Below are 288358 nucleotides of genomic sequence, written 5' to 3'. Positions count from 1 at the left end.
TATTTCAATTCAATATTTAAACAAAAGTTTTCAGGGTTTCCCTAAACAAATAAAAAATAAATAAATCTGTGTACATTAAAGATTAGCACATGGTATACTCTACCCTTATCTGACTGACATGTCATCCATTATCAGTCAGTCTTTCCAATCTCAGTTTACACTAGATATAGCTAAAAAGCCATGGTGGGACTGCAAATCTTGTCCTAGCTACATAGATCTTTCTTTCATCTTGATGATCTTTTCCTACATTGAAAATTAAGCAACTGTATATTTTTCCTTTAATTATATATATATACATCCATATATTATATATTATAATTATATAATTATAATTATAATATTATATATAATATATATTATATATTATATATATATATTATATATATATATATATATATATATATATATAAAGTACACAAAAGTGGGTTGTGCAGTTAAGGTGCATGTGAGGTGGAGGTTGATACATCATCAGTACCAAAGATCAGGCTCACACGTATCATGGCAATGATGGCATCCTCCAAACAGTTAGTAAGACATTTCAGCTGGTGTTAGAGTCATGCAGAGGAAGAGATCCTGTCTCCTTGTAAAAGAGAATGTGAACAAAGTAAAGAAACAGGAATCCACTGACCTCCTCTAATGTCTACAAAATAATAATCATCATCATCATCATCATCATCATCATCATCATCATGAGAATCAGTCTCTGGAGCTGAGTATGAAAAGTAATTAATTCCTGACATTTTTCTACAAAGGAACTGCAGATCTCAAAGAGGAAGGGAAATGCACAAGTTTGAAGAGGAGAGTATTAACAGAGCATCTTTTCCAAAATTGCACACCACTGGAGAAGCAAATTGCAAACATAAATATTTAACTTGAAAATAAAAGAATAAAATAAATTCTGAGGTGAATACTAGAGGCTTGGAGTTTCATTAACTTAAAATTATTCCTAATGATTTTTAATTCTCTGTGACTGCAGTGCAGTCTGCCAGGTTAAGCATATGCCTGTTAGAATTATGATATCACGGGCTCCCTGAGAGTTCTAGGTGCCATGTAGACAAGTGACAGTAACATATCCATTCACTTTCCTCTGTGGCAGCTTTTTCCCCTACTTGAACAGATAAATGACTAGTACCAAGTCATAAATAGAAAGTGATTGAGTATGAATACTTCGCGGAAAGCTGATTGGGAAAGGATGTTTTCCTTCTAACAATATTCATACCTCTGGGTAATTTGGAACAACGCTTTTTCTTTCTTTCTTTCATTCTTTCTTTCTTTCTTTCTTTCTTTCTTTCTTTCTTTCTTTCTTTCTTTCTTTCTTTCTTTCTTTCTTTCTTTTTTTTTTTGGCATACCCCATTAGACATTTTGTTTTTTATTATATTTTTCGCTGAAACTAGAAACAGCTGCTGTCTGATGTCGGCTGGTATATGTGGTAGTAGTGTGGGTGGAGGAAGAGATTTCTTTTTCCTCACAAGAAAGACACAACTATGGAAAGTATGAGGTTACGGAAAACTGTTAGCAGGTGATATAAAACATTTCTCAGGTTTACATAGGTTAGAGAATGTCCATACAAATTGCTTCTGAATGATTCCAGTTGTAGCATCTTTAAAGAACAAAGGTTTGATAACCGCAACAGCGATTAGCAGAGCAAAAAAATCTATTTTCTTTGAAATTATAATCCCCAGGGGAGGATGCTTAGCAAATGTTTTTTGGGCTACAACCAACATTTGCCCCACTGACGTATTCCAAAGTGATTTTGTGGAATAGGAGAATAAAAGCAACAAGGGCCTAGCTGTCCATCACTCCCTTGTAATTATACCTCCGGCTTTTTCATTTATCTTCTTAAAGCAGGAGTATTTTTGGAAGTGCCACTTAGTTATTTTGAAATATTCTTGACCACTGTGCCACAACATAAGCTTTCCCTGCTTCCTACACAGTCCTACACAATATTCCTTCAGAAGCTCCCTCAAAATCACAAATGAAAGGAAGTTTACCAATCTGATTGGAAAAGGGGTACATGCCTTCCAAATACCTCCTCATCAGTTCCTACATCCATATACTCGAGTCCTTTGCCCCACAGATTCAGGCTGAAACTTTGCAGCACCTGCCAAGTTGCACAGTTGCAGTCCAGTTGGCTGTAAGGACATATGCCATGGTGCTCTGTAAAGCCCTGGTGCAGAGCAGTAAGCAGGGAGACATTGCTCACTCTTTCTCCCCACACAAAGAATTTCCTTTTTTTTTTTTTTTTTTTTTTGAGTATGTAATCTGCATAACTGTTTTCTGCAGGTTGGTACAAAGTCTACATAAGTTCAAAGTGTACTAAATAAATTAATGAAAGAAAAAGCTACCAAGGGTCACTGAATACAAATACTCAAACTGAGGAACTTTCTAAGACACAAAATATTGGGGGATAGAAGAACATTTAGGGGAACTATAGCTACATTTATTTTTCATTTTCTTCACTGCACATCTGTTTCTGATTGATATTAGAGACAAGGTACAGGATACTGATAACCATTTGCTTGGACCCAGTACATCCATCCTTATAGGTCTTATGTCATTTAACACAGACATAGAACCAAAAATGGTCTTCACAGACAAACATAAGTCTGGGCCAGTGGGACAGATGTCCCTAAAATATCTAAGACCTTAAATTTGGAAATTTTTCTTAAGCAGGAGGGATGTTTAGGATGTAAGAGTTGGTGGTTCTCTCCTCCCTTCTTTGCCTTCGGAAGGATAAGGTGCCTGCGTTATTCCCTGCTTACCACTTCTCCTGTCCCTTGGCAGAGAGACCTCTATTCTGTTACAAGGCAGCCTTGCAGCACAGACTAGACTGCAGCCTTTTTGGTGGCATTTCGTGCTAGTTAGAGCCAAATAGTACAAGCCTGGAGTCACAGGAAATGTGGAAAACTTTTGTGGAAGTGTCGGCTTGGCTCTTCTTGCTGTTGCTTATCTTCTGTTGGGTGTGCCTGAGTGTGCAGGCAACCTAGGTCTAACTCCCAGTCTTAGGGCACCTGGTGTCAGAGCACCTCTAGCAGACCAGAACAGGCTCCCTTTGGTAGGACTCCTGGATGATTACAAAGTGCCACAGACATGGCAGAGCTGCTCCCTGGGTTGACTGTGAGGACCTGTATGTGTAGGTCTATAATACAAATGACTATTGCACTGTCTAGAACAACAGCAAAAGTTTGACTCCTCCTGGGACAGGAGTTGTGCATCACAGGGTGTATGACCTGTGTGACCTGACTGATTCCCTTAAGGAATGCAGCCTACATGTTCTGCTTTAGTCCCTCTCCACAAGCTCCCAGCGAACCCTTGAAATGGGCTGGTGTTGTGCTCCCACATACAGCTGAATTCAGTGAGGCTCACCCCAGGCCTGTAACCTCTGTTCGAAAGAGGGGCCCCTGATTAATTGCTGGGGGATAACATAAAGAGACCAGGGACAAGCTGCTCTGTGAGAGCCTCCAGGAAGGTGAGCACGACCACCTGAGCTATGAAATGCAAATTGAAACCCAGATTGGCCTTGGGGGAGCAGTATGAAAGACTGCAGAAACCCAGGTACCAGGCAGCCTTCCCTCCTGCCTATTTCCAGAGTTATGGAAAACACAAGGTGGGCCATTCACTTTGTGTTGAGCTACACAGTGTGGTTGTGAGGTCTGCTGGGAAGTAAGTAAATGTCATCTCCTTCAGCTCTTTTGAAAACCTGGGTGATTGTATAGCCTCAGTTCAACAGACATATATCTCACAAATATTTGTATGTTTATTCTAGTTAGTTTTCCCTTAAGGAAATGCATTCCTCCTTTAATCTGTACCCTATAATTTCTCACGTAAAGCTCTCCTAAAGTGAGCAGACAGCTGTATGCCAGTGACTAAAGACTAGGTTGAAACTAATTTCAGGTTTTGGCCCACGGTGATTTTAAGAAGTCGCACCTGGCCTGGGACTCTGGGTGCCAAGATTTTAACCTGGAGCAGATTTTTACAGCCAAGTTTGAAAGCCCTGAAAATGAGAAGAGAGAGGGAATGTTATAATGGAAAGGCTGGCATAACTTCAACTACTGTATAGCAGCCATAGTAGTCAATGAGTCCGGGAGTTAGAAGCAAATCTGCCAACTTTCACTCTGTTCAAATAAGGTAAGTCTCACTCAGATGTTTGACTGCTTGAAAAAATAAAATAAAATAAAGTTGCCTTCACCTCTTCAGAAAGCTACTGGTTATAAAAAATGAACAGTCAAAATAATACATTTACACTTTCAATCAAAGTATGCTTTGTTTTCTTTGTGCCACATGGGTTTTTTTATTATTATTATTTTCTTTTCTGCTTGGTAAAATGGGATGTGAGAAACTACCTTTAAAATGAATTTGACTATTCCTGGCTGGAAATTCGGGCTCTACCTATCCAGAAAAAGGCAGCATAGTCTGGGCCATTCCCCAACAATAGAATGGCGGCAGGCTAAATATAACCTCACTTACAGTCCCAGAACTGGCATCTAACACCAGGGGCTTACAATAACAGTGGAGCTGCTGCTGCTCCAGCAACAGCCTAAGCAAGGGGAGGAAAGATCTGTTTGTTTTTCAGCCGGGACCTCATTCTTCACTCAGCTGTTTGCTATTAGGGCTGGAGCAGTAGCAGTGAGAAATTCATTGCTGCTAGGTCTCTGAATCCTGACACAGTAACAGTGCAGACCCAACTAGCCAAATCCACAAAGGATCAAGGGAAGGGGAAAAAGAGAGCAACAAACTTTTGACTGCTTGCCGCCTTGCTTATATAGCACCTTTCATCCCCAAGGAACCTATTTACTGAGGGTCTGACTCTGCCCCATTCCTGTGGAGGTGCGTATTGGTGAGCTCTAGAAGCTGTGCAAGGAATTTCCTCTTGCCCGGCTCCCTCCACCCTGCCGGTGCAACCTGTGTGACTGGGAGGTGCTCCCACCAGCACTGTGTCCCTCCAGCTGTCACCTGCACCCTGCCGGCTGCCAAGTCCCCTCCCCTGCCTGGCTGGGAGGAGAGATGAGAGACAAAGTGGAGCGAAATGGTGGGAAAGCAGGAGTGTCTCCCCATGGAGCAGCAGCCCTCTTACTCCCTAAAAGGGCAAAAAAATCAAGTGCTAACTCTGTTAAAATCATCCTGATGCTCTGACTACCATTGGACCCAATTCTGCTGGCACTAACACAGGTGTATCTTGAGGTGCATTATACTGTAATTTTTTGCTTACTGACACGTAAGATGGGTCCTTACCGATTTAAACCAGTGGAGTCACTAACATGCCTTAGTGTCAGAGGTGAGGACTCAGCCCCACAGAAGCTTAGTGAAGAGAACAGACTGCATATAGGTGTTGCAGGCTGGGTGAAAAAGAAGAGACTCCTTTCCAATTCAACTGCTCCAGAGCTTTTTCTACTTGGGAAAATTAAAATGCTGTCTGGGACTCTGCTTTTGTGTGGTAGGTACGTGCTACCAAAATGAATTGCTGCATTTCAGTGTGGGCTTTCCTGCTGCTGCAGAAAGCAGAGCTCTCAGCTCCTTGCAGAGGAGAGCTCTGGAGGAGGAGCCTTGGCTTGGGGTCCCTGGGTACAAAGGGTGATTTCTGCTAGTCCTGCTCTAAAGCACTGCAGCTGAATGACGGCTGCTGGATGCAGACAGCATGGGTGAGAGTTTGTGCTTGGAAGCCGCTCGCGACAGCGGAGCCGATTTGCTTTCATTCTTCTGCAGCCTGTTTATGTTTGAAAATAAAAATGGTGTGTAAGAACACAGTTTTTTTTTTCTGCCAGTATAGCTGCTTCCCCTTCTGGGGACTCCGTGCTGTCTGGCTTGTGAGCTAAGCGATAAGACTCCCAAGACTGCGAATTTTGTTTTGCATTTCACCTCCTCCTCGTCTTGTTGACATAATGATCTCATTTGCAAAAACAAATCGCCCCCTGACCACGGCATGACAAATTGAATGCAGTACTTGACACATAGGCTCTGAGACTGTCTGCCCAATTTCTCTTGCTGCCCTGGAGTAATAGGGTCTGTTTTGTGCTATCTGCAGCCTATGAGCTACAGTACGTTTGGGACTCTTGCTGTCACCTATGAGCATATCCCTCCCAGCCATGCTTTCTGATTACTGGAAACAAGACAAATATGTCCCCACAGGCTGACAAACTAGACATGAAGGAATACTTCATTACATTTGAAAAAAATCAACCAGCAAATGATTGCCATTATACAGAGGCATTCTGTATTATTCACTAAGAAGCAAATCTGTCACTAGATCTGTATAACGATACATACACATGTAGGCTGTAAAGAGCACACGTGCAATGTGAGAAGTATGAACAGCAATGTCATGATATTCAATGCTTATGGGATAGACTCTCATGTACTCTGTCCCACCACCTTAAATCAGGTCTTGTGCTTACCCTGAAACCTAAACTCACTGATAAGTCACACTGTGCATGCCATGTGTGGGTTTATATCTTACCCCATATTGGGAGCTGGCTTCATTGGTGAGGAAAATCAAGTGGGGGCCAGCTTCAGCTTGAGCCTTTCCTTCACAGACAGGAGGTTCAGTGATATGACACAGCAAGAAAAGAAAGCAGTTGTGGAAACGTAACCCTACAGGAGATGCTCCCCCCCCTTTTTTTTTTGTACCTCATGGCACAGCATGTTTACTTCCCCTATTTTGTAAGCATCACCTAAACTTGCAGCTGTTCAGAGCTGGATGCTCTTAGTAGCCTACACAGTACACACAGGATAACTAGTACATCTTACTTCACTGTGTGTTGACCAGTAGAAACCATAAGCTTTTGATCCGTTTTTTGATGATTTCTGCAGACCCTTCTCAATAGATACATTGAAATGCATGTCTGTTAACAGGCTTACACTACAATGCATTGGCAGGCAGAGTCTCTGGAGACCCAGGGTCTCTGGAGAACCAGGAGAGTTGAGAAGCACATCTGCTAAAGAACCAGACACCACTGGTACATAGGGCTCCATTTCCAACCAATAGACATGCAAGTCTTGAGCTGTGCCAGCTCCCTGCAGCTATTTAATTGAGCAGACTAGTGTCAGCCTGGATTGTGACACCCTTATTTTCTATAAAGAAAGAAGCATCTTGACCAGTAAGAAAGGAAAACAGATGAGAGTCCATAGTCTGTGTCACACACTACTTATATACATATATATCAATACTACAGAAATATAGTGAATAAGAGCCAAAATTAATCAGTTATTCCATCACTCTCAGAAGCAGTTACATTTGGGTCTCTGTTAACAAGACCAACGTGCATCTGCCAGGTATGTGGAGTTCAGATCATCTGTCACTTTTTAATGCCAACATTTGTTCTGAATACTTCGTGATGTTTTTGTATAAAAACATGACACCTCCCAACAATGAATGATGGCCAACTGACCCAGAGATTCCTTTGTGCAAAATTACTTTTTTTTTTTTTTTTTTTGTCCTTGACACCTGAATTGCTCAGTACTGAATAAGCTTTTCAGTAGGCTTTTATTCCAATAGTTAAAATATCCATTTCACCCCTGAGAAATAACTTGGGATTACTCTGCTAAGGCACATCTGGCATAAACCTCATTAATCTTGAAGCAGTATGGTATATGCCCAGCACAATTTTGGCACCATGAAAGAAAGAAATAAGAACATTCCTTCAGAATCTCTGAACACCTGGTCTTCTACACAGTTAGTATAGAAAGTATAGTCCACCTTAGGACTACATGTACAGATAAATTTTAGCAACTATCTTGATTTGTTTAGCAAGGAACATAAAATTATATAAAAATAAAATAAAATAAAATAAAATAAAATAAAATAAAATAAAATAAAATAAAATAAAATAAAATAAAATAAAATAAAATAAAATAAAATAAATAAAATAAAATAATAAAATACCTACTTCTGTCTGATGTTTCTTTGCTGGACCTCATTTATTTCAGCAAGATACCTATAAGTTCTCTGTCTTCCATTAAGACTTTGCCTGAGTTATAAATGAGTGACCTAATGAAATCATATGCAAACACTATAGGAGGATTACTTTCAAATATACAGACTTCAAAGAATCCCCAAGGACATGTTCATTGAATTTTCTTTCAGCAGCTTCTGTAACTAATACAAACTTACAACCACATGTGAACACTCCTCACTTGCACACTCTGTTATGAAAATCAAATCTTGTAGTCAATCATCCTTCCATTATCACATTTGGTGTGGTAAAGTAGCTTCCACCTTGTTAGAATATGAAAACCAGACAAAGCAAATGTTTTTGTAAACATTGGAATCATTACTGTCTTCACTTGAGAGAGTGAAATTGTGTTTTTTAGAAACACCACCTGAATCTTTGAAGTCCTTCAAAAACATTAACTAATTCTTGATGAAGTTACGTATGGTGTTGCTGCACATGCTTATATGTTCTTAATGCACAGTTGCTGTTCAGTATTTGAGAAGATATTGCAGTGTTGCTAGTTTTGCAATGGAATTTATTCATCCAGTGATCATAAGTATATATGTGAAACAGCATTATTTTCAATACGACAGAGCCATGCTTTGGGAATCAGGCAGCAGTGCTCTAGCTCAGGTGTCTGAAGTAGGGGATTTATCTGTGTGCTGATTACTTTTCTGCAGGAATAGTAATACACTGTACAAATAATACATGTACTAGCTGTAACAGTTAAAATAAGAGCAGTGCTAGACTGGTTTCTCCCTCAAAGTGAAGTCAAGATGTAATCCCTCCAAAACATGCTGTTATTTTGTAGGGGTGACCTAAAAATAAATAATATTGGAAAATTTATGGGTCCTGGGGAAATAAAATGTAAAGCTCGTAAATTAGCTTATAGTTTGGTTTATATTAACAAGTTTCACAACAAAAAAAAAAAAGCAACATCTCCAGAGCAGCCTTATCCACATCACTCAGAGAATCTCTTGCAATTGTTCTGTATCTCAGGCACCTTCTCTCTGGCCAGGGTAGGCTGGGTCACCAGTGTCTTGGCTCCCACAAGAAACCATCTGATGCAGACATGACGTGTAGCCATGTGTTATCATCAGACAATTTACACAGCTTTGGGTGCCAACCTGATTACTCTGAGCTTGGTGGGCACCGGGAAGTACAGGGCAACTTCATTGCTCCCTAGGGAAAACAGCCACATGCTGTTCTTGCTTCTAACAAGAAAGCAACTTTACCAACTCTTAGGCTTTTATTCTGAGTCAGGGAACTATTCTTGCACTTCATGAATGTTAGTGTTTTATTTCAGACAGGGATGGTATGAATTTTCCCTTCCCACAAAGCTTCTCAACCCTATAGCTGCAGAAAAAAGCTCAAGAATTTATGTAGTTAATACTTAAATTCCAAAAGACGAAAGGCTAATAAAGCAAACCCAAATGGGTTTATTTGAAGCTCAAGGTTTTTTGGACATATTTTTTGAGAAACTTAACCCAGGGAAAGAGAGGACATCTGCATGTTTGGGACTGGAGGTCAGAAAGCATGGATCTACAGCAGAGCAGCACATGCCTGGTACTTCTCCCTTCTGCCCTCGGGCTCCCACGGCAGCACACCGACCACACACAGCCCAGACAGTACTTGTCAGTGGCCAACACACAACAGCCCAACAGCAAGACTTCTCTCTGCGTTCAGCTGGGAAACCAGAGGCAGAGGAGGAAGAAGGAACCTTCCCCTGAAGACAGAGCCACTGTGCCTACATAGATGCGAACATGGCTTGGGAAACCAGTACACACTCCCCAAGCCAGGTATGCTTCCCAGTAACATGCACACAGTACATGGGAAAAGGCTTTGCAGCATTATTAAACCTAAAGACCATATGAAGAGTCTAGCTCCTGGTGTTTGAATTGAATTGAAGAGAATTGAAGGGAAACAATCTTATTGACTGCATAGTAAACCAGCTGTCTTTTCTAAAAAAAAAAAAAAAAAAAAAAAAAGCTGCTGTAAGCTTTAATGCAGCAAGAGACAAAGTTGATTTACTGTCTTCCTTCCTCCAGGGCACTGTCTGCTAGACAGGACATCTGAGAGGGTCCCTGAGCAGAGCTGCTATGTGAGGAATCTGGAGCAGCAGAAAAACACAGGACATGGAAAGTGCTTTATTCCCTGGCAAATTTCACCCGGTTTCTCTTGCTAATGAAACCATCTCCTGAAATCAGCCAGGCTCACAGGGTCCATTGATACAGGTCATCTCACATTGTTAAGCCATGAAATGAACTCCCTCAGATCACCCTTAAATAGGGGTTGCTTTATTACAGTGCTGAGTTTGTTTATAATTGAGAATGGCAGAGGGTTCACAGTGACAAAGCCAAAATGTGGCCCTGCCAATGGAAGCAGGAGGTACTCTTGTACTGCAGTGCTGTGTAGCTGCTCTGCAGCACCCCAGCAGACCCACAGGATGGAATCAGATGACCAAGGAGGTGGCTGATGCTGATGCCTTGGTCTGTAAATAAAACAAGGATAAAGATGAAGAAAAAATAATAATAATACTATTTGAGCTCTCTCCATGGTCTCTGTTGTTCCCCCATTTGGAGGTGCATTGTTTTGATTGTTTTCTCACCTGTTCAGGACCCCCACAGATTCTGTAGACCCCAGTTGTTTTTTTGGAGGGGAAAGTACTTTGTGATTCCTTTAAACCCCAGAGGATAGTTCTTTCCTATTTGATGGCTACATTGCTGTCTGCCCATATGTATTCTCTCCAGCTCTCACTCTTCCAGTGTAATTTTATCCATAGCTTCATGATGAAAATCTGGGGAAATCCTTGGACCCCTCCAACAGGAGAAGAGAATCAGGAATTACAGGGTGTCTAATAAAGGCTTGTAAAAATCCATGTAAAATTTAATGCAGCCAGAATACAAGGACTATTATCAGGACACTCAGCCCTTTTCTTTCTTGGCCTGAAACACCTGATGCTTCAGTTCGTCCCAATTCACAATTGTTGTGATGCTGGAAAACCCCTTTCAAAAGTTCTCTTTCAAATTTCAAGCAGGGGAGAAGCAAGCCCAGGCCCTGCTCCTAGACACAGCTCCGTCTGTACCTAGAAAATATTTAGGCTTCTCAGGCTTCACGCAGACCCTTTTGTGGATTAAACATGATGCTGCTCCATCACACACAAAACATCCCTCAAGCTTTCTCCCCGTCAAAGGACCCGCAAACCGCTGCCAAGCTGTTCTGCAGTGCCATCTAGTGAGTCAGACACATTTTAACAGTTTCCCCGCCGATCATGGACACATCAATCACTCTGACGCTTTTCAGTCTTTCACTAAGGCTCTTCTTTTCCTCTCATATGACAACACCACCACCCCAAGTCGTTTTTGTTCATAGTCCAGCCGGACTAGCCCTTTCCTCCTAATCTGAGGCCAAAGTCTTGATTCCAGGATTTCCAGTCTACCAAGAGTAGCCCCGATGAAAGTGGACTGCACCTTCACAGTCTGCAACAGGTTACATGCGGGTAGATGGTATCTCCTGCCCTTCAACAAAACCTGGAAATGCAGAGGTAGGATATGAGTGAATGCAGCCTTCCATGTTGGGGGTTATGTGCAGGTGGGTAGGAGATGGCCACTGGGTAGATGAAGAAAATATCAGCTAATTGACTGAGGTAGGAATGTGGGAGGAGGACAAAGGATCATTTGGGGAAGGGAAATCTGAGGTTGAAAAGAGAATGGAGCAAAGGGACCAGTGGTGTACAGCAGATGACCTGGAGACACAGAGAAGCAAAGTTAGAGGAGGAGGTTGCAAGTGTTTGCTCAAGGAGGCAGGATGAAGGTCCCAATTAAATTAGCAGAAGGACCTAATGAAAGCAAATAAGACTGGAGATTGCAGGGATAGGGGATAGGGATAGAGAGAACTCAAGAGGTTGTAAGAGACTTCTCTGCAGAGAATGGTGCCTTCCATTTTGTAGGCAAAACAGAACAAATGAGGCAGGAGATGAGCTCATGACTAAGGCAGCTGCATAATGCCACAGAGCTGGACTCTCTCTTCCCTTCCCCAGTGTGCCCAGGGGACACATGTCTAGTCTCTTAAGCCTTTTCTCAGGTGGTGCTCAGTGTGTGCTTCTTGCTTTGGGGGTGCTGGGCTGGAGATCTAAGAATGTGGTTTGCAGAAAGGCAGAGACATGAAGCCATAAATAACACTCTTAAGAATTCCCACACTGAATCACCACTCAGGGCTATACCATAAAACCAGCCTGGCTGGAGGGCATGTATACTCTAAGAAAGCTTGAACAATGGCAGTTTCTGGCTTTCTCATGTGTTGCCAACCAATTTCCACATGCTCAAGTACAACTCTACTTTTTCAGAAGGTAGATGTCCCTGTGGTCTGATCTGCCGTGATTTTTCATGAAGTTTTATGGGGCTAGGAGTCAAAGTACTAAAAAATGGAACTGCATGTAAACTGATATTTTAATAAAACTGCAGTTATTGGGGGAAAGGGGGAGGGAATCATTGTAAGATTTCAGAATAGTCTATCCTGCATTTTCCATTTTGCTTGGACAGAAATGTGAAGTGGTGGCTGCACTGAGGAAGAAGAAAGCAGCCTGTTACAGCCCTTAACTCCCTTAACTGTATCTCCAAGCACCTGAAAGAATACCACAATCACTCGCTGTTTTCAGTTTAGCAAGGGTAAGAACTTGGTGTACTTCTAAGTAGCAAAAGGGGAAAAAATATGAAAGGGAGAAAAGCCACAGTAAATGCATGGGGTATTTTCCATCTTGCATGGCTGGCTTTTCAGTATTTACATTACATAATATACAGCTACTAGAATTACCATGTTCTATTCCAGAGAAGCTTCCGGAAACCAAATTATTTAGTGGCTAGGAATGAATGCTAACCCCATCATTTGAAACACAAGCTAATAATATAGAAGTTTATTCTACCCAAGGGTATGTGTATCCGTCATACTTGAGAAGCATTCCTCTGGATGATAAATTCAGCTTGATGGGCATGTTTACAAAGGCTTTCTTCCTAGGATAATTGGACGATTTTGGTTTGGGGGAATAGAGACATTTGAAAAGTATTCTAGCACAGTAAAACACTCCAGAGATCTGGCTATGAAGAGTTGAAGCCCAAGGAAATGAGCAAAACTCAGAAAGGAGAAATGAGATCATCAGTCTTGAATGGCCAAGAGGCATGCTTGGGTAGGCTGTGGTTGTCACTAAGGGGGCCATGGTCGACATAGCTGTCCCTTACTGCCTACCTCATACAAGGCTGAGGACCACTGGTCATTTGTAATGGATGAGCTCACCCAGCTTCCCTCTAATATTCCCAGGAAACCCTTCCCATGGAGCAATAGAGACCTGTCAGTGAGCTCCTTAGGGCTTGGAAGTTGGAACAGCTGACGTGACAACAAACTGCCTGAAACACAGTGTGAAACCTAAGGATAGTAGACCTTGTTATTGCAATGCAGAGGCATGTATAACTCCTCATCTTGGAAACATAATCCACCACCAACATATGAGTTCAAGTGTGACAGCTGGGTTTATGCAACAGTGGAAATTCACTGCTTCCTCACACATTCTTCTCCCCTGCTACCCATTCTGAGTGTCCAAGTTGGTATCTTGCAGTTTCCAAATATCCCACTAATTTACTCTGCAAAAGGTTTCTTCCCACTATTTAAAACTGTGAAGAGATGCATTTTTACTGTATTTACCCATGTAATATTTTTTTCTCCAAAATATATTGAGGGGGTTTTATTCATAACCTACCAGTAATTCATTACTCACAACTAGCCAAAAATTGAGATGTTACATGTGCTCATTTTACCAGAAAGTCAGGAGTCAGGTTGGACCGGGTCACCAAGCTGCTACTTCTTTGCAGTTGCCAAGCCTTTTTAGAAATAAGAGAATAATAATATATATTATTATTTTTTTTTTTTGGAAAACTGCTGTTTAATCACAGAATCACAGAATTATCTAGGTTGGAAGAGACCTCAAGATCATTGAGTCCAACCTCTGACCTAGCACTAACAAATCCTCCACTAAAGCATATTGCTAAGTTCAACATCTAAACGTTTTTTAAAGACCTCCAGGGATGGTGACTCCACCACTTTCCTGGGCAGCCCATTCCAATGCCTCACAACCCTCTCAATAAATAAGTTCTTCCTAATATCCAACCTAAAAAACCCCTGGTGCAACTTTAGCCTGTTCCCCTTCGTCCTGTCACCAGGCACGTGGGAGAACAGACCAACCCCCACCTCTCTACAGCCTCCTTTGATGTACTTATAGAGAGTGATAAGGTCGCCCCTGAGCCTCCTTTTCTCCAGGCTGAACAAGCCCAGCTCCCTCAGCCGCTCCTCGTAGGACTTGTTCTCCAGGTCCCTCACCAGCTTCATCAAATGTCCATGTTCAGAGGTGGATACAAGTCAAAGCTTGCAATATCTTCCTTTCATGCTAGGTCCAGTTCAGAATGACTCTTTGCGACAGCACAGGCAATGTTGGAACACCCCAGATACATGTCCTGCTTGAGGAGCTCAACTTGTCTATAAAGTGTCTGACCCCCAAACCAACCCTAGCACATCTGAGGCATCTAGCTCAATATGTTTCATATACAAATTTCTTATAAGAAAATCCCTTTTTTATGTAATCATAAACACAAGAGAAGGGGAAACTCAATGACTGGAGCTAAGTCACAAAAAACAAAAGCTTCTTACAGTGGGAGAGGATGTGGAGAAAGCAGGGGTAGGTGATGGGCAGCACAGGGAGGACTGTAAGGACTAAATGCTCAGTTTAGGGGAATGATGCAGGAATGATGCTGGAGAGGCTTTTAGATCTCTTTCTTTCCTTGCTGAAGTGGCAGGTCTCCTCTCCTTGTGATGGTCTGGAATAACAATGATTCCTAGACATTAACGTGTCAATGGCTTTGGACCACTGAAACTAAAAAACATTTTTTTTCCTTGTTATCAAAATCATAGGTGCCCCTCTGCTTTTCACTGGGATGTTCAGTGTAAAATTCTTGTTTATGAAAATTTAAAAGATACAGTCTTTACCCACACATCTGCTTCCACTTAGGAGTAAATCACAGCAAGGAAAGGATACTTTCTTCACATTCTCTTTAAAATCTCACCACTATTCCTCCTAGCCTAAAGTGTTTTGCGGTTTTTCATCCTTGCAAAGAAATTTCATATAGCTGTGACTATCATGAGAGCAGGCAGCTACTGAAGAACTATTGGCAAAATGCATAACCAGTGTAAGAGTTTTTAACTGGTTTAGGAACAAGTTTAGGGATTTAATGTTCTTGGAGACAGCACTCCAAAACAACTCTGAATCAACGTTGTGTAGTAACCTGCCCAGGTAATGCCTTTCCTGAGGACTTTGTGAGTTTACCAGTAAGAAATGTGAGCTAGCCACTGATGCAACTTCCTCTGAATATCAATGTTACATTCAGAGGCCATTGGGATTGCAAGCAGGTGATGGTCTAAAGCTTTATCCACCACAAACTGCCCACAAACAAGGTTAGAAACCATTGAGTGTCAAAACCTACAGCTGTGTAATTTTGCTGCCTACTACCAGGAACAGGCTACAGTCCTCATGGCTGACTAACCACAAATAGAAACAACAATGTGAAGTTTTACCAAAGTGTGAAGCTGCTTAGAAGAGGTGGGCCAGTAACCAGTCAGACAGCTTAAACTACATGGCACGGATTCTGGAAATACCCATGAATATTTGACAGGTGCTGAACCCTCATTAAGGAGTACCCCATATCAGTTCTACACCACCAAGGAAACCTTTAAAAGCTTTATTCCAAGTGGGGAATAGTGCTAAACTAACAGTTACCAACTCCAACAAGAAAACAGGTGTGGTTCTACAACCCAGGTGTATCCCTTGACTTCACAAGCATGTGGAATCTATTCCAAAACAAGCCCATGATGAGAAAAAGTGACAAAGAGGAAATTGGATCTGATGTACCACCAATGAAAATAGCCTTAGAAAGCTGCAGAGATGTGTTCATGATGAGGCTCCAGTGCTACTGTAAGGGCAAGAAGCCCCAGTTTTAAGATTTACAAAACCAGTGTTTGGCACTAAAAAGAGTAGCAATTTTGCAAATGCAAAACAGAAGTAAGGGGTTGATTTCCAATGGAATATGTGCTGTAGAATTGGAAAAGAAAGCTGTGGAGATAAGCCTGCTGCTGAACCTCTGGATAAATATTGTCATATTCTGAAAGGTATATTTTCAAATACAAACAAACAAAAGCTGATCACAAAGTAGGAGTTTAGCAAGCTACTCTCACATTATTAATCACAAAATTTTTTGGTAAGATCACCCATCACACAAGGAGTCAAATGCCTCAAAGTCTCAGAAAGACGAGGTTAGCAGACAAAAACACTATTGGTACTAGAATTTCATAGACTATATTAAAAAGAAAACAAGTCCAGACAGACAGTAGTTTTATTAAATATTGAGTTGTTTCTCAGCATCACGTTACTATCTTCTGGACAATTTATGTTGTCCTAGGAAAACTCAAGTGTGCAAAATGTTCAATCAAAAGACATGAGTTCAGTCATTTCTCTGAGCCTGGCATAAACAAAGGTGTTTTATGCCAAGTGGACATAACCAGGCAAGTTCTTTGACATTCCTACAGCAACAAGTAATTGTTATTATTCCTGCTTCAGATATGACAATAGCTTTCTTGTCTCCTTACATAAGAAAGAGCTATCATTTGCTTTGTCAGGGCTGGAAGGGAGCACTTTGTACTTCAGTGAAGAACAATTTAATAGAATTGATTTTAGCACACATGCTTCACAGTTTGGTCAGCACAACAGTATGTTCACTATTTCATAGTGTGGATGCAATAAACTTGTCTTAAAGCAAAACTTTCAACCCGTTAAGACCTCACATTGATGTTTGTGATTATTATTATTTATTTATTTTATTTTATTTTTTATTAAGGTAAAACCCACAGGGCACAAGGAAACCTAGCCCTTCTTAAATACCCAAATAAATGAGGCAATTGCTACAAGTGGAAGAAAAGACATTCAGATGGTAAGAAGAGGGCAATGACAGCCTGGGACAATAAAACCACTTGTCAGGTTTCACATACATTGTGGTATCACTACAGCAGTCTGTTTTCCACATATGGAACGCAAGCTTGACTGAACAGCCTCCAAGGCATGGATTCTTGTAGCTTTTCTTCAGGGGTGCACCAGCAATTGCATTGCCCACAGCAGCCCTCTGAAAGGCAGCAGCGTTCCTTTCTCTGGTTTTGAGGAGTTATGTTCTGATTGGGCTCAGGTAGAAAGTTCAAGAGCATCTCATTTCCATCTACTCTTGGTGCTTCTGGGGCACTGTTTTAGAGTTTTGTTAAATAAAAGTTGAGCACAAGCACTGTCAGGCCTGTGGAGCAGCACCCACTGTGCTGGAAGCACCAGCTGGTACCCAAGCAGCTTATCTGAGAAAGAGTCTGATCATGGTAAAGCAGATCCCAGAAAGGTTTGTCTCAAATGTCAGAGACTTTGTCTTGGACTCCCAGCCTTCTTTTACAGGTATGATAACTGTGGGCAACTTTTGGATCTCTGTGGTTGCAATAAAAAGACAGAATAGTTACAATTTCTCCATATTCCACACACAGCCTTATCAGCCTAGACCTTTCTTTGGTGTGGTAGAAGAAACAGGCACAGCTTATTCCTTTGGGACAGAGAAGTGGAAGCACCAACCTGGGGTTTCTCTGATCATTCTTGGAACCACTTATCCATCTTATGACGTCACCATCAAAACTAGCTAACCTTGAACCTTAAGAAACAGCAGCCTATATTACAGCATTTAAGGATGAGGGTTTATATACAAACACATCATAAAACACTATATCTTTGTCTCTATCTATATCTCTATCTATACCTAATCTGATTCTATAATGCCTACATCTATCTTTATCTGTATTTATATTTGTATCTGGTATGAGAAATAATCCTGTGAAACCAAGGAAAACAAAAACCTATAGCACTAAAGTGTTTGAGGAAATCAAACAATAAAATCCTTATGCATGAGAAGCACTGTCATTACACCAGGATGTGAAAATTAAAAAAAAAGGACTTCGAGCTGGCCAAAGCCTAGAGATTTTGAGACCTACTTCTATGGTGAGCTCACCAAAAAGACAAAAATGCCTTTAAAGTGAAATCAGTTATTGATTATTTTAATGTATACTGGAACAGTTAACTTTTCTACTAAGAAAATAAAAATAAAAATCAGAGCAAACAGACATAAGACACCGGGACATTTAAAACATTATATATGATATTCCCCTGCCTGCTCTCTTTACAATATCTTTGCTTCTAGACAACACAATGAGTTTCTGCATGGCTGTAAATCTCACCCAGTACCTCTGAAGCCACTTGGTCTTCTCATCTCCCAAGTGTCTTAGTCTCTGGGCTCATCTTGCAAACTGTCAGACCCAGGATGTACCTCTCCTGCTCCTTTTCTCTGAAATTCCTCTTTCCCCAGAGGTCTGTTTAGTAACTTCCCAAAACAACAGATAACCTCCCTCTACAGATTTACACAACCCCATCTCCTCCAAGAACATCATACAATGGCAAACAAATGGAAAACCTTCAACTTCTATTGCATTGTATTTTGCAGAGAAATACTTAAAGTGATTAACATAAATATATGTATAAATACATGATATATTTATGTAATCCACTAATTCAGTATGAGTTCACCTGTAGGGGCAGCAGCTGGAAAAAAACATAGCAGTGTAGACAATATAATTAGCTGCTCATGGACTAGAGCTGCGATTCCAAAGTTTGGTGCATCGATCTCTGAAAATGAAGCGACTGTGGTGCTCCACTGGAGAAGAATTCCCACTTCTTGTTCTTAGGTTCAGGAAACAATCTTCCCCTGATCCACAGTTCAATATTGCTCACAAATTTCCTTTAACTTTTGTCATTTGTAGAGGAGTTTTCACATGAAGGAAGGAAGGACAGAAGGAAATGTTAATAGAGAACAGATTTTTCTTACTCTTTAAAACTGATGGTTGTCTCCAGTTAGGCTATTGGTACACATCCACTGACTTAATGTTGCAGACAGGATCACAGATCTGCAGTTCATCAGACAGACTCGCTCTCATATAATTTTATAGAGCACTCCTTCCTGGGGAATAGACATGTAAATTTTAAGGATTTTTACAGCTGTAAGCATCCAGGGCTTCTCCTACTCCCAGAGAGGTAAGGGGGATTTAATCTAACATCTCTGGGAGCAAGAAAGCCATATCCATCTCCAAGAACCTCTTTTATGTCATCTAGTGACAGAAGCTATCAGAGTTCTGCTCTTATCTCATTCCAATCAGACATTAAAATGAGTAACAAGAATTAATTGCAATTACCACCGCCAAGGTGGTAAGAGTTAAAAAAGGTAAGAGTTAAAACCTGAAAGATTAAGGCTTTAGTCAGCTTTGAACTGTTAGGGGTGACTGACCTTCACCTGCCTTCTATGAGTCTATTTGCACCTTTCTCAGGAGCACCTGGTGCTATCCACAGACTAAAACTCCACATGAGGTCACATGGATTTGGGATATGATTCAATTCAGCAAATTCTGAGTTTCATTTATAAATATCAGTAGTTCCTGCAGCTGTGCAGACCGTTCTTCAAAGAGAAGAGACTGTCAACCTGAAAGAGCTACTCCCCAGCTATTAAAAGAGGAAACATACCAACTTATCTGATAGATAACCAGATGACAATCATTCCCCATGTCCCCAAAGAGTGCTTTTGCATCCAAACTCCAAAAAAAAAAAAATGTTCAGGCTGACAAACTTTGCCTATGAGCATAGCTGGTGCTCTGGTTCTCAGAGTCCCAGCTGCATCCGTTGACAACAGATCTGCAGCTTCAGTCTGTCCTGCTTTTACACACAGGTCTGGCCACCAGCACAGTAAACAGCACTTCGGTCTTCCATAAAGTATCTCTCAGAATTATGAGAAATAGATAATACCTCTTAAGAAGACAATGTTTCCTTTCAACAGATCTGGGCATAGCTGTCCAAGTATGTTTTACCTGGAAGGTACCATTTTATTTTATTTTATTTTATTTTATTTTATTTTATTTTATTTTATTTTATTTTATTTTATTTATTTATTTTCTGACAGAACAGTACTTTCAGTTTCTTTGGCCTTCTGTGTTAAGAAAATTCCATTTCTTCAGAAAGCATCTCAAGAAGCTGGAAAGATAGAGTTGGCATCAGACCAATGGCACACAAACAGTTTGTCTTAACAGAAGACTTTTCATTAGAAACAAACCATCTTCACTCTTGAAATGCTGAGTCTGTCACATATCTTGCAAATTCACTGTTCTCTTTCACTGTTTGCTGTTGTCTTTCTTTTCTTCTTTCAAGAAAAGAGGGAAGGAAGGGAGGAAGGGAGGAGAGGAGAGGAGAGGAGAGGAGAGGAGAGGAGAGGAGAGGAGAGGAGAGGAGAGGAGAGGAGAGGAGAGGAGAGGAGAGGAGAGGAGAGGAGAGGAGAGGAGAGGAGAGGAGAGGAGAGGAGAGGAGAGGAGAGGAGAGGAGAGGAGAGGAGAGGAGAGGAGAGGAGAGGAGAGGAGAGGAGAGGAGAGGAGAGGAGAGGAGAGGAGAGGAGAGGAGAGGAGAGGAGAGGAGAGGAGAGGAGAGGAGAGGAGAGGAGAGGAGAGGAGAGGAGAGGAGAGGAGAGGAGAGGAGAGGAGAGGAGAGGAGAGGAGAGGAGAGGAGAGGAGAGGAGAGGAGAGGAGAGGAGAGGAGAGGAGAGGAGAGGAGAGGAGAGGAAGAAAAATATTTGAAAGGAAATATTTGAAAAGACCATCTTCTGTTAATGGGGGCATGAGCACATGCTGCTGTGACATCTTTGACAGATTACCTGCAAGGTCCATCAGCAAGAGATTTGTCAGACAGCACAGGAGCCCAGAAGACCCCATGCAGAAAGCTCCCACAAGCAGCCTGTGACCTTGTATGCTTCGGTGGGTGCAGGAAGGCCTGTGTCCTCTTGCCTTGCAGAGGAACAACCACCTTCTGTTTTACAGATCCTGCCACTGCTGCATAGAGAAAGTCTGCTTCTTAAGTGCAAGTTTATTCTTGGCTCGTAGAGTTGGATAACATGATTATTATTTCTAATCTAACTACTATTCTGGAGGATATTCTTCCACTTTCTTGTCCTCACAAGTGTGATCACTTGTCACTAGTAATCCCAAGCAAAACTACAATGCCAAAAAATAAAAAATAAATAAATAAAAATAAATAAAAAATAAATAAAACACTTCAGTGGGTGCCTTTGCAAACCAGTTGGGAAGGGAGTGTCACCAGACAGCCTGTGTAAGGGTCTGTCCATTTGTCCCATTTGTCACTCCACCTATCTTCTCTGAGCTCCCCCAGTAAGGATCAAGTTTGATCTCATTTGTACAGAGATGTGATGTGTAAAGGAAGCACTCCACGTTGGTATTAAGTTTTGGTCTGTTCAGAATCTGCCCCGATACATCTATTTTTTCCTCTCCATGTATGCACGTACTTGTATCCCTGTTTGAATCCTTTCAGCAGGCGTTTCTTGCTACACCCAGAGTGTATGACTACAGACATTCTTCTCCCATGACTGTTACGTAGTAATTTATGCAGCTCTCTGGTGTAGTATTTTTTTAGGACTGTAGCTTTTCCCCATCCTTTTATGTCCCATTTTAAAGGGGAATAAAGGTTCACTGGCTGGATTTCCAAAAGGGTGGACAAATTTATTACTGCTAATAATATTTTCAGCTACAAAATTAAATGAACTGAACTGCCAAAGCTTCTGACTGAGGTAGGAGGATCCCACATTTGGGACTATTCTTCTTTGCTCTGTGTAACACATCAGCAGTCCCTGTTCAGAGCTCAGTCCCCTCTGGCCATGAAGCTGAGAGGGGGGAGCATGATGGTGGCTCAGCAGGTTGGCTCCTGGCCGGCACTCAGTGCTCCTCTCCCACCTGAGAACCTACCTAGAAGGATGTGGAGACAAGGAGGGCAAGGTGACGGGAAGATACCAGTGTGGGAGAAGCAAAGCTCCATTCCCTGGACACCGTGAGCAATTGTTCCTGGTGGGGCTCGTGCTGTCTGAAAGGCTAACCAGCTGTGTTGGCTCAGGGTGCAACCTGGCTGATGCTCAGGGCAGAAAGGATTTCCAGGGCAACGTGCAGCTGTGGTGTCACAGCATGCCATTGTCTTTCTTTGTCCTGCGTGTTTTTGTTTACTTCCCCTGAACTACTGGCAACTGCTGACACATGAGGGAGGTTTTCTGCAGTGGCAACAATGGTTCAAGCTCCATTCCCCACTCCATCCCCATCACTGACACCTGTCCTCAGACTGCAGCTCACCACCTCTCAAACCTCCTCCCTCCCCATCTCCTCACATAACTCACTGGTTTTAGTGGGAGGGACATCAAAGGTTATAGTCAGACAGACATCCCCCAAACACTTCAAGCAGCACAACAAAAGGGTTGGCAAGGTGTAGCACAACAGGAATGAACCTTCTGTGATAGGGCAGAGCCAAGGGATTGCCTGATGTTGGCTTCATACTGGAGGAAAACTTCACATGTAGCAACAACTGAAGTGAGAAATTATGGTCTTCTCCACCACAGTGTGAGCACAGGATCTGTCCACGAGCCTCAGAAATGCCCTTTTTAAGTGCATCTTTCACTGAAATCCATTTCTGGCAATGTGTGTGCACTTTGTTTTTTGTTGTTGTTTGTTTGTTTGTTTTTTGTTGATGTTTGTTGTTGTTTGTTTGTTTTGTGGTTTTTGTTTTTTTTGCCATACCACTGGCTCTGGCAAAATTTTAACCTTCCAGAATGTATTTGAATAAGTGGCATTCATTGGCTTTTTTTTTTTTTCCTTCTCAGTTTCACTGTTTTGCATATTACTTTTAAATATTTTTTAAACTGTGCTTATTGTGTAAGTACATGAGAGTTGTAGACAAAACTTTTGCAATGTTATATAGCATCTGGTTGGCCCGTTAGAATTAACCTTCAGTAATATGAGGGGTTATTGTTAATATAGGGTATTATTAGTATGTTCAAATGGAAGGTACCCAGTGATGATTCATCACTTAAGTAAGAAATAAGCTTTAAGCCACTGTGAGATCCAGAATTGTCTTTCTTTCCTCCTTCCCAAAGTGCAAAAGTATTTAAAACCATCTATAGATCAAGTTTACAATGGGAACACTATAGTCTGCTTGTGCTCCTGGATGGAGATAGGAGTCAGGCTAAATCCAGAGTATCAGTAGCTATTTTGGATGAATTCCAACTTGTGCACATCTTGAGAATGTGTCTGTTAGAGATGGGCAATGCTCATGGCTTAATCATAGACATTTGCTATTAATATTAATCTGTTTCTGCTTATGACTCAGAGCACTTTGTTGCCAGAACACACTGAAAACCCCAAAGGCAGTGACAATGAGTGTATTTATTATGTTAGCAGTGAAGCTGGGGTGTGTGGGGGGGGAGCGATGGTAATCTTCTTTTACAAATTAAAGTTATGGCTATTCATTTTATTGTTTGTCTCACCACACTACCTTGCTGCAGTCTCCATTGAGCTTCATGCTGAGAGAGAGCCCTTGCCCTAAGGAGCCCACCCAGTACAGCCAGGCACCAGGCACCTCTGGAGGAGACACACAAAGCCCCTGGGGAGCCAGACGGGTTGGGAGAGGCAGAGCAGGAGTCCCCAGGTCAGCCCAGGAGCTCACAGACTACACACACATGTCCCACAGGCTGCTTCAAAGGGCAAGAAAGGGATGGAGCCTCCTACTCCACCTATAAGCCTCATCTTCCTCCCTGAGGAACATCTCCCTCCATTACTTGTTAGAGAGAATTCCAGATCTGCCTCAGCAGTGAGTATAAAGGAAAAAAATGAAAATAAAACTATTGGACATCAGCAAGTAATGTCTTCTTCATTTCCGGCTACTCCTCATCTGAAGGAACAGGATCTCTCAAGCAAGCTGGAAATACATGCAAAAAGTTAGAGATGTCAGGAGAAGCAGAGGAAACTCATTTATAGCTTTTAGCAGCAGAGTGGATTCCCTGAGACTCCTTTTCCCATTCTTCTGAGGGAAGATTTGCTTTATTCCCCCCAAGGGCCAGGTCACAGAATGGCTACCTGCAGGAAGAGAACTACTGGATTTTGAGGTCTAACAGGATTTCTACAGAGGTTCTGGTTTCTCCAGAAGAGTCCCACAGAACTGTTTCTTCCTGAGTGTCCTGAAATAAGAATTCTGTCCCCAAACCGATGCAACAAAAGCTGTCCTCAGTGCTTTTCTTTTCATTTACTTTCAACTCAGTGCTTTTGGAAGCCTGGCATTTTGATCCCCCCTTCAAGCCTTCTGTGGTGTCAGATAGTGCCTTGTGGGAATTTCTTCAGTTCAACCACCTTTCAGAACTTCTAAAATTAAAAATAAATATGTGAGAAATAAAAATGAGGAGGTCCAAACAAATGCCAAAATACAGCACAGAATCATTAATGTATTAACTGGAATATAAGCAAACAAAGCAAATAGATGTGTCTTACTGACCTGAGTGGCTGGTTGGTTACACAACCTCCAAAACAAGGACTGGGCTAAGGATTTCAGTGTGCTTGTTCCTCTGAGTCATAAGTGTGTCAGGCTCCCTGGAAAAGGCCAGCCAAAGGAGATCACTCTCTATCTTCCCTTCTGTTTCATTCCACTGGCCATAAACAATTCCCGTACATGCTCTTAAGTGGTACAAAATAACAGGAATTGGATCTGGTTCGCAGGGATCATACCAGTGTCCCATAATCCTCTATGCTCTCTCCTTCCTCTTGAGTGCATAATCTCAGCATGGCTGTTTTGCTATGTTTTCTTTCTATTTATATGACTTTTTTTTTCCCCCTTAAGTCAGTTGTTGCATTAATCCAGATATTTTGTAAATAGAATTTAGAAGTCTCAGACACAGAAATAAACACAAAAAGAATTATGGATATTTTATTTTGTCCTCCAGATTAAAAAATAAAATTAAAAAAAATAAAATAAAAATAATAAAGTCCTCTTCAACATACATGTAGCACTGTAAATAGAATATAGAATATAGAATCTGTAAATGCCTCCTGTCCCCATCTCTTAGATGACTGATGAGGCTTCCCAGAGGACACCAGTAAGGGCCAGGCTACACTAGATGTCTGTCATCCCTGAAGATAAGTTTTACACGCATCAGACTATGGCTGCTGGGACACAGAGCACCTGGTTCCCAAGCTGTAGCTTGTAGGTCACAATGTATTCACCACAAAATTGCTGAAAAGTGTTTGATCACAAAAATCCACTGAACCTCTACTTAATTCCAGATGTTAACTCTATTTGATACTAGTTCTTAGGCTGTACATTTCATTATGCTACAAAATACTCGTGTGCATGTCTTACTTGCTTAGTTATCAGCTGCTTTTTAATTGGAAATGTACAAGATAAGGATAAAGTGGGTAAAAAGATCTAATAACTTTGTGTGTGTGTGTGTGTGTGTGTGTGAAAGTATCTGTCTTTTCTGCTTACAAGCCTTTCCTGCTGAAACTTTTCTCACCGGTCTTAGCCACTCATCAAGCTTGGTCTCGACAAAAAGGAAACCAAGCACCAGTACCTGGTGAGGACACCCAGCTGGAAAGCAGCTCTGTAGTTGTCCTGGTGGACACCAAGTAGACCATGAGTCACCAATGTGCCCTTGTCACTCAATAGGCTAAAATGTATTTTTGGCTGCCTTTGGCAAAGAATCACCAGCAGGTTGAGAGAAGCAATCCTTCTGCTCTAGTTAGAGTTGGTTAGGCTGCACCTGGAGTACTGTGTCCAATTACAGGTCCCCCAGCACAAGAGAGACATGGACATAGTGGAAAGAGTCCAAAGGAGGCCCACAAAGATGATGAAGAGTCTGGAGCACATCTCCCCTATTAGGAGAGGCTGGGAGATCTGAGACTGTTCAGCCTGGAAAAGAAGAGGCTCAGGGGAGATCTTATCAATCTGTACCTGAAATCTGTACCTTATCAATCAATACCTGAAAAGAGAGTACAAAGAGGATGGAGCCAGGCTCTGTTCAGTAGTGCCTGGTACCAGAAGAGGCAATGGGTACTAATGGGAGCACAAGAGGTTCCATCTATCATGTAGAACTTACTTACTATGCGGATGAATGAGCACTGGCACAGGTTGCCCAGAGGTTGTGAAGTCTCCTCTTTGAAGATCTTCAAGTCTCCTGGACATATTCCTGGGCAGCCTGCACTTGGTGGACCTTCTTTGGTTGGACCAGATGGGCTCCAGAGGTCCCTGCCAACCTCAACTATTCTGTGATTCTGTGACTCATGATGTGAGGTTGGAACTGCAAGGGCAATTGCATCCATTTCATACCTTCCTTGGAGGCATTCCATGGCTGAGATGTTAGTGGCTCTTGTGACTCAGGGGAATAAATTTTTAAATAACTCTCTTAAGAGTAGAGGCTGTCACTGCATTTCTGTACAGCAAGTAATGCAGCCCGTGAACAGGTAACAGCACTGTTCAGTGTCCTAAGGATTTGCTTTCATTGCTTAGTTTGTATTAACATGGGGTAGAAGTCATACATAATTCCCAAATTTAAAGGCAACTCCTGACTGCAGGGATTTTTGTTCCATGGGGTCAGCTCCACTTCCACTTTCATGAAGCATTTCCTAGAGGAGGAAAGTTATCACCAGAAAATTCCATTGAATTTCTTTTTATTGCAGCTTATGCAGAGCCAATGCTCTGTCAGGCATGCCTCTGCTGAGGAGAGGAGAAAATAGGGATGGCACATAGCTATAGGCTTCATGGCAACAGGTCCTGACCATCAGAATCTGGACTAGAAATAATTATTGTTTTCTAGCAAGAGTTCCAGGGACAGACAAACAAGCTGAACAATCAGTTTCCTTTCTTTCTTTTTCTTGTTTCCACAGCCTTTATCACACAAAGGTATACAATGAGAGTAGAGATCAGCTCTGATACTTGATGGGGTTTCCAAGCTGAAGAAGGCCCACAAAGTATATTATATTTGGCAGGCAGCATTTTTTTCCTGCATAAAAGAAGACAGATACAAATCCTGGAGTTCTAGTTATTCTAAAGGAGATCAATGTACTGCATAGTTGGGGGCTGGTCAAGATCCACCCACCTGGAGTTCTGAGTAGTCTTCAGGTGGGCTTTCCCCCCAACACTGACTGGAAAGAAGCAACATCATAAATCTCTCATGAAGTTTTATTCTCACAATATTTCTGACCCATTTATGCAAACTGTAGTCATCTGTATAGCTCAAATATAGGTCAGTTGAGCATCCAAATTTCCACCTTCCAAACATGGAGTCTTGCCCCACCATACTGTTATCCAGCAATGATACTTCCATGATTGCAGTAATTTATACTACAATGGAGGTATTTGAATTCAGAGATGTAAAAATCAGGTTTCAAGTGGAAACAATAAGGAAGTTTTCATTCTAAGAAACATGCAGATAAAAATTGTCCTTTATCCCAAATGAAATAAAAAGTCAAATATGAACAACATAGTCCCCTTCAGACTGCCCCAACCTGTTAATCAATATGTAGCACACAAAGAGTCTTGTGCACTTCTCAAGGTCTTTGGCATGTTCCCTCCTCCATCAGGTGCTCTCACATCACCCAAGGTAGGACAATTTCAAGAGTTTCAGGAGGCAGAAACTTCCAGCTTTGTCATTTTCCTGGAAAACACAAACTGCTATTTGCACTTTTGCCTAAGATGAACAAATAAAATAAATTGAATCCTACATCAAACTGAAAACAATCCATGATTTCTGCTTGAATTTCTTAGCCACATCTGCTTTGTGTCTTGCTGATCTTACGAGGTCGTTTTGATTTCAAGTGTGTGGCATATGTCCAGGATGCCTCTCATCCCAGAACCTGCAATTGTGTGCTCTGAAAGATCATCCAACAGTTCAAGGAAAAGCACAAACATGGCCCTCCAGGATTCTTCTTGCAGAAGTTACAGCTGGATGTTCCTAGTGCATATGATTTCTCAGAGAGACAGTGGTATCTGAGAAATAAGCCAAAGTTTAGATATTTCATGAATCTTTTTTTTTTTAAAAAGACCAAATGAAGTTTTGAATACAAAGAAAATGGTAAGTCTTTCCTGATTTCTCCCTAGCCACAGGTCACAGAGCATACAAAGATTCTCTCTTTTGACATTGCATTGTAAGATTATATTCTGGTCTGCAAATAGGAGATTTGGGGTAGAGGGAAGGAGGGTCTGTCCTCCCAAACCTACCAGAAGTGAAGTTGGGATTCCCCATTCTTTCTTCCAGCTCTTACAAAATCGAAGAAAACAGATGTAGGGAGGGCATTATGACCCAACAAGTGTAAAGATGTAAACACCCAAAGGTTCTGAACTGTGAAATATATTCTAGCTTGTTTATGGTCTGGAAACTAAACACTTTTTGCTACAGTAGTGCTCAGCATCTGGTTGTGGGTTAGAGCTGGACAGCTGGAAGCCTACTGTTAAAAAAAAAAAAATGCAATCTAGAACACAGTGATAAACAAAAGGGCTTGTAATAAATGTCTGAGTAGCCAAAAGGTCAAGAAGGAAATACAAGAATAACAGGAAAAGATAAAAATGTTAACTTAGTAATTTACTCTGCTAAGTCAGATAGGAAAGTTTGAACTATACGCTTGGGTTATTCCTTGATATAGAACACATCTAAAGTGAATGAAGAGGTAAGTGTTCAGCTTTAGGCAACACAATGTTGACAAGAAAAATCCTTTTTAACTGTGAGAAAAAAGAAAAAAACTTCTCTACAAAGAGTTCCTCGTGATAAATTCTAAAGAATTGCTGGCAATGTCCAATACATCTGTCTTCCCTAAGGGCTTGGTTCATCACAGCTAGATTTGGGTATCAAAAATGTAGGCATCCAATCCAAGGCAGCTATCTGCATATATTCCATAGACAATGGAGAGTGCTAGACATCTTCCCAGAACAGTTCATTTCACTGGTCTTAGCCATCTCTCAAAAAAAAAAAAAAAAAAAAACAAAAAAAAAAAAAAACAAAAACAAAACCAACCAACCAAACAAACAACAACAAAAAAAAAACCTTCACAAGATAATTTTGACATGACAGCCATAAGCATCACAGGTGCTCAACATCTATTTGAACCTCTTGGAATGTTTAATATTCCTGAGGCCATAAATGGGCTCCAAGCACACCCCGTTGAGAAGGTTGGAGGGAAATAGCTGACTACTTGCTGCAGTGTGAGCTTGAAGTCTAAGAAAACAATTATAACAGACAACCAGGTCTGTCTATAAGTGTTTGCAGTGCTTTACTGCAAGCCTGAACAGCATTTCTTGTACAAAGTAACCTTGTGGCTTTTTACACAAACTGTTCGTGTCATTTGCGTCATCTCCACAAACAGCTAAAAGTGCTAACCATCAGTCTCTTCCAATACAACATACATGCAAGTGATGCTAGATAAAACGGGCTGGTGGGAAATTTTAGAATAAGTTCAGGAACTTTCCTTGCCAACAAAAGAGTAAGTAAATGATGGGGAATTCCTTCTGGCCTTATGGCAGGAAGAAAGGAAATAAAGAAATGAAGAAATGAGGAAAGAGAGAAAGAGAGAGAGAAAGAGAGAAAGAGAGAAAGAGAGAAAGAGAGAAAGAGAGAAAGAGAGAAAGAGAGAAAGAGAGAGAGAAAGAGAAAGAGAGAAAGAGAGAGAGAAGGAGAGAGAAAGAGAGAGAGAGAAAGAGAGAAAGAGAGAAAGAAAGAGAAAGAGAGAAAGAGAGAGAGAAGGAGAGAGAAAGAGAGAAAGAGAGACAAAGAGAGAGAGAGAAAGAGAGAGAGAAAGAGAGAGAGAGAGAGAGAGAGAAAGAGAGAGAGAGAGAGAGAGAGAGAAAGAAAGAAAGAAAGAAAGAAAGAAAGAAAGAAAGAAAGAAAGAAAGAAAGAAAGAAAGAAAGAAAGAAAGAAAGAAAGAAAGAAAGAAAGAAAGAGAAAGAAAGAAAAAGTAGATGGTGTACCTTGGGATTCTGAAATTGTTATAGAAATTCCATAAAAACCTTTTTGAAAACATAAACGAGGGCAATTACAGCAAATCAATATATATCCTGATATCAGCATATGCTCTGAGCAATCAGTAGGAAAGGAACACAGATGGAGGGAGCTAAGGAGGTTATGATCAAAGACAACAAAGGACCAGGAAAAAAAACGAAGACTGAGGATTCTCCCAGAGAATGCCCAGTGGATTTTGCTAGTATCTCACAATGTAAAAAATTGTGAAATTGTTCTGTTTGCTAGTCTGCAACCCAAGAAAATTACTGGGCTGTTATCAGTAAACAGAGTTCAGAATAATAATTTTTTTCACTGAGGACTTCCAACCTCATTTCCTTGTGTACTGTGGAGAGAGTGGCTCTCAGTATTGGATAACAGCTCTCATTAATGGGTAAAGTTCATTACCAGGCTATATTCTATACAAATCTTCCCCAGATCTCAAGGAAAACATAAAAAGAAAGGAACTGAACTAAGTTGTAGGAAAAAGAAAGGAGGAAACAAACCAGTAGAAGCACAGTTTTATTTATTTATTTTAGATTTGTGGATTTGTTTGGCTTTTTCAAATAGATGACAAGCTCATAAAAAGGCATTGCAAGAAAACTAAACCAGCACAAACACATCAACCTTATTGAAATATATAAAAATGAGGGCACATTGCAGCAACTGCAACATTTTAAAATATGTTTCTATATTTGAAAAGTTCACTCACAATTATTTCAGTTTGTAAACTGCAGAAGCATCCAGTACACTATAATCAGCTTTATTCACTTATGGAAAAATTCTTTGGAATGTAATAAGAGGGAAGCTCAAATGGTCCAATAGAAATTACTGCATCCAACATTTATATTCCTCTTATACAATTCTGTGAATTGATTTTTAAATTCTGTAGGAAGACTGTCACTCTATTAAAGTCTATCAGATTTTTTCCATAAGAGCTACGTGCAAAAGTGCTTACAGCAAATATTCCCACGTACTCCTGCAGGAAAAAGAAAATAAAAAATAATTAAATAAAACACCCTCCGGCAAAACCTGTGACCTTCTATATATCCATTTGTTAATACACAATAGTTTGATACTAGCGAAGAGAGACCTTTTGGTTTTTTTTGGACTTAATGGTATTTGGAAAGAGACCCCCTGCAATCCATCCAACAAGGCTCAGTGATGTGAGAAAGGAGACCACTAACACATCAGTGCTGTCTAATATTGGAAGGGAGACCCCCTTTTGCACTGAATTAGTGCCTGGAAAATCTGCTCCCCTTATGCTTTTTCCATGTGATTTGTTGGAGCTAACTCTTGCTCTATTGCTGGGAAGGCCAGGACATATCCCCTGGCAGTTTTTAAAACTTTTATAAACTGGAAAGTATTTTGCTGGCTTGAACTTTGCTTGCCTAGAATCTATGAAAGATGCTGCTGTTATTGTTGGGGTGTTAGTTGAGTTAAATCATGTTATTCATTACTGTTCAATAGGATGGTTTGATTTACTTTTAAAGCTGTTTTATTTACCTCAGGATGTCAATTAATTCAATTCTCAATTGCTTATTTATGTTTCCACAATTTGTTTCACTCTCGTGTGTGCAGGAGCTTGGTGGGGGGAAGGGGAAAAAATGTATTATTCCATCTTGGTTTCCAATTTTTAATTTTAGTCTAGGTGAGAAGGCCAATCTGCAGTGATTCAAATACCTGCCAGGTGGGAGAGAGATGGTGTTCTGGTGCCAAGCAAGCAGGCTTTTTCCTAAGCTGTCTAATTAACAGATGCATTTTCATCAACCTTGAAATCTAAGGAAGCCATGTATGAGGATCCTTCATGTTCCAGATGAAACAAAACCATGTTTTTGTGATAAGAATTTGTATGTATGAAATGTTAGTCCAATGGTACATAAAAATACTCATTCTAACACGGTAAGCTGAGCCTCCCTGAACATTCACTGGCTGAAATATTGACTTGAAATCCTGGGAATGTGTGTGTGTGTTTCTATGTGTCTGTAAGAGTGTGTGTGTGCAGAGAAGGGGAGGAGGCGGCATTCTTAATTCTCCTTCCAGTTTACATAAAAATCACTTGTAAAAGATCTGAAAATGGGTATGAAGTTGAGATCTTAAAGTCATTTACCATTCAGTGCACTCAAAAATTGGCCAACAAGTCATTTGCTTACTTCCTTGGCTCCTTGCCTATGAAATTCACTGTGGAAGGATTTATACAAAGAGTTTGATGGAAATGGGAGACCAAGTCAAGACTATATTCCTGTGCTGCTGAGGAAATATGTCTTTAGTAAAGTGAATATACTTTTTAGTGTGCCTGGAATGGAGTTTTAAGCAATAGCTTTAAGCTGGTGATTTGTATACTTTGAACTCTCCAATGGAAATAATACCAACCATTGGTTTGGGTAAGTCTAAATCCTGGAATGGCTTTTGTCCCATTGGTCCATTCTTCTATCAAAGAAAAAGTTATCTCATCTGAAAGCAATCACATTTGAAAACCATTTGGGGAGAACAAGTAAGTCTCCTTAAATCAAACTCAAAGTTTCCCAAAAGCCGTTAAATAGTAGAACAACAATAGTTTGTATGTTCTACTCATTTGCCTACTTCTGTTGCTACTATAAATGCACCATTTAGCTGAAATGCCATGGCTAGATCCTACTGTAGGTGTAAATATGGACTTCGAATTAGAAATTACTGACACATTTATCTGTGTCTGTAATTAATGAACACAACAGCTAAGGAAGGGGCATTTGGACACCACTACGCCATTGCTCAAAAGAGGAAGAAGGTGGGTGCAATGCCAGAGCACCTCTGGCCCATATCAGATCTGCCAGTGAACCCCTCTAATCGTCTCATGAATTACCGCATGTTCTTTTTCCACCTCTTCAAAGCATCCAGCTTTGAAGCATCCATATCATTCCTAAGGCTCTGTGCTGATAAAGAATTCTCCTGCTGTGCTCCACCAGTAGTTATCTGACACAAGGGCACAATATGTGCTCAGTATCAGTGGCAGCACAGCACCTCAGGAAAGATGCACATGGGACAACCTTTTGGAAAGGTCATTTTAATCTGTGTCAAAAGCGAGTGCTTGAAAGAGCCACAGCTTGGACAAAAAGACATTTCTGCTGTATTCTTCAAATGGTGCATTTCAAAAAGGTCTGGACCTCTGTTATATGATCCCGATCTCTGGCCTCATAAAAGCTTAGAAAAGGTAGGGTGAATAACGGCAAAACATTTTCTGGCCTGGTTTGAAAAAGCCCGGATGAGTGCCAATGTATTTGGAATGGAGCTTGACAATTTTTTATTTATTTTTTCCCATCAAAGTAATCATATGTGCTCATTTCTGTGTGCAGCACATGAATAGCAAGCAGGGCATGGGTAGATGGATAAGAATACTGAGACGTCTGTACAGACAGAAGGGACTCATTGAATTAGCTGATTTCTGTAGATGTAAACACACCCTGCTAAGCAACGTAAAATAACCAATGAGCCATAGTTCACTGAGAATCTCTGGCAAAATGGCATTACCTCTGGCTTCATTTTTTGTTATGATATTGTATTGAATAAACAAATTTATGAACTTTAAATTCAATACCTTTGCCCCAAGCAGAAATTAACTCTGCCTTTTCTGTATGGGGCTTTGCTGCCTCATGGTAACACAGTGTTCCCTCATTCTTTACCCTATCTAAAATCAAAGTTACCTAAAGTTCCTGCACAACTTTCTCACAAGCTTGGAAAGAGGCAAGGAGAACACAATTCAGCATTGACCCAGAATATGTCAGAGCGCGGTAGCTACTTGTTAACCTTGTTTGAGAGGGAGGAACAGAGTTGACCTGGAACTGCTCCTTTCTTCAGGAATGACAGTCTGACTTACTAGTAGAGCATATTCCGTTATGATGCTGCCTGCATGCTCATTGAAAGTAAAATTATCTGTGTTTCAAAGTAGGCATATTTATTTTTGCATAGAAAACTGCACAGTCTGCAGCACTCCTTGACTGAAGCACATGGGCTCAGGCAGACCACCCGCACACTCTCTGCTGTACATCACTCTACAGGATGGAAGTAAAGCCTTGATGAGGTCTGGAGTTATTGATCCACTTCTCAAACAGCAATCATTTTGTGGAAATGACTAGATTCTCAGCCAAAAAAAGGTAAATACTGAGTAACAGAACAAATTCCTCTAGGATTAGTTTCATTTTTCACAGAACAACTAAAACCAGCTATTTAACAATTCTTTAAAATAACCCTATCATTAGGAAGTGGTAAATACAGACTGGTTCTTAGTGTTTATTTCCGTTTCTGACCAAAATGTCCTTTTGGGCATGCTGGACAGAGAACAAAACCTAGGAAGTGCCTGTAAAAAGTTTACAACAAGAGAAAAAGTGCCAGCTAACACTAAGCAAAGCTTTAACAGTAACAGTGCTGCATGAAAATTTTGTAAATGGCTTTAAAAATCTGGTTTTTGTTTTGTTTTCTGTTGTCAAGAAAGCTGTAAAAATGCCATTTACTTTTTCAGATATCCAACATAAGAGTGAAGGGCAAATGGTATTAGTATCTCACCTGCAGTAGAAAGAAAGTATAGATACTATGAGTACAGATCTAGAATCCACAGTAATCCAATTAAAAGCCAGTATGAGGGTTATTAATAACTTCCATCCTTCCATAAAGAATACTGATCAACAAATGACTCCAAAATAGATGTGATATCAACATATGCTGTACACGTGGCATTATGGATTACAGTAACCAGTTTGGAAATTTTCTTAACAAAAGAGGAACATGTTTCTCAGCAAGTCCAAAGCATGCACTTGAACAGTCAAGAATGCTTTCCACTAAGACAAAACCCAGGAACAAGGCTCCACAGCAAGACTGCAGCTTCCCAAGCTCTCGGTGCACTTACTTTCAGATATTTGTACAACCTCCTCTGAAAAGCTTCAAAATATGACCATCTAAAACATGTACCTTTCTTAACTTCCCCTGAGGTTCTGCATCCCCCTCTTCTGACTTCACCCATCCAATTAACCACCACCACAAGATGAGAACAGATTCCTCCAGTACTGTTCTTTTCAGTATCACCTCCCAAATTCAATTAAAATTGCTTGTCCAAGTGGAAAACCCAGATCCACAATTTCCCCATGAGTCTAAATTAGCTGTCAGGCACAACTTTGGCAGGTGATTCTCTGCTCAAAAGAAACTGTATAGCATTGATTCAAGAATTATCCAACACTCAATAAATCTTCTACTGCTTGATTTATCTTTAAGAATGAATTGAGTCTAGTCATGATTTATGAGGCAATTGACTGCCAACTGCAAAATACCCCTCCCAAGGGCAACACCAGCTAGGTCTCTACTATACTCAAGCAAACTTTTGGATGTCTGCATTTCTACCTGACTCCTGCAATTCTGTCAGTTTAAGAAATGATCATCTATAGACCTAATTCAGACATTCAGACCAGCCAAAGAGGTCCTCTGATTTTTGTTTTTGTGTTTGTTTTTGTTGTTGTTGTTGTGGTTATTGTTTTGTTTTGTTTTTGGTTTTGGTTTTTTATGCTCACCTTCCGCAAAGTTGTGGAAGATGTCAGTGGCCTTGTAACTTTTCTTGAATAACAAAAATATTAAAATGTATGCAGGTGTCTCACAATTTCATTGCCTTACTTATCTGCTGTGCTGGTTACTTCCCCAGATGTGGAGTTCAGAACTGGTTACAAAAGCCATTATCATACAGTCCTGGTCTTCTCAAATATAACTGTACACTGTTAATGAAAACCAACAGCTGGACAACCAAGGACATGGGAGCAAACATAAGGCTTCTTGCCTCAAACCTTGCTTATAACCTACCTCTTTTATGATATTTAGAATAATAAAGAAAAAGTAAGAGGTCATTGTTTTAAGACTTTTCCAGCATCCTTCTTCATTCTTCCCTGCCTTCTTCATTCCTCTGAGTGAAGCAATATGGCCAAGCATCCTCCCAAAGCTACACGGCTACATAGGATTTATAGGCAGCATGGGAGGTGAGTAATTCAGGTTCCAGAGCTCTGCTGTGGAGGAAGTCCTTTTCTCCTGCTCCTGCCACTTGATTCACCCCCAGTTTTTACAAAAGGCACTTGGTTCAGTGACTTCATGAGATGAAGAATCTACCACTTCTCTTAGTAGTTTTCCTCATGCAGTGTTAAAAAATGAGTGGTAACAGATACTTGTGACATTTTCTTGCATGGATTAAAGAAATATTTGGTACTTTCTTTGCCATGGACATGAAAGTATTCAAATAAAGCAGTCAAGTTCCATTTTCTTTTTGATAATGTAAACAGTTTAAGTTTAAATTCCTCAGTATGAATCATTTCTTAATGTTTTCAAACTTTTTTGATGCTCTTTTTGACATTCTTTCTCTAATTTCTCATTTTTCTTAATGACTAATTGACAGCATCATTTACTATTTAATGTCTAACACGTTCAAAGTGAAATCGCTCTGCTACTGTTCTAGGTCTCCTCATCTGTGTCCTACTACCACATTGCAAGGTAATCATCATGCTTTTTTATTGCAGGTTAACAATGACCCTCTTTTCCAGCTGATGTTTTCTCACCGACTGCCAATTATACTCCACTGGTAAATTCTATCTACTGTAGTTTTAATTTTTCCTGATTCATGTTATGAATGCATTGATGCACTGGATGTCAGCTCTCCAATAGCTCATTGTGAGCACCAGTTGAAATAAGGCATTTGATAATGACTCTCCAATGACAATTTTTCATTGTGTTTTTTGAGATTCATCTCACCCAATCCTTAGTCCTACTAACATGTACTGCTACTGTATATTGATAATTTCAAATACTATGCTACAGTAAACAAACTGCTTTACAAAGCCTTAATACACTCCATCACTCAGCTCTTTTGCATCAGTTGCTAGAAAACTCATCAACGAATTACCTTGCTTTTGATTAACAATTTTCCATTCCATGCATTATGTACACTGTCATGATTCAAAGCCCCATTCCTTAACTATCATTTGATTTCTGTGTTAATTTATCTGTTATTTTACCCACGAATCAATTCAGGTTAAGTATTTTTCATATGAATACAGCATATTACTCTTAAATATTGGTAAAACTTTAGTGCTCTTAAATTTTCTGAAATGTCCTCAGTTGTCAAAGAGATCAAATTTTAAACGAGTATCAGGAGACCGAAGATATTCTTGGTTTTAGGATTTCTGAACACAAGTTATCTTTATTTTTAATCGATGTCTTGAGTTTGCCACTGTATGGTATTTTTCAGCAACAAATATATATATTTTTTTCTTTTTTCTTTTTCTTTTTTCTTTTTCTTTTTTCTTTTTTCTTTTTTCTTTTTTCTTTTTTCTTTTTTCTTTTTTCTTTTTCTTTTTTTCTTTTTCTTTTTTTTTTCTTTTTTCTTTTTTCCTTTTTTCTTTTTTTTTTTTCCCCTCAAGGAGGAATTAAAACTTGTAGTCATCTCAAACCTCATATCTAAACCACTCAGATCTAAAACTACCCTCCTGCTCAACACTTCTTTCATTCCATGAGGGAGCCGTATGGAGGATGCAATGATGTTAATCCCTTAGAAAGGGATTCTGAAAGTGTTCTGTCATTTTTGTGATATTAAGGACACATTTGTCTGTTCAAAGTTAGCTTTCAGATGCAAAAGCTTTATGATAGAAAAGTTTCATTTTTATTTCTTGCACTCTTAACACTGAAGCTTTATTTGCATGAGCATTGCTGCAACTCTTCATCTTTGCACAGCTGATTTTTATATTAAATGCACAGTGTGCCCATTGAAGATCTTGTGTTTGTCTGGTCAAACTGGCTTTGTTGAGGACTTTATGGGAAGGAGGATCAGTTCTTTCTGGGTCTGAAATTCATATGTAGTCTAACACTGATAGGAAACAATGGCTTTGTTTCCTAGGGCCCCAGCCAACTTCTTTAGTTTATGTTTTCCCTTATTATTTTTAAATGTAACAATAAGATTTCCCTGGAAGTATTTAAGGCCAGGTTGGATGAGGCTTTGAGAAAAAAAAAAAGTCTTTTCCTAGTCTAGTAGAAGGTGGCAGGAGGGTTGGAACTGGATAGTCTTTAAGGTCCCTTCCAACCCAAACCATTCTATGATAAGATTTTAAATAACATTAGTCTATACTTTCAATCACAAATGTAAATCCTTACAAATGTAAAAAGTCCTTCTTGTTAAGGCAAATTGACATTTTCAACTGACTATCAGCATGGGGAAGAACTCAGCAAAGATGCCCCAAAACAAAAGAAAATTTCAAAAGAGAAGGGCATCATCTCAAAAGTGCATGACAGGGATGCCCACTAACCAAGAGCAACAGTATCCCTGTAAGGAAACTACAAGCTGTTCAAGGGGCATACAAGAGCATGGATGCTGAAGGTGCTTAGCTTTAAAGATGTCATCTCTGGAAGCACCTCAAACATGGTGGGAAAGAAACCAACAAGGACAAAGTAATAATCATGACAAAAATGTGATAAATAATGGGGAGAAATTTATCCACAATGTAAACAGACGTATCTCAGAACATCCTGGCAAAGCACAGCACTGAGGGTGACAATTGCCGCAGTAAAAGAGAAACATACCATGTGGATCCCTGAAGCCTTTTCCCTGAGCAGCTCCATTTGACCCTGGGATGGTCCCAATCAGCATTGCAGAAAACTGATGCCAACTTATTTCAGCCAAAAAAATGGTTGTCCTCAATGCATATGAAAGAGTGTATAGCTAACATTGGCTTTGCCAAAGGCTTACAATGCCATCAACTTTTAAATAAGTAACCGGTCAGTGCAGGTCTGCTTAGTTTCATCTATTGGCCAAATGTAAGCCTAAATTGCTCTTAAAAACTGGTTTTAAATAAATAAATAAATAAATAAATAAATAAATAAATAAATAAAATTAATCACCTAGTAAGACATACAGCCTCAGAGACCCTCTGCCACATGTATCTGTCTGCTTTATTGTTTGTGAAACACCTGCATTTCTCTGCCTTCAGTCTGGTACTTCAGTCCCTCTTTGGTCCACTTGGATTCAAGCTCTCAGCTCCTGCTCCCTTCTTCCACCCCTCAGGCAGAATTGCCCTTTTATCTAAAAAATCAGCACCTGGAAACTCATGTGGATAGCACCTCCACCCCCAGTGTTACTTTTGGTATCACTGAATACCTGCTGAGCCTGTGCCAGGATCAAGGCTCTGGGAAGGACCTGGCACCCACATGGACCTCGGCAGCTTGACAGGGCAAAGTCACCTTTAGTTTTGGCTGCAGATGCCAAACCCTGCATGAACAAAGACAGTGCTTCTTTATTTTAGGAGCTAAGAACTTGGCAGACAAGATAAAATGTCTTAGATAAAGAACTTATGTCAGTCTCCCTTTGGCTGTTTCTAAGATTTCTGAACGTTTTAGCACACTCCAGTGCTCTCCTCAGGACCTGGAAAGCAAGTCCTCCACTTCGTAGTGCAACCTGCTTCATTTCCACAGGTTGCCAGTGACCTAATCGCTGTGCAGGCTAGTGTACATCTCTGACCTGGCCAGCATGTTGCTGCAGCCTGCCAATTAGATGTCTACACATTATGCATGACTTTGTCTTAGCACTTGAACATTTTACACTGAAAAGGGGGCCTACAGACTTTACCCAGAGAACTGGAAAGTTCTGGACAAATTAATCTGCTGCCTCATCTGCAGCCTTGATTTTACTGTCAGGGACAAAACCCAGACCTTGGTTTCCGTCCACCTGACAGCTCTGAATTCAGACCAGATCCCAGAACACACACTGCAATGCTCCTGCAGGTCACTGGTTGCTCTTTGCAACCAAGAGCAAAGCAGCCCTTTTGCCACTTCTTAGACAATCAGATGTTTACGGTTACTTCGTTTTATTAGCAGCTGCAGACATGCTAGGCTCATCTCTGAAAAATTGCACAATGTGTCCTGTTTACAGCTTTAGCTGAGTGGGGGCAGGAAAGATAAAAGATTTGCTTTATACAGTGCTGATATGTTGCTTAAATCTGGCTCAGGAAGCACAATATCAGCAGCTGTAAAGCACTGGATTTTTAACTGCTGGACAAACTCACGTGGTTGTTTTCCCAGTGACATGGCTAATTCACAGCCCAAAACCCTGCAGCTGAGCTACTATTAAAATAAGGCAGCTGGTGAATTGGCTGGAGAGAGAATAATGAGTCTGAGATTCTCCCCCTGTCTCTGCTATGGATTTGTGCTGTAAATGAAATAGCTCTGTGCCTCCAGTCACACCTCTGAAGGAACCAGACTGCCACAGCGAAGGCAAGTAAAGGACTTCACAGGTTTTCTGAAGAATTTTGAAGGCAGGTAACTTAAATGCATCAAAACAGGAAAATCAATAACATTATAACTAGTATTATAGTATAATACTAATACTATAGTATAACGGTAAGATTTTCAAATGTTAATACCATAATCACAAATCACTGAGTATTATAAAATACTTTGGTAAACTTCAGGGTTTATTATTATTATTATTATTATTATTATTATTATTATTATTATTATTATTATTGTTTGTTTATTTATTTATTTATTTTGTAGCACTCGTGCTTCTTTGTCAGTCAGCAACAGACTACCACAGAAGCCTGTTTTCATCTACAACTTACTTATTCCTGCTAAATCCCATCTGTGAATCACACAACAAGACTTCTAATGAGTACAAGTCTTCACTATTTGTATTGAAAGATATAAAATTCACAGAAAGTTATTTTTTCATCCAAATACATGACAGAAGAAGCTGTAGGTGACTCAGTTTATTAGTCACATATGCCATTCACATACTCAAATATATTCTTTATGTACATAAACTGCTAATGCAAAAATGCCTATACAATGCCTATATTTAGATAGAGACACTTCAGAATGAATAATTAGCAAAGCAAGAAGAAAATTTCATGTACAAATTATTGCGTAAACCATGTTAATCCAACTTCCATTTGAAGACATGCACCGATGCTTCCACACTGTGCTTTGGGTCTCCCCATGCCTGGGGCAACAACCATCTCCTGCAGACAGGAGAAAGGCGAGCCTGGGGTTTGGGGCGCAGTCTCAGGCAGAGCAACACTCTGCCACCAGGACTCCTGTGCCACTGTCCAGGTAGTTATTCCTGCTCTGGAAAAGGAAGTTCGGCATGCTCCTCTCTCCTGGCTGAAGGTTTCAGTAGCTTTGTGTGCTCACTAGTAGCAAGTTTATCAGATCATGGCTGCAGTTACTCCCATCCAGTACAGATGTTGCCTGAAACCTCTGTGCACTTCCAGTCCCCAGACACCCCAAAGGACCTGCCTGACCCCTGCACCAAATGTGTCACTCTTGCTAGCAAGCATCTCCACTTCAAAGCACCAGAGACAACACTCTGCCTAGACCAGACTTGTAAAGAACTGTCATGGCAGAGAAAGTTGGAAAAAAAAAAAAAAAAAAAAAAAAACTTTTGGAGATGCCTGCCACTATCCAACCCTAGATAAGAAAATCAAAGATTTTTTAGTGGCCAAGGAGAGCTCAAAGGAAAAATGTTCAAGATGGAGGAAAGCTGGCAAGCAATGAGTAGGGTCAAAGCAAAGGGGGATAAAGAAATCCCTTCAATCTGTGGCTGAAACACCAGCATTATTTCCTAAATTTTGTACAAACTAAAGCAAGCTATTCTCACCACATTCTTAATTTAGTATCTAATGAAGAAATCAGAAGAAAATTGTTAAGCAAAACAGAATGAAAAAGAGAAAACCTTTTCAAAGGTGCTTCAACACATGAAGATCCCGTGCTTCAATTCAGCTTCTTAGGTCATGGATGCAACATGGAGTTCAATGTTACTAATATATTTTTATATATTTTTGTTAATAAATATTCTAAACACTGCTGTCAGTAATACATTAATCTGAAGGGGAAAAAAGTCCCATTAAGATCCTTACATTTGTGTATGTGTGTCTCTGTTCTTGAAAGAGGGGTTGCCAGAGAATACAAACGGGGGAATCATGAGTCAACAATCTTTTATGTTCACATAATGTCCTTTGGGATTGTGTATGTTCTAGCACAAAGCCATATGTTATGTGATCATGGAGAATAAGCATTTAATTTTTGCTATTATATATGGCCATGACATTTTTTTTTTTTTTTTTTTTTGATGGATCATCTGAGCATTGTTTGCATAGCAAGCACCATAGAGTCTACATTTCAAGCCAAGTGGCTAAACAAATCATTACTGTTTCCCATATGTTATGTGAACTTCATTATTACTCTTCACATTTGGAACTGGAGGTGACATTCTTTTTTGTATGCATTGCTTTTTTGGCATTTCATATTTACATCTTCAAAAAGAGTGTCATAGAAAAAAAATTTAGGAGGATCTCTTCTCATCAGCTTTTGAGGACAGTCTTGAGAAACAGGATATTCTCCCAAGCAGAGAGATAAGAGGATAAGAGCCCCACTATTCCAGCAAGGAGCAAACACGTGAGCATGCAGATGGCAACACAGATCGGTTGTACTTTTTCTGCACTTTGGGGCACATCATATGTGACATACAAGCTCTGACTTGCTGTGCAGCACAATGTCTTTGAACTAGAGTTCAGACACACTGCCAGGCTGACCAGTCAGTGCATGACAGATTTTCTGTACCAAAATTCAAATAAAATCTTTGAATCATTTTGCTGTCTGGACAGTGGAGGATGAGAGGGAGAATAGCAGAAGGAGGGAGAAAGGAGAGCCACAGTGTTCTACTGCTATATTAATCCACATATATGTGAAATACCTTCTGGTCTTTCACAGTGGTTTACACTACAGCAGCCCTGAACCTTGCAGCTGAATGTACCTATGCTGAATTTTATGCAGTTATAAACATGGCTATATTTTTTCACTGAGACTAGCCGAAAGCATGCAAGGTACCTGGAAGAAACAGCTACAACTCTGATCCTGCTGCACAGATGTATTGGGCTTATGGGGCAAGGTTTTGCTAGCAGGAGAACTGCAGGTGTGGCCTCTGTGAAAAGAGCCCAGAACCTGCCCCATGTCAGATCAGAGCCAGCTCCAGACAGCTCCAAAAGGGACCTGCTGCTGGCCAGAGCAAAGCACTGGCTATGCCTCTGGAAAAGCAGATTTAAGAAAAGGAAAAACCTGCTGCACAACAGCAGCTGGGAGAGAGGAGAGTGAGACAACAAACCCTGCAGACCCCAACAAACCCTGCAGACCAGTGCAGAAAGAGGGCAGGAGGTGCTCCAGGCAGGCAGCAGCAGTTCCCCTGCGGACTGTGGAGAGGCCCCTGGAGGAGCAGGCTGTCCCCGTACAGCCCATGGGTCCCACATGGAGCAGATCTCCACGCTGCAGCCCCCCCATGGGTGGAGGAGCCCCCGGTGGAGCAGGTGGATGTGGCCTGGAGGAGGCTGCGTCCCATGGAGAGCCCCCGCAGGAGCAGGCCCCGGGCCGGAGCTGCAGCCCGTGGAGAGGAGCCCACGCAGGAGCAGGGGTCTGGGGGGAGCTGCCGCCCACCCGTGGGGGACCCATGCTGGAGCAGTTTGCTCCTGGGGGATGGACCCCGTGGTACGGAGCCATGTGGGAGCAGCTCTTGCAGAGCTGCTGCCTGTGGGCAGCCCATAGAAATGCAGAAACCCTGGAATAACATGAATGACGGCAAGCAATTGACTTTAAAACTTCATCTGAAATCAAGGAAAGCCACTCCCACTTCCTGCTTTATTCAGCAAAACAATGTCAATCCAATTTGAAGCTGTGGTTCTGCTATTAAATTCAGGCCATTCCAACACGAAGTGATCTACCAGGTCTGGCATCGCATGGCAACTCTCCAGGTGGTTGCACTGAGCAAATCTTCTCGCAGTCCACAGATACTATGTGGTTGATGTGTATTAGAACACAACCTGAAACCATTGCTTTCACTGTGTTTTTTTTGTTTGTTTGTTTGTTTGTTTGTTTTGTTTTGTTTTGTTTTTATTATTTTTTTCCCAGTAAGTCTAGTCACAACCTCATCTTCTGATTGAGGCATTCTTTAAAGTGAAAAAATGGGAAAAAATGGGGAAAATGTACTCTTTTTTTCCTCCTGCAAAATACAACATGGAAGTGAGACTAAGCTGGTGAGCATAGACTATTCTCAGCCTGGAAATTCAGAATTTCAGGACATCTATGAAAACTATAATGGAAAGAAGTGCAAATCACTTACTAAAACAGAACATAGACCAGCAGAGGTTTTGCCCTGAAAAGGCAGAGTAGCAAAACTTTCTTCTAGACTAGACTTGCAGAGATGGGCACTCAAGTTCCTAACCCCTTAAAATCTCTTACATTTCTTGAATCTGTTGATGCAGAAAAGGTAAGAAGATCTGGTTGAAGTTCTTTATTTTTCCATGGAGACAATTTTCCATGGGAGAAGATGAATTCTGTGGAAGCTTCGTAAAAAAAAGAACTGTTAGAGGTTTGGCTGCTTATTTTCTAACTCAGCCTGCCTATGCTTTGGACTCCTGGTTCCTCTGTACATATCCTGATGGGCTAGCTGTTTGAGACCTCTCCACTTTTGTTCAGACTTTGCAGGAAGATGATATGGATCTGGAAGCCCTTGGTTTTCCAGACATCAGAGGCTACTTCATGTTTAGTAAGCATCTCACCAATTCCCCAAGCTTTTTTCCCCTACTACATAGGCTAATCCAGAGGCTGAGTAGTGGACTCCATGTCTTGCTCCCTCTACATCCAGAAACTTAGATCCTCAGTTTCCAGCACTCTGCTGGCTCCTGCACTGCTTGGGAGCCAGAGGAGCTATTCACCGTCTCCTAGGCCTCATCTGGGACTTTTGGGGTTCCACTTCCCAGATATCCAACTTGTTAACTAACATTTTCCAAAATTCTCTGCTATTTTGAAAAGCAATATGATGAGAAGGTAAGCAGCCTATCCGCCTGTAAACCAGGAGAGCAGAACATTTAATTTTATCTCTCTTGAAGCAGAATTTCCCAGAAATTCCATGTTGGGAACAACGCCCAAACCTGCCCTTTGACATTTTATCCTGGTTTAAAACAAAGCCCTTTTTACAATACAGCACCATTTTCAAGGAAGCATTTTCCTAGCTCCACTAATGGGTTTATTTGCTAATTCCATTTCAGATGTGAGCCAAATACACATTGCCTCTCACTTTGAAGTGTGCACACAAAGGAAGGGTGAGGTCAGCAGAGCTAAATATGAGTATGACTTTGAATTTCTGCAAAGCTCTATCCCTTAAGGAAAAAATGCGAAGGATGAGCTCTGGAATCTCAGGCATTTCGTTTGAGTCTTTTTTTTTTTTTTCCTCAAAAAGAAAAAACAAAAAATCCTGAGTCCTTTTTGCAGTGTATGGCAAATTGCAAAAGCAGAGGAGGACAAGGGTTAAGGGACAAAGGAAAGCTCAGAGTGTCTTTTTTTGAAATTACTTTCAAATCCAGACATTATTTTTTGGAAGTTTTTCCAGCTGAATAATAGTAAAGGAGTTGGGATTGGGAAGGAAGTGGCTGCAGCAATTCGTTTCATTTTTTATCCTTTTTATAGAAAGATCTCTTGTCTATCACACAGAAGGTCAGTTTTAAAGGGAGTAGTCTTCAGTGGGTTGCCTGTTGTTAGGGACCTGTGAGTCTGGAGCCAGTATCTTTAGCAAAAATAGCCTTTCTACTTTGGCTATAGCTTTTGCTATCATATATGACCTTAGGAAAGCCAGTTAGACCAAAACATATACTTAAAATCAATCAGTTCACCAGTCTCATTTTGTGGACATCCTTTGCTTTGCTCCATTTAGAGAAAGTCTAAGAGGAACTTTATACTCCTAGTGAATATTGGAGAAAATTAAGGCTTGAAGCCCCTGTATCTTTCATATAATTTGGCAGCCTACTGGAATGAAATTTGGAAAAAACATTACAAGAGGAAACCTCACCCTTCTTACAGGTTTCCCTCTGGGAGAAAGCTATTTCCTTTCCTAATTACATTTTTATAGGTGTCTTCTTAAGTAATGTATTAACTGCATACAGTAAATATGAAATGCATAGGGATGTTGCTAGGTGTTAGTTCCAGTTGTCATTTATTAACTTTAAAATGTTTTTCCAGCCTGTGTGCCAGAGAACTATGTAGGATGATGATGGTGTGTGTATTCTATGACATATATAAAGGGTGTGCAACTTCATTACCCTTAGTGAAAGTCCACAGTTTGAAGAAAAATGCCTTAAATCTCCAGTCTCCTCCACCCAAACTATATTCGTTTTTACATCAGCCAAGAAATCTTTTTTATCCATACTTTAAATTATTCCAACTGCTCTCAACATGCAGATTAATAAAGAATGTGTTTAAAATATAGATAATATCTAAGATTATTTGTATTAAGGCACCAACTGTCAATCTGGAAAGTGCAAGAGTGAAAGCACTTCTAAAGAAGAAAAAAAATATATTGATGTGACTCTTGAATGAAACCTGAAAATGTATTTTACAACCACCACTATACAACTTTGTTTCCTTAAGCAATTTTAGTATAACTTACATCATAAAATCAAAAAGCTAGAGTGGATGAAAAAGGCTTTGGATAAGTTAAAAGAAAAAAAAAATCATACTCCTGTGTTAGGACAGAAGAAGGTAATTTGCATTTACTAGATCCCACAGCTCCATATTGTGCTTTGTTTGTCAGAGAAAAATTCTCTGTAATGACTTCATGGGTGGGAGGAGAAAGGCAAAAAGGGTAAAAGAAAACATACCACCATGTCAGACCACTGATCGTAGTGGTTTCAACTAGAGGAGAATAAAAACTTTTTCCAACTGTACTTCATAGCCCAGAATCACACACGGTAGAAGGCATTTCATTCATTTGTTCAGCTTCTATTTCCTTTCCTTGAGATGTCTTTTTTATCTACAGTTGTGGAGAGCATATTTTATATTCATTAGGCCAAGCTCCCCTGGTGTAACCCTAGCTAAGTGTATGGAGTTGGGCCAGGAACACTTTCAGCCTCTGGTCTCGTTCTTTCTGGAGCCATTACCAGCTGAAACCGGCATCCTCCCCTGAGGCATGGCTTTTTGGTCGGCCAGTCAGCATACACAGACGTGAGGCAACACTTTCTGCCTGGTGATTGGTAGCTGCCTATGAGTCCGGTCTACAAATTGGTAAAATGAGATACCTTTGGGTATTGTGGGAGAGTAAACTATATACAGGCATTTCTCTCTTCCAAAATGAGAGCTTAAATGGCAAGTTTAGGGGCAGGTGCTATCCTGGGAAAGCAAAAAGTGCTTAATCCAAGCATTTTGGCAGATCTCTGAGTAATAGCATGGAAGCAGAACAGCAGCTACATTACTATGTGCTGTTAGTTTTCACAGCTCACATTGAAAGTCAGCTCTAGGATAAGTTTGCCATTGCAGGTTTTGCAAACAAATGGGAAGTACTCAACCATTGTTCCAGTCAGCCCTGAATTTGGGCCTGTATTTAAATTATAGCTGCTATTTCTTACTTTTTCTCTTACGGTGGTTTAAAATAATAGAACATGGAGTGAGGATTCAGCTACATTTGAGCTTGTTCCCTGCAAGTACAATGCAGCTTGACTGTTCACGTGACCCAAGGATAAAGACTCTGGGTAATGCTTGTAGTCAATTAGAACTCTTCTTTCATGTAGATATTTAAAAATATGTTAGATTAAAAAGGCTTTAAAAGTAATAGGGCTCAAAATTTTGAAATCCTGCCTTGTTTTAAAATTAAAACAAGGCACGGCAAAATCAGGTTAACTTTTATCCTTCACTTTTACTGCTGTTAAATGCCACATCAAGAGCCTGAAACAATGCAAAAAATGTTAACTTCAGATAGTCTGCATTTTTCCTCCAGTCTTAAGAAAACTGTAATTCTTTTCTTCTGTTAATTCAACTGTTCAAAGAAATGTTATGCAATAATATGCAAGCTCCCTGTATATGAAACAGCTAATGAGAGAAACAGCAGCTGGGAGCCTCCAGTCACTCTCCTAGAATGGTCAGTCCTGCAGTGGAACACTGTAGCCTTTACAAGAAAACTGCGTAAGTATTCAGATAATATCTTGAAGAATAAAGTAGCAATACATTTCTTCCTGTCCCTTTCCAGATGCAAATACCCCAGGTCTGAATCAACGCAGCCAAATGGCAACATTTGATGCTACCACAATACAAGGCCCTTGAAGAGAAGTCGGAGCTTTAACTCATCTCAGTTTTACCATTGCAAATGAAGAAGGCTCTTTAAAATGCTTGCAAAGATTAGGTGTAAGATAAATGTGACGTTTTTGTGTCTACAGTGCGTGGTCCAAGGACTAAGTTGTACTTGCTTTTCTCATGGCAGGAACCTCCTTGTACCTAACAAGTGGTTAGGTTCAAGGCCAATAAATTGCTTCAAAGTCCGTGTCCTCAGATTGAAACAAACAAACAAAAAAAAGTGTGAATATAAATATGTGCATGATTGAGTGTTTTTTTCAACAGGGGGCTAATGGATGTACACAAATTCCTGATGAGCAAAGGGACATTAAATTTGCACTATGAGATAATAAAGTACTGATAATACTCACATTTTTGACCTCAACAGCATCAGTAAAAGCTGAAGTGCTCTGTTTTCACTGGAAAGCTAGAATAAAGTAGTAATTTCAGCTAATTATATCACTGAAAGTCCTCTCCCCCAGCCCCCATCTGAACTAAGTGAAATAAAAGGAACACCTTCTTTGGCAGTAAATATAAAACTTAAGAGCCAAGTCAGCAGGAGATTGACTTCCTCCACCCTCCAGAATCTTTGCTTATTAAATTTACAGACAATAATAAATTAGGAGGGGCTGGAAGCACTTGGGAGCACAAGATCAGAATTCAGTGTGATCTTGGCCAATTGGAAAAATGAGATGAAATTATGCAGGAGAGAAGTCAACATGGAAATGTGTGAAGTTCTTCCATTAGGAAGGAGGCTCAGCTGCATACCTCTGAGGGGGACAACAACTACTCTGCTAGCAGCTCCCCATAAAGGGCTCTGGGACCCCAGCAAACCTATGGGGTGAACACAAGTCAGTAGTGATACATAGCTGTAAACAACCTCAACACCACAGTCCACAGTAGAATATCAAATTATGAGTGCTATATTTAAGATTCACCAAGACATGCCTTCAGACTACACAGTACTGACATGGTGTGTAATGGTGTAACCTTCTGGCAGCACTGTGCTTCCACAAAGAGCAACACAGAGCAGGAAGAAGTGCAGAAAACATCAAAAATGAACAGAGGTCTGGAAAACATGACCTATGAGGACAGAATGAAAGACCTGGCTTTGTTTAGACTAAAATAGAGAAGTCTGAGGGGAGACATGATAACAATCTGCAAATATGTAGAAGATTGCTGCAGAGAGGACAATAAATTATGCCCTGTGCTTTATGGATTAAGACTGAGAGTAATGGGTTTAAATTGCACCAAGGGAGTTTCCTACCTAGGGAGGCTGTGGAATCTCAGTCACCAGAGGTTTTTAGGAACTGTTTAGTCAATCATCTGTCAAGAATGATTTAGAAGTAGTTGCATTGGGATAGTGGGCTGAGCTTTGGAGATGACTTCTCAAGGGTTCATCTTTCTTCTGTGACTGGATGACAGTTTCAACCTAATCTTTCAACACTTTTCTTCTCAAAACAGACTTTTGCCCAGTAATAAACAAAGCAAAACAATCCTTTGTTCATGGGCTCACTCTTCTCCTCCTCCTGACAGTGGAACCCAAAGTTGTCCATCTCTTCTGGGGTCACTGCAGGAATATAAGTGCTAGGAAGCTACTTCTCACCTCACATCCCTGTGTCATATATCTAAAAAAACCCACCTGTATTAGTAATAGTCAGTAGTTTGCCTTTTCTATTCCTGTAACCTCTTCCATCTTTTAACCCCCTGTTGATTTTCCCACACCCTTCTTCTCCATCATATAATTTTCTCTTTCTATTCATTCTCAATAGCCTACAACTCTCTAGGACTTGTTTCTGTTTCTATATACTTCTTCCCATCTCTCTATCCTCATTGCCAAGCTCATATTACACATCCTATGTCTACTCAACATTTATGGCACATGGCCCAGCATTAATACTCCTTCCATTCTCTTTCTCATGCCCTTTGCCATCACCACTTCTGTACCTGTCCTTGAGACAGTTGCTCCATCCATTCTTGCTCTGAAACAATCTCAGTCACCCATAGCACCATCATTTCTCATTGTCTTATTTCTTGTGCTTCAAGGAAAACAAGATGTCTGTTTCCTTTTTGCCTCAGTTACCACCTTCTCTTACAGAAACCTTTTTGCTTTTTTCACATCCCATACTATAGATAGGTCAAGGGGGAGCTTTTGATACAGCTATGTGGGCTCTTGTTGTGGAAACCTGTGTCCTCCTGAACAAAGGAGGAATGAACTGCCATTTCACTGCCATTTGCCGAGGCGATCGGCTCTGGTGCAGACGCGTTCTGCAGCAGAGCGGGGGATCGGGCCAGGCAGGGCTAATTTTTCCAGCATCGAGCCTACTTGAGGGAGCCGCCAGGACCCGGCAGCCCTCGTGAGGGAGGCTGACGAGGTGTAGGCAGAGCCAGCAGCGCCCCCTCCCCAGCCGTTCAAAAGCTGCCCCTAGGGAGCGCGAGCAACCGGGAGCGCAGCGCAGCAGCTAGCGCAGGCAGGGCGAGCAGGCAGGGCAGAGTGCTCCCCCCCCGCCCATATGAACACCCCCTTAACGACAGCCGTTAGCTAGGCGATAATGGTCTCCACCAGGCACGGTGCGCTCTCCAGAAAGTCGGTACACACCCAGACCGACTGCCCGTCCAAAAATGCAGCAGTTCAGGTCACCAGATGCAGGGAGTGTCTGAGCCTGTTGCTGCCATCGGCAGGAGGCAGAGTAACTGTGTGCGTGAGGTGCGAGCAGGTGGATGACATGGTCTGCATGGAGGCAAAACTCAAGGACGGGGTGGAGAGGTTGAGGGCTATTAGGGAGTGCGAGCGGGAGATAGACTGGTGGAGCAACTCCCTGCCAGGCCTGAAGGGAAGGCACGGGGATGAGAAATCCCAAATAGTGGTGGACCCCCTGCCCTGTCGCTGTCGGGCAGAGGGAGGGTTCCTTGGAGGTAAAGAGGAGTGGAAACAGGTTCCTGCTCGGTGTCGCAGGTGAGCAATCCATGAGGCTCCTGGAATGCACTGATAACTTCTTCATCCAAGTGATACAGGAGACAAGGAGAAGTGCTCTGCTGAGCCTCCTTCTCAGGAACGAGGACGGGCTTATTGGGAATGTGAAGGTCAAATGCTGGCTTTCCTGTGCTGACCAAAAAATGGTGGATTTAAAGATCCTTAGGGCTGTGAGGAGGGGACAAACACTGCGGTAAACAATTTTCACAAACTGTCACGCGTGCTTGTTTGAGTTTAAAGATTTTTATTCAAAGCATTGTGGTACAACTGTGTTGTGTTGAAAGGGGCAGCAGCCGCCTCCCCCACGTGTCCAAAGGCAGCCCGCAAGGAGCGTGAGCAGCCAGGAACAGCGACTGGGTGCAGTATGGCAGTTTGACAGAAGGAGGGAGGCAGGAAGACTCATGGAGCCACTCCCTGCCTGCCCTGAGACAGCCAGCAGGCAGACAGGACGCATGATTGGAGGACTCCATATTGTTCCTGGAGACATAAAGGAGGGCGTCTGGACACCCAGACCGTGTCTCTCTGAGGCTACTGGACACTCAGAGTGTGATTTGGGATGTTCATGAACCTTTCTGCTGCCAGCAGGCCAAAAGAGGTGAACTTTCTCTTCTAGGCAGCACTGGGCAAACCGCACCTAGAGCACAGTGCCCAGTTCTGGCCCCCCAGCATGAGAGAGACATGGAGAGACTGAAGGAGTCCAAGGCAGAGCCACCGAGATGCTGCAGGAGCACCTCTCCTGCCCGGAGAAGCTGTGAGAGCTGGGGCTGTTCAGCCTGGAGAAGAGGAAGCTCAGGAGGGATGACGTGGAGTTGCCCAAGCCCTCTGAGGAGGGCAGCCCCCCAGCCAGGCCTGTATCCGTTGAAACCGTTCCAACCCTTCCAGCCGAGGCTGGGGCCAAGACCCCTCTGCCGGGTGCAGCAGCCTGGGCAGGGTCACGCTGCCTTAGTGCCGGGGAGAGCCCCCAGGGACCCTCCCCAAGGGCCAGGCCTGGGCTTTCTACAGATCTGCCCCCAGCCCGGCAGCAGGTGGCGGGGTGAGGGCCTGGCCCATGGCACTGTGTGGCTGAGGAGTGTCCCTGTGGACATGTCAGCATCCACAGAGCTGTGATGGCTGCAAGAGCCCACAGCACCTGTAGGTCTGAGAAGCCCTGAGAAGGAAGCCCTGGGAGAACAGCCTTGCGGAGGCCTGTGGCATTGGGGCCAAGCCTGACAGCCGCTGCACACTAGGGAACTGCACAGGCCTGCCTGCAGGGACAGGAACGTCCCCAGCAGTGCATGGGGCTGAGCAGGGCTGTGGGGAGCAGCCGGTGACCATGCAGCCACAAAACCTCCTCATTTTGTACTCTCACCCGTAAGCAAGGGCGCTGGAGCCAGCTGCCTTGATGGCACCTCTGCAGCCCAGTTGGAGGCAAGGAGAGTCCCAGGAGCCTTCACAGCCCCCCAGGGCCCTGGCAGGCAATGTCCAGCCTCCCAACACAGCGTGCTACCCCCAGCCACCAGATGGGCCTACCGTCTCCCTGCAGCATGGACCAGCCCCAGCTGCCAGGGGGCTGGTGTCCCACTGAGCACAATGTGTCAGGGGAACGTTCAGAGCAGTGAAAAATGTCCCCGCGTCCTCAGCAATTTGTCCTGGGGCTTTCTCAGGCAGAAGGTGTTGCACAGCTTCCAGCAAGTCTCCTTCTGCCCACACCAGGCCCCTCGCAGGCCCAGCACGGCCTGGAACTGTCTCAGGATTTTGGGGGATATTGCGTCTCCATCTGTCTCTCTGCACTGGTGCTGGAGGCAAATGACACTAGCATCGGTCATGGTCTCCTGGTCCTCCAGGAGTGTGCCCCACACGCCTTGAAGGGATGTCTCACCAACCAGAGGGGATTCAGAGTGACCTGGATCCAGAGAGATGGGAAGTGCCCTGAGCCCTCCAAGGCAGGCGGGAACCCTGCATCCCATAGGGTGTCTTGTCCTTTTGACAACCACGTGGAACCTCAGAGCTCTCCTGTCTGTATCTAGCCCTCAGTGTGGAGGAAGAGGACAGGAGCTTTCCAAGGCCTTAACTTTCTCCAGCCACTAAACCTTGAAGAGGCATATGCTGCTGTTGCTCAGGAAGGCACAGCAATGGGAAAACCAGGCAGGCTGGGTTAAAAAAAAAAAAAAAAAAAAAAAAAATCACAAACAGTCACGAGGGCTTTTTTTTTCAGTTTAAAAATTCTTTATTCAAATAATTGGGGTATAACTGTGTTGTGTTGAAGGGGGCAACCTGGACTTGGTTTACTCTTAAAGATCTGCCAGGAGTTATCTGAGAAGTCCCAGCAGATCTGAGTTGACGCTCGCTGGTGACTGGAAGAGAAAAAAAGGGGTCTGATGTTAGTTCGAGAGCAGAGCAAGTGTAAGAAATCAGTGGAAAAGTCTGTAGTGTGACAGGAGAGTGCAAAGATCTGGAGAGATGTGAAGCCAACTAAAGGGAAACAAAGGATGATAGGGACACACACAAAGCGAGATTTTTCATGTTTGACCATCAGGCCTTTTTAAAGCCCGTGATGGAAATTCTGGAGCCTGCAGCCAACCAATAATCCCATCTCTGAAAGACTTGGCTGTTGAAGAATGGAAGGTAAAGCTGCTTACCTGTGCCCAATAAGTCTTCTCCTGTTTTCAAGGTGTTTCTCAGAGCTGGTCTTGCAAGTGAGGAGTTGCTTGGCAGGTGCTCTTGAGGCCTTTCAGCACTGACATCTGCCAGCAAATTATTAGCTCTGGGAAAACAACAGAAGCATGCTTGAACTGCTATGCATCCAGCGTGCGGACTGGATCCAAAACAGGGATGTTGGATGGAATAGCAGTGAAGAGAGCAATATCGTATAGCTTAAGATTGAAACAAAAATGAACAAACAAACAAAATGTTTGGACTCACCTATTGAACTTATTTGTGAGGCATCTTCTAATGTCCTTCTGCATCAAATACTGTTGGTCTGACCTGTCTAGTTTTGCTTCTACACGTGCTAGTTGCAGCAGAGTCTCCTGCTGCAAGCTTTGTGTTCTCTCCACTTCTGATTTCAGAGCTGCGATTTGCTGTTCCTGATACTTTCTAACAGCCATTTCTTGGATGTTGATTTGCTCTGATTTGGCTTGAGAGAATGCCGGCATCTGAAAGATATAATGCAACTTCAAGAACCAGGAAGAGAACGGCATTGCCGCCCCGACATGTCCACGCCACACAGCCAGTTCCCATACCCAATGGAAAAAAGACAGCCCCACTCAGTGAAGGAAGCATGCCTCCTCCCGACCAACAACAGTGTCGGAAACAACGACATGTTTTTCCTTTATTTTACTTCAGAAAAAACACTGTTCTTCCTCTTATTTTTAGGTGAAAGCTAGTATGAACAGACTTTCCCATCTCTGTATTGAAGGGGGTGAGGAGAAGGCAGCATATTTCTCATGCACACAGATCATGCGACGCACCCGGAGGCACTTTCATGCACCTATTTTCAGCTCTCTAGCTTCCCTATAGGGAAGCCAAAGTTACTGCATTACCAATGAAAACTAGCCGCCTAAAATAAAATACCTAACAACAATGACCCCAACAACAAATGAATGCAATGTTGATACAGATCCAAACAGTACATGAATTTACCGGAAAAAGATGACTGAGTTCTTGCTTCTGTCTCATTTCTTGGGTTCTCTCTTTACTCCATCTTTGATGGCGTATTCTCTCAACCACCCTAGCAGTCTCTAACTGAAGCTCAAGGGAAGCCACCTGCTCTTGCAGCTTCTGTTTATCATCTTCAAGCTGCAGCAACAGTTCATGTTGCACTTCCAGCTCCGCAGAAAGATCACGTCCCTGTATGCAGTAGAAAAACAATCTCCCTTAATCAGAGGGCTCTAAGATCTCTACATTATGGGAAACTTAGACAGATGTATTAATGGCAGTCAGAGCCGAAATCCACCCAGGTTGTAATTCAGCCAAGGAAAAGACATCTAAAGTAAGCACAACTTTCAAACCCTTGCTGACAAGACTGCTCTGGTTTCCATCCTTACTTTCTTTCTAGAAAGGCCTCAAGGCAAAGGCACTCAACTCCTTCTACATCATTATACAGCTTCCGTGCCTGTGAAACACAATGATTCTCACTCACACACACCTGTGCGAGAATGTCCTCCCAGCGTGGGGAGAAGACACAAGAGGCTCGAGGCCTTGTGTCATCCTTACCTAAAGGGATAGCAAGCCATGCCTTACCAGGCTGCAGGAAACAAAAGGTTACTTCTGTTTCTCAAGAACTCCACTAACAGAGAATGAGGGCTTCATCTTTGTGCCGAGACTGAGAGGAGAAAGAACTTGCAACTAAAGCAAGCCCGGAGACGTTGTGGAGAGCGTGCCTTGCAATATCACAGAACAGCCAGCGGGTGAGATCATTGGAACAACAGCGAGTCTTGAAGGAGCACAAGCTGCTTCGTTCTTACTCCTCCAGATGCTACTCCCGACCCCACAGCCTTCTCCCTAAGTCTCAGAATGAGCTTCCTGAAGAGCCATTTGTTTTGCAAGGCAAAAGGGGAGAACGCAAGAAGAGAAAGGAGATCACTGGAACACTGCTCTAGGGCCTGAGTAGTAGGGTAGTAGTACTGAGTAGTAGTACTAGTAGTAGTAGTAGGGCTTCCACTCTGCCGTGGAAGCACGGTATCGCCTCCTACGCGTGACTGAAACCTGTTGGCTTTGTTGATGTTTCAGATAAAAGCTTGCTGTAGTGGAAAATGAGTGTTAATGACAATGTAACTTTTAACATCTTCAAACAAATCTGTCTGGCATTTGTTCTCAGATTATTTCTTCTCTTGCAGTATTTAGAAGAAAAGAACAGCTTCACCTCTAATAACCTGTTCACAGATGGTGTATACCTTAGCATTAGCCTTGTCCAAGTCCTCTTGCAATTTCGAGTTTTCTTCCTCCAGGTGACGGCATGTGTTCGTAGAAACAAGCAGTGATGTTTCTGCCTTCCACAGCTTTCTGGAAGCATCAGCAAGTTTTTCTTGCAGCTGTGTGACTGCTCCCTAGAGAAACAATGGTAGGAGGGCGTGAAGAAAAATGTAAGAAGCTAAAGGCTGTATTTTACTTTTACTTCCTAGTTCCTATGCCTAGTTCAGTTTTCTAAGTGAATTGCAAAGGGAAATAAAACTGTAGAGGAGAATCACGTGATGATCCTCATCCTCGCCGAGGTGACTGCTGACCAGGACGGGCAAACAGGGTGTGGCACATCAGTCAGGACAGGGCTGAGCAGAGCAGCCCTCCGCACTCGGGAGAATCGCTTGTCTACCAGCTGTCTACCTATAGCTAAACCAGGCACGGTCTGCGCTAGGCAGAAAGCTCCTTCTAGAAAGTCTGTGGCCACCCAGACTGAGTGCCTGCTCAAGAATGCAGCAGTTCAGGTCTCTGGATACAGGGAGTGCCTGAGCCTGTTGCTGCCATCTGAGGGCAGCAGAGACACCGTGTGTGTGAGGTGTGAGCAGGTGGATGGCCTGGTCAGCCTGGTGGCAGAGCTCAAGGAGGAGGTGGAGAGGTTGAGGGCTATCAGGGAGTGTGAGCAGGAGATAGACAGGTGGAGCAACTCCCTGCCAGGCCTGAAGGGAAGGCACGGGGATGAGAAACCCCAAATAGTGGTGGACCCCCTGCCCTGTCGCTGTCGGGCAGAGGGAGGGTTCCTTGGAGGTAAAGAGGAGTGGAAACAGGTCTCTGCTTGGCGTCGCAGGCAACCCCCCTCCCTACTGGCCCTGCCTTCCCAGGTGCCCTTACACAACAGGTTGGAGGCCTGGGAGCTTGAGAGACTGGTGGGTGAGGACGTGGCTGGATGAAAGTCCACCCAAGAGGTTGCCTAGGGCAAGGAAGTTGACTCCACACCTCAAGACTGCCTCTTTCTTAAGAAAGCAGAGTAATCATTGTAGGCGACTCCCTTCTCAGGGGAACAGAGGGCCCTATATGTCATCCTGACCCTACCCATAGGGAAGTCTGCTGCCTCCCTGGGGCCTGTGTCAGGGATGCTGACAGAAAGCTTCCCAGCCTGGTTCGCCCCTCTGACTATGATCCTCTTTTGAGAGTCCAGGCTGGCAGCGATGAAATTGCTGAGAGAAGCCTGAAGGCTATAAAACGGGACTTTAGGGGACTGGGATGATTAGTAGAGGGAGCAGGAGTACAGGTGGTGTTTTCGTCTATCCCTATGGTGGCAGGGAGGGGTACAGACAGGACACGGAAAGCCCACCTGATAAACACGTGGCTCAGAGGCTGGTGCCAGCACTTTTTTTTTTTTTTTTTTTGACCATGGGGTGCTTTCCTTGGTACCCGGCCTGATAGCTGCAGACGGGTTCCACCTATCTCTAAGGGGAAAATGGATCGTAGCCAAGGAACTGGCGGGGCTCACTGAGAGGACTTTAAACTAGGTAAGAAGGGGCATGGGGATGAAATGAGGCTCATTAGAGATGAGCCTGGGGGAACACTGTCAGGGCTGGGGGAGCAGGCAATGGCCCAACTGAAGTGCATCTGCACTAGTGCACGCAGCATGGGCAACAAACAGGAGGAGCTGGAAGCCATCGTGCAGCAGGCAAGCTATGACTTGGTTGCCATCACTGAAACGTGGTGCAACCACTTCCATGACTGGAGTGCTGCAATGACTGGCGATAGGCTCTTCAGAAGGGGCAGGCAGCACAGAAGGGGTGGTGGTGTGGCTCCCTATATTGGAGTGTCTTGATGTTGTGGAACTCAAGGCTGGGAATGATAAAGTTGAGTCCCTATGGGTTAGGATCGGTGGGAAGGCCAACCAAGCAAGCGTCCTGGTCGGGGTCTGTTATAGACCGCCGAACCAGGATGAGGAGACAGATGAGGCGTTCTACAAGCAGCTGGCAGAGGTCGTGCAATTGCCAGCACTTGTTCTCATGGGGGACTTTGACTTCCCAGGCATATCCTGGAAATACAGTACAGCTCACAGGAAGCAGTCTAGGAGGTTCCTGGAGAGCATGGAAGATAGCTTCCTGGCACAGTTGCATATTAGGAAGAACTTATTTACGGAAAGGGTTGTTAGGCATTGGGTGCCCTGGGCTGCCCAGGGAACTGGTTGAGTCACCATCCCTGGAGGTATTTAAAAGATGTTTAGATGTAGAGCTTAGAGATACGGTTTAGTGGAGGATTGTTAGTGTTAGGTGAGAGGTTAGGTTAGGACTTGTTAGTGTTAGATGATCTTGGACTAGGTGATCTCTTCCAACCTAAACGATTCTGTGATCCTGTGAGTTTGGAGCAAGGATATGCTGCTTGCCCAACCATTCTGGAGTACCAGCAGAAATGGAAGAAAACAGAGCCAACCCAAGTGATGGCCTCCCATGCAAGTAGCTTATACCTGCTAAATTCTCAAATGTCAAATGACTTTTTTGACATTTGAGCTGCTCCCCTTTATGTTATTCTTTGTCTGTGTTCACTTTTTTTTTTTTTTTCCCCACTTTGTCAGTCTTGCATTTTAAGACATTACTCACTGTTTCTTGGATGGCCTTGTTCCGCATGTCTTCCAGCTGCTGACAGAGTGAAAGGTTTGTCTTTTGGAGCTGGGACAGTTGCTCCTGCAGTTGCTCCTTCTCCGCAGCCTCTTTTTTCAATTGAGCTTCCTGAGGGCATAGAGCACGACATTTCTTTGCCTGCTTCCTGACCTCCTCTATCGTTCGTTCTGCTGATTGTAAAAACAATGTCTTCTCCTGGAGCAGTTCTTTCAATTGCTCCACTTCCTTCTCAAGCCTACTAGCTTTTCTTTCAGCTTTGCTCAGCTGCTGAGACAAGCTCTTGTTGCTTTCTTGCATCTCAGAGATGTCGCGATAGAGCTTTTCTTGCAAACACAGCCATTGCTCACGCTCTCTCTGAAACATTTGCTCAGCAGCACTTTTGGAGGTCTGATGAATTCCGAGGCTCGGGGAGAAAGCGAGCAAGTCAGACTTTGGCTCCACTGTTCTTTCTGTGTCCTGTTCAAAGTCAAGGAATAAACATTGACAAAACTTAAGCAAGTCCACTCAAAAGAGGATATAATGGAAGCATTTTATAAAACCAGAAGACTGACACCAGCTTGACTTCAGACTCTAAAGCAGTTTTCATCTACACAACTCTGAATTTGGCATTATTCACAGAAAAGTCTTATTTTACACCAGCGCATAATATACACCAAAAATGAAGATGCTGATTTAAAGCCCTTGCTTTCACATACCTTGCTCCCAGAGCTTTCGCTACTATGCTGGACAGCTTCTTCTTCATCTAATGGCAACTCAGAGACAGCAGCCTCTGAGCGTAGATCAGGCTCTGAGTGTACATCAGGCTCATCTAGGTTAAAACCACATATTTTTGGAACCAGTGTGAGTTAAAACAACTTCTTGATGCCTACAGTGCTTTCTGAATCGTCATGCTTTGAGCAAAAATCTTATCACAGACACATGTCTCCAAGCTCATGGAATCTTGAAGACAGGACTATTTCAATACAGGCTCAAAATGCATCTGTCTTCCTGCTGGGAAGCTCTTTTCGTCTGGTGCATACTTCTTTTTCATGCACCAGGGAGATCACTCCAAGTGATCAGAAACAAGACAAAAGGGAACGACTGTCTAAAGAGCTCTGCTGCTTTCCAGGGACAGTGCCTAGCAGTCCATTTTTTTCTGAATTCTACAGCGCAAGACCTAATAATTTCCAAATATCATGTCTCCACTGTGCTTTAGACTGCCCACAGAAAGTGTACAGTTCTACGGGTGTAGCTATTATCATCGAAGTAGACAAATAAATGTCCCCCTTTTGTTGTTGCTGTTGGTGGTGCTGGTAGTTTGCTTTTTCTCCAAAGGGGAATCTGAGAGGCAGGCCACGGCTCTCTGAGTGGACACTGAGCACACAGAGGAGTGCCCACGCAGCCTCCCAAGCTACGTGTCTGGGTAGCAGCAAACAGGTGTCTTGTGCTGGCCCACTCAGCTCCTCCACTGAACACAAGCGTGAACACAGCAACCCACCACAAGGGCAGGTGACAGGCCTTTTGCCCATAGCCTCCTCCGTGCTGGAGAGTCCTACCTGCTCTCTCCAGAGTGGATGCACATTGTCCGGCTTCAGCAGCTCCTGCCCCATGGCCAGCACCGGATGCTTGCGACCCTTTCTCACTGCATGGAGCAGCTTCTCTCTCATTTTCCTGCTCTCTGCAGCCCACAGGTTGCACGCAAGACCTGTGCCCAGAAAGAAAGAAGGCATGTTTGTTCAGTTGCACACGATGCCCATTGGCATTAATAATGGCCCTTCATTGGCCACTCTTTCCAGATTGACGGCAAACTGTGAAAGAGCAGCACACACTTCCTAGAATTAATTATCTTTCTCCTGTACACTACGGTTTACCAGCAAGCAGTTTCTCAAAGCAAGGCTGCTATGCAAGATGAGGCATTGACAACCCATTTCATCTTTGGCTGGAAGTCTGGCTTGCATTTTATTTATTGTACAGAACCCTCTAAGGACGCTTTACTCCCAGAGGTGCTGACGGCCCACAGTGGACCTAGGCACCCTTTTTGCTGGTTCCACTGGACACTGGCAAAGAGAGACAGGGGCTGCAGGGGAAAGAAATGACGTCCAGATCTGGCACCCAGTTGTTCTGGGAGATGTCTGTGGGCAGCACAGGGTGTGCAAGGAGGCATCATGAGCCCAGCCGCCGTCCTCAGGGCATGTGCTGATTTTCCCTGATTTGTATGTGTTAAGCACATGCAGCTGCCCTTGAGATCAGATACCAACAGGCACAAAAATAGGTACAAGAGGTGGGACACAGCTGAGGCATGTCCCAGCGAGTGCCTGCCTGCCCAGCACTGCCCCGTTACCTGTTGTCCTTGTCCTGCTGGGTGATGCCATGCTTCTTTGCCTGTAGCTGCACTAGGGCCGAGTTGCCACAGGCAGCCATGGGGTGCTGCAAGTCCATGTGCGGTGCCCGGACCTCATTCCTAGTATCGCTCCTCAGCCTGCGTAGCAGCCGCTGGATCTTCTTCATGTTTCAGAAGAAGAGGGCGCTGTAGCACCTCGCCTCGCCGCTGGGCTCGGCAGATGCTTGTGGGCGCAGGCGGCCAACAGAGGAACTGAGCCCTGGGGAGCAGCAGGGCCCAGGTCACTGCCACTGGCTGAACCTCCAGCAGCAGCAGCAGCAATACCACCACCAGCAGTAGCACCAGTACCTGCAGCACCAATGCAACCACCACCAGTGCCAAGAGCAGCACCACTACAACGAGTAGCACTGCCAGCACTGCCAGCACCAGAAGGCACTGTGCCCGTGGGGGCTGTGCAAGTGCCTCAAGTCCGCTGAGCTCTTTATGGCATCATCAGGGGCTTGGTGACATCTTGCTGACACCTTAAAGTGCCAGCAGGCTGGGCCGGTAGTGGCCATCTTCTCCTCGCAGAGGGGGCTATGTGTTTGTAACCTCTCTGCATTCACACGGGCCTCATGGCCAAAGGAGGAACCCCTCATGTGCCTCCAGAAGCACGGGGTTGCCCAAGGCCGCTGCTCCAAAACTCCCGGCACTCTGCATGCCCTGCAGACCCATCATCATCATCCCCTCCTCTCCCAGCATCTGTGCAGTGCTCATCTGCAGGGTGTAGATGGATGGTCTTAGTAGAGCAGGCGTGTGCTTGCAAGGCTACTTAGAGGCATAAAAGAAGGCACCTCAACAGCCACGCTGTGTTTCTCTGAAATGACTGAAGACTCGGTGTACGGTCTGGGACATTCACAACCTTTTGATGTGTCTCCCCGTGCATTCCTGCATGTCAGGACAAGAGGCAATGGCTGCAAACTGAAATACAGGGTATTCCATCTAAACATCAGGAAGCACTTCTTTACTGTGTGGGTGAATGAGCACTGGCACAGGTTGCCCAGACAGGCTGCGGAGTCTCCCTTCTTGGAGGGCTTCAGAAGCCTTCTCAATGTGGTCTTGGACAGAGGTGGATCTAAGTGGCCACGCAGCATAAAATTCTGTTTCTCCCTCCTGCCCTGTCTACCAGCCCTCATGTAGCCCTTCCACATGCTGTTTGGAGAGACCATCCAGAGAAAAAACTGTACTGTCAGAGAGCTCCTGTATTTGGGTGCAAGTCCAAGGAGGAATGCACGACCGCTTGGGTTTAGACACACCACGACTTTCCTGGTACTGACATTTGTTCTGCGAGGCCAGAAAGGCCTTTGACACTTTGCCAAAGTCCTCACTTTGCTGCAGGGTGACAATTCTGGAGGTCTTACAGACCTGTCCTCTTAAGTAATGAACAAACACATGTTGTCCGGTGTTTTGCCCACACTGGGGACACAGGCAAGTGGGAAGAACCATGACACTTGACTGGAAGGCGTGGGGCAAAGAGGCCCGTGATGACCCCATAGCTAAACTAATTAAAGCTGTGCTTTTCTACAACAACTGCATTTGTGCTGCTTAGGCTTGGTTTCCACACCCTCCTGGCTGGTGCAAATGTCCTTGCTACAGCTGTGCAGAGCATGCTGCATAGTATCTTGTCACAAGGTAGTATCTTGGCACGGTGCTCTCTCCAGGAAGACGGCATACACCCAGACCGACAGCCCGTCCAAAAATGAGGCAGTTCAGGTCACTGGATGCGGGGAGTGTCTGAGCCTGTTGCTGCCATTGGCGGGAGGCAGAGAAACTGTGTGCGTGAGGTGTGAGCAGGTGGATGACCTGGTCCGCATGGTGGCGGAGCTCAAGGAGGAGGTGGAGAGGTTGAGGGCTATTAGGGAGTGTGAGAGGGAGATAGACTTGTGGAGTAACTCCCTGCAGGGCCTCAAGGAGAGGTATCGAGGTGAGACACCCCAAATGGGGGTGGACCCCCTGCCCTGTCGCCGTCAGGCAGAGGGAGGGGATCTGGGAGTTGAGGAGGAATGGAAACAGGTCCCTGCTCGACATCGCAGGCGACGCCCTCCCCTTCCAGCCCCACCTTCCCAGGTGCCCTTACACAACAGGTTTGAGGCCCTGGAGCTCAAGAGACCGGTGCGTGAGGAAGAGGTAGCAACTGTTCCCAGGAGGATGCCTAGGGCGAGGAGGTCGACTCCACGCCTCAGGACTGCCTCCACCAAGAAAGACAGAAGGGTTATTGTTGTGGGAGACTGTCTTCTTAGGGGAACAGAGGGCCCTGTTTGTCGGCCTGACCCTACCCGTAGGGAAGTCTGCTGCCTCCCTGGGGCCAGGGTCAGGGACGTTGCCAGGAAGCTTCCCAACCTGGTTCGCCCCTCAGACTATTATCCTCTTTTGATAGTCCAGACAGGTAGTGACGACATTGAAGAGAGAAGCCTCAAGGCTATCAAACAAGACTTTAGGGGGCTGGGACGGTTAGTGGATGGAGTGGGAGTGCAGGTGGTGTTTTCATCCATCCCTACAGTAGCAGGGAGGGGTACAGACAGGACACGGAAAGCCCACCTGATAAACACGTGGCTCAGGGGCTGGTGCCAACGCAGAAATCTTGGGTTTTTCGACCATGGGGCACTTTACTCGGCACCCGGCCTGATGGCCACAGACAGGTCCCTGTCTTTTAGAGGAAAAAGGATCCTGGGCCAGGAGCTGGCAGGGCTCATTGAGAGGGCTTTAAACTAGGTAAGAAGGGGGATGGGGCTGAAGCAAGGATTGTTGGAGCTGTACCAGGGGGAACAATAGCAAGTCCGGGGGATAAGGCAATGGCCTAGCTGAAGTGCATCTACACCAATGCACGCAGCATGGGTAACAAACAGGAGGAGCTGGAAGCCATCGTGCAGCAGGCAGGCTACGACTTGGTTGCCATCACGGAGACGTGGTGGGACCAGTCTCATGACTGGAGTGCTGCAATGACTGGCTATAAGCTCTTCAGAAGGGACAGGCAGCACAGAAGGGGTGGTGGTGTGGCTCTCTATATTAGAGAGTCTTTCGAGGTTGTAGAACTTGAGGCTGGGAATAACAAGGTCGAGTCCCTGTGGGTTAGGATTGGCAGGGACAACAAGGCTAGCGTCCTGGTCGGGGTCTGTTATAGACCGCCGAACCAGGATGAGGAGACAGATGAGGAGTTCTACAGGCAGCTGACAGAAGTTGTGAAATCTTCAGCGCTTGTTCTCGTGGGGGACTTCAACTTCCCTGACATATCCTGGAAGCACAACACAGCCCTGAGAAAGCAGTCTAGGAGGTTTCTGGAGAGCGTGGAAGATAGCTTCCTGACGCAGCTGGTTAGTGAGCCTACCAGGGGTGGTGCCCCGCTAGACCTTCTCTTCACAAACAGAGAAGGACTGGTGGAGGATGTGATTGTTGGGAGCTGTCTTGGGCAGAGTGACCACGAAATGGTGGAGTTCACTATTTTTGGCGAGGCCAGGAAGGGGACCAGTAAAACCACTGTATTGGACTTCTGGAGGGCTGACTTTGTGCTGCTGAGGACACTGGTTGGTAGAGTCCCTTGGGAGGCCGTTCTGAAGGGCAAAGGAGTCCAGGAAGGCTGGGCGCTCTTCAAGAGGGAAATCTTAATGGCACAGGAACGGTCTGTCCCCACGTGCCCAAAGGCAAGTCAGCCGGGAAGAAGACCAGCCTGGCTCAACAGAGAATTGTGGCTTGAGCTTAGGAGAAAAAAGAGGGTTTATAATCTTTGGAAAAGTGGGCAGGCCACTAGGGAGGACTATAAGGATGTTGCGAGGCTGTGCAGGGACAAAATTAGAAAGGCCAAAGCTCATCTGGAGCTCAATCTGGCTACTGCCATTAAAGATAACAAAAAATGTTTTTATAAATTCATCAACACAAAAAGGAGGACTAAGGAGAATCTCCATCCTTTACTGGATGCGGGGGGAAACTTAGTTACAAGAGATGAGGAAAAGGCAGAGGTGCTTAATGCCTTCTTTGCCTCAGTCTTTAGTGGCAATACCGGTTGTTCTCTGGATACCCAGAACCCTGAGCTGGTGGAAGGGGATAGGGAGCAGGATGTGGCCCTCACTATCCACGAAGAACTGGTTGGTGACCTGCTACGGCACTTGGATGTGCACAAGTCGATGGGGCTGGATGGGATCCACCCAAGGGTACTGAGAGAACTGGCAGAGGAGCTGGCCAAGCCACTTTCCATCATTTATCAGCAGTCCTGGCTATCGGGGGAGGTCCCAGTTGACTGGCGGCTAGCAAACGTGACACCCATCTACAAGAAGGGCTGGAGGACTGACCCGGGAAACTACAGGCCTGTCAGTTTGACCTCAGTGCCAGGGAAGCTCATGGAGCAGATTATCTTGAGAGTCATCACGCAGCACTTGCAGGGCAAACAGGCGATCAGGCCCAGTCAGCATGGGTTTATGAAAGGCAGATCCTGCTTGACGAACCTGATCTCCTTCTATGACCAAGTGACGCGCTGGGTGGATGAGGGAAAGGCTGTGGATGTGGTCTACCTTGACTTCAGCAAGGCTTTTGACACCGTCTCCCACAGCATTCTCCTCAAGAAACTGGTTGCTCTTGGCTTGGACTGGCGCACACTTCATTGGGTTAGAAACTGGCTGGATAGCCGGGCCCAAAGAGTCGTGGTAAATGGAGTCAAGTCCAGTTGGAGGCCAGTCACTAGTGGTGTTCCCCAGGGCTCGGTGCTGGGGCCAGTCCTCTTTAATATCTTCATCGATGATCTGGACAAGGGCATCGAGTGCACCCTCAGTAAATTTGCAGATTACACCAAGTTAGGTGCGTGTGTCAATCTGCTTGAGGGTGGGAAGGCTCTGCAGGAGGATCTGGATAGGCTGCACCGATGGGCTGAGGTCAACTGCATGAAGTTCAACAAGGCCAAGTGCCGGGTCCTGCACCTGGAGCGCAATAACCCCAAGCAGAGCTACAGGCTGGGAGAGGAATGGTTGGAGAGCTGCCAGGCAGAGAAGGACCTGGAAGTGATGGTGGATAGTCGGCTGAATATGAGCCAGCAGTGTGCTCAGGTGGCCAAGAAGGCCTACGGCATCCTGGCTTGTATCAGGAACAGTGTGACCAGCAGGGCTAGGGAGGTGATCGTCCCCCTGTACTCAGCTCTGGTGAGGCCGCACCTCGAGTACTGTGTTCAGTTTTGGGCCCCTCACTACCAGAAGGACATCAAGGTGCTTGAATGAGTCCAGAGAAGGGCGACGAAGCTGGTGAGGGGCCTGGAGAACAAGTCCTATGAGGAGCGGCTGAGGGAGCTGGGCTTGTTCAGCCTGGAGAAAAGGAGGCTCAGGGGTGACCTTATCGCTCTCTACAGGTACCTCAAAGGAGGCTGTAGCGAGGTGGGGGTTGGTCTGTTCTCCCACGTGCCTGGTGACAGGACGAGGGGGAATGGGCTGAAGTTGCGCCAGGGGAGTTTTAGGTTGGATGTTAGGAAGAACTTCTTCACTGAAAGGGTTGTGAGGCATTGGAACAGGCTGCCCAGGGAAGTGGTGGAGTCACCATCCCTGGAAGTCTTCAAAAGACGTTTAGATGTAGAGCTTAGGGATATGGTTTAGTGGGGACTGTTAGCGTTAGGTCAGACTCGATGATCTTGAGGTCTCTTCCAACCTAGAAATTCTGTGATTCTGTGAAAGGCTACATGCATTGAGGCGATGCTTCAGGGATGTGGTCAAGCATTACTCATTGGTGGAAAATAGAAATTTCTTTCCTCTGCACTTCCACACAGCTTTTGCTTTTTTTTTTTTTCTTTCCTTTTTCCCTTTAATTAAATTATTTAATTATTAATAATTTTCCCTTAATAATTATTTTTCCTTTAATTAAATTATCCTTATCTCTCAACCAATTAGTTGAGAGATGAGTTCTTTCCATTTTTGTTGTTTCTTCTCCTCTTCTGAGGAGGGGGAGTGAGAGAGCAGTTGTGGTGGCATTCAGCTGCCTAGCAAGGTAAAACCACCACACTCAGGAGTGACTTTAATGTTCAGGCTCTCTCTCTTGTTCTCTGCCTGAACTATGCTGTAGGTACACCTGGGTCTGCCCTTGTATTTTCCTGATTCTGACCTTTATCTTGACCTGATGATGTCATCTGCTGATTTCACCTCAGACCTCCCTCATCAGTACAGGCTTCTCTGGCAATCTGGACTGTTTATCCTGGCTTTTGCTGCCTGGTTTTCCCTATTAATATTGCTTTAAAAAAAAAAAAAAAAAAAAAGGAAATATAATTAATCAAAACTGCAGGAACAGGAATATAGAACTGCCAGTTTCCCCCCTGTCCACAAAGAACTGACATGAGGCCTGGGTCATGCTCTTTTCCTCAGGGCATTACTTAACAGCATCAGTGTTACTCAGCATTACCCACAAATGAACAATCAACACATAACACATATCCACAGGGTAAAGTAGACCATTTTCTCTCAAACAAAGAATTTCTCAATTTTTTCTTGTTTCTGGAAGCTTTTTTCCATGCTTTCTTTTCCATTTTTCCAAGCTCCAGAGTTTGCCACAAACCCAAATAGTATACCTATTCAATTAAGAAAGGTTTCAGTTTCATTCCATGCAGGAAAATGGATAATACCTGATATTTTGCAAACCACTTAATCCCAAACAGTTTTTAACAGGATCCACTTCAGAATTGTGCTGGCTGCTTCCTGTGTCTTGTGACCTTTAAAGAACAATACCAAACTACTCTGGCAACCCATTTTAAGAAAAGAATTCAGTGACACTCAGTAGAAGATGTTCAACTGGGAAAGTCCCCCACATAACAGTTCCCAGAAAGACAAGAAAACAACATTCATTTCCCCAAAATGCAGGACATTAAAGGATATATGTTACATGTAAAACAGCAAAAATTTAATGAAATTAAGCTATTCTTCTGCCAACCATTTTCCTCACACATTGCCACATAGTCCTCCAAAGCCAGAGTTCTAATGTTCATAAGCTATTTAGTAAATACATATAATTTTTTAAATTTTGTCACTTTTTTTTCAAAGAAATGTTTGAAAGCATGCTCAAATTCCTCAAAATGACCTATTAAATATTTACATTTACAGTTTTCTAGGATTTTTTTTTATAGCTGAGATATATTTAGTTAACCAGGAACTTTTCCTGTCTCCCTTTAGGACTGTCTCATTCAAAATGGCTTTGTCTTTATGACAGGAACTGAAAATACAAACCTTCAGGGTTCCCTGTTTAAAAACCAGAGTGCCTCTGAGGGCATGTTATACTGAAAAGAAACCTTTTATGATTGCAATTCTTTAGTAATTAAATGTAGACTCCTCTGTGCTTCTATCAAACAGATCTCACAAGGATAACCTACTGATTATGATAAATTTAAATACAATATGGGATGGTAGCACCATCCATGACTGTTTTTTCCTCATGTTTGCCATTAGAAAACCTGATTTCAAGCATTTAATTTTGCCAGGCTTGAACTGCGTCAGCTAAAGTTTTCCATTCTCAAAACCACAAGTATTCAAGCATTTCTGAGGAGTCCGGGGGGGGGGATTTTTTTTTTTTATATATATATTGTTTTTGGACATGTGACAAAATTGTAGTAAATTTCCATTTGAAAAGATCTAGTTCCTGTGTGGTAGGGCAGATTGTCTCACCAGGAAGGAAAAAGGTGTTAACAAATTATTGGTTTACCAATGAGCTGCACATCTGCAAGTCTCAGATAGATGAAAGTCTCTACTCAGCTTGGATTAATGATGCCGTGGCTATTGCCAACATGCCCTAAATTGCAAACCAGAAAGCCTCAGAAAGCTGAGTCTCACATTAAGCAAATTGAGATGATCCAATAAATTTGGAAGAAGAGATCACAGAATCACAGAATCACAGAATTTCCTAGGTTGGAAGAGACCTCAAGGTCATCGAGTCCAACCTCCAACCTAACGCTAACAGCCCTCCACTAAACCATATCCCTAAGCTCTACATCTAAACGTCTTTTGAAGACTTCCAGGGATGGTGACTCCACCACTTCCCTGGGCAGCCTGTTCCAGTGCCTAACAACCCTTTCAGTGAAGAAGTTCTTCCTAACATCCAACCTAAAACTCCCCTGGCTCAACTTAAGCCCATTCCCCCTCGTCCTGTCACCAGGCATGTGGGAGAACAGGCCAACCCCCACCTCGCTACAGCCTCCCTTGAGGTACCTAAAAAGAGTGATAAGGTCACCCCTGAGCCTCCTCTTCTCCAGGCTGAACAAGCCCAGCTCCCTCAGCCGCTCCTCGTAGGACTTGTTCTCCAGGCCCCTCACCAGCTTCGTCGCCCTTCTCTGCACCCACTCAAGCACCTCGATGTCCTTCTTGTAGCGAGGGGCCCAAAACTGAACACAGTACTCGAGGTGCGGCCTCACCAGAGCTGAGTACAGGGGGACGATCACCTCCCTAGCCCTGCTGGTCACACTGTTCCCAATACAAGCCAGGATGCCGTTGGCCTTCTTGGCCACCTGAGCACACTGCTGGCTCATATTCAGCCGACTGTCAACCATCACTCCCAGGTCCTTCTCTGCCTGGCAGCTTTCCAACCATTCCTCTCCCAGTCTGTAGCTCTGCTTGGGGTTATTGCGCTCCAGGTGCAGGACCCGGCACTTGGCCTTGTTGAACTTCATGCAGTTGACCTCAGCCCATCGGTGCAGCCTATCCAGATCCTTCTTCAGAGATCAAATTAGCACGAAAGATTAGGAAATGTTACTGGGATATGCGTTGGCTGACTGGGGACAGACAACAGTTACTCCTGGAAAGAAAGGTATCTACAAAAGGGAAACATTTCCATTTTACTTCATTCCCATGGAGACTGTGACAACCTCCAGAGCAAGGAATCATTTATTATTTATTTTTTTGAGTGTGGCCTCTGTATTCTGTCTTACTCCTGCTTCTTACTCCTGCTTCAAAAATCTGGATTTTTTTAAAAAGCATTAATAATTACAGCTCACATATCCTCAGCAGAGATATCAAATTTTCTGAAGATTCTATCTCTACTAAGCAGGCTGCAACCCAAAGCTGAACACCTTCATTGCAAATACCACTTGGGCTATGCCAGTTTTCTGTATTTGAATAATGACTCCTGATGCGGAGTCCAAAGCTTGCAGATGAGAAAGTTAAATAAATAAAGTCTGAAGAAGACCATCCAAAAAATCACTATGGCGAAAATAAAAATTTCAATCCTGCTGATAACTCATAAGTGTAGTGTAGTTTATCAGTATGTACCCACAGGATAGAATGCACTCTCTTGGTTAATCTGGTTTTGAACTGGAAAAGTATTCAGGTGTGTTATTCCACATTTGCTTTGATCATACCAGAACTGATTCTGATATTCAGACTCCTGAGCATTATCAAGCTGTGTAGGACTCCTGTAGTTATTGATGAAACACTTGTATTGTGGAGGAGATCAGAGTATGATACATAGTGAAAGCATAGGATTTTGCTTCACAATACTAAAGCACTTTCAAAAGAACTTTGCTAAGGAATTTACACAACTTATGGAAGTATCTTGATTTATATATACAAAATTTAACATGTATAAATTGGAGGTGCTGGTTGAACGCACAACATTCTTTACCATACTGAAGGTGACTTGGGCATACTTATTGATTTGACATAGCAGCGGGGAATCAATTTTTTCAATTTTTTAAAGTGGAGTGATTAATGAAATTTAGTGATTCTGTTCTGGCAAATTAAACTGAAGTATAACCACAATTTTCCAGTGGAAAATAACATCTGTCTCCTTCAACTTGTCACATACATCATCTATATTTTTATCTGTTGTCAATGAAGGCTTAGAATAGGTATTTTAAAAAAAAGTTTTAAAAAGCATTTATCTAACAATATTTTTTCTACGATGAAGACAAGTAAACTAGGAAGAATACAAAAAAAATTTTTTTTTCAAAAGTTTATTTTCATATTATTTTAAATATTTTCCAAAAAATAATTAAGAGTTATTCAAAGACAGAAATAGTTTACTTACATTTAAAGGTCGTTGAATAATATCAGACTGCAACAAGACCATAACTTTTTAATAAGACGTTTATCACATATTGCCTACAAAATTTACAGAATGTAGGCAAAGGGTAAAACAGTAAAATTCTGCCTTCAAACAACATTCATGCTGATCCCAGTAACCCCGAAGGTGTATAATAGAAAGACTCTCATGGCACTTGAGAAAGACAATTCTTCTCCCTTTCAGATTAATTTAAATATTAGGGCAAAGTCAAAGATAGCTTTAAAACTGCAGAGTTGTTATTTTAACTTAGAGCAAAATGGTCACAGGCTAGAAAAGCTCTACAGCTTACACCCAACAATCAAAGGTGTCCTACAGCTTACACCCAAAACTCAAAGCCACTTCTCTGATGATTTCCTGGAATGAAGTCAGAATAAGTAGTCTCATTTCATCAAGAGATATTTTGTCCTCATTTTTGCAATAAAGGCATCAGATTGTACAACAGAAAAACTTTGAGAACAGTTTGAGGAATTTCCAGAAAATAAAATCAGAAGAAATCTGTACATTAAAAGGGAATATTATGCTGCTTGCCTATGGCCCGCTACTGGTCGCCTTTCTCTCAGCATGTCGTTATTCTCAGAGTAGCAGGTCCAAAGCTCCATATGCTGGCAAATCTCAGGGCAGAAACAATTGGAGTTTGCCACCCAAGGTGGCTGTGGTGAGCTGCAGTTCAAAAGAAAAGAACATATGGCTTTAGTAGAAATCTTTCCAGAGAGTGAAGATTGCTTTTTTGTACAACCAACTGAATAAAGAGCGTCAGGAAGATATTTACATTACTACTATGTTAAGAGATCCAGAACTTACTTTAAAAAGTGGAACAACATAACCTGTAGACTATTCTAACCCAAATTAATCTGAAAAATCTATTTTTCCTTAGATTTTTCTTTTTGAATTATTTCAAATTTGTGTCAAGATCAGGTAACGTATCAACAGTCTGTAAAACCAAAGCATATGTTTAAACCATATAGAAAGTTAAACAGGCTTCACTGTGTTTGATTCAAGAAAGGAACATGGAAGAAATATGAAGGAGATGGAATAAATGGAGATGGAAAATAATATGAATTAAATGAGGCATATCAACAAATGCAGTTTTCAGATTTTCATTGGTGTTAAATGTAGTATAATTTCCTGTCCAAAAAAAAGTATATTGAAAAAGGACACAAACCTTTATAAAGAGGCAAGTCTCAAAGATGTATTAAGAGCCTTTAGCTGCATTAGCTTTCTTTTATCAATTGCACAAAATCTTAATTTTAAAATAAAAGTACTATTTTCTGCAATTTCTTTTATAAACAAACACTTGAAAGTCTGCTATAGCTCAGATAGTGATGATGTACAAGTGATACCTTTTATTCAAGTTTATTCATGTTTATCCTTTGCATATTAGGATTTGCAGTTACTGATGCCAGTGACAATAATCTGAAGAGCTGGAATCACAACCACATTTCATGCTCTAACCAGTTCATCAGAATATGGTCTCATCACATCACTCATTCTTCTATTTAACTTTTTCTCATCCTCATTTTTCTTGACCTGTTGTTTGACATGTTTATTCATTTGCTTACTTCCTTTGGTTCAATGAATTAACTTTTTTGCTTTTGGGTTTGTATACCCTCCTTCAAAATCTCCAATGACAAATTATTGTAATCTCTCACAACTGTTATCTACAAAGACTGTGACTTTAGTTTTCTTATATTCTTCTTTCTCACTCTCACTTCTGTAATCTTAAAACTATAAACTACCCAGAACTGTCCAATCTGCCGCATGTAACTATTTTTTTTCCAATATCCAAGACTATTACACCTTTAACAAATACTTTTATTGGCTCCTTATCTACCTCTGTAACTTATTATTGGAAAGAGGATGTATTTATAAAATATCTAAGTAATCTATCCTAAGTTTCTGCATCCATTTATCTTGTGTGAAATAAAATATTTTTATTATTATTTCAAATTATTAGCAAAGAGATGACCTAACCTGAGAAATCAGAGATGGATTCTATTCTAACTGAAGATTCATTAGTAAAACAATTGAATTTTTACAAGATCCAAGAAGGTCATCTGTTCTTTCTGCTCTAGGTGAAACTACTGAAAAAAGTAGAATGGGTTAGCTATGGCTTTGTCTTGCCAAATCTAGGAGAACTACAAGAACAAAAGATTTCACAACCTGTTCTAGTGCCACACTGTTCTGGTGATTTTTTTTTTTTTTCCTAATTTCCATCCTGAACCTCAAAAACTGCAGCATGTACTCACTGCCTCCTCTTATAGCCTACTGAAACACTGCTTGGTTTCCACCTGTTAAATGTAACTGCATTCCCTGAAGTACTGCTACATTCCCCTTCCAGAGTCCTGTTCTTCCACTAAAAATTGTCTTTCTACTTCATCTAATCACTTTCCACATATTTGACAACACCAAAGCACAGAATCATAGAAATGTTGGCTGAACTAAAAATGCTCACTTCCTAGCTTTCATACCTCTCCTGTTTGGCTGTGTGCTCTAAGCCACTGATTTTCTCACAAGTCCTTCTTTAAAGGAAAAGTCCTTTCTACCACTTTTTCAACCTGCTTTCATTAGCAGTAGATAAAGAGGCTGCCCTTAGGCTGTCTCACTCTCCTGAGAAGCATTACACTCAGTATCTTTCCATTGGCAAAAGGAATATTCCCTAAATAGAGCCAGGATTATTATTATTTCTAATCCAATTAATGTTTTAAAAGTCTAAGCAAAATAAAGTGATTATTAGACAACTACAATGATACTATCACTCATAATCCAAACTGCCAACAGAAAAGCTTCACCAAACAGAGTTTTTGATGGAATTGGTGAGTCATTAGCATCCTGAGTTCTACCTTGCAAATTAGCTTTTTTATTTTTTATTTTTTTATTTTTTTTATTTTTAAATGACATATATAGCTAATTCCTGAATTGTATTACACCTTTTAAAATTGAGTTTATTGCAATGTCACCCTGCTCTGTCAACCTGCTTTCTTGTGTCAACTGACTTTAAATCATGTTTTTTCTATTCTTTCCTGCTACTGAAATAGGACAGAAAGATCATACAGGTATAAGAGAATTTGCAGATGACCACATCAATGGATTTCTTATTTCAGTTCTGTGAAAAAATTGCATGCATTTCTACATCTGTAGCTATGTCTATATCGATAAGTAGCACAGCAGCAGGGGATATGCAGAACAAAAGTGTTGGTGCAGAGTTGGTTGTAACAGCCACGTTACTTTCAGAGGGTTAATGTAACCAGGTCTACTCTAGTCCCATATTAGAAAGCCTGTTAACACACTGAGTGCACCTCTGGAGTTTGTCTTTTGGTTTAACTTGATCAGAGACTAATCCAATTCACACCTTCAGGGAGCATACACTAACAAGAACCAAAGTTGTATAAGCAGGAACTGTAAGATTCCCTTCACAAGCATTCAGATCCAAACTAGATTGCTAAAACACACTCAAAGGCAGTCCGGTTTAGCCTTCAGATTTTACAATGACTCATTGCTAAAAAAGCAATTTTACATGTTAAATTAGTGTATCTGTTCCAGAAATGGCTGAAGATAATGCAGAAACATCCCAATGACTGTTTTACATTGTATATTACATTTTGGACGATATAGAAATTTGAGGTTAATTGCAATCTGCATTAACATGGGCCAAAAGAGCTACTAAAAAGCTAACCTGTAGTGCCTTTAAAATCTCTGAATAAGAGCTATAAGAGCTATTAAAACTGATAAAGAATGTGCTCACATATTTAGAATCCATTGAAATTTGAATATCTTTTTCAATAAGAAATTGTGTTTAATTTATGACAGTATTATATTTCCAAACATAGCCTAAGGAAGCACAGTGAAAAGAAGTTCCAGAAGGTCCTTCTTACATATCAGAACATGTGGAGCTACTGCAGAAACTTATTTTTAATAGACAAAAAAAAAAAGCCCAAAAATAGCATTTCAAATATTGGCAAGAGAAAAGACAGCAAGAACTAAAGGGAATAGATGCAGTGTTTTTGAAATGATAAACAAATATATTCCTTAGTTTGCTAAGGCCCAGGAAGCAGAATATACTCTCTAGTGAAAGAGGCATAGTATTTTTTCTCTAAAAATTTAGAAAGCTATTCATTGACTCAAATAATTCTAATGTTTCAGTTCAATTATTTCATTTCAAGTGATGTCAAATTTGTGAGGGATTTAAGTCACTGGGAAACTGAAATAAGTGTCATTTTAGGAAGCCAAATAAAATACAATGGTTATAATAAAATTATTATAGCTGTAGAAAACTCTACATTTCTACTTTTTCTACTGCTGAATTAGTAAAATATTTGCTTTGGGCTCCAGACTTAGGAAGTCTTGGTTTCAACCAATTATATTATTCTTTCTTCTCATATATATATTGATGGAATCAGAAATTTTAAACTGTCCTTCTCAATCATTTTTAAAAAGGAAAAAAATATATATATTTTAAAAAGACCCTATCTCCCCCTTTCTGAAGTTCAGTCTTGCAGATCAAAATGTGTTTGCTACGTAAATATTCTCCTGCAAGAATATTGAATTCTGCAACGCCTATCAGCCATTACTATTCTAGCCTCAGTTACCCCAATTACTCAGCTATGCATTATGCTATTAAAAAAAAAAAAAAAAAAAAAAAAAAAAAAAAAAAAGACACATGTTCAGAAGTGGAATACAGGCAACTGACAGAAGTTACATGCTTGCACCATATACTCAGGGATAAGCACTTCCTTTACTTTGCTCACAGCATCATATTAACTGTGAGATGTAGGCAGCGCATGGGAGCTTCCCTGGAAACATTTTAATTTCCTCTTATGCCTTGACTAAGCAGGGACCACTAGATCAGTTCATTTGTTGTTGATTGTCTCAACAATCACTTACATGTCGGATACATGTAAGTGATTTTTATATAGAAAGATAAAGTGTTATGGGAAAGCCCATCAGGTACTTATTTGTTCTGATTATAAGACCACCCTTTCTCTCTTTCTTAAAGAAAGATTAAAAAACAAAACAAAACAAGGCAAACAAACAAACACTGTTTTCAGCTGATTCTCACAGAAACACTGAGCCTGCAGTTGGATGACAAGGTCCCATCCTACTGCACTGAGTCCCACTCACCCCACAGACTAACACAGCTGATTCTGTTACTGCCAGCAGTGGTGGTGACACTGGGCACAGAAGATGCACCAGCAAGTCCCATTGGTGGCACAGAAGCGTAACCCAACAAAAGACAGCCTCTCACTGTGGCTTCAAATATAAGTTAAACAAAAGTCAGAACAACCGAATGTCATCTTAACAAGTAATGGTTTTGAAAATTAACTTGGAATTAGTCACACAGATAAAACACAGGTAGAACTCCCATATCTGTAATGTTATGCAGCATTATCTTTAGCTTCATGGTTTTCAGCTAATTATGACAACTGAGAAAAGGTACTGCTCAAGAACAATCACCATCTTTTACTGCGCATATTGCAATACTCTCACATTACTCACTAATACAATAAATATAAATTTCAGGCAGTAAGCATATATAACAACACATTTTTGGTTTTATCACCTTTGAATGGATAGATGTGATCTCTGAAACTACAGTCAGCACATTCAGAGCTTCAATATAAAACTGAGACAGGGCAAACAATGTGGCTAAAGTGAAATTGACAGGACTACCACTAAAAACTAGTGTTTACCAGTGAAAACACAGTCACCAATACAGTAGTACTTACTGTTTGACAGCTAGCAGCAATCATGAGCAAAAGGACAAGCAGACTATATAGAATTGACTTTATTATATTTATCCTGTTCTGAAAGTGATGTTTAATGCAATGTAACCTTCAGCACCTTTATCCCTGAAGATATATGGTACACAAAGGACTTACCAACTCTTTTTTTGTGGTTTAACAGAAGAACAGAAACATATAAATAGCATTTGGAAAATCTTGTTTTCTTGAAAGATGACTGCTTAATCTGACAGCTATACTCTAAACATTCAGTTAGATCAAAGCCACATGTGTGTTTTTTTTTAACAGACAAGACAGAAGTTTTTAATAAAGATAGCCCTCCTATTACAAAAATGAGAACTGAAAAAATATAAAAAACAGTTTAGCAGTTTTTAATCATAATACCTGGAGGCAAAGAGTCTGTACACATAATCACATAGTGAGTACAGACAGTGGCATTCAAGATCTGAAGTTCATAGTACCCATAGATGATATGCTCACTTTTTTCCTCTTGTTATGCTCAGTACATGCATAGGTTTCATAGAGTACATCTCTATATTTCTGTTCCCCCAAAACATAGAACCCACATCTCGGATTTCCAGAAGGAAATCTATGAAGAAAAGAAGACTGCCAAGAAAATCAGTCTGAACATGTCTGGAAAAAAAATAAAAATCCACATGACTTAGTTGAAAGGATTGACACTTAAGGTAGAATTCACTTCACCTAACTTTTGTTGTATCTAATATCTGTATGTGTTATGGCTTGAATGATGACTTGCATGTCTACAGGGACTCGAGTTCAAAGGCCAGTGTGACTTAAGATATTAAGACAGTTGTTAAAGGAGTCACCATCAATAGATATACAGAGATGTTCTGGATAGGGCTTGGGCCTATAAAAAGAGGAAGAAAGCATTTTCTAGAATTGGTAGGAAGGATAATTATGAAGAAAACCAAATTATTCAACAGCTTGAATTTGTATCACGCAAACAATGCCTCACACTTGGCAAGCCTGAGTCGTAGAGAGGCCAAAGAATAAAGACATTTTTTCCAGACCACCTATATGTGCAGAAATGTAACAGATCTACAGTATTTTCCCTAGTCACTCAGAACAATCAACCAGATACATAAACGGGTATATATGAAAATCTGAAGAAAAGAATAACTGAATGCAACTTACAGTGTCTAACCCAGCTTTCTACTAAATCTTTACAGCAAAACCTTGTTTTAAAACCTCAAAATTTTATTTATTTTTTTTTTTCTAAATAAAGTTTTCAGGAAATACAAATCTGAAAGCAACAGTATTAATTTCATGGCCTTACCTGGGCTTTTTGTCATTTAAAGTTCTTAAAATAGTTACAACATACACATACTTCAGCAAAGCCAAAATGTGTGGTCATATTTGTTTGAAATTTCTGTCCAGAATACTCATTGCTCTTATTCAAGTGCTTTTATCTGAAACATAGGAACAGAGATCTAAGACCCACCTAGTTAGACACCATCTTGGAATATGACTCCAAGAGCACTATAAATAAACGCATTGGACAGAGTGAGATAGACTTGTAATTTGCACTTAGATTCAATGTAGAGACTTCTTGAGCCACATACAACTTCTACATATTCAGTAGTGTAGTTGGGGGTTGGCCCTGTTGGACTCTAAACACAAGCAGACACTGTTAGCATCTAAAATCTGACCTCTGCATGTATCCTGCTGCAGCATGGTAACTGAGTTCTCCCTCTGATGTGGAGCTTCCTGCCCTCACTGATCTTACCATAACACAGACAGTATTACCATACTGGTTGTGATACTAGTATATGAGTCCAATACTTTTATTCTTCCTATAGAAGCCTGGGAATTTCAGCCTGTACATGACTCCTTGATTCTTGCTGAGATTTATTAAATTGTTTCTTTCCTAAGCTGTTTTTAACAGAAAGCATACGTCCACTGCTAGCAAGATTTCCTCCCCAAACATTTTGCAACTTTGTACTGAAGTGGACTGATTGCCCTTTTTCCAACAAATTTATGATAAACCTAGTATATCACCCAGGACTGCCTTCATAAAGGGCTGAGCATTCTATTCACTCCATCATAATTTTTTTAGGTTTTGTACAAATGCATCACTAATTCAGTTCTTGGCAGCATAATTTATAGTTTCTACATAACTATTTCTACCCTCTCTCATACCTCTGAGAATACAGAATTTCTGCATCATTTCTTGATCTTTGATAGAAGTCAAATCCAATCAGAAGTCAATACAAAGCCATTCTTAAGTATTAAAACCTTAGTTTCTTTATGACTAAGATTAACTCTTCTCTTCTGGTCATAGACCTTGGAACTTCCTGGGCAGTTTCCTTCATGTATCATATTTTATAAATAAACAAACAAATAAATAAATAAATAAATGGAATGACACAGTAATTTAGAGTCTCTTAGAGTCACTCTTTAGAACTCACAACAATCAAAAAATATGGTTTCCTTCTTGCTATTATACTGTTAATGACAATTTACGTAGGCCTCCAAATGCACTTTTTGTTTTAATAGGCCATATTATATATTTCAATTCTAGAAAGCATGCCATTTTGGCAATAAACCCTAATGTGTGCAGAGAACTACAACAAAGTAGCAGTAAACATTCCTTACATAACTATGTCCATATCAATACATCAAATCCCAACTGCTAGAATACTAATGAAAGGAAATGACTTAAAAAAAAAAAAAAATTAATAAAAGCATGGTTTGAACTCTGAGGAAACCAGAGAATCATTCAATAAACATAACATGTGTTAAAGAAATATGTATGGTGTTGTTTGACAGAAGAACTACTGGGAGAGCATCCCATGTAAAACTTGTGTAATGAGCTCATGTAAATTGTCTTTTTTTTTTTTTTTTTTTCCTTTCTTTAGTGTGAGCTTTGCTCACTACAGATGATCTCTATCTCCAGACTTTTGATTTTTGAATGGAATCACTATATTGGCTTTGTGACATCATACCTGTTTTTTTGTCAAAAAATATTGTTGATGTTGTTGTTATTGCTATTGATTTCATAGCAAGACCAAGAAAGCTGGAGCGTAAAGAACAGTCATTTTAAAACTCCCAAACACCTTAACAATAAAAAGTGAACTTTGAAAAGGATTTAAGTACAATTGTGTTTTGTTTTGTTTTGTTTTGTTTTTTTCACACAATCTTTTTATTAAATTTGGCGTGAACATAAAGTTCTGTCCCAACAGACACTCTATCCTGGTGGTCTAACACCTTGGGGCTGCTTGAAGAATGACTCTAGCCTGATACTTTGAAGCAACTAATTCCAATTCAAGCTTGAACTTATCAATCACAGTATATTCACTTCCAAACAGGTGGGTGGCTCACCCTGCTAATGGGAACGTGTCTATATTGTGTAAAGAAAAATCACAAATGGCCATACTGAGGAAATAGATGCGATACTACAGGGGACAAATGACACTTTTCTTTGCCAGAAATTATAGTCCCAGGACAGGATAAAAGTATGGAAGCAAAGAAATGACATAAACTGCAATTTATTACTTGTGTATTTTTCTTGTGAATAGAAAGTAAACTTCTCTGCAGACCACAGCTCTTATAACAAGAGAATACAACACTTCACCTCCCACACTGCAGAGGTACGTGTCACATATTATCATTTCAGAGAAGTATCTTAATCATTTGTTTTGCAGTCACAGATATCAAAGTTAAATAATTTTCAATATTAAATATAGATTTTTGATTTCCCACTTGTATGATTGCAAGCCAACAGCCACAGAAATAGGTTAAAACACTATATATAAATTCTTAAAGCAGCCCTCCAGAATTATGCAATCCTTTCAAATGTACTTCTCAGCTTTTCCATTTTTAATTGAAAGTGGACATTGATTTATCACTCAGTTTAAATACAAAAAAGAAAAAAAAATATTTTCCCAGTAAATTTTCTTCAACATATTTATATGCAGAAAAGAACAGAAAGGAAATTTGTAGTAGATATTGATGAATGAAGGACAAGCAAACAAATAAACAAAACAAAACCACACAGAATTTTCATTGTTGTGAACATTATTAAAATTGACTTTACATAAACGTAACAAAAGGTCTAAAAAAACAATAATGGTTTTAGTTATGTGCTGAACATTTGTTCAAAAGGCAGTCATATAAAATCTCTTACTGCATGTCTAAGGTTCAATGGAATTAAAATAGTAAACTATGGACATAAAAGTTCAATAATGAAAACTAAGAAAGGACAAAAAAGTAAAAGAACTTATTTAATCTTTTCCTGGATTAAGAACAGAGAAGGTGAACAATAAATACCAATTTAAGTATTCAATTATAAAATGCAAAAAATAAAAAATAAATCAAAACAAGAGTGATACATTATATGATTATGTTTAATCTATGTTCATATATGAAATTTGAGCAAAACATTGCTTCTTTCCAAAGCATTCAGCCTGATTTAAATTTCTAAATAGACCCACATACTTAAAACAGGGATTTCAAAAAATAGTACAAAACAAAACTCCAGTTGACTTCCTAGGGGCCCAGACTGTAATAAGGATCTTTAACTTACAGTAGATGCATGCAGGTTTGTAAAATATTACTTCATACATAATAATTCCCAAATTTCCAAATACATTTCTAGTTCACCTTACACACAGAAGTCTGGCCCTAATTAGCAAAGGCTAGCATGTGCTTGCATCAAGTCTATTGGAGTCAAATAAACATTTCTTGAGGCCAGCATTTCTAGAAATATAATGCCCCAAACCAGATATGGTAACCTATGTAATGACTTAGAAGCGCTTACAAAGATTGAAAAAATTTAAAAATTGTTTGATATCTCACATTAATATGATGCCATTCCTCATTTGATGCATTTAATACCAAACATAGCAACTGGCTGTCTGTCTTTATGTGCCAATTATATCTTTATTCCAAGGAGAATATTTTCTAATTTGCCTTAACTGGGCAAATGAATCAGTTTAAGCTCTTTTGGTTTCATTTCTACCACAGATATATGTCGTGGTTCCGCTCGAGTGGGCAGCCGAGCTCCACCACAGCTGCTCTCTCACTCTCCCTCCTCAAAGAGGAATGGGGAGAAAATATGTGAAAAGGGCTCAAGGATTGAGATAAGGATGAGAAAATCACGCAATAATTATTGTAACGGGCAAAACAGACTTGGCATAAGGAGATAGTAAGATTTATTGCCTACAACTAACAAGCGAGAGAAGTGAGAAAACAAAAGAGAAAAAAAAAACAAAAGCACCTTCCCCCCATCCACCCTCTTCCACCTCCTCCCCCCGAGCGGCGCAGGGGAATGGGGGAATGGGGGTTATGGTCAGTCTACAGCACTTCTTCTCTGCCTCTCCTTCTCGGTCACTCTTGTCCCCTGTGCTGTGGGGTCCCACCCAAGGGATGCAGTCCTTGATGAACTGATCCGGCGTGGGCTTCCCACAGGCAGCAGCTCTTTCAGAACTGCTCCAGATATGGGTCCGTACCACGGGGTCCATCCCTCAGGAGAAAACTGCTCCAACCTGGCTCCCCTACGGGCAGCAGCTCCTGCCAGGTCACCTGCTCCTGCGTGGGCTCCTCTCCACGGGTTACGGGTCCGGCCCGGAATCTGCTCCGGCAGGGGTCTTCCACAGGCGGCAGCCTCCGTCGGTGCAGGGCCACCTGCTCCACCGTGGTCTCCTCCACGGGCTGCAGCGTGGAACCCTGCTCCACCGTGGTACTCCATGGGCTGCAGGGGGACATCCTGCTTCACCATGGTCCTCACCACAGGCCGCAGGGGACTTCTGCTCCGGCGCCTGGAGCACCTCTCCCCCTCCTTCTACACTGACCTTGGCACCTGCAGGCTGTTTCTCACTCCTGGCTGCTGTCTGGCGCAGCGTTTTTTCCCTGTCTTAAATATGCTCTCACAGAGGTGCAAACAACATCGCTTATTGGCTCAGATCCGGAAAACAATGGGGCCCTTCCCAAACATGGGGCAGCTTCTAGATCTTTCTCACAGAAACCACCCCTATGGCTCCCTGCTACCAAAACCTTGCCACGTAAACCCACTACAATATAATAATTTCTATTTTTACACTTCATTACTACTACCAATACTTCTTTTGCTCCCACTTTCTTTTCATTGTAACATTAATGAGAAATGAACAGAATTCTTCTAGACTTTTTGGTCACACTACACAACATTAATCTTTTTTTCCTCACAACATAACAGCTCACTTATTTTCTTGCTTCTTTTCATACTTACAGATGAATATATATTTTTATTATTATTATTATGGGACTATTTTTAAGATCTCATTTACTTTGACTTTTCAAGTCTGTCATTTAAATCCTCTATATGTTGCTACCGTTTTATAGATATGAATATGCCAACAGTCTTTCAGGAAAGTATAGTTAGTTTACCTTGGAGGAAGGTCATCTTTGCAGGTCAAAAAGGCAGTATTAGCTAATAATCATAAAAACAGACACTAAACTGATCAAAAAGACAGGTTGTATAATGTAAGTTGAATAAGCTTTCAAAGTCCTAAAGATGGGTAATGGCACTTATGAACAGATTTTCTTAGGCAATTTTACCAGTTCATTTTGTGGTTGACTTCTGATGTTGCTATCAGTCATGAGGGGAATAGTGAGCAGTTTGGGTCTGCTTGCACTATCAGCCTGAAATGTAGCTAATGGTATACCATTTAAAAAAACAAAATATATTAAAAAATAAATAAATAAAATAAAATAAAATTAGGCTTTACTCCTGCTTTTCAGGGCATGCTGCTTCATCGGTCTCAGTTATGGGAGTTTCTAGTATAGTCAAAGCAGTGCATGTGCCCTTCACCAGACAGTATAAGGCTAGAAGAGGAAAAGTAAATCTTAAATACCAAAAGCTTTGGCAATGACATCTTGTTCAGTATGAGATAATGTTCCCAACTGAATTGACTTTGAGAAGAAAGTGGAAAGGAGACAATAGTCTCTGAACAGAATAACCACTCTGCACACAGTTTGCAAACTAAAATTCTAAGAAAAGAAAAAAGAAAGATAATTGAGCCAAGAAGTTCAGGAAAGAACAGCACTAGGAATTATAGTTTAGAACCATTTTGTACTAAAGATGCAGGAGAAAACACAGTAGTCACAACGCACAGGAAGAAAAGAAAAACAAAAATGTAAAACAAGAAAATTATTTCTCTGGAAGCACACAAATAGAATTCCAAAAGCTTAGAATTACAAAAGGAGTAAAAAGCAATATATAGCAGACATATAAAGCATACTCCTGTCCCAAGAAGGAGTGGGACATATGTGCCCTTTGTTGGTACTACCTAAGTAATGAAGTCTCTGCCTTCAAGTGCTGGTGGATCAGCCACCCACTTTGTGCATGTACATATACGCTACCATTAGAAATAAACACAACATAGCACAAACATTTCCTCTTCTACTATAATCTTGCTTTCACATTCCAATGGTAAAATCATGCAGTACATTAATTATGTGTGTTTATGTGGGCATATATGCATGAGCTCATTCAACCAGCCAGAAATTGCTTAAGTGTTGGTTGTATTTCAGATAAAGTACATTTAAGAGTCTTTCTTAATGAACACACAAAAGTTCAGAAATCTGCATTTGAACAAGAGTGCTATGTCAATATTGCCACGTCTTTATAAATGCACATCAATTAACATAAAAAGCACATAACACAGCATAATATACAGCTGTTTTGCCTTAGGATATTGTGCTCAGGGAATTAAAAATGACTTGCTTCTCTGGTTCATCCACACAACAGCAGTGAATTTGTTACATCTTTTCACTCATAGCATAACACATTCTATACTTACACAATTTGTTCAAAATGTACAGAATCTAAACAGCCTGTGAGCTTTCATGTGTGAGATCTCCCCTCTGAGAGGTCATATTCAAAGTCAGTGCTTCTTTGCTAAATTTTCTTCCTGATAAAAGGCTGAGGAATGTCAGAATTCCTGGATAAAGTCCTGTTTCCACTGGAATCAAACGGAAGGTCACCAGAAACTTACAAAAAGATGTAATTAATCTCTAGCATTCATGGTTTATCCACCAACAAAGATCACCAATTCTGCTTTAAGTATTCCTATAACTTATTTGTAGAAACCAACAAAGACTCACAAAGAATTATCTCTGCTGAAAAATCTCAAGTAGATCAAAATGTGGAATAGGAATGTCACAAAAATATTTTTAATTGTGAAAATAAGATTCTTTGGAACAGATTCTCATCTCTGACCAGTTTTGAACTGGGTAGTTCTGGTTTCCATATAGTAACTAAATTTCCCCTGGTTTGACTGATATCATAGACAGTTATATCTCAGTTGCAAATGATCTTTCTACCACAAAATTTGACCATGCAATTAATTTTCAAGAGAGTAATCTCAGCTCTTCATAAAATGGCATATGAAAAGTTATGCACCTCAGAACGAAATCCATAAGAGCAGCATGCTGAGTCGGGAACTGTTTGCCAACGAAGCCAATGGAGAAATGATGAAATTGAGAATATCCTAGATGAAGAAATATGGATCTGTTTCATGTATTATCAAGATCCATTCTGTAACTAAAAGTTTTTCTGTCCCTACACCTCCAACCAGAAGACTGTTCCAGGTCCTTACACACTTGGTTATTAGGCTGGAAACCGGGAAAGAGTTTTTAAAATTTTCCATGATCACTGTTTCTAAGGAGTCCTTTACAAAAGTTTCATGGCTGGACTAACAACACTACACAGCAACATGCCTTCGTTCTGCCCTAGCTCAAGTTCTGTACAACATGCACAAATTTGCACAATTTAGAGAGCAGCTGCTAATCTGGTTGCTATTTTTTGTTCAGCCATGTATTTACATGCATCTCTCAGCTATTCCATTTTAAATCTGGGTCACTAGAGTATATGGTTCAGCATTATGACAGTATTTTGAAACCAATCTTGAAACAGTCAGGTTTCCCATAGAGGTTGTGAAGTCTCCGACTTTGGACATGACAGGACATGGTTCTAAACAATCAGTTGTAGGTGATGCTGTTTAAGCAGGTGGGTTGGACCAGATGACCTACAGAGGTCCCTTCCACCCTGTTGGTTTTGGTATCAACCCATGATGTCAGAAAATCGAAGCACAGATCTGAGGATGATGCATAATGAACAACAAAGGGTGCAATGAAGAAAAGTACATCATTGACCTAAGTCATTGTTACATGTGAAAGAAGGATGCTGGGCTTAGATGGACTCTTGGGTGCATTAAATCAAAATTCAATTAAATGTAAAAGAATTAAAATATATAATTAGAGGTATAAAAATGTCTAATAAACCATTTTCAATGCATAAAAGACTTTTACTATATTCTTATACTAGTAATTTTGTAAAGTCTGCAAAATATACTTAGAACTCACATGGCTGGACAAATGATCACAAATGGTTTCCAGATCATTTCTTTAATGATAGGTTTGAAACAACTTAAATGTAATCTCAGACATTCTTCGAAAGACTGCCTTAATCTCTGAGGCTGCTAATGTTTGCATGACATCATCGTCATTACAATCCTCAGTAATGAGAAAAACTGAGGGAAACATGAAAAAGAGTTTTTACTTGCATCCCACTCAGGTGTATTATTTCAGTTGCACAAATTCCACTTCAAAATCTGGACATTAGCTCACAGCAAAATACTCAAAATAAAATAAAAAAAAAAACTTTCATGGAATCCCAGCCACAAAAGAGTAGTCAGGCAGGACACTTCATAGTAGGTGTTAGATAACCCTAGTTGTCCTTGATATACCAGAGGGATGGATTTTTCCTCCTGAAACTAAAGCATGTATCAGAACCTAACAGGATCACATTTCTTCTTTTATTACTCCACATACAAGTGACTGAACATGTTTGCTTAGAGTATACTGCTTTTTTTTTTTTTTTCAAAACCCTGACATTCTCATACTACTTCTGCATTTAAAATAGTCACTTCATCATGAAATAATGTATCACAAAAGAAAGACAAGTATCAAAAAAGTAAGTCTTCTGTATGAAGGAATTTCTAAGACTTCTTGCATTGAACATTTTCAAAGCAAAATACAAGAGTAAATGGAAATTTTCAGTATGATTCATCTTGGGCAGTGTTACTTCTCCCCTCATATGGTAATTACAAATATTTTTACTACTGGCATAAATGTTATGTGTTACAAAAGCCTAAGATGCAAGAAAGTGTAAATGTTTTTTAAAAGTAGTGTTAACTACTTATCACAAAAGCAGCATGAGGTACTGAGGCACAAACAACATAATGAAGTCATTTATACCAGATTTTTTTTAATTTTTTTTTTACCCAGCAGATCTAAACACAGCAGTTGAAAGTAACTGCAAGTGAAGTGACTTCTTCAGAGTAACTACATTTACAGTTCAAATTGTCACAATGGTTTAAAAGATTCTTAAAGCTATGGAGACCTCTTATTCATATAAAATAAACATTCTCTCAAATTAGTAGTCCAAAAGAAAGGGCTGTAAAAGCAAAGGTTAAAACAGTTAGCAAGTCACAAGAGGCATTCAAAATATTATTGAGTTTTAATTTACTTTTGAGTTAACACTTTAAAATAAAGACAATAAAGAGTGATTAGTTAGCAACCCTTTTATATGCTCATAACAAACTGTTGGCTGAGATGTACTACATCTGTAAAAGTACAAAAATTCATACTAAAAATAACACCAGTGTAATTTTAAAAGCAGATGAAAATCATGGAAATGCTAAATAACTTGAACTCTGCCCTGTCTCTACTAAATATAGTATGAGCTCTTTATGTAAGGTAAATTTACTAAAACCTCTTAATATTATTAATGACTTTTATACACACTCATTAATATGCATGGATTCCAAAATTTAGTAAAGGAAAAGTGCAATGATTAAATTATAAAATTCATGACATGTTTTCCTCTGGCATAAACTGGATGAAAACAAGAAAATGTATATTTGCACTTTCCATAAACATTGATGTGACAAAGTTAATCTGAGATGCAATGGAACTTTATAACATGATCTACAGAAATGAACCTTCCATCTTCAATTCGTGGAAATGTAATTTCATGAAAAATCATTGCAGTAGTATTATATTATCACTTCCCTGAAGAAGCAGAAGGCCCAGGGAGATTCCACTGTGTCAAAAATACTTCTGGAAGCAGCTATTGAATGTAATTCTTCAGATGAACATTGAAGAAAAGAAACAGCTAAATGTGTTTTCCATGTATAATGAAGTACAGTTGTTGGCAGTCAAAAGCCATAAAATAAAATGAAACCTCAAAGCTTCACTGCCTGAAAAAATACCTTCCCACTACTTGATGACATAGTGCAACAGTTTGTAAATGAAAGAGTCCAGGTAGCTCATTAATAGCAATGTGAATGTGACTATAATTTCCACAGACCCATATCCTCAGAGTCATGGGCTACTTTCACTTGGAATCTAACACACTAAAAATCACTGATAAGCCCTAAATATGAGTGCTTTCCTGCCTTTGAAACAGGCAAGCCCATGGGTCAAATAATGGAAGATGCATTTTTACAGTGCAGGAAACTACGAGGCAGCTACAAGACTCTATGGCAGGATCCATGCATTTTTCCATTCATGATCACTCCAGTAAGCATACCTTGAGGAGAAAGATCATTCATCACACTTTTGCCATTCCACCATTGATTATTTTAACATCTTCCCTATAGACCTGTATTTTCAGATGATCATTGTTAAGGTCACTAATTACAAGAAGAGTTCTGAGATGCATAGTTTTAAAGGTAAAATAGGACATCACATATCAAATGAAATTAAAACAACAACAACAACAACAACAAAACTGTGGACACAAACATAGATCATTAAGCACAGTTTCCCAAAGAGTACAAATGCCATTTATCTGAAGTCAGAAATGTTGCCTCTTATTTTTTGTGAGTAAAATGCAAAGTATTCCTTTATGTGGCAAACTCTAGATTTTTAGAAGGAAGCTCAAGTTGCTGATTCACAAGTAATTTGAAAATTATGCACACCCAGCTGTGCTGATTCATCTTGCTCAGAGGCATTTTCTACATGACCATTATCCTGACATGATCTTCACCTCCCTAGTAATCACTGATATGCTAAGTGGACAAGCTACTTATCAGTCTGTGCACTGAATTGCCGGTGAGACTTGATCTGCCATACAGTGGGCACATCTTTGTTTTCATATTGCTCAGGTGAAGTTAGGTCCTAGCATTAACTAAGACCACATATAGCTCTTGAAGAACAACTAAAAATAGTCCCATCCAGAACCACACCCATGGAATCGTGTGTCAGCAATTTGAGTATCTTCAAATCTGCTCTGAGCTAGTCAGATTAGGGAAGAGCTCTAAATCCCTATTTTAATCCCTGTGTAATTAGGCTGCTTTCATTTTTTTGGCAGCAAAACCAAACTTTTGTGACCAAGTGCAAACACCAATGTTTTGGAGCCTTGATTATCCGATTTGAAAACAGAGATAAGAAGACTTCCCCATCACCCAAGGCTGTTGTGAAGATAGGAAGATTTTTTTAAAAAAGACTGTATGCCACTTAAGGTACCACAAACAAGAAGGACAGAGAATTTACCTGTATAGGTCAAGTTATTTAGGAAGGTATTGTTTTCTCAAATGTGTTAACATACATACATAATAAAATAGAGAATAAGAAAAAAAAAAAAAAAAAACCTGTCATCCTGCATTTTGGTGAAATTTAGATTCTAAAAAGAGACTTTTAGTGTGAGTAAAGTCTTGAGCAGATTTACCTTTAAATCTATTAAAACCAAACTACAAGTCTTAAACTTAAATATAAATATGCCTCTCCAATAGTCTCCTGTTCCTGTGCAAAATATGAGATGATGGTGTGCATATTTTTTTCTTTGTAACCTTGTACTGTTTCTAAGAGTAGGCCATCACATCTGGAATAGTCTTCACTTCTTCTCCCACAAAAGAAAACAGAAAATAGAAGGAAAGCATTAAGTGATTTTCATTTTATATTTTTACTTGGTTAAATTAGGAAGTTTAATATTTCTGGTAGCTGAAATGAACCCACCAAAGGTGCAATTTCCAGATTTCTCATCATTGCAATTTAACTATGAAACAATAGGCTGTACATGCAAAATTACTTATTTCATAATATGAATATTATTTATAAACAGATTATTTAACTTTGCTGCTGTTTCAGAGGTAAGGACTATTTTTAAGTTCCTTCAAATGATAGGCTTTGATGATCTCTGATACCTTTTGGATGACATATATAATAAAAATATATCACAATGGAAAATTACAATGAATGTCTCTGAAGTCATGCACTTTGAAAAGGGACTATATGTATGGGGGAGAAGGAAGAGGGGCATGACAAGAAGGCATACTATGTACTGAGTTTAGAAACTACCAGAATAAAATGATCAGAACAGAAGATTGCTACTTAATTGACACATTCCTTAGACATGACTTCAGTGCACTCAGTGCTGGAGATCCCAGCACTCAGCACATGAAGAACTGAGTGACTTGCCAGATGATTAAAAACAAATAGTCTTTACTATCCAGATACTAGATCAATAAGCATAATCTGAACCATCTTCCATGGCCATAACCCAGGGACTTCAAATACAAGCATTTACAGAAGTATTGTTGAGACAAAGGCTCATACATAACATTTGCTATTTTACAAGAGACAATCAAATATTTTTTGTATGGCATATTTCAGTTCTGAAACAAAATCTTTCTGATATACAATACTTGGGAAAAACATTATTTAATACAGATTCGGGAGGCTGAATTCTTACAATATATAAATTCTTTGAAGGAAAATATATATGTAAATGATTTGATTCACTATAGCCATTCTTTATTTCTGATTTTCTACACTTTCATGTTCTTTTCAAACTAAGATTTTACAGGCTAACAGAATTATTCTTTTTTTTTTTTTTTTTTCCTACTTTAATATAATTCCTACAAATGCTTTTGGCAATAATCCTATAAATTATCAAGAACCTCAGGTATGTACTGTGGTAAACTTTCTCTATAGCAAGTTAGTGACATGGTGAATATACAAAATGAACAATATGTTAATTTTCAGAGCAGTGAATCTTTACCAATTTATGTTAACTTTTCAAAATTTAGATATTGAGAAATATTCTGCAGGAAAAACTGCAATGCCACATTGCAATTTGGAACAAAAATACTAAAATAATATACACTCACAAAATACTCAGAACACTAAGAAAAGACTAACCAGAGTTATTTTCCTGGAATTTCTTAGCTCACAAAAGAAAAACATTGGAGAAATTAGATTAATAGCTTTCTTAAAATGTGTTTTTCCTAAGTGCACGATTTGTACAGCCAAATGAGAAGATTAAATGTAGCATGTCAAGTAACAGACTCATTCGATGTGCTGTACCTCAAATATACATATAAAAACATTTGTATTAAGTAGCTCAGGGGGGCAGTTAGAATGTAAACATTAAATTTGCACCTGAGTTTTAAAACTGTAAGACTTGTAAGGAGAAATGTACTATTTATATTATAACAGAAACAAAAACACAGAACTTCAAGGCATGATATTTAGGGCATGCCTATACTGTGAAATGGACCATGGTACTTGAGTCAACAGGGAATCAAGGTGTCAATATGGCTTATGTCACTGCAGACTTGTGGGAGTTCACAGGCAATGCAGCCATGTTATCTTGGTATCACCTTGCAGTTAATAAAGCTGACGAGTTATTAGCTCATCTACACTGCTAGATTAGAACATTACACTGTCCCAAGCCACGAATTGGCTCACTAGTACTCCATTGATCAGTTTAAGTCTGGTGAGAATAAATCAAGGTTGGAGTCTTCATGCACACCTACAAAAATATGTCCTTAATGCTTTCAGTGTTCAGAGATACTACAAGGACACATTCACTTTAGCATGGCATGATTCATGATAAAATCATGGGTCATTCTTCAGGTAGAAACTATACAAATGTCTAGCTTAGAAATATTTCCAGGATTTTCTTGAGACTTCCTTTGGCTTAAAGCAATATCTTACAATAGATAATTCTCTCCAGGCAATTGATAGCAGATACACACAAAACTAGCACTACTTTAGAGAGGATCTTAGTGAAAGCCTTAGGAATAATCATATCAGGAAAGCAAAATGATATGTAGTAGTTTTTTTTTTTTTTAAAGCCCAAATCTGAGTATTCTTCCAGGGAAGATAATGGTTACCAAAAAGTAATTTTCATAAAAATATGTAGATATGAGATTACAGACATAAATTTGACAAGAAAGTAATATCTCCTTCTGAGTCATGTTCTCTAAGGATAGAAGTCATTAGTCTCTCAAAGAAGTTAAAGATGTCAGCATATGAAAAAATTAAATACTCTTTTATAAAAGAAATACTGTGCAGAAATTGATATTAGATTAATCTTCAGATTCATGTAATTCCTCATTCTAAATGGGGAAGAAACACACTAGAATTTGGGACAGGGTCCTCCTGATTGAAAGAGATCTGATTACATTCAATATTAGCATGCCAGTCCACGTCACTATGTACTTGCAAGTTCCTTTCTGTTATTAATTAAGTGTCAAGTAAACTTGCTTTAACCCTCAGAGTCATACAATATTTCTGAAGTCTGCAATCAAGAGTTATCACTACCATGTATGTGAAGTAATTTTCTTGGAAACATGCTGCCTTGCTCTCCTGTGTACTTATAGTACCAGAGGAAAACAGTTTGAAAGAGCAGAAAATAAAGCACATATATTAGAGTCTCAAATAAATACAGAAGATAGGTTCAACTGAAATTCTTAGACTGGGCCTGGAGCAGAAAAGTCGGCATTTTCTTATAGGTGAACCTATTGACAGAAGAGCTAGCAACAGAGGGAATCCGAGAAAATGTCAATTATGGGGGCAAACCACAGCTGGAAGCAAAAGCTCCTGGCATTGATTCAATAGTCCAGCATGAGACCATTGCAGACACCATTGGTTTCAGGGGAAACAAAGCTCTGTACTTTTTGTTTCCTCTGTGCTCTCCTGAGTGGTTCACATCAACATATAGAAGCATCACTTTGGATCCAAATTACACGTATTCCTGAGATTCTTCTGTAGCACACCAGTCCTGCAGAAGATGGAAATGCCCTTCTTGATAATAATCCTTGAACTAAATTTTCAACTGAAAACACCCAAACTTTTCTCAGTAGCTAAATAAGAATCCAAAAATGAACATCTATTAGTTCCTGATGGAACAAAGAAAGTAGAAAGTATTTCATAGAATATGAAATATTCTATGGAATGAAATATTCTATGGAATATTCTATTTTCCTGGTACTTTTGGCTGACTCAGGGTTTGGATACCCAAACACTTAGCTTTATGTGTTCTTCCTTTAAAAACAAAGACATGGGATACGGCCGTCCAAGAGTTGAATCAGGCCGCCAGAACCAAAGCATGGGTGAATCTCAGTCAGTTCATCTAGAAGATAACAGAGAGGTTACCACTGAAAAAAATGACAAAATTATTACTAAAATGTCAAAAGTGGAAATGTAAGGGCATAAGGGAAAATCTATAGCAGAGGAACTTTACCTTCATTGAATAGTTAAGAAGAGAGATGGTATACAGTCTAAGAGCAAACAGTACAAGATCAGGGACATGTCCTAAGGAATTTCAAAGGCTATAAAAGCCTGTTTGCTGCAAAGTTTAACAGATCAGTTTTTAATTTTATCCTTACAGCTCTAAATCTGTCAAGTGAATCAGTAGGTGTCTAGAAGTACATGAAAAATTATTGAATTCAGTCCAACTGTACCTGACCGCAATATTTATACAGAAAGTAGTTACAGAAATCTTTCTTCAGGCTTTCAATATTTTAACATATTTTTGAATAATTCCTGAAGAAAAACAGACAAACAAACAAACTATAAGTATCTTCCAGAAAGAACTGTGTTATTTTGTTTTCCCATTTATTACATGTATGTTATGTAACACCATGACTGTGGCTATAGACATTACTCTAGTAGGCTTTACTACAAGTTTTTGCAATTCTGTGACAGCCTTTGGACACAATATTACTCCAAATGGAAGAAATGGCTATTTCCACTAATGACAATCAAAGCAAAATCTGCCATTTTGATCCATAATGTGAACACATAGAACACAAAAGCAAGCTTTTCATCAACAAGTCACTATATCTACAACAAGTAAGCTCACACACACACACACACACACACACACACACACAAAATAATAAAATAAAATCTGTATTTAGAAATAGATTGTGTCCTCAAATATAAAGATTTTTCACCATATGTATCGTATAATGCCCTATTTAGGCCACTGAAATCCCCAGCTCTTGGCCTGAAAAGCAGATTCCACAGCCAACTAAAATAGCACTGTGGATCTGGTATAAACATTTGATGAAAATTTGTCAAAACCAGAGTTTTCAATCCCGTGAGGATATTTAGTATTCTAAAGGAAGAAAAATCCTTTTGTCATTAATTAAGTTGTTTTCCAGTTTTTCTCCAGATCTTTATATGTTTTAGAATATGGACCTGGTGTAAATTAATAAGATGTTATTTCTTTTTAAATTAGAATGCTTACAAAAACATTTTTCTTCCCAGAAATCTGGGATTTAAAACTGTATTATTCAAATTTTAAATCAGAAAAATTGGATCTACTTACAAAAGTATGATTGACATTGCCATTACTATTAGTCCACAATTATTCAGTATTCCAAATAATCCTTTGCTTTTTACATGCAAACAGTAAATGAGAACCTATTGTTCCATAACACTATCTTTCTTCTCTATGGCTATTAGATAAAAAATTATTTTGCTTTACTTAGTCGAGTATATCAGTCTTGTAATGTCATTATATTGCCTGTGTAAGGTATATATACATGTTTTGTTCACCTCATACTTGTGTGAAGACACAGTTGTTTCTTTTTTCTTTCTTTCCTTCCAGATTCTGTTCTACTTGGATTTCTTTTTGATACTTTTATTAACTTTATACAGCTATTTGAGTACGTTGTTGTGCTAAGTTGCTAATACTTACTTTGAAGGATACTTTTAAAGTCAACTTACTGTCAGCTATATCCCAATACATTCCAAAGAACAAACCTGTGATATGGATGCATCTGTTCTCTGTATTTTTGCCGGCTTCAGGTTTCTCTTGGTCACAGACAGGTCAGAAACAGGGAGAAAGCATTTATCTAGCTGATGTATTTTTCAAATTTTGCAAATTAAAGCAAATAATCTTTCAAGCATATGAAATTGGCAAGGCCTGAAGGTATGCACAAAGTTAATGCTTCACCTTCCAAAGGTGCCTTGTGAAGAAACAGAAGCAATCACATTAATGATATGTTCAACACATAAGTTTAGAGTAGAATGGTGCAAATAGCCTTCTGGCATGTTAATATCTCAAATGGGAGAACATTTTTAATTAATTAACATAATTATTTTGATATGTTTATTCAAATGTGTATTAACAACATAAGGTAATACTAATTACAATTTTACCCATAAAGCAAACTTTTTCCCTTGATTATTTCATTTGAAGAAGTCAAAAACTGAAAGAAGTTGCAAGACTGGTGGATCACTTTGGAACAGCATATCCTGGCATTGCCATCATTCCTATAAAGTTAAGGAATATTATATTGTCCTTCATAAGAGAAAAGAAAATGATTTATGGCAAAATTGAGAGGGATTTTTAAAGAGGAAGACCCTATTCCACTCTCTTCCCAAGAAACACTGATTCATAGCACTTCATGTAATGATAACCAATAACAGAAAACATTTGTAAGGGTATTTGTATATGCCATGAAGTATTATCTCTTCTATCTTTGTGAGGCTAGATCTCACAAGACAAATCCTTCTGAAGATGAAATATGGATTAGAAGAATTGCAATGGCAAAGCCCAGTAAAGCCATCTCAATTACAGGTAAATTTTGTTTAGTATACATATGGATTCAGAAGCCTCAACCTAACCCAGACCTGGCTACCTATGTTTCTGCAGTTGAGAAGATGAGCAGAAGACTTTAACTATAGGAACTGACACCAGGAGTTTCAATTAATATTCTGAGAATTTTATTTCTCTGCTTTTGGACTGGTTACTTCCTTGGATAAATAATGCTATTTTTCTAAGACGAAATTTCATGTCTGAAGTCCCCGTTGCTTCTTTCCTAACCCTCTTTCTTTCTCTACAGGATTTTCCAAATTTTGTCTTCCTTTTCTTTTCCCCTAATTGATGGCTGCTTTGTCAATTGAGAAATTTCTCTTCTGTTCTCCTTCCCTTGCTCCAGAGATGCAGTCTCACATATTAACTTATTTCCTCCATTTCCTCTATTAGTTATTAACATTTCATTGTCAACTGGCTCTTTGTCCTTCCAGCGTAAACATTCCTTAGTTTCTGTGTCCTCAAAAGGCCTGCTGTTGTCCACACTTGTTTCTCCAGCTACAGACCATTTCTCATTTACTTAATAATAAAAATGGTGCTGTTTGCAGTCAGGTTCTGTTGTTTTTGTCTGTTGTTGTTTTGCTTTTTGTTTGTTTGTGTTCCAGCCAATTTCTCTAAGGCACCTTGTGCCTCTGAATTTCATTGAATTGATTCCTGACAGTCCTTCTAATGATCTGTTCCTAACCATAACTGAGAATAATCATGCCATCCTTATTTGCTTCTCTCTATCGAGCTGCCTTTAATACAGCTGACAAACCTTTTCCTGGAGTCCAGACCCCGCTTGTCTTCCTTGATTCTTCTTTGTCCTGATTATCTTTTTGCTTCATGAATTAGTGTATTCTCATTTCCCAGTCAATTCCATGCATCTCACAGAAGTCTGTTCTTGCTTTTCTATTCCCTGTCTCCTCACATCTTAACTTCAGGTAATGACAAACTACTACTCCTCTGAGTATGACACTACTCTAGCCCTATCTCCACACCTATCTAATGGTTCACCATTATTTCAAGTCCAACAAGATTAGAACTAGGCTCCTAGTTTCTACTTCTCTGCAATTTTTGCTGAAACCTTCTCTGTCATTGTAGACAGCAACCTATCACTAGGATAGATGATTAGCACATCAGCTGCTATTTCAGTTTCCCTCTACATCATCATGACATCTAGGTTATGTCTTAGTCCTACAAAGTCTTTCTGCTTCAGGTCTCTAAGATATGGCCTTCTACAATAATTTAAGCTGCTAAAATGTTTATCTAAGTGTTTATGTTTAAACTGCTAAATGTTTATCTAAGGTCTCATTACAACAATATCCTTTTTCCTGGGCTCATTAATTGCTCTCATGATATTTTGGGTAATTTACATTTTAAACTTTGTAGCAACCTAATCCAAAATTTTTATAAGCACCGGAATGACAAAGAACAGGTTAAAGAGTTTGCAGATGATTTCTGGATCATACAAAGGTATTAGACAATGGGGAAGCTTGCACTAGAAACAGACATTGTTTCAGTTTATCATTTTCTATGGTCAGTGATGAAAGGGCAGTAAGAGTTCGGTGAATCTCATATGTCTCTATGTCCATTCTTCACCCATCTCACAGTCCATAGAAAAATGTAAAGGCCCTTCCTCTGGAGCTTTTTTTATTGTAGCATCATCTTTAACTTTGGAATAAATGTCTCCACTGATTCAATCTCCTACATATAAACAAGCAAATAAATAAATAAATAAATGCAAATTTGCAAAGTTTATTTCTGCATTAAGCTTCATGCATCTTATTTACACTGGAAAAAAACTTATGTATCAGCCAGCTTTGCAGAGAAGAATTGATTAGCCTATCCTATTTGAAAGAGCAAAACAAGTCTTGTGAAATATTTCAAAGTGTTTACATCAACGACCTATTTTGACATCTAATTGATTCAAAACTAATTTCATAACTGCAATGAGAAAATAAAAAAGAATCGCAAAGAAAATTAATCCTGAAACAATTATAAGGATAATTATAATAACATTTGAGCTTGCTGTTATAGTAATATAAAGTAAGAGAACACATATGAAGTATACTATTAGTGTTCCAACATATTAATTCTTGCGGTTTATTAATATAACATTGGTAATGTTGGATAACATTCTTTCACAGCATGACCAAAGAGCCCATACAGATGGATAAATCTGGATAAATTCTTACATGTTTACTATGATAAGCTTGATAAGTCCTCATAGAAAAGCAGAAGAAAATGACAGTGATTTGAAAATACAAAGAGAGAGACAGCTATTATTTTAAAATGATCACAATTCTTTAAATTGAAAAGATTTACAAGCTTCAAAACAATTTACCTGTAGTTAATTATTATTCTTTATGTAACCATTCAGTTAAAAACCATTTTCACCACATTGCCTCTGCTATAATATGTATTGCAGATCTCTAATAAATAACTTAAAATGGGCATTCAATACAAATTGCTAATGTAAACCACAGATTAAATTTCTTTGGAACTTAGAATACTTTACTTTGGCCATGTTGAATGCCTGTCTGATGTGAAGTTCTAAGAGTTCCCCTATGTTGACAATAGAATCCCCCTACAGCACAAAGACAATCTATACCAAGGCAGGGTAAGCAGGGTGAGCAATCAATAGAGTGCAAAGATAAGGTAGGGTAAGCAATCTCGCAATTTTGTTTATGCTGTACATGCTGTAGCAGGAATTTTTTTGAATCAGGCATACAAACAAGAGATGTTCGTGAAATCATCTCTCTCAAAACATATATTTCTTACCTTATTGCTCACTCCCTGGCTCATCTGTTGAAGGTATAAAAAATTCCCTAGTGCTGGTCCCAAAGAAATACTTCTTGACTAAATTCCTGGAATTCAGTCAAAATAGGTAATTATGTCCACAATTTCTCCTGTGGCTCCCTTTGTTTTCTTTCCCTTGACACCTGTTCCTTACCTACAATTAATTCACACTCATAGACCTATTTCTTTCCCACTTCTTTCCAGCTCTGCTGCTGACTCAGCATCCATGCAGTTTCCACAGGGCACAGTTTTCTTGCAGACCAAATACCACACAGAAGCCTAAATGGTCAATGGATTTCTGGCAGTCTCACTACCCTGCCAAAGCTCTTGACAAGAATGTAATGGTTGACATGTAATAATTTCTTGAGCAAATGGTAATTCATCAGTTTTCCATTACTATAACTTTTACATAGGAAGTCATAAACAGCAGAGATGTAGGCAGCAGTTTGGTTTTGCTGCAGATAGTTTAATGATTGATCTTTTTCTGCCACTTAATATAAAGCAAAAAAATATAGTTTGTCATGGATTGTCATAAGACTGTCAACAACATCAGGCTACCATTCATCATTCATCCTTAGTATCCATGGTCCATTAATACAAATGACCCATTCTGCAGATATATCAGATTCTGAAATATTTGATAGCATGGTATCCCTTTAAAACACTGGGAAGAGATTTGTTAAAAAGTCCCTGAAATACCTTGAATGTTGCACTTCAGCATCATAGAAGATCAATAGATCAAGAAGATCAATATTAAGCTGATTTTTGACATGGTCAGTTATGATCAGGTTATATTGGTAACTAAGCACATACATACTTTCTTTTCAAATTGTATTTGACACTATTTCCTGTGACTTACAGAACTAAGCCAAAAATGATATAACATCCATGCTGAATTTTCAAAGCAAAGTAGTGTTCAAGCCAAGGCTATGCACTGCCTAGTAGAGCCACCAACCAATCAGAGACTGTTTGAAATGACAGTGGAGCAGCTTGGATAAAGTCACATGGAAATCAAAAAATGCTGCCATTAGTTCTGGGAAATTTAATTGTCCTCTGCCTGTCCTCCTCAGCATGGTATCAGATCATATATGGGATCTAGCTGTGTAAAAATATTTTTTCAGCTGTACTGACAGGAAAAGACTGCTGCCTAAGTTAGCTTCTCATCTAGAAATGTTCAAATATATGTAAATCACAAACAGATTATTAATTTGCTGTCATTTTCTGCAATACCATGAAAGATTACCCCTCAGAAATAGTTTCTTTCTGCTCAAAGAATTAACTAACATGTTAAAAATACCTGCATTTCTTAAATAGCAGGAATGAATAGAAGTCTTCAATAACAAGTCAATGTCAATGTCAATGACAGCATTATAGCACCACAATTATAAGCAGAATATAATGGCAGCTACAAATGGTTAAAGTACACAACTATGCATGGTAAACAACTTTCCTAAGATACTTAAATCTATAAGGTTGATATACCATAGATCAGGCAAACATTTTCAGAACCTGGGATGGAATTGGACCATTAATTACCTTTATAACAGCTTTCTTTCTTTCATAGTAGCTATAAGTCCCCTACAAAGAGTCTTGGTTTGCAAGACTGCATCCCCTACCATCACCATCTTCAGTCAGACACACATTGCCACGGAACAGAGATGTTCAAATGCCATGTAAGAACTATGAATATGCCTGAACATCTCTAGTTTGGCAACATCGGTTAGTTAGATCTGAATCTTTCTTTAGAATGAGGTGATAAAATCTAGATTTTCAGATTATTTCTACAAATACGTGTACAGATAGAAGGTTTTACTCATATGCCAAACAATAGCAATGTGAATTCAAAAATCAAAAAGGGCAGCTTACACTTTTATGAAGACTAATACACAGAGATGTGACCATAAAATCCAACTGTGAAATCAATCTACTGTGACAGAAAACAGTTGTTATAACTTTTATACTAGGAATTTCAGAATCAAATGAAACTAAAAGACAATTTTTTTATTCTTCTTCAAGCAAACCAGCAGTAAATTCAAACATGTTGTCAAACTTGTACTTTCAAAATCAACATGGGGATAGCTGTTTACTTTGGTCTTGGAATAATCTTTTATTTTTGTAGCCAATTAGCTATGAATTTATCAACAATAAACAATAAAAAAAACCAACTCACTTTTCTCATTCACAACTAAAAGAAAGACTTCACTAGTCTATTTCTATTCCAATGTTATCAGGGAAGTGGAGGGATAAGAAATGTATATATGCTGCAGTTTTCAACAAACATACTGGCTTACTAACAACCAGAAAGTTACCAACAGCTCATTCCTACCTGACCATAAAGCCTCTTTATATGCTAGAATTTAATACTAATTCAGTGTAGTTTTTGTTTCTTTGTCTGTGATCCTTTTTTTTATTATTATTTTTTCCCCACAAAGCAAAGCCGCATACAGACTTATGTCAGGTTTCTTGTCCATTTGCATCATGATGCAGTAGAATATAAATATTTGGCCTGAAGCAATTAAAGTTATTCCATGAAAATGCCAGCTAGGTCTTTCCTATGATTTTTAACATCTACTTCATACTGCTGAAGAATTCACATTTTTCAAGACAGACAAAAGCAAGCACACACACATAGAAGTGTGAATAAGTCTTCATGTTCACTTTTTACTCAAAAATGTCTAAATTGCTTTTTCTGAACAGCTGAGGAGAAAAACATGTGTTAATAATTTGTCCAAAGAGCAAAAATTTCAGAGATTAGTAAACAAATGACATGCTAAAATGAAAACATTCACAAAAACTAAACTATGATTCAACCCTAATAGCTGTTTATAGCAACATATTTTTTTTCTGTTTTTTCTTCATTTTGTTTCACTTAACTTATTTTTTTCTATCGTAGGATTGGCACTTTTTTAAAGACAGATACGAGACTACTTGTAATGCAGAGTATAGATAGATTACTCAGACTACTGGAAAGGAAAAAAAAAAATGGCTACTTGACTACTGACTTGTGATGGCAAAATTTCAGTTTACCATCTCCAACATAAATATGTTAATATAAACTACTACGAATGGATAAATACACTGACATAGAAGAAATACATGGAAGGGATCAAAACCATCAGCAATAGTACCAATGCTGTTTTACATGAATGAAAATGTACTTAAGCAACTGTCAATAAAAAGAAACTCTGTTCTAATAACAAGGTAATCAAAGTGATTCTCTCCCATACTAAGCAAATATAACTCAAATCTCTGCCTCCCTACAGCAGTTTGGCATGTATATTCTCTTCAACCTCAAGGTCTGGAAAAATTCTGTGGTTTGGCAAGAGTGCAGCACAAGGGTACAACTGTATATGTATCCTGTATTAATGAAGGAAAAATGTATTATTTCTTTTAGAAAATAAAAATATAATAAAATAAAATAAAACAACTATAATTAATACAAATAATTTATCTATTTTTCAAGAAATTGCAAAAAGTTTAATCAGATATTCTGATCTTTCACTATCCCACCACAATCCAGTAACTATACCTGCATCTGAAGCAGAACCTCTTCACCACTCTGCAGACTGAGGAGGGAAGACCAGTCTGAGATGCTGGAGTTGAGCAACGCAGCCTGATCTGACCCCCATATAACAACAAGCACTAATGAGAAAAGGTGATGGGTGATAGTAGTGGGTGACTCTTTCCTGAGAGGTATGGAGGCACCCATTTGCAGATGTGATGCACTCTCTAGAGAAGAGTATTGCTTATATCAGGTATGTCACTGAGAGACTACCAAGCCTAGTACAATCCACTGACTGTTATCCACTGCTGTTGTTTCATGTGGATGACAGTGATGCAGTCAGGAGCAATCTGAGGAGTATGAAGGATTACAGAGTCCAGGGAGCAGTAAAGGACTCTGGACAGAAGGTCGTTTTTTCATCAGTCCTGGTCAAAGGCAAGCGGATGGAAAGGGCCAGTCGAACCTGTCAAATCAACAGATGGTTACAGGACTGGTGCCACAGCCAGGGATTCAGCTACTTAGACCATGGGACTCACTTTGAGAAATCTGGTCTGTAGGGGGTTGATGGGGTTCTTCTGGCAGAGAAAGGGAAGACTATCCTCAGTCATAGGCTTGCTGAATAAAAAAAGAGAGCTTTAAAATAAATTTGCAGAGGGAAGGGGACCTCATTCCATCCTTATCCTACCAATTTTATGCCAGTGCAATAGATGACCAGAGCCTGGAGAAGGGTCACAGGTCAGCAGGAGAGCACTGAAGAGGAGCACAAATGGATTTCAGCCATTTCAATAAGTAAGTCAGCTTCATCAGGGGCCCAACTTGAATGTTTCAATGCTAGTGTATGTAAGCATGGGGAGTAAACAAGAGTTAGAGATGTGCACATGCCTGCACAGCTGTGATTCCACTGGCATCACAGAGACGTGGTGGGATGGCTCCCATGACTAGATTGTTGGAATGGAAGGATACATCCTCTTTAGGAAGGACCGGCAGGGAAGATGAGGAAGGGGTATTGCCCTCTATGTCAATGAGCAGCTGGAGTGGAACATAAGAAGACACCTAATGAAAATACACTTTAAAATGAGACTGTGACCTATGAGGCCATTTTGCATGGAGGCATTATGTATGCAGAATCCTCATTTTCTATAATGTCTTTTTCCTTCCCAGTGGGGTGGCTGTCACAAGGTTAGCCACACTTAGCAGAATTTGAGAATATATCTTTAAAAATATGGGACTACTCCCATTCTAGCCATAGTGTCTTCCTGAAATTGTCCCTCACATGAAGCTCTTGGACCACCCATGATACATGCTACTTAAGAGCTATTTGTTATTGATGGACCTTCCCTGACTGTCAGCTTATTATGACCACCCATTGTGGGTTTGCATGAGGAATGCAACTCAGGCCATTCAACAAAAACAGTTAAGTGTCTCCATGAGTTGAGCTAAAGGACTAAAAGCTCAAACAATGAATAAATGATATAAATGAAAGCAGAATAAGTGACTTGAGTAGGTTCCAATCCCATCTTCAAAATAGATCCATAAATTCTCACAAACCTACATTACTTGAGTGTTTTAAGACCCTAATATTTAGTCCATAAGCCAACATACGTAGCGGACACTTCACACACTCTTGTGTGGGAAATCCTGGAAAAGTACAAAAACCTCTGATACATTCATATGGGTTACATGTTCTTGCAATCTACTTAGATTTCCAGACTACAATATTAATGAAGTGCCACTATTGCCTTGTGAACATCTCTGTCATGAATACTGTTGTATGGCCTAGTCTCTATTTACATTCCAAAATTCCATTTGCTGCCAAATATTGTCCTTACCATGTACTGTATAAATCTCAGACACTTTGATGTTCTCTTGGTTTTAACTGTTGCAATATTCATTTTGACTTTTAAGTCATTCCAATTTTAAAGCTTGAAATCCATAATTTAGAAGCATAGCAGAAACGAAAATGAAACAAGAGGATGCACAGTGGATATGGTTTGAATGCTGTCCACTAATGATCTGTAACTTAATTTTGATTAAGCTTAGCTCTTAGGAAGCCTTCATTCTGGATCTTGAACAGAACTCTGGTGGACCCTGTCATTTGTTCTAATTTTGAACTCTGAGGCCATAATTTGTGCCCATCTGTCAGAAAAGAACTAAAGTTAGATAAATGAAATAATGTCAGAAAAAATGTGTACATAGATACATTGAAAGGCACTTTGCCACCTACTATATAATATTCTAAGCTAAAGTAAGTGATTTTCAATACTGCTTTTTACACCTTACTCATTGGCACTGCTTCTTTGGAATCACTGCACATTAAAACTCCAAAAATAACTCAGTGGAACAGGAAATGTTTACAGAAGTAGGAGGTTAAAAACTACAATGGTTTTCACTTCAGCTGTAATCACCCTGACAGGATGGCCAGCTGTAGTGATATCAGTCAAATGTATTCCAGACCTGGTATCATATAGTTTATTTAAAAAAGTATTTAATGAAACAAATAAAAATCTCTTGCCTCTTCACAATTTCCCATACAGTGCAAAGGGATAAAGAAAAACCTCTCTATTTCCTAGTAGAAGTCTAAAGTATGTAATTAAACAAATGGATTAACAGTTGTTTTCTTTTACTTGATCCTGGAGAACCAGAGACCAGCCTCTTATTCCTCTATACTCTCTCATTGTCTTTTCTGTTTGCATTTCCTTTTTGAACCTAGTCAATGCAGTTATATTAGTTCTCCTTGCATGCAAAAAGGAGACAATATAGCTCATTTTGCTGTATAAAACTCCCTTGCATTGGGCAGTCTTTATTGAGTATATAATCTTCACATTTTTTTGTAAAAGGTTAATAGAGATTTGCCTTTTAAAATAACCTATCTAGAAGAAGTATTCCTGTCACTCTCACACACCCTCAAGTTCCATAATGCAAATCCTCATTATTCCATCTGAATGACTTAGATGACAATGAACTTTGTTAATTTAGTATTGCTTCTTTTTTTCCTGTCTTTTTTTTTTTTTTTTTTTTTTTAAGGTTTTATTTTCCTCCAGATAATACTCATCTTTTGCGGCTGACAGATTTATAATGTGTATATTCGCCTGGACAATATGGCCTGGTACTGAAAACATATTTTGTTTCCGAATTATTCCTCCCCATCTCTGTTTACCCACAGAATGAAAGTTCATTTTATTGTTGGGTAATCCACCTTTTCCTTGGGAAAATATTTTGCAGATTGTAGCATATTCAAAAGCCAAACCATGGTCTTAAATGACATACTGCATTCTCAAAGATTTTTGAGAGAAAAGGATAGTCTTTTTAAAAACAATAAAGGCATATATCTTAAAGAAAGTGGAATCTTGTATGTTCCATACAGAGCTTTGTATTACAGGAATCTTGAAATAATGCAGCTAACTTTCCTGAAGGCCTTATTATTTACAAGATGTTTTTAAACACTCTGTTGCAGTATCTAAAGTAAAAGTAACAGGAGCTGTTCAAGTCATGGGATAGTGATGCTTGCATAACTCTTGGTAACTCAGTGGGAAAACCAGTTAAATGTGCCAGATTAGCTACTTCCCAATGGGGAATGTATCATATTCTGCAGTGCAAACAAAACATTTTGAAGTTGAGTCATTCATAGAGATGATTTGTTCCAAACTCCAAATATAGAGTAAATCTGAAATTTGGAAAGAGAACGCACTTAGAAGCAAAAAACACTTCTCTCACTAAGTATCATAATATAACTGCATAGATACTTTATTGATGGGAGAACCTCAAAAGTTTCATTTCAAAGCAGATGCCAACATTTCAAACAATAGCTGGAATCTATTCAAAACATTTAGGTAATGTATAGCTACAAGAAAAACAAAGTGGTAGTCTATGTCCATACTTCACAATCAAAATACAGTATTCTTCAAGGAAGAGAAGGAATTTTGGAAATCCTTAGAAATTTTGTAAGGAATCACAGCTTGGTTGTCCCTTATTTAATACTTTTTTAACCTTAAGATAAGTCCTAACAGCTAAGTCTTTCAGCTGTTCTGCTAAAACAGCCCAATGAGAAAACGATTTTTTTCAAAACACTGTTTTGTTGTTATTATTACTTGACAGTAATTAAATGATAAATGGTACACATTTATATGCATCTATTGTTATCACTAATATATTCCTCTAGGCTTTTGGACTCCTCCTTAAGCAAACACAAAATATATATTTCTTAATTTTGTATCAAATACAGCATTAATTCATATTTCATATTAAATCAGCCTTGAAAATAAAATGGAAAGAATGCAAATTCTAGTTAGAATCACAGGACAAAATATGATGTGCTTTAGATACAATTAAATGTTTCCAGACATGGTGTGACATCTGGTTTATAGTATAATCTTTTGGATGTTCTCAAGATTCATCTGCTAGTTCTGTATCTTCTACTCGTATGAAATTCTAGCTCAAATATGTATACATGAAATAGTAAACTTCATGCCATACTCTCCATAAAATCATATGAACTGAAATCTCACTATATAACTTTTCTTAGAATTATATATCTGTAATTTCTGTTTTCCCTTTTATTATTTCTTATATTTGACATTATACATTTACAAAAAATACTTTAACTTAGGAAAGTTAGCTAAAATCTAGCAATTGGAATCAGATGTTGCTTTTCACTACTGCACTCTTCTCACCCCCAGTGTTCCATCCACATTCAGTTCAGGCAATTAAATTCTAATTATTCTGTTCTACAAAGGCTCCTATACTGTATCCATCACCATAACATTTCAACCCTGAAATTGTAAGTATAACAGACATAATGTCATTCTTCATGGCTGCACATTACATTACAGTGTTAGCTATTCTAAACCCGCATAGACTGACTGGTGGCTTTGGGATGGAAACAAGCAAAGCTGAAATTTTAACTGGCACCCGGAAAGCTTTAAAACAGACTGCACAAAATGCAGTAGACTAGATATTTTGTTTGGCAAGCAGGTAGTTGAGGAGGGTTCATGAAAATGGTAAGGAGAGAGAATGTAAATGCACAAGGCTTGCACTAATAAACTCCCAGAGACAAGAGCTAGCTCTCCACGTGCAGGGCCAGTCAGATGTCTTTGCACTGCACTTTTCAGAGACTAGGTTTTGGGGAGCTAGTTAGTTATCTCTAGGCAAACAATAAACCAATAAGCTAATGTATAGCAACACAGAGTTTTCTGCAGACATTGCAGGGCTACTGCAGAGAGAGAGCTAGTAAAGACTAATGAACTCAAGCTGTCTACATATGATCAGTATCTGTACCAAAATCCCTTTGCCCATAATAAAAGTATTCACACTCTACATAATTTTTAATTGCCTGAAGTGTGCCAGACCTTACAGAACCAGGGGAAATAGTGGTGTAAAAAATCAGCTTTCAAAACTTTTAAACTGTAGTTGATACATGGTAACAATTCTCATCCTGGGTAGTACACTATCAGTTTAAGAATAATTTTACTTTTAATATTTTGCTAGTGAGACACATTTTCAAATTGGCAGTGGATCTACTAGGATATTCTCACTTTCCCCACGAAGTTTCTGAGATAAGAAACTTCTAAGAATCTCCTAAGAAACTTCTAAGATATCTCTGGGAAATTTAATAATACATATATATTATTTTATTATATATTATTATATTATATATTAATATGTTTATAAGGAGAACAACAACAAAAAAAAAAAAAAAGAGTGAGAGAAAACAGAATGATATAATGGAAGATAGAGAAGAGCTTCCTTAGATCATCCATGTGGTTTAAGCCTGCAAAAGACATACTTTACAGACTTGTTCTGAGACTCAGGAAACCTCATATAATGTAATTGCAGCACAAGGTCTATCCTAAAAAATGCTGTTGAATTTATGGTCACAAGTTTCAGGTGCATACTGTGAGACCATGGGTGAGTTTTCTTAATTGTAGGCAAGGAAAAAATAAATTTGTTTCTTCAAAGCAAGGAAAAATTTAATCTATTACTGCTGAATGTACACAGCTCTAATTGAGATTTAAAACCATGATTGCTTTATCCCTTTTTGGATACACTAAAATTTAGATATCCTTGCCTTTTCCTGAGGTCTCTGCATATGGCATGACCTGAAAATTGTGAGGCTTTTGAAAGAACTGAAGTAACAGGCATATACATAAGAAAATATGGAAAAACATTATCGCCTTTTAAGTTATAAGGCTCACCGAGATAACACCTATCGGGCACCTAGCCTAATAGGAACCTTGGACTTCACTAAACAAGTAATGAAAGCAACGTCAGGTTTTGTTTATTTTTTCAGAAAATGGTGAAAGCACTTGTAATAAGTGCATTGAAATAACAGAAAAAAAAATACTGCTTTTTGTTTAGTACTAAATATATCATAAACTCAGCATCATCTCTGTATAGTTCTAGGATTTTTTCTGAGCAAAAATAAGAAGCTTTCCCAATGATTTTTATGTGTAAATATGTATTGAATATAAAATTTAGTAGAATCTAAAGATAAATTGTATAGATCATCTAGTTGTGGTGATGCTAGTCTACTTTAAAAATGATGAAATCTAGTGATTTTTCTCCAAAAATATATGAAACTTACAAGGAGTTATTTTCTGTCAGTGTGAAAAAATGCAGACTGAAATCTTATCAAAAGGGAGTTTCAGTGTCATTTAAAGTACACTCACATGCACCCACAAACAAACAAAGACTCCACGACTTCTGCTTCCAAAAATAAGAGGAGAGCAATAATTTAAAATTTCAATATATGAACAGCTAAGTTTCAAATCACACTTTTTAAGATCACAAGAATCACTATTTCAGGGTGGTGTTTTTTGTTTGTTTGTTTGTTTGTTTGTTTTGTTGTGTTTTGTTTTGTTTTCCCTGAAGATTTCACCTGGAAAACTGTAAAATCTCTTAAAATGGTGATAGTACTTCAGTTGTTTGTGTTTCTGCTGTTACAAGTAGGGCAGCTAGTCCTAACAATAAAGTTGTAAAAAAGGGTGATCAAAATCATAATGTATAGAGTTCTTTATTCCCTAAATTTTCTGCTATTGCCATTACTGATAGCATTCACAGTGACATCAATAATGGGATGAAACCTGAATCAACCTGAGCACTAAAAAAAAAGGAAGTATAAAAGCCTGATGTGTGGAATTAAGAGTATTACTGTACCATAGATAAGACACGTTCTAAAAGGGATTAGTTAGATGCAGTCCATGTTACCCATCTGTTCAGGTTTAAGGGGGTAAAAAAAGGTGTGTGTGAGGGGATTTTTATAAAATAAATAATGTCAACTGTGAAATTAAATGGCTTTGTTTGTTACCAGCATCATAATAAAGGTCATTGTACCTTTGCTCCAACAGATGCTGAAGAAAGTTAATGGTGAAAAACAAGAGTTACCATTTTTGGAAGAGTGGAGCACAGCCTTATTCATAGAGAGGTTACAGAAGAAGGAAGAAACGGAGAAAACAGGACAAAAGAGAGACTATGTCACTTTTGTATAAAAAAGCTCAGGCATTACATTAACTATAATAACAATATCAGCTACATGCATTGGCTAAACATATAGAAATTTTTCAATGAGATCATAGCCACAAATATGAAGTTTCAGTTGTTGTTTTTTTATGACATAATCAAAGATCTGATATAACTTTATTCAGGTCACCAGCAAAATACTTATTTAAAGTATACATGTAAAATAAAGGCAGAGTTAGCAAATTCAAATGTAGAGGTAACTCCGCCTTTGGGCTGTGGAAAATACGTGAGAAAATTTATGAGAATGACTGTACGAGGTTAGACCAGCCCAATATCCTGCCTCTGATAGTGACCCAAAGTGGATGCTCAGGAAATAAGAATGTAAGAGATTAACTTTTAAGAATAGCAAGTTATAAGAAGAGACTAAGTACATCATCCCTAATGTTCTGACCGTAGAACTTGAAACCCAAACACATTTCACGTTAAATATGATTTCTATGTATTCTGATTTACCTTTAATGGATTTCTTGCCTATGAATATGTCCAGTCTTCCTTTAAAGCAATATAAATTTTGAGCATGTACAGTATCCCATATCAAATATTCCAAAAATTAACTATTTTTAGGGAAAATCCTTGTTTAATTTGTTTTCAAGCTATGGCACCTTCATCTGATGTCCATTAATTCACTATTGAAAAATGAACAACTATTTCTCACCCATCTTCTGCAGGCTATGAAATTTCCGCATGACTTATTTAGACATCTCATATAACATCTCAGAATTGCTTCTTTTCCAGGCTGAAGAATCTTTATTCTAATCCGTTACTTCCTCTGTCAAAGTCATTCCATGTCTCTGAGCAACTTTGTGAGTCTTTTCTGAATCATTTCCAATTTTATTATATCTTTTTTTTGAGATTGGCAGAACCAACTTGCACATAGACTGTCATGTATGTATACAATGACATGAAGATGTCTGTTCTGCTTTCTGTTTCTTTCCTCATAACTCGACATTGTTTTACTCACTGCTACTGAACATTAAACTGATGTTTACATGCAACTATGGAACCCCAAGATCTTGTTCTAGATCAATGACTGGCTCAAAGGCAGTTTTTAGACATTTTTTTCTTCCCTAACCATGCGTATCACTTTTCTAAAATAGAATATAAGTGAAAATTGTGTTCAATTTTTCCCCAGACTCTAGTAATGCTGCCTATTTAATCTTGTGACATGTCTGTTGCATCTGTTCTTATTCAGAATATTTATCGTCTTCTTTTATTATCTGTCCTTGCTACTTGTAGATTAAAGATTTATATTTTATATTTTATATTTCCACTACATTAAAATAGTTGGTCTCTAGTTTGTGTTGTTGTTGCTTTTTTTTTGTTGTTGTTGTTTTTTATTTTTAAAAACTAGTTAAAACATTCACACAAAAATCAGACTAACATTTTTTTCAATGGTAGCATTTTTTCAAGTGTTAATGTTTATTTAAACTTCAAGCAATACTTTTCCTTTCTACTGTTTCAATCTCTTTTTGTTCTTCCGGAACGAATGAATGAATCAATGAATGTTTTCTGACATTAACACCTAATGTATTTCTTTGCTTCTATATCTTTTTTTTTTTCCTAAAGCATCATCTGGATACCTTCCTTTCAGTGTTTCTGTTACATGAACCTGGTGTTTTCCAAACAACGTGCTAAAGACTCGTCCCCGAAATGTGATTATACTAACTTTAAAGTAAATGAAGCATCACTGAAGTACTTTTATTTGTGATCTTTAACGTTTGTTTTTTTTTTTCAATTAAATATATGAGTTAATTGAAGATATGTTAAAAAAAAAATCTTCTAAGATAATCTATTAAAATAATGCATGTTTACATACATTGATATGCTGTATTAATTTCCATTAACTTCAACCATATTTTTGTGTGTGAAAAAATAACAATTATAATTCACTATTCTCTTGGTTGCATGATCCTTCTGAGATTTTCTTCAGGAAAGCAGCAGTGTAGCAGAGCAAGTGGCCTGGTAGACCATCTCCTTGGCATTTTCCATATGTATTGGCTTTCACCTGATATACTGGCTTTTCTGTCACAGTCAGAGTAATTGACACAGGGTCTAGTTTTCCTACCTTTGCATGAACATTGTAAGGGGAAGGATATAGGAATGTAAAATTCTGGCCAACTTTACCTCCTATACTTTTTCAGACACAAATTCTAGTGTTAGTGTTTTTTTCCTTCTGTTAATTAAATGGTTTGTAACATGACAAAAGGCAACTAATAAACAAGGAGTAGGAACTCTAGGAAACTGCAGGAAAACATTAATCACTGATAAGCAGCTGTAGTAAAAATTAGCCTCAGTTGGCTATAATGGCTATTTTTACTTTAAATTCACATCTTAGACTATTCCGTGTTAGATGTCATACAAGCAGAAATGTTTTCTGTTTTATTACAGCATTTGACAAGGCAAAATGAAAACATTAAAATAAGATAAATGACATACACTAAAACATTTTCTACATTAAAATTGATCAGCCTTAGAAAAAAAAAATCTTAAAAGCATATTTTGTTTCAGGTTATTCTCTTATAACTGGAGGTTATATCACATCACATTTCTTTTTCTGTCACTCTTTCCCTGTTTCCAGGCATTGAACTAGCTTCTCTTGGAAAACAGAAATAAAATAACCAAAGTCAGGGAGAACAAATATGCTAGAGTTTCATGTTTCTGCCATCATCCTCTGATGATCCTTCTTCAGAATATCTGATCTAAGAAGTGGCTCACTTGCATTCAGGTGAAAGAGTAACACACTTACTGAGGTAACATTCAAAGATGAGCTACATCTTTATAATTTGCCTTTCTCCAAACCTAACTTCTCTTCAGTGCATAGCATACATGTATTCTCTTCTTCACTGTCTTTTTTGTCAGGATTTTCTGACCAGGTAATGTCAGAAGTCTATGTGACTCTCTCCAGGTGTTCTAAGCAGGAGAGCAGAAATGAAGGACATAAATGTTTGAAAAAGTCCCACACATGGGCTTGTAGTATGGCAGTGGGAAAGTGACCTACTTGTTTCAAGAAAGGTTCTTACATGAGTCAGCAGCTTGAGGGATGGGATACTGCTTAAGACTGGTTAAAAAAAAATGTTACAGGATGTTTCAGCTAGCATGATATGGTTCATCTATGTTTTTTCATAATTTATTTACGATCTCCTCAGATTATAATACAATCATTTTAACACATGAATAACCATGGTTGTTAGACATCTCAAATACCACTCTTCAGAAATGCAGCAGCTAGGAACAATGGTGATCCCAGCTCTTGAATATTTCTACAGCATAACAGTTACAAGATGTTCTTATCAGGATTTATTCTTTCCTGCCTACTCCAACACATGCTACAGTCCTGAAAGAAAGACGGCAAAACAGAAGCCCCCATCTGCCAAATCAGCTCATGCAAAATGCTTGTTAGAGGGTGAAGAACTGGACAGTTCTGAGCCTGCTGTTCTTTATGCAGTAGAGTGGAAGTTTGTAAGAAAAGAAGCACAAAAGGCAGCTTTAAAGAATTTCTGCTTCCCTCCTTCCCCAAATTGTGCTGTACACAGTTCAGATAAAGCCAGGAGCTAGGCCAAAATGTTTGGTGTGGCTATATCATACTCCACCGGACAGCTGGAATCATTTTATGTTGCTATTTTAATTTGAGACAGAAGTTGTGTCTGTTTTCCTTTTCATATTTAATCTGTTAGCTAAGATTTAGCATTCCCTTTTCCAAAAGATCATTTGGAATGCATTATATTTGACACTTCATTTTGCTTGTGTTTCATCTAATTGTACTTTTAACAGCTGAGTTCTGATTTCTTATACATCCTCTATACATTTATATCATAATTGCCAATACGTTTGGTCCCACGTTTCTTGAAGACCATGTAAGAAGCTGGAATCTGCTTGTAATGCAAACGTGTGGATTTTAATCAAGGTGGGGCAAAACACTTTGTACCTGTTCTACATGAAAGACCAGGAACTGTAGAACTGATCTCCCCCCAAAAAATAATTTCTAGTATCAGCAAGCATTGGACTGCATTCTCTGAATGGTCTTTGTTAAGAGAAATGCTTGATGATGACACTCAGAGAGCAAGATAAAGAAATGAGATATTTGAAAGACAACTTCCTAGAGGACTATATAAAACAATTAAATCCTAATTTGTACTTCTATGAAAGGAACACAATTGAACAAATTCCTAATGATTAGTCCTTTACTTCTTCCTGTTTGCCAAAGCTTCCTCACTTAAGCTAAGACTGTATTTGAAGCACAAGATTTCCGCTGCACAAAATATTTTTCTAAATGCCCCTTTGTGAAGTGTGAAAAGTAGATGTTCATTAGTTTATCCTTTTCAGTGTTATATTATTGGGTCCTGCAAGACAGTTGTGTGGTGTGTGAGGGGAACAAGAGAGGTTACTTTATCTGGTCGCTTCACTTTGTGTCATTTGAAGGATAGTTTTTTTGAGGCATTGAGCAAACTGATTTTCAGATCTGTTAAGATCAACTGGGGGTTCTCAGCAACTATGAAAACCAGGCTTTGGGCATCTCACTTTTGCTATTATTTTTTTTTTTTTTCAGAAAGAAGGCATAACTTAAAGTGTAGAAACTATTATTGCTAACTTTGCAGCTATTCTCTGACCTCTCTCCGTAGGGCTTTCACTCCCTCCTTCTAGGCACTCTCTTCATCTCTCCAATATCATCACTTCCTTCCATACATATGTAGGTCAGTTGCCTCCAATTCTTACAGTTAGTCTCCACCTTTCCCCCTTCGCCCTCATTTTCTATCTGATGATCTCCAAGAAGCTGTCTTTTCTCCAGAGTATTCCTATGACTACAGTTGGTGCCTTTCCTTCCTGCTCCCAGCCAATCCTATCTCCTTCCAGTCCACAAGTGACCCCAGCTCTCCCCGTCTACATTCTTGGTAAATAGAACTCAAGTCAAACAGCTGAATAACCAATTTTTTAGTACCATCACTTAAGTATCATTCAGGCTATTAATGCCATTCAATAAAATATCTACACTTGTAAGAACTACAGTAAAGATTTTATGACATATGTGCTATAAATTGAGAAGCTTACCAGTGCAAGCATATTTATCTAAAATCATATGCTGTACAGCTGTGGTTTGCTGGCAACATACTTAGAATGGCTGGAGTATCCCATGGTTAAACTGAATTATATTGTCCTTACTAGCTCTCAGAAGATTTTCCTTTAAAAAAAAAAAAATCCACATCCTTCTTCAGTGTTGTCATATGTGCTTACAATAATTTTTTAAGTATAAGCAAACTTTCCTGCTAAACAACAACTCTCATACTAAGTGACACAAAGCATTACTGCTTATTAAAAGCTGCAAAAGAAACATTATTCCTGCTATATGCAGAGACAAACGTGCAAAGTGAGAAACTCTGGTTATGAGATACCAAAGACTGGAATAAACTCAGTAGGACTACCTGCTGTGTCACTCTTTTAGATTCTCCACAGACTCAAGTGCCCTCATAGTACAATTGTGGTACAACCAGAAGCTTCCTCCCCAATTAAAGCAGACCTTACAAAAGCAAAGACCAAGATTTGTAAATGTAAACAGTAACTTAAAGGTAGGAACCAAACTAGGCACTCTAAGGAAATCAGGCCCCCTTTGAGAATTCCCACAGGTGGTAAAGCTGAAGCCCCTCCTTTCCCCCAAGCCACTTAGAATAGGATCCTATATTTAGGATAAAAGACAAGCTGTAATTTTGTGCTTTGACTGAATTTCTAAATCCATGTAACCTTTGCAAGTTGACAGATTATGCAGCTCTCTAAATTTGAAGAGTTTCTAATAGACTGGACTATTATTAACAAGTTATTTGCTTGTTTCTGAAGATGTAAGCTACACAGCTACATCAGTCAATGACTTTTTTTTTTTTTAAACAAAAAGCACTCTTACATAAAAACAAACAAACATAACCCAAGCAAAACAAAACAAAACACCACCAAAGTTCTCGCTCCCTGCCACATTTCTTCAACAGCCTTCAAGGAGCTGTTGCATTTCACAGAGTTCTTTTTATCCTTATTTTTGGCCCAGTCCAACTTTTCCTCCTAAGTCTTGTAGTCTTAGTCTCATAAGAATATGCAAAGATACATGCATCTACCTTTGGCTGCTTTACACAAATTTGTACCATTTACAAGTGGATCACACCTAAGCATCTTTTAGCTGATGAGAGTTAGGAAAAGTTGTCTTAGTTCTGCTATCCCAATCTATTTTAGAAATAATACTATGATAATAAATGTTTTACAGTGAAATAAAATTCAGTCAGACTGGTGTTTCAGTAAATTGGATAGAAAAATTAAACTGATGTGCTCATTAAATTTAAGAACACAACCACCTCAAACTGCCATTCAAGTCACAGAGACTAGTCACAGAAATGAGAGTACACAGGTTTGGCTAACAGTACAAAGAGAAGACAAGGAAAGAATAAATTCAACTGCAGAGAGTACAAGGTCAGCATCAGGCTTTTTTTCCTTTTTAATGCAGGTATCTTCTTTATTTGGATGAGAATCAAGAAAATAACTTCTCACCAGACACAAACTGTAGTACAATTGTTGGCAAAGACAGTCCTCATACAAAGCCTGCATTACTGCAACCTACTGCTCATAAGGAAAACAAACAACTGAAACCTCTTCGTCAGCATCTTAAAGTAGTATATAGAAAGGACAGCGCTGCAGAATAGTAAGTAAAGTGTTGAAGACTTGTTGTTAAGACATGCAAGGAAGAGTTGACTGACTGGATGTACAGACCCAGTTCATCAAAAACGTGAAATAAGATATGCTAGCTTAAGCATGCAGTTGCAAATATGTTTTGTTTAACATATACACTGGCATAAAAGTAAAAATTTTAAGATAGCAAAATAGCTTGCTCTTAAGAAAAATCACTTAAGATAGCTGTGTACATCACAGAAGATGCTTGAAGGCCTCTAAAGTAGAAAAGATACTAGAACAATTAGTTTTGGTAATTTGTTATATTCTGGAATAATTAACAATTTAGTAGTACCACCCTCCAGGTCAAAAAAATAAGTGTCTTCTTTTCTCCTTTAACAATAATTTTTAAGCAGGACAGTAGTGCGTTTACAGAATATCATTTTATAGGCATATCAACTGTAATTGTTTAACAGGCATAGCAGAGGCATACTCAGTTCAGCTCAGGCCAAAAAAATTCCTAAAAGTCTAGGAAACTGTTTCTTCTGAGATGAAAAGCAACCCACTTGCAAAAGTGTATTTGTTCTGGAGTTAATTAAAACCCAAAAGAAAACATTCAGTCTTCAGATTTTTACCAGGTGTCCTTTTCCACAAATATCCTTACATCCATAGTCTCAGTATCTAGCTTTCTGAGGCTTCAGGAAACCGTTGCTACCCTTTATAGATTTGTAACATTTTATCATCTCATATAACACAAGGGGTCCTCTGTTCATTATCTGCTACCGAGCTGCCAGATTTTAACTTAAGTGAACTTTCTGCCATGCAAACAAATGTTCTCACCACTTTTCAAACCACTCTTCCTTGCTGCTTTCTCATTAGGAGAGCACTCACACTCCCAGATACACTCCTCTGGAGTTTTCTGATATGACTACAGCTTCCCCCTATAGGTCCAAGTGAGCTTACTTTCCATCTTCTGCTTCTACTTCTTTCATGAGTACAAAGGTCACTCCAGGAATGGAAGATCAGAAAAACTGACAGCTGGCTGCTTATTCCTCTCAGACAGAAAACTGAAGGAGAAATAAAAGCTAAAATAGTAGATTCTATTTACATCTACTATTTTTGATATATTTGTGACTAGGATCAAAAGAACCACGTGAAAGAGTTTTTCTGACTTCAGAAAAGTCATATTAGAGGTCAAACTGGTCACAAGTTTTATATCTACATGATTTAATCTCTGACAAGATAGTCCTGAGTCTTAAGGAAGAATATCATACTGGAAAAAATTTGGCCTACATAGGGATGACACAAGACTGATTTGATACTAAAGCCAAAACTCAGCAAATTAAAGTCTGAAAAAGAATTTTCCATATCACTAAAAAAGCTACCTCTATTGTGGAAAAATATATGATGAAGTGAACCATCAATAGTGAACCAAAATCGCAAAAGAATAGCATTTTTATACCATTTGTTCTAATGTGAAATCTCCAGATGCTACCACCAGGAAAAGTATACTTTGTTAGTAACTAGTAAAAGACAATAACTCATATTCCCAGACACATCCAAAACTACCTGTAGCCAATTCTGACTCAAGTGGTTGTTTTAGTGCCTGTCTGAAAGATCCACAAGCAAACCTACTTTCTAGGAGCACTATGTATGTCTCCCTTCAACCAGGTGAGCAGAAAATCAGTATGAAATTTTCAGTGAAATCCACAGGTAGAAATCTATCTGTGGAAGAAATTTCCAGATCTCTATCATTTATTTAAAATTCTCCATCTGCAAAGTAATTCACACACTGTCCATTATTTTGTGACCTAAACTTGCCATGATATAACAGTATGCCTGAAACTAATGCTATTTGAAATACAGCTGTACTCACTGAACATACAATCAGACAAATTAATGCAATAAAAAAAAAAAAAAAGAGTAACATAATGTACACACATGTACATTATATATTTTCCTGATAAAACAACTTGTGAACTGTTTCATTCACATTATGAGCAAGCAATTTCTATTTTCCATTTGAAATTATGTGGAAGTCAAAAGATATTAATGCTTTCTAAATGACAATTTTAAATTGTCATGCCTTCACAAGAGGCATGCCTATTTGTATGTGTGTGTGTCTTTTCGCTGTCTCTCAAAGCCACCCCTCAGAACATCAGTGGAGCTGTAGCAATGCAAACTGATATCAGTTATCATTCAATCCTGAAATAATGAATTCCAGCACCCTACATTGGCTCACAGTTTGGAACTCCTTTTTTATTTTTATTTTTGAAAGCAACTAGAAATAAGAGAAGTAATATGTGACAGCATACACCCAGCTTGTATAAAGATGAAACCAACACTATACAAAAGCCACCAAGAAAACCAGCAGATGGCAATAGTGTCCCCATTTGCTTTTATTCTGCTTCAAAACTATTTCATAAAGAGATGATTTATTCCTTCCCCATTTGGATGATAAGATTCCCATCCTATTTTAACTTAGATTCACACAAGTGTATTGGAGTTAATAGTTGCAGTTTTTATAATGAAAAATTAAAATATCCCTTAACATATATTCCTTAAAACAGATTGAAATTCAATTAATATTTGTGGTTAGCTAAATACTTTTCCCTATATAAGTTTTGAAAAATTAATGAAATAGGGAAAGAAGACTGAGAGGCTAAAATTGAGAAGTTGTCTTGAAAATTAAAATAAGAAAATCAATGCTATCTGACTCTTCTTCTCTGGCTTTCATGGCAACCATTTGATAAATAACTCCAAAATACAATCTGATGAAAGGAAAAATGCCCATCAGTAAATAATAATAATAAAATCACTATAAATCACCAAAAAATCACTACCCATCCAGGTTTTCTCTCTCTCATTTCTGGAAGAACATTTATGCAAGTGAGACTTATAATAATGGTTGGAACAAACTGCCTCATGGACAGGTGCTGGGCAAGGAACCACTGAACTGGAGTGCTGCCAATACACCTCACATTTGGCTGGATCTTTCCACAGCAGAAAGATCAGCCAGAATGTTTGAATTTCACTCATCAGCCACTTCCCTTTTTTCACCCTTTAATCTTTCCCCTGCCAGTGTTTCACTCTGAATGCAATGGGGCTTTGTGCAGAGGTTATCCAGAACACAATCTAATTCTTAACTGTATTCATTCAAACATTGGATGAAACAAAAACAGTGTCGATGTTAAATCCCTAACTAGTGGTAGCAGTAGGTATAAAAATCTTCCAGTGTTGGAGACTCTGGCTGCCTCATACAAAGTCTTTCTTTCAAAGCATGGGATTATTTTCTGATTCACATGTGGCTCACTTTTTTCCCACTCTAAAAGATTCTCATTGCATTTTGAGCTCCTTCTGCAGCCTTCTCCTAGCACCTCTGAATATAACTTCATGCCAACTCCTTTACTGGAAAACTTAGGTGTGTGTGTATATACATATAGATATATATAATTTGGGGGGGGGGGGGGGGGAGGGGGTATGGGGTAAGGGGATTGGTTGGTTTGTTTGATGTTTGTTGTTGTTTTTTGTTATACAACTCCCCCCAGAAATACTTAGAAAGCTTTTCAGACTACTTTATGGAGAAGAACTTAGTTATCCAACCTTACATTTTAGCCGTAATCTTTCAAAACAGCAGTTTCTGCCTATTTCTTGCTTTTTGGTAAGGTATTCCTGATAACATCAGTTTCCAAATCTTCCCCCAGAACCATAACTATGGGGAAAATTGTAACATAGTTGAAATCCACAGCTCTCATTTCTCAAGGAAGAGCTCTTCATGAAAATGGGTTTTGGTCCTTGAACTTCTAGCTTTTAGCCACAATACCAAATTAACTGTGTGATTTTTTATGAAGTTCATTATGGAAGGCCTGTTGTCCAGAGGCACACTCAGTTATACCATCCATAGGCAGCACTTTCTTTATACCTTTTGCTCATTCTGCCCCTCTTATCAACTGATTTGTCTGAACTTGGTTACTTCAAAGTCTTGAGTTATAGCATTGCAACTAAGCCACTAGACTTCATCAGTTGGACTCTGATTATAATTTTTCAACCAAAGTGCATGCCAATAGCTGGACCACAAGAAGATGATGTTGGAAGACTACAGGAAGTCAGCTCTCCCCTTCAATATATAAGAACTTCACTACTGTTGCTGGTTATCTGGGAGAAGAGGCTGACCCTCAGCTCCCCACACTTTCCTTTCAGGTATTTGTAGAGAGCAATAAGATCTTGCCTGAGCACCCTCTTCTACAGAATAAACAACCCAAGTTCCCTTAGCCACTCCTCACAGGACTTGTGTTCCAGGCCCTTCACCGGCTTTGCAGCTCTTCTCTAGGCACATTCCAGGGTATCAGTGTCCTTCTTGTATACAGAGGCCCAAACTGAATGCAGTACTTGTAATGCTGAATCCAAAGACTAGAAATACATAGTTTTCACCACAGAATAGCAATAACACATTTTCTGTGTTCAAACAACTTATGCAAAAGGAATAAAACTTCTAGAAATTCTAAAATCACAGAAATATACTTTTTTTTATATATGGAAAAATGAGATAAGTAAATTTTAAAAAAATACTCTTAGATGTAAAGAAATTAAACTCATTCCATAAATATTTTTGAACAGTAGTGGCTCTTGTTGAGGAAATAGTGAAGTAAAGAGGAGATACTGTGCAATCCAGGGTCATATACAGAGAGAGAGTTACCACTGTTGACTCTTTAAAGTAAGAAGAAACATTGAAAGTAGAAAGTTTCACTACAGTTCTAATAAATAAAAATAAAGAAGGTAAGTCTATGGGAATCAAAATATCATGCAAAGACTTGATGGGATAAACTTGCTGTTGGGAAGCCTTGGTTTCTACAGCTTAGATAACAGACTTCTATGTATATATTGGTGTACTAAAATTAAGACATAACACTGAAATATAATGCTGCTAACACATTGTAGTATTACTGATCAGTAAAAAATAAAAACTGTCAATGCCTAATGCTAAATTTCTTTGGAATATTCTTTATTTATATCTGAAAGGCACAAAACACAACAATAACAGCATTTCAAAATATTGTCATAAAGCTGTTCGACTGTTTATTCCAATACAGCACATTTAAAATAACATTGATTTGTAAAATTTTCAGGCCTTTGAGTAATTAGGGTAGGCCCAAGTCCCTTGCTAATTCCCTGTCCCAGTGTATTTCTTTATTAAATTCTCAGGATTAGGAGCAATCTACTCAGGTAATTTGAGATAGATTTATTTTTTCCCCTATGAGTATAAGTTTATAACACATTCCATGGCAGAACTCTTCTTTGTAAGTAGTGAGTGAGAGCATTTATTGCTGCAGCATCCCACACAAGTTTAGAGTGGACACCATAATCACTCTACAGTTGAAAATAGATGAACAGTTTAACATAACCTTACACAGTCCATTGACACAGTAAATTGACATGTAAATATAAGAACAGTGAAAAACAAAGTTATATTTCCCAGTATAAATCCATCTCTAAGTAGAAATTCTCTCTGTGTGTGAAAGATGGTGTGTATTATAGAATTGTATAGACCACAGGTCTTACATATCAGCAAATAAAGCTTCTATATTCTGAATAAGCAAAAAGTAGAGGCGTGTGTGTGTATAAAAAACCCTTGGTTATTTCTTTAGCTTTGTTTACTTTTCATATCATTACTATATTATATGGATGACAGATTATAATAACCTCTTCTGAGTTACAAACTCAGAAGAGGTTATTATAATAACATCAAAGTAATCTCAGGAAAGGAAGCATGATTATTTCTTCTTTAAAGCTGAAGCAATGGGAAATAGACAAGGAAGAGGTAAATTGCAAAAAGGTCCCTCCCCAGTCTGTAAAGGTCTAGGAACAGAAATAGCCAGGAGTCCTGAGCTCTAGTGCAGATTATACCTGAGGGGTATGGTCAGATTTTACTTTCAGGTCTCCAAGCAATATATATAATTGGAAAAAGAAGAACAAAAACAAAAAAAAAGACTTTTGAAATCTTAAAAAATGTCCCTTAACAATATTTAAATATCAAAAATCAACATATCAAGAATCATAAACTAACTATTTTTGTGTTTGGCTAATTCTTAAAGATTCAAAAAGTACTTATAAGGAGTACCTATAAGACGCATTTTGAGGAGGATACCAAAGAGTGATGAGAAACACTGATGACTGGGCAGAGAACAACTGCAGAAGAGAGGGGACATGAGGACATATGTCAATATTGGAAGTGTCATAATGAAAGAGGTTGGATTATATGGTGTTGAGAATATTACAGGGAAGCTTGGGTAGGTCCACGAATACCAACGGGAAGATGACTTGTGAAAAAAAATCCAAAAAAAAAAAAAAAAAATAGATTCCATTAGTTCCATTGATTATAGAGAAGTGTTACTTTCCCAAATTATCTTCAGACAAATGTGAAGCACACAGGTGAGCAAGCTTACAGTGAAGGTTTTACATGTTATAATTACAAAGTGAAGAAAAAAAAAGTCTTACCTGTGGAGATGAAGGACTGAAACCCACATTGACGACACATTCTCTGTGTCCCCCCAATTTATGTAAAAAGGTACTTGAATGCATCTCATATATATAAGCCTTAAAAACAAAACAAAAAAAAAAGTAATATTTTCACTTTAAAAAGCTATGAAACATTCTCAAAGCATTAAATGATATTCCAAGAGGAGAAAATATTCAATCTGCAGAGAAGTTAGAAATGCTTTCAAAATAGTTAAACAGGTATAAACCACATCAACATTTAGAAGGGATTTCTATAGCTCAAGATAATTTAACAAATGGTTAATTAAATTAACCCAAACAGTATGTGTGTGTGTGTGTGTGTGTATATATACATATATATATATATATATTTAGAAGGAGTAATGTAATCTTTTCCCCTTGAACAATTAAATATTGAGTATATCCCAAAATGTATTTTAAGGGTGTTCTTCATAATTTAAACCCTTTTTAGATAGAAATATGTAGAAATCTAAAACCTTCATTTCTAAATTTGGAAACTCTCAGGTCTGTGGCTACATGAAATAGAATCCTTCAGTTTCTACACAAGGCTGATGTTTCAAATTGAACAGCATAGAATTCAATAACAAATCAATCACTATTATGAGCAACACAGGTATCAGTGAGGAAAAAAAAATGTTGCTACCTGTCTTCTCTTCTCAAAGGAAAGAGTAAAAAGTGCTTTCCAAGGAGTAAATTCAATTTAGTATCAAAACAATTATGCTCTTATTGGTACAACCTCAAAAAATGGAATCATACCAATGCAGAATTGTATTAAGAAAAAAATCCAAAATCCAATGAAAGTCATAGACATGTCGATACTATGAAAACAGCTGAATTGTGCATTTAAATTAGTGTTATCTTTCATTAAAAAAAAAAAAAAAGTTTTGAAACAGAAATGGTTGTATAGGTCCCCCACTAAGCTGTAGTGAAAGTCACATGTTTGCACGAAGTCACATGCTTTATACTATATTTTTCTGGTATAAAACAACAGAAAGTTGGTAATCCAAACTTCACAGTTGCAATAAAAAGCTAAAATGTTCCTTTGCACATATTTAATATCTGCTGCATTTATTAAATATCCAGCCTATGAACATGGAATTTGGAGGACAGCTTAATATAACCTAAAGCAAACTGTGCACACATACTGTTACAACAACCTATTACTCCCTTGCCCTTCTATTGCTCCCTTACGCACACCTGCTTTTAAAATTTTTTGTTGCTATCCCAAGAGGAATGCAATCATTCAGACCCAGGGCAACTCAGTTGCAAACTACTACAAGATACATGTCCTCAAATCTTGTGGACTCAACTGACAAATCTTCCAATTCATGAAAAGAATCATGGACATAGGCCGCTCCTGAGAATCACTTAATGCTTCACTCAGAAAACAAATCTCATCAGCTGACTCAAACGATTCTCTAGTCCAAGCCAGTACCAAAGAAACATTGCATAGTACTCAGTGTCAACTATTCCATTCATGACTATATTCACTGAGAGGCAATCCAAGAGTCCAACTGTAAATCTACTTAATTGTATCCTGTTTATATACCTCACAAATTCTGAATTCAGTCCAGGATATGGACTTAAAACCACCTACTGGCTTCAGTCAAGCACCTAAAAATGGATAGAAAAATAAGTATCCATTTTTAACCTCTGGATCTTTTGTAACATTCTATATGAATATTGCCATATTAACTGGAGAAAGCATCAGAAAACCCAGTAATGTGTAAAAATCATTGTGTCCTTCCCTAAAGGATACAAAAAAAAAAAAAAGTCACGAAGTTTGTTAATTGGAAACTCTGTCTCAAACAGTAAGACCCTCCTGCCTACCTTTTATGCATGTCAGGAAACTGGTCAGAATAAGTATTTGACTGATAGTAATATACAAGCAGCAATTTTTGTTTTAAAATGTATGGCCATACCACAGCTACTATGACCTATACCACCTGGAATGTGATCAGTTCACAAGGGAACAGATAGACAAAGGGAACTCAAATACAATAAGAGATTAAAGTGCTGTAATAACACGCACCCCAACCCCTCCCCACTCCCCCCAAAAAAAGAAAAAGGATATACAATAGACATGATGAAGAGTACAACACAATATATCAGTAGTAAATTCAGTCTGTACACAGAACTACTCAAGTTCTTGCTGTTGTGAAGTTTTCCATTCAGAAACACAACTTATGTTTATAAATACCTCCAGTTTATCACAAGATTCCTCTTTATTGACTTAAAAATGCTAAGCCATAGGTTTGGTTATTTACTTCACACTACAAGCAGATTACAATATTGCCAAGTAATTTGACTTAAAAAGAGAAGGTTTCAGAAATGTTTTTAACATCACAGTAGCCTCCAAAATTTCCCTTGCTTTATAGGCTGCAAGATCACATCCATCCATTCTCCTCCTTCCATACTGACTCTCCATTTTTCTCTCTGATTATACTATACTAAGACTCAAATTATATTAACATTTATTAGATGTGACATCTCTGTGTGCTGCTGTGTTTGTTACCTCAGTAAATGTAATGTTGTGCTCCCTACTTCATACCAAGCTGTGTCACATTGTGTGCTACCTGGCTGTATGGTACAGACTTCTCACAGGACTTTCTTACTTCCAAAAAACAGAGAAAGTGCTAGCAAGGACTTTTTCTACTCCAGCAAAGATGAAGTGTATAGATTGCAGTCAGGTTGTACTTTACCACCACAGTGTCAGTGCTATCATGTCTACATAATTAATGGGAAATATTTAGAAAATGAGCGAGAGATGAGATGCTACTGGGGTAAGAAGTCCAAAATCCAGGAATAATCCAGAAAGGAAAGGACTATGCTGAAGGAGAAAAGATCAAGCAATACTTCCATTTCCTGAACAGGATGCTCCTCTGCATGTAAATGTCTGATGAAAGAGGGTATTTGTGAGAAAAAGAAGAGATCGTCCTTACCAAATGCCTCTCCAAAATCCTGTGGACCTCTTGTCAAAATGGTTCAATAGTATCACAATACCCAGTAATGCTATGACATTTTTGGGGTGTTTGTGTCATTATAGATTCAAATTCTATTCCCCATCACTATTGTACATATGTCTGTGCCCTTTGGAACTGTGGGGACAGCAAAAACAAGACACATGTCATGTTGCTTAATACACTACAGAACTCTTAGATATAAGATTTTAAAAAGAATAGAAATGAATGAGGAAAATACTGTAGAGAATAAAATCAACTTTAAAATACAGTTGTTTGGCATCAGTGTAATTCCTCTGGACTCTGTTCACCTAATGCATGGGGAGCTAGTAAAATAGATTTATGAAATTTTTAATGTTCATATTGTGAGTGATTACTTCCCTTCACAAGCTAATTACTCTTCGATTGAAATATGTTGGAACAGCTGCACCAGTTCTTCTGCTAACAGTAAGACCAGTCTTTGACAGAGAACATGCATCAGACTGGACTATACTTCCTACTACTCCCCATCATCTCTGTTCCTTCTGACCCCGAATTGCCTTACTGCCACCTTTCTTTTCTCCTTTAAGCTACTCTCCTCCCTCTTTTTCATGGAAGTAGGCACAAGAAAAAAGTGAAGGGAATAGCAGCAAGAGTCAGGAGTACAAATCCTCTGAATCACAGGCATAATGTTTTCCAACAGGTTCTGAGCCAAAAAGAAACATGGCTTCATGTTTTAAATGAAAAGAATGTATCACAGAGAGATGGTTAGTGAAGCTGAAATTTTTCCATCATAATTCAGTGGCTTACAAAACTTTGCCAAACTTATGCAATAAAAATAAATTTTCCATTCCAGGTTCTGAGTTTTATTTGAATTTGGGGAGAAGAACATTCATTTTTAGCTAAGTCTCTATGTCCTAATTCCTCTTTTTAAATAGATGTTATAACTTTTCATTGTCTTTTTGAAGATAAATCCCATGTTTGTGAAACATAGGTATTCTAGTAATTTATGCTCTTCCACACTGTTCCTAAATCAACACTTCAGCTCTTACCTGATTTTAACTAATCGCACTTCTCAACCTACGAAGCAATCAATCTCTTGCCGCCCACCTTTCAAGAAATGCTTCTTAGTGATGAACTAGAGGTTAGGCTGGATGCAGCACTTTTCTGAATCAGTCACATTGTGTACCAAGACATACTGAGTCAGAGAAAACTAAAGACAAGCAGATACAGATGGAACATAAATGTAGCTAAGCACTGAAACATTCATTGTGATGAGAATGACTTCAACTCGGATCTTTTCTAGAGACTGCTTTCATACTGACAATCTACTACACAAAACACACACAACAGGGCTGTGAAAACAATTTTCCCACTGTATTTCAGAAAATTCTCTCCCAACAGAACTACTGTTAAACTTCTTTCTGATACTGTCTTTTTGATACATTTCTTGCCCTATAAATCTTTTTAGATGCAGTAATTCAGTAGAAAAAGTGGCAGAGTCTGTTTACATCCCAGAATAATTTATTACATTGTGGCAGCTATCATCATCTCTTCTAATAGCTGTGCTTTTAAGGAAATGAACAATTAAAATCAGAGTAATTTTGATATGTATCACAACTGAATGTCATTGAAAGGAAAATGTCACCACAAAGAGTGTATAAAAACAGCTTCTGTTTAATTAACACTAGTGACAGATATTTAAACTAGCCAGTGATAGCCTAAATCCTGAGAATCAAAGTGAACTTGTTGCAAGATTGAAAATGAATTTTTCAGTAAATTTATCATCTTCAATAGTTAAAAATATATATATTGTATTTTAATTGAAATGATATCCAGGTATTCATAAGTGGAATAACTCCAATATAAATATTCTCCTACTATAATCCACCATAACTTTAGTTTTTACTACATTTCCGAAGTCATTCAAATTGTTTTTCTATTCTATACTTACTAGATGTTTTTATTATTTTCTTCTCTATAGAGAAAAAAAGAACAGTAAGTGATGTATAAATGATAACATTACACTAGCAAAAAAAAAAAAAAAAGTTGAAAATATGAGTTCAACGATAGAGGAAGAACAAATTTTTCAGCAAACCAAATAGAAAGAAAGAGAGAAAGAAAGAGAGAAAGAAAGAGAGAAAGAGAGAAAGAGAGAAAGAGAGAAAGAGAGAAAGAGAGAGAGAGAGAGAGAGAGAGAGAGAGAGAGAGAGAGAGAGAGAGAGAGAGAGAGAGAGAGAAAGAAAGAAAGAAAGAAAGAAAGAAAGAAAGAAAGAAAGAAAGAAAGAAAGAAAGAAAGAAAGAAAGAAAGGAAGGAAGGAAGGAAGGAAGGAAGGAAGGAAGGAAGGAAGGAAGGAAGGAAGGAAGGAAGGAAGGAAGGAAGGAAGGAAGGAAGGAAGGAAGGAAGGAAGGAAGGAAGGAAGGAAGGAAGAAAAACAGTCTAGGAAGTACTCAGTAATACCCCAAGTGCATATGCGCATATAATCTGCTACAGACTTTAGCCAAAGTCAATCCCTTTTTTTAATATTAAGACCAAGTTTTTTTGTAATAAAAATACCAATTCAGTAGATACTGGTATTTCCTTTCCATTTCTGTCTAAGGGTCAGCCAAAAGTAAAAATCATTTACCTGTACCTATAGCTTCCAAACAGGTTTCCTGCACCCATAACCACATACTTACTTGTGTTTCCTTTCACTTGAAGTTTGAAGAATATTTGGAGTAGTCAGTTTTCATTAAACCCAGAGTGTGAGAGTGTATTTAGCACCTTATATGTATGTAGAGGCTTGTGTTTTCTTCTTTAAATTGCTAGCAAGAGACAGGGAAGAAGGGTGAAGGTCCCTCCTCGAGGACAAGAATTTATAACCAAATGGAAAACTACTTAATTCTATTACACTGGTAGAGAGGGTGTGCAAAATGAATCGACTATGTACCTGCAGAGTTTCACTATAAATTATTTGCTCTGTTTTCTTTTACTGTGCCTTCAAAGCAACCTTGTCCCCATCTGTTCCCACTGCACCCTAGTCTAATCCATGGTCATGTGCATTTGAGTCAAAATACTTATATGTCTACTCTCCTCCTGGGAAGGAGAAGAGGGAGAAGCAAGTCAGAAAGGGCAACACTAAAATCACAACAGAGAAAAAAAAAAAAAAAAAAAAAGTCTTTTTTAAATCGGTTCTTGCTCAGGGACCAGAAATGCAACAACACTTTCAAGAAAAATCCTTTCTAGTTGTTGTGGCTTTAAACTGGAGTACCTTCTTTATATACACATCACAAAAATAAATAAGTAAATAAATAAATAAAACTAACTAAATAAAAGACCTAGCATCTAGCATACCCAATTTGAACTTACACAAATATAGATTTTGTTCTTTAGAAATTTTGCATGAATTGGACAAAGCCATCCCTTTCCTGGGACTACTACTTCTAATATTCCAAATGAGCTCCGGAAGATGAAAGTGTTAGAGCCTCTGATGGAAAATAAATTATTTTACTTACACTTTTATGAAAGACATCTGGATTTGTTAGTAAAGCATTAGTCTCCATTTGCCTCCATCAGTGCCATCAAGCCTGGTACATAGTCCCATGCTACATGATAGAATTGTTTGGCTTGCATTCCACCATTCCCTGTTTACACTGGAGCTGCATCTCCCACTGAACCATGTATTTTTCCTAAATGTCAAGCTTAAAAAGCACCTAAACTACTTATACTAATATAAAATAACAATCAGCCTGGAGCAGACACCCAGCATGGAAAGTTTCAGCACAAAACATTCCCAGTTATAAGCAACTGAAAACAGAATTATAGTGGAAAGTGTTAGACTACCGTAACTACAGGCATCAGTGCCAACTCCACACATAATAAAACAGGTTTCACAAATATCCTAAGCACTGATTAGCACTTTTTAGTTCTGAGATATGTTATACAATGGCAGTAGGGAGAGCCTTTTCAAGGCTGTCTCCAAAATACAAATGCCCTTTGAGTGTCCCTTCCCTTTCTAATGTCACTTGAGGAGGCTGTTGTTCTGGTGGTCTCAGGAAATTGCCAACTACTATAGGATCCCAGTTTCCATCTGAGTTCCTTTCATATAACCACCAAAAGTTATAAGATTATAATTCACCAAATGCTGAAAACTAATAAGGTTCTTCATTATTAAAAATAAATATGATCAAGTTCAGATCTTTCAAAATACAGGGCACACTTTTCAAATGTATCAGTATGATGACAGTTATAGTTAACATGCTTTACATAACCTTTTTTAGTGCGGAAATTTAAACAGATCTAACCATAGCTCAGCTTTACTTCTGTAATTCTCCCTTCTTAGAAATGTCCAATTTATATTTTCCCTGATTTTAGTTTCTATTTAATTAACCAATTTCAAACCCTCATATATATGATTGTTTTTATCTGTCTGTCTGTGTTATTTATGTAGCACCAAACACTGCTGTATTTAGGTTACTCTCACTTTTATAACATATTTTGGTTTGGCAGATTTCAGAACTATTACTTGAAGACTTTGTTCTAGGAAAATTTACCTCGCCTCTAGTTACAACTAGAAACAGCACAGTTGGACCATACCCACTCTGGAAATTCTTCTTTGCTGCTAAAAATGTCTTCTGTATTAACTTTACCGATAATTCCATTCCTTGTTTGTGTACTAGTATTGACTGTTTGACAGAAATACTATGAGATTCACAAAACGCAGACACTCATTCGGGTGTTTAAGCATAACAGGGAATTTCACTAGTTTTACAATGGACTGTATTATCTTAATAAATTTGCAAGGACAATGTTATCAACTAGAAGCACAACAGGACATACGTAATACATAAAATTCTTCAGAGGTGTACACTGAGATATACATACAGAAAACACATGACTTGTGGTTATAAGTCTCTATGCATGTACTTTTAGCATCTCACTGCCATTTTTGTACATAAACAGCTATTACATATGCATGCATACCAAAATGAAACTTGGGTATTCGTATCTACTTTGACTTCCTGTTTTGCTTACATTTGAATATGGGGTATTTTCTCATAGGATAATAATAGTCATAAAAGCCAACCACACTCCAAATAGTCCAAGAAACCAAGGTTCGAGAGCAATACAAAGTTGTATTCTTCTTTGGAAAGGGATACATTTCCTCCAACAATAGCTGGCAGAGAGGTAGTCACAGCTGCTGTCATTCATACTCTGCCATGGGTTTCCTTCTGCCAGTAATGTCAGTCCTGTTTTTTCCACAGCAATTATTACTAATGCTATTTTCTCCAGATGCTTTCTTTTAAAGCCTATCTGAGTTAAACAATATGGACATATAAAATATAACTTGAGCAAAATATAATTAGGATGCCAATGACACTGAAACCCAAAATACCTCAGATAGTCCCTGCCGCTGCTTCATATAATACATTCTGTTCTGCAAGCCCTCTGGTACATAGCATAGACTGACACAATAAGTACTAATACAACATTGCTATCAGACATTTCTAAAAGTAATTTTCCATTATTTCCAGAAAATATCATAATTTTTTTCCAAAGCCAGTACTAAAGTCAATACTATAGCATACTCTACTGATCAAAGATACCTAACTTAAAATATCACTGACACCATACATTTATCACTCTCAAGAGATAATAATATAAACATATAGAATAATACAACTTCTGAACTATTAGAATCATAGAATCATTTAGGTTGGAAAAGGCCTCTAAGATCATCTAGTCCAACCTTTAACCTAGCACTGCCAAGTCCACTGTTAAACCATGTCACTAAGCTCTACACCTACATGTTTTTTTTTGAAGACCTCCAGAGATGATGACACAACTACTTCCCTAGGCAGCTGGTTCCAATGATTCACAACCCTTTCAGTGAAGAAGTTTTTCCTAACATACAACTTAAACCTTCCCTGGCACACCTTAAGGCCATTTCCTCATCTTATCACTTGATGCTTGGGAGAAGAGAATGATCCCCACCTCACTATAGCCTCCTTTAACGTAATTGTAGAGTGCAGTAAGGTCTCCTCTGAGTCTCCTTTTCTCTAGGCTAAACAACCCCAGATCCTTCAGCCTCTCCTCATAATAATTGCCTATTATTAAAAAGCTAGATTAGTGAGAAACAAAGAAAAGAAACCAAAACCACCTTAGCCCTACCCACTCTCTTCCGCTTCCTACCCCTGAATGGCACAAAGGAACTGGTGAATTGGGGCTGTAGTCAGTCCCCAATGCTTTGTCTCTGCCACTCCTTCATGGTCACTCTCTGCCCCTGCTCCACGTGGGCTCCCTCCCATGGGATGCCGTCTTTTCCAAACTGAAGGAAGGCTTCTGCAGCGGCTTCCCACAGGCAGCAGCTCTTCAAGAACTGCTCCAAATATGGGTCCATACCACAGGGTCCATCCGTCAGGGGCAAACTGCTCCAGCACAGGTCCCCCGTGGGTGGCAGCTCCCCCCAGACCTGCTCCTGTGTGGGCTCCTCTCCACGGGCTGCAGCTCCAGCCCAGAATCTCCTCCAGCAGGAGTCCTCCACAGGCCACAGCCTCCTTCAGGGCAGATCCACCTGCTCCACCATGGTCTCCTCAATGGGCTGCAGCATGGAAATTCTCTCCACCGTTTTACACCATGGACTGCACAGGCAGACAACCTGCTTCAACAAAGTCCTCTCCAGAGGCTGCAGGGGAACTTCTGCTCTGGCACCTGAGGCACCTCCTGCCCTCCTTCTTCACTGACCTTGGTGCCTGCAAGGCTGATTCTCACCCTCTCTCTACCAACAGTTTTTGTTGTTGTTGTTTTCTTCTTTCTTTCTTTAATATGCTCTCACAGAGGCAAAAACAACATCGCTTATTGGCTCAGCTCTGGCCAGCAGTGGGTCCTTTATCTAACATGGGGCAGGTTTCTGGATTCTTCTCGCAAAAGCCACCCCTATGGCCCCCCACTACCAAAACCTTGCCATGTAAACCTGCTACACTCACAAGACTTGTTCTCTAGACCTTGTACCAGCTTTGTTGCCTGTCTTTGGACACGCACCAGTACTGAGCCCTGGGGGACACCACTAGTGAGTGGCCTCCAGCTGGATTTAACTCCATTCACCACAACTCTATGGGCCCAACCACCTATCCAGTTTTTAACCAAAAGCAGCATACACTCATACAAGCCTTGAACAGCCAGCTTCTTCAGGAGAATGCTATGGGAAACAGTGTCAAAACCCTTAGTAAAGCCTAGGTCGACCACATCCACAGCCTTTCCCTCATCCACCGAGCGCATCACCTTGTGGCAGGCAAGTTTTTCAAGCAGGACCCGCCTTTGATAAAACCATGCTGACTGGACCTGATCACCTGGTTGCCTTGTAGGTGCCACGTGATGGCACTCGAGATAATCTGTTCCATTGGCTTCCCTGGCACAGAGGTCAGTGACAGGCCTGTAGCTTCCTGGATCCCCCTTCCAGCCCTTCTTATAGATGGGTGTCACCAGTTGACTGGGACCTCCCTGAATTGCCAGGACTGCTGATAAACGATGACCCTTAGGTGAATCCCATCTGGTCCCATACACTTGCTTACATCTAAGTGGTTTACCAGGTTACTAACCATTTCTTCATGGATTATGGGAACCTTGTTCAGCTCTCTCTCCCTGTCTACCAGTTCAGGGAACTGGGTACCTAGAACTGGTCTTGCTGCTAAAGACTGAGGCAAAGAAGGCATTAAGCACCTCAAACTTTTCCTCATCTCTTGTCACTATGTTTCCCCCCACATCCAACTTCTTGTTTATGTATTTATAAAAACATGTTCTATTGTCTTTAACAGCAGTAGCCAGATATAGCTCCAGTTGGGCTTAGCCCTTCTAATTTTCTCCCAGCACAGCCTCACATCTTTGTAGGCCTCCTGAGTGGCCTGCCACTTCTTACAAAGGTTATAAACCCTCTTTTTTTTTCCTGATCTCATAATAGCTCTTTGTTCAGCCAGGCCAGTTTTCTTCTGCCTGTTCTATTAGGATGTCCTATTTCCACTATATATGTACATCTATAGCAGAAAGCCTCTCTCATCACAAAGTGATTTGCTAAAGCTCATACAGGGTGTTTCAAACATTGAAATTGTTTTCTTTTCATAAAATTTTGTGTTTTTTGTTTTTGTATGTTTTTAAGGAACAGTATTTGAAACTTTGCTGAAGCAAAAAGGTGTTTCTCTACAATGAATAAAACATCAAAATGTCAGGATACTGTGAGATGTCCAATAAAAGGAATTCATGCACTAAGGAAAGTGGGGGGGGGGGGGAATAAATTATTTCAAATAATAAAGCTCCTTTCATTACGGTTACTCAAAGCCAAAATATATCCGACCAAGGAAAGCAGATGATGAGTTTAACAGAAAGCAGCATTGCATTTTTAATACATTTAAGAATGGCAAAATAAATATTTTTAAAGCTACACATATTGATATAATTACAGACAAAAATTAAGAATTCTGATATGTACTGCAATTTATTTGTTTTTTAAATCCTTAACGAGGAATTTACTAGTTTAATCCAATATGGAAAGTTGTAAAGAGATTCTGATCTCTGATTTTAAATGGTCAATTTTATGGCTAAATAAATATCTGGTAATAAAACATTAAAGAATATTGCTCAGTAGGTCTGAAATTCTGTGTGGAATAACAACCTCTGTAACTATTTAGAACTGTCAACTACAAACAAGTTCTACTGTTTATGTTATGCCAGATGTAGAATACAACCTAGTCAGCAAGTACAACTATGTCCAGGTTTGCAACAAGCAACCATTCACAGGCTTGCAGAATGCTGCGGATATGCCCCCATGACCAATCTCTGTATCCAGCATCATTTGTATAATGGGAATCCACTGTAAAACCAATTTTTGCACAAATGTAAACATTTAGGAATTCTGCAAGTGGTTAGTATTGATGTATAAGCATGAAATCAATGTATCCTGTCTCCTACTCTCTCTAGCTTTGCTGCTTTCACATTTTGGAGAAAATCAACTTAATCCTGGATTTGGAAAATGTTTCGAAGGCATTGCTATAGGCAAAATCCTATACTTTAACCAAGAGAATAAATAAAATGGAAGACCCCTGCATATACAAATACAATACCCCTGCATTTTTGTTACTGAGGTAGCCACCTCTTATACCAAAAAAACTCTAGGTTTTCAATATAAACCAGTCAGCGTGAACTGTGAGCCCAATCTTTTAGACTTGACATGGACATAGAATTTTATGCTAGCAAATTGCATTTCAACACTGGGGCCAAAACATGCCCCTTAAAATCTACAGTTCAAAGAGAGCAAACATGAATCTGAAAACAATTAAAGACCCAAATCTCTATTTCTGCATTCCCTACTTCATTTCTGGAAACTTGGACTTTATTCAGAGAGCCTCAAGGTCTTCAAAGACAAAAATGAAGAACCTAATTAGACATGAAGTAAAACAGTTAACTAGAACTACATGGAGCACAGGAAAAGGATTAGCTATTTCTATTTTAAAAATCATTATTTCATACTCTCCAGATATTTTTATCCTTTCAGAATAAGATTTCTTTGGTCAGAAAATATTTAGGTAAACATATTTCTACAGAGCCCAGGAAAATGGAAATCTCAGCCCAACTGGAATATTTGTCTAACATCCTTAGCATTATTGCTTGATAGTTAGAAACCTCAAACTGTCCACCTGAAAAATGGCCAGAAATCATGTCAAAAAAGTAAACCTGCCTCATTTATAGACTTAGGCTATTTAAGATGGAGAGAGGAACTGATATAAGAAACACTAACTTTCTAGGTTTTCTAATCACTATAAATTATGGAAAGGATAACCACAGTTCAAAACCATGATACTGTGGATACCTGCCTTGATCAGACTGCCACTTCCTACATAGTTCTTGATAAAGGTTCAAGTAGTGGAAGTAGGCAGGTAGGGGAACACTTTCAAGCCAGGATTTACGATATGTACAGCTTTCATACTAACAGCCACAAAAGCAGTTCCTACGAAAACAAGGGGTTACTTCAGCCAAACAGAAGCTATACCAAGCTGTTGTAGTATAAAATAAGCTGTATACTTCATAAGTAGAGTAAAAGGCAGGCAGAATTTGCAGCCCTTTGTTTATAACATCATATTTTAGTTTTCTGATTCTGTGCCCTGTAAGAATATGGTTTTGATTTTGCTGTTAATCAATGCAGCCAGCACATATTCTTCTCTGTCAAACACGTTACATATTGTGAAATATAAAAGGCAGTTCAAGATTAATGTCTCTCAATTATATTCTATTTCTGCCCCTTCTGGCTTTAAAATCAATCATATTTGTTAACCATGGGGTGCAAGTAACACATTTGATAAATCAAATGCCAAGATGATTGAGACACAGTTACTGGTCAGTGGAAAGTTGCAAGATAACCAAATAACCTTTTATCCACACTGATGCATTTTTATGCAGTTTTTTTGAATTTCAATGGACATTCACTTATATAATTCACATTCCTCCATTTTTATGTAACTTTTACCAATTCCCATGGACGTTCATTCATTGAATATAATCTGCAAAAATATCAGGCTTCCTGATAATCTAACACTGTTACAGTTGCACACCAGTCTGTCTCTCAGGATGTTATTAGTTTAACAATATGAATGGCCGATTCAGTGCCATGCTCAATTCTATTTTTCAAAGGAAACACAAAAGTATATCCAGTGTCAATGTTTCAAAGAGAAGTCTTCTAACAATGCCCCAGATCTGTATTTTGTCCTAACAGTAGGGTTGTAGCAAGGTTTCTGCAAGTTTCTCAGACTCTGAAACTTGACTCAGTTTTCCTAAGGGGGCAACAAGAACAATGAAAGATCTCCACAGACATGTGATACAAATTATGCAAAATTCCAACCCAAGAGCCACACTAAAAAGTATTGACTGGCACTGTGCCCACCAGGGACTATATGCCAACTGGAGCAGGACGCAGTCCAGCTATTCAGCTTCCTCCGATGAGCAACCATGTGCCAAAAATTTGGACTACTGGCAAAACCATGCTCTATGCCTCTCTCTTCTGTCAATGTAATTGCAAACAAAAACTTTAACACAAAAGAGAAAAGGCCTTACAACTGCACCTCTTTTTATACCGTTCATCAATGACCTTAATTAGAATCTCAACTAAATATATTTATACCTTGTATGTCATAAGCTGGGATCAATATTAGGTACATTTTGTTTAACAGACAACACAAGAAACTTTTATACTGTATCACAAACTACATTTTCAAATACAAATTACCAGAAACTTGAAGAATATTTTTTATCATGGGAATGACAAGAATACATTAGCTACTGCCAAACCTCCAGCAATCTGCCAATAACATCTCTAACCTTCACACATGATTGGAGCCAGTATTTCAAAACTGGCCATAACAGTAAATTCCTTTTGCTCTGAATTTGAAGCTGACCAGAAACCCTGTGTCATAGTCCTAATGAGTCACCTAGAAAGACCTAGAAGAAAGTTAAACAGTTTTTGTAACCAACTGTTTTGGAAGGATGCGTTTATAAGTAACCCAGCCCCATGCAGTGAGAGCAGCCCAATTTCAAAGGCCTGTACGACAAGCTTGCAAGCATCTATCTCTTAGAAAACACCAAGGAAAACATTGTGCCAACAATGCAGGACTTACTGAGTTAAAATTAGGTACATACTCAAAAAGGTAGCAATACACTTTTAATCAAGACTCTTTGCTAAGTGTAGATAATTTAAATACAGTTGACAGGGAGTGAGATCTTGTCTTGGGAGGACATGCATTCCAAGTCACCGTAAATTTTAATAAGTTATAAATACATTTGGATGCCTTTTCACTTTGTAGCATGACTGGATCATACAAAACCAGTAATGAAAGCTTCATCACTCTGTATTTGGTAGATTAAGTAAATTAACATGTAGTGGTTGCATAGTTCCTAGCGGGCAGATAATATACACAATACACATGCTACATAAAGTTGTGCTACAGGGGATACCATTCTCATCATCTTTGATGGCATGTGGCAATTCAGTTAAACACTATGAAAACTTTGAGAAATAAGGTCTTAACAAGTTACTAAAATTGGTAAACTTTTGTTGCTTGGGGATTTACCAAAACCAGGCAAAACAAAGAAACTATAGAATAGGAATCAGATGTGGCTGCTACATAGTAATTAGGTATATGATAGTATAATACTTTGCACATTAAGCTGAATCCTAGGAACATGCATGAAGGGACTAAGTTAAGTACAATACAAGCAGCTCCTACAGTTTTGAAGAAAAATAAATAAAAACATTACTTACACACTTGTCCTCTGATCCACTGGCTATAAATCGCCCACAAGGAGATATTGCAATTCCACATGGGTAGCAGCGGCTACTGTGCCCTTCAAATCGACGTTCACACCTTTAGAAGAGTTTCAGGAAGTCTTATTAATAGCAAAAACAACCTAGCTCTTTTACTACCATTTTCTTGAAATTCTGCTGAAGCCTTATTCATTTTCCTCAGTCTACAAACATAATTAAGGCAAATTCACAAATCAAGTTATAAATAACTCTGTCCCAAAGTGTTGTGAAAACTGGAAATAAAATGAACACACAATACTACAGGGCAATGCTAAACTCATATTTCGGCCTTGTTCTGTTTACAAAGGTAGAGATATCACTAGATAGTCTAGAAATGAGGAGCTGTGAAGCATGCTGTCAAACTACCCACAGTTAGCTATCTCAGCAGGGAAAACCAAAACAACCCTGCTTTAAGGGGAGGGTGTTGTGAAAGCCAGTGTGCACTGGGAAGCTTTATAAATCTCCCTCAGGACATTTCTATGAAATCAAGATGCAGCATGTTGAAACATAATGTAAATAATTATTGCTTGCTTTTCTTATACTTTTTTTTTTTTTTTTTAAGATTTTCTTAAATCTGGATACTTAATCTGCGTTGCTATTTGCATTCCTACTCCACGCACTCATTTACTGAATATAGTAAAATCAAAAATGGCAGTATACAAATGACATTCCAAAGTCATAAATCTATCTACAGTACAACTGTAGATAGCTTCTTACTTATCTTTGTTAGTTCAGTCTAAAGGAAGGAATACATTTAAATTTAACATAAGGAATTAGCTTCTTACTTTTAATGTTAATACTGCAAAGCAGCATAACTAGCAATGTGGAGTAAGTTTTGATAGCTGAGCACACTTGGGCCACTTAAAAATATATTTTTCAAGTGAGATGAAGACTACTATCCATTTAAAAAAAAAAATCCTCAGTTGTAAAGAACTGTGATAGTTTTGTAGTCACAACAAAACTATGGAAAAAAGTCTGATTTAGAGTTGTTTTAATGTTAAAAGTAATTTACATGTACAACTTGGAGCTTCAATCCCTTTCAGAATGATTATCTGTAAATGTGTGCCTCATTTCAAATGTTAATTTTTATACCCACAAGAAAGTGTCGTTTCAGAACACATAATAATCTGCATTTTTCTTTTGCCTTTATTATGAATGTTATCACATTGCCTTTCTCCTTACAAAACAAAAGCTTTGCCATTATACAGCTGTCATACGTTCTTCTTTTCATGTATGCTAAGTCCAGGAACCAATTTGAAAGAGTAAAAACTCCTGCCAACACCTGTGATATGCACTTTTCCCTGGCCAGTGAAATCACAGACACTGTGTTAATTCAATTGACTGAACTTGCGTGCAGAAATGTCTAAATTTTTATACCACATTGCTCTTTTTTACACACACATGTATGTCTGAATGCCAAGTTGATCTTGCTCACCCAGGTGAAACAGGCATACTTAAACAAAAACATCACTCTGAGACTGATCCAATGGCTATCACTTAGCAAACCATAAAAAGGACAATTTTGAATGCATGTAAATGCATCATTTTATGGAGCCTAACTCTCAGCGCATATTTGGCTGAACCTCTGTCTAACAAAACTACTGATTTCAATGGACATTTTGAGTATAGAGTAACCAGACTTTTAACTTCAGGCAAATTCTACCATAATAATCCTGTAAACAATCCAGTTTAAGAGAACACTGCAGGTTGGTTTTTTTTTGTTTTTGTTTGTTTGTTTGTTTTTGTTTTTGTTTTTAAAAAAAAAGGTAAATTATAGAGACAGTCAATTACTATGACTAATATATAAAAACATTCTTCTGCTGCAGTTTCCACCATAGGTGTTGGGTCGATGTCCATGGACTTCCAGTAACTAATCAATGAATAACCTGCCTCTACTCAAGTTTCCTGTTGTCAGCAAAGGACAGCAGCAATTGTTTCAGTCTCCTCTCAAACACAGCATTCTAGCACATATAAATCCAAAGATTATGTAATGGAAGACAAGTCACAGAATACATACATAAATTACACTTTCAAAGAGGCAAATAATATTCATATATTCTCTGTCACTCCTGAATATGCCTTTGGAATCACCATTCTTTTTTTAAGTAGACCACTAGCCATGAAGACTAGCTCCTAGTGTTTAAGCCCTCATTCTCAGGGCCTGTAAATGCTAACTTCCCTAACAAACTGTCTCTTTCTCACAGGAAAGTCTCCTAGTAAATCAGTGACAACAACTTCTTTGCAAGAGAATTTGACTCCTTTGCAGCTATGACTAATAACTCAACTACTCTACCTACAAATGGATGCTTAAGAACTTACACAATTACAAGGCTTCCACGGATCTTTTCTATGCTACACCACAGCAATGTAAAACAAAGGCTGAGTCATAGGGCAGTACCACTTGCCACCTTGCTAGTACAGCCACAGTAATAACTAACATCCTGGATTCCACTTTTTTAGTTGTTTTCCTACTCAGAATCGCCATTATAATCAGGATGTATTACTATCCTGCTCCCTCAAAATCCTGCTCTAAAACATTTCCAAAAAAAACTGATTCTAGTTAAATTTTCCACAGAATCTAGCAGAAACTGTGATATAATGTCTATTAACTCCACATATCCCCAGGTACCACAGTGATGAAAAGAAGTGAAAAGAAATCTTAGAATAAATTGATATAATGCATATAATTTTAGCTTATTCTATGAGTTCTTTTATTTCAGCTTTTTTTTTTTTTTTCCCTCCATTTTGTTAAGTAGCAACAGGTGGTGATCAAACTTATTTTGGATATTGCAGGTTTTCCCTGGCCAGCTGGCATGCTGTCCAGCCTCCTAAGAATAAATCTTTGGTCAGAACTTTTCAGGAGTTACCATGGCAAACATCTGGTAATTGCAAGGGACAGCAAACAGCCAAGTTTTCCCTATGTTTTCCAATGTACAGCTTTTAGTCTAATTTCCAAAATATGTATCTTTTTATGTCACAAACAACTTGTAGAATATTATGGGGAAAAAAATGTAACATGGTGTTTCTGTCTTTGTAAGAGAATGATACCAGAATAAGACACATCTTTATAAATCAGGGAATATCGTCACGAATGAGTATTTAATTCTTCTCGCTGCATTCAAAATTGACAGCAGACCAAAGTTTTCTTCTTTTTTAACCACCTTGCCTTTTACTTTATCACTTCGTCCCAGTGCTCTGGTATTTGTTCAGAGACCTTTCAATACAAGCAGATCAATCCATTGAGACTATGAAAATCTAAGTATAACTTGACAGAAGTAGTAGCTACCTCAGATGTTCTGTACATGTGGGTTTCATTTAAAACACACACTGAACCCTTCACAAAGGAGCTCGGGATGCTTTCACCAACAGAATCCAGCAGGGACCACACACTCCCCATCCTGTATATTTTGATGTATCCCCAATCTCAAACTTGGAGGAACTCCAAACACTGCTTATCCATTTCTCCTTTGTTATCCTCAGGTAACAAGATAACTCAAATCTCTGGGAGAAAAAGAAAAAAAGATGAAAAATTATGGGATCCTCAGGTTGAGCAGAGACCAAGAAGTAATCAAATTCTGGGTATGTATATACATATATCTTGCTCAGGATGACATCAAGCAGTTAGTTCACAGTAAAGATAGAAACTGAAGTCTCTGAAAATTGAAGGTAACTCATTCAAACTGCATGTCTGACCCTAATGCTCTCAAAGTGTAACTGTTAGAAAATGTATGAGATGAGTTCCATGTGGCTGCAGGAATTCTACTAAAGTACGTTGCCAGGGGAGCTTATGATCTAGTTGCACAAGATCACAATACGAGCTGGAGATACTACCTTAATGTCAAAAGCTGTCTTGTATAAAGAATTGGCAAATCTTTTCAGAGGCTGAAAGAGGGTGAAACTGATTTTTATCTCGGATCTTCCTTCAAAGCATTATCATGAATTTGAGTAATTCGCAGAAGAAATTCAGTATTTCCAAACAATCCAATATTCTTCCAAAGTCTTCACTGTGGTCCAATAAGCATACACTGCTTTTTTTTCCAGAAAGAGATGAGGAATGGCTGTTTCAGCAGCAAACACAGAGCAGCTGAATTTCTATTCCTCAACTCCTCAGAGTGAGCCAGAGACATGTTGCTGCTGCCACCAAAGGTGATACTGGCTGGGGGCTCCTCATAACATCTTACCCCTGACAATCTCAGTAGCAGAAAAGGTAATTTAGCAGCTCTCACATCTGCCTCCCCAAACATAACACAGTAGCAGCCCAGTCCTCTAAAAAGACCAAAAATATATATTAAATGGCAATAATATGGAGCTATGGTATTTTTTCCCAGCTCTTCCCACCTCTGCATATAAAACAAGCACATCTGACAGAACATCACCACTGTCCCACTCCTCCCTTGCAATTTAATTCCCGGTTTTAACTGCCCTTTTCCATCTTGTTTTCTTATTACATATCACAACAGCTGTCCCAGCAAATTCTTCATCTCTGTATCTCTGTAATAAGTAGAGAACAGCAAGTGCTAGCTTCACAGAAGCGCAGAATTGTTGATGCTGGACAGGACCTCCAGAGGTCACCAGGTCCAAGCCCCTGCTCAAGCAGGATCATCTAGAGACAGTTGTTCAGGAACATGCTCAGATGGCCTTTGAGTATCTCCAAAGACAGAGACTCTACAGGCTTTCTGGGCAACTTGTGACAGTGATCAGTCACCTGTACAGTAGAAAAAAAAAAAAAAAAAAAAAGTTTTTAGAGGGAACATTCTGTGTTTCAGTTTGTGTATATCACTTCTCGTCCTGCCACGGGACACCACTGAAAAGAGACTGGGTCTACCCTCTTTACAGCCTCTCAATGTATTTACAAACACTGATGAGATTCCTCTCCCTCTACCCCCTGGATCCTTGTCTTCTCTGGGCTGAATAGTCCCAACTCTCCCAACCTTTTATCATAGAAGAGATGCACAAGTCCCTTCAGCATTTTTGTGGCACTATGATGGATTCTGCCTAGTAGCTCCATATTTTTGTAATACTGAGACCAGAACTGGACACAGTTCTCCAGGTATATCCTTCACCTCTACTCAGTCATGGTGAGGCTCACCTGCCCCAGCCTGCTGGCAACACTCTTACTCATGAAGCCCAAAACAACATTAACCTTCTTTGCTCCAAGGGTACATTGTTGGTTCACATTCAGCTTGTTGTCCACCAGGATCTCCAAGTCCTTTTCTGCCAAACTGCTTTCCAGCCAGGCGCCCCCCAGCATATATTTGTGCCTGAGATGGTTCCTCCTCATGTGCAGGAGTCCGTCCTCCCTCTTGTTGAATTTCTCAATCTTCTTGCCAGTCTGTTTCTCCAGCCAGGTCTCTCCAGAAGATCTCTGGCATTTCAGTCACTCTTCCCAGTTTGGTGTTGTCTGCAGTCTTGCTGAGGGTGTACTCTGCTCCATCATCCAGATTATTAGATTAGATTTTGAATAGGATTGGACCCAGTACTGGCCCCTGGAGTACTCCACTGGTTACTGGCCTCCAAGTAGGCCTTGGCCACTGATCACTGCCCTCTGAGCCTGGCTGTTCAGCCAGTTTTCAACCCCCTCATTGTGCTCATCCATCCCATACCTCATCAGCTTCTCTGTGAGAATCTTATGGGAGACAGTGTCAAAAGCCTTACTAAAGTCCACGTAGACTATATCCATTGCTTTCCCCTTGTCTACTATGCCAGTCATTTCATCACAGAAGTTTATTAAGTTGGTCCAGCATCACTTCCTCTTCTGAATCCATGGTGAATACTCCTGATGACTCTTGTCCTTCATGCCTATGGAAATGTTTTCCAGAATTCATTGTTCCATCACCTTCCTGGGGCTTGAGGTGAGGCTGACCAGCCTGTAGTTCCCTGGGTCCTGCTTTTCATCCTTTCTGAAGGGCTTTTTCCTCAGAAATGTATAGAAACTGTCTTCCAGGTCATCTAGAGATAGGAAAAACTTCTGAACAGATATTGTATTGAGCTGATAACAAGGTCCATTGGAAGTCCCAGAAAAGGAGAGGTGATGAACCACGTCTAGTGTACATCCATGGAGTCCAGGAGCAGCAGGGGATGAAGATGGAGGCAAGACTGTAACATGTGCCAAAGGTACTTCCTGAAGACTGGGCTGCAAACAGAACCCAAGGAAAGCTACGTACACTACCAACAAGGTAGGTCTAAGGTTCATGCAGAAAACAAGGCTGGAGGCATAACTTGAGACAGGTGTAATTACAATATGCTTCTGGCAGACTGAATGCCCAAGCCTACATTTAAAAGGAGTACCTGGAGCAAGGTGCAGAGTGTGTTGGTGGGGGTCCAAGGCTGTTCAGGACAGTTAGGGCCCAGTGGTACACTCAGGGCCCTGACAGTGCAATCTGTAGCTCAAGTTAAGCTATCTGAAAATCTGAGACATAGCCAGGCCATGCAATTAGTGTCATAAAAACGGATGAAGCTGTAAAACACTATGGCTTTAGCCACATCTTACTGATAAGCAAGAAGGAAGAAATTCACCTTGGAGAAGAAAAGCTTTCACTGCTTCACATTCTGGAACTTCTCTTATGAATGTGATTGCTTAGAATGTGACATACAAGGGAAACAGCAGATTGCTGCCGAAATCTGGACAGATGATTTTTCTCAATATCAGCCAATCATGAAGATAAGGGTATTCATGTAACTTTGCTGGCAAACAAAATTAGTTGTAGCATAAGTGTTTAGTCAATATTCTAAACATTTGATAAAGTGCAGAGGACAGCACTTTGAATTCATGGTTTCCCCCTAATATCATGAATGGAAAAAACTTTCTTTATTCTGGATGTTATAAATCACAATTATCTAATCTGCAAGTTGGAGGAAACAAACAAAATTGAAGTGATACAGACTGGTAAGCCAGAAGAACTGTCATGTGAAATTTAAAGGACACGAACATAATAAAGCAGCTGGTATTTAGTCTAGTTTGCCATTTGGGGTTGCCATGGTTTTATTGTAAGGGAATGGAATTTTCCCTAATTAGACTTCTCTGCTCTTTCTATGCATTAATTTTAGAGCAGTGGGTTACAGAAATAAATCTGTCTCTCACTACCCTATGTCTTCATGAACATACTTACTGAAAGCAGGCAGGACTGTGGGATAAGGAGACTTAGTCTATACTTGAATCCACCATTTTTTTCATGGAAAGATGAACATTAAATGATAGAGGCAACAGGAAGAGATTCCTATGAATCAGTGCTACTCTTGACTTCTGGGGGGAAGGGAAAGGGGGGGAGAGGTAAGGGAGGGGAGGGGGGGGTTATGATATCTGAAATACATTCACCAAAGAGATAGAAAGAGATAAAAATTGTAAAAGAGATAAAACGGTAGAGTTTCTGTATTTTATGGGCACTTAGGAGTCTACAATGTTTCATCATAAAGAACACAAAGTCTTTCAAAAAATATTAGCATGCACCAAGTGTTGTTGGTACCTCCTGATTATTACCTTTTAGTCTGACACTTTCTTGGGAACCCTGAATCTGGTAACTAGTATTCTTCTCAACAACATTCCCATTGAACCTCAATTTAATTTCTGTGCTCACTGCTTCCAACTTGGACCTTGGTAATATTTTGGTAATATTTTCACTTGTCCTCCAACTAGCCATTCTTTTTAGACAAGACAGGCTTAAAATGTTCTTCACAATGTCTTCACAGTGTCTTGGAAGATGATCAAAGGTCATTATCTTACCCCACTGTATGCATTCACAAAGCCTGGTAATTCATTATTGTAACCTGAAAGAATAGTAGCCAGTTTTCTTCTTCCAAAAAGATCTAACCTCCTTAGTTCTTTATGCTGCTTTGTAGATTGTCTGAAGTTTTTCTTAGCTACATTTATAATGAAGCGAAGAATGCGGGAGAAGTATACAAATATTCAAAATCTTCAGATGAAACTTTAAAAATCCATGCATTTCAAAGTAAATGAAGCAGGAGTCTAAGTCCAAAAGTCACTAATAGCATCCAAGATTCCCTCATTTATTGGCAAGATGACCTGGCTGTGTGAGGTTGGCTGACAACATCAGAAGTTTAAATGTCTTTTCTTGTACCACCTTCAGAGGAACCCATAAGACTTCCTGGCACTCTCTGAAGTAGTCCTGGAATGCCTCCAAACCATCCATAGTGAAAGATGCAGATGGATTTACAGCTTTATCCACCAAGGATGATGAAAGTGGAAGGTGCAAAAACACTTTCACCAACTTCAAGAACAAGAGAAAACATACATAAATGAATTTTCACTGGGGAAAAAGAAAAAAAAAAAAAAGAGTTTGATAATACAGACTGAATGGAAAAAGTCTTGTGGAACTCAGGGGGGAAAAAAAAAAGGAAGAAAAAAAAGAAAAAAGAAACACTGTGTTCAAAGCCTATAAAGCTGCAGGCCAGGATAAAGTGTCTGAAGATTTATTCTAAGCAAGGACCAAAAAAGAACCTGAGCATTCTGCTGTGATTCCTCAGTTAATAATGATAAAAGCAATGCAAGTCAGAAGAATGAAAAAAATGAATTATCAAATAAATTGAACTAAAGAAACAACTAAGGAAGAAATTGTGCAGAATCTTTGAAAATGATTTCCCATGATTTCAACTGCAGCTTTCCAGAGCACTATGCTCTGGAGTTTTCCCATTTCATCAGCATTTTTCACTTTATAGTATCACTACATATAGTATTAGTGGATAAAATTCATTAAGGGCAATAAGCAGATTAAACAAAAGAAAAACAGTTTTCACTGTGGATGCCTGAGGCAAATAATGAAAACAAAATGAACAGACAATAAAAGTTAGTGTTACTTGCAGTTAGTGTTACTACCCACAACTCTGCAAACAGTACAAATCAGAAGGTTGACTTACCTTTGCTATATTTCAAAACACTGGAAAATGACTTCATTTAAAAAATAAATAAATAAAAAAATAAGAACTTATTCTGGCAACGCCTCTTCCCACCCCCACCCCCCCCCCCAAAAAAAAAAAAAAAAAAAAAGTAGAAAAAGAGATCATTCCAGAGGGACCGTTCAAAATACAGTAATGGCAGATGCACCACCTTTACAAATCAGCAACTTCAAGAGATTAAAGGAACTGGCCCACCATAAGATTGTTTAGGAACTAATCTCTCCTCTAAGTACAAGGGATGAACTGGATTTGATTGGACAAGACCTATGAACAAAAAAGCAAAAGTTTTCAATCTGTGTAACTGTATAGTACACCTAGCACTCTGGTAGAGACTTGTTCCAAGTTCAGACAGAGCTTTCCAAGCTCAACCATTTCAAAATTATTTATGTAAAAAACACCTGGTGAACATATTAGGAAAAAGTGAACAGTTTTCTCCCTTATGAGAACTGAAAAGTAGATTTTAAAATACAGAAGATTTAACCTCTGGCCAGAGGAATGAGGGAAATTTTCATTTTTAAAAATTTGTTGTTTTTTATTTAAAAAAAAAAAGTTACAAACAATAGCACAATGGTGATTTATTTGCTCTATTTTTTCCTCTACAATGATTACTGTCATTGATTGCTCTGTAGTGTGAAACAAGCATACATATTTACACAATACCTATAGCACAGCCTGAAAATATGGATAATTAAGGACTTGAATAAATTTTTTTGAAGTTTGGCTAGCAGAACTCAGCAGACACTAGAATACACTGACTTTGCCAAATTAAATATGGAGCAAGAACATACATAAATTATTCCCCTCTTCCCAGGACATATTCATTTAATTGATTGCACAGATTTTACACTTTAACTATTTTACCATTCACCTGCTCTACTTATATAAGTATTTAAAAATGAAGAGACAGATAAGTGATCTGTGAAAACCTCTCTACTTTTTCATTACTCTTCTAGAAACACAGTTTGAACTGCTTATTAGAAAAACATAAGAAGGTAACGGATTCCAACCTCAGCAGTCTCTAGTTTCATTACTTTCTGACATTCAGTACAGGTAATAACAGCAATGCTTTTGGCAAGAACATATGTGCCCCCTATAGGTTTAATGTATTCTTACCACAGAAATTTGGAAATAATTGAAACAACCATTATGCATTCCTAAACAGAAATTCAATATCAGAATAATAATATTAAAAATTTTTTTAAAAAAAAGTAAAGAAAAAATCAGTAAGTATGTTTACATATGCACAAAGCAAATATTAAATTATTCTCACAGACTTAAGCAACCTTTCCCATTCAAATCACTTTTCTTTTAAATATAATTCCTGCACAAAAACCTGCACAAAAGAGATTGCCCCAGGTATTTCCTTTCCTGTGCAGTGTTCCCTCCCTGCCACTCTCTCTGTCCCATAGCTTTCCCAAGTACAACAGCAAAAAGCTTCTGGAAGAAGTGCAGCATCTTTTTCTGAGTTTATCATAGAGTATTATGCATATTTATAGAACTGTATAAATGATTTATAATAATGCTGTTACAATTGCATTTGTATTTTAAAAGCTGGATCATAAATTTTACCTCCTTTAGCAGTAATGACATGCTGTTTTGGAAATACCATTAGCATCAATATACTATTTTATATATACGATTAGATCTCCGTAAGGTGGGTAAGACATAGGCGATAAATCTTGACTATTTAATGGTTTTCACATAAGTAACTGCAACTGAGGAACCAAAGGGTAAAAATCTACTCAACATTACATTTGGTCTGTTAAAATAAGTAAATTCTAGTTAGCCCAGTATCCCTTAATAATATGCATAATACTTTTTTAAAGGCCTGATTGCAGATCTGGTTCCACACACTAGTTTCTAGTAGTATACCACAGAAAGTATGACAACTCTGAATAGAGACGAAGCATACCTTTTTATTCCAAGGTACCTAATTCAGCCTTACCTGAGAGTTCTTAAATCCCAGAGTTTGATGCCATCACCTACAGCCGTGGTCAAAAAGAGGTTGTAAGCTTCAGGTTGCTGAGTGCTGAATGCTGACCCCTGAAATATTAAAATTATTTTCAAATAACTCTTCTCGTGATACTAAATATTTTGTCCATTCAAGAATAAATATATAGTTTGTTAGATTGTGTGAATAAAAGTTTTTCTGCACACATACAAAGGAGCACAGAGGACCACTGGCATGTGGAGGGTCCCCCACAATGCTCTTAGACAAATGCAGCATTGCCTCGACTTCTCTCAGGGCTGTCCCTGGATAGCCACAAGCCCTTTGAGACAGGGATGACACCCACCAAAATTAGTCAAAAGGAGAGGTTCTCTTGGTTACCAAACAGACTGACAGGAATAAATGCCTATGGGTATGGAGTTAATTATGGTATTCAAGAGCATAACATTTTGGGATTGCACAAGACTTTATGGGCCTGTGTGTACTGGAGTGTTTGAGGGTTTGGGTACCAGCAACTGGTGGGGGACCACAGGTCAGGTGGCCTGTTGGTCTAAGTGCCAGCTACTAGAGAGACTGGAGTGAGGGAAATTAAATGCGAGCAGTGGAGTTGGACCACAGGTAATAGGAGCCCAAGGATCTGAGATGTAAGCAACTAAGGCAAGAGAGGGTACATTAAGCCGGCACGATCCCTAGTGAACTTTAAGCTAGCCAGTGAGCAGGTGAAGTGGTTTGGTAGCTAAGTGTGTGTGTCTCAGAAAGTAAAGAACCTGGAAGAGTTGGCTACCAGAAGGCCCAGGCCAACCGCCAGAGAGACCATATTGTGAGAGGGTCAAAAACTGAGGAACCCACCCACCTGTGGAGGGGGCTGAATAGGGGGTTGGAGCTGAATGGGACAACTTGAAAGAGCAAAGATCCAGGACCAGCTATCAGATGAACCACATCTAAAGTCTAAATACCATTCCTGGAGTAATCCTAAGCGTGTGCAAGGCTGCTGGTCTACACCAGCAGCTGGTGTAGGGCTGCAGGTCTCAGGAGTTTGCTTACCCTGGTGCCAGCAGCTGGAGATAGCAGAGATCCAGGGTCAGCTAGTGGACAGTCTCTATCTAAGCCACTCTTCCCACTAATGGACTTTCATCCAAATCAGCCAAAGAGGGAAAAATGATGCGGCTGTCAGTGATGTCTATGTTTGTGTGAGTGCTGAGTGCTTTTGTCTGTGTTGACCTGTGTATGTGTATAGATGTGCCAACTGGGAACACAAGTTCAGCCTCACTACTGGCTGGGCCCAGGGGAAGGGATCTATGGCATTCTCAACTCCATTGGGTTACTGGATTCATCTACTTCTAACAACATTTTATCAGAACTTCAGAAGCATTATTTGGCTTTGTAAAGCTGGCAAGATTCAGTTTATGCAAACTTCCTAGACCTATTCTATATGTTTACTATTCATCAGTTTTCAGCTGACCCTTCAAAGAAACATAATTCCCAAAGCCTCTCACTGTAACATGTACTAGTTTAACTTCACATCTGTTTGCAGTAGAAAACAATTGTTATGATCCTCACAATCATTAAGATCTTCAAAGAAAGGTTGTCACCCCAAAAACATTTTAAAAGCAGCAAGACCTCAATACTTTCCCAGATCCTTAAAGGAAGTTTCAGGTTGTATTTTCTATCTTCATTCAAGGCTTTCTTGTTACTAAAGGACAGCAAACCATATGAATATTGCCCAACAGCATGTCAAGGAAGTTTCATGTCATCAGAACAAACTAATTTTACACCTTCCCATAGGCATGGCCAAAATATTGACCAATTATACAAATGTGAAACGGCCAATGGCCATTCATTAGTAAATCATGTATTCCAATGATTAATTAGAGGACTATAGCACTCATAGAATGACTAATTAAAATTTGTTTATATTAAAGCAGAAAATGGATATGTAATATCAGCAGGGAACATTTTTAGCAAACTCTAGTTTAAAGCTACTTTTTGTGAGGAACACCTCGCGTAGATGAAAATAATATCTGGAATCTGAAAAGAAGTAAAAATAGAAAACCTTAAGCAATCAACTATCTTTACAAAGCCTAACTATGTTATACAGCCAGAGTAGTCCAACATTTAACTATAAGCCATGTTTATCCCTGGCATAAGTGGGCACACTTTCCACTGACTTCAGTAGTAATTGCACTCATTCATACCAGGAGCAGTTTTGGCTTCATACCTTTAAATAATTAAATCTGGTCTATCTTTAAACCTCTGATTTTTTAACATCCACATTGGCAAACCTTGACCTTTTTACTGGCTACAAACTTCTTTCTCCAGGGAACTAAATATAAACAGTTGGAACGCCTTCTTTCCTTTCCCCACCATTCACATTCTTGATTTGGCTGAATACATCACAAAAACCTCAAGGCCCTTTCCCGCAATCAGTTCTTGACTGCCAGGAATCTTCTATTCCTTGCGAAAACTGGCGTATGGGTGGAAAGTGCTCCAGTACTTTTTCAAGAAATTTCCCCAAATGGTAAGACAAAGCAGGGCACTCAGAACTAAAAAGACTATAAGAGTTTTCACTTCCTAAACTAAGGATTACCACAGCCTGCTCTAACAGATGAAATGAAATACACTGTGCCACTGATTTTCCAACAAAGACAAAGCCTACACATTCTCACATTAGCTCTGTATATACATTCTGTAAAAAGAATAATTGCAAGAGAGAAAGACAATATTTGTCCAAAGGATGATGTTCATTAAGTTACAGAGCACCCTCATTTATGTGATTTGGAAATTATTCACCATTTCTTTCTTCAGTCACCAGTCATCACAGAGTCTAATAAAAAACACTCTCTAGACAAGTGCATATTTACTTCCAGCAACACTCCTTTACTTTATGAAGCATGAACAGTAATACATGTGATCAAATATTAATATAAATAATTTGTTCCGTCCTTCCTTGCCCTGATGTTTTGTCAGTAACATACTTTTCCAATCTAAAGCCATACTTGTATCCTCGAACTACAATTGCTACTGAGTATTGCTATAAAAAGTATACTAGTTGGGATACTATGCAAGCTGAATGTTGTTTATCCCTTCGTGTTTTTATCATTTTTTATCATCTGTTAATTTATGAGAATCTATCCTAAAATACAAAGTAGTAGTATATGTTAACACACTCTGCAATCTATATTTATTGCTTCCCCTAAAAGGACACAGTTCAACAGAATGCCTACCTAATTCACTGATTACATATAAATACCATGAATATCATCTGAACAGTCTGGTTGGCTTATGTTAAAGGCATCAATCAATAGCTATCTCAGAAAGCACTCCACACCTTACAGGCAAATACATACCTTCAGACAGGTTTGTCACCACAGCTAGGAAAAAATTAGCTGACTGTTCAAATACTATATAATTTCTGAGTTTCTTATTACATTTTTCATCATATACATTTCCTAGCAAATAGACCAATGTACTTTTAAACAAAAAGGTCCTAGAGAGAAAACCAAAAACCTTGCTGTTTCTCTGAAAATTAATGTATTCTTTAATTGTGCTTGCTGGTAGGACACAATACCCTCAAAATATTTGCTATTGGTGATGATGGACTCTTGCTCAAAAAGTACATTTTGCAGCAGTACAACTGTGCTGTTAACTCTAAAGTTCCGAATCTGCATAACCTGATCTCAAATTGACACCCATTTCTGTATCTCAGTGGTTTCCAAACTGAGAAACAGGAACACAATTTTGATATTTCAGTCGATTTATTTTATTACGTGACTTAAACATTAGTATACAAAGCAAAACACTCATGGCTCCAACAGAAACCATGAAAAGTCAAGTAATAATTCGGCAATCATCAATAAACATTTCTCTTTAGGTGATCTTATGTATCAAAACAAAATTGTCAAGCTGTATCACTGTTTGAAAAACAAGAAATTAAGGCAATGTAAATCCATTATAATTAGCTTAGGATGTTCACCTTGTCAGGCTTGGTGTAAGACCTCTAAAGACTATTTGCCAAAGTGTGATGAAGTTACTATTGCCAGAATAGCAATATTTGCTCATTGCATCAAAGGGAGCTTAATGGCACCACTAGCGTCTAGTAATAACCTGCACTAAAAAATGTCATAAGCAGTTTTGAGAGTAGGGTCAGGAAACCAGAACATCCCCCTCCCAGGTGGCTGTTTCCTCCATGCTACACCACACTTTCTCTTGCTCCCTCTCTCTCTCTGAAGCCTGCCCTGTGTACCATGACATAGGTTAAGGGAAGAGTGAAGGTTCACTTCAGTGAGAAGTGGATGATTTCCATCAGTATCCTCAGTTGGAGGAGAGCAGTGAACCTCCACCTGCCATTTTCTGAGCAAATGACCTGAAAACTAAGCTATTTCATGAAGCTACAGCAGTATCATCACCACATCTCTGAAGACTGTAATTAGCATAAACATGGTTTCATTAGGAAATTGAGTAACTATACGGTCTGCTGATTTTCATCTAGAATTTTTTAACCTGCTCCCCTGTTTAAATCCAATCTGACAGAGAAATAAAAGTCTAGTGATAATTATATTTCCGCAAGATACATGTAAATGAGTAATTAGCATACAAAAATTCAAACCAGAACAGCCATTAAGTGACTTTGTTTTGAAAGCCACTAACCAGCCAACATGTGTCATTCAGAACAGGCATGCATGCAAATATTGTGCATCTCTCAGTCAACTAGTAACAAGGACAGGACAAGAAGATGACATTGCAATTGGGGAAGAGTGTTAAGTGAACACAGAGAACAAAACTGGAAGTGCAAGTGGTGCAAAAGAACGTCATAAAGAATATAATACTTAGATTGCAGTTCTGGTGGAATACATGTCCTTGAACAACTGAGGACAATTTGGTGCCAAGAGGCTTTGCTAAGGAAACAAGAATACGCTGAGATTTTTAATAAGCATTAATATGCTCAATTAAATCAAGATCATAGAACTTCAAAGCAAGCAGTATAAGGCCCACAGTTCTGCAAGTAATTTAATTGTGTAAACTTTAATCATACCTCAAGCTGCAAGAGCTAGACATGTCTTTTGTGGTTTTCTCTCCCAGACTTCAGTACCTAAGTTGCACTATTTTGGATCCAGTCCTAAGGGTTCTGTATATAATCAAATCCTAAATAACTCTACTAATCTAAACTAGGTGACAACCGGGAAGTGATTTGGCAAAAGCAGTACAAATATAAACAAAAACCTTCTAGTAAGCATGCTATGCAGAAAAACGTCTTCCTTACATGAGTTTTAGTCTTATGATTTTGTGCAGTTTATACTTTTTCTTCTAGTGTTTTTCTTCAACCAATATTTTAAATTTGACACAGACCCACAAGTATAGCTCTAAAATGACCTTTTTGTAAGCTTTGGAATATCCACATTCCATTCAAGAGATGCTTGATACATTCTTGCCCTGGTTTCCTTTGTGTAATGTTGATGAAATAACACAAACTCACAACAAAAATACTCTTCTGTAGAATATAAGGAAAGACCTGAAGAAAACACTTCTATTCAATGGATAGAATAGAATTCTATTCTATACAACAGATGAATAGGTTTAGTGAAAATAAGTTTATGTATGTGTGGGCATATATACACATACACAATATGTGTGTGTATATATATATGATATATATACACACACACACACACACACACAGACACCACATTACATTCAACCGTTGTTGCAATTTAAGGTTTTTAAATTAAACAATTAAACAGCATGGTATTAAGACATCCAGCTATTCCTACAGTTAAAGAAAGATAAAGGAAAAAGATAAGTACAGCAGTATACACGATGCTAGCGTGCAAATACATTTTCACTTCATTCATTATTCTTCATCTCACTATAACATGTAGCAACTCAGAGCAGCTTCTTACTAACACGGTTGTCTAGGTTTACTAGCCAAGATTTCTTTCTTACACCTCTCTCTGCTCTGGCATTCAATAATGACTATTTGTTCCTCAGCATCCATGTAATTTTTGTAATATTCTTCAGCATTATACTATTGAATTTTTCATTTCTGAAGTATTCCTCTGCATTAAAAGCAGAGTTTAAAATGACTAGACTTCATAACTGATACTGCATTTAAAGATGCTTCGAATTATTCTTCATACTAAAACAGAAATCCCAACCTTCTGTGAGTGAGCTTCAGTGATGCTGCTCTCTTCATTTCCCTTCCTCCTCATGGACATTACCTCCCCAAAGCTACTTTCTTCCAGTCCTTGCACCTGTCACCTCTGTAAGACACCGAGGTTGAAGGACTTGAGAGGGAAGACATAATCAGGGCAGAAGGAGCTCTGGAAAGAGCTCTGGAAAGGACAGTAACCTGCATGGCTGCGGATGGCCAGAAGAGGGAAAAAAAAAAAAAATACAGTAGGAAGGGGGAATTACATACAGGAGAAAGAGGAAAAAAAATGAAAGTGGTTGTAGGTGTGTAGTGTGAAATGGAGAACAGTGACAAGATAAAAGACCAGTTAGAAGTCCCATCCTGTTGCTGCTACTGCTTTCTTCTCCAGGAAAGAAGAGCCAGTAGGAATGGGCAGGACAACCACCATACTCACATTTCACCTGAAAAGAGGAGGGATGATTGCAGCAATTTCCTAGCCTACAATAGGAAACATTCCATGTACTTATTCTCTCTCTCTCTCTCTCTCTCCCCCCACACTGTATGAGCAATGAGCATGTACTCTATATTAATTTGCAATATTACACAAAACATTAGCAAGAACAGAGATTTCTTTGCACAGCTCATGTTTCAGATAAGTGATAAGTTTTCATCAGCTGTAATAAAATTGGCAGCCTCTATCTCATGCAAGGGTATGGTCTGATTTTACAGTAATTATAGTCAGGATGATTCAACACATTCCTAAAGCTAAAGACAAAGCTACTCAAAGCTGTAGCTAGACTACAGCTTTCTTTATCTATGCTGTGGCAAGTAATGGTTCAGTAGAGTAGTATGTCATCTTCAGGATATCATTAATAAAGCAAGACCTTATTGTACTAATAACTGCCTCTGCAACACGGGATATGCTACACATAACTAAACTTAAAATAATTTCGTGAAAGATGACTTTTACATTAGTTCTCTTTGATAGGCCAAAGAGGGAGATTTTCAAAATTAGACAGAAGAGTAAGGCCACAGATTCTGAGATTTAGTTGATATTTAAATATTTGAACGTTCTTTTGAACATTTACCTGTAACACATTCTAAATTTCTGTTGTGTCACACACATAATCCAGGAGTAGCTTTACAGAAACTGATTCAGCAGCAGGTTATATGCACGTACAAGTAATATGACAATTTTATTTAATTTTCACTCCCACTTATCTTCTAAATACATTTTCATATTCAGAATAATACATTTCTAAAAGGAAACAAGATTACAAGATTCACAGACATTGGTTAAAATGGGTTGCATTAAGTAAAAATTAGCACTCCATCTTCTAGGAGATATACTTTATAAACATCAGTGCAGCCAAGTATTTTATATTTATATATATATATATATATATATATATATATATATAAAGTCACACAGATATATAGATATAGATATTTGCAATTTTCTCCTAAATTGTTCAGGAAGAAGATTCTGCATACTCTTCTACCATACATCAAACAATGTCTACAGTAAAAAACATATTCCAAGTGATAAAATAAGCTTAATCAAGTACCCTGAAGGCTGAGATAAATCAATGTCATTTCTTGCAACTAATCTCCAGAACTGACAAAAAGAACTATGTAAAGTAATTACACTGCAAGTTATATGTGCTTGCTTACAGCTGCACAGCAGTATTATTCAGCAATAAATTAATCTCATGCTGGTCTTGTATGTTGCTAGAATCCCCCATAAATGCAACAGAGAACTTGCAGACAGGTTTCTCCCACATTTAATTCAACCAGATCTTCATTAGTGTTTTATAAAGACCCTCTAAATATATTTTATCTTTATTATTATTATTTATTAAAAACAAACTCCCAATCTCTCCCACTTAATGCTGTTCAGGTTGCATCCAAAAGCAATGTTGGAGCGTGGGAACTCACTTGTTTTTGCATGAAGCCAAAACAGAAAATGCACTTCAAGAATATACATAATGCATTGCAATCAGTAGTGAGCATTAAACCTACAGGAAAGCCTCCATAAATCTTAAGGTGTGGGCATTGGTTCCTTAAAACCAACTATTTCATTCCACAGATTTGCTTCTACTTCACTACCCCTCCCCAGTAGCTAAGGTAGTCACGTCCTTAGATTCCAATGTATTTTGCACTTTAAACAGGATATAGAATTACAAAAATATGCAGAATACTATGTGTACACTATAAATTATTTCAGCATATTCTCTTAATGCAAATGTTCCAAGTTATATTTACTCTAACAGTTGAAATTATACTAATGTAACAAAAGAGCTGATGATATAATTTTCCTACAGACCTATCTAAAGTATTAATTTTATATAACTGAAAAAATAATTGAGAACCTTGATCTATAATTTTCCCCCAAATGGTCAATTTTCTTTGCTATACCACGTCTCTAGTTTTTCTCCCAAGAGAATACTTGTCCACAGCTTTAAAGTTTTTCTTGATTAAATAACCTGAAGCCACTCAGCTGACCAAGCAAAAAGAAAAGCCAAAACTTTAAGCCTGTGTGTGTAACAAATAGTACTGAAATAGCACAATTTTAAGTGTTTTACCAGATCACATCGCTCAGGAAAACCCACAGAGTTATACAAAAGTAGTAATAAGGAACTGTTTTCAACCCACAGAAGCAAGGGCTTTCCAAATAGGAATGAAGAGCCATACTCAACCAAACCTAACACAGTAGGCATTCCAGCAGGAATGTACAGGAATAGATTTCCAAACATTCAAATCAAATTTCACATGTAAAGAAAAAAGAAAAAAAGCCCAAAGATGAGGGTTTAAAAGCCATCCACTCCATTGTAATACTGAGCAATTTTTCTTTCCATTTCTGAATGAAACAGATGACTTTGGATTCAACTTTATAGAATAGTTACATAAGACATATAAGACTACAAACCTAAATTCTCTCATGAGATTCAACAAACTAGCAAGAGGAACCTATCATTCGTTTACATAGAAAGTAAGTTGCACATTCTGTATATTTTGTCATTTGGTTTCAAGTACTAAAAGCACAAACAAGAAAACTGATTGAGAAATGGCAAATCCAAGCCAATTTTCTGAAAAATATGGCTCTCCTCAGTTCCCAGCACCTTGTACTGGTTTACCTTCTAATGGCATTTTCTAAAGGCTATGAATTCATGATTCCTCCCTGATGATTTTTACCTGCAAGCCTTCAGGATGCAACAGTGTATTTCCATCATGACATACTTGGGCATGATATATTAACATAAAAGTGACTGAAAATCAGGCTGAAAGGAGAGAAACAGTTCAAGATCATCTACTCTTCAAGTATGTTAAGCCCACACTATAAATTATTATAGCAGTATAGCATTATGCTATTTGCTCACAAGACTTGATTTCAATCTCTTGCTAAGCCTACAGGACTGACTTTGATTTCTAGTGTTAGATTCAAGTAACATGGAAAGCAATTATGGCACAGTTTAAAATGGACCATTTTTCAAGAGGAGACATAAATGTTCAAGTATAAAAAAATCAAACATTTATTCAAAACGTTAAAAAAAAAAAAAAGCCCAGGTTTCCATGGGCATTTCACAGTAGAAGAAATTTCACATAATATGCCACTATGTGCAGATTGTTTTCTTTCTAAAGGCCCTGTTCTAAAATAAAATAAATTAAAAAAAATAAATAAACCATTGCTTGGCTTAAGGCTGTTTTATGGCTACTTTACACAACATACTCTGAAATGGAAGAAAATAATTTTCATAGCAGGAAAAAAAAAAAAAAAAAAGATTGACAGCTTCCCTATAAGAGCAATAAACTCTTAGATAATAGAGTGAATAAAATCTGTACTCCTATCACTTCCAATTTATTCCTTTCTCACATAATCTTTTGGGTCAAGAAACTGTACAAGGCCCTTTATCTCACCTTCTTCTTCAACTTGCACATCCAAGAAGCTTATAGCTACCTCTACTTGTAAGAAACCCTATTTATACACAGTGCAGTTATAAACAGTGAAGGAGAACAACAATAGGAATAGGAATTTACTCTGAGAATAGCCTTCTGCTGTTGTAAAAAAGTTTGGTTGTTGGTTTTTTTTTTTTTGATAGATTTGGTTTTGTTGCTGTAACTTTTTTTTTTTAATCTTTTTTGCTTTTAATTGTAATAACAATGATGATATCAGTAAATACACAAATGATAAACTTCTTGTTCCCATGTCAGGAGCAGAATATTGGAGGAATATGTAGCCCCTAGTGTAAGAAATACACTCAGAACACTATATAACAATTTTGGCCCTTGGTAAAAAAAGAATACAATAAGATGCTAGAATAGGTTATAAGACTTATTAGAATTTTACAGCTCCCTTTATTTCCCCATGCAAGAACTGAGTGTTAAATTGGTTTCCTCTTTGTCATGGAGTATTTTGAGATATCAAAATTCAGTATGAATGTTAAATAACATCTACATTATTACTTCAACAAATCAGCATGGAAAAGCCTTCTGTTTTCTAAACAGCATGTTAAAAATGCAGGTCAAAAATATGGAAAGTATTAAAAGCTATAAAAATGGCTAGCAGATTACAAACATTGTAAATATTTACAATTAATGGTTCCTATTGAACTGCAGTATTACAGTCTGGCCCAAGTAAGGCAAAGGGTAAGATATACTGCCCTGCTAGCAGGCTTGTTCAGTCATTCCTACTGCTGCTTGCTTTCCACAAGAGAATGAATGAGATCTTGTCTGCAGACATGCCTTTATCACACAGAATTAGGTCCTTGTGGTACTATCAGTATACAGCAATATATAAACCTTATTTTGGCAGATCTGATGGACTGATCTACTATGAACTTCTGGAATCACTGCTGTGCTTCGGCCTTCATTGAGGTCAAAAACTTCCAATGCTCGGTTGCTGCCAGCTGTAAGAACAATATCTGCAAAGTTCTCTGTGTTAAAGCAAAATTGATCTAAATAAATTAAAGCATATATATATATATATTTGTGTATATATATATATAACACATAAAGGTTTTGTTGTATTTAGTGCTTTACATGCAAAAATCACAAATCTTAGCCATAAAAAAAATACAAAGGCTTAACTTTGGTATCACAAAAAATATGGTATTTCTACACTAATAGAAAAAGAGTAGTAAAAAAGAAAGAATCAAATGTTAATTACTTTAACTGAAATTCTTTCCTTGTCATTAAATCCAAAGTTGTTTGTTGTTTTTTTAAAAAAATAATAATTTGTTAAAAAAGATACAAGAGTAGAAATCATTTACTGCTGAAAGGCTGGTAATCTCCATTGTTGAAGCCATGAGAAATTTCTGGATCAATTTGCAAAAAATTCTCTGTTTGTATCTGAAAAAAATATCAAATGAATGCTAGCGTTAATGAAATAAGTAATGATATGTGGCCACCAGTAAAATCCCATTGGAATTACAAAACAAAGCAAAATGCTTTATTTTATTATTAAAATTAAAGCCACAGATCTTTTTACTTGTTGCTGAATTCTATTAAATTTGGTAACTAAACTATTTCAGATGAAAAGAAACATGATATTCATACATATAAGACAAATCTGTGATCAACATCACTCTGCCAGGCAGTGTCAACACGCCACAAGAAATCAAAATTTCCATATTGTATTCTAAATGCAGACACTTCTATGCATTAAAATAATTCCAATGAAACTGTAAGTACTATAGTTCCATTTTAGTGTATCTAACAAACGTCCATGGGTGGCACACTTACAGGAATAATTTCTTTTCTGAGACGATCAAAGAGTGTTTCAGGTCTTTGAACTAATGGCTAAAGCTCTAAGGAACCAAGCTTAGAACATTCATATTATCATACTGCTGAACTTGGTCTACACTGTCCATTTTATTAAGAAGTCTAAAGTGATTTAAAGTTGTTTGCATGAATATAGTGATCTTGTTAAATATTAACAGATGTACCTGAAATTAACACTCTTCTATTTATCAACAGCATGCTAAATTTTAAATCCACTTACCATGGCCTTTTCTTCGCCCATCTATAAAATGTGCTAGCTAGTAGCTTCACATTTCATCATAGTAGACATTATATAATGGCTTTAAAATGCAATGTTTCTTTTACTGGAAGGCAGTTTCCTTCATTTTAACTTAATTTTAAATTGCTGTTTCTTATCTTTAAAGTAACACATGAAACTAACTATAAAAATGAAATGATAACCTCACAGATATTTTGTTCTGCTCAAATTCTTGTGCAAATTAAAGGTAATTAAGAACTTTAAAGAAATTAAACAGAATAATTTACCCTTCTTTATATCAGCATACGCAACTGCTGATGACAGTGGAAATTCAACAGTACTTTTGGAGAACATAAATAAACTTGTTTAGATGGTGAATAATTTTGAGATTAATCATAGTTGTAGAAGTAAAGAGATCTGTATTCTATTCCCAGAGCTGCAGTAAATATCCTCTATAACATTTATAAAGAACTTTTTTTTATTATTATTTCCACTTCTTAATTCCAGTTTTAAAGCTGAACCAATATTTAACCTCTTAACTAAGTTGTTGTGGTGCTTCACTAATTCATACTTATGGGTAGTTCTTTGAAAGCTCTAGGCAGAGAAACACTGATTTGTTATTGTATTGTCTTCATATTTGAAATATAGTAACAGTTAATTGGTTAGCCAGATGGCATTGCCATGCTCTGCTAATTAAAGGTATAAAGCACACTTCAGGAGTTAGATGTAGCTTTTCCTTGATTCAGCTCCATTCGAGCATTCTTCCAAACTTGACTCAGAAGGCAGAATTAAAAAGTTGTGAGAAACAAAAGGAATGACACAGCATTTCATAAATGAAATGCTGGGAAATGAACTGGAAGGAAGCCACAAGAAAATGTCAAAGCAAATTAACCTTCAGTACTTTTTTTTTTTTTTTTTTTTTTTTTTTAATAGATGCATATAACCAGGCCTCAGACTAGTTTGTGGATTTGTTGTAATGTCTACAATTATGTTTGCTCTTTTGGCATTACTAACATCTGAGCGAGTCTAATTGCATATTTTTGAGTTAGTGTTAATCCATCAAGGAATACTGAGAACATGGCAATAACAGAAGTGTTGATATAAGCACAATCCTACACACATTAACAGTTTTATATCAGGATATTACACACTTCTAACAAAGTAATTTCAGAAACACAGAGGAAGATCAGTGCCGAAGTCCTTGCAAAACTTCATGGATGGGTTCTATGTCCATACCACATTCTACGTCTAGCAACTGAACTAGCTAGTTTAAAGGTAGTTCAGACCAGTCTTTTACATCTAAAACCATACAAGTAAAAGCCACAGCAACTGCCTCCATTAAGGATTTTGACAAGAAACATGAGTTAAAGGATCACAAGCGCCAGTGGATTAACAGTAAAACCAGGGAGGTCACTGAAAATGACAATTAATCAACTATTTTGAACCATTTACAAACCAAAATCAGATTCAGTACTGTTCAGTATCACAAATGGACACTACTCACAGTATCGACTAATAGAAATAAGATTACAACACCAAAGTCTATTTGCCTTCTACTGAAGATCTATAGTGGTAATATAAAACAAAGCAAAATATCTCTTCAATGTTTTTTAAACGCTATTGTGTCTAAACAGATACATTTATATGTGAGCATACACAATACTGCTGAAAGCCAGCAAGAGCAAAAGAAGAGCTGAGAGACTTAGTAAAAGGGTAATAAAACACTTCAGCTACAATTATGAACTAAAAGATCAGAAAAAGTGTATCATACAGATTTAATACAAAAAAATGATTCCAGATCAGAAAGAAGAAGCCACTTAATGATCAATAGAACAGTGTAAGTAAAAAGTACACGAAGAATGCCTAACCATGAAGAAACAAAAGGGAAAAATAAGTTAATAGAAGAAGTAATTAGATACAACATAAAAGGTAGAAAGCCAGTGAAAATGATGAAAGCAATCCACTTCCATTTAACATAAAAGGTAGGAGACAGTCAGAGCATATTGGAGTCCCTGAAAGAAAATGTATTTAGAAATACTCCCATAAGAGAAGGAACTGCAATAGCTATTCAAAGGTGACTTAATATATTAATGCACAGTAAAATGTAAACAGACAGAAAGTAAAGTTCAGAAGGTCCCCAACTATTAAAAGCAATAGAAATATTATTTGCACCAGATAAGGTATGCACTATAAAAATAGACATTCCCTTTTTTTAATTATGCAAGAATAAAGACCTTTTACTATTAGCTTTTACTATCTGTTTAATTCTTTCTTCTATAATATTTTTCCTAAGATAGCCTCTTTCCTCTACCAAACTATCCTATCCCCCTTATCCCTTCCCAGAAAAAAAAAAAAAAAAAAAAAAAAACTCAGATCAAACAGTATTTCATGTATTTTCAATGCTCTGTTAACGAAAGATTTAACTCACTGTTTTAAGTCGTCCTTGGTTGTGTCTACATGGAAACTTAATAGATGAAATTCAGCTCCACAACACAGCAATATAAATGCATCCATAAAATAAAACTGCGCGAAGCGTATAGCCTTATGAAACATACCTTTGCCCTGTTAAAAAAAATATATTAGTAAGAACAGATTCTAAGACACTGAATATTTTTTGTTTGAGATACCTGGTGCTAAAACATAATCTCCCTGTTAATCTGACCACATGACAGAAGGTTAACCTGATACGTAGTGGCCCTTCCTAGTTTTTATGTCTATTAATCTCAAAACAAAGTTTTCATTCTGCTTAAATGAGTTGGCAGTATAATTGATAGCAATAGTTTATAGCCAATTAAATGTAATACAATCTAGCCTCAGACACTAAACTTCCATCCAAACTCTGGAGTAGACTAAAATGAAGCAGAGATGAGCCAACGCAAATAGAAAACACATAGCAGACATTAAAAACAAAACTTCCTGACATACCTACTAGACTTGGCTACCAGGCTTTTTTCACAAATTGTCATGATGAAAGCCTAATTTGAAGTCAAGGGAGTCCACCTGGATCGTAGTATCAGTTGGAATGACAACCAGTCAGTAGCTCTGAAAATCAGGCCATATGTTCTTTCTACAGAACCATTACAAGTAGATGAAAGTGCAAAATAGTGTCCTCTGAACTAACCTAACAGGAGTTTCTAGTTACCAGAATTAGGGCAGGTTCATTCTTGCAGACTGACCAGACCCTTACGGTTCTGTCTTCTGATGCAGAAACTAACCGCTTCTTGTCATGACTCCAGCCAACAGAGTTAACTGCACCATCATGACCTAATAAAAACAATAATGAAAATATCATAAAGCCCATTTCTTGCATTTATACATTTCTCCAGAGTTAATCATATTGTTTCAATATAGTTATACACAATATTAAAATTCGTTTTAAATACAGGCTTCAAATGGCTGAATTAAAGCTAGTAACAGTAAACCACTCATTGATTGTTTTTTTATTCCATCAAAATATATGGAAAAAAGTATCTCCTATTAATAATCAAAGTTCACTAAATGAAATAAGATCAGAGAAATATCAAGATATTCTACCTGAAATCTCATACGCATTTGTAAGATATTGCCTCCATTGCTATAAGGGGGCTTTTATGAAAGCTTTATAACATAAAAAAACATTTAAGTTTTAAAGACATTAACATTTTAAAAGAATACAAACTAGTAGCTAAATTTTCTTCAGCTTCCTGTAATTCAGATTTGACTCAGCTAGAACTACAACATGGTGCTAGACAAATACAGAGCAAAGAAACATACTTATGAGTTAGCAACAAAAACATATTTACAGATCTTTGCTGCCACAGTGATATTAATAAATTTTATCCCCACACCAGACTGAATAAGAAGCGCTTAGTGGTTATAAGGCTGCTGTCATTAATAGTGAGCCTTTCTGCTACAATTGTTGTACTTTTCTTTTTCATTAAATATTGACTGTCTCAGAGTTATATTAGCCCTGAATTGGATTACAATTACTCCATAATGGGGGGGGGAATGGACCCTTCCATGGAAAACAGAAGCTTGACCATCAACCTGTAATACTTCTAATCAGTACTCCTAATGTCTGGAAAAGCTTTCTTTTTATTCACAGAGACCTAAATGCCAGTCTGAAAGAGACTACCCAGACAAGGATGTTAAGAGAATAGTTTCATTTGGTTTCATCCTCTTGTTGACAGAGTGAATGAAACAACTATCAACGACAACATCGCTACCAAATATTTCAAAATGTAGCTAGGATGGTCAAGGTCCAGAGCCCTATGATCTGCTGCAATGGCCAAACGGCAAACAGGATGATTTTCATATAAGACTACAGCTTTTTGCGCCTGCCTGCTAGCCCGTATTTGGTTCATGGAGAGGCCTGAAGAACAGTATTTAGTCCGCAATATTGATGATCATGTATTATTTTGCTCTGACTGATAAGTTAACCTAATTGTTTCATCCCAGATTGCTTTGACTCTGCACAGTCCTAATAACAGAGATTTGGAAGACCAGCAAAACTGAATTCAGCAGCCCGGACCTTGTAATGCCTGGTTAATTTTTTTATCATGGGTCTGCAAAAAATGCACTTCTTTGGAAAGGTTCAGCCCAAAGTAAACTCATGGATCCCAGGAAGTTTACTCTAGCATCAAAGGGCTTCAGGATCTGAGTCAGGCTTCATATGAACCTTATTTGGAAGGCTAAACTTCCTGTGCTTAGCGACTGATTTTTCAGAGCTGCAAACAACCAGATATTGCAAAGGAAAACAATGTAATCAGTGGGATGATGATTTACAAGGAGAAAGTCAGAAAGGCAAAGCTAGTGAGTCCCAGAAGGATTCCCAAAAAAGTACAGAAACTCACCATGGCTATGGCAAATAAATACATATTCTAGAAGTCTCAGGCACAGAACAACTGATACTAACTTCAAAGTTCAGTGTTTTTAAGCAAGAAATATCAGCAGTTATAAAAGAATCAGCAATCTAACTTATCCACAAACAACACTCAATCTCATTTTTCAAAGTCATTGGGGGAATATTTTCAAGAAACATTCTTGAAATTCAGTTTTAAGGAAAAAGTTACAGTATTAGCCAACAGAAAAAATCTGAGTATTAGATGGTAATCAAATTGGATGTTAGACAGAATATGTATTAGATATAATCTGGAGGCCACTTAAGACCTTGCAAAAAGCTGCAATATTTTGTTTTATTCATTAGGTTTTTATTACTGAGCTAGCTGTTTTTGGAAAAACACAATGCAAGGGTTACTACAGCAGCTTCAACAGGACTAGCTCATTAGTTAAATAAAAACTAATAACCTGTTCAAAAATTATGGCTTAAAGTATTATAGTTTCTCTATAACAGGAAAAAGACCTGGCAAGAATCAGACTTTACCATTTTGGTGTCACAAAGTTAAAAACAAGATCAGGAACTTACAAAGAAAGAACTTCAAAAGTCACAGACATCATCCAAAAGGTAAAATTGTTAATTGCTTCTAAAATTATATTGACACTGATCAAAAAGATCAGAAAAGAAGAACATATATCCAAACTAAATTTAAAAACTTTGGCCTATACTATGCTCCTAATTTGTCCAGATGAAGTCTAAAAAAAATCTCATCTAAACTTAAAACATTCGAAGTTCTTATGCTGCCCTCTTGTGCACATTTTCTCTTTAGCCAATGGAAGATATATATGAAATATTTTCATTTTAAATTAGAGGAGAGCTAATCGATTTACCTCAGCAATTCAAATCTTCTATGGTAACATATAGCTACAGAAAGGTTTATAAACAAGATAATTTAATTCTCAATTACCAAAACCATAAAACTTTCACCAGAAAACTGCATGAGTACTGGGTAAGTAAGTATATATGTAAGTACTGTACTTATTTTTTCCCTTAAAGTAAAAGTTTATTTGGAGGCTTTGGTTTTGTAAACTCATTTGGAAGCCTTAAATTATCTGCATGAAAAAAAAAAAAGGGGGGGGGGGGGGGGGGGGGAGGAGGGGATAATACTGACTAAAATATACAAAACAGTTTTCCAAAGTGGTGAGGAACATGAGAAACTTTAGGAAAATCTGAGGTTTGGAAAATTGGAAAGGCTGTGTAAAAAGCTTAAGAATTTCTTCACTCTAGGTCCCCCAATCCCAAAGCAATGGGAAGATGATGCCAGCTGGCTTGCAAGAAGCCAGTAAGCTTCAAAACAGGCTTTACTCAGGGTTCCCCAGTCTTGAAACACATTGAGAAGGACAGCAGCTGGTTTTGTAAAAAGAGTTCTTCAAAAGGGCCGTGCTGGCTGTAACCCTTTTAAAGCTGGCCAACATCACCTGCAATTCACAATAGGACACAGACACCTGAAGAGCCAACACTAAGAGGAATGCAGAGACGCTTAAAACTGTAACTGAGCACTTCAGGGAACAAAACTGAATAGATTAGGCTTAAAGTAAAACTGCTGCTGTTACACCACTCTTCACTGATGGAGCATTATAAAAGTGTTTTCAACTATCAGCAATATTCAGGTTTATTACTGCCTTGTTTTTGTTTGTTTGTTTGTTTGTTTAATAAAATACTGTTCATTTTCATTTCTCAATCAGAAAGCAAGATTTAAATTGCCATTGAGTGCAACTGAGTAGGAGTAATTCAAAGTTTTTACAGAAAAAAGAATATAATATAAATAATTTATAAATAAATTTATATATATATATAAACTTCCAAACAAGGATTTTTAATGTAGATATATTTAAAGTGGTACTTAAAGAAGAAGATAAAGTAGATTTCATGATAATCTAAACTGTGCAGAACTACATGAATGAAATAAACAAGTAACTGATGGTCTGAAATTCCTTCTCCCTACAGTAGTGTCTCAGTTTACACTGGTTTTGAAAAGAACTGTGCACACAGGTTGCGTTCTTATGCTCCCGGAAGTGTAATGTGGATGGCACTTCTTTTCAGTAGTGCATCAGAAAAGAGAATGGAGAACAGAAAATTAAAGATATCAATGAAAGAAATTAAATAGCAGCTAGCAAAAACTAAGGAAATTAACAGCACAAAGCCAGTTGTCAGTAGAACAGTTTATCGATATATATATTTTTTTCTTTGCAAAACAAGACAAAGAACTTGTACGTAACACCTTAATGACTGTCACTTTCTGTAGCAAATAATCTCCATATCACATAATCTCCATATCACATACACCTTGGAATGGCTGACATGATCTGCACTGTGGCCACTAATGGAGGCAGTGTTAGTGATGATTTCCTCTTTGTGTGAGGTAATAGTTGAATATACACCTTATGGGCAGGGCAATAAGGTCTTTTTGGTCTTTTTTTCTCTTCCCCTCCCCCCCTCCCCCCCTATAAATCTATAAAGTTAAATAAATGTTTTTCTTCATGTAACACCAATTAATTTGAGTAAATTCATTGTGCAAGTCACAAACTGAATCCAGGAACAGTGTCTTGAGGTTTTATTTTATAGAAAGACAAAGCCTTTCATTATTAACGTATTTTGTTTTGTTTAGTTTTAAATGATCCCAAGTAGAAGAGAAGTTAAGCAGGTATGATCTTGATCTCCCTGGGAATATTTAGGCATAACACTTCAGCGCTACACTTACTCTGGGGAAAACATGTTGTCTTGTTAAGTAAGAAAAATCAAAATTCAAAGCACACCCAACTGGGCACATTTTAATAATAACAGTACTGAAGTCTGTGAATTAAAGAGAGATTAAAAAAAGCAGAAGCATTAAAAAAAGCAGACTAAAAGCAGAAAAAAAATTAAAGTCTACATGCAAGATGCTCCATGATTCTGTTTTTGCTGCTGGCAGTTTGGGCTTTGCCAAGGGTTTGATTTCAATTAACAAAAATATCTTGTGTTTGTCTCAATAAATATTATTCCTTGTGTTTGAAAACCATGATCTGGGAAAAGCCAAATAGTGTGGTTTCATCAATTTCTTATGTGATGAATTCATAGATGTATTTAATAGGAAACCAAAGATAACTTTCCAAGCCTAGCTGGCTTAAGAAGTCTGTTAACACCACAGCCTATGAAATATTACTATTTCATACAGAAGCGTCCTAAAATATGGCAGATGCCAGTTTAAAAAAAGTATTATCAATTTGTTTCAAGGATATCAATAATGTCAATCTTCTTAATAGTTCCTATTTTTAAACACACTTCATACTATGACTGAGCATCAATATTCATATTTTGTAATTTTTCCATGGACAGTGTTGGTTTTTTTCCACAGATTCTTCCACAAAATACAATTAAAGGTACTCAAAAAACAAACAAACAAAGGTTTTTACTTAGAAATAATTTTTGAAAATTGTTAAAAATACTGAAAATAGTCTGCTTTTATTCTAGATAAGGCCTACTAGTAAACAGCAGGTATTTTCCATTATGACCTTCCACAAAGTCAGTCTTGCTCTATGAATTTTAGTCATAACATTTACTGCTATAAAAAATTTGCCTATAGAAATTTAGAACTCTTAAAGGCTAATTTTACAATGTAAAGTAATGCACAAATGTATGCACACATACAATTTACAGGCACGGGTTTCTCCATAGGAACAGTTCCTCCTATTTCAAATAGTTCAAATTTAGAAGTACGTAGTTTCACACCAATCACATAATTTGCCAAATCATCAGTCATTTTTTGGCTAATAATCTATTAGAATATATTACTGCAGTATACACAATATTTTTATTATTGCAATATATTGCTTTTCCTATTTCTACTTAACTATTGTAATACACATCCATACAACACCCACACATTGCAGATTGTAATATATACTGTGATACATTGCTACTATTTACCTCCCAGAAAACTGAGAAATTTGAAAAACTGGTGGGCAGTTCAATTCTAGAGCAAAATTAACCAGTCAGAGAAATAATTTATGCTTCCTGAATCAGAAGCATCTCCCACCCCCATTCTTCTCAGGGTAATGTAAGTAGAATTTTTTAATTAATACACCACTTTAGGTTAAACACAATTGTATACTATCCTTTTAATTATGTAATTCATAAGTTTACCTGAAAAAACATTACACGTATCGGTGAGATTGGCATCGAATATCAGTATAGTCTTGTCAACCAGCCCACAAGCCAGCTGCTCTCCATCCCCTATAAAGAGATTCTGATGATTTAAGTTTGAAAGCAACAAGGATATAATGTGCTGTTCTTTCATTCATAAAAATCACATGCCACTACAACAAAACACACACTAGGTATTCATTTCACATTTAAAACATTTTTTGTATGAATGTAATAAACTCACACTGCAGAATTTGGTAGGAATTTGTACACATATTAATTTATTTTGTTCCTGACATTCACACAATAGGTATTCATCACATGGCAGAAATTCACTTTTTACCAAAAGAAAAGTACTAAACGTTTTCAGTGCATAAATTTTTCGCAGTCATATAAATCTATTTTCTGACTTACACTCATTTTTCTGTATCTTCATATTAGAAGTTATGTCACCTTTTTATATGTATTAAAAAAGCACATATTAGTCACTCTCAATAACTTTTTAAAGACAATATAACATATTTTAAAGACCTATAACAATAACAGAACACATCTTACAATCATATGTTTCTTTTTTTACTCAAAAAAAAAAAAAAAAAAAAAGATTTTGTTAAACCCTGTTATGCAAAAATGTTCCCTACTCAGATTAAGTAAAAGCGTATTTCCTTAAAATGTATTACCAAAACTATAGTGTTGGTTTTTTGATTGTTGTTTTTGTTTGTTTGGTTGGTTGGTTTATTTATTTACTTATTTATATTGTTTTCCTAAAAAGGAGCCTTTAATTCTAAGATCATGGAGCATTCCTACAAAAGATCTCTCTGCAACTGATTTCCTTCATGACCCATAAAAATAATTTCTTCCAGGTCTTTAGGGAACACTTAGGGCTGAAGTATGTTTTAGAAGTTACTGATTGCATCTGGTTTGCTTTTATTTCTTGAAGATTAAAATTGTTCTTGTCCCCAAAATATTTATAAAGATACACATTTTTAAATACTTTGTATGCATTGTGGTTTGCAGAGTGTAGATTGATATATTTATATACTTGGTGATACATTTGATTGCTGAACTAGGAAGTTATTTTTGTATAGTATTATTTATATGGATTGGAAATGACTAAACCTATGACAAGACACACTTCTCAAAAGCAGTTAAGAAAAATACTCTTCTTTGGATTATATTCAACAATTCTTTTTTAGCATGTTTATATATAAAAATTGAATATTTTTTACATAAAAAATAGAAGTATTCTGATTATTTTTAAAAAGAATTTCAGCCTCTAATACACTCTAACAACACTAAAGAAATGTCTCAGAAGATAAACTTCCGTAATGAAAGAATGTATTAGACTACTAATTTTCAAGTTGTAATGGAAAAGTGATAGAACAAGTCCAAAAGCAAACAAGATGTAAGTCAGAGAGGAATTACAATCCTTTTGCATACATGTGAGCAGCTTGCATGCATTTGCAAGTTAAAAAATTATGACCAGACAGTAGATGCCAGAGTTTTCTGGGAATTTGCCTAGCAAATCCATGGCCTTAATAAACCACATCACACAAATTTTGTTTTTCTGTCTGCACAAGGAAGCAAGAGTACCTTTTATAACACCTATACATACCAGAATACTGAATGCAAGAGATTGGGGTTGGTTTACAAGTAACAGATATCTCTCTCTCATAGTTGATTGGAGGAGAACTTTCCAAAGGATATTCTTTACGTGTACTTCAAAGAAGGGAAAGAGAGAAAGAGAGGAAAAATATTGAAATACCTAAAACCAGTAGTAATTTCAATTATGAAGTAAATGTTATTTGGGGAGTTATTGTAAGTATCTTTATGTAAATATTCCCTGAATATTATGTTATATTCCCTGAATTTATGTTAAATCCAGGATAAGGGACAGAACAAATTAAAAATTGTCATACTTCTATAACTGCTATAAATTCATAGAATCCAGAATTAACATGGAATTTTACAGAAAATCAAACTTTTTAAGATTTATAATTAACTAGTGAAATTATTTTAAGAACACAAACTACCTTGTGACAGTAAGCAATATGAAAAAAAAAAGTCCATGTATATATAAAAGCAAGAGTGACACTTATCTATTTAACAATGTATTAAACAAAACAGTAAGTGCTAAGTAGCTTAATCCATCACAAAATAATGCAAACCAATATTGAAAATCATCTGAAATGCTCATCTAAAGGCTTACCTATGTGTGCAAGGAATATAAAAACTCAGCCACCATCTATTAAATTTTTAAGAGTTTAAGAAGAAAAAGAAAAATTGCATTCATCAATATTTTTATGTTTGTACTACAAAGAACAATGACTATTTTGTAGAATTTGGTGGAAAGAGAAAAAAATGTGTGTAATATCCCCATTTAATGTACCACACAAACTAAAAGTGCCAGCTCTAAAAAAATATTAGCTCTTTGTATCCACAGTGATCATGAATCCACTGGCCAAACTATATCATTATGCAATCTCTGTTTAAATAACAGAGCTTGATTATACTTGATTTTAGGAGTGAATGAGGCACATGATAGGAAATCATTAAGTCTCACCTTGGCACATTCCATTGCTTTTCTGACTAGAACTGCAGGTTAAGATCTTGTTGGAACTTTGCCTCCAACCATAATTAACACCTATTTTACTGTCTAGCAACAAAAATCCAAGTAAAATAAATGTGTAGATTTTCTGCATAAGACTTAATCAGTTTTAATTGTCAATCTGATCATGTGAATCATTTGTTACAGCCATTCTGTAGCAAATTTACAAAGCATTTTAGTTCTATTGATACTACTAACTAAAGCGTTCCCATGAGAGTAGCAGTTACAAATAATATTTATGATAGAACTCATTTTAATTTGTTCTTCTTCTAATGCAGTTGCTAGGTTACCTACCATTCAACACTGGTCTTCCGCTTTGATATATAATTTTTCTTCAGGTTAGTATTTGGAGAAAACATGGTCATTCTACAAGAAAGAACAGAGACTCTCCTATATGAAACATTAAATGTTTCATGAAAGAAAAGCAGTTTGTTTCAAACAAAATATAACCCTAGTTCCTTCTTACTATTTATGCCTGCTACTAACGTCAGTCGGTAAGATAATGTGCACAACGAATGATAAAGGTATCTTTAACGATCTAATGCTCAAATTTACAGATAAGTTCTGCTTTCTGTCAGTTACTTTTTGGATAAAGCATTCTGAAGGCCAAAATCCATTCTCATAAAGTCCTCAGATATTTCTTTCTGCAGACTGAAGAAATGAGAAGAGTTTCAAAAAAGAGAGAGAATGCCTAGTACAGATTTTGAAAGAAAACTGGAACAACTGAAAAGGGAAGGTAAGTTTTGAGTTGACAAAACATAAAGCCAGCAAGTGCAGCACAACTCTTCATATAGCAACACCAGTTTCAACAAATAATAATAATAATCATTAAAAAAAAAAAAAAAAAAAGTAAATGGGTAAAAACAGGTGTCAAAGGTCTTTTCCCTAGCCAGTTTTTCCCTATACTTCAGCAGAATTATCAGATTTCTCTGCTACATTCCCTGAGAAATGGAATGGAGTCCAGACTCTCTGGAAACCGAGCTTGTCAGACATGCTAAATCTCGCAGTAGTGGCAGCACAACACTTAATTAAGACATTTCTTAGCATGCTCTTTGCAAGAGCTGCCGCTGCGTGCAGATCACTGAAGAGTGAAAGACACTCCATCCTGAAGCTCTTGCACTTTTAACGCTTCTTACTTTCTATTTCACAGGTCTGAAGATTGGAGAAACAACAAAGGTGATTTTTTGGGATAAGGTGGAAGTCTGACACCCTGTTAGAAAGCAACTCAGAATGTTTCCCAGGGACGACTCTGGTGGGTGGGATGAACGAAAGGTATGAAGTTATGAATTAACTTTCCTACGCATCATCACGATGATGGCACACAACCAAGAACTATTTCAACTGACAAGTAAACAAACAAGACACAAGAGATGAGGGTGCAATTTTATAGAAGCCCTTAAGCCAGATTTAGTTTCCTCTGACTCTGATTTTTTGATGAAGGAACATTTCAAGTCATGTTCTCAATGAACACTTAAATGGTGAGTTTGATAAAACAAGGAAATTCTATGTCACAAAATTAGGGATGAGGTGAATAGATCTTTCCTGAACTAACAGAGTCCAGTGCTCAAGTTCATCCTATCTTACCTAAAGCTTTCAGGTTTAGAGAAACTGAAGAGAAAAGACAACACAGTCTGTATATTCACTGAACCAGGAACACACACAACACATCCAGGAATCATGGACCCCAGCAAAAATGGGTCCATCATTTCAAAGTCATTAAATTTATTTTGAGGTCCCAGCCTCTAATAGTTGTTCTCAGAATATAAAACCAGATCTCCCAGTAGCTAAAATTGTAAACCTAAGTGGTTCTTTCCCCAGACCACTTAAAACATACTCAAGTCTACTGCTGACAGGCAAATGCTATTCTTGATGTCTCAGTTCCAACACCCACTTGAATCCAAAATAAGGATAATTTCTCATATAATACCTTGCACCATTATATTTATGCTATAACAGTTATAATACGCAAGAATGGTACTGTCCAGCATAATCCATACCAAAAATGAAGTGCCTTGTCTAGGATCACCTTGAGCTTTGAGACACAGACATAAAATCTCCATTTCTCTGGGGAACTCTAGCACAACACTGCTCATTCCATCTGAGTGAACTGTTCATCCCAAGAGAAACCTTTGCAAGCATCCAAAGGACATAGGCAAAGTTACAGCAACTTTCAGAGAACTGTTTCACAAGGGATTTTAGAGGCTCCTAAAAAACAACCACTACCAAAAAGTTCTTCAAAGACAATACCACACCAGCAAGGAGAGGTTATACAACTCACAAAATTGTAACATAGCCCATCTCAACAGATGGCTAAGATGAAATGAAAGACGTACTTCTCTGTATGTTGACATGAGAATACTCTGTATGTGTAGAATGAGGGAAAGAGCTAAGCAGGTTGTGACATAGTACTTGGAAACAGGCACTGTGCAAACGTACACAGAATTTTTCATTCCAAGACACCAATCAAAAGCTGTAAAATGTTGGTTTTACAACACATTTTTTAAAATATTTTGTTTGTTAATATAATATCTACCTTTTATGGGTCGTTAATTTCACAGTGGTGAGATTACACATACCTATTATGTGATAAAATATACACCAGTAAAACCGCTAAAATACTAACATATCTACTCACCGTGGTGCTGCTGTATATCCTGATGACTGAATTTTATAATGGAAAACCAATGGCTGATCTTTCACAGTGCTTTTCACACCTATAGTAAAGTAACTTAATATTCATTAAAGTGTTTCTTAACATTATATTTTTACAAGTTTTTAGATGCACAGTTAAACTTCTGCTCTAGCAATTTTTAATGTCTCTTTATATTACAAAGCATATTTATGAACAATTATTGTAAAATAGTGAATATTGAGAAAAGGAAAGAAATATAAACTGTTCCTTTGAATAATATCCCTTCTCGAATAGTATTAAGTAGGAACTTCTCTAAACTTTGAACTAACAAAAATACTGTTCTGAGGATTTTTTTTCATCGACTCACAAATTTGTTTTGTAATTGCTTAATTTATGCTTAGATTTTATAAGCACTAGTTATAATCTATTCACGCCCTATATTTGTAACATAGAACAAATCCAAAGACTTTTAATAAACTGACTGGCAGGTACAAATAAATGTTTGTTCTTTTATGTGGCTTCGGAAGTCATTAATAAAAGCTGCAGTTATGCTGCTGTTCTGAGAAGCCTCAGCCTCCAACCAAAACTAAATTATTAGCATTTCCTATCAGCAGAAACAAACTAATTACATAAATGGTGTAAAAGGGGAAAACTTGTTCATATTCCCAGGGGAAAACTTCAGGTGCATTGGCAGTGAGCTTGTGGGCACATTCACCTATGCTGCGGATAGATGCGCCTTCAACTCCCACCAGCAAACCTCTCTTTCTAAGTAGTGAAGAGGCAAAAAAGGGTCCTTCCTGTGGAACTTCCAACACCACTTGCCGTAAGAGATTTATTTCCTTACAGCACCTAAGCTATCTGAATGAGACATGTCAACGAGAGTAAAACTGGCATCAGTGCTGGGTTGCAGAAGCAGGCTTGAATTCTAGCTAAAACATTGTAGATGCATTCTCAAAATATCAAACAAAACTAAAAATATAACCTTTGACATTCTAGCACGTCCATGAAGTACAATCAATATAATCAAAATAGACTATTCTACACATCTACAGCTACTGGTAATATTCTATCTTTTCTAAAGAAAAGTTGATGATGAAAAAGATATATTTTCTATGTATTTTCTGGACTTAGTTTTGCTATTGTTAAGCAAAGAAGCTACATGTGCTCCCACAGCAACTGGAAGTCTGATGTTTGGTTTTTAGTCAAATATCAGGAACCTGAGGCAAAACTTTCTAAACTTACAGGTATTAACAGAAGACTCTTCAGGATAAAATTAATCAAAACATGTCATTAAAAATAAGAAAGAAAATATAATATATTTTTATACATAAAAATATATTACATACTGTGAAAATACTTGTGGAAAATGTAAACTTTCTACACATTTTAACTATTTCAAAACCCAAAGTTCTCAGAGGATTATATTTAAAAGAAGAAAAATGCTATATTACCATTCACTACAAATATATATGTGGAATATGAAATGTCAGCATAAGAATAAAATTCTTTCTAATGAAATAAATATAAAATGCCGAGTATAAGAGAAATCAATATATTCATTATAATAGGCACCACATAGTGGAGTCAGTTATTGTTTTTAAATATATAACATTATTAGTTAATATCAAAATTTGTTTTACACTTACCAAGTGTTTTCCTAGAAGGTTCCTTTTTGCTTTTATTTAAACCTTTACGCAATGGAGATTCTGGCAACAAAGAACACCTAAGTTATAAAGCCAAAACCACAAATCAATCAATGCAATGGACAAAAGCATCAGATTAGGAAAAGGTGTCAAAACTTTTTAGTTATTTGTGTGTATGTGTGCAATACCAGTGCGCTTTTTGGAGTATATCACTTATCATTTCAGATACCCAGAAGCATAAGCAAGCCTCAGTCCAGATTATATTCACAGGCCAGTGCATTTACAGGTTAAAATCTCATTTCTTTGAATTCTAAGTGGTGATATTATTATAAGCACTGAAATCTTCACTTCTCTTCACTGTAAACTGTACATTTTCCAGTGACTTCAAGATCTCAGCGTTTTCCTGAAAACCACTTCCAAGATCATAAAGGAGTCATCAGTAGTCACCATGGATTCACCAGGGGATGTGATACTTGACCAATTTAATGAACTCCTGGGATGAAATGACTGGCATAGTAGACAAGGGGAAAGCAATGGATATAGTCTACGTGGACTTTAGTAAGGCTTTTGACACTGTCTCCCATAAGATTCTCAGAGAAGCTGATGAGGTATGGGATGGATGAGCACAATGAGGGGGTTGAAAACTGGCTGAACAGCCAGGCCCAGAGGGCAGTGATCAGTGGCCAAGGCCTACTTGGAGGCCAGTAACCAGTGGAGTACTCCAGGGGCCAGTACTGGGTCCAATCCTATTCAATATCTATTCTAATAATCTGGATGATGGATCAGAGTGCTCCCTCAGCAAGCAAGAAAACAAAAAAACAAACAAACAAAAAGAAACAAACAAACCACTTCAAGTTATACTGTACCTGGCAATGACTGATAGACTCTTCTCACTTGCTCTTACGAACATACCACCCTGCTGAGATCTCACCAATGCAGGAAGGTTAACCTCCAACACAGCAATCACATCTTCAAACATTGAGGTGATCACACATAAAACCTGCAGCAATTATACTGCAAACTAACACTCCATGTACTTTGTAATTTAAGCTCTAAGTCATTTGTAGTAGAGAATTATTTTGTGTCATTTATTGAATTACTCAAAAATGTCCATCAATTTCATCTCACAGAGTTTTAAGCAGTAAAAAGTTCTTAATGCTTTCCTTCAAAAATATGCTTATGCTGCTTAAATATGTGCCCTAACAGGCTTTCATACCTAACACTCACAGAAATTACAACACCTTCTACAATACAGATATTTATGCAGTAAGAGTCATGAGAAAAGAGTCACACATGGAGGTAAGACTGGTTTCAGAGTCATGCTGAAAACACACTGAGAACTGATTAACACAAGTGAATTATTGTCGTGGTTTAACCCGACCGGCAGCTAAACACCACGCAGCCGTTCGCTCACCCTCCCCCCTCCCTCTCTGGGACGGGGGAGAGAAATGGAAAGTGAAGCCCGTGAGTTGAGATAAAGACAGTTTAATAAGACAGGAAAAAAAATAACAAAAATAATAATAACAATAATAATAATGATGATACAATGGTGATAATACGAAAGTAATAATAGTATGTACAAACAAGTGATGCACAATGCAATTGCTCACCACCCGCTGACCGATGCCCAGCCTAACCCCGAGCAGTCCGGCGCCCTCCCCCCGGCTAGCCACCCCTATATATTGTTTAGCATGACGTCAGATGGTATGGAATACCCCTTTGGCTAGTTTGGGTCACCTGTCCTGGGTCTGTCCCCTCCCAGCTCTTACTGCACCCCCCAGCCTGCCCGTTGGCAGGACAGAGCAAAGGCTGAGATGTCCTTGGCTTAGTATAAGCACTGCTCTGCAACAATTAAAGCATCGGGGTGTTATCAGCACTCTTCTCATTCTAAGCCAAAACACAGCATTCCACCAGCTACTAGGAAGAAAATTAATTCTGTGCTAACTGAAACCAGGACAATTATTTAAGTGAGAGAGCCTTCTTTAAAAGAAAACACTGCTATGTCAAATATGAAGCAAGGCTCAGCTCACTTCTATAAGAAAACTAATATAAAAAATGGAGCATAGAAACATCACCTTTATTTTCCTTAAAAGCTCTTTTGGTGATTTTCCACAGAATTTTTCTCACAACTCAAATAGCATTAGCAGGTTTTTTTGGAAGGATTCAGAAGCAGTTCATCCCAGCATTTACTTGAGAAAAGGTGTAACAACATGTATATGCTTTTTTCCCTTAAGAGAGTACCTCTGCTCCCACAGTGGTCATTCTCAGTGTCCAAGGTACACACCAACTACTATAAAAAACACTTCACTTTTTTCTTATTAATCATTTCAGATAGTATCCAAATTGTGAGAGCTTTAAAACTACCCAGCTATTAAAAGTACTAAGCTCCATAAAGAATCAAGCACCTCCAGAGAAACTACTGTATAATTCAGACCAAAAAAAAAAAAAAACAAAAACAAACAAACAAAAAAAAACACCCTCAAAGTTGTACATTAATCTGTAAATGAAATGCAGAATTAATGCTTATTAAAAAATGGAAATGTAAACATTCATTAAGTCAACGTTTAATGTATACTTACCTTTCCATTAACTGTCTTCTTAGTTAATGCACACGATACAGCAAACTGAATGCTTAGGCCACTGTAATCTTTACCAAAAAGAACATGGTGCTATAGAATTGTATTTACATTGAAAATGGAAAAAAAAAAAATAAATAAATAAAAAAATAAAAAAATTACACTAACTTGAAAACATCATAACCCACTCTTTTCACTGTATATCACTCTAGCTTGTTTAAGAAGCTTCACATTGTAAAGCAGGAATAGAACAACATCTAGTTAGGTTGTAAAATTTGATAAAAATTCATCACTAGCCACTACAGAAATCTAGCAGTGACATGTTTTGAAACAAGTCAGCAATACCAGAAAAACATATACAAATAAATATTAAAATAAAATATTAAAAAATACTTAATTTCTACTGTATTATACTATTTGGTAAACTAATTGTTATACTTTTATATCAGGTGACAAGAAAAGCAATCCCATTATGTTGTAGTCAGATACTTTATGATCATACCTTTGTAACATAAAAAAGCTTCCAATTCAAAGGTTGTCAAATTAATAATTAACAATCCAGTAGAGGTTCCTATCCAAAAATAGCTAGAATTCAGGGTGTAAGGTCTAATAAAAAAAAAAAAAAAAAAGTGAGTGTGATGAAGAAGCTATTCTTATTACAAGATACAATAATACTCATTACCAATTCCACTATAACAACAATAAAATCTTTATTGGAGTGATTTATTAAGTCTACAGTATTTTTTTTAATCTGTAGGATAAAGTACAAATCTTCAATCAAACTTTGTGAAGTTTTGAAAACTAGGAAGAGAACACAATTCTTGATTTCATGTAATTACTCATGGCAAATCTAAACCAGCATAGGATATACTTCAAAAATTACTGTGGTTTGTAAGAGCTGGGAGATGCTGTAAAAGCACTGTACGCACACAAAGTAAATTCAAATGAAGAGGTAAATCTACATATATCCTTACTTTTACCATCAGTAATATGAACAAAGAAAAAAAAAAAAAAAAAAAAGCGAAACTTCAGGTGTTTTGGTAGACTACAACAGTACAAGAGATGAAACAGCAAAAATTAGGGGAAAAAAATAAAAAGGCAAGCTTCAACTGTCTGCATCAGTCTTTGCTTAGTGGTCATAATATTGCAGTTATGTAATGAAATCCAGTGTTTGCCAACACCACAGAGCAGACCAACTGGTCTACAGCTTCAGTCAGCACCCTCACGGAAGTAAAACGTTATCAAGCATAACTTGATTATACCAAATAAATGTTGCCTTTCTCAAAAACTAAAAATGTTTTGATGCCACAGTAAATAAGATCTGTCATAAATATTTAAATATTTTTTGCAAATAGAAGTGAGTACACTTATCTATTTGATTTGCAAAGTCAGACCACAAAAGTTGAAATGAGGATACAGAAAAAAACAAAGTTGATGCTTGGCATGAAAAGAGTCACCACAGTGGTTTAATACTTTTTTTTTTTTTTGTGCTCTGTATAGTTTTATTTGTGGTTTGCACTGCTTTCATACACTGCAAATACAGACTGAATTAATTTGTGAATTCTTTGAAATGTTTATACAGTGAGAAGTGGTATTATCAAGTTATTAGGAAAAATGATATCAAGTTATATACACAGAAAGTTGATTTCACACTGACTTTACAATAATAAAATGTCATTTGTTGCAATGAAATTATTCACATTCAAAAAGCTTAGGGAAATATGAAACCCATAAAATTTTTGTACACCAGTATTGCAGAAGCATTTCATTTTTGCATTTCATTTTTGCATTTCTTTGCAGGCAGGAAAAGTGGCAAAATCCAGGACTGGTCAATTGTTCAAATGAATCTGAACCTCTACTAAAACCAACACACGATAATTTAAAAATCAAACAGAAAACTAATTCTAACCACAAAACTTTTAAAACAAACTCTTTAATAGTGAAACTTTTTAATAGTAAAAAATTAAAAATCATGGTGGTTTAGAAGCAGAACAAAATGTTCTTGATGCCATAGCTAAAAGGCTAATTAGTCTTTACAATGCCAGGTGTACAGTTCCAGGCAATACCAGGAGGACAGCAATGCTATCTCTATTGAGAGCTAACAGAGGTATCTCTATTCAGTGGTTTATTTTACTTAAGCCACTGTTGTGGATTTATTTCAGGCAACCATGTCCAAAAAAGACATTGAAAGAGAAGTAAGACTGAGGTTCAGAAAAGGTTCAAAAGAAAATGTTAAAAATTGGTATGAGGTACAGAAAATATGCCTTATACAAGGCTCAAACTATTTTATCCAGGATTAAGTATAGAGATAACTTGTTAGTGAGCTGTAAGTAGCTATGCAAGGAGGGAACTTGATAATAGCTGGCTCTGGATTACCAGAATAAAAAACATACAAAGAGCCAATAACTGTACATCACAGGTAATTCAGATGAGAAGTAGAATGAAATGAGTCAGTTACTGGGACAACTTACATAGGGACATAGTGAATTCTTCATTGCTAGAAAACTAGACATGTTTAAAGAGGTCTAATCAAATCTATAGTTTTCATGAAGGTAAAGCTGTCAAGATTTGAGAGTGGTATTATACAAGCATTAAAACAAATTGACTGTAATTATTTCTCTCTTGGTCTTAGAGGTCTGATATCCCATTAAAGTAAGTCTGAGATGTATGTCTTAGAACTCACCATTTCCTTCCTCTCTATGGTAGAAAATGTGGGCATCGTGGAAATAACTGTTTGTAAATAATTACCTCAATTTGATATAAAGTCAAACAAAATGATACAAGACTGATGGATATTTTTCTTCTCTCTTTATCAAAAATGTTTATAAATCTAACCAGAGTATTAATCAGCTATACCTGTACAACCCACCTGAGAGCAAAGACTGGAATAAACATTTGCTGAAACACAACTTGGCTGAGAAATTTTTCCAAGTGCCAGGTATAAATAACAACAAAATCAAATTGTTCTATGAAACATTTATTGTGACTGTATCTGGAATAGACTCCTGGATGTCTGTTAATATGGTTAAACTTCTCTCCCGGAAAGAGCTGCAATATAAGATTTAATTTAGATATACATCCTTTACTTGGCCAACCAATTCCATAGGAAGAAGTAAAACCATAATGATTTGAAATGTCTGTCTCTCTGACAGCCTATGAAGTTTAAACATTTACATTAGGAAGGCAAACTGACACAGGCACGCAGTGACTGCATCAGACTTATTTCCTTTAGAAAACAAGCTAAAAATAAATTTGACTTATTAATTCTAATTAAATACTTTTAACTAGTTAGTTCTGATCAGCTGGTATCAAGAGATACCAAAGTGGATATTCCCAATGCCATTTTCATGAAATTATTTTTCAGGCTAGTAACCTGTTTTAACTTTGTATCACTTTCTGTATATTATCTAAGAGTAGGTCACTAAAACTTGCAGATCACTGAACATATTCTCTGTTTTACCTGTCACATTAAAAAAGAAATAGTAAATTGAAGTGAAGGTGTTCTGAGAACCAACAGAAACTCCTAGGAATAGATTCCAGTCATATACTTGGTAATATTTTAACGGACTTACATGTTTTCTTCGTTACAGAAACATTCTGAGTAGTCACAGTGTTCAATTAGGAGGATAGACAATGATGTTTCCACTGACCCTTCTGGTCTCACACTGTTTGTTTTGCAAAGCTTGGAATTATTTTGTCTTTCACCTAAAGATAGCCAATCAACAATACCATCTATCAACAAAACAATGAAATGAGGGAAACGGATGGCATTTAAGAGAAGATTCGAAGTAATATAGTAAAGTAGCATGAAATACATGTAAGACCACAGTTAATTTCCATTTCAAAAGATGGAGATAGCCTAACAGCCAGCCTTCTTGAAACAGCTCTCCTCAATACTGCGTTATTTTTAGTACTATTTTCTTTCAAATACTTAATAAATTCTGAAAAGTTTACTTAGGGACTGAAAAGAATTTGTAGAAGCTAGGTGCATTCATATCAAAAAGTGACTCTGAAAGCCATATACCAACAGCCCCTAAATATGCTTTATCTCAGCTTCAGTAAGAATTCCATGTCATTGAGATTCATTAACTCTATCACTTATAATAAACTCTCACGGTATCAAAGGCACACACATAATTACCAGTAATAATTGAAATATATCAGCATCTTAGAAGAACTATGCTACCTGATTCTTTGCCAGATTTCCAGATTTTATTACAGAATTTCTCTTGCTCTTTCTTTAAGTCAATACGTGCCACACAACGGTAATTATGATCAGTGATTAAACTGAAGATCCGAAGCTGCAAGAAAAAGTAAAAGTAATTGCAATAACTTTTTGATACTAAACATAAAGCTTACATGGATAAGAACTAGAGGTCCAATATTAAAGATGTAATTAATGTATTTTTATACGTTATATATGATATAATTAATGATTTTTTATACTTGGGATCTCACCTTGGACCAAAATTAAATTATATGAATTTATATTCCAAGATCATCAATGGCTATTTTCAATATCAGCAAAAGAAGCCACTGTCAATTTAAATTGCATGTCTAATTCCCATGTTTAAATCTTTGAAAAACACTTCTCACAGATTATTTCCTACAATTAAAAATCAAAGGTATTGTGCACACAATTTTTCACTGAGCCATGGAAATAAATATCATTTTTACCTTTCTCTTTTTAGGCATCACTATAGTTAAGTGTTTAAACAACAACAAGCAGCCTTTAAACGCTATAGAAAAATCTCAGGTAAATATATTCTCAACATTAAATTAAAGAGCAGCTGAAATGCATAGTCACATTATCATATTTTGCTTAGAATTCCACCACACTGAAATCCTGGCCTCTCTGATTTATTGTCATGGGTTTCAACCATTGGCCAAAAAAGTAGAATTCTGTTTTACACCCTTTTTTCTATTAAAATGGATGTACTTATAGACCCTCAGCATACACATGCTATGTACTTACTGATTGTAGTTCTAAAACCTTTCCTGGTTTTCAGGAAGAAGATTGCATTATATAATAGAGGTATTATATACCTTGCATGGTTCATACTCAAAGCAATGAATTATGCTTACAAAAAATAATTGTAACAACTCAACATTTGTATGCAAATTGTAAAGATTTTTGCTAGACAGATAATTAATAACAGGTGACTGTTTTGTCATACAGAGATTAATTTTTATGTCTAATTCTTACCTGTCCGTCACCACATCCAGTGATAATCTGTTTATTTTCTTCATCAATTAGCAGGCTTTGCAAAGGATATGCTGCGCCAAAAGAGGTGCAATTATTTCCAGAGTACACAGATATCAGATATTTTATTAAAACACACAATTCAAAACGGATGCCTCCTATTGATAAGGACAGGTGAAAAACAACAACACCCTTACTGCAATCCTTACAGCTGCAAAGGGCCATAGCTTTTGCATTGCAATGGGCTTTCCACTTGCAGGTCTGCAACCTGCCTTTCATCCAAGTTGCCATGGCAGTGCTTTTGGGTAACCATCTAAATCACTACCATGACAGTGGTTTTCCACATCCTTTCACCCAAGCTGCTATTGCAATGGTTTTCAGGGCCCCTGTAGTAGTAGTAGTTTTCCCTTGCTGCTCCTACACAATTATTCTCATGGCCTTTTACCTGCAAACCTTGATATTACTGTTAAAAAAAGCTTTTCAAGTGTTGCAATTGCCATACATGTAGGCAATGGGGGTGGTCTCCCTTCTTCCTCTCCTTTCCTACCATGTGGTTAGAACTCTTAGTTTACTTTTGGGCATATAATAATTATGATACGATGAATAATAATAATTAACAAAGACTAAAAACTAACTCCCATGCACGTGTTGTCTCTAGTCAAAGTATGCTCCAACCTGTACTAGCTGCACCATAAGCAGGAACAATGAGCACAGAGTTTAAGCAGGTCCCAGTGAAAACTATATGTTACTTCAGGAGGCATTTTATTGGCAAGGCATGTCCTTGCTGCACTAGAGATGTTTGTCTTCCTCTTCATTCCTTTTGTTCTTCTCTTTCCACAAAAGTCACTGACATTTTTAAAGTCAATGTATGCCTTTAGCTAGAGACCCTGTTAATAAATCTACATATGGTACACAAAATGTCCTTTCATGTCATATACAAAACATGAAAGAAAGAAAGTCCATAGAGAGTGGAGCTGTATCTACAAAACAAAAGAGCTCCTATTTGTATATCTTACTAATTGCCAAGAGTTATATGCACTCCTTGTACAAACAGAAATGCTTATGAAAGTACACTAAAACTATCTACCCTGAAAAGAAATGGCTTTAAAGAACAATATATTTACTAGCATATAATTTATTAGAAATATTTTGACTAGCTCAACTAAATACCTCTATAATGATTTTATTTTATTGTCAGAGACAGATGTTATGAAAAGGTACATAAAAATAAAAATTACCTGTTAATATTCCTGACTGATATATTAACAGACCAGTAGAATAGTCCCATACCTTTAGGGGGAAATAATACATAAATAAATAAAGATAGGCACCTACTTAGATCTTTGAGGAAAACACATACTTAAAGGCCATCAAGTGGTGAAAACAGGGAAACGCAACCCTTGATACAATACAGTAAGGTTATTTTCAGCAGCTGTTGTTTTGTTTTTCACCCCATGTTCACGTTTGTTTAACTGATAAGGAAACCCACCCAATATGGATACACAAAGCAATTAGAAGTTAAGAGATCTTGAAAGTTAAGCTAAAATAATGTAAAGACATACACTTGAACTCGTTCTAGATTTCACACAGGAAGTTTGCATGATTTCACAATTTTGATATTGGGCCCTACAATAAGAGATTATTAGTAGTAATAATGCTAATTATTATGATCTATACACTCACAAAAAAATCAGCTTTCATCATTATGTTGACTAAGAAAGCTAAATAAAAACAAAAATCTCCTCTCATGCTGCTACTTCTACAAGCCTTCCTCAACACAATTTCTTCTACTACATTTACAATAGCTATCACAGCATAGATTAAAAGCATCGCAGCCAGACAGCCCCTGCTCTCCAAACATGGCTGTGTGCCTTTGTATATCTCCCAAGCTTTTTGCTTTGTTCACACTTCAATATTCTACTAAAAAGCTGCTTCCTAGATTTTGTTTTTCATTGTATCTGAAGAGATTCTCACCCATTTCAGTTCTTTAACCTAGTAAAAGGGCTAGGGCAGCATGAGGCTTTGGATGACCTGTGTCCTGTAACCACTGGAGCCAACTACCATAGACTCCAGTGTTGCTGCCCTTAGAGAATTGCCCCTAACCTGCAAAATAAGGCAGGGCAAATAAAGTAGGAAGACAGTCTTACTAAATTATTTGATAGACTTGAAAGATTTTTTCATCTGATTGTCATTTTAGTCCCAATTTTTATCCGGGTGAAAACACTTTATCATTAGAACTTTGTTTAATTTATCAATTCTTCATCAAAATCATAAGAAAGAGCATAAAGAGCTTTTCTTTAGTCATTTTCACCTTTATTTAATTTATTCAGTCAATGTAAACAAAATAAGAAACAATCAGAAAGTCAGAATTATTATTTCCTAAAATTCTAATTCAATCTTTGCATTTCCTTTGTTCAAGACAAGGACAAAAATCAAACCAGCATTTTCTCAGAGATCCATAAAAATTAAATTTAAAAATAAATATATGTAAATTTGCACTTTACATAACAAAAAATGCTGTTTACAAAAAAAACAGCAAAATCTGCTTTTACTTCAACATGTTGAATCAAATGCTGGGTTATGTTTAGAGGGATATAGAGAACAATCAGTGGAAGACTAAACTGCATCTATTCAAAGCACCCATCCCAATATCTCGTGGAAGACACACCTGCGTTCTCCCAGGCTCCTTTTTCCTCCTTACTGCCTAAGATGTCTTCAACTGTCATTGTGTATACAACAGCAGCAGTCTATGGTGTCATCATGTAAAATGCTGTCTGGCAAAAAATCCTAGCAGTGTCTAATAACGCAGACATGTGTATCGTGTGATACATCAAACCAATATTCCCATAACAGAATATTCCAATCACTGTCAGCAGACTCGAAGTGGAATGCTTTAATTCAGTTCAGTATACTGAAAAACTTCAATTACAGCCAAACAGATCAAGATATGTTGTGTTCATTTGCCAAATAATAAAAATTACCAAAGTTAACACTTCATCATAGAAAGTTTTTAATATATAAAATCTGCATTTTTAATATGTATATATATAATATATATATTTATATATAATATAATATATAATTTAATATATATTATATTATATATATATAATATTATACATATATATAATGATTTCCCTAGCATCTCTTAAGAACAATGTCCTGATCTCTACAAAGTCAAAGATGATTTTTGCTTAACTTGCAGTAAACATTTATAAAGAAAAAGACAATTTTACTTCAAAAATTCACTATATATATTTTAAAGTGCAGCCCTACAATTTCCTTGCCTTAAAGCTTCTGTCTTCAGACACTGATATAAGCACATTTCTCTGCCATGTGCAAAACTCAGCAGCAGTAACTGGAGCCAGGTGACCATTCAATTCAGCTAGTATAGCTTCATTCTGTGATAAGTTTAGCCAAAACAAAAACAAATCAGATTTAAAACAAAAACTGACAATTAGTTCAAGCTTTTAATAATTAATAATTATTATTAAAAATACCAGATTTGTGTTCAAAATATAAATTCAATAAGATTTTTCTTAAGCCAAATGCAGCCCTTTATATCATTCTGCTGGCAAAAACACTAAATGCTACATTTGCTTCTTCAAAATGAATGACGTAGGAGTAATTTTTCAGATATTGTCAGAATATTTTCTACTTCTAAGTTATTGAGGTATTGTTTCAACTTTTTATTCTAGTCTCTTATCCAGTATACAATTCATTATAAAGCATTAGTTAATACTTATTTTCATGTATATGAGAAGATGACTGCATTTGATTAATTATTCTGACACAACTGTATCATTATAATAAGCTAAAGGAGCAATATCAACATAGCTAAAAAGAATGGTATCTCACCTTTGCACTTAACACGTAGATCCGATTTTCAGCACATACTGCCACTTGCTGATCATCTGGACTAAACCTTACATGAAGCACTATTCCCAAAAGAGTTCCAATAACAATTCCTTGAGGTGTTATCCCTGCAGAAATTTTATTAAGACTCAATAAATTCTAAAACTCTAGTGCAGTTTGATTCTCAGAAACATTGCACAACAGTTACCTAACCACACACCTATGCCAGCATCTGTCAGGAAGATGTACAGAATAACACAGAGTTTAATAACCAGAGACTTGTAAAACAGTTTGGAAGGGACCTTTAAAGATCATCTAGTCCAATCCCAGGCTATTGGAAAGCAAAGCACACAACTATGCACCAGGATTTCTCCATCTGCGTCGTTGCCTAGACAATAACTGGTGCTCTCTGAGATACTACTAATAAGTGTACTGATCAAATTATATTTTCATTGAAAACTGCCAGGGACAGGATTTTTGGAGTAGGGTGATGAGCCCAGAGAACCCAGTAGTGACATGTTCATTTTGGAGGTAAGAAATCCTGATTCAAGCCCATCAGAACAGAGGTTTGAAAAATATTTCTTCTGGGTGAGTATTTCAGCCACTCAGTCACTAAGCAAGGGGGACTTTCCTTCTCTTGATTTTAATTCCTCGGTGGGAAAGGGTTAAAGGAGGGGGTATGTCACTAAAAATCATAACAGTTTGATAAGACTAGCTTTGAGAACAGGTTCATGTTTCATCCCTCTCTTCAACACAAAATTGAAGACAATTGAACACAAAATCAACCATCTCAGTGGTTTAAGCAGGTTGGCTTTTACAGATTTGTACTTTATGATGCTACTTTTAACGATGTGAAGAGGCTTTGGGTATCTTGTTAAATTTTAGGATTTCATAGGCAGAAAAATAACTAGAAGAGTCACAACAGCTATAGATTGTCCATTTCTTGTTTTTACCCCAAATGCTGTGGAGTCTTTTACAGCAGATTAATGTGTCAAGGTCTATCAGAATGGAGAGATGGATCACACGAAGAATTCCTTAACTACCTTGATATATTTGTTAAAAATATGGCAAGAAAAAGCAGGCCAAAATTGTGCAGAGAGTACAGTCTGTGGTGACAAAGACTATACAGCTTCTGCTGAAGAGCCTGTGGATAAAGAACAGGGGAAGAAGGAAGTCTAGAAGCAGTGAATCTGGCTCTCAGATGTCTTTGTATTAAAACTACCCATACTGTATGCCTTTTACTGCCTATACCTATCTTCCATTTTTGTCTTCCCCATATTCTTAGTCCCATTTCATGCCCACTCCCTGAATTGTGCTTTGATTCTCTGTGTTACACTTATATGGATTCAGATGTAGTGATGACATGTATTACTAAAGTACTTCAAATGTTGATATTTCTTTACATTTATTTTCATAATATGTAGAATTGCCAATTCAGTGTGGATCAGAGTACAAGACACAACTCCCACACATTTAATCATAGGCAAATCTATGACATTTTTAGTAGTGATGGACAACACCACACCACTCTTTCACAATAGAGGCTCCAAAAGAGGTCCATAATGATTCCCAACTCTCACACTATAATATTCTTTTGGACTTTGGGTTCTTGCTCTCTTTCATTCTCTTTTGTTATTCCTCTACTTCCCAGTCAATTTAAGCTCAAAGTGGAGTTAGCACTGCTTCCTAGAATCAAACTCCATCTGTTGAGGCTCCAACCCTCACTGGTGTTCAGGACATTAGAACGTGCATTTTTTGTGACTTCTCACCATACTCATGCACTCCCCTCCTAGATCAGATACTTGCACGTCTCTCTTTCACACACACATACACACAACAGTGTTTCAGAGGCAGGAGAGGAAGGACCAGACAAAGCAGGATGGAGCACACTAGTTCTGCACATATTCTAGAAAAGTTAGCATTTAGTGATTTTGGCATTGCATGCTTAGTTAAGCTGTGCTGGCATGCTTATAATGTCAGTGTCCCTTTTGTGACATAGTGGTAAAACCTGTCTTCACAGTGCTTCTCTGAGTTTTCTCTGACAGGTCTGTACACCGAGGTCTCTGTTGTTGCTGCTGCTTACTCGTTTTTCCCCAGCTGTACCAGGCTTCCAGAGGCCCACCAGCTGCTGAGCAGTGCCCAGCTCCACGGCCAGGACCACGGCCAGTTCCCGGCTGTGCCGCGTTGCCCCTGTGGCGGGTAGGTAGCTGATACTCTACCTTCTTGCTCTTTCTGCGCACATTCAGCCAGATTCCACACGATCACGCACTCACGGGAAGCAGAGCAGAGAAGAAGTGGCTCGGTTTTATTTCCAAACGACAGTGCGGAAACTGAGTGCTGATGTCCTAACAGATGTAGTGGCTGACAAACGTACATAAAGAAGAGTTAAATGAGTCACTTCAAATTAACATTACAAACAGTGTGAAATTGTAAACTGATAATGTTTGAGCAATTAACAAAATTGTTCCAAACTCATTTTTCTTTATTGCTCCAAAATCACTTAATAAATTACAATATAGCTGCACTGGGTCTGGCTGGGACCAAGTAAACATTCCTTACACCAGTTTGTATGGTGCCATTCTGGATTTTGTGACCAAACTAGTGATGACAATACACAACATTTTAACTGCTGCTGAACAGTGCTTTCAAGGCTTCCTCATTTTGCCAGCCTGTCCCCACAGCATCCAGCAAGTTGTCTGTGAGCAGGCAAGAAGCTGGGAGCTGACGCAGCTGGGACAGGTGACTCGAGCTGGCCAAAGGGATATCCGAAAAAAGCGACATCAGGCTCTGCAACAGAACTGGAGTGTGAGAAGATGGTGTTAGGGGTTGTCTTCTATGGTGGCGATTGCTCAGAGGGTGGCTGGAAATTGGTCTGTTTTTAGGAAGTGGTGGGCAATTGTGTATTTCATCGCGTTATTCTTCCTCTTTCCTTTACACATTAACCTGTGTCTCCCGACCCACGCCTTTTTCTCACTGCTGCCCTGGGGACTCCCTCTCGCACCCTGTGCTTTTACCTGCCCGGCCGGGCTCCAGACGCACAGCTCCCTTTTGTTCAGCGGGAACGCGCAGTAGGGGTGGCTGCAGGCCGGCTGCACGAAGCGGGCCGACAGCCGCGATCTCACCGCGTGTTTTTCGCAGACGACGCCGGCTTTGCCTCTCCCCGCAGCGCAACGCCGCGCCCCGGCCCTGTCCATCCTGCCTCAGGCCCACGGCAGCACCGGGGCCATGTCCCCGGCTCCTCACAGCGAGGCGGCCCCGCGGCCCCGCGCCCAACGGCCGGGCCGTTACCACGGAGAGGAGACGCTGACGGGGCGCGGCCGCGACCGCCCCCGCCCCGAGCACCGGGTGCTGTGCTGAGAGCCGGCCCCATTCACCGCTCGGGACACGCAGCGTGGCTTCCCTAAAATAATTCCCCCCCGAGAACGCTGGATGGGGGCTTTCTTCTGACAGTCTGCACGAGTGATGCAGTTGTGAACGCCTCGTGGCGGTTTAGTCGTGGGGGAATAAAGGCTGGCGAAGCACAAAAGGTGCTGCTCAGGCGGGCAAACGGTGCTGAGGAGTGAAGAGCTTGCTCTGAAGCATGTTGTGCACTTGTCTGCAGCTGTCCCTGAGCATCTCAGGGTGCTTTTTTTCTAATTCATTGCACTGCAGCTCATTCTCACCTTTAGATGTTTGTAGCTACACTACTTCCAGCAACCCACAATTCATATACATGTAAATTAGGGAATGAGAAAAAAATCCAAGAAGCCATCAGATATCTTGAACCGACTTATTACCTGATCAAGCAGGAGTTACAACACCAACTGCATTGCCACAGCTGAACCCTGATCCAGTAAAGTCAGTTTGATAAAGACGGATGCAGTGAGAAATGTACAGCACGCTGCATCCCCAGGCAAAATAACCCCTAGCGATGCCCCATTCCAGCGCAACACAACGCTAAAGGACCCTGGCCCCAGCAGGTCCTCATAGCTTGGGTATCCACCTATTCCACATGGAACTACTAGCTACATGAAAATAAATAAATAAACAAACAAACAAAAAAAATAAATAAAAAGACTTACGATGTTATGGAATTTTAGGGAAACACCAGTTCCTCATCATGTCATGTTTTTGTGTGCTTTTTGTGACTAATCTCAATACCCAATCATTTTAAGAGCAACTTTAACTAACGCGATTTAGCAGCTTTAATAGTTTGATGTGTTTTGAGCAGTTGGTAAAAGACCGACGTTGATGTTAAGAAAGCTCAGCCTTAGTGGAATCTACATTTGTCAGGTCCACGCAGCCCATCTGTTTGAGATAGGCATGGACAAAAGTTACGTGGGTTTTAAGAAATTGGAGAGCTAGGGTTTGAAGACAGCGTATTGTCTTATTCCATTAATACAGGATCCCTGAGGTGCATAAACAACTCCCCTTTCATCACCCAGCACACAACATTCTCCATGAAGATTTTATTATCAATTCCAGTCCTTCAGTCTTGCTTAGCTTTACAGCTTTCAGGCAGGGTAAGGTGCCTGTTGAAATCAGCGGGCTCTCAAAATCCTTTTTTTTTTTTTTTTTTTTTTTTTTCCCTCTTTCCATTTCTTTTTCCCCATCCTGTGATCTTTAAGGCGAAGTCTGTGCCGCCACAAGAGCTGCACAAAATGAGAAATGCCACAAAAAGCCAGCGCTGGCGGCCGCCGCCTCCCGCCCCGTCCCGCTGAGCGCCTCAGCCCGGGCGGCGGTTGCCAGGGCGACGGCCGCGCCCCGCCGCGCTCTCGCGAGAGCAGGGCCGCGGGCGGCGGCTCGCGCGCGGCCGTGCCGGCGGTACCGGCTGTAACGGCTTTTAACGGCCGTAACGGCGGCGGTGGGTGGTGGCCGCCGGGCCGGGCTCTGAAGGGGGCGTGCAGGGGGCGCGGCGAGGCCGGAGGGGCGGTGCCGTGCCCGGCGGCCCCTCGGTGGGGCCCCGGGGTGGGGCTTGGTCGCGCCTCCCTGCGCCGCCGCACGTCCGCGGAGCCGAGCCGGGCCGAGGCGCCGCCGCTCCCTGCCCGCGGCCTGGGCCGGCCCGCGGGGAGGAGGCAGCTGAGGGGGGCGGCCGGGCTCCCGGCTCTGTCCAAGGTCTCCTGAGATCTCCCGGACGCCGGACAGGAGCTCAGGTGGGATCGGCCGTCGCTTGTGCTTAGCCAGGTGTTTTCTGCTGCGACTGTTCCTCCTCTCGGGTGTTGCTTCATCGCCGCGGAGCGGCTTGTTCTCTGATCCAGAAGGCAGCTTTTCTGTCACTGTTCAAAGGGCTTGGTCGGTTCGGCAGGTTCTGCGGGCGCTGTGCTTCCTTCCGTGGTGCTGCCTTCGCAGAATTGTGGCCTTGTGTTCTAGAGGCCCGTGGGACAGAAAACTTGTTACTACAGAAATGCTCGTATGTTGTTGTCCCTAGATCTGGCTAGCTGGAAAACCACTAAGCTTTAAGCGATATCTCGGTGGAAGTAATGCAGTTTGTTTACATGCTAGCAATTTACCAGCAGCTGTCACGTTTAAGATAATAGCTCCTTCCTCATGGAAGGCGTGAGGGAGCGGAAATCTTCATCTGAAACATCAAGGTGCATGTACTTCCAGTTCCCACACTTGACTAAGACCAGCATGTAAAATTCAGTCACCTGTATGCTTTGAAAAGCTTTGACAAAATTCAGAGCTTGCTGCTTTGTTCACGTGCACTTTGTGCAGCTGTTGAAAGGTCTGGAGTGCTGCGGGCATGCTCAGGCTGCTCGACTGGGAGCGTGCAACAAAGGGGAAAGGGCACAAGGGCCTTCGTTTTGTAACAGCCCTTTCCCTCTGCCCACGGTCCCAGCAACTTGAGCTGTAACAGACAGCAAGTAGGCAAGTGCTGTAAAGAGCTGAGCATTTGTAAGGTAACAAAAACTTTATGAAAGTAAAGGCAGTTCTTCAGTGAAAATATGCCAAATTTGGTCATAGAAATAATCCATGCTGTAGAGCCACAATTTAGTATATTTAGTATATATCTCAGTAGATGATCTGTCTTTAGTTCTAGCTCCCTTCCTACTGGGGGTCACAATGCATTCTGCTTCACACATGCACCTGGATTTGCACCTGAACTGTTTTCTGAGGTCATTTAAATCCTACCATACAGAGCTCTGAACTTAGCAACAGGGTGGTTTCTTAACTGTTTTTTTTTTTTTTTAAAAAAAAAAAAAAGGAAAAAAAGTTAATGAATGTACTTAATTGAAGTTGCTTAACATTTTATGAACTAGAGAGGATTTCTAAAAACTACCAAATTAAAACCAAAAACTGATTCCTTCCAGGAACGGAGTATACTAAATCTAAATTCTTTTGTATTTGCAGGGTAGCGCATGTGACAGTAGGAAGAATCAGAGTAAAACTTAATAGCCATGGCAGCACGCTGGAGGAGAGTCCTGGTAATATTTGTGGCAGCTCAAGTACTATTTGTGGCAAAGACCTTTGAGGAAGAGGATGTACCTGAAGAATGGCTGCTTCTTCACGTTGTTCAAGGTCAGATTGGAGCGGGAAACTACAGCTACTTGAGACTCAATCACGAGGGAAAGATAGTACTTCAGATGCAGAGTTTAAAAGGCGATGCGGATTTGTACGTATCTGATATAACTCTTCACCCCAGCTTTGACGAGTACGAGTTACAGTCCGTAACTTGTGGCCAAGATATTGTCCACGTACCAGCACACTTCCGCCGCCCGGTGGGAATAGGGATTTATGGTCACCCCTCTCACCTGGAGAGCGAGTTTGAAATGAAGGTCTACTACGATCGAACAGTTGTACAGTACCCTTTTGGCGAGGCTTCTTACAACCCAGAGGAGATGGAGGCAAACCAGAAATACTCACACACCACAGAAGATGAATCTCAGGATGAAGAGTCTGTTTTCTGGACTATACTTATTGGAATCTTGAAATTAATACTTGAAATTCTTTTTTAAATTCATACACACTGGACTAAATCAAATTTCAGCCTGTGAAATTGAACATTAATAACTTTGTGTAATATTTAATACTCTTTGTTGTGTATCCTGAACCAGAAAGAAAGTGGGGGGTGAGGGGGAAAAAGCCATATTTGATTTTATATTGTAAAATCCTGCCCTACATGTAAAATGAGCAGCAAGCACAGTATTTGCAGTATTCAACTTTAGAGATGGGGGCTTAAAGATGAATGTAGAGTTTGGAATCTCTGAACAGGTGCTTAGGAAAAAAAAATCAGCCCAAATCCTTTATTTTCTATCATTATTTTATAAAGAGCAAAATACAAACAGCTGCACTTCAGTGCCCCCTCACAATCTCGAGCATATTTAAAATCTACTCTTTCTCTGCCAGGTATCTTCAGTAAAACTAACTAGCAGTGGCTTTAGAGTGCAGTCAAGCTGAGGAGCCTAAGGTGACAGAAAGGAAAACCAAACAATCACCTAAGGGGACAGATGGTCTGTATTTTGACTGCTTGTGCTCTGCATCCCATCAACCATCTGTAAGCAGAAGCCTGTCCACTCAGCACCTCTGCAGATCCATGACCTGAATCGAGTACATGTTACTTCGCTATTACTATAGGGAAAGGAAGCCTTCAGCTGTTGTTACTTGTCAATATGACATTCTCATTCCTCACTGAAGGCAATGCAGTATATAGGGTATTAAGCTTGAGGGTTTTTTACACCTCCCTTTACAGCTTTTTGTGATTTTTTTTCTTTTCACAAGATGTTTACACGATTTTTTTTGGGGGGGGTACATTTATATGAACAAGTCCTTAGCTTGCAAAGAAAATTTTTGCTGAAAGGAAGTTGCAGTATATTGTAAGAAGGTCAGATCATGCTCACTCTTCCCTGAAAGTTAGTTTTTCCAGGAGTATTTTTCACTTTGGTTGAGTCTTTCAAGATAATCAATTGCTATGCAAGTAGTGTATATTTAAAATTGCTCTGTAATTTTCTTTTCACAGAGCTTACTGATGAATGCACTGAAATAAACAAGAATGTTACTATAATTTTTTACAACTGGTGCATGTACAACTTACATTTCATTAGTGAAAGCCTTTTTTTTTTCAGTGGGAATCTGACTTCTCTGTCTAGATAGCTGACAGGACATGATTAGTGACTTATATCACAAAAATAATTATATAGCCAAAATTAAGAGTTTATTTGGTAAAAAGAAAAAAAAAGTGGTATTGTTCCTCTTAAAGTGGTTGGTTAAATAGCACCAAAATATCACTTTAATTTGTGCAGTTAAATTTTGGACAGCAAGTTGTTTTGTTTTGTTGTTTTTTTTAGGGGGGAGAGTGGGGCTTAGCCCTCCTTGCTGTTTTTCCCCCTTCTTCCTCCTCTTCTGGGTACGGGAGAGTCTTTCTGACAACAATCACAAATCCAGCGACCTAAGAAAAGAAAGTTGTCAATTATTGGGAAACTACCTTTTTTATTCACTCATCTAGTTATGTACCTTTCACCATCTCAATAGGTGCTCATCTGTTTCTAGTACTTCCTTTCATGTACACAACCAGTGTTTTTCTTTAAACTTCAAGCATCTTTTCTAAAAGGTACAGAAAGCACCATGTCAAATTCACCATCCCTTGCGGACTCAGTGCATGTAACAATTGGCTACACTAATGTTTATGGGGCTCAAGGAGTAAGTGCCAGCACTGCTAATGCAATGGTTATTAGGAAAGAAGAGACAAACCATGAGGTTGCAAGTGAAGATTTTCAGATGAGTGGCCACAGTTCAAGGTTATGGGCAGTAACTCACAGCAGAAATGAATGGCAGTTGGAGAATGTTGCTATTGTGCCACAGGGCAGTGGGTCCCATTCCCCAAACCAGCGTCAGTTATTTCAGTGCAGTCAGGCAGCACAGATTAAACTGCTGGCAGAGGTTCAGTACTAGACCTTGTACTAAAACCCATTTATGGAGGGAACAATAAAGGGTTGAGCATAGATATTAACTATTTATATTACAACAGCTGGAATCATAAAAGATGCTTTGCTTTTTTTTTTTTTTTTTTTTTTTAAGTTTTGTAGGACTATAATTATTTTGCTTAGATTCTGTCTGTAGGTCAGTCTGAAAGTTGAGTCAACCACATAACCTGGAGTAAAACAACAGCAAGCTCCCTGTGCTTCTCTAAATGGGAATATACAATGTAGTTGAGGTAGTAGTTACAAGGAATATTGTCACCGAATGCTTTATCATGAGCTTACTGCTGATGATTTATTTAGTGTCACGTGAAATGCAACATTGCTACCAGTCACTTACATCTGAAGTTTTCTTTACACTGCCTTGAGTTGGCCGGGTATTTTAGAAGTACAGGCTGCCTGACATTGAGGTACTTCCAGCTTTTACATTTAAGAAAAAAATGGGAACGAAGGGGTTTAAAAATGTTTACAAATGCTAAATTGAGCATACTTTTAAATTTAGAAACTGAAATAACAAACTTCGTTAATGTGAAAGCTATTATCCAGCAATATGCAGCAATACAGGCCTCTTTACATGTTTCTTTTATGAAAAGAGGTAATTATTCTCAGTATTCTCTGGAAATATTAAAAAAAAATCGCTCTGAGGGAGCCTGTTTGGATTCTGTTGTAAAAGCCAATTATATTTCCTATACAGGAAACGCCAGGTTAAACTGTGCAAAACCAAATACACAGAAATAAAGCTTATTAAAAAAAATTCTCAATCCCTAGCGTGCGGATGCTTTCCAACACTATTGCTTATTTTCACCCTTCACACTGATTTTAAACTCTTCTTTCAAAAGCAACGTGTGTATTTTGACAGAGAAACCCCATGACTCAGAGGAGGTGGGAAGGGAAAAATTAACTCTTACTTTATTACCTGAGGGGATAGCGTCAAGCCCCACACAAAAAGTGTGATAACCACGGTCACATACATCACAGAACATCATTTCTTCTTCATGGTGAGGCTGCCCACATATAATGCATGTTTTACACTCCATACATTGCCAAGGGTAAGTCTTAATCATAGCAACAAGCTCCGGGGTCATATCAAGGCAAGAAGGGTGGCCTGGATTAAAATCAATATTATTAATTATGACTGAAATGAAATTTAAAATTATTTAGATTGAATTGAAAGAAGCTGAAGCTGAGCTCGCCTCCTGGAGAAATCTTAACAGCACGCTGAATGTGATAGCACATATAATCTTAAACAGGGATGAAGCTTTAATGAAGGACAGAAAAGGCAAGTGAACTGTTGGTAAACAAGTAAAAATATTTCCACAAAAAGATCTGCCAAACATTAGGAATGTTTGAATCCTTAGGAATCCAGTTAGTTTATACGGATACTTACCACTGTTGTCACACTGGGAGCAATGTATAAGAGCTTCAGCTTTTCCTTTCTTGTTGGACTCCTTACCCTTCAGACAAATTCCACATATAGCATTTGGAATGACCTTTGGCTGGAAGGGTAGAAGAGGGCTATAAATTCATTCCAGAAGAATTTACAGATTTAACAGGAAATGTAACATAGCTCCTTAACTCAAAATTAATGGGTTATCTGCTATGATGTGTGAACCTTAACACATACGACAATAATTGACAACCAGCAGTATTTAAAAAGTCTTAGATTAACCACGTAAGATTTTGAGCTTGGCACACATGTAGTGAGCTTTACATAAACAAAATGGGAGCAGAAGCATGTACTAGTTTCTTCCTCTGAATTCAGCAGCTAACATACCCCTAAATTACATGGTATAAAATACTTCATTGCAAATCTCCATGCAGATTTTCTGTGTGGAAGAAATTAAATACAGTTTTACATTTTCATTGTCTTTATAGAATATAGAAACTTAATTACAAAAGCAATAAATTTGACTTTAACAAGTTTTAAAATATCTGGTAAGCTATGTTATACACTGCTGTCTTACCATTCCTTCTTAAGTCCAGTCGTAACTGCAGTAAAAAATAAATACCCTTGCATTTAAATACAGTTTTACGTTTATAGTATTTCTAAGCGATAATCTGGAGCCTGAGTGCATGAGACCCATTTAAAAGGTGAGAGAAACAGTAGGCTGTTAAATGGAGTAACATTTGTGTATTAATTCTGTGTGCAAACACAAAAGTTTTATCTTGATGAGGACCAAAGAAATAAGGTATGACATATTTCAGAAATATCTTTGTGAGGACCAAGAAACAAACCAAGCATTACAGACATATTTCAGTAGTTATATTATTGAGCTTGGACCTCTGCATAATGAAATTAGTGAGAAATAAGGGTTAAAATTAACATAGTACTCACTGATATTAAGCACTAGTCCCAGAGTTTTAGTCCCAGAGTTTTGAGAAGAAAAAAAAATGTTGCTGCAAAGATGCAGCTATTAGCTGGAATTCTAATTCAAGGCATATCCTGTTTTCTAAGGAACTAAACAGCTTGTCAGTAAGCAAAAACATACCCAGTCAACTACCGACCACTTCTGGGGAGAAGAATTAAGTTTAATTAAAAAACAAAAACAGAAATACATGTATTAAAACAAAGAAACTAAACAGGGATCTTTGTAATGCAACTTATCCTCAAGTATATCTATCCCCCCAGCCAGTCTTTTTCCAATACCTGTATCTAGTATGATAATATCTTAATTCATTTTTAAGTAGTCAAGACGCATTGCTTTAAGAATTCTGAAGTTCTACATCTGCTTTTCTATGTTAAAATGCATCTACATTCTGCTCCAAATTGTCTAGTCTGAAGAGTTTTATTTAAAAAACAAAACACCATACGAGATGTTTATAAGCAACTTCCTTCAAAAGATGACAGAGGCACTCATACAGGCTTTTTTTTTTTGCTTATTTATTTTAAAAAAGCATAGTCAACCTGTTTTATACATAAATATAATAAAATGGTAAGAGAAGTCTAACATTCACAAATGTCTCTACAAAGTAATAAATATAATGGAAGCAAAAACACACAAAATCATTTACTATTCTATGTGTCCTACATGTATACCTTTATACCCTGCTCCTCCCAACAAAAGTGGCACATGCTTTAACCTTGTCAGTGTTGCAGCATTTACCCTTCTGTTGTTTAGGCTACATTCTAATTTTTTTGTTGGTGTGTTTTTATCTATTTCTAAGTAAACCAAGCCTTTCTAGACTAGGAAGTGCACTTCTCTAATCAGACTTCTAACGAATTTATGTATCACTGCTTTTAATATACAGCAGCATACTCCCTTGTACTCCATCAAAACTAAAGTGAGCTACTTTCCGGTCACTGTACTTGCATTACGTTATGTGCATTAACACTCTGATATATAAAATTCTAAAGTTAGACACTGATAGGGGTGCATTTATTAACAATGCTTCCATCTAATTCTTACTTCACTAAATTGTATTTATTAGAAATCGTACATTTGGAGGTGGGATGAGAATAACAGCCTATTAATAATAAAAGTTTCAACAGCATGGAAGGGTGGGTTTTGTTATTTTTTTTGATTTTTTTTAATTTTTATTTTTTACAAAAATGAAATAATGCAAGACTTCACATTTCAAAACAATTCAAGTTCTACCATCATAAATGGCTTTTAGAAACACTAAAAAAAAGTGTATCAAATCCAAATGGGAAGTGACAATATCCCATCTGATTAGAGTACATTTTGCTTTGTACATCTTCATCTTATTGGGGGCTAAGGAAGGGGGAGAGAAGGAATGCCGGGTCAAAATAATGACTGCTCTGTAAGTTTTAACTTCCTTGCTGCAGCATGCAGCTCTCAAAGCAAGCATTCCAATCACACTATTTTTATAAGGTCCTATTCTGAATGCAAAGGGTTCCATTTGCATATACAGTGACCTAAAACAGAAGTGTTGTAAAATATAGTTTCAATACATTTCAGTTTTATGTGCAAAAAAAACCTCCTGTACTTTTTACAGTACCCTGTGTGTGCAATTGCAATAGCCAGTCCTGCAGCAACAAAGACTCGCTATTTGTAACATGACAAAATGTAAAACACATGCTAATTGTTCTTTGTTAAAGAACTGACAATAAAAACGGCTCCATATAAAATACATCATTTCTTTTGCTTAAAAATAACTCAGTGGAAATGTGTGAATCCTTTAATACTTGTAATGTGTCTATAATGATACAATTGCATGTTGATGCCATAGCAATTATCCTTCAATTTTAACTACATGTAACCAAAAGTTTACTGTCCTACAAAAATAGTCAGATATTAGAGAATGATACAGAACAAAAGTATTACAAAGATTTAGAATTCACAGGGACAACATTTTAAATCAGTTAAGCCTTCAGCTCGAAGTGCCGTAACACTCAGGCACATACGGTATATCATTATCTGGTGTTTTTAATGGACTAACAAACAAGATTCTTTCTGTCTCACCAGTTAAAGCAGCTCATATAATTGGGTTTACTGAAAGCATTTAAACACTCCCACAAACAAGAAAGCCGGTCCTCTCAACATCCCAACACAGCATCACCATCTTGACTTATCAACAAGTTGATGGTCGATGCAGGCGGAACACACTGACATCAGAAAGATGTGGCACTGTCAGTTTACAGTAATGCCTTGTTACTAATACAGTCAGTGACTTCGTAGAAGTAATTGCTATAGGAATCTATTTTCAAAATGCAATGCCATATGCTACCAGTATAACTTTCAAAAAAAAAATGGTCTGCTCTGTAAATCTTCTCTTTATGCATTCATAGACAGGAATGATCAAGCACACAGGTATCTCAAAGTTAAGTGAAACTTCTTTCTGCAAACCTGTGGCACACAATCTCCAACGACAAGTTAAACAAAGCTAAAAAATAATTTCAAGTGCCGTCTTTGGATTTCATGTTCGTGGGAACATCGGTATGCATTCTGAGTCTACAACAATTTGCAGAGTTACACATAAAAAAATAGATGTATGGTACCACAGTCTAAATCTCCATAATTTGCATATGTCTTAGTAAGTTTCTGAAAAGAGAAAACACAACTGGAGCTTGATATCTGTTATTAACTTTTACAGTTACTGTATGTACAGAAAGTTTATCAAAGTTGTCCAATTCTTGTCGGAAATTAGCTTTAGTTATAGCTTATTTATTGTTAACTTGGTAAATACAGATAGTAAACAGTTATGAATACAAAATACAAACCATCAACAGCGCAACTTCTGTTGAGACAGTTTCTCAGTATGTACAATCTTGTCACTGACAAAGATTTTCCTTTTTCATAACCTCTCAACACGCATTCTTGATTGCTACATAAACCCCATGTTAATGTAGTGTCTTCCTTTTTTATGGGCCTATTCCTGCTCCCACATAAGTCAATGGAAAATTTTAATTCCTTTCAGTGGAACAGGACTGGGCAATAATGTATTTTAAATGTGTTACATTATTTTCAAAACCCCTCAGGATGCCAAATAGTAACATAAACAATGCACGTCAATTCCCAGTTCTCCTGAGAATTATTTTTTCATCTTCATCTTTTATCATCTTAATTTTTGAAATTATTATACAGTAATACTGATGATTTTGGTCTTAGGTTTGGCAACCACTGCTTTGTAGCTAAAATGTATTAACATCCAAACTAAGTCAGATAAAAGCATATTGCCTACAAACTTTTCTACGTAGTACGAACTACATAAAAAGCTGTTTTCCACATCTTCTTATAGTGGTCATGTAGTGTTGCCTATATGACTGTAATAAGCTTCTTGTCTTTCATCAATGTCTTACATCGTAACATCTCAGGACGAAAGACTATTTGAAATGAACATCGGAACAATGTGTTCAGCCACATAGCTGCACTTTACAGCACTGATCTCTAGGTATGCTGCCATACGAAACAGTACAAAAAATAATGGATACCTAGTGCTAGTTTTGAACTGGCAAGTAATTCTGACTGCTATGTCCAGGCAGACAGAAAGATGTCGAGTTCCAATGACAAATCCACAGGAGACTGTCCTAATGTAACTGCCTGGAAATCAGAGAAGTTACCAGAAACAGAGGCCACTGTATAGCTAGAATAAAGGAAAGCCTCACATGAAATAAAAGCAAAAAGGAAGTAAGGAAGCAAACAGATGGAGCACACAACAGGAGAGCAGCTAGTGAAGTACAGCAAGCAGAAGTTCCACATTACTGAAAAACAAATATTTCAGGGAGAGGCTGGTCAGTATGGAAGTTCAGTCAGGGGCTTTTTTCTTCTACCTTGTACCCAGGAACTGATTTGGATAATACAGAACGTTTGGAACCATCTTTTCTTGGAGTAGAACTTTTGTCTCTTGTTTTTTGTCTTCCCTGAAAAGAATCCTCCTGGTTGTCTGTGGCGCAATCACCTTCAGATACATTGCCAGACGAATTGTCCTATAATAAAAATACCATAGCTATATTTTTTATTTTTTTGGATAGACAGACAAGTCTTTCCTATGCCCCTTAGAGCCAACTAATGTAAAAGAAGGATACATCTTTCCTTCTACAAAAGCATAGGGTGCATCACAATCTAGAACACTTTCTCATAACCTTCATTATTTATTTTTCTTCTCATGCTAAGAGACTGGCATCAGCAACAGCGGTTGTGTTTTCCAGTTGATCTTGGTACCAGAGTGGAGCACACAACAGTATAATTCTTTGAACCATTTTTCTTTGAAAGTCAGCAAGAAATTGACTATATGCATAATGTTGCTTACAAAGTAAAGGGCCAGTGAAAAGTTAAAAGTGCCCTGGCCTCGTATTTAAAGTGTACGACCAAATAATGCTGTCTTTTTAATTAAATATGTGAAGGTTTTTACTGCCACCCTCATCTCATATTTTCACCAGGAGCACTCTGAATATTTCATTTGGATTGCAGCAGAAGAATGCCATCAGAGGAAAAACACACTTGAATATTTAATACAGAACCAAACATCAGATTTCATGCTGCAGTTAAAAGAATTTTGAAGAACAGGAAGGTGAAGAGTGGAAGAGGTTCACAGAGAATGAAAGACCAACGTAAGCATAATTAAGAGCAGCAGCACGAGATTTTTCTCAGAGAAGTGTTAATACAGGCTTCCAAAAACTTTCAGCAGAGAATAATATAATTAATCATGTTTATTACAATAAAAAACAAAAGGCCAAATACTGCGGTGCCCTACAGTAAAAGGCACTCAGTACAAATAAAGTAACCCACCTATGCCCTGGAACCTAAAATCAAAACAGACAGAGGGCAAAGAAAGCTGTAGAACACAAAAGCAAAGCTAACTACATGGCAAAAAGAAATGGTATGTTTCACACTTTTCTTTTTTTTTTAAACTAGGGGAAGAATTATTCAGAACAAGTCCATTAAGACACTACAGAACAGGAAAACTGCTATCTGAGCCCAAAAATGGGGAGGGTAAAAAAGGAAAAAAAATACCGTAGGGCTCACCAGCGAGATCTGACAAATGTTAGGCAGCTGAAAACTCGGAAAAATATACTTGGCAACTGTCCACCTTTGTGTCCAACAGATATCTTCCCCTAATGACTAGTAAAGAACCACTGCTCCATAGCCAAACCCCCTTCACAGGAACCTCATCTCATATATTCCCTACACCTTTCCAACACAACCACGTTTTCCCTTCCATATTCTCTCACCAAAAAGGCATCTGAACTTCTGTGCTAAATGGAAGGACAGCCGGCTCAGTCCAATTACTTTTCTTTACCATTAAGAGAAATGGAAGTCAGTGGACAGGGGAATTAGAAAGAGGTGATTAACGATCAAGTGTAAAAAAAAAATGGAGTACGATTAAATCAAAGTTGACACTTAGCATGATGTTTACTTTTTTTCTCTCTAAAAAATACAAGCAGAAAGAGTGTATTAACAGCTACCCCCCGTAAGCCTACAAGCTGACCCTTTCTTTTCTTCTTCAGTTATGAGTAGCTTGTGAATATTTTAAACAAAATAAATGTTTATATGGAGAAATTTAGCATTACATATACCCACTATCTAACATGTTAGTCAATTGAACTAGAAATTGTTAAATGTATTTCTGATTTTATATTCTGTTTTTTTTTTTTCTTAGAATTGGAGTTCCATTTCTAGAAAATGGTCATTGCCAATATACCACCAACACCAATATACCAATGACACAGCTGTTCTTGGACAGCCCATCTGAAGCTCAGCTGCTCCTGAGCACCTACAACACTATCCAGGTAGGTATGTGAAAGTTTCCCTTAACTGCCAGTAACAGTTAATTTGGGGTTTGCATAAACAGAGAGTGCATACACATCTTTTTAAAGATGTATCATAAAACAAACAAAAAATCCCAACTGTTTTCAATCTTTTCTTTAAGTTGTAATAAAGTAACTGTTTCTATATTGAGTACTTCCTCCTTCTACATTACAAGAAAGCAAAGTTACCAGGCTACCAAGTCCTTTGCTTTAATGATGGATTCTATGGAACTTAAAGAGCAAAATATACTGTGACCTGAACTAAAGTTCACAGAAATGTTAGCAACCTGACCCATGACCTGAGGAAAAGGGAGTAAACAAAGAGGGGCAGTTGGGAAGACTTCTCAAAACTTCTTTAGAAACAAGTAAGAGAAAGAATGGTATTACAAATATTTGTTTGATTTACTTTAAAAATGGAGCACAATGGAAAGTTGGATAGAAAAGTTATAAAATAAAAAGAAGTACTAAAAAGGCGAGTTTATGATTCTACTTCATTTTGATGATGTTAAAGGTTCTACCAGGAAATTACTGAAACTAACAAAAGCGAAGGGAAAGGATTTTATTTTGTTGAAGAACGCTTTCAATTTGTCTCACCGAGTTGCCTTTGGTTTTCCGTTTCTCATCACCTCGCCCTTCCTCTGCATCATCTGAATCCCCATCACTGTCTAATGCAGGCAGTTCTGGATCCAAAGGGGGTTCGTAAAGAGCTGTGTTTAATGGCAAGTAACGAAGTTCATCCGGAGAATATCTAAAGGCAATAAAATAAACAAACAAATGCCTTTGTATTTTATGCATGGATATTATTTACAAAATACATAAAGAATTTATTTTGAAAGAAAGAAACGTGAATGATTTCAGCTCGCTTCTTTAGGAAAGCACATAAAAAAATGCAGGAAACTTGCTAATTTCTCTTCACCAATTAACTTTAATTACTATCCAGTACTTGTCATCTTCACATAGGTAAATATTCATGGAACAAAGGAAGAACATATTTGCAATGTTCTAAACCTGCACAATCATAAATGGTCACCTGAATGTCTACAGAATCAACCCATGTTACTACACCCAACAGACTATATACTTTGTTTATATAAGTACATAGCATGTGCACAACTCCAATCAAAGGTACACAAATGGCTAGGGTCCAAAGCAAAATAAGTAAAGATAATCTATTTAAGACCAAGTTTCTTGAGTAATGAAGAGGGAAAAAAAGGGAAATAAAAATATTACAGAATACTGTGAAGATCTGATCTGTATTTGCTTATAGCCGCATACAGCTTTATGTGTATAATCCCCCCCACCCCATCTTTTTTATTGACCTTAAAGACTACGAAAAAAGACCTCTTAGTATTAAGGACATGGTAACGGGTAGGACACTATTTTCATGTACACTTTGAAAGGTTGCGTCCTTCATTAAGAAGGATAGTTAGTTTCACTTACAGCTTGTATGCTCAAAATAAACAATATTTCTTGTATTTTTAACACAACTTAATAAAATTCAGGTCCTTCAAGAATACCCCTTAAACATGCACATTTATAGGGGGGCTGGATGAAGACACACTGGAATGAACAAGGCAAGTGCATACAAAAAGTTTCTCGACAGAAAACTTTGCATGTATAGGATGAGTAGTACCATCTCTGGTGCAAAAAAGGCACAGCTTAGGCAACAGCTTTCAAATCAACCTGTGTTCGCCAAATGGGAGCACCTCACAGGGAAAAGTCTAAAATTTGTGTAGCTGTTTAAGTTTACACAATACATGTTTAATGAAAAAGAAAAATTCAACTAGCAACACCTTTCTCCCTCACCTAAAAATCCAACATTAAACTTAGCCCACAAGATCGATTGCAATTTGGTGGATTTTTTTAAGTTAAAAACTTTCTAAAAATTTAAAAAAGGACAGTAAGACTGTCACACGGAAAGCACCTGACCACAAGCCAGCATTACAACATTTTGACGTAGCGATATTAATCTTAGCAAACATGCAGAGGCAGAAGGTAAGTAAGCATGTGAGGGTGGCAGGAGTGATATCAGTGTCTGCTTTTACCACAGTAAGGATCTGAGCTGGTGAAAGCTCAGGCACCACAATACATCACTGGGGGGAACACTCTTGCAGCCAGTACTACATTTATGTTGTTGACAGAAGCCCTCATGCTGTGTATTTATTAGTCTAGCAAGTGACTCAGGCATAAAATTAATTCAAAACTTTACAGTAAATACACTCAAGTGTTTTCCATCAGCTAAACATAGAGAAAATAGATCACTGCAAGAGAATCAGCAATTGCGATGGTTTTAAAATACCTTTTGTAGTACTCCTGGAACTGGCCGGGTATGAGAGCCACTGGATAAGGACTAACCTTTGTTCTCTCTGTAGGTAAGACTTTGTATTTTCCTTGAGGCACCTGGATAATCTGTGGTGTTTAATACAGAATAATGAAGTTCTCATTTCACATCCGAACTTTTGAGCCTTCCCTACCCTCCACCCCCTGGAAATATTTTTGAACTCAGTCTCTCCCCTTTACTGAGTTTCTGAATTCAATAATTCTGAAACCTGACTGTACTACTAAAATCCCACTAGCAACACAAAGGATGCTTATAGAAGGTCTTTTTTCAGAATGAAACTAATTATCTGCTATCCTGTATGTAACATATCTCAATATCAGAAAACCGTAGACTTTTCACAATATACTACTATACTGTTACAATTTGCAAAGAGAAAAAAGTTGCTACACTGTTTTCACACAAGCAGTGCAGTCCTGCTTCAAAACGACAGCTAGCACGTGTGGTTTCTTTTTTTTTTTTTTTTTTTTTTAAATCAGGTGCAGAGGCATAAAATATATCTAATACAAAAACAATGTAACACCTAGCAAATATACAGACATGAAAATTGAGAGGGAGCAAGTACTATTTTAGATAAACAGCTTACTATTTAACTCATTACATTGTTCTGGCAAAATTTCAGTAGTTGTCCAAAAAAGAATGAGCCACTTCCATGAACAGATAACAACAGAAGCTTCTTATTAACCTAAACATCCCTCTTAATATTATGTTGTTGCAACAGATTGGAGACATGACAATGAAGTAACACTGAAACTTTAGAAGTTTCCTCAGACAGAAGTGTTTTCCCATTTGAAAGAAGATTTTATATTAGATATATTTGAAATTATTATTTGTATTTCCCAGCAAAACTGTTAAAATCTCTACTTAACTGTAACAGGTCTATTCAACCCCTCTGAAGATAAAACAGTTAAGATAGTACTAATAATCACTTCTTATTAGAACAAGCAAGGAGCTACTACTGACATTGAGAAGAAATTTAAATCCGCCTACATGTGTTTGTAAATCAAAATACGCTCTTCTTTCTTCCATTCGTTCTCGGTTTAAATTACTGTTGAATTCTGCAGCCTTCTTGGCAGCTTTTTTTATATATTCTGGAACTTTACTGGCTTCTACTTTCTGTGTGTTCTGTTGCTGCATTTGCTGAAATAAAAATAATTTTATTAATTTACATACATTTCACTATCAGTTTGTGAGCACCCCTTTTTTAAATACATGTATATTCCATGATACAGATTTGGTTCCCTTAGCGCACTATTTACTTACAGAGTACTCTTTATAATGATCTGTTATTCGCTGACGTTCTTTCTCTTGCAGTATAACAGAATACTCAGCATGTTTGGCAGGGTATTCTTTAATCATAAGATCAATTACTTCATCACTGCGCAAAGCTGTTAGACCTAAAATAGATAAAAGCAATAATGATGCTACCTGGCAAAACTAACGGTAGGTTATTTATATCTGACAATGATCAGCTGAAGTTTTTGAGGAGCCAAAGACAACAACCTACTATGCACAATGCTTCTCCCTCTCTCAAGCAGGAGAGAACTTATGACATTCAGGTTTCAAGGCTGATTAACAGTTTGCTTCTCCCCCAGGAGGAAAGGCTCATTTCTTTTCTTGCTTACAGCTACAGAATATAACCCCCACCTTCATACTTGACTGCCACCTACTCAACTCCACTGTGAAGCAGAACCTTTGCTGTAAGCGGGACCTGGTGAACTGTTAGCTTCAGTTTCTTGTGTTGGTAAACTGTTAGTTTCATTAACTTGTACAACCTTAACTTAAATTATGAGGTTAGGTTTTCCACACAAATCAAGAATCACTGTGAGGGCAATTCAGAACAGCAAACTGCACACAGATGCCTGACTCCTAATTAAAGTATTTCAATTCAGAAGTCAGAACATGACAGTTTGTAGCTACCATGTCATGTGGAACGCCTCTCTGAAAGCCTCCAACGCAACCAACCTCCACTGACAACAGAATGAAGGTTGGCATATGTTACTACCACTGATGATATATAGAACTATCCCTGTTGTTTGCAGTTAACACAGCACATACTGTGTATGTGAGAAAGAATATAGCATTTTGCTTCTACTGATAAAAATAGATCTTGTTCTCTATTGCACATTTCAGTAAAAAAATAAAAAATAAAAAAGGCTGACAGGTAAGAAATAAAGGTAAGTATACCAAGAACTGTTAAGATATAAAATGATTTAACATTTGCACAGATCCATGACACACATGAAAAAAAACGTGACAGGCATCATTTAATCTCTAGCATGTTCCAAGTCACGCGTATTAGTAGAGGAAGAAACAAATACTTGAAGTTCTTTCAACATAAAACGCATCAAGGGCATTGTTCTATTTCAAGTACATTTAAGTGCTTCAATATGCACCCTTCCGACAGCTAACACGTATGCTGATCTGTATAAATACACTAGTGTTTGCTTAGTCCCAACTCACTCAGCAGAACAAGACTGATGGACTTTTCAGTTTGAAAAAGTACGTTGTTCTCTTTTCTACACGGAGAAAAAGGCTCTAAAAGTTAATTTACAACATAAGTTTTGCTAAGTAATTAGAATAGTTCCCTTTTTTTTTTTTAAACAATAAATCTGGAAGACCAATATCCTTTGGCCAATTAACACAAATTAAGAATGAAATACAAGCCAGTTTTAAGAATTCACATTTTTGGTTGCAAATGATCCAATTCTCCTCTACTAAACTGAATCACATTTTCAGTGTGTCACTTTCAATACTGTAACAAGGAATATAACAATCTTTTCTCTTACCTAATGTGCACTGAGTCTCTGTGATAACATTTAGTTCTCTGAGGTAGAGCTTCTCCTTGTGAGATAGGTCTCGTCTTTCTAAATCTCAAGAGAAAACACAAAAAAAAGCAATAAAAATGTATGAAGTTACTCAAAATCCCCCATAAACAATATCAAATTAGTCTGAGAATTATTTTCAGGTAATGAGAGTCTACACAAAACTACTATTCCTATAAACATGATAACATTAAAAACTTATTTTAATTTTAATATACACTGTCAGGATACATTCGATTTTTCTGAGAACCTTGCCCATAGTTATGATTTACAGATATACTAAAGAAACCTGCCACAAGAGCTTGGATGCAGAAAATATGATCAAATACTGAAGGCATATTTAACTTTTTTCTTTTAATATGCCTTTTAAAATAAATTCCATGACATAAGAACCATGTACGATAAATCTGAATTATGAAGGCTAAAATCCTAGAACCTTCCCAATTCATTCTGAAATCCTTCCACAGATAAAATAGAAATTTTACCACAATTTAGGAAACAGAATACAGAGATACAGCTATACAGCAAGAGATCACTAACAAAATATCTAAGAATAAAGCTGAGGTCAGTTTTCAAAAGCTACTTGCTCACCTTAACCCTTAATCAAACTTGTCTGCAGGTTTTCAGTGACAATACTGAAAAGTCTTGAATTGCTCTGAAAACTGTAGTATACATTTTCAATATGCCAGTAACAAAATCAAGAAGTACAAAATACAAAATTGAGATATATTTTTGCCATGGACTTTTTTAAACAACTGGCTCATACCGTGGTCAAAGAGACACAGAGATTACATTCAAACATATGAAAGCAGAGATTTTTTTTTAGAAGAAAAATTTAGAAAAAAACACACACAAAAAAACAAATACCTGGATATTTTCTTTTAAAGGAAGTCACACCCAAATATTCACTGACTTGCTCCTGAAGCATATAGTATTCCCCTGTTTCATCCGGTGGCCACTTGTACTCTATCAAGTTTTCAGCAGGAAAATAGCTGTATCTGAGCATTTAAAAAAAAAAAAAAAAAAACAAACAAAAAAACACATTAGAAGAAATCAAAGAATATACAAGAGGGATACTTACATTTCTAGAAATTCACTAATTCCGATTTACATTACTGACCACCATCTACAGATAGCTGGACAATTCCTTTATAACACCACATTCTCTTAATCTTTTTCAAAGGCATTTACCTACACCCCACTTCACATGTACTTCCCGAAAGCAGTGTTTATCAATATGCTGAGAGAAGGAACACAAAAAAGGGATATGTGTAATGGTGGAAAGGACATCAGAAAAAAAAGCAGATGCTACAGTGTCAAAATTCACTCCAGAAACATATAATATTTGTAAAACTTCTAAGCTGTGCTTTTGATTATAAATTAAGACACAGCACACTCTGTGTGGTTTAAAATATGAACTCTTAAAATATGCCAGGAGAAAAAGACACCCCACTACTTATAGAACATTCCCTCAAATCAGAATCTATATGAAGTATATAAAAGCAAAGAATGTGGAAGAGCTAATACTTAAGCATACTGAACACTACAGTAAGACTAGCAATAAAGAAATGGTATTACCCAAGATCTTGACTAGAAGTTTCACAGCTCCGAGAACTGTCCCCTGAGCCCATACGTCGTCTTTTGGATGGCTGGCTGCCATCATTGGAATTTTCTTCTGTGTCATCCTGAAACAAACATGCAAATAGGTATTAAAAAATAAAAGTATTCAGTGGATCATTTAAAATACCAAAAAATACTGTATGACAATCTGCAGTTCAAGTATACCCAAAGAAGTGAACTATTTAATAATACTCTCTACAAAGAGCTCATAGGACAGATTACACAGTAAATTGTTCTCTGATATAAACTAGCTTAAGGCCACAAAATGGCACAGAGAACTGGCTGTTTCTCACCTGCTGCATACAGGGAGTACTCAATAGACAGATGTGGCTCTGACCACCAAGTTCATTCCCAATGCAAACTACAACAGCACAGCCAGGCAGCTGTAGACCCAACAAGCTTCCCTCACCAGTGAGGGTCAGGGACAAGAGTAATTCCCGTACTCAGGCTTGCTCCGAAAAGCAACGGTAAGGACAGAGCAAAAACTTTTGTTTTGTGGAGAGGAAAAAAAAAAGGAAAACTATTGTTTAACTCCTACCTAAAATCTCAAAGCCTTTAGTGAATAACTTTGCATGATTACAAGTGAGAAATCAGAGAGAGAAGTAACAAAGTGAATTGCGTATTGTGACCAGCAGTAGATCCAAGAACAAAACAACTCTTTAAGTAACTGAAACTCTGGAATAGGATGAAAGAATCACTTTTTGTAACTTTTGTGAAAAGCTTAGGAAAGAAATATTAATGTGTCAGAAATAAATGGATCAAGCCCATGCTGACACACTGTTAAACAGTGACAAGAACTATTATTAAGTCTGTATTAGCTAGTGTTTTTCACTCTAGTATGTTTTACATACCGTATCACTTGAAATACTATTACTAAAAAAGAATTCAGCAAATAATAAAGTTTGTTATATAAGACTTCATAGCACTATAATCAAGACAGGTTGCAGGAGAAAAGTGTCTCCTTTACTTTTGGTTTATTTCACACACAGAACCACAGAATTTCTAGGTTGGAAGAGACCTCAAGATCATCGAGTCCAACCTCTGACCTAACGCTAGCAGTCCCCACTAAACCATATTTCTAAGCTCTACATTTCATGTATTATGGAATTCTTTACGTGACTTTTTCGGTTTTTCTTTCTTGGGGAGTTTTTACTCCAGCTCTTCTTCAAGAAAGAAGAACGTCTTTCATACAACAAGAAAAAAAATAAAGGCGATGTTAACGAAACTGCAAGCAGCATCTCTGAGTATTACCAACAATACTATTTCTGAACGTTACTAGGAACACCCTGCATAAACTCACCAGCAGTCCCAACCAAAACAATATCACAGTAGAGCTTTTGCAACACAGCTACGTCTCAGCAGCAGTTCACTCCTACTTCTCACCCGGAACACTAACGCACTCCAAAAATAGATAAACAGGGCCAAAGCTACGGTTTTCTGCACAAAAGTCTATGTATATTCAAAGCAAGAAACTTCCAAACTTCCGTGTTTAAGTGAGAAGTATAAACGTGGCCTTTAAGAGGACTTGTACAAGTTTTTCTCCTCTGCCTCGGGACTTTCTTCCCGTTCAGCCCGCAGCGCGCTGTGTTTACATCCCTGCCCTCGGCTCCCATCACGCAGGCTCGGAGCCCAGGAAGTGAAACACGGGCGGCAGCGGGCGGCTCGGTGCACGCCACAGCACCTGCAGGGGCGGCAGCCCGCCCGGAGCCCCGTGCCGGGCACAGCGCCGAGCCCAGCAGCCCACCGAGGCCCCTCACGGCCGCGGGAAGCTCTCCCCAGCCGCCCCCCCCTCCCCTCCCCGGCCCTCACAAAGTTGCAGCGCCCCCAGCCCCACGCAGCCCCCTCAGGAGGGGCCCGCCCGGCGCTGCCCCAAACTTCGCCCGCCCTGGGCCGGCACCGGGACCGGGGCCGGGCCCGTGCTGAGGCGGCGGGGAGGGGCGGGGGGGGGGCAGCGGAGCGGGCCGGGCCTGGCGGCGAGGCCGCGGCTCTCACCTTGAGGGACTGCGCGCCGGGCGTGGCCGGGTCGCTGTCGCAGAGGCGCGGGGACAGCACGGCCGCCATCACCGCCGCGGGGGCCGCCGGCTGGGCGAGGAGCAGCGCCGTCGCCGCCGCCGCCCGCCCCGGCCTCGCGCCGCGCCCGGCTCCGCCCCCCCTCCCCCGGCGGGGGGTGGCAACGGCCCCTACCGGCCAGCCCGGGCACGAGCGCGGCGGCTCGCGCAGCTCCTGCTCCGCCCCCCTCCGGGCAGCCCGCGGCGACCCCGGCCCGCGCCGCCGGACCGACGCGCGGCCCGCACCCACGGCGGTGCCGCCGCCGCCGCCGCCGCCGCCGCCGCGCGGGCAGGGCGGTGGGGACCCGCCGCTGCCGCCGCCGCGCCCTCCGCCGCCGCCGCCTCCTGATGCTGCCGCAGCCCGTGCGGCCGCGCGGCCCGGCCGGGAGCGCGGCGCCGATCCGCCGCGGTAGCGCTTGTGCAGCAGCGCGGGGCGCAGGGGCAGCATCCCCCGCGGGTGGGCAGCGCCGAGCGCCGCCGCCGCCGCCCGGCACGGGAGCCGTCTCCGGGCGCGTCAGCCGCGGCCGAGCTACGCTTGTGAACCATCAACCACCGCAGGAGGGGTGCGCGGGGGGCGCGCTCCCCCCACACCCCCGGAGGAGGGCACCGGCGGCCGGCCCCGCCGCTGCGCGCAGGGAGCGCGCACGGTGCGCGCCGCCCCGCGCCCCCCGCCCGGCGCCGCCCCCGCCGCGGCGGGAGGCTGAAGGCAGAGCGCGGGCAGACCCCGGCCCACAAAGCGCCGGGCCCCTCCCACGGCACGGCACGGCACGGCACGGCGCGGCGCGGCGCGGTGAGGGACCCCCGGCTGGAGCCGCCCCGCCGCACCGGCAGCTCGGAACAATGGGGCCCCGCGCTCCGCCTCCGTGCACAGCTGCGGATCGCCCGGCGCCGCCGTGAGGAGCGCGCACGGGCAGCGCTGGGCACGCCCGGGCCGGGCGGGGGGGCGGCAGCCCCGCAGGCAGCGCGCTGTCAGCCTGTCTCGGCCAGTAGGGCTCACGCCGCTGGAAGGGTCAGGCTGGTCCCTGGGCACCAGGTTGAGCGCTGCTGATGCTGAACGCCAAGGTTGGGACGCGGGGAAGCCGGGGATTCAACTCACGCCTCGCTGAAAGCAAGCCTGTGGAAATGCTGCACAATACAAGCGTGCAAAAGATGGCTTCCTGCTGCACGCTGCTACACGAACAGGCGTTTTATCATAAGTACAACCGAGGAAAAAAAAAACAAAAAACTGAGCGCTGCCTCCTCTTTCAAAAAGCACAATTCTAAGAAAACAGACACCTACAATTTATTGCAAGCATTCGTTAACAGCTCTAGGCGTGCAGCACACAACATTCAAAATTGTACCAAGTCTGGCGTTACACCAGCTGCTTCAGAGCATTATGACAGATGAAGCCCACGCATACTTAACCACACACATTTCAGAAGTTAATTTTACAACGAAAAGCGAGCAAAATTATCCCAACTATATGTCAGCTTCTGTATTTTAGTGCCAGATTTTGGGCAAACGCTGGTGGTAGACCGATGTTCTGAAAATTTTCAAGTATACCGAGTCCTGTGATGCACAAAAATAGGTGTGCTTTTTAGAGCATTACTCATAATAGCAAGCCATTACCAGAGCCAGTGCTATAAACGTTTCCGTTTCATATTTAGCTGAGACCCAACTGTCTCTTTGAACATCCCAGACCCATCTGCTGGCAACCTAAAGGAAAGAAAAGATAAAACCATTTGTGAGATTATATATAGCACAATTTTTATACTTTGAACGTGTTACATAAATGCTGACATAATTAAATTACAAGAGCCACAACTAGTAAAAAACAACTGCAAAATGACAGTGAAAATGAACAAATGGTATTTGTTATGAAAATGTGTTCTTGCTTCACATTAAAGCTCCCACCCCAATTGTCCCAAAAATATCTACACCAAAAACTCAGCTCTTGTCATGTTCACTTGTTACCACTTCAGCATACTGTAACAGCATCCCTTCAAACATGACATCGACAGACACCATTTCTGGCAACAAATTTAAGTAAAAAGTGATTGCCACTTCCACCTCTACCAGTATACTTGTGACTGGGCTCTCATTTTTTTGGTAAAAGTCTTCTGAAAACTAACGTGTAAATTCACTGCTAAAATAAATATTATCTTCAAGAGGAAAAAAAAAAATAAAATTAATTTGGAACATTTCAGTAATCCATCTTTCTCCTACAGCTCTACACCCATACAGTACAAATTAGGAAGCTGTGTACTGCACCACAGCTCCAGGAAAAGTGGGTAGATGTAGGACCTTCATAGACTGGCCTCAGACAGCACCCCTTCAAACGTTATTTCACAGAAGGCATTAAGAACAAGGTATGGCTTCACCTGAGCAAAACACCAGGTTTTAACACCAGCTGTGGTTCAACTACTACAAGTGTTCTCTAATTCTCAGCAAGAGACCAAAAAGTGTGCTGAAAGCCAAAGAGAGCGTGCAGCACATGTAAATTATCACACAACACAGGAAAATTGCAGTCCAATAAATTCTTTTGTTTTGGGTGTACCAAGTTCAGGTCACTATTGTCCCAGCTGTAGTCCCAGGAGTATCCATTCGGTGGCAGCTCCAGTTAAAACAGTCTACATTCCTTTCCTTGCTCCTATTCCTTCCCATGTCACCCCCTGCCACAACTGCACTGCATTTTATGCTGGCATTTGATGACCTAACTGGAGGTCAAAGTTCTCTAGAAATAGAGGAGGAAAAAAATATTCACTGCCGTCATGCAATTGTACTGGTACAGCACACAGTGGAAATAACTGGTTGATAGAGAAAAGCAGCATGGGCTCCTTACCACTGTTGCTGAACTCAAAACAAAACAAACAAACAAAAAACAACCTAAACCAAACACACACCTTAACAGGGTTAACACAGTACCTTTGTCACCTAGTATACTACTTCCCTAAGGAACCTAAACGCGCCAAGACTACTTCATGTTACACTGCTGTAGGTGGATTAATGCCTAGGAGATAACATACACTTCTAAAAATGACTTTCAATTTGCAAAAGGTATTAAGAATAATTTGTTTGCTCACATGTATTGCTTGACCTGCCTTTTCCACAATTAGCACTGATACCACATACTTATAACGGTCAAAGCCCATTTCCTTCGTAGCTGTTAATATCTCTTCGGAGATTGAAGCACACAAGGAGGGACTAGAAACTGCATCGTATTTGCCTTGTTGAAGTTTCTTCTATCGAAAACAATTTTGAAAGATCTTAGTTTTCATCCAGGCAGTTCTTTGCAATAAACTTTTTCAGACATTTTCATTAGAAAAAATAAGGAGTAGAATAGACTGTAAAATACAGATGCTGCTCCCAAACAGCAAAAGCTGCACTATTTTTTATATTAAATGCTTTATCTTTTTTTTTTTTTTTTTTTTTTTTGAAAGTTACAATTACACATATAGAGCCAATCTCATTTCATCAAACAGGGATGTATTATTCTCCAGCACTTAGGCTCAGTTCACTCGAAAATAGTTCTACAAATACCTGTTCCACATATTGAAGGCCTGTCCTCAGAATTATAAGAGTTAGTTGTAACTTTTCAAGGTATCACCATCACATTTTAGTAGATTGTTCTCATTATTTTCTGCTTATTTTTTATATGTGGCAGTCAGACTGTCAAGGACACAAAGCATATGTTATGCTGGTCAAGTGATATTAATAGATCCAATCAAAGTAGAATGTCACAAATCCAAAATCAGGATCTTTGGATATCCAGATATTTTGGAGGTCAGGGTACTTTGAATAACTATAGCTTACTTTGATTAGAAATGAGTAAAAGATCAAGCTTCAGCTCCATCTGAACAGCACATGCTTAGTGGCTAACTTGCAGAGGGCCTTCTGCACTTTGTGAAACATAGCACTACATACTACATGTGTGCCAAAACTTAAGCCTGCAAACATTTATGCCTATGTTTTAAGTTCATATTAATGGAACAGCGGAAGTTGCTTAATCTTTGCAAGACAAACTACTGTTGAAAAAAAAAATATATATAAAATTCATTTTAAAAGTACTATACCGTTAGTATTGCTTGAGCTTTGTCTCTCACTAAATAATCCCGAAATTTATGATATGGCTCTAGTCTGTATGTATTAGCATATTTTATCTTTGCCCTACTAGATCTGAATGGCAGTCGCCTAGTTTTTGTTGATTCACTGAAATATTCTTCTTCCAGGGGAGCTAAAGATTCAAAAACAGTTTGCTTCCGTTTTCCTTTCATCTGTGCAAAATAATAAGAAAGTCTGCGTTAGATGTAAATGGCTTAGTGTTTTACAGTCTCTAAATGATACTTTATGGTATATAGTTACAAGGTAAAAAAAATCTATGTTTTGAAAAAGCAGAAAAGCTAGAAATATGATATCTTTTCCTCTGGCTGTTTTGACACCATCACTTTCACTGAAAAAGGGAATGGTGGTTAACTTGTGTTCAATTTTAATTTATTTTCCAATGAAGCCTAAATTAAGTTTGTATTTAATCTCAGTCAAGCAAGTATGCCACAGTAGCACTCTGCATTCACTCCATTTTATAGGAAAAACAAACATACACAAATACCAACCTGTGCCTGAGACTTAATCACAACTTCAAGCTTTTCATTCAAAAATTGTACACAAAATCCAAAATATATGCTTGGTTCATTTACTAGGAAATTTTAATTGTCCTCATTGCTTGTGTTGCTACTAAATAAATGCCTTATGTATTAATGTCTTAATTTGGTCATTAAAAAGAAAAAGATACTTTCATCTGCAAGCTTGGTAATTTTGCTTGGAACCTCAAAGCAGAGTAGTAATTCTTTGTGTGTCATGAGAACTCTGAAGATCCAAGTTCTCTCCCCATCCAGCTCGTGCAATATCATTCTTTTAATACACATAACAAAACTTGGCTTCTATGAATGCAAGCAACAAGTCTGATGATGCATTCAGATGTCACTACCTGCTGTCCTCCACAGCTGGCTTAAAACACAACTGTAAAACAATAACAAAAGACAGAGACAGAAAAGTACTAAAAGTACTTGGTACCAATGAGACTGTAACAACTGCTACAGACCGTGATTTTCCATACCAGCTACCTCCTAACCACATTCTAGTTTTGCTGATTCTTCAGCCCCTTGCTCCACTTCGTTACTACAGAGAGAACTTAGGCCATCATCAGCTACTTGTCAGAAGAGAGCATGAGGGTGATGTAACACCACAGGGAAAGGCTTACATTAAAAGGCATGGGAAAAAAAATACATTTGTGAGTAACAGAAAGCTCTGATAATAACTATTTGAAAAGATGCACTACTTTGGGGTTCACAAATCTTTCACTTCAAAAAAAGTTTGAGAATAAGGGATGCAATGCAGTTTCTTCCTTATGGTATTGCACATCAGCCATGTTGACACTAGAAACATTACTTAGATCTCTCTCCCAGTTCCTCAGTTAGATAACTCTGCTACAAACTAGTGATGTTGGCAGCCCTAATGCAAATTGGCTGCAGGTGTTTGTTGATACTATGCCAACAGCACAAGCTCTGAATAGTACTGACACTACACTAAAATGGAAGGAACAGACAATTTGCACTGAGGCTGTGGACACTTGTCGGAAACTTAGAACTGTGAAGGCTAAGCTATAAAACTTGTAGATCGTACCAGCTCATCACGGGTCCTCTAGCAAGAAAGAAAAAAAAAAAATCAACTCTGCTATCAGCTTCCCAGATGAGCATCCCAAACCTTTTCAATATAATTGAGCATGTGAAAATGGTTACAACCTAAACAGCAACTCTTTGCTAATGCAGTTCCACATAAGTCACAATATCTCCAACCTGTACAAGATTGCAGACGGAAGAAAATTTGTGTCTATAGCACTGAACTTCAAATGGTGCTATTAGAAGCTTAACCGCTATTAGCAGTGACAGAAGTTTCCATAAACATTTCCTCACTTGATAATGAGGTAACCAAAATCCTTACTGATCTCTCTGCACGATTTTATCATTATGATTGTATTAACCAAGGCTTTCAATGGGTTAATACGTAAGTCCACTTCTGTATTTCACAATACAAGCACTGGGCAGTACCATTTACTTCTTCACCTGCATTATTAGCATGGGATTCCAAGTTTTAGCACAGTGTTAGGGGTCGGCCTCTTCTTACAGATAACCAGTGATAGGACTAGAGGGAATGGCCTCAAGTTGTGCCAGGGGAGGTTTAGGTTAGAAATTAGGAGAAATTTCTTCTCAGAAAGAGCAGTCAGGCATTGGGATGGGTTGCCCAGGGATGTGGTGGTGTCGTTGAACGTGCTGCCCGGGAACATGGTTTAGTGGGTGACATTGGTGGTAGGGCGATGGTTGGACCAGATGATCTGGAAGATCATTCCCAACCATAATGATTCTATTCTATGATTCTCAGTGTTGCTGTTACATTTATGTCGAGCCTCTACATCCTTCTGGAAAGGCCCTATTGAAGCCAGATGACCCGGTTTCACGTGGACTATACAGAAATGGGCTCTCACGGTACTGGACTGTGCTGTGCCAGCTTGACCTCGGGCAGGCAGGAGCTCGTACACCGAGGGCTGCGAGCCTCCACCATTTGGACGAACTCTATTTCTCAACGAGCCGGCTCTGACACCTGCGAAGCGGCCACCCCCACCACCCCCCGGGACGCCGCCGCCGTTACAACCGCTGCCGCCACCTTCACCCCCTCCAGCAGCCGGCCCGGCCGCTCTCGCTGGGCAGCCGACAGGCTCAGGCGCCGCTCCGCCTTGGGGCGCGTCTCCATGGCTCAACGCGGAGCTGCGGCCGGTGGCGGCGGCCGCCTCCCCTCGCCTCCTCCCCGGCCGGCGGTGCGGAGCCGGGCGGAGCCTTCCCTCAGCGCCGTGACGTGGGGCGCGGGGCGGGCAGCAGCCAGGTAATGGCCGCCGGGCTGCGGCGGGGAGTGGGGGGGGAAGATAGGGATGCGGTGTTTCTGGCTCCCCGCCGCCTTTATTCGGGGTACCGAGGGGTTGCCGCGGTCCTGTGGGCTTTGCTCTGATGCCCCGTATCTGCTGGAGAAATCTGGGGTGCCTGGGAGCGACGCGAAAGGCTGGCTTTCGTGGTTTGTGAGCGTTTGGGTTGGTGGGGAACCGCGGGTGGGGTGCTGCCGAGGGCAGCTGGCAGCGGGTCTTTGTGGGAGCTGGGGTGTTTGTGGCGTTACCTGTGCGATTGAATTCAGTCTTGAATTCAGAAAGTAGGTCCTGTGAGCCTGAGTTCATAATTAAAGAGGAAACAACGTGTTGTGTTTGCCAACTTAACACTAAGCCCCTTGCATATTTGTTGTCATCCTTTATTTTCTAAGCAATTTCTTAACTGTCTTTGCTACCTCTTCAAAGAAGAGACTTTGTTTTTTACTAAGTCAGAAATATATTTCTCCTCATTAGTATGAATGGTTCAAATTTTTTGCATGTTCTTTCATATTTGTCATATATATCTTTCATTATTCGTTTTGCATATTCAGTATATGCTTCTGAATGTTCCAAGTTCCCACTTAGACAAAGATGTGAGTAATGCCTATATTTGGATTGTTTTACCAATACTACCTGCTCATGCAGAATTTACTTGCTCTTTTCTTGCTGGTGTAAAGACTGAAGCACTTGGTTTTGCTTGAAGTAACGTCAATTTCTGCACAAAGGTCAGATTTTGCAGAACATACGTACAGGCTGTGATCTTTTTCGTCTGTCTGTCTTCATACAATCACAGAGTGGTTTGGGTGGGAAGGAACCTTAAAGACCACCCAGTTCCAGCCCCCTGCTGTGGGCAGGGACACCTCCTACCAGACCAGGTTGCCCCATCCAGCCTGGCCTTGAGCATTTCCCGGGATGGGGCATCTACAGCTTCTCTCTGGGCAACCTGTTCGAGTGCCTCACCACCCTCTTCCTTGTCACTAGCTTGGCGGATGCAACCATTCAGAAATACACCAAACTGGTATATGCAAATAAGAGTAATTCTGGCCTTCCACCTCTTGAGGAGTGGTTCTGCTCAGAGAGTTTCTTTCATAATATGTATAGATGGAAATTGCATTCCAAAACTTAACCTGTTTACAGATTCTGTATTACTTGTTTACAGATCCTGTATTGCTGTCTGTGTATCTGTGCTGACAGGTATCCTTCGATAATAATGTGCTTGTTCTCATATACTTTCTTACTACAAGAACCTTTTTTGTGTGTTCTAGATGGCACTCCAAGGCTCAGTCAGTACTTGTCTTTCTCCACCTGTGCATTACATGATTTGCAAACTTGGATTTGAGAAAAAAGACATCTATGATATTAATAATATTGTGTCTGAAAATGGAGAAGTATGTTGGCAAGCTGTTACAGAGCATTTGCATTACCTTGAATCAGGTTGGTGTTTACCTTCTGTAGTAATGATACATAAAAACTGATTCTTCATAGTACTCCTGGCTTAGTCATAACATTTTATTACAGTGTAGCATTAGCTTCATTTGCTGGAGTATGTATATTTCCTATCTACAACCAGCTTTAAACATTTCATCCATGCTTATTAGTTATTACTAACTCCTAAGATTCATGTAATCTGCACTACATAGTAGCTTCTCCTTTCTCATTCTGCTCAGTTTACAGCTCCTGCATTTATGTGAGGAATTCAGTTCTGCCTTTCTCCTGCCTCATAATTGGTTTCTTCTATACTCTTTAAATGCCTTTTGCAGTAAATTTAAAACACCTGGGAGCAATTAGTAGCCCTACTATTGCTTCAGTTCTTATTTTCCCAACTTTCACTTCTGTACGTAGAGCAGTTTGTAATCGTTTGTTAAGCAAAACAAATATCTATGTCCTGATGAGCTGGCTGAATTTTCATTTGACAAATTGGAAGCTTTTATTATTTTCCGAAGATGGTAAAAATGATAGGTATATCTTCCTCAAGCAATATTTTTCAGTGAAACAGAAGAATTTCTTTTGCTTCAAAATGTCCCACCAAAGAGAAGAAATGATACCAGTCTATAAGTGCCACATCCATCTGCGTTCTTTAACAGGTGTAAGTGGTGCAATTTGGTTGAGGCTTCTGAGCCTGCACTAGCTTCAAATTTGGTTGTATAGAATTACTGTACTCCTTCACTGATAGGTTCTTCCTCTTTCAAAGAAGATAGAACATAATAATGCCCTTTAATTCCATATTTCTTGCATTGTCTTTTATTTTTTTTTTTTTTGAGAAGGCATTTGATCTTACCTGGTTTCACACTACACTTTTCCATAATTCATTTGTGTGCTCTTTTGGACAGTAAATTGTAGTGTATCAGTTGCATTAAAATAATCTGGATAAAATTGTTTATCTAAATATGTACATGGGCTACAGGAGGTTCTACTTCTTATGGTTCTTAAAATATTGGAACTTCAGGAAGTTTGGTATTCTAATCACCTTCTGTTTTTCAATTTAAGGTCAAAGTGTGGATTATATCAAAAGTGTCCAGTCACTCGGACCTGTATGTGAATCAGTTAATTTGCACTTCAAATCTCTAACCAAGGACCAATTTGTAGTTCAGTATGCAGTATGGTTCCACTGGACAAACTACACAGAGGTATGGAAATGTATGTGGACAGTTTGTGTTTTGACACATGATCTCTTTGTGGAAGTTCAATATAGGAATACTCAAGAGAGATCAGTGAACCAAAATGATTAGAATTTGTAACTAATTGTCCTTCTCTGACACGTTGTCACTTCTAATTTTCCTGACTCTATAGTTAGATTTTATATATGCTGCCACAAAAAGAACACGTGATGTTTTGAGCCTGTTCTAACCTAAGATGGTATTATTTTATTTTTCTGTAAAGACTAATAATCAGTGTCTAATATCAAATATTACTGTGTAAAGTTAGTTATTTTTTTTAAGATGTGAGCCTCTAGATAAGTTGTGACTAAAAATACAAGAGACAGTCTAAAGTAGTGACCCTCCAGATATCTACAGTTTTATCACTGTGGCATGGTTTTCATTCTGTAATAGTGTAGTGACAATCACAGAGGAATATTTAGGTCATGTTTTTGTGTTATTTTGACAATTTGATTTTTCCTTCTGAATATTTAATGCAACATTCTTCCTCTTTTTTTCCCACAAATCACAGTTATTTCTTGAAGTATTTGATGTTCTACAATATGCACGAGCTACAGAAGTTGCTCTTGGCTTAATGAAGCTGACATCATGCTTGGAGAGAGCTTTGGGTGATGTAAGTGGCACCATGTGTATTCAATTGCAGGTTTTCTTTTATAACATGAGAACGAATTCTTGGATTTAATTGCACTTTGAAGAAGTGAAATTACCCTGTACTGTAGTAGTGCAGAGTAGCCTAGCCACACCTGGATCCAGTTGGACAGATGTTTTCTTCTGGATCCAGCTGCACTAACAAGCATTCTGGTTCCCCATCACCTGTGCTGGTAGAGTTGCTCGTGTGAATGCACTTCCTAAACAATTTCATTAAAAAAGAGGAATATTTGCTTAATCTGTGAACATATAGCAGGTCTTTGCTGCTCTGAGTTATTTAACTGAAACAGAGCAGCATACTTTCCACAGGTGACCTGATAATGTATTAATTTCTTTGAGGAGAGGCAAGAGCTAAGAGCTGGAAATGGGCTGCTGAAGAACTTTCCTCAACACCCTGATTGTTTTCAATAGTGAAAATGATTACTGGATAAAATTATCAGGCTCTGTGTTTGAAATACAAAGAAATATACTGAATTATTTATGCTTTAATTGTTTTTACTTTTTTCTTCTTCTTTAATAGGTATATTTACTGATTGGTAAAGATTGTCCCTTCCTTCTAAGAGATTTGCTTGCTTCTGAGCAGCTTGCAGTTGTTTTTGGACAAGATGTAGTAAGTGCATAGTTTCGAAATAAGTAACAACTACAGAGCTGGTTTTCTTTTTGCCAGGTTTCCAAACATAACCTTTGCTTGCACTGCAAATTTTGAAATATATTGGGAAAACTTTCATTATGTAGGTGTCACAGAAAATCTGGGGGATATATGGCAAAAAATAGTGAATATTATAATTGTAAATGGTAATGATTTCTAAGGCAAGCCCATATGTTTTTACTTGCTTTTCTACATGAAAAACCCACATCCACAAAATTCCATATATTTGGCAAGGGGTAAGAAAACTGCAGAGTTGTCTGCATCTTTTTGAGTTGTACTACTTGAAAATACGCACCTAATAATCAGCTTCTAAAGCTGTGTTTCTCTTCACTGCCACTGTAGTAAAATGCTTTATAACACTTACCATACTTTTTTTTTTTTTTTTTTCCAAGAGAGGAAAGTAGTTAGCCCATTTCCATTTGCATAAAAATAATAAAACAAAATTCTGATGACATTTACCCTCTTGTGTAAACAAAGTAGATGGTCTTTCTCATACAGTTTTACAAATGTAATTTTTTTGTTAGGACAGAGTTATATCTTGTTAGCCAGTCTAGTAATTTTGTAAGGATTATTTCTGGAATTCTTACAGGCATGTGGAAAAGTTCAAGTCTTACAGTTAAACAGTTTCCCTTTTTGTTTGATAGTGGTCTGGGAATACAACTTTGAATGCAAATTCTGCCTTTTTTATGTAAATTTCTGCCAAATTATTGTGTATTTTTGTGATAAGTAAGAGCTAAATTTGATCTTGTTTTCCTGTCATAGTTGTTTAGGATGTTTGTAAGTTTTATTCTTTCCTTATTATATTCTATAGCATGTACAAGAAAGTTAAGATTTCCTTTCAATACCTTTACTGTGACAATCTGTGCCTAGTCATTTTGACAGTAGGCATTATAGTTTCTCAATAACTCTTTAAATTTCCTGTCAGGGAAAGACACAAGGTAACAAATAATAGATTTCTTCATGTAGTAATCATTTTGTTTATTAATTAGATGGATGTACTAAGGGTATTCATTGGATCACCGTATGGTCTGAATCTTCGTAATGTTTTGTGGCATGGGTTTGCATCCCCACAAGAAATTCCTGCAAAGTAAGTTAATTTAAAACTATTTTAAATTAATTAAATCTAAGTAAGTTTATTTAAAACTATATTTAAAATATAACTTATCAGTTATATTTGACAGTTCCTGAAAAGCAATTAGTAAATTTTAGTCCTTTTTTTTTTTCTTTTTGTTTTTTAAAGTGTCTTAAGGCCTTTGGCAGTATCCTGACAATTTTCTGCTGCTGCTACTGTTTTTGGAATTAGATTTCCATAGAATACTTAAGCCGTTATGAAACTGGTGAGTTTTAGGACCAGTGTGTTTTACTAACAGGAAAACTGACAAAACTTAAAGTCTTTCATGAAACACAGTTCCTTGTGTGTTAGGACAGTCAGGAATAACTTGGAACAAAAAGCAGGTTGGAGGAGCAGCAGCAGCAGCCAAGTAGAATACACTGATGCTTTTTTTTCCTAATTCCCCATTTTGTCATGCTTGTAAATGTAGTTAATCATTAAGCACCCCCTACTCAAAAGGGATGGGTAGAACAGGTAATGGATCTTCTTTGAAAAAGCAGAAGAAACCTTTGTCCCCAACCCACAAATGTGGATTTTTTTGCAATAGTTTCAGTTATACAGGATTTTCTAACATGTTATGGTATTCTCCCTAGATATTGTGCTATGCTGCTTTTTTTAACTGCAGGATTGGGTCAGTTATTACAGACATATCTTCTGAAAACTAAATATATTTTAGTACATCGACCTTATGTGACCTTCATTAGCTTAGAGGAGCTTGTTGCATTTCCAGGCAAGTATTTAACCTTTAACTGTTTTTATTGTTGTTTCATTGTCCAAAAGTATTGTTAAAAATAATGGAACTTAGAACTTTCCCCAGTTCTAAGATTGAATCTTTTTAACTAAAATACCATTTGCTGTCTTTAGATGAATCTATTGTGCTTGTAGGACCACTTTTTAATACAAAACCAATTCTACTCGTTATTGAGTCAAAAAATTCTGCATTCCAAAATAATTGCAGCACACTGAAATGTGTAACATTACTGCCTATGAAGACTTCGTGTTCCAATCTTTTGATGATGAAAATGTATTTTTTTTTAATAGTCATACCGAATCTTTATTTTTTTCCTGAATCAGGGGGGTTCAGGTGCAAAAGTCCCAGCAGGAGTACTCTGCATATTTCAGGGAAAGTAGTGAAATATTACGATGCCTCATCTTCAGTACCCTGATGCTTTTCTCAGGGAAGGACCTGAAGAGTGTCAGATGAAAATCTCCTCATCACTGTAGTTTCAGGCCATATTTGGTGTATTCCCACTGTTTCAGAGGAACAAAAACATATAAGGAATCCAGGTCTATACAGTGACCATAGTCTGTTTGTGCTATTTGATCAATTTGTCAGTGAAACTTCTGTTCACGGAACTGAGAATGGGGCTTTATGAAACCATATCAAGCTGGTAATATTCAAATCATCATGTAGTATAAATCCTGTAGCTGTTGGTGTGCTTCAGAAAAACACCTACTACAATTAAGTTATTATTTTATGGCTTGTCGTGGAATGTGTTTATAATATGATTTAATAAGTGTCTTTTTCATTATGTGGTAGCATTGAAGTATAAAGTATTCCGCTAAATGTTGGTACGGAAAAATTGATAAAATTGAAACAATATTTTTATTTTTAAAACACTATTCTACAGATTTTTACTGAATTAAAGGGATTAAGATATACTATACTTCTTGAAGTATTTGAAGCAGGTGGAGAACATCTCAATAGACACTGGGGCCAGTTGCTGTGTAATATTTTAGTCTCAAAAAATTGTAGGCATTTTTTACTGTGTTTACGCTGTCACTTTATATTATTAGTAGAAATGCAATCTTATAAATTGATTTTCTGATATTAAATGTATTGTGATTGCTGTTCTACTTGCAGAGTTGAAATAAATTGAATAGCTTTTGTCTCCCTTTATAAGTGCTGAAGTAATCTATTCAATTAAATGTTAATAATGAATTAGAAAAATGTAGATTGTATGTAACTTATTAATGTTGTTTTGCTAACTTGCAGATCTTAATCATGAAACACTTTGTGTAGCAGAAGAGCTAGTACAAGTGTCTAATTTTGTATTTAAATCAATGGTACCATTTTGGATAGCTGCTTTAACAGCCTTCAAGCAAAGCAGGTAATAGTTGATTTGTTTTCTCCCTATTTTTAGTCTTGGTCTGTAGTCTTCAGTCTTTTCATTTCTTTAGTCTTTTCATTTCTAGATATTCACTATTTATAGAATACTAGTCAGCAGAACTTGTGGATTCCAAAGCTTTTAGCTAAATCTTTTGCCTAAAAACATATAGTTATGCATTGTAATGATGGTCCCTCAGAAGGTTGGCAGACTTATTTCTAGTTGGCACAAAATAAAGTAATACAAACTATGTATTGAAATCTAAGCTGAGGAACTGCAGCAGATGTGGTGAAGAAGAGCTTTAGAAAGTGAATGGAAGTAACTCTTCAGATATTAACATATTTAAAAAAAATAGTTTGTTTTTTTTCCATCTTCCATGCTCCACCTTTTTGTAAGTCAGTGTCATCTCTGAGCTGATTTGAACTAGGTGGCCGGCTTCTGTTGGGCACAGATAGTCATTAATATCTGTTTATAAGGTCCTCGCTATGAAGGAATATTGGTCCGGATTGTTTGGCCTGAAAGAATATTTCTAAGATGGCTCTAATTTCCATTTGGATTATATTTATAAGGGAAGAAAAACCCTTTGGGTATCTCTGTTTTTTCAGGTATGCTGATTGTGTGATTCTCTTACTTCCTCAGCTGGAAGCTGGACTCAGATTGCTCTTCACTACAACTAATAAATGTCCAAATCGACTGCTGACAGCTGAGGTAAATTTCTGTCTAGTCGATTATGATTTAGTACTCACAGTATTTCTAGAATAATTATTCTAGAAGCAAGGTGATACTTCCAGTTTTTCCTGCACCAACATTCCAAGAAATCGTGGAACATCGTTTAGAAATTTCCAGTAAAGTTTCATGAACACTTTTTTTTTTTCCCTACTAAAAGTGGTCTGAAAAACTACGTGAAGGTTAGTGTTCAAAAACAGTAGTTAAGGGAGGAAAGTAGATCATATTACGTTTATTAGAAACAAAACAAAACACCTTGCTAAAAAATCTGAGAGTCCTGTTTTTCTTTTGAGGGTTTTTTGCTATTCATGTACCTCCAGTATCTCACATAAATTAATAAGTATAACTTCAGTATGGCTTGCATTTTTTTTTGAAAAATCATATAATACTTATCTTTTGTTCCAGCCTTCTGCTCTCTACACCACTTTTGATGAGGTAATTGTGATTTTATTTTTTTTTTTTTTAAATATGGATCAGTGTCAGAATTCAAGCATGTGCATGTCTCTCATTAGTAGAGATCAGAAATCACTTTCTCGTTGTGTTGGATGAGGCATTATTTCTAATTTTTTCCAAATAGAAGATAATGGCAGAAAACATACTTTAAATTTGGCATCCCTCAGAAGATAACAAAATCAATACAAATTTTAATGAAGAGATTAATCTAAATGCTTTTATTTTTTTATTTATTCATCTTAAAGAAACATACTCTGCAATTTTCCTAGATTCAGCTATTCAAAATAAATACAAATAAGCCTTGCCAGCAGAAGTCCTAGATTTTACATCCCTTCTGAATTATCTCAAATAGTCAAATATTTAATCAGTAGTAAATATATACCTTGTTTCTGGCATGGGAGAAGTATTTGCTTAATATTAGAAAATCTATTTACTTGGTGTTTTTGATTGTTTGGCTTTCAACAATGCATTTATATTCAAATTACTTTTTCTAGATGCTAAAAAAGCATTTGGATAATGAAGAAATCAACCAGCTTCCTTCAGTTCTTGAAGAACCTACCATGGCAAGTGTTTTGAAAGTTCATTTTGTTGTTGTTGTAATTTTGTTTGTCTTTTTTGTTGGTTTTATTTTTGTTCTCTTTCAGAATAATGATACATGTATGATCATTTATTTATTTATTCCACTTAGCTTATAGAGCAGGAGAAAAACTGTTGCCACATATGGGGAAAATTAAAACTGTTTTCTGACTTCCTCTGGGGCACATGTAATACTAGGTGGGCACGTGGCATAAAAACATAGCTGCAAACCTACCAAAGAACATTCTGCATGTTGTAACCTAAACATAACAGTGAACATGAAAACTAGAGGTGTTGAATTTAGAGACTTGAGATTGCAAGAAAGACATGAGTTTATTGCACTGATTCGGAGGCAGTGAAGCTATGTAGAAATTGGGACACAAATTTAAAGGAAATTCGTTGTTACCCATTATGAAATAGCTTGTATGGGAATTTTGATTTTCCTGAGAAGCTAGCAAGATGTACTAGTTGCCCTTCTGTTATAAGCAAAGAGTGCATTGTTTTCTCTAAACATCTAAATGCCATTTTTCCTATAGACAAAGTCACGTATTTATCTTTCAGATGGTATTCTGTACACTCACAACCATTGGTGTGAATTTCCACAGGAATTTCTTTGGGATTTCTTGAACCACCAGGAGGGTCCACGTATAAGAGACCATTTAAGTCATGGAGAGATCAATTTAAAAACATTTCCTAGAGAATTGGCCAATCAGATAGTTGCATTTGCAATTACACTTCTCTGTAGATTCTCAGATGAAGACACGGTTGCTTTCAAGGTAAGGATCAATATTATGCTGTCAGAAGAATCTTCAGTTGTTTTGGGTGCTGAATGTAATTTTAGATAGTGTCATGACTGCATCTTTCTTTACAGCAGCTTTTCATGGAAATAAAGCGTTCCTCCAAGAAAAAAGCTGTGCAAGGATGTTTTTCTAGTATTGTAGTAAAATAAGTACAGAAAGTTTTCTGGAATAAGTCTTCTTACTGTATCTTAATTTGATTAACTACTCCTTATTTGGACAGTTGATCCATAGATTATAGTGATGATACTGTATATGATTTGTTAAATTATATCAATACTTAGCCTGTTCATCAGCTGTGTTGTTGGAAAGGTAAATAGAACAGCTGTAGCTCAGCCACTGAGGCATGTAATGTTTGAGATTTTCTTTCTTTCTGAGACACTGTAAATAACATTTCAGAAATGGAGATGCAATTTGTGTCCACACTCTATATTGTGAATTTGTATATACCTTTTGTCTAGTAATACGTGTGCTTTAACATTAGCAATATTCACTCTCAGAAATTTCCTGTTCATGTTTGGCATTACTTCCTTCAATATGAAACAAAAACCTTTGAGATAAATCTTCCATTTATAATTTGGATTTCCTTCTGGTTTCTCAAGATTTGCATGCTGCTGCATTGAGAGTTCATGGTTACTTTTCTCTCAGCTGCAGTCAGGTTTCATTGTTGAAATATGGCAAAGAAATCAAGCTTTAAGAACTCATTGTTTTGATTTATTGCTTTAGACATATGAAATTAATTGACTTCAGTAGTGTAGGTAGCTTGCATAAAGTTAAACATAAGTCTAATTCTGCATCCAGTTAGGACAGTTTGAAGAAAATGTTGTATTTTGTCTGCTGTCTGTCAACTGTTGATTTTGTAATCAGGAACATGTGATCATAAAACCACTGATGACTTGTGCAAGTTGCTACCGTTCTCAATTTCATCCAATTTCCCGACTAAAGAAACAGGTAAATGCTTACAGTTGAAAGCATTTTAGTCCGTAAAATTGTGAATCCTTAAAATTAGTCTTAATTACTGTCTTCATGCTTTGATTGCCCTAATGTAAACCTTAACAATTTGTGTCAGTTTATACAATTATGACTATTGAACTGATTACCAGTTGTTGCAGTTTCTTTCTAAAATAGCCACTAAGAAAAATAAAATGTTATCTGTCAAAGATCATACTTTACATACAATTTTTCATGGTACGTTTTTGAATTTTAGGTGCTGGAATGCATGAAGAGCATTCATTTATGGCCTGAATTACCAACAGTGTCTGAGGCACATGTTCAAGTGGTTAAAGGGTACGTATATGCTGTTCATAACAAAAAAAAAAAAAAAAAAGTTCTCAAAATTGGATTTGAGATGAAAAGTACCTTAAGTTTATTTACTAGTAAGATGATAGACACCAAAAAGGCTGCGTAAAGACCCTTTTGTTTTTCTTTTTAACTTAATCTGTGCTATACATATCTGTGTATATATAATGCAAATACAGTATAAAAACTACAAGCATTGCACTAACTAGAAGGCAACAAGGAACCATTTGAAAGCAACACAAGGGTGTTAGTGACTCCCTGTTCTGTTTCTGAAGAGATACTGAAGGAGCTGTTAGGAAATTAAACTAGAAATTGAGCCCATCACAACAAAAAACAAAAGATGACTCACCAGATGTAAAACAGAAAATAATTGCTTATTCTGAAAAGGGCTTGGTAACTAAATTAATGGAAGACTTTACAAAAGATATTAAATAGGAAATTACACTGATTTAGATCTGAGAGGTGAAAATGGAATGCACCAAGCACATATGCAGTATGCTTCGCAATTTTAATGAATAAGCAGAAGATTAAGAGGAGTTTAAGAGACTGCTGAGACTGAGAAAAGGCTGATTTTAATTGGAGAAGGAAAGTTATACTTAAAGGGAAAACCAAGACAGTAGAAAGAGGGGTTATCAAATACATATACATTGCTATCCAAAATATCTACATCTCAATCTATGCCATTTAGGCAAATGAGCACTATACAGTGTTGTCATCTCGATCTTTTTATTTGTTTATTTTAAGGTTAGAAGGAAATACTGAAACTAGTTCTTTAATTTTGAAGATGGCTGAAATCCTCTCTCAAGTACAGCAGTATTTGCCCCAGGATTGCTGTAGTCCAGATGATCCTATCAATAGTGTTGTAACAGAGAGGTAAGTTTGATGTTTTCTGGGTTCCCACTGTCAACTTCTGCACGTAGCTCAGCACAAGAACTCTCAAACCTAAGTTACTCATTTTCTTGTTTTCAGAACAGTACTTGAAATATTTCAAGTGCTGTTCCAATATAGCTGCTGCAGCAATGAGATGTTGTAGATCTGGGTCGTTATTTATTTAGATTTAGTTTAGAATTCATCATTGGGGAAAAAAAAAAATCAGACTGGGGAAGCAATATATGTAAATATTTATGTGCTGACTTGATTAAGTGGGCTTTAATCTAAAGTTGCATCAGAAATTTTGTTTTAATGTGTTTGATGTCATAGCTGTGCATGGCATTTAAAAAATAAGAATTATGTAGTGACATATTACTATGTGTTCTAGTACCAAGATTCTGAAATAGAAAATTTGTCACACTTTTCAGACTTTAGAGGTATATTGGTAGGTACAGTTAAAACTGACATGGAATAATAATCAAAACAACTTGTCTTTTAATTGGCCCTGTTGTGGTACTCTGAAGAGGTTCATGACTAAATAAAAATGATGGAACAATGTGCTCCTAATAAAACCTATTGGGTATGGGCAGGATAAGGCAAAGAGGATGGTACCCATTGCTTTACATATATAGACGGTGTGCCTTTCATGTTCTATTCATCAATTTGCACTGTTCCAATTCATTAAAGAGCAGCCCAACTGCTAAATTGTTAAACCATTGTAAGAGTTTTCTGCTTTTATCACTTTTACTTGTTAATGTTTTGCTGTCTGAGAGAGAATTTTGGTGTGAAGGAGATTAAGAAACAGTTTTATAAGAACAGTGTTTAAAGTGAAATGTGATATGTTATGTTTGTAGATCAGAAAAGGACAGGAGAAAGGTATTTGATCTCCTAACAATTCATAATCTGGTCCAGTTGATTAAAACAATGGCAGCACCACCTTTATATTAAGAAGTGTTAAGTCTGCTGTTTGTTCTGCCTGTAAGAAAGACAATACACTAATGGGAGTATTAGTTAATAACCTTTGTCTCAGTAAGTTTTATTATCATATAAGTTTTATTATATTAATTCATTGTGAATTGAAGTATGGTAGGAGTCTCCAACCATAGGAATGCCCTGATTTGGTATATTTAGTGTATTATTTCAGCTAGATGTTTTTATTTATTGTCATTGTATTTCTTTGATTTGAAATGGAAAACACATTCATCACCAGTAACTTTTCAATTGCATTTAGTAAAGTGATAGAGTACACGGAGTGTATAAAGATATTTATTTTTTTTGGTCATGAGGTAAGAGTAATCAGTTTAAGTTAAACATTGCAAATCTAACCACACCAAATATGAAATATATCTCATGTTAGATGCATCTAGCAAAATATTGAAATTAACAATTACTTCCTCTTTTGGAGGCTGTTGGTAAAACTTTGTGATAAACACGTTTGCACACTCTATTCTCCACGGCCTGTTCTGGAAGTATTAGTGGTACTCCGTAAAATATGCGTACAGTGCCATCACGTGTCGGAACAAGTTGTTGCCAGCATTGAGTTGAGATATAAACAGTGGATGAAAAAGACTCTACGTTCGCGCCAAAGGCATAACTATCTACGAATGTTAAACAGGTTGGCTGATGTGTTTTTCTTTACTTTGTGGCTATGTTTATGGTGCTGTGGTGTAGTGGCTGCATGCTGCTGTTGCTAGCTTTGTGTTTTGTTTTACAAGTTTAAAATACAGTGTTATGTTCTCATTAACCATGTCAGAGTTAGTGTCAACACAGGTTTATGGTTATGTAGTAATATTAAAATAACAGAAAATATCAAATTAGAGACCAATTTAATATATTTTTTTTTGCACTGCTAGACTACTACACTGTAAATTATAAGTTTTCAAATAAAAGTAACATTTAAATGTTAGATTATATATATATATATTCTGCTTTTCCTATTTAAGCATAAAAATGCCATTTGAGTTTTACCAGAATGCAATATGTTAATTTTATTTCAAGACTCTACCTGCTTCAGTTCTTCTGATTTTTTTCATGGCTGGGTCAGCATCTTTTAGACAGAAGAGCGATTTTTAGGATTCCATTAATTTTGTTCCTGTTCATAAGTGTGTTTCAAGGATTTATGAATTTACTTTAAAAACTGGGAAAACTGTGAGCACGATTTTCCTGGACAGGTTGTATTCCTCAAAATGTTAAAACATGTTATTCAAGAAACAGTATAAACTGACAATGCATATTTGTAATTCAGTTGATCTCCGCTTTATTATCTGTGGGGTAATGGGTTCTGGTGAGGTTTTCTCTGGAGTCTTAATTACATGTATTTCTCTTCTATTCCTCCTCTGAGGTTTCATTATTTATAGTCTTTATATAGTTTTGATACTTGGCCTGTTTTTGTCTTATGGTCTTTTGTAGTCTTTTTTTTTTTCCTACTATTAAATATCCAACTATTTAGGATGGATCCAGAAGTCTAAGGAATTTTTTATATTAGTGATTTCAGTTTAATTCGGATTTAGTTTATTTATTATTAAATACTTCTGCTTATTTCTAGTATTAAGTTTTTGTCTCCAGTGTTGCGGCTCATCTTACTGTTGATTACTCTGGAAGTAATCAATGTCCATTTGGCTTGTAAGAAGACTCCTTCTGATTATCAGCAGTATCTAAAGTGAGTATATATAACTTATATTGTGGTAATTGGAAGTTACGCGCACTGTTTTTGTAGCCATTTGAATAAATTTGATCTGTAATGTAAATCCTGTAGAGAAAAAAAAAAAGGAACAACATAACTTACTGCAGAAGAATTGTCATCCTTCTTTCTATCATTAGTCATCAGTTATGTCATACAATGTTCACTAAGAACTAAAATAACTTCATTGGAAATATATGGTTCAGTTATTCACATTTTTAATTATTAGACTCCTCCTTAGTATAAACAGAGAATGATCACACTGAAAAATTTAGTATATAAAAGCTGTATTTAATATATTAGTAATTTTACTCCTTGTGTGTCAATTAACAGATGATTGTATTCTGAACATTTGACTGAGAAAAGAAAAGAAGCAATATGAGGAAAATTGTATTACATTTTATATGACTGCATTCTTTCTCTGTCAGTGTTTAATTGCAGTTCTGAAAATCATTACTTCTACAAGTGAGAATGAACAAGTACATTTCTTTCAGAAGTAGAAGAATGTAGTAACTTTAAGCCAGGCACTGAGAGCTTTTTCTTTTTAGGTTCTTTAATGAGTTTTTCTTCTGTTTTTATTTCTCGTAGGTTTTTGAAGTCAATCTTGCAATATACTGAAAACTTGGTGACATACACAAGCCCAGAGAAAAACAAGTGGGATGAAACTGAAGAGCTTACAAATAAGGCTTTGATAAAAATAAAGAACTTCAGTGACAGAAAGCTAACATTAATTCAATCAGCTACATAAATTAAATAGTTTTAAGGTTATTAGGATATTGTTATATCTTAAGAGTTTTGAAGTCATCAAACTTGACGAGTCTAAGGTTTAAAAGCAAACTTCATCAGTCATTGTAAAATTTTGGATTCAAAATGTATTGTTTTTGTTAGAAGGCTGTTGAGACTGGAGTTGAATTATCAAGCTTCTGAAGAACGAGCTGTTTGCCAAATCTATTAAGAAGGATTGACTGCAAGCCTATTCAGGATGATGCAAGTTCTACTTTAAGTATATTATGTTTTGTAGCTAGATTTTTTTATATAAAAAGTTTTTTATTGTACTGAAAACATCTAAGAGAAGAGCATGAATAAAAGCTCTGGAAAAAAAATATCAAATTCCTAAAGATTTATTGTACATGTTGATGAAATACACTGGAAATAGTTTCAAGTACTGTGATGAACAGATTGAGAAACAATTAATAGTATAACCTTTAGGGTAAAGTAACGCTCATTGACAGCTATAATTGTTTTTATTAGTTCAAACCAGCCAGGTCATGCATGATGTGCACCATTTAATTTATCTGCTCATTCCCAATACATGCCTAGTTAGTAAGTTAACTGCATGTAAATTAAATATGAACTCTAAAGTGTACACAATCACAGTCATGTATTTACTATGGTTCAAGAAGTTATCTTTGTGTTGCATACAAGATTCCTTTGAATATATTTTTTTTCAAAAATACATTTTCCCATATTCTTGTCTGCAAAGACTAGAATTTCAAAGGAATGCATCAGTTTAAGAATGGATTCACAGAAGATGACTAATCTCTATCAATTTCTTTCTCCTATGGAGAGCAAAACCAGAGGGTAATGTCTGGAGATGGTTTGATTATACAAACAATTAGAGATTCAAATTATATTTTAATAAGATTCTTTGACTGGAAATCACAGTGAGAGAATCACTAGTTCAGTGATGGGGGTAGATGTAAACTAAAATCATGTTGCTTCATTCAAGCTACCCTTTCAATGTTTTAATTGCAATTTTATAATTTAACTGTCACTTTCCAAGGTTTTTTGTTACTCTAAAACTAAAGGATATGAATTAGAGAAAAAAGGATTTAAACTAGGAATAATTAATTGAATGCAATCTTTGAGCCACAGTATAAAATTTCAGCTTTTTTAACAGCTGAAGTGGCAAATTTAGTTATATTTGGAAGATGTATTTTCTATCTGTTGACTTTGCTCAGAAGTATTAACTTCTGCGAAGCATAGCTTTATGGTTACTTTTATGACGTTTACTTTGATAAGTGTTATAAGGCAAAAACTTTTTAAAACTTTGCCTATTTGTTGAGGAAAGAGATTAAGAAATTAAAATTCATAGTGTTTTAAAAGTGCATAACTAGATGACACACTTCCTCCTTGTTGAAAACATGTTCTTGTACTGAAAAGCACCTTACAGACTGTGTGTATTTTCAACAACATAAAAGTTCTCCTTCCTATACTTTCTTCCTAAACTTCATTAAAATGATCTTGCACGCTATTCTCTTCATTTGTGTTTACCTAAGAAGGAGCTCATTGACAGTCTCATTTACTAATTAATGCCACAGATGTGTTTTGTTGCTTTAAGTCTGCAGGAAGAAACATGATGGACTTCTGGCAATTTTGTTTTTCCTACCTCTTAAGCTCTCTGATGGGAATACTGCTATCATCTATTGGTTAGACAAATCTGGAACAGACTAGGACAATCCAGTTAATTCTGTCTTGATGCTATTATTTCTTAAACATTTGCAGTAGAGCTGCATGCAAGGCTTAAGGCTTCTTCCTGTTGTTGTAAGACTTACAGAAAAGAGTTGCAGCATAAGTTTACATGTATATTCTACAATGCGCTTAGGAGAGCGAATGGCAAGAGACATAATAAAATCATTGGTTTTGTCCTTCATCAGTCACTTGGACTTCTCTGCTCCAATTGTTATCTTTGCCATCTGTTTGGAATCACTTGGAGTTTTAAGATACAGTAGGTTCAGGTTCCCAGTATTCCCAAGAATAAAAGAAGTTTGGAATAACCAAAAGTATCTAGTGGGTGCATGCATGAGTAAAGCTGACAAAACACTTCATGTGCAAGTGTTCTGATTTTATGTTACCCTAAACATAATTCTGGGACTGAGCTGTCCAAAACTGCAGTCTCCTGTTAAGTATATAAATATTCGCTTAGTCTTTTTAAAAATGTTTTTGTTCTTGAAATTTCAAATGTCTAAAGTAGTAGAAAATGTCTTCTTGCAAGCGTGGAATTTTATCCAAGTATTACTTTTGCCAGTTTTATTTCCTGGCCCTGCTTCCTGAGGTCTACATTTTCCTGAAGGTAGTACAGTGAAGGTGTACAGACATACATGTAGGTGCAGAATCTGTAAAGTAATCTGAGGAAGGTAGTTGAAATACCTTTTTTAAAAAGGATCTCTGAAACCTGGGTAATTCTAATGAGGAAGTGAGAATTCTTCAGTTAGTTCTTCCAAGTTCAATTAGTTAACTTGTATTTGTGTGTATATATGCATATACGTATATTCTATAATGTATGTACACAGATGCATATGTTAAAAAAAATAGCTGAGGTTGCTTCTGTTACTTCCTAAACAAGCTAATTTTAACTTTCCTTAACAAGCTAATGTTAAGCATTCTAACTCAAAAAATTTATAACAGAAATTTTGAAAACATTGGAGAAAATCAGGCATCCATCCTGGCAAAGTCAATGGAATTCATAGAATCACAGAACAGCTTGGGTTGGAAGGAACCTTAAAGATCAAATAATTACAAGCCCTCTGCAATGAGCATTGATGTTGCAACCCACTAGATAAGGTTTCCCAAAGCTCCAATCCAGCCTGGCCTTGAACACCTCCACAGATGTTGAAGTGTTCACCACCACCCACAACTTACCCGGGCAACTTGTTGCAGTGCTTCACTACCCTCTGAGTGAAGAACATCCTCCTAAGCTCTAATCTAAATCTCCCCTTGCTTAGTTTAAAACAATTTACCCTTGTCCTGTCATTATCTAAGAAAAAGTTGCTCTTCATCTTTTTTTATAACCCCTTTTAAGTATTAAAAAGCTCCACTAAGGTATCTCTGGAGCCTTCTTGTCTGTGGGCTGAACATCCCCAGCTCTCTCAGCCTTTCTTCGTAGGAGAGGTGCTCCAGCCCTCTGATCATCTTTGTGGCCCTTCTCTGGACCTGCTATAATGGGCCCACATCCTTCTTGTGCTGGGGGCCTCAGATGTGGATGCAGTACTCCAAGTGAGACTTCACAGGTGTGGAGAAGAGGGGGACAATCATTTCCCTCTACCTGCTGGCCACTCCTCTTTTGATGCAGCCCAGGATTCAGTTGGCCTTCTGGGCTGCAAGCGTGTGCTGCCAGCTCATGTCAAGCTTTTTGTCCAAGAACCCTCAAGTCCTTCTCTGCAGGGTTGCTCTCAGTGAGTTCTTTTCCCAGTCTATACTTACATCTGTGATTGCCCTGACCCAGGTGCAGCACCTGTCCCTTAGACTTGTTGAACCTCATTAGGTTCACATGGACCCACTTTTGTCAAGCTTGTCCAGGTCCCTTTGGATGTCATCCCTTCCTTCTGTTGTATCAATTGTACCACTCACCTTGGTGTCATCTGCAAACTTGCTGAGGGTGCACTCGATCCATTTTCCTATGTTGTTGATAAAGATATTAAATAGCACTGGTCCAAAGACAGACCCCTGAGGGGCACCACTTGCCGCTGGTCTCCATCTGGACATGGCACCACTGACCGCAACTCTAGGTGCAGCCTTCAAGGCAATTCCTTATCCATTGAATAGTCCACCCTTCAACTCCCTCTCCAATTTGGAGACTGGTGTGTCATGTAGGGCTGTGTCAAAGGCCTTGCAGAAGTCCAGGTAGCTGACATGGGTCAGTCTTCACTTATCAACTGATGCAGTCACTCCAACATAGTCACCAAATTGGTCAGGCACAATTTGCCCTTGATGAAGCTGTGCTGGCTGTCTCAGATCACCTCCTTGTCCCAAATTCCATTGCATCTTCTTGAATATCCCACCTAAATTATAGGGGCATTTCAAATTGTTTTAGCTTTTCAGGAGTCTGATGCAGTTCTCTTGCCTGTCGTGCACCTCAAGGAGAGGTTTTAGAGAAAAGACTGAATTAATAAGAAATGTAATGCTTAAATTCAAATCGGAATGGCTATAGTTTTCAAACATGAGTAGAGATCCTGTGCTGTTGAAACAGGAACTGGTGAAAATTAATGTTGTAGGAAGTTTTCTGAATCCATTATCTACATCACTTTATGAATGTTGTTGTTCATTCGTATAAAAGTTTGAAGAAAAGCTTATCTCTGAAGCAATTCTGTTACACTTGCATGAATATTTGTGGGGTTTGGTACCTTGTAGGGATCATGATGATGAACGTGTAGTTTATTGAGTTGGGCACTGTAGAAACACAACAAAACATCGATTATGTAGGAAACAAACAAACAAACAAAAATATGTATGTGTGTGGAAACAAAGCCTGTCCATTATTGTTTCTCTCTAGCATTCTCCAGTTATTATTCTCTACCATGATGGTAGAAAGGCTTAGAAACAGCACCCTCTGTCCTTATAAAAATGTAAGTCACGTGACAAAAAAATATTAAAAACCTTTCTGGGGGGGGGGGGGGGGTGTCATTACTATTGTATTATACAGGAACAAAATTGATTTACTTTATGTTTTAATGCTCATCATCTAGCAGTTTTCAAGCAGCCTGATAGTCTTTGAAGCAAACGCATGGTGGCAGTGTTTGGTAACTCAAAATAACATCACGCCCTGACATGTACTCTTCTCTTTCCTTTGAATGTTTGTAAAGAAGTCAAGTTTTCTGCTAATCTTGTCAGCTTCGTTATTTGCTGCGTGTCCTTTATTGTGGCTGTTGCTTCTGTTGAAAACTTTTTCTCTCCTCGTTTGTTTCAGATCACTTTTGGAGAAATTGAACATCTCTAAAAAATGTTTTGTATATTGCATTCTAATAATAAGATAGAGGTTTATCACTCACCACACTACTTTTTGAGGACTTTTCAAATTTGCCAGTACTCCATCAAGTTCCCCTCTCCTCAAGGAGCTTGAGGATAAGTTCACTGAATTTAATAAACAGTTTAATTATTGTTTCTTACAGAACATGAGATAGTTTGACATTCCTAAAAGAAAAGGTTCCAGATTATCTTTTGTTAATTGCTGTGGTATCATGAAAACAAGTCTTATCTCAAAAGCAAAATATATCTTTTGTACAAAAATGATAATCGTCAAGGAATGTGTTTATTGAGAAAATTGCTCTGAGGTCTTAGCCTTATTGCTATGGTAATGATTTTTCAGCCTGTTAAAACTGAAATGTGCTATTCATATGCCACCCTGTGAAGAAGATAAAGTTGAGCATTGCTTGTTGGGTGGCCTCTGAAACCCATGTCCACAGTAGCACTTTCAGACCATGCAGAGAGGTTGCAGAGAAAAAAGATTTTCATTCACATGAAACATTTTTTGTACACTGTGAATTCTTGTGTAGAAATGTTGGAACATCCCCAACAAAGCTTGTTTCTGCCTTATACTACAGTAGTGCATCTGGTCCTTGTATGGTGTATCACCTTTTTTTCATAAATTGGTCTGCAGATGCTGAGCAGATTCCTGGAGTAAACTATTCTTGTCCCATCTACTTCAGTGCAGAGTTTTTACTCCACTAAGGATCTGCCCCATGTTGTTTGTGTTTCCCTTGAAGTGAATTGACTCCTATCAGTGCTTCTTTTTCAGACTTTCATTTTTTTCAGGGGACTAGAAGAATGAGACATGTATTTCAGATAGAACTGGTATATATAGAAAAACAAAAACAAAACAAACAAACAAACAAAAAAAACCACTATATTTTTGTATTTCAGAAAGAACTTCATCTAAATTGTTCGTCTTTTTGAGGCTTTTTCAGGGGCAATGCTGTTAGATCACTTGATTTTTGCCTTTTTAATTTTTTTCAGGGATAAATGGCTATCTGTTATTTAAGAAGTCTTTTAAGTCATATAGATTTTCAGATATAAATTGACTGAAAGGAAAATACCTGTTGTTTGCCTTCTCTGGGCCCCAGGCAATAGGATACAAATAATGGGTAGTGAATACTGTGCGAGATGAAACTGGCATTTTTTCTGAAGGTGAGAATCCAAGACAATATATACAATTAAAACCAGCAGCCTTGCCTACCAAAAAGAGTCCATGCCTTCTGGCATTCTCCACTGAATACCTTCTCTGTTCATCTTCCATGTATATGCATCTCACAGTTTCTCTAAAAAGAAAAAAAAAAAAAAAAGAAAAAAAGAAAAAAAGAAAAAAAGGCATAGTAGTTCCAGCCAGCACCAGTTTGTTTTCCATGTTTTCTTTTCTCTGTAAGGGATTAGTTGTAGTAACAGATTTCATGTGCCAGAAAGTGGGTGAACATTAACTATTTTGTCATGCACTGATCCTTCCCACAGCCCTGCAAAATTTGAAATGCAGGAATGGTTATTCATTAACATTTCTTTGTGTCTACAGGAAGTACATTTACTATGTAAACATGTTTTATATAGAACATACAGCTGTTTTGAACGAGCACTCAATGAAACATAAGAGTACAGTGCCTACACTGCCACTTCAGAAACTCCAAGATACCACAGTATTGTGTTTTGGAAGAGCAAACACAAAGACTTTTCCTGGAAAAATGAATGGTGGAAGTTTCTTTAAAATAAATAGATAAAATGCATTATTTTGATTGTTATGTATCTGAAATACCTGGACACTGAACTATTGATGTGTAGTCAATATTTAGAAGCGGTGGGATGGAGAGGGGCTTGAAGTTCGTTATGCTCATTTTAGTACGGATCCCATTAGAGAAGGAAGATTGAAGCACTTTTGGAAAGCCTTCAGCCTGGGAGGTATATTGCCATGGGAAAAATCTTATGGTGCAGAGGAAATGTAACCCCAGAGAATCTGTATGGTGTAGACCCCCTCATGTATGGTTTATTATTCCTGGGGACCACAGGACTGACTGTGATAGGTGTGCTGGGGGAGGCATTACGTACAGCACACCAAGTCCTAGGGCAGCTCTGCCCTACCCATGAGGGTAGATACTGGGGCGGTGAGTTAGCCAGCATTTGGACCACAGGCTGGCATATTGTGTGTTTCTGTTTGCCCTTTAGCTGAGCTGATACTTGCTCAGAAAAGCACAAAATGAGAGAGGGTGGTGTTTATTGCCTAACAAGTCCTACGTGCATCTCCTAGGTGTAACTTTTATTAAAACGTTAAGGAAGGGGAGGGTCTCTAATTGTGTTAGTGGGAAAATGGTAATATTCTTAAACCGGCAGCATAGGACAATGATAGGAGATGACAATTAGATGATCTCATGGATGTAGGACCAATGACAGCTGTGCAGGAGTGGAAGCTTAATTCTACGCAGTTGGTAAAGAAAAACTAACTCCCCACCCCCTAAAAAAAAAAAAAAAAAAGCTGCAGTTGACCCTTCAGGATATAATGCACTTGTGTCAACATGGACTCTGCCCAAACATTGTTCTGTTGTGGAAGCAGCTGGATGCCCTGCCCTCTGGTTTATGTAGCACCAAAGGGAGGGAGTAAGGAGGGATGAGGTGAGGGAAGAGAGAGGGGAAAGAGGCAGTAGGGAAAATAAAGCAAACCCAGCTCACCCCTTCAAACAATAATGCTCTCCAAACTGAAAATATCATACAAGCTGGCTCTCTCAGTGCTTATTTTTTGATATCCAGGGACCTGCATCAGCAGAGGAAGAGCATCCACCTCCAAGTCACGGGAGTTGTTACAAGGAAGCAATTTTTCTGCTTCTTTTAAAAATATTTTTCTTATGGAAGATAGGCAGAGATGGTGAAAGTGGGGTGGGGAGAGAGTAATGGCTATTCCTGTCTGGCCTGCTGTGTTCGAGGTCTAATTTATAGTACTCCGTGTAGCACAACGGTGTCATCTTAATGGTGTATTAACGCTGAAGTCTGGAATATTTATTTGGTTGAAAAATGCAGCCGATACTAAATACATCTCTGGGGAGATGGCTGTGGGATGATTACTGAAGTGATGGCCATCAAATTGATAGCATTTCTCTGTCCTCCTGGGTCCGCTGCTGTAAAAGTGGGACAGGGTGTTTTCTGGGCGAGAGTAATGGTGGCTGCGTTGTCCTCGGGGGCAGATGTGGCCCAGCACCTGCGCTCTGCATCCCGGACAGACAGGGCTGCTGCACAATTATCTCCGTTTGCTCTAATTTCTATTCAGATTAATCAGCGGTTGCTTGACACGAGGAGTCACATTGTGAGCTTTTAAAGCTTTGCCACACCATTTCTGTTTGTTTGTTTACAATCTATTATTCATGCTCGAAATACCGGCCAATTTAACCTCCTGATTTGTAATATTATATGTTTTTTTAAATGACAGTATTATTTAATGTTTTGTTGTATTGTTGGGTAAGGTCAGATTGATTGGAATAATTTTTGGGAGTGTGTGTGTTTAGTTGGTTGATTTTTTTGTTTTTGTGTGAAGTCTCCCCTGTGCATTTGCATATGTATAATGTATATAATATGCATAAAACCAGGGAGGTTATTGCTGTATTTTTTTTCACTTGACTGTCTGTACCAGATGATAGGAAATAGTGCCCGGTAGAGATTCTTAGCATCCCTTACTTTCAGCCAGTTAGAGTGTTGAAGAATGAAAGACATATTACTGAACTCAGGAGAGGGACCTGAGCATTAATATTGTATTTTGTTTGTTATTTGTGCTGTGGCTGTGCCCAGACATCCTAAGTGAGGTTGTAAATCATCTGAACTGAATGGGATGACTCAGTTTTGTTGTGTGATGCTGTGTACACATCAGGACTGAACAGCCATTACTGTGAATATATGCATGTTTAATGGAAATTAATTTAACCCAGTCCGTATCAAAGCTATACTCTGGATATTCTGTCAGGATATTTTAACTGAAATGCAAGCAAGGTGCAGTCCTGTCTGTGGGAAAGACGGGATGTGCAGTGGAAGGAGCCCTGCCTCCCTGTGTCTGCTGCACCAGTATATATAGCTGGGACTTCTGCAGGCACATAGGAAATGGTGTGTGAACATGAACAGGCTGGTCATGTACGTCGGTGGGTCTGTCATGGATGGGATTTGCTTGCCAACACCCTTACTGGATGGCAGGGATTGCAGCTGTTAGCAATCAAGAGGAAGCTATCGTTTCCTTTTGACTTTTACAGAGTGGCCTAATATGAGTTCTATTTATTCAGGTGTTTTTATCCAAATTTTCCAAAGATCGTGAGTTCGACCTTTGTATATGTAGTTTCCCCTCCAATTAGTAAAAAGCATTTAGAAACGTCAAGAATAGGACTAGCAAGGGCCTCCTAGGTGCTGTGCGCTGCTGCTGCAGCCAACCAGATTGAATGCTATCTTTTTCATCTGTATCAAATACCAGAAATAATTAATCTCTCCTACTCTTCTGTTTGCTGTACTGCTGTATTAGAACCTCACTCAGGTTGCTTAGAAACCCTTTTCTAGTACCCTTTTTTCTGTCTGTCCCATTTGTATTCATTTGTTCTTGTGCCAGTGTTGTCCCCTAGTTAGGTAGCTCCTCTCCCTGTCTAATGTTTACACATCACTTTGATGTATTTATAATAAGGAACAGTATCTTTTCTCAGTTTTCATATTGCTAGGCTAAACAAGCCCAGCTTATTCAGTGTCCACTCATAAAACAGGTTCGTTATTTCCTGGATATACCCAATAGCCTTTTCTTGCACCTGTTCTGGTTTCAGTTCCTCGTCCATGGGACCAGACCTGCAGAGGATGTTGTACCAGCATCTAGAGTCATGGCAGAAATACCTCCCTGCCTGCATGGGTTTTACTTCACATGTTACATGACAGGACCACATCTGCCTCTGCAGCATCTCCTGTTGATGAGTCATTCTATGATCACCTAATAAGTAAGGGTCTTTTTCCTCTGGATCTTCCTTAAGTAAGCATGAAGATTTTGTTTTCTTTTTGGCTCTGGAACAATGCCATGCACTGATGGTGTATCTCCCTTGACCATTCCTCACTTGAAATACTTGTTAAAAATATTGTCCCTGATCTTCCAGCTTCACAGGATGCATTTTTTTCAGACTCCTGAGAAGGAGTCTACTCAGTCCTTTCTTTATTTCACAGCTTCTTAGAATGTAGTGGCTTCCATCTCCAGAGCCTCCCTCAAAGTAGCCATACCCACCTACAGGAAGGAGAAGCCTTCCTCTAGGTTTCTAGGTTTCAGATCATGCTAGAGCAGCTGTGATGTCTACATCTTCAGAACAGCCTCACTTTCCTTGCTTTTCATTATATTTAAATGCCAGAATTATTTTACTTTTTTGTTGTTTTGTTGGGTAAGACCAGATTGAGTGGAATAATTTTGACTTGAGTGACACACGCTCAGTCCAGAAGTGGCTTCTTCAGAGGTCAATCCCAATTTCCAGTATTTTTGTGATCTTTGCTTACTTCAATACACTTTTTGAGGTGATCACTCATCCACACAGATTTGATGCTGTGCTCACAGAGTTCTCCCTTTGGCCAGAGGTCTGACACTTCACATAACTTTTGTCTTCTTAAAGACCCTCCAGATTTCTTCCAAAATCTATGTCAATGGGATTTTTCAACCCTGTTGCCCTTCTTGTGGCTGACTTGAGTGGGCAGTGGAGTTTGTCTGCTGCTTTCACACAGCAGTGCACGTGCCAGCAAGGATGTGCAGATGCAGGGCTGGTGCCCGCTCCAGGAGGGACACCCACCCTTGGCTGTGTCCTGCTCCTGCGGCGGCATGTTTGAATGAGAAACAATAACACGCTCAGTAATGGCACGAGTAAAGTTTTACCAGGAGAGCAGGTGCACCAGCTTGGAAGATAAACTCCTTCCCCATGTGATGATAAGATAAATGATCCGAATCTTGTGATTTAGTTAATGTTTCTGTCTTTAGCCTGCTGTGTACACAGCACCCTGCTGGATAAGCTGCCCAGAACTGTGTGCCTCTGTATGCACAGAGCTGTAATAGTTAGCAATATCATTCTCTCACCTGGTGTCCTTAGCTAAACAGCCTTTAATCATTACACTTCATTAATAGGTGTTCCTTATTGTGCAGTGCAGCAGCTACCTTACATTAAAAAAAATATAAAAATAAATAAATCCAGTGCCAACATTAAACAGTATCATTGGCTGCAAGCAGAAGATCTTGTTTCACTGCTATTTCAGGCTGTCACGTTTCTCTGGATCAGTATTTAAATTATGTCTGAATTTAGGCAAATGTTTTTGTTCAGCTGCCTTGAGAATTAGAGTTAATCCATCTTTCTCACCAAGGGAAAATTCCTCCAGAGGCATCTCGCTCTTGTTTTACTGCTTATTGATTATCACTCCCAGTTCGCACGTTACTGGCTGTGGAGTTCCAGCTGCATCTGAATGAGCAAAAGAAAAGCCAGCTGGTGCTCTGTTGTTCTGATTTTTATATCAGCATTTTGGTTTCAAAGACATTTATCTAATCTTATTAACTGGCTTTACCAAGAGGATTTCCTCACAGACTTAACTGAGAGAAAACAAATAGACAGCAAGGAGGGGGTGGTGGAGGATCTCTTCTGTTATTCCACACAGAAGCATTCTTACCTACTGGGAGAAAAAATAAATCAGGTTTTCCATTGACTAAAATGCTGGCACTTCCTGACTAAGGCAAAGCCCCCGAATTTCCCTGGTTTGAATGGCCTTGCAATGGATCTTTACAGAGAGAAGGCCAGAAGGCAAAAACTGCAATGGGTGGATAGGCAGAGGCACTAGGTCCATGCCTGTGCTCAGGGGTACATGGACAAGGCACGGAGATCTGTGTCCATGTCCCTGGCATGTCTCTGTGCTCCCTACCTAGCTCACCTGTTGCATGTGGGGTTTTCTGCAGGTGATGAAGAGCCACATGTATGCTCAGAGAGAGTGAAAAAATAGAACCGATTTGGTGAAATTAGTTCAAAATGTGCCTACACATTTGGGACCTCTAAGATTGAGGGTAGCAAGTGTACAGGGCAAATTCCAGGTTCTTGATGAGGCAGACACTGATCATGATATTCGTAAATTCAGAGTCTTATTGGAAATAAAATAAATTATAGTAATGTCGGTGTACATGCATACGTATTTCATTATAGGGTTCTTTATAAATAGTTGCTGGTGAAACTGGATTTCTACTACAAACAAGGAATCATGTCTTTAGTCAATTCTTTGTCAATTTAGCAACTCTCAACTTCATCAGTTGGCCTGTGTGTCCAGGGATTTCTCTGCCAAAAGGCCCCCCGGAATGGGGAAGATTATCCAGTTCTGATTTAAAGAAGCTTACAGCAAAGATGACTGACTAAAGAGCAGTCTCTGAGAGTGTTAGGAAAAGAGAGTGTGTGAGGGAGAGAAGCTTCACTTTCTCATATAGGTGCAGTGAGGAGAATTATAGCTCTCCTTATGCTTTGTGGTGAGTGGAGTCAAGGTCTATGGTGGCATATATAGAACTGATAGTCCTTTCTTCCTTTTCTTCTTCTTTCTCTCTCTTTTGCTGTGTGCAGACCCCATACTTACACAAAAAGCTTATGTTGATTCTTAAGGAATCTTTTTAGATTCACATGGATTTCTTAACTTAAAAGCTCTACTTGGGTCAGGACCAGGGAGACTAAAAGATTGCTGCTTTTTCATTAGAGTGGTGGATGTCTTCTCCTCTTGGGAACCAAAGGGAGGTTCCAGGGAGCCATTGCACTGGAAATCCCACCTGGAGCAGGATCATCAAGAACCACCAGCATTTTGTAGCTCTCTCTAGGTGCTGGGGCTTTTCAGAGAGAGAGACTGTATTGTGGCTGCACCACACATCTATCATGCTGAAAACTAAGTATTTTTCTTCCCATAGCTCCTACCTATTTGGAGGCTCAGCACCTGTCTTCATGGGGATACTAGTGCAAAATAAGTGAAAAGTGAGTGTGGGGGGTGAATTTTAAAGAATGCTCTGAATTAATTCCTTAAATGGATGTCTTTATTCCTCACAAAGAAAGCTTTTTGGTCACTCCAGTTAGCCCACCTGCAGAACTGACCAAAGGTAGGTAGCACTCAGTAGAAAACAAGGTTGCTGATATGGAGCAGCTACTCCATTCTATTTCCCTATTGCAGCAATGTCCCGAGATGAAAAGAGCTTCTTGGATCTCCAAGACTTGCATTGTGCACCTGAACTGAAACATTTCTTTATTGTGTGAACAGATTTGTTTCCTTCTCTCCCCTAATTAAAAACACATACAGTGAAGCTGGAGCCCTTTGAAAATCTGAATGTGCAGCAGTGTGGGCTTTTGGTTTTTAAATCTGAGTCAGTTTCCCAAGTCCCCACGGCCTGAACCCAGGCTGCTGAAAGATCTTAACTGTGATGGATGAGAAATGCAGCCAGTGGTCTTCTTTCTTCTGGTAAAGTGGGGCTGCCTGTCGTAAGAATAAAGCTTGTATATCCAAAAAGTGAAGCTTTGTTGCAGCATCCTCCAAGGATATGACAAAGACCATCCATCCCAAAGTTTTACTATCACCACTAAGAAGCAAAGTTTCCCACTTGTGGGAAATTTTTGTGTGTTTGAGATGCAGTGTCAGTGCAAATTATGAAAATGAGGGAAGCTCTCTACATTTTTCACCTTCTCTTTCCATTTGGCAGTTTTCCTTCAGAATAGCATGTCTAGGTAGATGTGTTCTACCTGTCCTTAGAGAGGATTCCAGGATTCAAGTGAAATTCCTTCAGGAGAGTGTGTCTGTATTTCCTCTTTCTCATCTGAAGCTTTTTACTTAGCTCTCTGAGTCAATGTTTAAACAGTTTTACATCCTTCTCCTTACCATCAGCAGGTGTCTTTGCTGCTACTAATTTGTTTCTGTATCGCTGTACACTGCTGAACTGATTTCCTTGCCTAAGCAACCTCTAAATATTCCTTCTGTTGGATCAATGCATGGTTAGTAAGTGACTGGTGCTCCAGCCAAGGAATATTTCAGTTTCAACAGTCGAGGAAGGATTTCAATGCATCACAACATTTTATGGCTTAACAGGACCATCTGAATTGCCTAGATTTTACCATAAGTCCTAAATTGCACATAGATTGTAATTTTGTGCCACCTGCAATATCATGACCCCTTCTCTCCTCACTGATAAAAATATGTATAAATATATATTATAGGTATAAAAGTCACACCCACTTGCTGGAGATTGGCACCAATGATAATCATTTGCCATTTCAGATTGCACTTTGAGGGCTATCAGTTAATTTTTAATAAATTTAATCTAAGAGCTTTGATCTTGTAGTGTACTAGTTTTTTATTTAAAATGCCATATGGTACCAGGTGAAATGCTTCGTGGAAGAAATCTAAATCTACTATGTCTTTATTTTGCCTTTATTAATCAAATGTGTAGTTCAACATCTGTTGAGCATCCTCTGTTAAATACATTTTTATACTTTATCATGGCAAAGTACCTTCTTTCAGTCTTGATATAACTACAGGATGCAGAGCTTAAAAGGAGTCATCTAGGTCTGTACACAATACCTTTTTCTGCTATGACTTTCTGTGCATGTTTAATTATTTTTGTGCAAGTATCCAACCAAGGTGGGTGTAACCCATAATCTCTGTTCTTTGTAGAGAATTCATTCAAAGTCTGCCAGTCACTTGGGAAATAACCAAAAGATGACTCTACTGTCAACATTTGCCAGGGATCATTTTGTGTAGCAGTTTGGAAGAAGCACAAGTTCATGAGTCTTTCTTTTTTTCCCATGAAATATTGTACAAGATGATGACTTGGTAAAGATGAAAGCTTATACACACCTCCACATCTGGGATGTGAGTGGTCAATTTAGTGCATTATTCTAATTAGTTCAGGTTCTGTGGACTCAGCTGTATATCTAGACCACATGCTCAGTCTAATCTAGCAAAGAAGTAAATGCCAGATTTCAAGTCCAACTTCCCTTTTGTAGAAATTTACATTAGGTTCCAACTCAAATACCAAGTGTTGACTCCCTTCTGAAGCTGGCTACTTCTAGGAGTTTCTCTGTAGGCTGTGGGTTTTTACAGCACCCTTCCTTCCTATGAACACCCGTGTCTTAGAAAGACTCAAAGACACCCTAAATTTTCCAGAGACATATTCCCTCCCTTCTTCCCCATGTTCCCTGCTGCCAACCCTTCTGCCAAGCGGACCCCCGGCAGCATGGGCTGTGGTCTCCACCGGAGGGAGCTCGAGGATGAGCTGGCTCCCACCCTGCTGCTGCAGCATCCTTCCCCGGGGTCTGGCTGGTGGAACAAGCCCTTCACTCCACCATTCCTTCTTCTCTTGAAAATTTGGTTATATTGCACTTGTGGGGAAGACAAAATCTGAAAATCAACTGGCCAAAGAATATATGCTGATGGGTCAAATATTAATAGGTAAGAACAGAAAGTCTTCTCAGAAATTTTTCTTGGCCATATCTTTCATTGTTTCTCTTCTTTGCAACTCCACACAGATTTGCTTCATCACATAACCTTTTTCAGCACCCTGTGAATCACTGTCCTGTCTCCTGCAGTTATTCCTTTGAAGTGCTTTGGTGCTGAGAGCCTGAGGACCACCATTTGCTATGGGGCGAGATGAGAGTTATGGCATATGGATGGGTTAAGAGGTACTTAATTGACACCTGCCCTTGAGACAGCATCATTCTTATTTCTTCAATTACAAGATCTTTTGGTTGCAAAGCAGAACCTTTTAAGTGGTCAATGCAGACAGTTTATCCAGCTGCCCATGGGTGGTGCTTTTATACTCAAAGTGAACTTGCTGTTGAGCTTTTTTTCCCTATGCAACTCTTGTCCAACATCGCTGTGATATTGGAGCATGGCTGCCACCCTCCATGAGCACTGAGGAGTCTGAGCCTATTTTAGTGAAGTATTTGCCTCCTACTCTGCACCCCTCAGAAGCTGGGAAACTGCAGATGCAGCTCCCTTGGAGAAGACATGCAACAACAAACAGCAGAGCGTTAAATAATAAGCATCTGAAATTTCTGCAGATCAGTGGTTGCTCACCTGAGCTTGGCTTTACAGGTCACTAAACAGTGACAGAAGGTTTCTGTGCTAGGACCCACCTGAAACGCAGGTGCAATGTGGAAGCATCTGCTTTCTGACTTTGAGCATCATGGTGCGGTTGTGGCCTTCTCTTCTGTGAAGAAAAGGGAAACTGCATTTGTTTGCATATGTAACTCATAATTTGTAAGAAACGCAGATGTTAAGATGCTTCCATACCCCTGCATAAATACATGGCAAATAAGGACAAGGTTTCTGAATTTAAGATGCCTTTTTAGTGCACATTCTTGATGGACTTCTCTTTTCTGAGTATAAAGTGCAGTTTCTTTTCAAAAAAGAAAATCAACATTCACTATAAATGACAACTTGTTATGGATGTAAATATTAATTATACATTGAAATTCTGGAACTGTTTTTACTAGAAGCTTGTTAGCTTGTTAATTATCATAATTATCATACAAGGGAAAAGGGAAGAGAGAGAGAGAGACTGATTAGTGTTGGTAATTTGCCTCGTCCTTTCTGTGCTGTTGCCTTTTTTTTTTTCATTTTGGGAAAATTAATTCTGTGAAATTATCACTAGGGTGCTGTGCGCTCCAGGACACGTCTGTACGATGCGGCATTGTTCTGGCAGAATGCAGACTTAATTCATGCTTGGCACCTTTCCTGTCCCTCTCTTCCTTGCCATGTTCAAGTCTGCCATGCTTGGGCAATGCCGTATCATTTCCTCAAAATAAAAATAAATAAATAAAAAGAAGGAAAAATAGGAACAGAAACACAGTGCTTCTGAAACCTCAGGCAAATTTGAGCTGACAGAAGAATAAAGGAAAATCACGGTGTTTTAATTAGGATAGAATGGAAGAAATTACCCCTAGGAGACATGGGGCTGCTGGTGGATACCACTAGGAACTACAGCCATCCTTAATATTTTGGGGTGGTCTTAGGGAAAAATTCCTGCTCTTGCTGACGTAATGGGCTCTTGTTACCTGTTTGCACCTGTATGGGTGGGACAGCCCTGGGTCCTGAGAGAGGAGCACAAAAATAATGGGTTCAGTGTAACATTTGCTCATTCAAGTGTTTTAATTATCTCTGAGATAGGAAACAAAAATGGGTTTAAATGTCTGTATTTCATCATGGCAAAAAGTTGCCTTTGGGTTATTTAAGGTTTCATGCTGCCTCCTGGGTTGTTCAGGATATTCAGGAGAGAGATGGAAAAGGTGGCTATGAACCCAACAAATTCACAAAGGATGCAGAATTAGTCAAATTCTGTGAAGGCTGTGAGAAACTTCAGAGGCACCTAATCCGACTAGATGAATGGGTGACACGGTGTCAGATAAAGTTCAGCGCTGTTCAGACAAAGTGTTGCACACTGAAGGGGAGAAAAAAATGGATGTGCTCATATAGCTCACAAGGCTCTCAATTACCTGCAGGGGCTTGGGAAAGGCAGCTGAGTTTCACCGTGGACGGCTCAATGATCATTTGGATGCAGAGCACAGCTCTAATTTATTGGTCAGGCAAGGTGTTAGACTGCACAAGGAACAGGACAGAGAATAATGTGTAAAATACAAGCAATTAATAATGTAAGTCAATGATGCATTCACGTTTGGAATAACATATGCAGTACAGGTCACCCAATACTCCCAAGTTCACAAGAAGACTGCACCAAAGCAAGACAGAGTTCAGAGAAAGTTGACAGGAATGGAAAAGGACACATGAAATTTCTCATGTGAGAAGAGGCTGACAAGACTAGACCTAAGTTTACCTTTAAAAAAAGGTGAAAAAGAGGTGTTGTGGTATAAATATTGTAAAGGTAGGTTGTGATAAAACTGTAGCAAGTATAAAGCCTATTTGCTGTGTTACAATTCAGGAACAAAAGTGGAGTGTCTAATCTGAAAAAGCAACAATCTCAGAGTTGATTAGGAAATGAAAATAGTTTGCACACGTATCATTGGCCTCGATGCCACCAGGCATTATTTGCTAAGTCTGTAGCAGCAAGTAGTGCAGCATGACAGGAGGGGCTTGCAGAGCAAATGGCCCTCCTTCTATGCTATGTGCATCTGGGGCTTTTATGCCGGATTATGCTCTTATCCCATAGAGCAGACACCCACCAGCAGCAAATAGTGAGTTGTACTCCTCAGATGCATACTCTGATTTATTTTCGTCTGATGGAAATGATTACTCTACACCATGAAATGACACAGGGACCATGAGGAGAAGTGATTCAAAAGCACACCTCAGGTTCAAAACAAAAGATTAATGTAGATGTATCTTTTGTGTCGAAGGGCTTACTAAGACTCAGATGGGGTTTGACATTTGTACTGTAACAAGAATAAACAGAATTATACTAATGAAACGTATAAGAGCTTTTAATAAGCATAACAAGGCTTTACTCATAAAATTCTATAATGTCAGGTTTTAAGTTTAAAGCCAATATGTTAATGGGGGTGGATTGTCCCATATCTTTCTGGTTTGATTTTCTTCTGTCTCTTTCTGAAATATCTGGTGCTGATAAACATTGAACAGTGTCTAGGTGAACCTCAGGTCTGCTTCTTCATAGCAGCTCCTGGGCTAACATGTTCTCCCTCTGCCTCTTTAACACAAGGCTGCCCCAAACATTCATGAGCTCCTTCAATGAGCACCAAGAAAGACGAAAGGTCACAGCAGAAGCTGATAACTACTTTTTAAAATATTATTTATTTTGGGGGGGTCAATAATGTCATGTGGATATTTAACATTTTGAAGTAAAGGCCAGGGAAGACACTTATGTGAGAAGTCTGCTATCTTTTTGTATCTAGTGATTTATGGCATGAAAGGATGTATCTAAGTGTGTTTATGAGAAACTATTTGAAAAACATGAGCATGTTTAGCACGTATTTATTTAGCAAAGTTTCTAGGAAGTTTTTTCAATGCAGACTCTGGAATGGCCTTTTAGCTGAAGATCGTTATATTTTGCAATGGATCCAACTGATTAAATATTTAATTATTTTGCTGCTTTCAGTTTGTCAGAGGTATTCATGGCTTCCATGCACCAATTAGAGTGAGGCTGAGGAGACCTTACAAACTGAGTTGCAGGGTTAGGGACAGGAGGATGGAGAGGGCTGTATGAGCATGTGGGTTTTGGGATGGGTACTGCCGACTGACCTTGTCCATCAGGGCATACACACTGTGTCCACTCTTGCAAAAGCTGCTAGAGTGGGAGCAATACCACGTACTACATACTCCTGTTATGTCTTTATATGCCTTTCTCTCTTCCATTCAGCGTAGGCATTACCTGGAAGACTGCTGGGGAAAATGTGTCTGCTGGGAGATAGGGATCAAGCAAAGAAATAAGAGGATATGCAAGAGGGGAAGAGAGGAAATGTAAGAGAAAAAGGTTTTGGCATAAACAAGCATGGTGGTAACCCCACTGAGGGAAATGTGAGGACTCTGGATTACCAACATGAACAACAGAAAGCAGCCAGCTGCAAGGTCAGGGAGGGCCGGAGCAGACCACGGAGCCCCTCAGCAGATCCTCAGAACCCCCTTTCTATAGCAGGAGCATCCTAACAAAAGTCTTGGGAAATTGCCCTGTAGAGACTGCAGGGTGACATCTGGAAGATGCACCTATCTCTGGAGGAGAGTGGCTCTGCTATAATTATTCATGTTTGATAATTAACCAGGATGTAATTAGATATAATCACCCTGACAACAGTGTGCACCTTTTTCAACAGACAAGGAGGAGGCCTTGTTGTCCACCTGTGTCTGATCAAAAGGGATAATAGAGGAGCAAGCCATTAGCGTGCATATGGTAAGAGAGCTGGGCCAGTGCTCCCATTGAAGGCCTGATAAGTGATACAGCAGGGCATAGGAAAGAATAATTAATTCATGATATTTTTTAAACTGTCTTTGCCATCATGATCTCAATTGTCAGTGGCCAACCTGTTTGAATAATGCTGCATTAAAAATAATAAAAAGAAAAAAAAAAAAAAAAAGAAAAAAAGAAAAAGAAAAAGAAAAAAAAAGAAAGGAAAGAAAAAAGGATAAAGGCCAGGGCAGCTAAAAAAGAAGAAAATCATTTTCTACAGCATCAGCAGGGTTCAGTGAAATTATTGCATCCCTTTGTTGCAGCAAACAACGAGAGAACAGCTGAAATGTTTTGAATCCATCTGTGCGTGGCACCTACCCAAAACCTGCTTAACATAAATGCACCAGGACCGTGACAAGTGCCCTGTCCTCTGCTCATCCAGGCAGATCACAGCGGTGCACAGAAATCCCCTGTCTACAGAAGGAAGGCTGAGAGGTGCCTTGCCCCGAGGGCTGGCAGGGGATTTCTGCTTCAGTCCTGGGGCAGCTGCCCATGGAGAAGGCCATAGAGCAGCTGCAGAGCTATGTTAGGGATGCCTCCAACATCCAGGGCAGCTTTGGCCGAATCTAAGAGCAAATGCTCTGCCACATACTGCTAAAGTAAGATGAAGTTCACATGTGGTTCCCAACTAAAGGCCAAAGTGGGCTCTGCTGTTGTAGTGGGTAAAGCCAGTGCCTTGGGCCTTCTGCTTGAGATCTGAGGGTTTCCCCCTGAACACTGTGCACAGCACAGGGTGATCCCTCAGCAGCTGTGACAGCTCTTTGAGGATGCCAAAATGTCACTAGTTTATACCTGAAATGCAGCCCAGGTTTTTCTAAAGAGCAAGGTCTCCTAAAGCAGAGACTGTGCTACACAATCATGTTTTAAATACTTTTTTTTTTTTTTTTTTTTTAATGATTTACATTAGAAATAATTAGAAGTTAATACATTGCATTAACACTGTTAACTGGCTTTCTGATAAATGGTGTGCTACATGCTCATAGACCACCACAAAAACAACATGCTGGGGTCAGAGTCAGCGCACTGACAGAGTCAATGTTTCGAGTTAAACAAGCAGCCTAGACGGAATGAGTCTCTTTCCAAACAACCCAGCCACTGCAGTTTAATACTTTTCCTGCTCCCAGGACTGAACACATGAGTCTTAGACAGTTCAGAGATGATGCCTGCACCTGCCTGTGCTTGACTCACCTTGTACAGGACAAGCTTTGGATAGCTACCAGCACCCCACTTCTGCTCCTGGTGGCAGCAAGACAAGCTGTCTACAGTCAACCAGCTAGCTCTAAGTACTTGGTCTCCCACCATGCTCCCTTTACACAAAGATTTATCTATTTTCCTCATTTACTTATTTATTTTTATTATGTATTTTTACTTTTTATTCTGGATTTTTCTCCACTTTCCCCCAAAGCAGGCATGGGCAAATCATATTATTAGAAGCCCAAAGACAAATTTTGTTGTTGAAGTCTTCAAACCCCTGGATGAGACCATAGGTTAGGTATTGCTGCTCATAACCCAAAATCCCTCATTTCTGTGGTTTCCCAGATTCTCCTGCCTCTTTCCATGTCTTCACCTTGACATTTCTTTCTGTCTGTGGGACCCTGGCACATGCCATGGTGAAAATACTGCAGACAAAGCACCCATTAGAGAGTCTCCCCATCACATTAAGCAGAAATGTCTCTATTCACACAATTCAAGTTTACAAGTTTGCTTTTTCTATATATTTTCCAGCATTTTCTGTGTTTTGGCACTCATTTCTGCTAACAAATGGACTCACTAAAGCATTTGTAGAAAGCAGAAACTGGAACAGCATAAGTACAGATGAAACCCAGGTGTGTTAAAATACCATGGCAGATTTTCTGTGTTTTGTTTGTTTGTTTGATTGTTTTTTTTTTTTGTTTGTTTGTTTTGTTTTTTTTTTTTTTTTCATATCAATAGTTAGTAGACTTAAGAGTTTGGTTTGTCTTTCTAACAGTAGTGGGGAGGCAGGCAGCCTTGGGAAGCACTGCAGCCACAAGCCCTGCTGGGACCCCAGCATTTTGGGGTCTACCTCTCGGTTCCAAATGTAGCAGCACCGAGAGGGCCACCAGTATCAGATACAGCACAAATATCAGTCACACTGCTTTCAGAAACACCATGTGGGCCAAACCATAGCCTGGCTTGGTAGATCCTGCGCTCACCAGAGCGTTTCCAGCCATGGTGCTGCACCCAGGATCAGCCACCCACAATCTTTCCCAGCTTCCCACAAGGCCTCCACGTCCCCTCCAGAAACACAGCCCAGCTCTTGCTGTTTTGTGACACTTCGGTCATAGTGCTCGAGGGGAGGATCATTTCCACCCTTTCCTCAACCATCACACAGACGCCTGATGAAACAGGGCGGAAAGCAAAGCTAAAAGGAGCCGGCCCAATTAGCGCAGCACCCTGGGACGGGCGCTTCAGCTGGGCCCGCCGTGCCGCCCGCCGGGCCGGCTGCAGATGTGTGAGCGATGAATGCCAGGCAGAGGAGCTGGGGACCTGGCTGCATTCAAAACCATTGCCTGAGATTTTTCTGCTTCCTTTTTCTCTTTCTCCCCTTTCACCACGTGAAGCGCGCGGTGGGCTGTATGTGCAAACACTGACAGATGGTGACACCCGGCTCCAGCCCCGGCAGATTAGAAAGAGAACCCGGTGTTCAAGGGACCAATTACCACTCTGTCCCCTCGGGGAAGAGCATATCAGATGTTTACTGGGGGTTAATAATAAATGAATTGAAAAAAAAATTGCTCTTCGAACACCATATTCTGTGTATTCATGTCAGCAGGTTGTAATTAGCTAATTAAATGCTTGGACTGACAGAACGGCCCCACTGGGGGTTGCAACATTACAGACCGCTCCTGAAATATGAGCAGGAAACATCTTGGAATATGCAGGCAGGAGAGCAGTTAACACCTCACGTTTAATGGGACACCTCTTCCTGCAGAGGTTACCAGGGGACTGGGGAGGAGGGCTTGGACAAGTCCTGTGTCTGCAGAGTCTGCTACCAAAAAAGCCGGGGATGGTGTGTGGGTGAGGGGGACACGTGTGATAAAGGGAACAAGCGGTCAGGGGCTCTCGGCAGACAGCAAGCCTGGAGAATTAGGGTGAAGCTTTTGCAATAAGAATGCAACTCAAAATGAACATCAGCTTGCTGACAGCTCCCAGCACTGCGGTGGTGAGCGAGCTCCAGGAGATGCGATCCACTATCTCTAAGGGTGTCCAACCACATATGATTAGTCTGAGTCACAAAAGTTACTTAGGGAAGATGAAAGGCCCACCTTCACCCTCTGGAAGGGGAGGAAATGGGAACGAGTGTCCAGCCCAGGGACGTTAGCTCAGGCAGCACGCCCCTGCCCTGGCTGCTGGCTCTGCAGGCTGAGAGCGTTTGGTACTGCCGGTGTGTCATCGCTGCTTGTTTGCTTGCCTGGCTCCATAGTAGCAGTGGGGCTGGACTGATGAACAGCAAGGCACCTGGCACGCTGTGCAAACAGGGGAGCAAAGCCCATGCCAAATTACAGCAGGAATAATGCATCCGTCTGGAATGTATCAAAGGAGACGTTTGCAGCACCAGCAGTAGAAATGGCAGCGTGTCAGGCTTTACCAAGCATGGGGTTTCTTTGGTCCCACTCTCTAGACACATTGCTTTGGAGGTTAAAAAGATGTTCACGAGGAAGCAGCTGCTTCCCCATGGTCCTGGGTGGGACAGAGTCACTTGGCACCACCAGAGTCTGCCCTCTTCCCTCCCCATCCCCATCTTGCTCCCAGCACAGTGTGACGGGACGAGGAGAGCTACCCAAACTCTTGAAACAACAATTTCCCAGAGATGAAAGACAGGGTAGATGAAAGGGGTGAGAAGCATTTAACAGATCCCTCCAAAATGTAAAACATGAGATATCCACAGAACATGGGAAACCGAAGGGAAACATGCCATTTTGCACCTTGCATTCATTACTGCATCAGACATGTGGGGATACCCGAGGCAGCTCGTTTGAAAACCATTTTGAGACGTGTGTTAGGCTGTGTACCAAGGCAGCTGGAGAGCCCGTGGTTCGGGGCTGCGTTTTTGCTGATGCTGGTGTGCACAGGAGCCAGGGAGGACCACACTGCCAAATGCTGCGCGTACAGGGCTTGCCTGCTGCAGATAGGAGGTGTCATCTGACTCTCACCACCAGGAATGCTCTGATGAACTCAGGAGGTCTAACCAAACTTTTCTTTGCTGCAGCTGTGATGTTTTCCTCATGCCCCTGCCTGCGCTCTGCGCTCTCTGCTGTAAACATGCCCACCCAAAGAGCCTGAGAGAGGATGGCTGCGATACACTGCTGCCAGACTGAGATGTATGTTTGCCCTGTGAAAGCTTGTTGAGCTTCCCTTTCCCCTCTCCCCGAGTGCTTGTTATGATTGCAGAGCAAAATCACTGTGGTCCCACGAGCACCAGTCTAAACTGTTCCCTCTCCTGCCCTTCCACCATCCGGGGAGAGGACCTGCATCCCTGGGGACCAGTTTGGCAGGGCAGCTGTGAGGACACCCAGTTTTCTTTTTCTCTTGCCCCTGCATGTGAGGGAATAAAACAGGTTACTTTTCCTGTGATTCATTTTTAAAACCTTTCCCTTCAATGAGCCGGCTTCACAAAACAGCGCTCACTCGGGTTCTTTTAAGGGCTTTCCAGCACTGACTTGTCAGGCAGATTATGGAAATAGACTTTTTCATAGTATTTGGCCCTCTTGGGCCAAGTTCAGCTGTCTTTTCTGGGCCAGCTGGCTTCTGGGTGCCAGAAGAGCTACAGTTTATTCAGATGGTGGCAAAAGCTTGGCACAATGAAGCCTGCATGCTGGGTGTCTTGCCCGCACCACGCAGTGCCTTGGCTGCAGATGAGCGTGCAGAGGCCAGGGTGAGTGGGCTCTGAGCAAGGTGGTTCCCCATGGAGGTGCCCATAGAAAGCCTTTCCCAATTAGTCCCAGCACCGGTGGTCCTCACAGGCTCCCCAAAACCTGAAATGTGGGACATGTATGTGTCTTGGAAGAACTACACCATAAAGGCAGAGCACAAGCAGGGAGCAGGTGAGCTGAGTCTGGTTGGGAGGAGGAGCAGGGCTTTTGCCCTTAGGTATGACACTTCCCAGGAATGATTTGTAGGCATGGGTGTATGCTGTTGGGGCTAGGATTACAGACAATGAGATGTTTTCTGTGGCAGCATGCAGCAGAGGGTGTGCTGTGCATTGCCTGCTCTCAGCTTAGCTGGCAGTGCCTGTGAGGATGGGAAGAAAGCACACACCATCCTCCATGGGAGAGGAAAGCTTGGTGAAGCCTCTGACTGCTGCTTACCATGTGCTGGCCTCGCTCAGCCATAACATCCCAGAACTGAGTTACCCAACATCATGAGCCATGCTTGTAATTGCCAATCAGATACCCACATATATTTATTATTTACCAGCACGTGCTTTATTGGCATTCACTACAAGCTCTTAATGAGGTGTTGGTTTTAATGGCAGCCATGAAGTTAATGACTGGGAGGTGGAAGTATCCTGCCTGAGCCCCCCCGGCTCCTGTCCTTGTCCCCACCGAGCCAGCAATGCCCCCTTCAGTGCCCTCCTTCCCAGCCTGGGAGGAGAGGCAGGATGAGGCTGTGCCGGCAGGATGAAGCCATGCCCGGTGCTCCTCACCCTGCAGATTTGCGAGGCTTGGGCTCACCCCAGCCCTCTTTCAGGGATGCAGCACGACAGATGCAAGGCAGGCACGGCAAGTGGAGGCTCCCATTATTTTGGCCTTGGGCTCTTTACAAGCACTGGCCTTCTTGAGAGTCACCCGGCATTTGGCCAGATCCCCAGTGGCTTTGCACATTCCTTTTCTTTCTCTGAATGAATGGTCTAATCTGGCTGGAGGGCATTGCAAGGCCCAATAGCCAGTTTGCTGCACCTGCTCATCAAGGACTGAAACACCTGCTGTAGTCAGGGCTTAGCATTTAAGTGCTGCTATTTGAAGACAAATCTTGTCTTTTGTCTCTGCCTGAGCCTGGTCACCATCTCCCCCCCCCCCCCCCCCCCTTTTTAAAAAAAATATATATATAAATAAATAAAAAGGAAGAAGAAAAAAAGGCCATGCATTTTTTGGACAGAGCTTATTTTTTTCCTCTGACTTTCCAGAGAAACAACCCTTGCTTCCCCTGTTAAGAGAGTTGCTGGGAAATATTACTCACACAGTCACAGAGGAGCAGGAGCACTTTCCTTTAGCCTGCAGCTATGTAAAAGGGCCTGTGCTGGTGCTGAAGCGCTCCAGTGCTCAGCAGTTACGCTCTGAAGCGCTGCGGTGCTGGCCTGGTAGTGGCCGTCAATGCCATGCAATGAAGTGATGCTCTTATTGAGAGCAGATGTTCTTCCTCCACACAGACTGCTACCTACATTTTGACCTTTCAGTGTTTTTTTTTTGTTTTTTTTTTTTTTCCAGGTTGTTTTCTTGTGACAACAAACAACTAACATCAACTCGGTAGCTAATGTGGGTCTTATTTAATGAATAACCAGAAGGAAGTTGTATATCTTGTGCCAGTAAATTAGGAGGTAAGGAGAACAGATTTTGTCTAAGCAATTTGATATCTTTTTTTGAAGAATTTGTATATTTGGGTGACTAAGGTACTTGGACTGTGTAAGGAAGCCATGGTTTTGCAAGGTCTGTTTATTAAGAGGTTGGAAAGACATAAAATGCACTAAATAAACTGGACAAGGTCCTGTTGATACATCTCCAAGGAGAAAGCACAAAATATCTTTCTAGCAGCTCTCAGAAGGTGCATTCTTGAACCAAGTTCTCCAACGCTTCTATCTCAGTGATCTGAAAGGAAACAAAATCACGTTGGGCATAAAGCAAACAAAGGCTGTGAGGGAGGTAGGTGAGGAAGGGCTGGCTGCAGAGAAGTGAGCTGGGAAGAGCCACAAACTTGAGCAAAAACGCCGGGAAAAGCATCCATACTCAGTGTAATAGAGAGGGCTCCTTGGTCTTCCCAAGTGCAACACCACCTGGACAGAGCAAGGAGCTGGCATGAAGGGCCAGGGAACAAATAAATGGGGAACAAATTTAGGTCCCAAAAAAGAATATATTCATTCACGGATGGTCAGCCTATGAAACTCTCTACCTTGCGTACAAGATAATCAAAGACAGACACAATTTTCTGGGGAACAGCTACTAGTAAAAGACAAGCAAGAGATGCTGTGTTCATCTGCACAACTGGATGAACTTGCTGCAGGGCACAAATCGGTTGCTAGAAGGCTGAAGAAGAAATTTCTCCTACAGGTAGCTTGGATAGAGTGCTACGTGCTCCACAAATGCCTCAAGAGACAGGAGAAGCCCATGCCAGTGCACTGGGAGCTGAGCCCAAGCCTCTTTCATGAAAGACACAAAGAGTTTTTAAGAATTTCAATTGGCTGAATCCTCACACAGTTTTATGTCGTGGAGCCTTTGGTGTCTTTGTGACTGTGGCATTTGTTGCAGCTAAAGGATAAGGAACTGCCCAGTGGGAGCAATGCTGGGGATGAGTTTTCTGTTGTTGCCTTTGCCTGAAGCATTTAGCGGGAGGCACTGTGGGAGGTGGGATGTCAGATGTGATTTGATCTGGCACAGGTTTTACTGATATAAATTCTCTTGGCTGTTGCCTTTCAGAGGCTACACCAGCAAAAACATAAAGCAAAATAAAGATCAGAGGCAACTCTACTTGCACATCCTTAGCAGTAAAGAGAGAATATCTTCACTATCCTTTGTCTGCGAGGTTAATCATACAGGACTGTCATCCTTTCTAACTACCTATGAATTTTAACTAGTGTTGTCTGGTGGAATATGATTCAAAGGAGAACATTTCATGTTGCCCTACCTGGAGGTGCTTGTGGCTTTGTCCTCTACATGGTGCAACTCCCTGCTTTCTGGCAACATGGCAACAGGATGGGTTGTGCCTCAGATATACATAACACACAGATTAGCCCATAGTGCCAGACCCATGCCTCACCGGCACAAATTTTTAGTGTTTCTCAGGTGTAAATTCATTTTACAACATATTTCCTCCAGTGGGAGACTCAGACTAGGCTAATTCTCAATTAACATTAAAAAAAAAAAAAAAATCAGCAAGAAAAAAAAACTCAGTGTCTTTGAAGTGAAGGATGCTATTCAAGTAACTTACCATAGAGAGTTAATGGTTACAGTGCAGTGGGTGGAAGTAAAGCCACTGCAGGTGTGTTTCTTAATGAGGTGCTAATTGGGCAGGTGCACATAAATAGGGGGACAGGGAGGGCTCCCAGCTATGGGGCCAAAGAGGATTCTGTGCTGGGGAGGGCATTGCTGCAGCTGGAAGAAAGATTTATTTGTTTGATCTGTGACATTATCTGTGTGTAATCAGCAGAACAGGAGGTTGTTGGTGCTGGTAATAAGGAGAGGGCTGTGTACTGGAGGAGTGATGTGGGTAATGAAGGCTTGAAGAGATAAGATGGGAGGGCAGGGGATGGGACTGCTGCTTGCATGCTTGCTCGGGAATAGAGCTGAGTTATTTGTAGGGATACTAGGAGAAAAAAAAAAGTGAGGCTTAAAGGAGAAGTTGTCTGAGTGTTAGAAGGTGCTTTGGGGATGTGCAGTGGCAACTTTGTTGACAGGGATAGTTCTGAGCTCATTGAATCAGCTATCTTTGTCTACCAACTGCCACTGCATACGTTTTGCCTGAAAAGAAAAAGTACATATGATAAAAGAAATACAGAGGAAAATAAGGTGTACTTATAAAACAGAAAAAGAGAGAACAGAGTGATGTTCTCCCTGGAGCTTGCAGGTAATCGGTACTCTCTTCCATTTCCAGAGAAGGTGAGCCCTCATAGTAACCTCTGTTCAGCCATGTACTTCTTGAGTTTTCTCTCTGCTTAGGGAAGAACAGAGAGATATTATTCACTTAGCTTCTGGAGTACCTATATTAACAGGTTACAAGCATGAACAGTATACAGCACAAAGATTTTCTGTGCTTACGTACTAAAGCCATCCCCTTCCCATCCACTATTTCTTGCTAGAAGGCTCACTGGTGGACTCTGGTGGCTTTTTTTTTTTTTTTTTTTTTTTTTCATTTTGGCTTAAAAAGCAATTTGTAATTAGCTTTCTTCTACCATGCTCCCTCCCTGCCAAAACAAACTTGTCAATAAAAGTCTGGTGTTTAGATGCAAAAAAGATGTACATTTAATTAAATGTGAAGCTGGTTTGTGAGAAAGGAACGTATGGAGAAGCCACTAAAGAGTGTCACGCAGAGTGTAAAGAGCTGGAAGCAAATGTTTGAAAAAAAGGAACAGCGTGGATATTACGACCTCAAGCCGCAAACATTGCAGCAGGGAAGCAAATGGTAGAGCCAGCAGTTTCTGGGTACTTGGGGAAAAAAAATAAAATAAAATCTGCCAGTCACACTGAATTAAGGCCTGAGAAAAAAAACATCATGAGACTTGAGAGAGCTGTGTTTGCAATGTATGTGTAGAGAAGCAGATCTGGTGGGCGACTGCATGCTATGAGAGGACTCCATTTCCACATCTTCACCAGCTCTGCTAAACAAACATACGTTCTTGTTAAACATTTCTCCTGAGATGACAACTATTGACAATACATCTTCTTGAAGCATATGACAGCTATCAAACAGAAATAGCTGGTGGTTTACAAAGTTTCCATTATTCTCTAATTGCTGAAGGAGCTGAAGGGTGTGACTGGCAGCCTGACATTGGGAATGCTTTAGCAGTTACTGTTTTCACAGTAAGTTTCTGCACAAAATTTGTCAAGTGCAGAAGTTGTGCTCTGACATCAGAAGTGTTGATTCAAGGGAAGCATCAGTTTGGAGCCTTCTGTTCAACAGCAGTCTGAGAGGATACACACTCTTTAGGAAAAACGTGTGCGTCAGCAGTGATCCACTGCTATAAAAACTTATGCTGGGAGTCAATTCATTCGAGCTTGTTGGGTGTTTCATGCGCTTCTCATCTCATGTTACTGAAGACAGACAACGCTGACTGAGGAGAAGAAAAGATTTCTCTACAATCTTCAAATGTGCAAACAACACGAGGCTCTAGTTTGATCTCTGTGTGGAGGATGCTGTTGTTGTGAAACACTTGCATGCTGTCCAAGAGCTGCTATGACGTGCTGTTGCATTAAGCTGAAATCAGCACAATATGCACACAACAATGAGGATAATAAAGTTTATTTTCTTACATTGGGAGAATCATATAAAACTTCCGAAAAGTGATGAAGCTTAATATCCTCCTTGAAAATGAGGGAAATTATAAAACAGTTGTTAAAAATTCATTTTTTACTGTTTGTTAATGGACATATTCCAAGCATCAATTACAAAAGAGTAGACACTGCATTAATCTGCAGGTGAAACACCTTAGCAAAACTGCAGTTGATAGTGTGTGAAAATAAGCTTCCCTGATGCTGAGACAAACTTGTTTTCCAAGGAAAGTAGAGTGCAAAGAGAGGGATTGGAATTATTTCCTTTGGTGGCATTTGTTAAAAATGCACCTATTAGAACCAAGAAACAAAAAAAGGAGTTCCGAATCCTACACAACAATTCAGGTATTTCAATATCAGACATAGGGTTCCAGTTCTAACTGGCAAAATACTGTGGGGGACAGGGAATGCATGGACAATCATTGCCTGAAAACAGACACACAGCACTCCAATGATTTTGGGGTCAAGAGAAGAACTAGGACTTCTCAATAGTGTTTTGGACCTTCGAAGGTATTTCACTTCACCAAAACCATTACTGGCACCTGGGAAAATTGTCCCAGACAAAGTAGTCCAACACTGTTCAGTGATCACAAGGTTGTGATTGTAGTTGATCATTCTGATTCTTGGACTATGCGAGTTACAAGAAGCATTACTTTTCTGCAAACATTTAGTTAACTTTTTTTTTTTTTTTTTTTTTTAATTATTCTCAACTATCTGAGCTAATGTAAAGTCATGGAAAAGCTTGCTTCTTGTTTCTTTTCAGGCTGCAGATGAGAGCTGAAGATAAACAGCCTTCAAATTGCCTCTTGCTAAACACAAACAAATACAGGAAGACAGACAAATATCAGCAGCATATGCATGAAAGTTGTTTAATAAATGGTGGTGTATATATAATATGTCATAGATGGCTGTCTCAACACCATTTCCACCTCCCCTGCCATGCCAACTTTGGCTGTCAGTCTTCAATAAATTTGTTAACAACTGCCACCATTCCTACCTGGTGCTTTCTTAACCAGGAGGAAAATAAGCATCTTGTGGTAAACAGCCAAACAAACAAGCAAACAAACAAACGAAAAAATCAGACTTCCTATTTGTATCTAGGTATCTTATGCAGAGAATGACAGGAGTAGGTGGCTGGAAGGAGACAAGGTGTCTAGCCATGCTGCTCCTGCTGCACTGAGACCATGGTTTTGCCCAACTCAGTGCTTAAACACCCACGAGGAGGATTTTGATCTCACAAGCTAATCTGCTCCAATGTTGTAAGTAGTGAATATACCAAGACAAGCAGTCTATAGTACCTTTCTAATTATTATGTTTTCCCTATGCATTAGTTATATCTCCTTTGTCCCTTCATAAAGCAGCTATTCTTGGCCTGCGCTCAGTGGAGATGCGGATTAACAGGCCATATTTCTCATTAAAGCAGCATCCTTTTGTGTACCGGAAGGTTCTGCATGTCGTGTGTTTTACTCTTCCTCCTCCCTGCCAAGGCAGATCCCGTCTGCCAGCCTCTCCCTGTAGTCCTTCCTGCTTTCTGAACTTCAGATTTTTGGGATTCAGAGCCTAAAGCCAGGCTCGCTGCCCCAGGTGAAACTTCAGGGCCATTTGAAACAATCGTTCTCAATGGCTGTCACAGAACAGGCACATTCACCAGCTGAATGAACAGTTCAGTGAACAGTTTTCACTTTCTGTGAAAAAAAAAAAATATCTGAAAGGCAACATTGCACTGCTTGCTCAGCTTGAAGTGCACCACGGCCACCACATCTTTTCAGCAGTGTCACTGTTCAGCTAGTCTGTGCACTGGTTTTTTTTTTTTTTTTTTCCTTTTCTATTTACAACCAAAAACACAGCAAGAGAAAGGCTATCACGGGGGACCTGCTTTTTAATTGTGTGAGTCCTAGCACAAATGGGCTCTCACCTCCTCTCAATCCCCACAGTGAGGGATTCACACTCTGATTTGCAGGGACATCAGTCCCCCAGGCAATGTCCTCCAGGACCTGGTGTTAACCATGAATTAAGGGCTGCCTTTTGGGAGGAGATGTGTGGGCTGCATACCTGGCTTCATGGTTCATGGTACCTGATGATGTTCAACGTCAGAGAAGCTGTAGCTGAAATGCTAATCTCATGGCCAGTTTCAGTCAGAAAGTGATTACAGATAACGTTACATCTCTTGTCGAGTTTGTTATTTTTCAGAGCTGTTAACATTTCCCTGCAAAATGAATCCCAGACCACAAATGGTGCTTGAGGTGTCAGTATCAACCACCAGCTTGGGATTCACCTGCTTCCTTCAGGAGACTGCTCAACAGCTTGTGCTCTTTTTTAAGGAGTTATTTATTTCCAGAAACAGCACAAATATTTTCTATGCTTGTCTTCAGGAGTTGGGCATCGTGTGGTCCCTGAATTCCTGTCACTAATGAGGCACTCTTAACTAACGCAGTTCCTCAGGGAATGTCAGTGTCTAGTCCGAGATGTGGTGTTTATCCTCTCAGATTGACTTGCACCCAAACAACCAGGCAAACACTGCGTTAAAGTGGCAAAATTATTCTAAAAGAGAGTCTATTTCACTGGATATCAAACTAAAACAGAATAGGTTTTTTATGTCATTCATTACCAAAGGTGTTAGTGCCCACTTGCAGCAAAAGGAACAGAGAAATCTTTCTTCACTTTCTGCACAACCATAGCATAAAACTATTTTGCTTATTTAACACCCTGTTTTCCACAAGTTTCAGGCACAAGCATCAGGATTGTTGCCTTCTTCATTCCTGCCTAAATCAGAATAAGATGTCTTGCTTGGCTTGATAGCAGTTGTGGTGTTGCTACCACTCCAGAGCACCCATGGGAGGAATTGGCATCAAAGTCCTGACAGCAGCCAAGGTAAGATGCAAGGAGCACAGCCACACGCTGTTGGCCTGTCACTGAGGTGGTACCAAGCACCCTGGGCAGCAGCACCTGCCCCAGAGCAAATCCTGCAGCACTGAGCAGCCAGAAGATGCTGATGTGTCAACTCAGGACCTCATCCCTTTTACAGACCTTGAACACAACGTCTAGGAAACAGCAGCTTACAGGTATAGACAGACAAGGGTCAACGGTGGGCCAGGTTCTCCTCCCTGCCTCCCCACCTCTGCCTCCACCTAAAAACCTTGTTGAATAATGTTACGGCATGAGGCTGGGGGCCAGGGGAGGAATAGCTCCTCAGGGTCTCTAGCAGCCCTTGGTGTGGCAGTTTTTATAATGAAATTAGTTGATGCTAAAAAGCAAACAAAAAAGCCAAAAATATGTCTCTCTTTCAGAATTTCATAATTAAAACCTTAAACATTAAGAGCACAAGATTTGCCAAACACGGGTCTCAGATTTAGTAGTTTTTGTTCATGGTCTTCAGAGTTAAATGCCTGGAATCTGGTAATCTTGCATTATGAACTAATTTTAAAGACTGTATTATAAAATTAGTTTCAAATCCCTTCATTCCATTTAAAAACATAAATATATATAATGTCATTTTAGACCAAAAATTGAGCAAAGCATCAGCAGGAGATGTAGTCTGATTACTGTGCATGTTTAAAAGGAAATGCTGTGCATGTTTAAAAGAAAAATACACTTAAACGCTGTGACATTCGGTTTTTAAGAAACCCAATTTAATTATATTTTCCCTAATTAAGGATTTCATTATAAGGGATCACATGATTTAATTATATCAATACCCTAAAGACCTGATTGTGAACATAAAATGTGGATTAAAAAGATGCCTCATCACTTAATTACCTGCTAGATTGGAACAGATCCATGTTGTAGGTCAAAAGGGACATAAAATGCAGGCTTCTGTCTCCCTCTTTGTTGTGTGTGAAGGGCTCTGTGCACGGGGAGAGTGAGGGGGGAAGAGCTCTTGTGCATGTAATGGGAGTGATAATTACCTGTGAACAGCTTTATAAGCATATATTGAGAAATTCAACATAGATTTATTTATTTATTTATTTAAAGGTTTTGGTACGCTGGTAGTAGAGGTGAGCTGCGTTGTCCATCCAGCAGCCTGGTGAACGCCTGCGTATCTCTTCTTCCCAATACACAAGCTCTTGTACTTTCAAAAGGAAGATGTCAAGCAGTGGGAAACCTTCGGCTGGGGGTGCAGCTCCTCCCAAAGTGAGCAGATGGGTACCCAGCACCGCCACGTGTAGCAGGGGCTGGGGCTGTCTCTCTGAGAGCCTCCAGCACCAGACCCCTGCGGTGGCCACATGTCTGGAGACTCCCAGCCTCCAAACAGCTTGAGCCAGAGCAGGGGAAAGAGGGGAGGAAATCTTCTGGGACATCAGTGCAAAGCTGGTTGCTGCAATAAATTTTAACCTGCTCAAGCTTTGCTTTCCACACTTTCCTCCCTTTCCTACCCTCTAAACAGCTTTTTCCCTTTCCAACTTCCTTCCATATCCCTTACAAGCTCCTATCTTGTAAAATTAGAAATCTGACCTTTCCACATGATGATCCCACACTACAGAGCATCATCACTCAGCAAGAAAAGATCTTGTGGAGGCTAGGTGCAGGTTTGTCAGTGCCTAGGGCAGCGTTGCGTGAAGCGGGCTGAGCTTGTGGAAAATCACCATAACAAAGATCGCCATAACTTTTTGAAGGAACCTAAGGGATGAAGCATATCCACATCAGGTTTGTTTTTTCCTCTTCCTGTCCCAAAAGCCAGCTTTGCCCTTACCCAGACCCTGTCCTGATGTGGAAAATGGCTCCTGAAGGAAATATTGCACAGCCACTGGGAGGGAGGGTCTGGGAAGAGGCGCTCTGTTTTCTAGGGAATAAACCCCCAGGCACATGAGGGTGGGTGCTCCCTTAAGAAAGAGGACAGCCTTCAAAGTGTCCCTTTGCTTTCTGGGGAATGCCTGGTGGCATCCTCAGACATCACCCTGCTGTGTCCCTGCCTGGCATAAGCTAGGAGAACAATTCCTGAGAGCAGCTTGTGGAGCAAAGCTACGTGAGATCGAGGTCTCCTGGCTGTAAGGCAATTCCTTAGAAAGTACTGCTGAAAGGTGATACATCCCAGATAATTTCTATGGCCTTACCAAGGGCACCAAGTGGAGCTGGAGGGTTTGTGAAGCTAGGGCTCTTCCCAACAAACCTAGACAAATCATCATGTATCACCCTGTTCCTCCTGCCCTGGAGTCATGAACACCCCATCCCTCCTGCCCTGGGGGCATGGCTACCCCATCCCTCCTGCCCCAGCACAACGAGAGCAAGGAGGCGGCTTTGTGCCTGCTGTGCACAATGGGGCAGTGTGCCTGAGTGATGTGAAGCAAGGGAATACAATTGACTGCTAAATTAACATCTGCAAGTGGCACAGTGCTATGGGATGAAGACCCATTCCTTTTACTTTGATTTGATCTTATTTTTCTAAGCAGGGAAATGCCCCAGTGACAGAATCACTGCAGATGGCATCACAAAGCCCCGGCTGGCACCAGCTGAGTTGGCACAGTAAGATTATCATGTTCGAGTTTGTGTCTGTCTTTTCTTTTTTCCCTGCTTTGCTGTGCTAATAACATTTCTGTTACCACATAAGCTTCAGTCAGCTCTCAAAAGGAGGGATACCAACATAAAAAGTAAATTTCATAATCACTGGAAAAAAAAAAAAAAAAAAAAACAGATTGCAGAAAAAAACTAAGTGGTGCTAGTCTATTTTTTGTTCTTATTCTTTCTGTTTCCCTTCCAATCTCTCTCTCTCACACTCAGGCTTAAATAGGGGCTGGAATTGAAGTCGTGGGGTCTCCAGGGCAGTACTGCAGAGCAGCACTGCTTAATGGGGCAGCTGCTGGAGAGAGCCCAGCACATGTTTCCTTTGCAGTTTTCATCTTCATACTTCACAAGGCCCAGGGACTGATTGATGGAATTCTTTTTTCTTTCTTTTTTTTAAACATAGCTTTCTCGAGGCCTAGAGCCTGCTTCTCTCAGCCACACTGAACATATGTCCACATATTCCCTTGGGCAGTATTTAAATGTGTGCATCCATGTGGCTGTATTTGTTTAGTGTGTGCTCCCACTGATCTAATGGGACCTTTCCCATGACCCATTGCTTCCCTAAGTTTGCCACTTGCTGCTGTCAGGCGAGAGAGGCTTTAACTTGGATGGCTGTAGCTGTAAATGAATGGGATTTTTTTTTTTTCCCCTTTCAGTCCTTTCGACTGAACCCTCTTGCTGATGGATCATCTAACACAGTTCGGTTGAGAACCCTTCCTCGTGCTGTTAAAAAAACAGCCAAACCTAAACAGACCCCATCTGTTATAATCCCGTGTCGATTTTTGTGAATGCAAAATCGGTAGGGCTTCTCTCTGCTTGTTAATATACCATCCTCTGAGAGCAACACTCTCTCCTTGCAAATGCCCAGTGAGATGTACGTTGTATAATGTATGTCGTTTGCTACAGTGGTAGCTCTGACACTGAACTTTTTGGTAAGAGGGAAAGCAGTGGCTATGCATGGTGATGACTTCTCTTTGAGGAGGCACTGTGTGATTTTGCATGGCATTTAGTTTTCCCAAGGTAAACAGCTCAGGGAGCCCAGAAACAGAATAAAGCAGAATAAAAGCAGTTTAGGTGTGTCTCTAAAGACATTTCTAGCATATACAATCTGCTCAAATAATACCAATATGGCTCAGAAGATGAGATTCAAAGCACACTATTTACATTTCCAATTAATGCAGTTTCATGGAGGGACCTGATCATATCATACCTTCTCTCTGTCTTCCTTTTGCAGCTAAAGGCTTGAAGAATCCCACAAGACACAGGTAAAAGAGGTGTTTGAATGGGTATAGGAACCATGGCTGGCTTGATGTAGTTCACAAGGGGAAAAGCTATACAAATATTCCTTAATCAGCATATGCACACACTTGATGCTGTGCCAGGAAATACCATAGTAAATGTAAATATATATATGCAGGGTAAAATAAAAAATATCCTAAAGTTCTTGATTAAGAATCGGTCTCTCCTGTGCACACCGATGCAGTGAGACCATCCCTGCCCCAGTGAGCATCAGTGGAAGTGTGGTGGGCTGAGAGCTGAGGCCAGCTGCCCTCATGGCATCGCCAAGCTGTGCGTGGGACATTTCTCCTCCTCCCTTCTGGCAAATGCCTTCAGCCTTGTACCGTGCCGCCTCCCCCTGATGCCACACTGTGCCAAGTCGTGCTCAAGGTGGGGCTGACAGCAAACCTTCCATTCCTGTGTCCTGGGCAAAGGTTTGGACTCCCTCGTGGAGCCCCTCTGCATGGATCATGCTGGCAGCCAGGAAGAGCATATGGGAGTTCACTTTGGAAATCCAAATGTCAGCTGCAAACCTAGGTTCAGCTATCTGTTTTAAATTGACATAGGCTGAGGATGAAATTGCTGAAGAACAGGAATGAATATACAAAATACAGAGTGTTTGTAAAACTGTATTTTCAATCAAGTAAAGGACAACTATGCTAGGAATATCAGTAGGACACGTGTTATGGACTGAGAAACAACACAAGAGAACTCAGTCATCCTGAGACTAAACTGACTTTTCATTAGAGAATTATTTACTAAACAAGGGGACAGCCGCTGTAGTCCCACACACGGGACTGACTTCCCAGGGCTGACTTTCCAGCACTGCCTTATATCTCTTCCCTCCTTCAGCCTCCTCTCATGTTTCTCCTTGGAGCTCAGAGAAATGACAGTCTGGCCAAAAAAAGGTGATGTGAGAGAATGCTGAAAGTTGAAGTGAGCAAAACCTTTGCCCAAAGACCATAGAAAGTAATGACAGTTCCTCTCTGGAGCAGGTATCAGAACCTTGAAGACCCTTGGCCTCTAGCTGTGTATTCGTTACTTGTCCTCCTTGCTCCAGTTTCCTCTTCATCATCATGGGATGGTTCATCAGGATGTCCCCTGCTTGGGGCCCCAGCACTTTTGGGTTACCATCATGGTGCCACTGTTGTAGTTCACCGAATCCTGAGGCTCCCAGACCCACAAAGCTCGTGTTAGAGCACAACCTGCACACAGAGCAGTGATAACACACACATACGCAGTTCCTAAAGGTTCTCCCCAAAGCTCTCGCTCAGTCCTCACCCATGTGGATCAATCCTCACCAGTGTGACAGTGTGGTCATGATGCCTCCCACGGGAAGGTTTTAAACAGTTTTGCACAGCAAGCCACCACTGAGCAAATGCTGAACACAGATGCTACATCCAAGATGCTTTTAATATTTAGGATGATAAACACAATTAAAATATTGTAACATCCATTTCTAACATACTTCTATATTTTTAAGGTCACATTCTGTTTTTTATTTTTGTGTTTCTCTCTCCTTACTGGTGGCAAAAATTCAGAGGAAACACATTCACTGCCAAAAGCATGAGTAACAAAAGCCATCAGGTTACCTCTGGGCTGAAAAATTACAACATGTTATACATATGGTAAGTCCCGCCATGTGATCTTTTCTTGGGATATTAATCATCGGTGTTTGTGTCACTCTCAAGAGGAAGCTTAAGGTGAGGGAAAAGCTTATTTACCCCTTTCAAGGAAATACTTATTTTCAAGATGATTTTTAACATTATTTTATTTAACCTACTGAACAGTGCACTTGCTGGAAAATAATCTGGGAATGAGTGACCTGTGCAGCATCCTGATTTCGCTAGAGTTTTTGGGGACTTTTTTTATTGATTATTTTCATTTCTAGGTTAAGGGCCTCAAGAGCATGGCAGGCACTGTTGTATGCACCAGGTACCCATCACCAGCCATCTGCACCACTGCCTTTGAGTATTTAAGGATGGTTGGAGGCACCAGTTTGTACACACACTTTGAGACTGACAGAAAACTCCAGAGGCATGTACCAAATACATATGATGTAGACATTTAATATTGGTGGAGCATGAGGATCTTTCCCAATACTCTAGTACCACTCTAGTCCATCAAGATTTATTTTACAAAAGTCAGAATTAATGATGTAAAATGTTTCTGGGCTACTCCTTTGACAACCTGTGAATCAATCTGGGCTTCTCACTGCAGTAGACACTGCTGAACATCCTTACAACAGAAAGCAGTTCTGTTTTTTACCTTCACATAAAGATGGCATCTGGCTTTTTACCAAAACAGTTTGCTTCCTAATAACATAAGTTGGTGAAAATACGATGAAAGAAAGTTACAAATTTTGATAAGGTACATTCTCAATCACTTGCATCATGAAGAAGAAAATGTGGTTTCATCACCTACAGAAGTAGCTACTTTTCGTGATTGAACTAATGTTGCTCATCTTTGCACTAAAGTACTTTGGGTGCCTTTTAGCTTGTTAAACAAACAGCACTGTTAGAATGAAACACTACAATACACACCAGGCATACAGTAATGCTGGGGGTGCTGAGGTATTCCTCACAGATGAGGAACTGGCCTTGCAATGGGACCCTGCATCCCAGGTCCTGCATCACCAGCTGTTATTCACCAGGGATATCCTGGTCTAACTTCCCCTGTGGTGTCTTTGTCTTTCACACAGAGCATGCTTACTCTAATATATATATATATATATTTTAGTATCACATGTCAATCATTTATTTTTGCACATCTTTACCAATCCATTAAATATGTGTTTCAATCCTTGGCTATCCTGCATGCATTTCATTCAGACACTCAAATTCATCCAGACCAAGTATATTTTCCTGTGCTGATGACCTGAAATCTGTTCTGTGCAAGAGGACACAACTGGGATGTGGAAGCATGGCAATACATCAGTGCTGCCAGACTATACATCAGTTTCTGGTGGGGGCTTCTATAAGTTTACCAGGTGTATTTCCTGTGATCACTTTTGTGCAGTGATCATTTTTGTGCAAGATCAGAACATTTTTTAGGCATTTATTCTGATACTGAGTGAAATTCCTCATTCCTTGAGTCTGTTTCTTTCTGGTCCATCTCAGGAATAGGATGTCCTTTGCCAGTAGCTGCTCTGACCCCACCATTTACCTCCCACAGCCACCTCCCTCCTCTCTGCTGAGATTACCAGTCATTTTGGCAGCTTTGATTTTTCTTCTCAGTTTTACCCCTTGTGCCTGTCTATACTGGGATTCAAGTTACTCTGGAGCAGGATGAGATCCAAAAGTCAATCTCACATTCTGGTTTCATCAGAAATTGGCTTGATAAGAGTTCTGAAGTGCTTACGGCCCTAATGTGAGCCGTAGTAGAGGACTACAGATGCTACTATTGTCATCTTCTGTCCTTTTATAATGAAATGGCCATGTCCCTTTGTAATGGGTTATTTTGGTGTGTTCTTGCAATGTGACATATAAGCTATAAGAGGAGTGCTGAACATAGAGCAAGCAAAATAATTTCTCCCCACTTGAAGGTCTCAGCTGGAGTGCTGTGTCCAGCTTGGGGCACCATGCTGCAAGAGATGTGTGGACCAATTGGAAATGGTCCAGGGAAAAGTGATGAGAGAGCTCAAAAACATAACCTATGGGGAAAAGCTGAAAAGACTGAGGTTGTTTAGAATAAAGACAGGACTAAGAGGAGACCAATAACATAAATTCAGCTATGTAAGTGGTTGCTGCAAAGAGGAAGGAAATAAACTCTTCTCTATATCGATGGTGGACGGGACAAGAAAAATGGGCTGCAGTGGAGAACTGCAGATGGGTGCAGCGTTGGCTTTCTGATTAGGTGGAGCAGCAGGCTGAATCTGTGCAAGATGATCTGAGAAGTGGAGAAAGAGGGAAATCCAGAGCTCAGATTGTCCCTCCCCAGTGCAGTCCACACCTGTAAAAGTAACGTGTTCGAGAGCAGAACAGAGAAGGAGCCTGAGGCTGGAAGGAATGATGACAATCAGGCCAGCTGTGGGGAGAAACAAAATGTTTGTTTGGACAATTTGCATCTGTTGCTTTTCTTAACCGGATAAGAGAGTACACTATGTAATATACACACACCAGCCTCACTTACCGACAGAGACTTAAAATATTTATATCATAGACAAACAATGCCAAGGAACTCCCCTACAAATGCAGTGATTTAATAAACACAGTACTGCAATGTAGCATTTATCTTTATTATATATAATCAGCTGTTGCTTTTACTTGGGTAGAAGCAATGTCAAACTGAGCCAAGGTAAGACGAGAGGGTTGGAAGGTTCCCATTTCCCCATTCCCAGACATACGCACCTTTTTGGCATTTGCGAGCACATATGGGACTTAAGACTGTGTGAGGCACAGCTCAGCACATCCTGCTGCATGAGTCCATGAAGCAACTGGCAAGCCCAGAGACCTAATGTGCTCTCCCCTAGCAGACAGTTTCCTTCCTGTGCCTTCAGCAGGCAGTAAGTATAAGTATCTTCCATACCTCCACTGATAAAGCATATATGTATTTATCTAGGATAAAGATGCACATTTTTTCCCAAGCAATGGTCTTACTGAAAACACGGGTTACCTCTTATATGAAGATCTTTATTCTGGACACTTGGCACCAGGCCTCAGACAAACCCAACTCAGTGCTAGCAATTCAGCTGTTATCAGTACAACAGTGAAGAAAATAGTGAAGGTGTGACTTTAAAGGCACTCTCTAATTCAATGCTAATACTATATAAATCATTTAGGGAATGATTGGCAGAACAAACTATCTCAGGTGCTTTTTCTCCTTCAAGAAAACACTGTTAGTACTTTCATGCACACATGAAAAAAGAGCAAACGAGAGCTGAAGTAATGGGTATTTGTCAAAGGTACTCATAATCTTTATAAAGCTAGGCATTTTTTTAATTTGTTTCTGAATGTGATCTAGTCTGAAGCTTTATCTTTTTCTCTAGCAACACATTTCTTCTACATTCATGTAAAATAGGGAATTGCCCCCAAAAGAACTTCTTTAACAAACCACAGTTTTTAAATAAAGCTTTGCTTCCAAGGAAAGAACTTCAGAAATTGTTCCAAAGTCGGAGTGGAAGCTGGCCCATTCTGCTCAGACTTGTGAAAACATGATGCCAGCAGCTCAGAGAGTGGTGTGAACAATTTTTGTACAGTTTGAAGATGCAAATGGATATAAATGCACAAATATTACACTGAAGGAAAACTTACTCCCCAGTCAGTGTGATGCCAGAACTGTGTCCCTTAGCAGATTCTTTTCCACATGACTTTATCTCAGCTCACAATAACCCCAGTGGCCCCTCCCCACCAGGTTTCTGACATGTCCAGACTCACCCCACTTGAGCCTTATATTGATCTACCCAAATAACACTGGCCTACATGCCCATAGTGCTTTTCTAGACAGGGTTATTTCCCTCCCCACCTCCTTCTGACTGAATGTTTATTTAGAAAACAACTTGTTTCATGTCAAAGCAGGGATAAAGTTGCCTAAGATGGACATCACTAGAAAAAGCATCTGCTAAATAATGCTGAACGCTTCGTGAGTATAGGCGCCAGTGTAATCTGATCACAAATTAACTTAATTGAAAGCAGAATAACCTCCTCCTGAAGATATGTTTACTTGCTCTTACCTGATCTCTTGGGAAAGTACCTGGCTGTGGTGTCTCCCAGTGCCAAGACAATGAGATCCCTGGAGTGAAGGAAGGAATATTTTGAACAGTACGTGGATAACCTGAAGTTACAAAACAGTCATGTGTAGGTGAAGTTCTCAAGGACACCACTAACAGGTGCTGTCACTGGCTCCCAGATGACAGGATTCTCATCTGGCAGTGAGAGGTAGATGGACAAAGGTGACCAGTGGTGTTTCCACTAGCATCTAATGATATTCTGTTACAGTGCATATATACCTGTGAGATTTTGACATGCAAAATATCAAACATGACAAATGCTGTCATCTGACTGTGGAGGTGGTGTGGCCATGGGATAGGAAATATGTCCTAAGTAAAACCAGTGGCAAAGTGTCAGGATGGGCTATCTTCCACCATGCAGGATGTAGTGTATGCCCAAATTCCTTCCTTGTTACACGCAGTGACAAGAACAAGAGTGTACTGCATGTGGCACCCTGGATGGGGGGTCAGTGCAGTCTCCTCTGGCTAAGGATGCATTTGAGATGCTCCTCAGTGAGGCTGCTTGCTGTAACATGAAAGCGTTATCAGAAAGATAAAGGATAGTAGTCATCTGTGTGGCAAACCTACAGCACAAAGCCTCCTGCAACACCCAGGTGCTGTTCAGCAGCAGAGAAGGTACAGAAGGGCCTGTTCAAGGATTTCTCCTTCTTTCCCAGCATCCTGCAAAATCCCTCCTAATTTCTGCCTGATGCTCAAGGGGGTTTGGGACATCTCCTGCTATACGACAACAGGGAAGACAGAAAGGGGTCCTTTTCTCTACTAGGTTTAAGAGCAGAGCTGGGTCCCTCACCCCTGGCTACCCTAGCAAAGCAAGCAGGGACACCAGATGGGAAAGGCTTACTGGTAGGGTGGCTGAGGAGCACCTCCATGACCACCACCCTCCGTCATGGGAATGATACAGGGAGTCAGTAGGACAACCCTGGGGGCATGTCCTCACTGAAAAGGGGCTATCAGTCCCCACTAGCAGCCATCGGTACCCAGTTCCTCCACTGCCCGGTCAGGTGGGCATAATTGCCTAAGAGACACTGCTGTACTTGTGCCACAAGGGTGAACATGCAGTGAGAAGGGCCATTGCTTAATGGAGCATTTGCTCCATAAAGGAGGTCACATCAAGGCCTGGACACTGTAAAGGTCCTCCAGGATGCTGGGGTATTCCTGAAGACTAACAAGCAAGTCACCTTCTGTCCAGCTTTATGCCTACAGGCATTGAAATGATAGTGCAACAGTGGGGCTGCAGCTCCTAGAACTGAAGTTTTGATTATAGATATCAAAGACACCTAGAATACGGCATGGAGAAGTGAGTGCTGCCAGAGAACTGTGGGATAGAGGAAAAGGATGTGAGGCAACCAGGGGTGCAACCTAAGCAGAGACAGTGTCCCAAAGCTTGGTGCCCCCAAGGCACATTCACATCATGGTGGAGCAGAGGCTGGCAATTACCCCCAGAAAAATATTCATCTGCTGCTTCGTGTTTTCACTACAAGTCCATTGTCATGTCTCAGCAAAATGTGGGCTGTGCCTCATCAAGGCAGAAATGTGTTTCTTCCTCCTTTCCTATTTTGATGTATTTCACTTCCATATAATCTCCAGAGGGATCATTTAGCCTGTTCAAACACCTTATTAAGGAAGGAGGGCATTGTTCTTTGAGCCTTTGTGCAGTACTGGAATGTGTCCCTTCCTGAGAGCCCCGTGCATGGCCAGGCCTTGATAAAGCAGCGCCTGCTTTTCTCTCATTGTTTCACATTGCCTTCGCCTTTCTTTTTCTAGCTCCATTTATCCGAATACTAATTTCTGTTTATAACAAGAAGCGGTTCCCGCACCTCCCCTTTGTCGCTTAATTGAAGGGAAACTGAGCAACAGGTGGAACTCAGGAAATATCATTAGTCCCTTTTGATTGTTTTTGGCACTTCTTTGAAAGAAAAGTTCGGCTCAATGCAACTGGCTATTTGCTGTTTCCAGGCTAATTGCTGCAGGACTCAAATGAGGAGCACATTCAAACATGTCTAATTTAAAGAAGGTGAGCTCTTCATCTGACTTCAGTGGAATTATTCAAAGACTCAGATTTACATGTGTGCTTAAGGACTTTGATGACGCTGAGCCATATATCCAAAGCCATAAAGGAAAATGAATCCCTTGAGTAGCACAGAAATACAGTTCATGTACAGAAACACAACCAGCCATAAACTAGCATGTTCATGTTTATGTAAGGACTTCCTTTTAACCTACTCTTTTGTTCAGAGAGAATAGAAACAATGTGGAAGGACAAAAGTGTTGTTGTGTGTTTTGTTTTGAGAGGTGCTTGTAAAGGAAGCCTGCAACTGGAAAAGAAAAGCTAACCTGGGAGACTGCTACATTGGCTCCTTGGCTAGCAAATCTGAGAAGTCCCCAAGAAGGGGGAGAGATGCTAAAGAAAACAAGCATGATCCTTCAGCATGTGGTTTTATCCCAGTAATTCCCAGTAGGACTGAAAAGGCAGAAGCTCATACTGTGTTCCTTCTATCATTTTGTAGACAACACTCTGATTTTTGCTATTTTTAAAACTAGAACCCCAGGGGAATATTGCACCATTGAAAATCAGCCAAATGCATTAAAGAAGCTCTCCACCTGTTACAAGAATGCAGGCAAAGGGCTGGATGATGGCAGCTCCCAGTTAATGGTCAGCAGTCAGGATATTCCTTACATGTGATATACAGCAATTACAGACCAGCTGAAAATCCAATCTTGGGATGTGTTTTATAGTTCAGGGCTTGAATAACTAGGTAAATCAGATGAAGAGAGGTGGGAGTATCTTTTTTAATTTCAAGGGTGGAACAATAGAGACTCAAAACCTGAGAAGGTCCTCTAAATTTTACTTGTCTAGTGATACTGAGCTCTCACCATTGTCATCTGAAATTTAGACTCGTCTTGTTCCTCTCTGCTGAGAAACTGCTTTGAAACTGCTCAGCACAGAAATTCTCTGACATGCAATGTGTCTCATGCTGTTTGGAGCAGGAGTAATCACAGGGCGTTGACAACAGCAGGGCAAGAGGTGGTACAGCAAAAACACACACACACTCAACTACAAAAGCTAGGAAAGCCAAGGATAAGGAAATCATGACTAAACAAGCAGTTCTTCCCTTGACATGGCTACAGGGGTGGGAAGTAGAAAAGCCCTGACTTTTCAGAGATGTCTTTATGGGTTTATAATTGTAAATACCCCCTTTTTAAAGGATGTATTTAGGAAGCAAAACTGTTCCCTTTTCATGAATGATCTGTTTTACAGGGCTTAAAAATATGTCAAGGTTTGCTGCAGTAAATCCTCCTCATGCTGTAACTGAGTAATGTAAGCAACTTGGGTTGCCGTTTAAACAATTCCCAGTGTGTGGCATGGCCAGTGCAGTTTGAAATGCCTCTGTCTATCTAAACAGAAACAGATGTTTGAACAGCAGAGCTGTGCATAAGTCATTCTTCAAACAGTAGATTAAAACATCTGTCAGGGCCATTGGATGGGACCCGACGAGCAGCAGCAATATCAGCTGGGCCTGCCAGTCACGTCTGCCTCTCCCTGGAGGTGGAAGGGAAAGGATGGGGGTGTTTCTTCTGGTCTGAGCATCTCACAGCCTATTATTTTGCCTTATTTCTACAGTCATGCAAGTTATTAAGGACCTGGCTGTATAGACTTGTGGATTAACACCTCTCTCAGCCCTGCCTCCTGCAACTGGGGTATTTTTCTAGATTTCCACTGTCCCTGTTAATGCCTGTTTCTGCTACTGCTGGCAGTCTGTAAGAAAGCTGTGAAGTGTTGGGGACATGCCAGGTTACAGCATTTTGCAGTTATTTCCATCTGTCCTTCATGTTTCAGCATTTGACCAGTTCAGCAGCATTGCAACCAAATTCTTCAGGCCTCATTGGGTCAAAAATATGACAGCCGACTAATCTTCTGCCACTTGTCTGCAGGAACTGTGCCACAGGCAGGGCATTCATTTCCAGCTAAGCAAGAGTCCAAACCAAACCCTTGGATTAACACCTCTTTCACACAAACCCCCACCCCAAAATGTGAGCCAAGAAACAGAATCAAGAAATGGTTCCATTTTTTTTGGTGAATCAAGTTAAAGCTCTGGATCCAAACAGCCCCTGAAGGATGACCATTTTAAGTCTGAGTCTGAAATCTGAGCCTTGACACCATCCTGTGTTTCCAGGTCAGATTTATTCTCGCTTCTACTTTCAATGTCCAGCAGAATAAACCAGAACAGCCCTTCCCTCCAGACTGCTTATTTTGGGGTGGAGCTGCTATGGTTGCTTTCCCAGCCTGCTCCTCTTCCAAGCATGCTCCTGCCCTGTGCTTCAGGGCCTGGTCTGCCATGTTCCAGGCAGACCCTTTGCCACCACAGAGGGACTGATGCTGGGGCTCTCTGTGAAGCTGGTGAAGCTCTCTTTTCCTTAGAGACGGGTCGTGCTCTTGTCTTGTTTGTCCCCCAGTGTCCATTAATTGTAGGCTGTAGCGGCAGCAGATTACCTCACGACAGCCTGGCAGATGTGCTCTTGCTGAACAAATAAACTCATTTATACGGCTGTAATGACTGTTGCTTCTGTGCTCTCATCATGAAAACTCCAGCCTATCTACAGCAGTTTATAAACAAAGCTGCTTTGCCTTTATGGAAAAGCAATTTGTGGCTGAGGAGCCTCAGCAGCGACTTGTGCCAAATAGAGCTCAGGCCATTTCTCGGGGAACAGGTGTCCGCATCATTAAAGCCACCACCCCCCTTGGCATTAATTGCTGTCCCTGTTGGCACACTAAGAAAAGAGACGGGGGTTTGTCTGGGCCATGGGGACTTTCTTTCCCGCTCCCTTCTCAAGGTAGTCCTGCTTGTGGTGGTGCTGCCATGGTTGAGTGACTACCTGCCTTGGCCACTGCTTGCCTGGTGCGTGTCCTACAGGCCCTGCTCCTCAGCTGCTTGGGCAGGGAGCACTGGAGAAATGTGGCCAGCACAGGCTGGTGAACAAACAGCATTCATGGGGGGGCGGGGGGGGGGGGGGGGGGGGGAAGAAGGAAACTGTTTATTAGGCAAAGCAAGTTCATTAACTTCCCCCTTCCCCTCTCTATTTATTTTAGCTGTCCCCTTACTTCCCTCTCTTCTCTTTTGTTTCTTCCCTTTCTTCCTTCCGTGTTACATTATTATTGCCAAAAGGAAAGAAAGCTTCACCCTTCTTGCAGCTTTAGAGCGATAAACTATGACTAAAAAACACATTGTGTTTTTTACAAAAGGTAGCAAAGCACAGAATCACGAAATGGTTGAGGTTGGCAGGGACCTCTGAAGGCTATCTGGTCCAAATCCCTGCTCCAAATCAGGAGTTCCAAATCCCTGTTCAAAGCCACCTCCACAGCACAGAAGTGCTTCCTGATGTTCAGAGGGTCCCTTCTGTGGTCCAGTTTGTGCACAATGACTCTCATCCTGTCACTGGGCACCACTGAAAATGCCTGGCTCTGTCCTCTTTTCACCCTTCTTTCAGGGATTTATACACATTGATAAGATTCCTCCGACCCTCCTCTTCCCTACGTTGACCAGCCCCAGCTCTCTCAGCCCTTCCCTATAGGAGATATACTCCATTCCCTTCTTCAGTATGCCTATGTCTCTCTTCACTGGGGAGCCCATTGCACAGGCATGCAATCTTCAGTTGTCCCACATCTTACGTCAGCCCTTGACAGGCTGCTGAGCAAAACACCCAGTTGGGTGGGCTTCTTTCTCATCTGTTAATCACCCTTAACTGTCTGAGGTGAGACATCCCTCCCTGCCTGTCCCCCTAACCGGGGACTGTACTCCACCTCTGCAGCCCTGCGAGCCAGCTGCACATTGCCACGAGCACCGAGGTAGGTGGAAAGCTGGAATTTAGTGGCCCATCTTCCCTGCAGACAGTCGTGGTGGTTAGCCCCACACACATCAGCCTGCCGTGGTTGCAGCGACTTGCCTCTGCTCCCTGTGGTAAGCTGGGAACATATTGATAGCATTTAGGGAGGTTAGGTTATATTCACACTACAAAGTAAACAGGCTGCGAGTGATGCTTTAATTTAGAACCAAAGAAGGGGTGACTGGCTTAGTTAAATGCACTGGTAACCTTGAGGTGGGGGGAAATAGGGGTGGGGTTCAGTACAGATGGGAGCTGGGTTAAAATAGACCAGGTTTCATCTTGAAACAAAGATCTGCTCCAAGAGAAGGCATTGCTCTCTGAGCAGGGTTGGTCTCAGATCCACATTAAACCTGAGAAAGAAATGAGCAGGACAATGCTGCTCCAACAGCTAGGAGCTCTTGGGGAAGTAGCCATGAAAACACAAGAGTACCAGAGATGCTGTCTGGGGCTGAAACAAGGAAAGCCATCCCCAGCAGCTGTGGGCGAGCCATCCAGATTGCACTACCCACATCCTGACGGCCGCTGCCAGGTCACTAGCAGGGCTGTGCCATTTATCTACCCCTCTATGTGGTGGCTGATCAGTGCAAGGATGGCCAGCAGGCTCTGCCCTATGCACTGGCATGGGGCACAAGCTCACCACCTCCTCCCTGCCCTCACCCACGGGCTGATGGCAAGTACTTTTGCAGCTGTCTAAACCATCAGGAATAATTGCTTCCCTTTCCGTGTGGCTCCTCTCCAACACTGGGCAACAGCAGCAGGGTGAGCACTGCCTCTGTCTTGCAGCAAACCCAGCACGGGCCCTGCTTGCCAGTTCTTCATGTTTGCTCTGAGGCACAGAGAAAGAAGAGTCAGGGACTCAAATGATATTTAGGGACAACCCCAGCAAGTGATATTTTGCCTTCCATTACCTCTGCTGTTTTTACTCTCTGCAGAGTTAATTACAAACCATTTTAATTGTTCTCTCACTTGATAACTTCCTAATCTCTGTGGGCCTTTCTGCACAGCAGGCTGTAAGGTTGTATTTTATCACTTCTCCTTCCATTAACCTCACCACGTAAGTCTGTGGTCTGTTTCCTCCCACTCTTCCCAGAACCTTAACAATTAAATTGATTAAAGCTGACTTCAGCAACGACTCCATTGAGGGCCTCCCCTCTGCTGCCCACCAGCCATGACGGCTGTTACACCACTGGGTCACTAGCATCAACTCCCCCCCCGCACCTTCCCTCCCATCACAGCACCACACAAGGCAAAAAAACTTCCAGCAACACATGAACAGGCAGGGAAATGAGGGAGAGGTACAAAAAATCACTCTTAGGAATGTGCTCACTGCCTGGAAAAAAAAAAAAAAAAAAGAAAAAAAAAAAAAGGAAAAAAAAAGAAAAAGGAAAAAAAAAAAAAAAGAAAAACAAAACCCCTGGCAACCTGCAAGAAATTATAAAATCACCCTGTGTCTGACAGGAATTCAATCTTGGATGCCTTCCTAGAGACTACTGACTGGCATTTCCCTGTTACCTCTGCCTTTCTGACCAGACTGTTGGGTGTAGTATTAACGGTAGCTGCCTCTTTGGCCACTGTTGCTGGATGCAGCATAGAGGTGAGAGGGAAAGTGCTTAGATCCTTCTTTTCCCCTTCCTGGGCTGTACTTGGGTTAAACAGCATGCAGATAGCACTAGCAAGACATAGATGAGCTGGAAGCCCTGCAAACACATAGTGAGAGAGTTCACTCTACTTCCAGCAGTGAACACTATTTGCTAGATTTAAGAAAGATTACTGTTTCTTTATGAAAGCAGATAATGCAGTGTTCTCTGATGGCATCTTCAAACACAACTCCGAATCACTGCTCTTTGCTCTGGACTGTCCCAGTAGCTCACTGACTGGGCTCCATGTTTCAACTTGAATGTAGTTGCATACACTGAGCTTGATTTTAACTTCCACCAAAAATCCTTCCCCTGAAATCTCAATCCACTACAGCATTGCTTCTTTCAGTAAATGTTTGTGCAACAGAAGCTACAGATCTTATACAGAAATTAATGAGTGAAAAATTTTCACTCTGGAGAACTCTTTAGGCATTCATACTAAATGATAGTAATGAGCCCTTCCAGTTGTCTTGTGTGTGAGCCTGAAAACATTTTGCTGGTTAACAGTTGTATATGCACATAGCCTGCAGTAGTGTGCTGATGCTCCTTTTTTTTTTTTTTTTTTTTAAGTTAGTATGTTACTTTAATCCAAATTTTTCAGTCAAGTAAGTAATTTAAATGGGTACATGGCCTTAGGACATGTCAGATCTAAACTGTCCCACACTTTCAGAAAATCTGGAACCAGATCTCAACCTCATTAGTCATCATGATAATTGTAAAGGATAAAAAACAGACCACTGACTTAATCATTCCTGAAAGTTGTAACTATGTTTGGATCTTGAACTCTGACTGGTATTTTCAACAGTGTTATATGGCTTGTTTTTCAGACAGCCATTTTTCAACATTTCTGAAAATCAGGCCTGAAATCAGACACCAATTTGACACATAGACACAATGCACCCCGAGCCACCCATGCTTTTTGAGAATCTTGATTTCCACTTAATTCTCAAAACATCAGAGAAGAAGCATTTAATAACCTCCTTAGAAATAGTACTCAACATAACAACAACAATTATTTTCTTTAATGTCAACTGTATTTTTAGAGAGATACTTGTTTTTTCTAGGATTTCAAACTGTTGAAGAAAACAGCTATATGAGTTGGTAAATCACCAAGACCTTCAAAGTCTCAGAAAGCCATTGAATTAGTTTACACATCTTTTCTTCCATCCTAAAAAAATGCACAGGGATCAGTTGCCTGTCAGCTTGTACCTAACTTCTATATCATCCCAAGTAGCCAAATCCATTATACTCTAGACTACCTTTGTGTTTTCACACCTGGGAGTCAGTTTCCCAGTCTGGGTGCCACACCAAGACCACCTAATGACTCTTTTGTGGTTGAGCTTTGAGAGCTAGCTGTCCTTCTTGGTCATGTTTCATTTGAAATGTGCACTCTGCACAGCTGGAGGTGGCCAAGACCCCAGGGCACACTGAACAGAAGGGCTAAATGGGACAATAAGGATTGTAACCTACTCATATGCCTAGTCAATCCAGAGGAATTGCATGTCATGGATTAATTCAAAAAGTGTTTGCGGGTATTTTTGACGTCACTGAATTTTTTGTTTGTCTCTGATGACAGCTTCAGTAACCATAGAGATGAACATTTCAATTTGCAGTTCTTGTTACTGTTCCAGACTGGGCCATGCTTTATACCAATATTGGTGCAGTTACTGGAAAGGCTACTTCTGGAAGCAGTGTAAACCGTTTTCTACCTTGCTGAACTTAGCATCACTTCACCATGTGA

At 39.2% G+C, this 288358-nt stretch overlaps 5 protein-coding genes across 8 annotated transcripts; 2 read left to right on the top strand and 3 right to left on the bottom strand.

Moving 5' to 3' along the window:
- Positions 1–71530: 71530 nt before the first annotated feature.
- WDR27 (WD repeat domain 27) lies at positions 71531–191464 on the bottom strand (the record flags this gene model as incomplete). The annotated part of the gene is made up of 24 exons (XM_082756162.1): positions 71531–71578; positions 122490–122588; positions 137731–137833; positions 148628–148725; positions 159558–159679; positions 160009–160106; positions 163184–163317; positions 163898–164019; positions 169754–169843; positions 171369–171472; positions 172656–172727; positions 174997–175075; positions 176640–176716; positions 177503–177636; positions 179216–179283; positions 179715–179818; positions 182785–182917; positions 183399–183513; positions 184419–184489; positions 185654–185705; positions 187703–187816; positions 188274–188398; positions 190490–190631; positions 191285–191464. 24 exons carry the CDS (start codon positions 191462–191464, stop codon positions 71531–71533), a joined length of 2484 nt encoding a protein of 827 aa, XP_082612288.1.
- Positions 191465–193047: 1583 nt separating this feature from the next.
- On the top strand, positions 193048–195206 carry LOC309876846 (UPF0669 protein C6orf120 homolog). The gene is made up of 2 exons (XM_082757634.1): positions 193048–193402; positions 194601–195206. The coding sequence occupies exon 2, from the start codon at positions 194648–194650 to the stop codon at positions 195203–195205; it is 558 nt and encodes a 185-aa protein (XP_082613760.1). The 5' UTR covers positions 193048–193402; positions 194601–194647; the 3' UTR covers position 195206.
- A 1287-nt stretch (positions 195207–196493) lies between these two features.
- PHF10 (PHD finger protein 10) lies at positions 196494–214652 on the bottom strand (the record flags this gene model as incomplete). 3 transcript variants are annotated; one of them, XM_082757632.1, is made up of 12 exons in its annotated part: positions 196494–196635; positions 198081–198269; positions 198552–198660; positions 203397–203552; positions 205968–206121; positions 207673–207782; positions 208702–208851; positions 208975–209108; positions 210501–210584; positions 211404–211534; positions 212115–212221; positions 214149–214286. In XM_082757632.1, the coding sequence occupies 12 exons, from the start codon at positions 214215–214217 to the stop codon at positions 196550–196552; spliced, it is 1479 nt and encodes a 492-aa protein (XP_082613758.1). In that variant the 3' UTR covers positions 196494–196549. The 3 variants fall into 3 exon arrangements, with proteins under 3 accessions (XP_082613758.1, XP_082613759.1, XP_082613757.1); XM_082757633.1 differs by having other exon boundaries at positions 210501–210578; XM_082757631.1 differs by lacking the exon at positions 203397–203552 and having other exon boundaries at positions 214149–214652.
- A 1137-nt stretch (positions 214653–215789) lies between these two features.
- Positions 215790–218458, bottom strand: DYNLT2 (dynein light chain Tctex-type 2; the record flags this gene model as incomplete). The annotated part of the gene is made up of 3 exons (XM_082756161.1): positions 215790–215900; positions 217268–217426; positions 218258–218458. The coding sequence occupies 3 exons, from the start codon at positions 218456–218458 to the stop codon at positions 215790–215792; spliced, it is 471 nt and encodes a 156-aa protein (XP_082612287.1).
- Positions 218459–221222: 2764 nt separating this feature from the next.
- Positions 221223–238132, top strand: ERMARD (ER membrane associated RNA degradation). Of its 2 annotated transcripts, XM_082757867.1 has the most exons (18): positions 221223–221303; positions 222417–222585; positions 223639–223778; positions 224320–224421; positions 224977–225066; positions 226095–226192; positions 226810–226946; positions 228213–228327; positions 228930–229032; positions 229456–229485; positions 229998–230066; positions 230685–230855; positions 231744–231827; positions 232084–232163; positions 232920–233048; positions 234451–234660; positions 235591–235704; positions 236314–238132. In XM_082757867.1, exons 2-18 carry the CDS (start codon positions 222417–222419, stop codon positions 236471–236473), a joined length of 2001 nt encoding a protein of 666 aa, XP_082613993.1. In that variant the 5' UTR covers positions 221223–221303; the 3' UTR covers positions 236474–238132. The 2 variants fall into 2 exon arrangements, with proteins under 2 accessions (XP_082613993.1, XP_082613994.1); XM_082757868.1 differs by lacking the exon at positions 224977–225066.
- Positions 238133–288358: the final 50226 nt, after the last annotated feature.

This window comes from Aythya marila (assembly GCF_965140915.1).
Source record: "Aythya marila genome assembly, chromosome: 3".
In the NCBI taxonomy this organism is placed as follows: domain Eukaryota; kingdom Metazoa; phylum Chordata; class Aves; order Anseriformes; family Anatidae; genus Aythya; species Aythya marila.
The sequence above is the reverse complement of the archived record's forward strand: the minus strand, read 5'-3'. Positions and strand labels throughout refer to the sequence as shown.

Excerpts from the sequence above, each read along its gene's own strand:
- LOC309876846 (XM_082757634.1), top strand. The coding sequence starts at position 194,648 with ATGGCAGCACGCTGGAGGAGAGTCCTGGTAATATTTGTGGCAGCTCAA.
- ERMARD (XM_082757867.1), top strand. The coding sequence starts at position 222,417 with ATGGCACTCCAAGGCTCAGTCAGTACTTGTCTTTCTCCACCTGTGCAT. Across the intron at positions 222,586-223,638 it reads TTTGCATTACCTTGAATCAG|GTCAAAGTGTGGATTATATC; the intron begins GTTGGTGTTTAC and ends TTTCAATTTAAG. Across the intron at positions 228,328-228,929 it reads ACAGCCTTCAAGCAAAGCAG|GTATGCTGATTGTGTGATTC; the intron begins GTAATAGTTGAT and ends CTGTTTTTTCAG.